The sequence below is a fragment of the Furipterus horrens genome, unplaced genomic scaffold, assembly GCF_987537825.1.
Source record: "Furipterus horrens unplaced genomic scaffold, mFurHor1.1.pri manual_scaffold_5, whole genome shotgun sequence".
Lineage (NCBI taxonomy): Eukaryota > Metazoa > Chordata > Mammalia > Chiroptera > Furipteridae > Furipterus > Furipterus horrens.
This window is the reverse complement of record NW_028327175.1, coordinates 139,289,398-139,577,755: the sequence shown is the minus strand read 5'-3', so window position 1 is coordinate 139,577,755 and position 288,358 is coordinate 139,289,398. Positions and strand designations below refer to the sequence as shown.

At 37.8% G+C, this 288,358-nt stretch overlaps 2 protein-coding genes across 6 annotated transcripts in view; one reads left to right on the top strand and one right to left on the bottom strand.

Moving 5' to 3' along the window:
- The window catches only part of BTAF1 (B-TFIID TATA-box binding protein associated factor 1), a 114,752-nt gene extending 23,129 nt beyond the window's left edge, over window positions 1–91,623 (top strand). For both annotated transcript variants that reach the window (XM_090277974.1, XM_090277976.1), the window contains 34 exons: window positions 4,143–4,306; window positions 6,986–7,122; window positions 9,351–9,480; window positions 9,740–9,808; window positions 27,205–27,294; window positions 27,951–28,046; window positions 28,145–28,321; window positions 29,016–29,156; window positions 29,938–30,062; window positions 32,447–32,567; window positions 47,339–47,443; window positions 48,586–48,735; window positions 49,042–49,184; window positions 49,635–49,809; window positions 51,286–51,489; window positions 57,388–57,814; window positions 58,907–59,097; window positions 60,787–60,940; window positions 61,349–61,458; window positions 63,051–63,252; window positions 68,412–68,560; window positions 74,878–75,030; window positions 75,191–75,312; window positions 75,402–75,569; window positions 77,654–77,731; window positions 77,868–77,997; window positions 79,693–79,834; window positions 79,924–80,054; window positions 81,675–81,800; window positions 83,097–83,249; window positions 85,319–85,530; window positions 87,424–87,583; window positions 87,949–88,119; window positions 90,068–91,623. In XM_090277974.1, coding sequence (XP_090134100.1) covers window positions 4,143–4,306; window positions 6,986–7,122; window positions 9,351–9,480; window positions 9,740–9,808; window positions 27,205–27,294; window positions 27,951–28,046; window positions 28,145–28,321; window positions 29,016–29,156; window positions 29,938–30,062; window positions 32,447–32,567; window positions 47,339–47,443; window positions 48,586–48,735; window positions 49,042–49,184; window positions 49,635–49,809; window positions 51,286–51,489; window positions 57,388–57,814; window positions 58,907–59,097; window positions 60,787–60,940; window positions 61,349–61,458; window positions 63,051–63,252; window positions 68,412–68,560; window positions 74,878–75,030; window positions 75,191–75,312; window positions 75,402–75,569; window positions 77,654–77,731; window positions 77,868–77,997; window positions 79,693–79,834; window positions 79,924–80,054; window positions 81,675–81,800; window positions 83,097–83,249; window positions 85,319–85,530; window positions 87,424–87,583; window positions 87,949–88,119; window positions 90,068–90,211 — 5,150 coding nt within the window. In that variant the 3' untranslated portion in view covers window positions 90,212–91,623. The remainder of the gene's footprint in view (window positions 1–4,142; window positions 4,307–6,985; window positions 7,123–9,350; window positions 9,481–9,739; window positions 9,809–27,204; window positions 27,295–27,950; window positions 28,047–28,144; window positions 28,322–29,015; window positions 29,157–29,937; window positions 30,063–32,446; window positions 32,568–47,338; window positions 47,444–48,585; window positions 48,736–49,041; window positions 49,185–49,634; window positions 49,810–51,285; window positions 51,490–57,387; window positions 57,815–58,906; window positions 59,098–60,786; window positions 60,941–61,348; window positions 61,459–63,050; window positions 63,253–68,411; window positions 68,561–74,877; window positions 75,031–75,190; window positions 75,313–75,401; window positions 75,570–77,653; window positions 77,732–77,867; window positions 77,998–79,692; window positions 79,835–79,923; window positions 80,055–81,674; window positions 81,801–83,096; window positions 83,250–85,318; window positions 85,531–87,423; window positions 87,584–87,948; window positions 88,120–90,067) is intronic.
- Window positions 91,624–112,236: 20,613 nt separating this feature from the next.
- On the bottom strand, window positions 112,237–268,212 carry CPEB3 (cytoplasmic polyadenylation element binding protein 3). 4 transcript variants are annotated; one of them, XM_090277972.1, is made up of 10 exons: window positions 268,091–268,212; window positions 264,210–265,213; window positions 229,795–229,954; window positions 221,961–222,017; window positions 189,084–189,251; window positions 187,081–187,170; window positions 163,144–163,262; window positions 148,708–148,822; window positions 138,664–138,845; window positions 112,237–118,023 (listed from the first exon to the last, which is right to left on the bottom strand). In XM_090277972.1, the coding sequence occupies exons 2-10, from the start codon at window positions 265,200–265,202 to the stop codon at window positions 117,796–117,798; spliced, it is 2,112 nt and encodes a 703-aa protein (XP_090134098.1). In that variant the 5' UTR covers window positions 265,203–265,213; window positions 268,091–268,212; the 3' UTR covers window positions 112,237–117,795. The 4 variants fall into 4 exon arrangements, with proteins under 4 accessions (XP_090134098.1, XP_090134096.1, XP_090134097.1 ...); XM_090277970.1 differs by lacking the exon at window positions 268,091–268,212 and having other exon boundaries at window positions 264,210–265,364; XM_090277971.1 differs by lacking the exon at window positions 268,091–268,212 and having other exon boundaries at window positions 229,864–229,954; window positions 264,210–265,364.
- Window positions 268,213–288,358: the final 20,146 nt, after the last annotated feature.

Sequence of the window (288,358 nt, the reverse complement as noted above, 5' to 3'; positions counted from 1 at the left end):
GACCTGCTGAATGAGGAGGCACAAGCCACCCTCACAGGTAGCTTGCTCAGCATCTGAGCTCCCACTTTGGGGAAGTGAAAACTTCAGGGTTATTTTAGTTGAAGGCATACTTTCAATACAGTCACACGAAGGAATTAGTCACAAAATTTCTGACTTATAGATCCTAGAAATGGCTGGTGGTGAGGGCATTGCGTGTAGGGAAAGGGCAGCCCTCTGTCCCAGGTCATGAATAAGCAGGAGATTGAGATCAGGGTAGCAGGCACCTATTGTTTGTAAGGTTGTTGGGGGGAAGGTCACTCATTTTTCCTAGACTCAACTCTAAGTGGCTTATTTATTTATTTGTTTAGGTTTTATTTATTTATTTTTAGAGGGAAGGAAAGGAAAGGAGAAAGAGAGGGAGAGAAACATTGATTGGTTACCTCTCATGCCTCCAGTCAGGGACCTGACCCATAGCCCAGGCGTGTGCCCTGACCAGGAATTGAATGAGCGACCTTTTGCTTTGAGGGACAATGCCCAGTCCACTGAGCCACACCCATCAGGGCTCTAAATTGGATCCCCAGTCCCTGGGCTGTGGACTGGTACCCATCCATGGCCTGTTAGGACCTGAGCCACGCAGCAGGTGAGTGAGCTGACCACTCACTTTACCACTTGAGCTCTGCCTCCTTGCCCCTGACCCCCCATGGAAATACTGTCTTCCACAAAACTTGTCCCTGTCGAAAAGGTTGGGGGGCCACTGCTCTAAATGGGTATTTGAAAAGATACCCTGGAAAAGCAAAGTGGTAACTTGTGGGAATCATAAGTTCAAGCCCTTATCTAAATGTCCAGACTCTGAATAAGAGGAGGGTTGTGATACTGTGAAATGCCCAGGCAGTAAATCAGAATAGCTGTTTTTTTCATTACATTTTCAACGCTTGTTATTTTGGGTTTTTTTGTTTGTTTGTTTGTTTTGATGATAGCCATTCTGAAGAATGTGAAATGGTCTTCATTTTATGGCTGAATAATATTGCATTGTATATCACATTTTATTTATCCATTCCTTGGTTGGTGACATTTGGGTGGTTTCCACCTTTGGCTATTATGCTGTAATAAACATTTGTGTACAGGTTTTGTGTGGACATATGTTTTCAAAGTAGGAGTAGAATTGCTAGGTCATAAGGTAACTATATTTTACCATCTACGGCATTACCATTCTGAGAAAATGTCAAACTGTTTTCCAAGATGGCACTACCATTTTACATTCCAGTAGCAATACATAAGAGTGCTGATTTCTCCATGTTCTTGACAACGCTTGTTATTAACACAGTTATTAACTGATTTTGACCATACTAGTAAGTGTGAAGTGCTTTCTCATAGTTTTGATTTACATTTTCCTGGTAACTAATAATATCGAACCTCTTTTCATGTGTTTTATCTATCGATCATTTGTGTATCTTCTTCGGAGAACTGTTCAGATCTTTTGCTCATTTTTAAGTGGAATATTGTTCTTTTATCACTGAGTTGTAAGATATACATTCTAGATACAAACCTTTTATTTGATCCATGATTTACAAACATATCCTTCCATTTTGTGGGTAGTATTTTCACTTTCATTAAGCTCAAAAGTTACTAATTTTGAAGAAGTCTAGTTTATCTTTTTCTTTTGTCTCTCAAGCTTTTGATGTCATGTATAAGAAACTGTTGCCAAATCTAAGGTCACTTACTCCTACATTTTCTTCTAAGAGTTTTATAGGTTTAGCTCTTAGTATCAGGTATTTGATTCATTTTGAATGAATTTTTATATGTGTTGTGGAGTTATGGGTCCAGCTTCATTCTTTTGTATATGGCTGTCCTGTTGTCTCAGTAGCATTTGTCGAAAAGAACTATTCTTTCCACACTAAATTATCAGGCACCCTTGTTGAAAACCAGCTGGCCATAGACACTGTTTTATTTCTGGATTCTCAATTCTTTTCCAGTGGTGTCTGTCCCTGTGCCAGTACTTCATTATCTTGATTACTGGTGCTTTGTGGTAAGTTTTAAAATCAAGAAGCACAGGCCTCCAACTTTGTTGTACTTTTTCAGGATTGTTTTGGATATTTGAGATTCTTTAGTTTTCAGAATATAAATTTTAAATTTTGCCTTTGATGCTATTATAAGTAGAACTGTTCTTTTAATTTCATTTTTGGGTTGTTTGCTTCTTTAGATCTTTTATCTCCCTGTTCTTTAGATTGGGTACTTTGTATTGCTCTATCTATAAGTTTACTTACTCTTTGTCTTATCTCCATTTAGCTGTTAAGCCCATTCAGTGATTTTTAAATTTCAGATATTGTATTGTTCAGTTCCAGGCCCACTTCTTTAAAAAAAAAAAAAATTATATATATATAGCTTTGTTGTTATATTTTGCACATCATACAATGCACTATTTCAAATGCATGATTCTATGTATTTGGTTCTTTTTTTATAGTTTCTGTTTCTCTATTGAGGTATCCTGTGTTTTTATTATTGTGACAGTATCTTTCTTCACATTGAGCATTGTTAAACTTACAGCTCAAACATATTGTCATCTAATTTCAACATCTGGGTCATCTCAGAGTTGGTTTCCATTAATTTTCTTTTGAGAATGGGTTACATTTTTTAAAAAATTATTTGTATGTCACTTAATTTTGGATTGTATTCCTCACCTTAGAAGTGTTATGTTGTGCTGGCTAGATTCTGATACATTCTTCCAAAGAGTGTTTTTGTTTGGCTTGGTTTTTGCTTACTTGCTTGTTTTAGCATGCTTTTAATTTGGCTAAAGTCAAATTACAGACTCCTTTGCAGTGGGAAATGGCTCAAATCTCAGATCAGTTTTTAGTTCTAGCTGCACTGTGTGGAGTCTGCCCTGTGCATGCATAGTTCAGATCTGATTCAGCCAGAGATTTGACTGAGTTTACACAGGATTTGGTCCTTCTCTCTGGCGCTCTCCTTTCTAAGTTTTCTCTTTTAGTGGCCTGATTGACCACTGAGTCTCGTCCCTCTAGTTCTTCAATCCAGAAAGATTGGGTTTTTTTTTATCCAGCTTTTAGCTGCCCCACATACCCTAAGGTTAAAAGCTGCAAAATTGGGAAACTCACCCAGTGCAATGCCCTTCTTCGAGGTATTGATGATCTCCCAAGCATATGCCTACTTTTGTACTCTTTCCAGTGCCTACAGGTAATCTCTTAAAAAATATTTTGCCTAGAATTTACCACCTATGGCGGGTTAGTCCAATAAGACTTATTAGAAGCAGATCATCATTGTTTTTAAAATGTTAAGTGTTTTTTTCCCAATTACGTAGAGCTGTCTCTTGCAACTTAGCTATTTTAAGCCCAAATTTTTATTTGATTTTATTTATTTTATCTTTATTATATTTATTGAATGGGGGCGGGGGGAGAAAGAGAGCGAGAGAGTGAAAAACATCTATGTGAGCTAGAAACATCAATTGGTTGCCTCACGTATGTGCCCCGACCAGGGATTGACCCCACAACCTAGGTATGTGCCCTGACTGGGAATCAAACCCCCAGCTTTTCGGTGTATGGGATGACACTCCAACCAACTGAGCCACAGTGGCAAGGGCCTAACTTTTTATTTTTGAAATAATATTTTTTTATCTGTTTTCCACTGAAGTATTATAGGTTGTACTTGGGACATTTAAAATCTTTCTGCTTTTATGCCTTTATCTTTGTTATTTGGACTATTAGGGCTGTGTCATCTTAGAGTACATAAAGGCCACACTTGGAATAAGCATGTATTTGTTGTGATCTTTGCTCTCAAATAAAATCTAGATTATTATTTTTTAGCCTAGTTAGTTCTTTCAGAGAATATATAAGGTGTAGCTATAAAGTGAGTTTTTTTTTTTTCCATAGGATGATTCTCATTTTATATATACTTTATAATTGACAGTAGGGCAATGGGGAAGTCCCAGCGAAATTTCCTAGAGTTTTTTGTTAGCTAGTACACGATTTCCTAATCATGTTGAGTAATAGAACTTACGACATATTCTGAGACAAGGGGTATATAGTTTGTTTGTTGTCAGGAGGGGTGTTTTAATAGTTAATTTTTTTTTGTATTTTAATTGAGTCTGATTTTCATGTTTTAGAACAACTTTTAACTGATTTGGAGGAAATGTATTTCTTTTCTGTTCAAAGGTGAAGTGGATCCTAAAGAGAGGATAGCACGCCAGCGAAAACTATTACAGAAGAAACTTGGCCTTAATATGGGAGAAGCTATTGGAATGAGTACTGAGGAACTCTTCAATGATGAAGATTTGGATTATACCCCAACTTCAGCAGCTCTTGTAAACAAACAACCTGTAGGTAAAACCTTTATTTGTTTGATTTTAAGTAATGATACAAAGGACTTGCTTTGTTTTGCAATGCAATTGCAATTAAAAAAAAAAAAATGCTGTCCTTGATTATACTCATTGCTGCTTAGTGCCACCATAATATAATTAATATCTTCATAAATTGGATTTCTGGTGACAGATTTTAAAGAGAGAGAAGTTCAGCCTTCCTTGTAGAGACTGGACTGTTAGATAGAAGCTGTTGTGGAACTTGAGGAACCTCTTAATATTAAGAGACCCTAATTGCATCAACTGTTCTTTTCTTTGTTCTTTAGCAAAGGAAAAAAAAGTGAATGTTTCTTGAAAGGCTATCATAGTCAGATGTGATACTAAAATCTTAGAGCTGTGATTCATTTTTTAATATGAAAAGTAACAAACATGATAAAAAGGATCTTTAAACAATGCAAAAGGATATACACTATGAAGTAAAAGAAATTTCTTTCCAGTAATTGATAGACATCCATGTCCCTACACTCCATAGACAACCTTTTTTTATTATTTATGTATCCTTTCTGAAATTTTCTGTGTACACAAGTATATGTGTCTTTTTAGGCCATGTTTACCTTTACCTACTTCATGTAGCTTAAATATCAGTATGTACAGATTGATCACATTCTTTTTTTGACAGCTGCAGGCTATTTTGTTGCTGACTATATCATTATAGTTTTGTTCTGTATTCCTCATTTTCTCTCTTTCAATTCACAAAGGGGAGGGAGGGAGGGAGGGAGGGAGTGTGTGTGTGTGTTGTAAGTAAGCCCCAGACTCTATAAGCTCTAGTAAAAGCTGTGGCGTTCTCCTCAGAAAAATTCACATACAACAGAAATACTACCTTTCTGGGGATCAGTACCATTTCCTCTTGCCACTGCAGTATCCTTTTAGAGTCCTTTGAGCCCTATTAGGATTTCCTGCTTTGTGGTCATGAAACCCTTACCTTCTTATTCCTTTGGCTTTTCCCTTTGCTTAAGCTGAGAATGGTCTATTTACTATCATACAAGTTATTCTCTTAACCATTAGAATTTTTAAACTACACTATTTATTTTAGGACTGGGGGTTGTGTGATGATGAATAGCTTTTTTATTTTAATTCTCATCTGAGGATATGTTTTATTGATTTTAGAGAGAGAGGAAGGGGGAGAGAAAGAGAAATATCAGTGTGAGAGAGAAACATCAATTGGTTTCCTCTCATGCATGCCCCAGCTGGGATCAAACCTGCAACCTAGGTATGTGCCCTGACCGGGAATCTACTCTACAGCCTTCTGGCGCATGGGACAATGCTCCAACCAACTGAGCCACCTGGCAAGGGCAGATTTTGAATAACTTTTGCAGACAAAAAAATATATATATCTATATCTATATATATATAGATATAGATATATATATGTGTGTGTGTGTGTGTATGTGTGTGTGCATACATATATATATATAAATTACACATACTGGAGGGAAAAAGGAGGAGAGTAGAAGGAGGCAGAAAATTTAATGACAACCAGCAAGAAAAGGAAAGAAATGGGATACAAAAGGAAGCTTAAGAAGTAAATGAAAAAGAAAAAATAGAATAAAATAAAGGTGAACAAAAGTGTAGTACTGTAATCACAGTGTGGTAATTGTGCATGGTGTAAGAAAATGAATGGGCAGGTATAATAAAGAAATGATCTATATACACAATAGTTGGACATGGGATGGATAACAGCCATTTTATGGTTCAAAACATCCAAGGAATTGCCATAGGCTCATTGCTGCTGCATTGCCTTTTATATGTACCAGTGGTCCCTGGATCAAGACTGTAGCTTGGCATCCACACCAGTGACCTTAGTTGGTTGTAGAATGGTAAATTTCATTTGAAATTTTTAAAGATTTTATTTATTTATTTTTAGAGAAAGGGGAAGGGAGGGAGAAGGAGGGAGAGAAACATTGATGTGTGAGAGAAATACCAATCAGTTGCCTCCCGCACGCTCCCAGCTGGCGATCAGACCCATGCGCGCTGACTGGAAATTGAACTGGTGATCTTTCACTTTGTGGGATGATGCCCAACCAACTGAGTGATTGTCCTGGCTCAGGGCTTCGTTTGAATCTTAATCCATTAAGGGCAGAACAGATTTTTAGACTTGGGCTCAAAGCATTCTTATTTCATAGCCTTTATAATGTCTGCCATGAAGGAGAAGAGATCAAAAACAGTAGGCAGTGAGTGCTTAAGAAGGGAGCTTATGGGATGAGTTGATTCTAGGATGCTGGACCAATCACTTCTGGCTATAATTGTTTTTATTTTTATTTTTTAGTGGGTGATCATTATCAGTTTCTTTCATTGACATTCTTTATTCTTAAAATTTTTGGTTGGTATTATGGTTATTTTGAAATTTTACCTCTTCAAAGCCCTCTCTGTGGATTAGGATCATACATTTGTGCCACATTTATGACTAAGAAAAGTTAAGAAACACATGAGCATCTGTTGGGAATTGGAAGAAAAGGAAGGAAAAAGAGAGTAAAATTACGGTTATAGCCATACAACAGAATAGCATGAAGCTGTCAAAAAAGAATATGATCAGTTTGTATATGGTGAACTTTATAGACTTACTCTCTTCTGAGACTGTGATACTATGGATATTTATTTTAACTTCTAAAGTTCAAACTCAGTATTCTTTTATTCTTTTAGACTCTCCAGGCAGCTGAATTGATTGACTCAGAATTTCGAGCAGGAATGAGCAATAGACAAAAGAACAAAGCTAAAAGAATGGCCAAGTTATTTGCAAAACAGAGATCCAGGGATGCAGTGGAAACTAATGAGAAGAGGTAGTAATCTTTTCTGTTGTTTATTTAAAGCAGTGATACTATATGGCTTAAATCTGTTTCTGCTCAATCTCTAAAAACATTTTGCTAACATTGTCTCTAGCTGTGGAGTACCGTTTGGATTGTCTTGCTTGACTGTCAGAGAGTATTTACTATTACTAGGGACTAGGACAACTTTCCAGAAAACTTTACATATACAGATACAGTATTTTTTGTTACTAATTATGAGATCTGAATGAGGGTTGAAGGTTTCCCAAGGGGAGCACATTTCAGGCAGAGGCAACAGACAGTGTAAATGCCTTAATTGTGGAATATTCAAGAAGTAGAAGGCCAGTTTGGCTGGGATGAGTGGACGGAAATGAGAGTAGTAGAGTGAAGGCCAAGAGATGATGGTCTAAGGGCCACAAGTAATAAGTACTGCATTAGTAAAGTAAGAATTATTACAGTATTACATCAGCTGTTCCCTAGGCTGGGGGCTAAACCAAATAGCAGGTAATAATCCAGGCTTCTTTATCTAATTGTGTTGTAGGAAAGAGCTCTGTGGTTAAACTCATGGTCTTCACATTCTTAGTGAGTTAATGAAAGTGATATTTGTGCATGGCTTGGAGCAGCATTTCTCAAAGGATGGTTCAAAATAACCCTCTTCAGAAGCATTTTGATGGATATGTTACAATGCAGTTTTTGTAGACCCTACTCAGCTCTATTATATCAGAATTTTTAGTGATATTCAAGAACTGTTTGAGTAAATGATGAATTAAACAGGAGAGCCTATGAAAATAAGTGTTACAGATGACATTTTGTTCTTTCTATTCATATATAGCTAAAAAGTTTTTACAATGTTTAAGAGCTAGACACAAAGGAGGATAAATAATAAACATCTATAGTACTTGGTATAAATTTTTATATGGTCTTGTTTTATTTTTAAGTACAGAATCTTTATTGCTTGTTAACTACAGGGTTTTTTGTTAGGAGCTCATTATGATCGTATAGCAACCTAGTAATTGTTTCTACTGGCTTTTATTTATATAAGTACTTTTACCCAAATATTGGAAATATTAGACCTTATTTTTCAGATTTGTGATTTTTTCATTACACAAGTATTTATTGAGTATCTTTCATGTGCCAGATATTGTACTAGGCTCTGAATATCCAGTAGTGAATAAAACAGATAAGATTTCTGTCTTTGTAGAGCTTATATTTTAGAAGGAAAGATAGATGAACAAGGTAAATAAGTAAATCACATGTTAATCATAAGGAATAAGACAAAAAGAGACAAAGCAAGTAACGAGCATGTGAAATGTTTTGTGGGTAGAGAGTTTAAAATTTAAATGGGCTGGTCAAGGAGGGGATTCACAGAGTTGACTTGTCAGTAGAAATCTGAAAGAAGTGAGGATTCTGTCTGTATTTTGAAGACATTCCATATAGAGGGAATAGTAAGAGCAAATACCTAGAAGTAGAAATGTGCCTAACAAGTTCAAGGGCAGTAAAGTGACCAATGTGACTAGATTGGAGAGCATTAGGTTAAAAACAGTAAGGAATGAGATTAGAGAGGCTCAGATTTTATTCATTATCTTTTAGAAAAAATAGTTGACCAAACAAATTACACTATTGAGATGGGGGGAATATTTATAGAAGATAATGTTGTATATAGCTTAATGGTGCTAATTTGCTCCTGTTCATTAATTCTGAATAGTTTTACTTGTCTTCTTTTTAATATTTTGCCATGAGGGTAGCCTCAATATTTTTGGTCTTTCAGTCATAAAATAACACTTCCTCAAATTTTCTGGACACATTTTTCATTGATCAGTTATCTTTATATTTTTCAAGAACTGGTAAAATTATAATGCGTTATTCAGTATGTTACTTTTCTCCTAGGTTCAAAAACCTAAAAAAGTTACACTGGGCCAGATTTAGGTTGTTAGACCAAGGAAGTTTTAAAATAAAAAGGAGAGGAGCTGGTTCTAGAGAGGTAGAAAAAAAGACTTATTAGATTTGAGATCCAATTTGAAAGCAAGAATTTATTGACTATTTTTATATTCATCAATGAGTAGTAGAGTATTTTTGCTTAAAAAAATGTAAGTGGTTAATTTTAGTTATTTGATACATGAAATTATAGGTAAACCATATAAGCAGAATATGGCAAAACATTTGTTCAAATGATGAATTCTCTTATATTCATTGTGGTTCACATTATCCTTATTCATATTTTAAATGTGACTTTTCTTTTTTAGCAATGATAGTACTGATGGAGAGCCAGAAGAAAAGAGACGAAAAATAGCAAATGTTGTTATTAATCAGTCTGCAAATGATTCCAAAGTCTTGATTGATAATATTCCAGACAGTTCTTCCTTAATTGAAGAGGTATTATGAAATGTCCTAAAGTGTCCTTTGAAATTGTGTATCATCTTTTTATACTAATATGTCAGTAAATGGTATTTAATAATCTGGTAATTGAAAGAAATATTATTAAAACTCATATCTTCATTAATAAAAATTTTAATTATTTAAAAAATGTAAAAGCTGATTATTACTAGACCTCTAAATATACTTTATTAATATTTCAAGTATTAGCATAAAAGAGACATTTTGAATTAGTAGTAATTTTGTTTTTCTTCTTTAGACAAATGAATGGCCTTTGGAAAGCTTTTGCGAAGAACTTTGCAATGACCTTTTTAATCCCTCCTGGGAGGTATGTTTTTTTTTTTTTTTTAGGAAGTTAAAATTTTTTTGGTGTTATATTTTTAATTGAAGTTGTTGGTATGACATTAGTTAATAAAATTATATAGGTTTCAGGTGTACAATTCTATATTAAGTCATCTGTATATTGTATTGTGTGTTTACCACCTTGAGTCAAGTCCCCTTCCATCACCGTTATCCCCCCTTTCCCCCCTTCTACTTATCCCCACTCAACTTTCCCTCTGGTGATCACCATACTATTGATTGTGCCTGAATTATTATTTTTGTTTGTTTTTTTTTTTGCTTAATTCCTTCAACTTCTTCACCCAGCCCGCCAACTCCCTCCACTCAGACAGTTGTCAGTCTGTTCTCTATGAATGAGTCTTTCTATTTTGTTTGTTAGTTTATTTTGTTCATTAGATTCCACACATAAGTGAAATCATACAATACTTGTCTCTCTGACGGGCTTATTTCACTTAGTATAATAGTAATACTCTCCCCATCCATCCATGCTTTCACAGAAGGTAAGATTTCCTTCTTTTTCACAGCTGAGTAATTAGTATTCCACTGTGTGAATGTACCACACAGCTTTTTTATCCACTCATCTACTGATGGGCCCTGGGCTGCTGCCAGATATTGGCTATTGTAAATAACACTGCAATGAACATAGTGGTGCATCCATTCTATTGAATTAGTGTTTTGGGTTTCTTCCAGATATATACCCAAAAGTGGAATTGCAGGGTCATAAGGCATTTCCATTTTTAATTTTTTGTTGTAACACTCCATACTGCTTTCCACAGTGGCTGTACCAGTCTGCATTCCCACCAACAGTGCAGGAGGGTTCCCTTTTCTCTACATCCTTCCCAGCACTTATTGTTTGTTGATTTATTGCTGATAGTCATTCTGACAGGTGTTATGTGATATCTCATTGTGGTTTTAATTTGCATCTCTCTGATGATTAGTGACATTGAGAGTCTTTTCATGTGTCTATAGGCCATCTGTATGTCCTCTTTGAAGAAGTGCAGGTCCTTTGCCCATTTTTTTATTGGATTGTTTGTTTTTGTGGTGTTGAGTTTTATATGTTCTTTAAAAATTTTGGATATTAACCCTTTATCAGATGTATCATTGTCGAATATGTGCTCTCATTCAGTGGGTTGTCTTTTCATTTGTTGGTTTCCTTTGCCATTCAAAACCTTTTTAGTTTGATGTAGTCTCATTTTTTTTTTTTTTAGTTTTCCTTGCCTGAGGCAATATGTTGAAAAAAATATTTCTAATAGAAATGTCTGAGATTTTACTGCCTGTGTTTTCTTCTAGCATTTTAATGGCTTTGCAATTTACATTTAAGTCTTTTATCCATTTTGAGTTTATTCTTATGCTCGGTATAAGATGGTAGTCTAGTTTCATTTGTTGTTACACATACCTGTCCAATTTTCCCAACACCATTTATTGAATAGACTGTCTTTACTTCATTGTATGTTCTTGCCTCCTTTGTCAAATATTAATTGACCATAAAAGCATGGGTTTATTTCTGGGCCCTCTATTCTATTTCATTGATCTATATGTTTGCTTTTATGCCAGTATAATGCTGTTTTAATTACGATGGCCTTGTAATATATTTTGTTATCAGGTAGCGTGATTCCTCCAACTTTGTTGTTTCTCAAGATTGTTATGGTTGTTCAAGGTCTTTATGGTTCCATGTAAATTTTTTGAATATTTGTTATAGTTCTGTGAAATACGCCATTGGCATCTTAATAGGAATTGCATTGAATCTGTGTCTTACTTTGGGTAGTATGGACATTTTAATGATGTTAATTCTTCTTTAATTGTGTGGTATAATCCAACACTTTTGTTTGCTGGGTGTTTTTTGATACAGCTTTAATTTTACTAGCTGTTATCTATTTAGAAACTCTGGTTTTTCCTGGTTCAGTTTTGGAAGATTGAATGTTTCTAGAAATTGATACATTTCTTCCAGATAGCCCAATTTGTTGGCATGTAGTTCATAATGTTTTCTTACAATCCTTGTTATTTCTGTGGAGTCAGTTGTTACTTCTCTTTCATTTCTGATTTTATTAGGGTCCTCTCTTTTTTTCTTGATGAGTCTGGTTAAAGGTTTGTCCATCTTATCTTTTCAGAAAAACCAGCTCGTGGTATTGGTCTTTTCTGTTGTTTTTTTAGACTATTTAATTTATTTGTGCTCTGATCTTTCTTCTACTCACTTTGGGCTTTGTTTATTGTTCTTTTTCTTGTTCTTTAAGTGTAAAGTTAGATTGTTTGAGATTTTTCTTGTTTCTTGAGGTACGCCTGCAGTATTACGAATTTCCCTTTTAGGACTAATTTTGCTGTGTCCCATAAATTTTGGGTTGTTGTGTTCTCATTTTCATTTGTTTCAGGATATCTTTTGGTTTCTTCTTTGATCTCACTGTTAAACCGATTCATTTATTAAGCTGTTATTTAGCCTCTGTGTCTTTGTGTGTTTTTTGTTTGTTTTCTTGTAATTGATTTCTAGTTTCATGCCCTTATAGTCAGAGAAGATTCTTGATATTATTTGTCTTTTTATTTTTGAGACTTGTTTTGTGTCCTCACGTAGTTACCCTAGAAAATGTTCCATGTGAACTTGAAAAGAATGTATATTCTGCTTTGGGGTGAAATGCTCTGAAGATATCAATTAAATTTATTTGATCTAGTGTGTCATTTAAGGCCTCTGTTTCCTTTTTGATTTTCTATCTGGAAAATCTATCCATTGGTATCAATAGCGTGTTAAAATCCCCTACTATGACTATGTTACTATCTATTTCTCCCTTTATATCCATCAAGATTTGCTTTATATATTTCGGTTTTCCTATGTTGGGCTCATAAATGTTTACATGGGTTATATCCTCTTGTTGGATTGCTCCCTTTATCATTACGTAGTGTCCTTCCTTGTCTCTTACTATATAGCCTTTGTTTTAAAGTCTGTTTTGTCATATACAAGTAATGCTACCCCAACTCTTTTTAAATTTTCATTTGCATGAAATATATTTTCTGTCCCTTTACTTTTATAATTTATTTTATTTTTTAAGTATTTTTTTATTGATTATGCTGTTACAGTTGTTCCAATTTCTTTTCCTGTTGCTCCCCTCCGCCCAGGACCCCACCTTCTCTCCAGCAGTCCCACCCCTCTTAGTTCATGTCCATGGGTCATGCATGTAAATTCTATGGCTTTACCCTATCCTGTACTATTGTTAACATCCCCGTGTCTATTCTGTAGCCACCAACTATGCTTCTTAATCTCTGCATCATTTCCCCTCCTGTCTCCCTTCCTCCTCCCAGCTGACACCCCTCCAAATGCTCCCCATCCATACCTATGATTCTGTTCTCAATCTGGTTGTCTGCTTAGTTTATTTTTGTTGTTATTTTTTTAAGTTCTGTCGTTGATAGATGTGAGTTTGTTGTCATTTTTAACGTTCATAGTTTTGATCTTTTTTTTTCTTAAATAAGTCCCTTTAACATTTCATATAATAAGGGCTTGGTGATGATGAACTCCTTTAGCTTTACCTTTTAGCTTTACCTTGTCTGGGAAGCACTTTATCTGCCTTTCCGTTCTGAATGACAGCTTTGCTAGATAGAATAATCTTGGTTTTCATCACTTTGAGTACTTCTTGTGAGTCCCTTCTTGCCTGCAAAGTTTCTTTTAAGAAATCTGCTGATAGTCTTATAGATACCCCTTTGTAGGTAACCCTTTTCTTTCTCTTGCTGCTTTTAAGAGTCTCTCTTTATCTTGAACCTTTGGCATTTTAATTATGATGTGTCTTGGTGTGGTCCTATTTGGGTCTAGCTTGTTTGGGTCTCTCTGTGCTTCCTGGACTTGTATGTCTATTTCCTTGGCCAAATCAGGGAGGTTTTCTTTCATTTTTTCAAATAAATTTTCAGTTTCTTGCTCTTCCTTTTCTCCTTCTGGCACCCCTGTGATTTGGATGTTGGCACGTTTAAGTTGTCCCAGAGTTTCCTAAGCCTTTCCTCATTTTTTTCAGTTCTTATTTTCTCCTTCTGTACTAGTTGACTATTTATTTCTTCCTTATGTTCCAGTTCATTGATTTGAACCCTGGCTTCCTTCCCTTCACCATTGGTTTCATGTGGATTTTCCTTTATTTCACTTAGCACAGCCTTCACTTCCTCCCTTCCGTGTTTATTATGCTTAATCTTGTCTGTCAAGTCTCTAAGCAACGTTATCGCCAGTGTTTTAAACTGTGCATCTGTTAGGATGGCTGTCTCCCTTTCTGTTAGGTTGGCTGTCTCCTTGTCACTCAGTTCTCCCACTGGAACCTGATCTGCCCCCACTTTGGGGCCATACTTGCCTGTCTTCTCAACTTCACAGTTTTTTGTGTTTGTCTCCGTGTCTTAGGTAGAGCTGTTGTACCTCTTAGATTGTGAGGGTTGGATTCTTTGGTATTTGTCAGTGTGGGATGACCCGTTTCACCACGTTATAGTGCTGTATGTGGGGGAAGGGTCTGTGAGGAAACAGTGCTGCAAGCCCAGCACTTACCTGTTTTCCAGGCACTTCTCCCACTTCCCATAGCTGACTCTGTTGAGACACTGGCAGTTTCTTCTTCTGCCCTAACCCCACTGGTTTTCACAGTCAGAAGCAATGTGGCTCTGTTTTCCCCAGCACCGGAACCGTGGGCTGCATGGTCTGGTCTGGGGCTGGGATCATTTCCCAGGTGTCCCTCCTGGTTTTTATAATGTGTGACTGCGCTTTTTGCCACAGCCTCAGCTCTTGCGCTGCTGCCACCACAGCATGTCCTCTTCCCAGCTCCGCCCCTCCTACCTGTCTGTCTGAATGTTTCTTCATTTCTTCATTGGTTGAACTTCCATGTAGTTTGATTTTCTGGAACTTCTGGTTGTTGTTGTTGTTGCTTTTTAGTTTGGAGATGGTTGTAAATTCCTTCTTAAGTCTTGAGGGAGATGCAGTGTGTCTGCCTATGCCTACATCTTGTCTGGAAGTCTTCTCCATCCCTTTACTTTTAGTCTGTTTGTATCTTTCATTCTGAGATGGGCCTCTTGTAGACAGCATATATATGGGCCTCGTTTTCTTATGCATTTAGCTACCCTATATCTTTTGATTGGAGCATTTAAGCCATTTATATTTTCAGTGGTCATTGATAGGTATGTATTTATTGCAATTTTATCATTTTATCTATGTTCCTCTTTTTTTCTTCTTCTTCTTAAAGAAGACCCTGTAACATTTCTTGTAGTACTGGTTTGGTGGTAACAAACTTCTTGAAGCTCTTTTTTCTTCTTCAATTTTAAATGACACCCTTGCTGGGTAAAGTAGTCTTGGTTGTAGGTCCTTGCTTCTTATCACTTTGACTATTTCATGCTAATGCCTTCTGGCCTGAAATGTCTGTTGATAAATCAGGTGACAGTCTTATGGGAGCTCCCATGTAGTTAACTGTTTTTCTCTTTCTGCTCTTAGGGTGCTTTCTTTGTCTTTAACCTTGGCCATTTTAATTATGATGTGTCCTGGTGTAGGCCACATGGGTTCATCTTTTTTGGACTCTGCACTTGTGTATCGTTTTTCTTCACCAGGTTAGGGGAGTTTTTAGTCATTATTTCTTCAAATATGATATGTTCTAATTCCTACACTCTCTCTCTTCTTCTTGTACCCCAGTGATGCAGATGTCATTATGCTTCATGTTGTCCCATTTTTAAATTTCATAATTTTTTATATTTAAATCTTTTAAATTTTATTAATTATACTATTTCAGTTGTACCAGTTTTTTCCCCCTTTGCCCCCCTCCACCCAGCACTCCCACTCCCTCAGGCAAACCCCACACTGTTGTTCATATTTATGGGTCATGTGTATATATTCTCTGGCTACTTTGTTTTCTATACTGAACCTTATATCCCCATGGCTATTCTAAACTGCCTATTTGTACTTCTTAATCTCCTCACCTCTTACCATTCTCATACATGCCCCTCTCATCTGGCAGCCATCAAACCTTCTCCATATCCATGATTCTGTCTCTGTTCTTCTTGTGTGCTTAGTTTGTTTTTTAGATTCAATTGTTGTTAGATATGTTTGTATTGCCATTTTTTGTTCATAGTTTTTATCTTATTTTTATTAAATAAGTCTCTTTAACATTTCATATAACAATGGTTGGTGATGATGAACTTTAGTTTTCTCTTGGCTGGGAAGCTGTTTATCTGCCCTTTTAATTCTAAATGATATATTTGGTGGGTAGAGTAATGTTGGCTGTAGGTCCCTGCTTTTCATGACTTTGATTATTTCATACCAGTCCCTTCTAGCCTGCAAAGTTTCTTTTGAGAAATCAGCTGACAGTCTTATGGGAACTTCCCTGTAGGTAACTAACTGCTTTTCTTATGCTATTTTTAAGATTCTGTGTTTATCTTTAACTTTGGCATTTTAATTATAATGTGTCTTGTAGTGGTCCTCTTTCTATCCATCTTGTTTGGGACTTTCTGTGCTTCCTGGACTTGCATGTTTATTTCCTTCACTAAATTAGGGAAGTCTCATTATTTTTCAAATAGATTTCCAATTTCTTACTCTTTCTCTTCTCCATCTAGCACCCCTATCATGTAAATATTAGAACTCTTGAAGTTGTCCCAGAGGCTACTTATACTATCCTCAGTATTTTTTTTGGGGGGGGGGGGCTTTTATTACCTTTGAAAGTCATTCCCAGTTCCTCAGGGCTTTTTGGTAACAACTTGAGCCCAAGTATGTCTCCTTTAGGCTTGACATTCCATGTGGCTATTCGGGCTCTTTTTTGATTCCATATAAATTTTTGAAGTATTTGTTCTAGGTCTGTGAAATATGTTGCTGGTATTTTAATAGGGATTGCATTGAATCTATAAATTGCTTTGGTAGTATAGACATTTTAATGATGTTGATTCTTCCCATCCATGAGCATGGTATATGCTTCCATTTATTTGTATCTTCTTTAATTTCTTTCTTCAGTGTTATGTAGTTTTCTGAGTACAGGTCTTTTACCTCCTTGGTTAAGTTTATTCCTAGGTATTTTATTTTTCTTGTTGCTATGGTAAATGGGATTTTTCTTTCAGTTTCAATCTCTGAGTTTTTATTGTTGGTGTATAAAAATGCCTTTGATTTCTTTTTTTTTTTTTTTTTTTTTTTTTTGAATCTTTATGGGTGCTTTATTCAGATGTCAGTGGTCTGAAAAGATGGTGGGTTAGGTACCTCAAAAACCATCTTCATATCTCATTTTAGGCTGACTTTTTTTTTTTAATGTTTTTTATTGATTATATTGTTACAACAGTTCCAATTTTCTCCCCCTTGTTCCCCTCCCCCCAGCACCCCCCTTCCCCAGCAATCCCCCCCAAGTCCATACCCCTGGTTCATAAAAATTAACTATCCCCCCCCTCTCAAATATTAGGACCCTTTGTAATCTTGTAAAGGACAATGGGCGAAGGTCTCAAGCTCCTCTAGCTGCTTCAAGCTGGACATGGTCGTCGTCCTACCTACCCTTGGGTCCAGAAAACCCTAATAAGAGTGGGGGTGTGGAGGGGAGGGTGGCCTTCCCACATGGGGAAGGATCGTGCAGACTCCAGGTCAGTTGGCTGCCTCCGGTCAACGGCGTGCTTGGTTCAACAGGCTGGTGTCCTTGTTGTGTTCTGAGGGCAACAGATTTGGTGAAAAGGGTTAAAAGACATCATTCAATCCATAACTACTAGATGACAAAAGGCAGGGATTAATTTTTCAATGTTCCATATTAGGGAAAAAAAAAAAGTTTCTTTGTAAGAAGGTGTGCTGGGCACATCTCGCCTGTCCAAAACCCTTTTGCCCATTATACTTAGTTTGGGCTGAGGTAAATAGTTTAGGTTTTTCCCCCTCTCAGACCTCTGGGCCTTTTCTGTCCAAGCCATTAGGATAGAAAAGAGAAACCCGTTTTAAAGTGAAGCCCACAGACCACCCCATTCTTCCCCAACCCAGCCATTTAGTTCAGCCAAACCGTTGAGTCTCAGGAGGCAGCGCTGCAGAGAGGATTAAGTGAGGCTTATGCGTACAGATAATCACTCAGGTAATGCGATCATAGGCTTATGTCCTTTGAAAACAAAAAACACGTGTTAATTTATGTAACATAACCCGCAAACAAGTCTCTAAATCTGGAGAAGAAACTTTTAAGACAGTTAGTTGCCCTGTTTTATACTCTACTACTGATCATTGTGATTTTCCTTGAATAATAATTTTTCTCCCTAAGGTTACCCTCCTTGTCTTTAAAGGGACTACATTAAGTCCATTTTTAATTTATCCTGTTCGTTTGCATAAACATAACAAGAGCAGCAAATGATCACTTATGATCTTTAGTTCTGCTTTGCTGGAACTTACCCAAGGAATATTTGGGGTGACCTTCAGTCTGTTCTTCAGGGCACAGAAGCTGTGCCACATATCTGGCATTCATCCTTGCCTGTACACACCTGTTTTTTCCAAGTCTTTCTGGTCTTTCCTTGTGCCTTAAGGTCCCTTCTAGCCATCTTTCAGGAAAACAACCTTCGTTCCTTCCCTGGAAAGATTGCTGTGGACCGCACAACCAACCATGGTACCAGGCCTTTTATCTCACGGGCTTTTATTACCTTTGAAAGTCATTCCCAGTTCCTCAGGGCTTTCTGGTAACAATCTGAGCCCAAGTATGTTTCCTTTAGGCTTGACATTCCAGTCAAAGACTTGGTCAAAAAAAAAAAAAAAAGAACCTCTGTTGACAACTGGTCTTATTAGTTCTATGCAAAGGAACTTATGTCATTATTTACTTGTTTAGAATGCCAAACTCTGGAGGGATCAAATAGGGAGAAAAATATACAACGTGAAGGAAAATCTTTGTCCTAATATTCACTGAACTGGCATTTCCATTCTTCATATTTTCATTTTTCCCCCACTAAAAAATTTTGGTTTGTTTTTCCATTACAGTTGTCTCACTTTTTTAGCCCTCTTGTTTCCCTGCACCCTGTCCCTCCCCTCCCCCACATTTAGTCCCCACTCAGTTGCACCTGTCTGTGGGTCATTCATATATATATATATTTTTTAACTTGACCCATCCCCTTACACCTTTCTTTTCCTCCCCCCCGCCCCCCTTGTTACTGTTAGTCTACTTCTTGTTTACATACCTCTGGTTCAATTTTGCTCATTTGTTTGTGTTGTTCATTAGTTTCCTGTAATAGGTGACAGCATAAGGTATTTTTCTTTTGTTGCCTGGCTTATTTCACTAAGCATAATTTTCTCTAGTTCCATCCATGTTGTTGCAAATGGTAGAAGTTCCTTCTTTCTTTCTGCTACATAGAATTCCATTGTGTAAATGTACCACAGTTTTTTGATCCACTCATCTACAGATGGGCACTTAGGTTGTTTCCAGCACTTGGCTATTGTAAATAGTGCTGCTATGAACATTGGAGTGCATAGGTTCTTTTGAATTGGTGTTTCGGGATTTTTTGGATATAATCCTAGCAATGGAATTGCTGGTTCAAAAGGCAGTTCCATTTTTAGTTTTTTAAGGAAATTCCAAACTGTTTTCCACAGTGGCTGCACCAATCTGCATTCCCACCAGCAATGCACCAGGGTTCCCGTTTCTCCGCATCCTCTCCAGCACAAGTTGTTTGTTGATTTGTTGATGATTACCATTTTGACTGGTGTGAGGTGGTATCTCATTGTGGTTTTAATTTGCATCTCTCTGATGGCTAGTGATGTTGAGCATACTTTCATATGTCTATGGGCCCTCTGTATGTCTTCTTTGGAGAAGTGTTTGTTCAGGTCCTTTGCCCATTTTTTAATTGGGTTGTCTGTCTTCTTGGTGTTGAGTCGTATGAGTTCTTTATATATTTTGGAGATCAATCCCTTGTCTGAGATGTCATTGGCGAATATATTTTCCCATATGGTTGGTTTCCTTTGCATCTTGCTGATGTTTTCTTTAGCTGAGCAGAAACTTTTTAGTTTGATGTAGTCCCATTTGTTTATTCTTTCATTTCCCTTGCCTTAGGAGATATATCAGTGAAAATGTTGCTACGTGGGATATCTGAAATTTTCCTGCCTATTTTTTCCTCTAGGACTTTTATGGTGTCACGGCTTACATTTAAGTCTTTGATCCATTTTGAGTTTATTCTGGTGTATGGTGTGAGCTGGTGGTTTAGTTTCATTTTTTTGCATGTCCCTGTCCAGTTCTCCCAACACCATTTGTTGAAGAGGCTCTTTTCATTCCATTTGATGTTCTTTCCCCCTTTGTCAAATATTAGTTGACCATATGAACCTGGGCTTATTTCTGGGCTCTCTATTCTGTTCCATTGATCTATATGTCTGTTTTTATGCCAGTACCAGACTGTTTTGATTACCGTGGCCTTGTAGTATAGTTTGATATCGGGTATTGTGATTCCTCCTACTGTGTTCTGCCTCAAAATTGTTGTGGCTATTCGGGCTCTTTTTTGGTTCCATATAAATTTTTGAAGTATTTGTTCTAGGTCTGTGAGATATGTTGCTGGTATTTTAATAGGGATTGCATTGAATCTATAAATTGCTTTGGGTAGTATGGACATTTTAATGATGTTGATTCTTCCCATCCATGAGCATGGTATACGCTTCCATTTATTTGTATCTTCTTTAATTTCTTTCTTCAGTGTTATGTAGTTTTCTGTGTACAGGTCTTTTACCTCTTTGGTTAAGTTTATTCCTAGGTATTTTATTTTTCTTGTTGCTATGGTAAATGGGATTTTTCTTTCAGTTTCTATCTCTGAGTTTTTATTGTTGGTGTATAAAAATGCCTTCGATTTCTTAATATTGACTTTGTATCCTGCTATTTTGCCGAATTCACTTATTAGATTGAGTAGTTTTTTTGTGGAGTCTAAAGGATTTTCTATGTACACTATCATGTCATCTGCAAATAATGACAGTTTTACTTCCTCTTTTCCAATTTGGATGCCTTTTATTTCTCTTTCTTGTCTGATTGCGGTGGCTAGAACTTCCAAGACTTTATTGAATAGGAGTGGAGAGAGCGGACATCCTTGTCTGGTTCCTGATCTCAGGGGGAATGCTCTCAGTTTTTGCCCGTTGAGTATGATGTTGGCTTCAGGTTTCTCATATATTGCCTTTATTATGTTGAGGTATGCTCCCTTTATTCCCATTTTGCTGAGAGTTTTTATTATAAATGGGTATTGTACTTTATCAAATGCTTTTTCTGCATCTATTGATATTATCATGTGGTTTTTGTCTTTTGTTTATGTGGTGTATTACATTTATTGATTTGCGAATATTAAACCATCCTTGCATCCCTGGGATGAATCCTACTCGATCGTGGTGTATGATCTTTCTAATGTGTTGCTGGATCCGGTTTGCCAATATTTTGTTGAGGATTTTAGCATCTATGTTCATCAGCGATATTGGCCTGTAGTTTTCTTTCTTTGTTGTGTCTTGACCTGGTTTTGAAATTAGGGTTATACTGGCTTCATAGAATGAGTTTGACAGTCTTCCCTCTTCTTGTATCTTTTGGAATAGTCTGAGGAGCATAGGAGTTAGTTCTTTCCTAAATGTTTTGTAGAATTCACTTGTGAAGCCATCCGGTCCAGGGCTTTTGTGTGCTGGGAGTTTTTTGATTACTGCTTCAATTTCACTAGCTGTTATTGGTCTATTCAGACTTTCTGCTTCTTCTTGATTCAGTTTAGGAAGACTATAGGTTTCCAGGAATTTGTCCATTTCCTCTAGGTTGTCAAATTTCTTGCCATACAGTTGTTCGTAATAATTTCTTATACTCCTTTGTATTTCTGTGGTATCAGTTATGATTTCTCCTCTTTCGTTTCTGATTTTATTTATTTGGGTCCTCTCTCTTTTTTTAATTGATGAGCCTGGTTAAAGGCTTGTCAATTTTGTTTATCTTTTCAAAGAACCAGCTCCTACTTTTGTTGATCTTTTGAATTGTTAGTTTAGACTCTATGTCATTTAATTCTGCCCTGATCTTGATGATTTCCTTTCTTCTACTTGATCTGGGCTTTGCTTGTTGTTCTTCCTCTAGTTCTTGTAGCTGTAGGGTTAAATTTTTTACTAGATATTCTTCTAGCTTTTTTAGGTAGGCCTGTATTGCTATGAACTTTCCTCTTAGGACTGCTTTCGCTGTATCCCATAGGTTTTGGGTTGTTGTGTGTTCATTATTATTAGTTTCCAGGAACTTTTTGATTTCTTCCTTGATGTCATTGTTAACCCATTCATTATTTAATAGCATGTTATTCATTCTCCATGAGTTTGAATGTTTTTGAGTTTTTTCCTTGAGGTTGATTTCCAATTTTAAGCCATTGTGATCTGAGAAGATGCTTGTTATAATTTCAATTTTCTTGAATTTGTTAAGGCTTGTTTTGTGTCCTACCATGTGGTCTGTCTTTGAAAGTGTTCCATGTGCACTTGAGAAGTATGTATATTTTGCTTCTTTGGGATGAAAACTTCTATATATATCGACTAAGACCATTTGATCTAGAGTGTTGTTCAGTGCCTCAATATCTTTGGTGTTCTTTGCTTCAAAGATCTGTCCATTGTTGACAATGGGGTGTTAAAGTCCCCTACTATGAGTGTGTTGCTGTCTATATCTTTCTTGGAGTCTTTCAAAATTTTCCATATATATTTGGGTGCTCCTAAGTTGGGTGCATATATATTTATAAGGGTTATATCTTCTTGATGGATTTTTCCCTTAAGTATTATGAAATGCCCTTCTTTGTCTCTTTTTATTTACTCTGCTGTGAAATCTGTTTTGTCTGATGTAAGTATTGCTACCCCGGCTTTTTTTTCATGTCCATTTGCTTGAAATACTTTTTTCCATCCCTTTACTTTCAGTCTGTGTAGATCTTTTGTTCTAAGGTGGGTCTCTTGTAGACAGCATATATGTGGGTCATTCTTTCTAATCCATTCAGCTACCCTGTGTCTTTTAATTGGAGCGTCTAATCCATTTACATTTAAGGTTATTACCGATAAGTACTTATTCATTGTCATTTTTCCCCTTTGTACTCGTGTTCTTCTCTGTCTCTCTCTGTTTCTTTATCTTCTTAGAGCAGACCCTTTAGCATCTCTTGCATTGCTGGTTTGGTGGAGATGCATTCTTTTAGCCTTCTTTTGTCTTGGAAGCTCCTTATTTCACCCTCCATTTTGAATGAGAGCTTTGCTGGGTATAGTATTCTAGGTTGTAGGCCTTTGTTTTTCATTGCTTGGAATATTTTTTGCCATTCCCTTCTGGCTTGTAGTGTTTCTGCTGAGAAATCTGATGATAGCCTTATTGGAGCTCCCTTGTATGTTATTAGTTGTTTCTCTCTTGCTGGTTTTAGGATCCTCGCTTTGTCTTTGAATGTTGCCATTTTAATTACGATGTGTCTTGAGGTGGGCCTGTTGGAGTTCATCTTCATTGGGACCCTCTGTGCTTCCTGGACTTGCGTGACTCTTTCTCTCCTCATGTGAGGGAAGTTTTCTGTCATTAGTTTTTCAAAGAGGTTTTCTATCCCTTGCTCCTCTTCTTCTCCTTCTGGAATTCCTATGATACGGATATTATTACGTTTCATGTTGTCCTGCAGCTGTCTTAGAACCTCTTCAGTCTTGTTCAGTCTTTTTTCATTTTGTTGCACTGTCTGTGAGTTTTTGTCTACATTGTCCTCCAGCTCTCTGATCCGATCTTCTGCTTCCTCTAGCCTACTTTTAATTCCTCTACTGTGTTCTTCAATTCAGAGATCGTATTCTTCATTTCCTCCTGGCTCTTATTGATAGCTTCTATGTCCTTTTTCATGCTCGTGTAATTCTCTGTGAGTTCCTTGTAGTTTTTCTGGAGTTCCTTGTAGTTTCCTTGGAGTTCTTTGTAGTTTCCTCTGAGCTCATTCAGCTTCTCCATAATCCATGTTTTGAATTCCATATCTGATAGTTCGCTCCCCTCTATTTCATTTAGCACTCTTTCTGGGGATTCTACCTTTCCTTTTGATGGGAGGTTGTTTCTCTGTCTCCCCATTTTTGTGACTCCTGTTGTTTGTTGGTGCTTCTTAGAATGATCTGCACTTCCTGGATCTGCCTCTGGTGTTGTCAGATCATGTACCAGTCTGGCCCTAGGCAGCCTGTTGGAGACTTCCCAGTATTTTTTTGTTTTTGTTTTTATTCTTTTTTGTTTGTTTTGATTGGTTGGTTTTTGCTTCCTTATTATCCAAATCATTGATTTGATTCTCAGTTTCATCCATTCTACTGTTGTTGTCCTGTAAATTATTCTTTATTTCAATTAGTGTATCTTTCATTTCTGACCGGATCTTTTTTATGCTATCGATTTCCACACTAAGTTTCTTGAGTATCCTATAACCAGTGTTTTGAACTCTGCATCTGATTGCTTATCTCTCTTTTGTTTAGTTCTTTTCCTGGAATTTTGATTTGTTCTTTCATTTGGGCCATGTTTGTTTCCTCATTTTGACAGCCTCCCTGTGTTGGTTTCTATGTGTTGGGTAGAGCTGCTATGACTTCCTGTCTTGGTATTGTGGCCTAATGTAGTAGGTGTCCTGTAGAGTCCAGTGGCACAGCCTCCCCTATCACCAAAGCTGGGTACTCAATGTGTGCCCCTTGTGTTGATCAAGTACACCCTCCTCTTGCAGTTGAGCCTTGATTGCTGTTGGCAGGTCAATGGGAGGGATTAACCCAGGCCAATCTGTTGTAAGAACTAGCTGTGACCACTGACCACCAACCTTTGCGCTCTGTGGAGGATCAGTTGTGCAGGGGCAGGGTGGTGGTGCCCCGTTGTGGTCTGTAACTGTCCACTAAGTGTACAGGCTCTGCGGTTTCCCAAGTGGTGCAGGTCACGGTCAGCCCCCACCTGTGTTTTGCCCGTGGCCACCCTTCTTGGGATAGAACTGTCTGTGATGGTTGCTATTTTTGCTAATCTTAGAGATTCCCAGATGAAGCCAAGTTGTGAATCTAGGCTGGCTGCTGCTAGTGCCATGCCTGAGCCCACTTAGCAAGAGGTATCGGGGCTGGAAGGCTTACTGTTGCTGGCTGTAGTTTGTTTGAGAGGATTTAGGAGGTTATGAAGCATGAGCCAATCCCAGTCATTCATATGGAAAAACCTTTGTTAATGGCTTGGATGGGATAGGATCTCAGGGGATTTCCAAGGTGGGCAAACAGTGTTAGCCAGGTAGATGGAGTCTCCGATATGGCATCTGTCTGCCAGCTCTGTGGCTGTTTGTGGGAAGGGTTCAGAAAAGGAACAGCGACCTCTACCTGCCTTTCTGCAAGAAAGGTGTCCCCAGCCCTCACCTTGTTGCCAGGCACTTCAGTTCCTCCCCACATGCCACTGGTGCCTTTCAAGGTGCTATTCTAGTGCTGGAGCTCAGAGGGAGTGAGTCTGAGTAGGTGAGTCTGTGTGTGGGTTCTTTAAGAGGAACTGCTTACAACTTCAGAAGTTTCTTCCACTGACTCAGTCCCCGCTGGTTTTTTGCAGCCAGAAGTTATAGGTACTTATCTTCCTGGCCCTGGAATCCTGGGCTGGGGGGCCTGGTTTGGGGCTGGGATCCCTCACTTACAAGATATTCCTCCCAAATGTCTATCTACCACCTGAGCAAGTGGGACCAGCTCATTTTGCATCTCCACCCCTCCTACCAGTGTGGATGGATAAAGTTTCTTTAGTTTTGTATTTATCAGACTTCTATTCAGCTCGATTTCTGCCAGTTCTGAGTGATGGTTGTCCTATAATTTAGTTGTAATTTTGGTGTGGTTGTGCAGGGAGGTGAGCCTTGTTTACCCATGCTGCCATTTTGACTGGAAGTCTAAATTTCCTCATTTTTAGAAATTCTTTTTACAGCTCTGATTGGGTGTTTTCTACTACTTTGTCTTCCAAATCACTGATTTGATCCTCTGCTTCATCCATCTGACTGTTTATTTTTCCCAGTGTGCTCTTCATTTCAGAATTGTATTTTTCATCTCTAACTGGTTCTGTTTGGTTTTCTATATCCTTTTTATGCTGTTGTAGTTCTCACTAAGTTCCTTGAACATTGTCATAACCATTTTTAAAAATCCCTATATATTATAAATTGCTTGCCTCCGTTTCATTTAGCTCTTTTTCTGGAGAATTCTAGTCTTCCATTTGGGACCTTTTCATTGTCTCCCCATTTTGGATGCCTCTTTGTGTTTATTTCTATGTATTGGATAGATCTGCTACGACTCCCAGTCTTGGTATGATGGCCTTATACAGTAAGTGTCCTGTGGGACTCAATGACATAGTCTCCATGATCACCTGAGCTGAGTATTCCACAAGTAACCTGAAGGGGAACCCCTGAAGCTGAACTCTCTCTTTAGAATCTCAGCCATTGCCCGTGGGAGTGTTGTCAGCCCTTTTCACATCCCTGCCCTTCGTACCAGTCTCACTGTCTATAATTTCTTCATTACTGTTTAACTCAGCTTTATTTTCTTTGCTTATGAAGGGAACCATGTCAAGCACAATCTTTTTTCATTGTTCTTATTTTTCCCTTGTGTTCCTCTCAGGACTGCTTGCTGCTCAAGGCATTTTATATTACTCACCAAGTAGAAAACTTTAGACTGATTTTCACCTTTCACATAATTTTTGTTCTATTTCTTTAGTGACTTGTTCATTTCTTTATACCATAATACAAAGACAGTAGGGATTTCCTTTGGAATTGGACAGTTTTGATTAAGAGCAGTAGTTTAACCTGAGAATTATTTTTTCAAAGATAATATTTTGTAGGTGTCGGTGTGTAAAAGAAATGAAAAGTGAGGTTCCTCTGGTTAAAGTTGAGGTTGGTGGTCTCAGACTATTCTGTTCTAATTAGTCTGGCTTCTGGGCAATTTAAAAACACCTGTTTTGAGTACCTTTTAGCAGCCTTTCTGCTCCTTGATTTAGTTCTATTTAAAACTCTTCAACTTTTAACTCAACATGGGTTCTTGAATAAGTGGGTGCAGTGTCAGTGACCTGACGCCTCTATTCCAAATGATACTTCAGAAGGCTTACAGTACTAAGGAGAAGCATTAGTCATGAGCTATTTTACTTGAATTGTCTTCCTTTGACACTTAACACTGGTAGCTTTGGAACTTACCTTTGATGCACATATTTCTAAAATATTGACATTGGGATATAAAGAACAATATATGATACTTTCTTTTTTAGTGTCGATAATTGCTGAATGCAAATAACGGTAGAAGATGGACAGCCAAGTGGATTATATATACCTCAAGAATAGCTATTCTCTTATCTTGATTTTTAAAAACATTCCATATAACCCAAATTATAAAATTTACATATGTAATTCTCCTTGGATAGTGGAAGAAAAATGCATGTTTGTGAAATGCTACTTACTTTATTCTAATTTCTTAAAAATATAATATTCCCTTTTCAAATTACAGAAAAGTTAAGCTCAGTTTCATAAGTGTTTAATCCCTGACATTTGCTTCCTGATTCTTCTTAGGTTCGACATGGTGCAGGCACTGGACTTAGGGAAATCCTTAAAGCTCATGGGAAAAGCGGTGGTAAAATGGGAGACAGCACTTTAGAAGAGGTAAGTGTAGTAAAGCAACAGTTATTATCAAGTTTCAGTAGGTGGCTTTTTCCAGTTAGGGAGGTAACAGAACATGTGCCATGAAGTGCTAATGAGAGGTAAATAATAAGAAATACTGAAAAGTGGTGAGCGAAAAAGTAGAAGGATCAGGAATATGTCTATTTATAGACAAAGGAAGGAGTTCAGGGGAAGATGTTCAGAAACATTGAGTGGATAAATATGAAGAAGCAAGAGTATTTCAGCAGAATATAATGGATTGAAAAATTAAGATGAATAAGAGGGTAGTTTAGAGGTCAGTGAGCAATATCATTAGTGTGGCATGGAGACACTGGTAATAGGATTGATAGTAGATAAATGACTGATATAATTGATATTAGAGCAACCTTCAGTAGTTTCTTAATTCCTCTTGGAGTGTTAGTAATATAATAGAAATCATTAATTTTAAAGATTTTGGTATAGTATATATGAATTTAATTAATAAAGAGGATGTGGCTAATACTAAAGATAGCAATTGGAACTCTAATATAGTTGGATTATTGTTCCTATAGCTAAACTAATCCATTTCAATATTTTAATTTTAATTTTGGACCTAATATGTTTCCTTAACCTGTAATATAAAGTGTGATCTTTGTTACTAAAAAATGATTATTTAACAGATGATTCAGCAGCATCAAGAATGGTTGGAAGACTTGGTTATTAGACTCCTTTGTGTTTTTGCATTAGACAGATTTGGAGACTTTGTTTCTGATGAAGTAAGTTATCACATAAGGGAGGCTTTGCCCCATCAAATTTCAAATTCAGAAAAATAAGCTTTTTGCAAATATGAGTTTTTTCTCTTTTTCACTTGTAGGTTGTGGCACCAGTTCGTGAAACCTGTGCTCAAACATTAGGTGTGGTGTTAAAACACATGAATGTAACAGGAGTTCATAAGACTGTGGATGTGCTGCTTAAATTACTCACACAAGAACAGTGGGAAGTTAGACACGGTGGTCTTCTAGGAATAAAATATGCTTTGGCAGTTCGTCAGGTAAACACTTAAGTTTTTGAAGCGTGTATGGGAGAGTTTTTCCCTTCTCTGTTTATTTTTATTAATTATATGACGTGGCCCTGCATTCTTAGTGATGCAGGTAAGTCAGACCTTCAAGATTTGCCCTCTTGAGGTAGTGTCATAGAGATAGGTGATGCTAATAAGAATTGAAGTACAAATCAAAACATGATGAATTAAATTTGGAAACCTGTTCCTGGTTCATAGCAAGACCTATTCTAGGTGAGGATTCCATCTTGTATGATTGCGCAGGAGTGGCCTCTGAAGGCTAGCTCTATTGGGGAACTTGAAAAGAGAGTAGATTGGAATGAAGAGGCCGGTTTTTTTTTCCCTCTTCTCATATCCTTTTGGTTATCAGTGGGGTTGAATGAGAAATAGAAGCTAAGGTTCTAGGACCCAGGGGTATGTATGTGTATATATAGTCTTACCTTGAGAACATGTTCTATTGTTTTAAATCACACTCAATAATAAAGTACTTGATACTCTTGTAGTCATTTTCAAATAGGATTATCTAGATAGACTTCTAATGGTGTTATTTTTCTTTTCTATTTATGTGATTCTTTTTTTAATAAATAAAGATTGGAATTTATGTTTTTATATGGCAAGTTTAATAAAAATGTTTAAGCACAATTTTGTACTACAGAAAGTTAATTTATTTTGATGTATTACTTTACAGGATGTAATTGATACTTTATTGCCTAAAGTTCTAAGTAAAATAATTGAAGGACTCCAGGACCTTGATGATGATGTCAGAGCTGTTGCTGCAGCATCATTAGTACCTGTGGTAGAAAGCCTTGTGTATCTTCAGACAGAAAAGGTAAATTTAATATTTTTGTATATTCTTCCTGGAGAGCTTGTTTACATTTGTGGTGTAAAGTATTAGGAAAAATATTGAGTACTCTTTTTCTCCTTTATTGTCTGTTTTTCTTATGACAACCTTCTGATGTATATATTATCAATTGTATAATAGCCTTGGGAAGAGTGAATTATGTCTATTTACCTACTTCTTATTCGTGTACACAATATGTAGGGAACTTCTTTGGTTTACTTTTGGTTTTTAGATATGAGATATTTGTTTTGATTTTGGTTTTTTGGCTTTTGGTTTTTAAATCTGGTCTCATTGCTTGAAGTGCCTCTTTCAAGGTCTGAGTTTCCTTTGTATTATCAAAACCAGGACACATATATCTGGAAGTACAGCAAACAGTATTTTACAAACAAAATTTTTCTTTAGTTCTGTTGTAAATAAAGTCACATAGAGAGTTAGAGCTTGTGTGTCTATACTGAATTCTTTTCAAAGTTTAGTTTTTTACATAAAATAAAGTATTGGCTCTCTGATTTTCTGAATTCTCCCTCCCATTGTGAATCTGGTTAGGCAGCGAAGTTTCAGAGTAGATGTGAGTGCCATTAAAAACAGGGGTAGGGAATTGTTAAAGGCAAATAATATCTCCTCCTTCACTTTGCTCAAAACTGGCACTATGCATGGTCATTGGGATGTATGTGTTGTTGAATCAGTAGTGACTACTGGGATACAACCTGGCATGGCTTGTGAATATTTTGTGTAAAATTAATAACTCTTTTCTTGATAACTGATCATATAGGTACCCTTCATTATAAACACATTATGGGATGCTCTTCTGGAACTAGATGATCTAACAGCTTCAACAAATAGTATTATGACTCTTCTTTCATCCCTGTTAACTTATCCTCAGGTCCAGCAGTGCAGGTAATTATTTAATTTAGTGGAAGAAAGTAAAAAGTATTTACATAAATTTCCAGATAATTAAAAGGAACAATAATAATACCTTTAGGAATGGTAATATAAGTTGGGGATGCCAAAGACTACTTTTTTTTTTTTTTTTTTAACTAGCTAGCCACTAGCATATTTGGGTTGGGAGCTTAAAAAGGTCATATTGTTTTACCCCTGGGTTACTTTTGATACAGAATTCATATTATTCATACTGTGATAGTTGACTTCAAGAATATAATAATTACATATTATTTTCACCTCCAGAGCCAGAATATAGAATTTCAGCTTAATTTAGTGACATAAATTTAGTTAATAGAATTATCATTAAACATCAGCATTACTTTTTCCAAACTATCTCCTCTAGGAACTTTTTCTTTGTAATGTTTATTTCAACTCTTGATTTCAAGAATTACTCATTAGGAAGAGGGTACATAATAATGTAATGTAATGTCCAAAGATAGAGATTGGATAAATCCAAAAACGTAAATCAAAAAATTTACTGTCACGTATTTTCCTATCCTGGTATTTGAAATGAAGCTCAGCTAATTAATGTATTCCCTGCCTTTTAGAAGTAAAAATTTGCATGCAACTTAAAAAGAAAAATCACAGATGAGAAAATTAACTACTGTTCTTACTAGCCTAGTGAATGTTCATATGATCATGATCTTGAATGATTCCTGGCTCTGTGAGTGAGTCTCTTTCCAATGAAAATCATATATGTATGAAAACATGTAGAGAATGTTTCAAATAATACTCAGCTACTGGTAGTACTTTAGTGATAAATTTAGGCTTGTAGGATGGCCCACAAATTGGAATAGCAAAATAAGTGCCTGTAAAAATGCAAATGAAGAGAAAAAAATGAGGTGGTAGTGCATATATGGGATTTCCTAATTTTCAGTTGCTTTCATTAGCAATGAAAGCTATAGACAATAAATGAGTTAATCTGTGTGAAAGCCCTTTTTAAGCCGCAAAATGCAAGAGTTTTTAATTACCATTAATGGTTGGCAAACTTCTTCAGCAAAGGCAGATAATATTTTTTGCTTTTGTGGGCCATGTGCTCTCTGTTAGAACTACTCAACCCTGCTGTTATAGCACAAAAGCAGCCATAGACAATACATAAAAGAATGCATGTGTCTGTTTTTCAATAAAACTTTATTTAAAAAAAACGAGTAGATTTGGATGATGGGCCTTAGTTTATTGACACATGCTTTAAATAAAGGGCTTAGGACTTAAAAAGAAATCACCAACTAGATTGTGTGAGGAAAGCTAGGTAATGTAAGAAAATGAAAGAATGTAGTAAAAATTCTGTTAATTCAGTATGAAATAGTATAGTTTTTATCTTTTCTTCAAAATGGACTTATTAGAAAATTTGCTTCATATATTGTGATATTTGGCAGTTTTCTTTCTAGCTTATGTAAGAAGAAATACAGCATGTCATTTGGAGCATGAGCAGTTACACTATTAACAAGGCCTTGTTATAATGCTTTTACATATTTTGAGTTTGTTTTATGTCTGTGTGGGTGTATACTAAATGTGTAAATTAATGTAAGAAGTCCTGTTTATACAAACCTTTAAATAATAAAGTATTAAAATATAGGCCTCCTGAGGAGAACCACTGTTACACTGAAATATATATATTTTTTCATGCCTTTTTGTATGGAGGTTATATATGTATTTCAAATGCTACTGACAAATAATTTCCTAATTCCGAGTAACTTTTAAAAATCACTCATGGGTGTGACAGGAATCCTGTGGTCCAAGTTGTTAGCCTAGATGTGGCTTTGCTTGCTTCCCCATTTAAAATCTAATCTGTAAGAAAGAAGATATTTGAGTTTTCTTAACTTAGTAGTGCTAAATAAGAATACATTTCAAAGCAATTACCATGCCACCTCAAAGCTGATGTGTGGCAGAGATGGTCCCAGAGGGGGTGTAAATTATGTGTGTGTACCTAATGGTTACCCACAGGAAAGGAGTAAGGGTTAGCAATCCGGATTTTGTGTACCTTTATTATGAGCTAAGGTATATGTTCCATTTTCCTGAGTAAGAACAAATTGAGAATTAAGAACACTTACATTGGAAACTTCCAATTTGATAAAGGTAATTTGTAACATTAGTACCATAGAAGTACCTAATGTTAATATTTCTGTTCTTCTTTTTGACTGTGTTTTGCTCTGGCTATTCTGGTACTATCATAGTTTTGAATAAGGATGTTAAATGAATGTTCATATGAAAATTATATTATATTATTAGAATTTACTCAGTAGAAAAAGATAGTAGGTCCACAAGGAAATGATGTTTAGATAATGTATCAACGGAGTTTCAACTGAGAATAATTAAATTAACTTGTGTCTTTTTATTAGTATTCAGCAGTCACTCACAGTTTTAGTTCCACGTGTCTGGCCTTTTTTGCATCACACTATATCATCAGTTCGAAGAGCAGCATTGGAAACTCTGTTTACATTATTATCAACACAGGACCAGGTAAGAAGGAATAATTATGTATAGTAATCTTGAAATTTATATAAATTAATTTTATAAACTAAATTAGACCTCCAGGTTACCCTTGCTACATATCCAAAGATCAGAAGAATACTGGGCATAGTAGAAATGGTATGGTGACCATGTAGACACATAAGGGTATAATCACCATGAGGGCAAAACTATTTTAATATTTTGCTCTAGGTTGTGATACTAGCACTTGGAATAGTGTTTAATACATAGGAGACCCTTAGTAACTATTTGTTAACTGAAAGCTTGAATAGTCCTTTCCTATCAGACTTGTTATATTTACTCTTTCTTCTGTCTGGTTGATAATTTGATTGTTGGCAGAATCCATCTCAGGTTAGAAGGTTACATTTGAAGCCCTGCAGTACTTCCAAAGACTAACAATGACTGTTAGGCACTTGCCCTCTTTTAAGGATTACTCAATCTTAAGAGCATGGTATTTCCTAGTGTATTTCAGGAGTCATATTGAAATGCCCACAGAAATCATTCAGGTAATAGCACTGTGTGAATGGAATCTGAAGTGATCTGAGGAATCCTTGTCCTGTCTATAAAAGGCTTCACATTCCTATTTTTAAAATAACCCTATAAGTCAAACAAAATACTAGAAGTTAGGGAAATAGCATAAAGAATCTGTTCTTACATCATGATGCTATTTATAGGTACTACAGTTTTGAGATAGTAATCTTTAAAAAGCAGTGGTTAAATTTTTTAGACAATAGATTATAGTATAAATAAATCTCTTTTGGTTCATTAACCATGCATTTCTTTGTGAATTAGTTTCGTGTCAGGGTGACCGTAGCCAGGGTCCCTGTCTCCATGAGCATGTATTTTCATTTTCCTAGGTCACCCTTATCTAAGAGATTTCCTTAGTGTTAAGTGTTACACAGTTCTGGTTGGCCATGTGCCACCTTTGTTAGCTTCATGTATATATATGAGCCCCTCTTGTTCAGGCAGCATGGATGCTTTGGCCCTTGTCCTCACCTGCCACCACGAGACTAGAGGGCAGATCCTGTTGTTCTGTCCTCGCCTGCTGCCATGAGACTGAAGGCGGATTTGATTCCTTATTCTCTCACTGCCGCGAGAATAAAACTTGATATAAATTCCCTTTCCAACACTCCACTGTCATTTTTGGTCTTGCCAAATCTGTAAACCTGCCTGGAGCTGAGCTCCTGTGCCATAATTGGCATCACAAACAGGATTTGCCACAGACTGAAACAATGCAGCAGGAACAGGCCACGGCCACTCAGGGTGGGCTATCATGATGGCTCGCCACAGATATGTGGTTTATAGTAGCAACCATGCAAAATTGGGAGGGTGTAGAGGAGACCTTTAAGGCAATAGAGGAGGCTCTTCTGAAGATAGGGGTCTCTCTAGAGAAGTGCCAGGGAGGGAGCAGGTGCTCTGGGGCTGGCTATTCCTTGAAGTTTTATGTAAAGCATTTAGAGACTTGCTTGCATTAAAAGCACATGTCTGAGAGTTGAAAGAGGATCTGTGCTGGGAGCATGAGATGAGAACTACCTGGGAGAAGACACGAGAGTTTTTAGAGGTGGAAGGGGCTGCCCTGAGGGCCCAGATCAGAACTGGTTCCATTAAGGGATCAGAGGTACAAGTTGGCTCCTCAGAGGATGAGGATGATAGGGAGGGCCAGACTTCACCCCTGTTTCAGGCACGACTAGTGACCCAAAAGATTAAGACTGAGTGACCCCAAATGGCCACGCGCCAAGCCCAGCCCCCTCACAAGTCACATAGTACTCCACAATACATCCGTATTCACAAGCAGAGCTGGTGGATTTGGGCAGCTGATTCTGGCAAAAGGTGCCAGAGTTCTTAGCAGCTTGGATGCTAATATTAGGGGATTTAAGGGTGATGGCATTTTGCTTTCAGGCCAGGAAATGGGTAAGCTTGCCACTGTCACCATGCACCCAGCACAGAGACAGCAGCTCCAAAATGCCATTAGATTGGATCGTGGCGGCCGCTCACATTATGTGGCCAAACCTGCGATTTGCCATCTGTGACCAATAGGTGGCAGTCGTATACTGAGCTACAGCATATGTTGTGAGAACTGGGGATGAGAAGTGCCATTTATAATTTGAATACTCATGGTGCAGACGAAGAAGTGTTCACATCAGGAATGAGGGATTTGCCACCACAGTTATTCAGACCCTTAGAAACTATTCTTGCCCCTGCTATCAATGTAGTGACCAGGACCATAGCTGACCTAGGGGAGGCAGAAGCTGTCTGTAACAGGAATGTGCACCTCGGTATGCTGGGTCTGCACAGAGGAATGCAGCAGTATTGGCACTGGCTTACTGTGGAAAGTGAAACCTGCCAGCGACTCAGCAGGGCAGTGGCTGTGCCATTAGACTGATGCTGACCCCACCACCTCATGGAATGACACATGGACTGAAGTTAAGGACTTGGTATGCAGCCAAGTGAATTACCCTAGTCCTCTGTTAGGGTACTCACTCTGGGATGGGCTAGGCTGGCTAATGGCAGTGATGGTGGAGTTAGCATACCCTGCTACCCAATGTCTAGAATGCCAAAATGGCAGCACACCCAAGATCCCTGTGGCGGTCACTTGGTTGCCCACACCCTTGTGCCACAAAACCTATGTTGCCTCCAGTGTAGATTGCTGGGGAAGACATGTACTGCCCATGTGGGCGCATTCCCAGTTCCTTGGGGGACCCTATGGATGTGCGGGACCCACAGATAGTCCTATTTGCCCTATAAACTGGACAGAATGCTGCACATGGGGGTGACCATATGTTCCAGGTCACATTTTATTTACCATGAAGCAGGTGCCTACTAACTGGGAAATGTTTAAGGCTGGTGGGCACTGGGTAAAAAGAACTGCTTCCCCACAGGGTGCAAACATAGTCACAGAGGCAGAGGTAACGGCCTAGCCAAGCATACAGCGCAGGCCTTTAATATGACTCATCGTGCCCTGTCCCTTGTCAATGAGGAGGTTGGACAGCTGTGCAACGTGGTGCTATAAAGTACAACGGCACTAGATATGCTAACTGCTATGCAGGCAGGGGTATGCGCTTTACTCCACACAGAATGCTATGTGTATATCCCTGATGCCCAACACAGTATATCCCTTGCTTCATAAAGTTACAGGATGAGACAGTGGGTATAACCAAACTCTCCCATGACCCTTGGCGGCCTGGTGGGCCTCCCTAGCCTCTGAATGGCGTACAGTCTTGATTACAGCTCTATGCATTGTAGTTGGTATTTTCTCCTTTTGCAGCTTATATTGCTGCTGTGGGATTTGGATGCGCAGTGCACCAATTGTCTCGCACAGGGCCCCATGCGTAAGAATCCTGTTGTGTAGATTGAGGCAAGGATCCTGGAGAGGTGGAGTGTCGTGTTAGGGTGACCATAGCCAGGATCCCTGCCTCCACGTGCATGTATTTGCATTTTCCTAGGTCACCCTTATCTAAGAGAATTCCTTAGTGCTAAATGTTACACAGTTCTGGTTGGCCACGTGACACCTTTGTTAACTTCATGTATGTATGAGCCCCTGTTGTTCAGGCAGCACGGGTGATCTTGGCTCCAGTGATTCCCATTTCTTACCTGTTGCTGTGAGACTGAAGGCAGACCCTGTTGTTCTCTGTTCTCGACTGCTGCCGTGAGAATCAATTGGTATGAATTCTCTCTTGAATGCTCCACTGTCATTTATTTCTGTCTCACCGAATCCAGAGTAAACCTGCCTGGAGCTGAGTTTCTGTGCTACAATTAGGAGTATTCCACACAGACTTGCTTTAATCTGCAGCATGTTATTGTGTTGCACTTCTGTGTATCAGCAGCTGCAAATTTTGTTTTGCATTATCTTTTTAGATTTTGATTAATCAGACTCTTCTGAGGAAAAATTATCAGGTCTGTTTTATAATCCTCAGTTGATCAGGCATGGGTTGGTGTGACAAAACTGGCATGGGTTCTGAATTTTTACTTCATTTTAGTTTTAGTTTTATTGTCTTTATGTAATTTATTGTTTCAGATGTTTAGGCCTTTGATCATTTTGAATTATTTTTTGTACATGGAAACAAACTAATCTAGTTTCATTCTTTTGCATGTGGCTTTCCAATTTTCCCATCACTGTTTATTGAAGAGGCTTTCTTTAGTCCATTCTGTGTTTTTGGCTCCTTTGTCAAAAACTATTTGTCCATATGCATGTGGTTTCATTTCTGGGCTCTCAGTTCTTGTTCCAGGGGTCTGTGTGTTTTTCTGGCAGTGCCATGCTGTTTTAATTATCATAGCTCTGTAGTATAATTTGAAGCCAGGTATTGTGATACCTTTAACTTTGTTCTTTTTTCTCAGGATTTCTTTGGCTATTCGGGGTCTTTTGTGGTTTCATACAAATCTGATTATTTTTGTTCTGTTTCTATAAAAAATGGCATCGGGATTTTGATGGTGATTTTGCTTTGGATAATATGGCCATTGTAACTATGTTGATTCTTCCAATCCATGAACAGGGAATATCTCTCCATTTCATTGTGTATTTTTCAATCTTTCTTAATAATGCTTTGTAGTTTTTAAATATAGTTCCTTCACATCCTTTGTTAAGTATATTCCTAGGTGTTTTATTCTTTTGGTTGCAATTGCAAAAGGAATTGTTTTATTTTATTTTTTTCATTATGTTTTCTGAAATTCCACTGTTACTTTACAGGAGAGCAGTGGATTTTTGTACATAGATTTTTGTATGCTGCAACTTTACTGTATTTATTTATTGTTTCTAATAGTTTTTTGGTGAACTCTTTAGGGTTTCCTATAAGCAGAATTATGTCATCTGCAACAATCCAAACAAATGCACAATCCAGTTAAAAAGAAAATGAGCAGAGACCTCAACAGATACTTATCCCAAGAAGACTATACAAATGGCCAACATTCCCAATTTGGATGTCTTTTATTTCTCTTTCTTATTTTATTTACTTAAAATTTTTAAATTGTATTTTTTCCAATATTTTATTTCTTTCTTTTGCTTGACTGCTCTGTCTAGGACTTCCAGAACTGTGTTGAATAAGAATGGTGAAAGTGGGCATCCTTGTCTTATTTCTTATTTTAGAAGCAAAGCTTTCAGTTTTTCATCAGTGAATATGTTAGCTGAGGGTATGACATATATGGCTTTTATTATGTTGAGGTACTTTTTTATTAAGTGTTCCAATTGTAAATGGATGTTGTATGTTATCAAATGCTTTTTCTGCATCTATTGATACTATATGATTATTATCCTTCATTTTCTTAATGTGGTATATTACATTGATCAATTTGCATATATTAAATCATCCTTTTCCCCTGGAATGAACCCCATTTGATTGTGATGTATTGTTATTTTTTTTATTGTATTATTGTATTTGACTTGCTAGTATTTTGTTTAGGATTTTTGTGTGTATATTTATCAGAGATATTGGTCTGTAGTTTTCTTTTGTTTTTTTGGTTTATCCTTGCCAGATTTTGGTATCAGGATTATGTTGGTCTCATAAAATGTGTTCCAAAGTATTTCCTCTTCGATATTTTGGAAGAGTTTAAGAAGGATAGATGTCACATCTTCTTTGAATGTTTGGTGGAATTCATTAGTGAAGCCATCTGGTCCTGGACTTTTATTTTTCGGAAGGTCTTTGATGGTTCTTTCAATTTCCTAACTGTTGACCGGTCTATTTAGATTTTCCAGTTCTCCATGATTCAATATAAGAAGGTTATATATTTCTAGAACTTACCCATTTCTTCTAGGTTATTGAATTTGGTAGCATATAGTATTTCATAACGGATTGGTCAAAAAGCCCGTTTAGTTCATGCCGTAAAATAAAAGACAAATTTTCATCTTCACCAATAGCTTTATTGATTTGGATGTTTTGAGTATGTTGGCTATCTCCCATGTGGTAAACTGTAATGTTGATTGTTCTCAATTAATGTCTCAATTTGATCACTCTCTATGGATGCTGTTTGCTTGGAGAATCATTTCCCACTCTTTCATTTTGTGACTGTCTTTGTCTTTGCATCTTAGATGTGCCTCCTGAAGGCAGCATATAGTTGGGTTTTCTTTTTTAATCCAGTCTGCTACTCTGTGCCTTTTTATTGGTGAATACGGTTCATTTACATTTAGGGTAATTATTGATGTATGAGGATCTTCTATAGCCATTTTATCTTTTATTTTCTGATAGTTCTGTACATCCATTGGTTCTTTTTATTTTAAAAGATTGTATTTATTTTTAGAGAGAGGGAAGGTGGGGGAGAAAGAGAGGGAGGGAAACATCGATGTGTGGGAGAAACACATCGATGTGTGGGAGAAACACTGTTCGCCTTTTGCATGTGCCTCAACCTGGGATGGAACCCAGAACCCAGGCATGAGCCCTGATCAGGAATCGAACGGGCAAGCTTTTGCTTTGAAGGATGACACCCAAATAATTGAGTCACACTGGTCAGGGCTCTGTTGGTTCTTGTCTGTTGTTTTTGTTTGGTGCTATTCCATACCTCATTCCTCTTGTTTCCTCTTTTTTCTTTTTAAATGTGTCTCAATTTGGGGGTTTTTTGCATGTGATTACAGTTGGATTTATAAAAAAGAAAATTTCAAATACACAGTAGTCTTTTTTTCTTTTGAATGCATCTGATCTCCACCCTCCTTTGCAAATTTAGACCTTTACTCCATCCCATATTATGTTTTTTGTTATCAACAAATTATTGCTGTTTATGCTGTAAGTTTGTTGGTGATCTTACTTGTAGTTTTGTGACCCTTTGTTCTTTGTTTCATGTAGAATAATCCCCTTGAGTATTTCCTGCAGTGGAGATCTTCTGGTGATAAATTCCCTCAGATTCTGTATGATTGGAAGTCTTTATTTTACCTTCATAGCTAAAGAATAACTTTGCTGGATATTTTAGTCTTGGCTGGTAATTTCTCTCTTTCAGTAGTTCGAGTATTTGGTTCTGCTCTCTTCTAGCTTGTAAAGTTTCTGCTGAGAAGTCTGATGATAACCTAATGGGCTTTCCTTTGTAGGTTACTTCCTTATTTTCTCTTGCTGCCCTGAGAATTATTCTTGTCTTTGTCATTAATTTTTCACAATTTTAATACCATGTACCTTGGAGAAGGCCTTTTTGGATTGAGGTAATTAAGTATCCTGTTTGCTTTTTGGGTAGAAGACATAGTTCTTTTCATAGGTTTGAGAAGTTCTCATCAACTCTTTTGTTGGAAGCGGCCCTCTGTTCCCTTCTCCCTCTCTTCTGTTATGCCTATTATTCTTATATTGCCCTTTCTGGTGGAATCACATAGTTTTTATAGAGTCCTTTCCTTTTTTTAGGCTCAGACTCTCTTTTCTTTCCTCTATGTCATTTCTAGATTTCTGTCTTCAAATTCACTCTTTCCTCCATCTGGTCTGCTCTATTTCCTATGCTTGCTAGTTCATTCTTTTATTTTTTTAAGTATATTTTATTGATTATGCTGTTACAGTTGTCCCAATTTCATTTTTGCTTTGTTTGCCCCTTCTCTCCAGCAATCCCACCCCCCTTAGTTCATGTCCATGGGTCATGCATATGAATTCTTTGGCTTCACCCTTTCCTATATTATTCTTAACTCCCCCCTATTTTGTACCTTTCAGTTATACTTCTTTTTAAAAAATATTTATTTTTATTTTTTTATTTTTTGTGAGAGGGGGAAAGGAGAAAGAGAGAAAAACATCACTGTGTGGTTGCCTCTCACTCGCGCCCCCAACTGGGGACCTGACATACAACCTAGTTATGTGCCCTGACTGGGAATCGAACCAGTGACACTTGGTTTGTAGGCTGATGCTCAATTCACTGAGCCACAGCAGCCAAGGCTCAGTTATGCCTCTTAATCCCTGCACCATTTCCCCATTTTTTTCCCCCTTCCTCCTCCCAGCTGATAACCCTCCAAATGATCCCCCTATCTATGATTCTGTTCCTGTTCTGGTTGTTTGCTTAGTTTGTTTTTGTTTTCATTTCCTTAGGTTCTGTTGTTGATAGTTGTGAGTTTGTTGTCATTTTAATGTTCATAGTTTTGATCCTCTTTTTCTTAAATAAGTCCCTTTAACATTTTAAATAATAAGGGCTTGGTGATGATGAACTCCTTTGGCTTTATCTTGTTTGGGAAGCACTTTATTTGCCCTTCCATTCTAAATGATAGCTTTTCTGGATAGAGTAATCTTGGTTGTGGGTCCTTGCTTTTCATCACTTTGAATACTTCTTACCTGCACAATTTCTTTTGAGAAATCAGCTGATAGTCTTATAGGAACCCCTTTGTGAGTAACTCTTCTTTTCTCTTGCTGCTTTTAAGATTCTCTTTTTGTCCTTAACCTTTGACATTTTAATTATGATGTGTCTCAATGTGATCCTTTTTGGGTCTAGTTTGTTTGGGACTCTCTGTACTTCCTGAACTTGTATGTCTATTTCCTTTGCCAAATTTGGGAAGTTTTCCTTCATTATTTTTTCACATAAGTTTTCAATTTCTTGCTCTTCCTCTTCTCTTTCTTGCACCCCTAAGATTCCAATGTGGGCACATTTAAAATTGTCCCAGAGATTCCTAAGTTTCTCCTCAATTTTTTCAGTTCTTGTTTCTTCATTCTGTACTGGTTGACTGTTTATTTCTTCCTTATGTTCCTAATCATTAATTTGAACCCCAGTTTCCTTCCCTTCACCATTGGTTTCATGTAGATTTTCCTTCGTTTCACTTAGCATAGCCTTCACTTCTTCCCTTCTGCATTTGCCATACTCAAGTATATATGTCAAGCCTGTGAGCATCTTTATCACCAGTGTTTTGAACTCTGCGTCTGTTAGGTTGGCTTTCTCCTTGTCACTTAGTTCTCCTTTGATCTGTTCTCTCCTGTGGGCCATATTTCTCTGTCTCCTCAACTTGACAGCCTCCTGTTTGCTTCTGTGTCTTAGGTAGAGCTGTTGCACCTGTTACGTTGTAAGAGATGGAGCCTTAGGTATTCATCAGTACAGGGCAACCCGTTTCACCACATTGTGGTGCTGTATGTGGGGGAGGGGCCTGAGAGGGAACAATGCCAGATGCTCAGCACTTAACCCTTTTCCAGGCACTTCTCCCACTTTCCGTATGGGACTGGCACCTCACTAGCTGATGCCCTGGTGTGGCCCCCAGAGTGGGTGGGTTTTCAGATATTCTAGGACCATGGGGGATCTCTAAACAGACTCTGCTGAGAGACTGGCAGTTTGTTCCTCCCCCCAGCCCCCACTGGTTTTCACACTCAGAAGCAATGAGCCTTTATTTTCCCCAGCGCTGGAACTGTGAGCTGCGCAGTTTAATCTGGTGCTGGGAGTGCTCCCTAGGCCTCCCTCTCTACTTTTTTAAATGTGTGACTGTGCTTTCCACCAGCTAGCCACACTACTGTTGCTGCCGTTGCTGCCTCCTGCACACCACGTCCTGTCCACTCCGGCTCCGCCCCTCCTACCTGTCTGGCTGAATATTTCCTCTTTATATTGTTATTTGTTAGACTTCCATGAAGCTTGATTTTCTGGAACTTCTGATTTCTCCAGTTCTGAGGTAGTTGTATTCCTTCTTAGTTTTGGAGGGAGATGCAGTGTGTCTACCTAGCCTTCATCTTGGCCAGAAGTTCCAATCAATGTGTCTGGTTTTAGTTTCTAACTTTTCAACCTGTTCCTCTCAGCAATCTCAGAATAATTTGGTGGGCTAACCCTGGCTGTAGCTCAGTGCATCAATACCTTATAAATACTGATCTGTTCCCTTGAAAGTACTTTGATTATCTTTAGTAATTTCTTGCTTTTAAACCGGAAGATATACTTAATCTTAAAATTTATTTGGTCATAGGTATATACACAAGCATGCACATCTCTCAAATCTTAAATAGGACCACAGTAGTACAGTTATTTATGAATTTTGTATCTATTGGACATATCATGGCACTTGTGAAAATAAATTGCTTAATCCCTGTGCCTTTGTGATGTTAACATGGGAAAGTATTTGCAAGTCTGGCTTCTTGGGGAGCATGAAATAACTCAAGCAAACCAAAGTAGTTTCATTTGGTAATGACTTAAAGTCAAGGTGTAACTTTTTTTGTTCAACTAGCAGCTTGACAATCAAAGTGAAGGAATTTACCACTTGTTTTTCCTTCCTGTATTCTCTTTTTAGCCTGTGACTGTGTAAGAGGGTATCTATGAATGTATATTTCCATCAGTAAACTATAATACTTTACTGGACTGTCTAGATTAACTTATATTGATAACTACTAACTGTTGTAGCCAGAACTTGACTCCACGATCTAGAAAGATAGGCTTCTGGACATGGATCTCTTGTTTAGCCATGTTCTGCTGACTGGGTCACCTTTTCCCTTCCATTTGCATCACAATCACTTTGTGAATCATGTTTGACAGGCAAGTTTTGGCGTGAAATTTATATTTAGTATGAAGATATACATGAGATTGAGTTGGAATATGAGGCATACTTAATCCAGGATGTAAAAATTTGACATACACATATGTAGAGAAGGAAAGAAAGACCAAAAGAATAGACTTGACTAAGACTTTGGCTTAGAGAACATGAGCATAATTAGGGTTGACCAGATTTTTAAAGATTTGAAAAGGGAAGACAAAGTGTAAACATTTAGCTGCTTTCAATAAGTATTGGTTGAGCATATGAATAGAATAAAGCTTTATATAAATTGTCTAAATATAGAATTAAGTTTATGGGGGGTTTTTGGCAGTGGGCCAAAACAGGATTTCATACCAAATTAGTGAAAGAATTCAGCATGATTCTTCACTTTTTTATTGCTTCTTTCCAGTTCTTCCTTGCAACCCAAATTCATTAGCTATGCAGATAAAAATGATGATTAATTTGCCTACAGGCAGGTATCAGATGTTCATGGTAATGATGATATGATTGCCACTTTTTCCACACCTTCCCATTTTGTGGGAATGCTTGTGGGAGATTAAAGATGGGACATAGCAATAGAGTACTGGCCAGAACTTACCCCACATAGGATGCCAGTTTTGCCAGTTAGGTATTTATTGCCAACTAAAATTCTGGGGAATTTTTTCATATTACCAATTACTCCCCATGACTTTGGACCATTTCCCATACAAAAGGTGGATTTATTCAACAAATATTTTAGTGCTCACTGATTACAGATTTCTAGATACTGATCAGTAAGAAACAAGGTTTCTGCCCTTCTATAGAGTTTAAAACAGGAGAGGACAGGCAACTAGACAAGCTCTAATAACATAATGAGGTAAGTATCTGGTAGGAGAAGTAGATGGTGCTGTTAGATTCTAGCTAGAGAGGTGAGTGAAGATCAAGGAAGGTATCCTGCTAAAAGTGAAGTTTAAGCTGAGACCTTAAGGATGAGTGGAATTTAACCAGGTGAAGAGCAGGGTAAGTCAGAGGAAGGTACAGTATACAAAACTCTGGAATCAGGAGAGAACATGATGGCACCAAAGAGGAGGTGAAAGGAAATTGATCAGACTGGAGGGTAGAGTGTGGGATGGTAGCACACAGGAGGGAACATCAATCTGAATAAAACAGCTGGGAAGAGACTTCCCCATATGTGTTACACTAAATAACTGGCTATCATTTCCCCTGCATAATTCCCATAAATGGGGACTACATCTAGCACTAACATAAAATGCTAATATTATATTAATTATTTAACACCAAACAAAAAAAAATCATTCAGTGATTTATTGTTGTATTTCTTTCCTATTACCATTTAGTTCTCTTATCCCTGACCCACTGCAGTCACCACACTGTTGTCCAAGTCCATGAGTCCTTTTTTCTTTTTGCTCAATCCCTCCCCCCCCTATCCTCCCCCACCCCTTAGCTGTCAGCCTGCCCTCTGTCTATGAGTTTGTCTCTCTTTTCCTTGTTAGTTCAATTCATTACATTCCATATACGAGTGAAATCATATTTTAAAATGTTTTTAACCTCTTGTAACATGAATTCATTTATAACTTGAGTTATAGTGGTCCAAATTATAGTTAACTTAAACCTGTATTAAACTTTGATAGGAATTTTTCTGTATTTTAGTTTACACTGTGCTAGACTAATAATCAATATTCATCAAAGCTTTCTCGTGGGGGTAGGGGAGAGCAGTGGGGGGAAAATGGGACAACTGTAATAGAACAACAGTTTTTTTTAAGTTAAAGAGAAAAAAGCTTTCCAGACTTTGCCTAAGATGAGTGGAGAATAGTAATGGTAGAGTCCTAGTTAGTGGCATCTAGAAGTTTATTGACTGTCTAAAAAATTTGGGGAGGAGGGGAATCCCAAGGTGGATAACCTCTCAACTACTGAAATTACTACAAAACCCACTATGCCTTCTCCCTCACTAATCCAGTTAAATAAACAAATCTATAAATACAAAACAACAGCAGTAAGTTACCTGCCTAAGTCAATGCCTACTAGAAGATAGGTGCAAAATAAATGAAAATAGGTGGGCCAACTTTCAGTTTAGTAAGATTAGTTGACCCTGGATGGGCCAAACTATATACTTGGTGATCTTGTAAGGTAGTACTAATAGTGAGCTAAAGGCATGTTACTTTTTGCAATCATATCTAAAAGGAGATACTTGTACAGTTTTTCAGGTAGGCTGAGTTTGGCCTACAGATGTTTTCCCAGCCTTATCTTGTATTTTCTACTAAGCAGACTTTATGCTGCGCTGCTGGAGAACCTGCATTTTTTTCAAATACTAATTCTTGTGATGATGATGTTCTGTATATTCTGGAGTGGGGTTTGTTTGTTTTTTAATTTGGTTGGTTTTCTTTTTGTTTTTCTTTATATATATTTTTAATTTTATTTTCCTCTTTATTTATTGAGTTTAGTTTTTAAAGCAGTTCTAGGTTCACAGCATATACCTCCTCCCCCACCCCAAACATGGCTTCTCCTACCATTAACAACCCACACCAGAGTGGTTCGTTTATTACAACCAGTGAGCCAACATTGACACATCATTATCAAAGTCCATAGTTTACATTAGATTTCACTCTTAATGTTGTACATTCATTTTATGGGTTTTGACAAATGTATAATGACATCTCTTCATTATTGTGTCTTCATTATTGTATCATACAGAATAGTTTTTCTGCTCTAAATCTTGCTCTTCCACCCCCATTCTCTACCTATTCATTCTTTCTTTCGCCTTCTTGTTTTTATAACTATAAAATAGAATTTACTATAGTAACTAAGCTTGTAGCCTGAGAATAATACTATAATTTATACCACATTTATTGTTTATAAATATAGTGGAAACACTGTTTCTCTATGATACATCTTTGGGATCTACAAGCAGCTGTTTGGATTTCCAATAATGGGGGTGGGGGGGGATGGGTTAAGAAAAGTTGATATTGCCACGTTGGGTAGCTCACTTGGTTAGGGCGTCGTCCAAATATGCCAAGGTCATGGGTTCAATATCTCATCAGGGCACATAAAAGAAGCAACCAATCAATGAATAAATAACTGGAACAGCAAATCAATCTCTCTCTCTCACATCAATTAAAAAAAAATTTAAGTTGGTAAATATGAGGGGGGAAAATCATAAGTGAGAAGAGGAATATTAAATTATTTGCTTGTTGCTATTACAGCTTTCCTAATTCTGTTACGATTATCCCTAATTCTCTGTGATGAGAAAAGAAAGAACATCTCAGCTTCCCTTTCAATGAAAAGTTAGTTAAGGCGTAGCAGTTCTGTTGTCCATTTTAAACATCTTTCAAACCATTTTGAGAACATACAATCCTGGCCCTGTCATTCATTAGCTTTCCATTGGCTAGAAAATTATAGGCAACTTTTCTAAGTTATGCATTATCCCTAGAACTTCTAGCTTTCTGGAATTCCAGTTTAAATTTTCAAATTTCTCTTCAGTCTCTTCCAGAAAATGCATCTTTTGCTTAAAAAAATATGGTGGGGTATAGTGATGGGTACTGGGATTTAGTTACTAGAATTTTTCAGTTGGTCAGTCTTACTCAGCTTGTTATTTTTTGAACAATAGACAACGTTTGAGATTCCTTTCTCAGAATTCTGGGTACACAAAAGATATTTGGTTGAGTACTATTTGACTGTTTAATTTGGGTGAGTTTTTAAATTGTTGAGAAATTCCTTAGGTTGAGGTGCTAAACCAGGCTTAAGGGAATCCCTGAACCCTCTGAAATTGGAAGCAAGTATTATGCCTAAATATGTATGCATATATAAGAGTGTTTTTCTAAGAAAAGAGTGTGCATAGTTTTCATCAGATTTTCAAAGGGTTTCTGACCGAAAATAGATTAAGAACATTTCCTTAATTTTGTACTGAACGCAAGTACAGTTTTCTAGGTTGGGTATCTCTTATAAATTCCTTACTTGGATTACTGGTAAACACAATAGAATTTAAATTCTGTTCATTCAGCACAGTGGCAGTAATATGATCATCTTTCAAATTTCTCTGACAAAGCAGTAATATATAATGTAACCAAGGGATGTTGCTAGTTAGAGCTTGCTTCCATGTGGAGGACAATTTCTACATATTTAAAGCAAAATTTAGTGTTGTTAATCTTAATCAGATTTTTTCCAATTTCCAGCAATTATATGCCATTCAGTTTCTTCATAACACTAGAATAATAAATATGGTACCTACCATTGCTCTAAAATCTTGTCAGAATTTATCACTAGTTGAACCTTTTTGATAAAGCTATATAGTCTTTCCATAGTGATACTTTGGGATTATTTGACTTACAACTCTTCAAATAAACTAATACCTGTGAATTATGTGCTGTAGCTTTGATTCTGTTTTTGTTTTCAGAACTCTTCATCTTGGCTTATACCTATTCTGCCTGATATGCTGCGACACATTTTTCAGTTTTGTGTTCTAGAAAGCAGCCAGGAGATTCTGGACCTTATTCACAAGGTACACAGTGAATATAACTGTACTACTTTTCCAGTAACTTGGTGGTTTTTAAATTTTTATAATTACTGTACTGTTGTTGGTCAATGATTTTTAAGAAATTAGGAATCATCTAAGAGATTTGAGAAATCTGGAGATCTGCAAGGTGAGACAAGGAAATAGGCTTTTTATGCAATATAATAGTTAAGTCATGATTGGCCATGCTTCTTTTTCTTATGTGACCATCTATGCAAGTGTTTTAAGTACTTTCTGATAGCCTCAATACAGAAAATAAAAAGAAAGAAAGACTGCTTTTCTCTCACTCATTTTGCTATTTATCAGAATGCTTATTGATCTGCAAAGTATCTTTTGGGATTTTATTGGTGATATATGAAGTCTGATTGTCATAGTTTAGTCTTGTACTTTCTTCCCTTACTTAGCAAAATTGGTTATATGTATTGGGATCTTTAAAGATGAACCATGTGATATATTTAATAACATTTATGGGGGGAAATACCACTGTTGTACCTTTAAAACCTGTTAAGTTAGTCTTTAATTATTGGCCTCTGAGGTGGCTTATTGTTAATAGCCTTGGATTAACAGTGATGTTATTTCTACCACTGTTGCTTTATATCGGACGTATCCCATTTAATGTTAGGCATCAAGTAAGGTACCTTATTGAGTAAAATCATGAATCAAGACTTATACTGTTCTTAATTTATACTAGGATAGTGTGACCTCTAAAGTTAACAGAGGATATTTATTAGGAGCTCTTATATCTTGAAGTGTGAGTTAAATATGGGACTGTATTAGTACTGAACTTTATGATATATGCACAGGATTTTAGTGACTTACTGAGACTTTTGACAACTCTATTATTTTTATGGGTATCTTCTATTTTAAATGGCATTCATAAAGTACTGAAGAAAATTCTTTGTATTCCTTTTCTTTTTAACTTTCTCTTTTATTACATTTTTTAGTATACAGACCTACCAAAACAAAAATAACTCAGTATTTTAAAAATAAGCCTCTATATTAACTTTTAAAATTAATCTGTATGCTATTTTTAAATTAATTTTTTCAACTCAGTAGCCGTAAAAATAAGTTAGGCTTTATTAGCCCTTACTAGAAAAATTTCACTTTCATGTTCCTCTTTCACTCTGTAGGTTTGGATGGAATTGTTGAGCAAGGCTTCAGTTCAGTATGTAGTAGCAGCTGCTTGTCCATGGATGGGTGCTTGGCTTTGCTTAATGATGCAGCCTTCACATTTACCTATTGATTTAAATATGTTGCTGGAAGTAAAAGCTAGAACCAAGGTAAGTGAAGCGGGACATACTATATTTGTATGTTCAGTTCATAATTATTAATATGGTAACTGTGTAAGAAATCTGTATTGTTTTATTATAAGTGTGATTTTATTAATTTGACTTACAGAAAAAATATTAGGATCTTGACAAAATCCATAGTAATTTTTATCTATTAAAATTTTGTGAAAAGAACTGTATTTTACTAAGATTATAACAAACAAGAATGTTTTGGGTGTTGCTATTTATTAAACTTTAATAATTAATCTTTATTGCTTTTTGGGTTTTGTTTGTTTATTTCTTTCTCATTCCCTCTAGGAGAAAACAGGTGGTAAAATACGCCAAGGCCAAAGCCAGAGTAAAGAAGTACTTCAGGAGTACATTGCAGGTGCAGACACCATCATGGAAGACCCTGCCACCAGGGATTTTGTGGTTATGCGAGCCAGAATTATGGCAGCCAAGTGAGTATACATAAATTCCAATGTCATTTAACCCAGAGAATCCTCTAATGCAGCGGTTCTCAACCTGTGGGTCATGACCCGTTTGGGGGTCGAACAACCCTTTCACAGGGTCGCCTAAGATCATCGGAAAACACATATATGATTATATTGTTTTTGTGATTAATCACTATGCTTTAGTTATGGTTGGGGGTCACCACAACATGAGAAACTGTATTAAAGGGTCGTGGCATTAGGAAGGTTGAGAACCACTGCTCTAATGTGTCTATCAATTCTTTCTCTATCACTCTTAATTACCAAGGAAGAAAAAAATTAACATGTAAGAAAATTCTTGATTTTTGGAAGTTTTAAATAGGGTTTATATATTTTTATGATGATTGGAGTTATGTTTTCTTGGGAAAAGTTATAGCTTCAATATGAGTAACTTTTACCTTCTTTCTTTCTTCATTTTAGGTTGTTAGGAGCACTTTGTTGCTGTATTTGTGATCCAAGCGTAAATGCACTAACTCAAGAAATTAAACCAGCTGAATCCCTTGGCCAGTTACTACTCTTCCATTTGAACTCCAAATCTGCCTTACAGAGAATTAGTGTTGCTTTGGTAATCTGTGAATGGGCTGCTTTACAAAAGGTAAGATTTTACCCCCAAAATAATGAAGTCACATTAAGTAAACCAATTTTCATTAGCTGTTAGGAATTATTTTCGTTATATTTTATAAACAGAAAAATGAAAATTGTCTCTCTGTAAAAATCCAACAGTTATCGAAAAGTATTCCCAAGTATATTGCAACACTGTTTCTCTCTCATTCGTTTTTAACCCTGGACTTTTTTCTTAGAACCCCCAGTTTCATAAACCTGAGACTCTTAGTTATGCCTATATTTAATATTTGCTCTTGGTCCTACAATCTGTTAAAAAATGTTCCTCCTTAAAAAAAAAGTGTATGTATGGAAGCAGTCTGGGAAATATTGGTCATTCATTCCTTTATATCTCTCTCAGATATCACTAAAAACTACAAAAGATAAGAGGCTTTGAGTACTAGAGATCCACTTATATGAGTGTTTTAGCAAGGGCAGAATTTTGGTCACAGAAAAAGTAATCTCCACATTTAAGTCAAAATCTTTGTTTCCAATAATCCATGCCCTTGCAGCCCCTTTGACTTCTAATAAGATGTATGATTTTGTGTAAGACTTGCTTCTGTAAATTAAAGAAACTTCCTGCTGGGTTTGTTTATTCCATTGGCTGGAATTCTGGAAATTTAACTGTCTGCACTTGCTGTGAGAGTTGCTTGTTACTGCCTCTTAGCAGTTTGTCAGAGCTGTGTCTAAAAGTAATTGAGCCATGCTCTATTGCAACTGAGACCCCAGCTTTGCTTCTGGAAAGAAGCAAGGCCCATCTGTTTTTAGCCAGGACTCGGTGTGCTGGAGAGGCAGTGATGCTGTGTTTTTGTGCCTCTCAGACTCAGCAGCAAGTGTTGACAGTTCGGTTTCTGGACCCTCACAGAGCTTCTCTGGACTTACTCTGTGAAGCCTAGGCTGATCACCCAGAGCCCACAGAACCCCTCATGGCTCATCACTGAGGCCATTCCCCTTCTGGTTGGGACAGGCAACAACCAGAGAAAGTGGGAAGGGTTAGTTAAATTTGGGGGCAGGTAAGTAGCTTTTAAATTATATATCCATTTCTACAGTATAGCATGTGAAACTATGGGTTCGACTTTTGAGAAATCTAATAATGAGTTTTTAAATAACATTTTTAGTGCATGCTAAGTGTTCTTATCTGACTGATTTCTTTTTAAAGTTATGTATTCTTAAATCTGTGCTATATATCTAAACTTGGAATAAATTTAGAATAAAGCAACAGTAATTAGTTGGAAAATGTAATGGAATTTTATTAGTCCCATGTGCGTGTTCTATAGTCATTCATATTAAAAATTTTAGAGTAGTTTGGGTGTGGTACCTTCTTTCTGTGCAACTAACTGTGGTGTTTTAGGAGATAACAGGAGGTTCAAAATCAGTAGGAATTTAAACTTGGTAGTTTGCAAGTAAAGATTTTTGCATCTCTAGAATTCCGTTTATTTGCTCTGAATATTTGTTGTCTGTTATATTTTAGGAGTGTAAAGCTGTTACGCTAGCTGTGCAGCCACGTTTACTTGATATCCTTTCAGAACATTTATATTATGATGAAATTGCCGTCCCGTTCACACGAATGCAGAATGAGTGTAAACAGCTTATTTCATCATTAGCTGATGCACATATTGAAGTTGGTAGTAGAGTAAACAACAATGTTTTTACAATAGATCAAGCTAATGACCTGGTGAGTAAAGACTTAACTTTCTTAATTTTAGATAGAGCACAAAATAAAGATTAGAAGCTTGTCATATCATGTTTACCACAAAACACTAATTTGTTGACTATCTGTGGTTTGATTTCCTGCCATCCCTTTAGAAGGTTATTTCATTCTACTGACTTCTCTTGAAATAAGGGGATAGGGGAGGAGTTTGTTGTTTTTTTTTAAATCTCAGATCCTGGCAAACCAATGCACCTTTATTAGAAAAGCTGTTACATTTTTTGTTATTTCTCCATCTTGCTTAAGACTGGCAGAGTATAGGAAAAAAACTGCTTTTATAAGTTCTTGAGTATTTCTCCTTCCCTGTTCCAATTTATAATGAAAAAATTCAAACATAAAATATAAGAAAATTACACAATGAACATTATATATACGTACTCACTAGATTTTACAGTTAACATTTTACTAAACTGGCTTTATCACATATATATGCAACTCACCATCCCTCTATCTAATCAGCAGTACAGCTTATTTTTTTGACGCATTTTTAAGTTGCAGATGTCAGTACACTTCAGCATGTATGTCATTAACTGAAATTCAAATCTTAAATGGACCATTTAATGAATGTCAACAGATGCATATACCTATAAAACTCAAATCCCTATCAAGATACAGACAGTACGATCACCACTTCCCAGTCAATCCCTACCTCTCCCTGCCCACAAATAACCATTGTTGTGATTTTTTTCCCACCATAGATTACTTTTGCCTGTTTTAGAATTTCATATAAATGCAATCATGTATTCTGTGCTGATTGGTGTAAGGATTTTTTCAGCATGATATTTTTAAAATTTATCTGTGTTGTAATATGTATCAGTAATTCTTTACTACCAAGTTTTATTTCATTGTATAAATATACCACAATATACCCCTCTCCTGTTGAACACTTTTCCAAGTTTTTGGCTATTATGAACAGAGCTGCTATAAACATTCTTGTACAAGTCTTTGTAGATAGTATATTTTCATATCTCTTGGGTAAATACATAGTAGAATTGCTGGGTCATATAACAAGTGCTTATATAGTTTTATAAAAAATTGCAAACCTTTTTCCAAAGTGGCTATGACATTTCTTCTAATCAAGAATATGTGAGAGTTCTTCTTGCTCCACATCATAACCATAATTTGGTGTGATCACTCCTTTTTGTTTTTGCCCTTCTGGTGGTTGTGTGATAGTATCATTTTGGTTTCAGTTTGCATTTCCTTGATGACTAATATGTTCAACACTTTTTTATGTCTTGTTGGTCATTTTTAGGTCTTCCTTTTTGAAGTGTCTGTTCACATCTTTTGTCTATTTTAAATTAGGTTGTCATTATTGTTGAGTTGTAAGAGTTTTTTTTTTTTTTTATTTTGGTTTTTCAATTACAGTTGTCCCCTTTTCCCCTAAAAGAGTTTTTATACAGTATGTTCTAGATACCAATCCTTTGTCAAAGAGATACTTTCTGAATATTTCTCCCAGTACGTAGCTTGCCTTTTCATTTTCTTAATGGTGTCTTTAGACGAGCAGATATTTTTATTTTGATGGAATCTAATTTATCAGTTGTTTTCTTTTATGGTTATTGGGTTGTGTGACCTGCTAAGGTACCTTGTCTTATCTCCAAGTGTTGAAGGTATTCATGTACATTTTCTGTTAAAGCTTTGTAGTTTTAGCTTGTATGTTTAGATTTATCATCCATATTGAATTGATGTTTATGTATAGTTTGAGGTAGAGTTTGAACTTTGTTTTTCTTAAAGATATCCAATTTTTCCAATTTTTCCAGTTTTCTTTCTCCCATTGAATTGCTTTGGCACCTTGGTCAAAAATCCATTGAAGTATACGTGTGGTTCTCTATCTGGGTTCTACTTGTTCAATCTACCTGTCTCCTTATTCTATCACCAATGTCTTGGTTACTGTAGCTTTTTATAGTTAGTAAGTCTCTGAAGTAGATTAGATAGTGTAAATGAGGGGTTGTTTGTTTGTTTGTTTGTTTTTACTTAGAGGATTAGAACCTGAGCCACTTCACTTCTGTTGGTCCCTGTGAAATTGCAGTCTTCATTTCTTATCACCTTTCTAAATGGATAATTTTTTCTGTGGTCTTTTATAAAGTTTTCTGATTGTTGTTCAGTAATTTCCCCTTTTCCCCTTTCACATCCCACTCCCCTGCCTTTTTTTTTGGGTGGGAGTGTTACCTGGAATGAAATATCAAAATTTTTTTTGTGTTCTGGGTTCCCTTTCTGCTATCTCTGGCAACTTTTCTTTTTAAAGCTTTTGTTATTCAGACCTCTTACTCACTAATGAAATTACTGTTCTTTTTCATCAATTTTATTAGTCCAGCTGCTTTGACCTAGTATAGCAGACTCTCTGGAAGCACATTGAGGGAAGGGAAATTTTATTTTATTTTGCCTTTCCCTTTTTTCTTTTTCTTTTTTTTAAACATTTGTACTGCATCAGTAGAACTTCGGTTAGTTTTATGAAATGCAATGTCTTAACTCCTCTTTTCTGGGAAAAGGAAACTGCAGTGACTTGAAGTTGAGAATGTGGATACCACCTCACTCACACACTCTCATTCTCAGACTGTAAAGAATCCCTCACCCACCTTTCAACCAGCATGGCATGTATGCAGTGCTGTGTGGCAGGTACACCAAAGGTGAGCTCAAGACCCAGGTTCCATCTTATCAGTAGCAAAAGCCAAGCTGCCTTCTACACCATAGCACCACAGCCGAACCCAGTCCCTCCTCCTCTCCCAAACTAGTCATCCCACTCGACACTGGCCAAAAGACAGAAAAGCTAGTTCTAGCCTCTCCTAGGGAGATTTACTTAGTAAATTCATCGATTTTTCCTCTCTTCTAAGATGGCCGACATTATGGTGGCGAGAGTTTTTGTTTTGTTAGTCTTTGATCTCTGACCTTCAGTTAACAGTTCATGGATCATTGATCTAGCTTCTACTAATTTCAGTACGTTGAGGGAAGGGAAATTTTAAAAGGTTGGTCTTGGCCTTGGCCCTACTCTATGTATCTTTGATTGAATTCTTTTTTTTTTTTTCTTATCTGCCAAATATAGGCATTTCTCTGTACTCTTTCTTTGTCTCTCACCATTCTCACAATTTAGTTCTTACCCATGTGCTATACTCTCTTCTCTTGATCTTTTTTATGTTTTTTATTAGGCATTGTTACTTGGATATCTCACTGTCACTTCAAATTAACACAATAAAACTGGATTTTTTTTTTTAAATAGAAAAATGCCAGTTTTATCCACACTCAGAAATTTTGTTAACATTTCCTTTCAAAAAGTCTCAGATGTTTATCCTTTCTTTGTTTCCATTGCTACAACTTAGAGGCCTTAGTACTTTATGACTAGATCCTGACTCACCTCTTAGCCTCCAGGCAGTCTCTGATTCATTTCATTCTGTATGCTGTACCAGATAGTAAAATCCTCTACTGCCACTCTGAATGCATCCCTCCTGTGCTTAAAACAGTATTTTCTTTTTTCTTGATTTTAGGGTTTTTTTCCTTCTTATTTTCAGCACCTTTAAATTTCTCATCTATTTTCTCCGTGTTATTTCTTAGACGTCTTCCACTTAAACTTAGCTAGCTTTCCTCCTGCGGAAAGATACACCACACTTACTTTTTGGGTCTTCTCATTCTCACTTCTTTGCTTAAGCTCCTAGTTCCGTTGCCAGGAATTCCTTACCTCAGCCCTCTCTGTTCATCCCAAGTTCATCTCTTGACATTCTGTCTGTGCCCTGTGCTCAGGCCATGATAAGCTGTATTCAGTTCCTTGGACAGTGTCCCGCTTTCCACTCCCTAACTCACCATTTGCCAAGATGTCCCTGCAGCTTCCCTTCTGTAAAAATCCTGCACACATATTTACCTCCTGGCAAGCCTCTACTAATCTTGTCACCTGAGAAGAGTTCTACAACTCGTGCACCCACAGCAACTTGCACTTGCCTCAGTTATATGTTATGTCTACTTATATATCTGTCTCTCATATTAGTTTATGCATTTTTTGAATGTATGAAAACATTTTTAGTATTACTCAATAAATATTTGTTGAATGAATGAATGAATGACTAAGTCAGTGAATTTGGGGTAATTGGAAAGCTTTTCCTTAGTTGCCTAGTCAGAAGCCTAATGTATTTATGACAATGTTTTCAAATGTCTAGCAGTGAAACCCTGTTTCAAATAAATTTTATGCAGAAGTCAAATAAATAAAACAGTAGTATGTGATGGTGTTCCTTTGCAGTGAGCAGATTGACAAGGTCAAGCAGATACAGCTCAATTTAACGTCTTTGATATTTTATAATGGTAAAAGACGATCTTATTTGTGTGCCTATTTTGTTTTTCGTAATAAGAGACTAGCATTATCAGTCTTGTCCATAATGGAATTAATCATTTCTAAGTCTGAAAAATTAGGTCCTCCATTAAAAAAAGTTAGGTTCTTTAGTATTAACAGGCTTTTCTGACCAATATTGATCAGACTGGATCTATTTATGGAACCTCTTTATGATTGTAGTTACCTGTCAGACAAGAAGACTATTTTTGTTATGTAAGCCATCACCCATTCTTTAGATGTTAATTAAAAAGCATACTCACACAAAAACATGTGCATAAATGTTCATAGCAATATTATTCATAATGGCTAAAAGGTGGGAACAGCTCAGATATTCATGAACTAATGGATGGATAAATACAATGTAGTATATCCATATATTGGTATATTAGTTGGCAAAAAAGGAAGTGAAGTACTCATACGTGCTACAACACTGGTGAATCATGAAGGCATTATGCTAAATAAGAGAGATCATTTACTGTAGATTACATGTTGTATTAGTCCATTTATATGAAATGTCCAGAATGGGAAAATCTATAAAGATAGAGAGTGGATAAATGGTTGCATAGGGCTGGGAGGAACTGAGGAATGATTGCTAATAGGTGTGTGTTTTATTTTGGCAATGATGAAAATGTTCTAAAATTGTGGCAACCCTGAATATAATCAAAACTATTGAACTGTATACTTTAAATGGGTGTATTCTATGTGAATTATATGTGAATAACATTGTTAAAAAGTTTTAATGGCTTATGAAGTGGTCCGATGCCACAGTCTTAGAGCTTTAGGCAGTTCTTGATAAAGAATTAATGACTATTATACCATTCTCCACACCCCCCACCATTGTTTTGGCATTTTTACCAGAAGGGAAGCCAAAGAAAGACTGAAAATAATCCAGTTAGCAACACTTAGCCAGTTAGCAACAGCTACCCTAAAAGTTTTTGAGTTAGAAGAATATTTTTTCCCTATAAGGAAGTTTGTGAGTTTTTCTATTCCTTAACAGTTAGTTTGTATTTGCTTATAGCTTTCTTATTTGACTGAAGGATGTGGATGTTGAGTGTGATTTTCTCTCAAACTTATTAGATATATTTAAGATACAATTTTTTTCTTCTCAAGAAACTGTCTTCAAGAATACAGTATTCCCTCACTTATAGTGGGTATTACATTCCAGACCCCCCGCGAAGTAGGAACCTTACATTTATTCTACACTCTTAAACCTACGTAACTTTAACAACATACGTATACAGTACCGCAAAATCCCGCGATATAGCGAAAAATCCTCGATAAATAATTATAATATTTTTAAAAATCCCGCGATACAATGAGGCTGTGATAAGTGAACCGTGATATAGCGAGGGACTACTGTATAATGTTAATTTTAAGTCAGATTAAAATAAAGTGTAGTTGGGGCTTTTAGATATTTATTTAGTTTGTAGAATACTAAAATAATACCAGATATCATGAAACTTAAAATTGAAACATAAAGCCTGCTGTCTTTTCAGGAGTTTACAAGCTGTTTTGGGGTTAATGTCATTAACGATTTTATTTTCTTTGTTTAATAGGTCACTACTGTTTTTAATGAAGTCACATCATCTTTTGAATTAAATCTTCAAGTGTCACAGCAGTTAGATAGTAAACGACAGCAGGTCCAAATGACAATTACAGAGACCAACCAGGAGTGGCAAGTGTTGCAGTTGAGAGTGCATACTTTTGCTGCATGTGCAGTTGTGAGCTTGCAACAGCTTCCAGAGAAATTAAATCCTATCATAAAACCTTTAATGGAGACAATTAAAAAGGAAGAAAATACACTAGTGCAAAACTATGCTGCTCAGTCCATAGCCAGACTGCTCCAGCAGTGCACAACGAGGACACCCTGTCCCAATTCAAAAATTGTCAAAAACCTTTGTAGCTCACTCTGTGTGGACCCCTATCTAACTCCTTGTGTCACATGTCCAGTACCAACACAAAGTGGCCAGGAAAATTCCAGAGGTATGTGTCTACACCTTCATTGGGGGTAGAGAAAGAATTAACCATTTAAATGTGTTTTCATTTATTTATAGGTATAATTTAAGCACAAATCCAATTTATGTTAGAGCTTTTTCCCACTTTGAAAGAAGTAGCACATACTGCTAATCAAATCACAACCCTCAAAACTCAAATCAGTTATTCATAAAAGGCCTGGTATCTAATATAAGATGACTGAAATATGAGACAGGTGTTAACCCTTACTTTCCCTTTTAAGATCATTATAGGGTTTACTGTGAACTGGGGTAGAAAACTTAATGGTATCAAATGTTGAATGAAAGTTCTTCCTATAAAACTCTGGTTTCTCTAATTTGGTGCATGTTTATGAAATAAGGGAACTCTATTATCTTTAGCAAATAATCTTTAGCCAGCTTTTCTGTTTTCATCTGGAGAATTTATATGGAAAACAAGAACTATTCTCCAGGCTAGTCTCAAGAACCAATGTTTCTTCATATCTCTTAGCCCTGTATGATTTATTTATTGTAATCAAAAGGTAATAGACGTACAACTTTGACACAATATAGGTCTTGAAAAATTTTGCATGAACTGGGAGAGGAACATGGTAGACATTTTGAATATCAACATTGTAAAAAGGTGATAGAGTGATTCCAGTCCCCACTCCAACCCCCAGTGTTATATGAGGCAGCAGTATTTTGCAGGGTCTGTGTTTCTGAATTCATGATAAATATGGATATTTCTTATAGAGAGAACTTGCTTGCAATGTTTTTTAATGTTTATTTTTATACCTGGAAACAGTCATTTTTAAAAATATACTTTAACTTGAAGGCACAATTATTCTTGCATATGATAATTCTTATTAACATGATCCTACAACTTTGATTATATTAAGTATGAACCCATGCAGATATTAAAACATTTAACTTAATGTTCTAAATTACTGACGATTTTATTACCATTTCATTGTCTAAAGAAAACATCCTTGGCCTATAAAAATTGAGGCTTCAAAGACATAGATTTAAAATATGTTGTTTGAGCAGGAAGCATTTGGTCACATATAATATGCTTAAAAGGTTATTTAACTTTTTTCCTTATTAGGATCCAACTCTGAAAAAGATGGAATGCACCATACTGTCACCAAACACAGAGGTATAATTACACTTTATAGGCATCAGAAAGCTGCCTTTGCTATCACAAGCAGGCGTGGTCCTACCCCCAAAGCAATGAAAGCTCAAATAGCAGATCTTCCTGCAGGAAGTAGTGGAAATATCCTTGTAGAACTTGATGAGGTAAATAGTTTTTTCTTTGAATACTCTGTTTTCTATTTTAAAGATTTTATTTATTTATTTTTAGAGAGAGGGGAAGGGAGGGAGAAAGAGAGGGAGAGAAACTTTTATGTGAGAGAGAAACATCAGTTGGTTGCCTCTCAAAGGTGCCCGACCAGGGACTGAACCTGCATCCCAGAGATGTGCCCTGACTAGGAATCAAAATGGTGACCTTTAGCCTGTGGGATGATGCCCAACCCACTGAGCCTTACCAGTCAAGGCTGAATACTCTAGTTTTGAAACAGAAATCTTTCATATTGAGAGTTAAATTGTCAATTATCATATCCATTTCCAGAATTGTATTTTTATATTTTTTAAGTGAAAGAACTGGGATTAAAACATACTCCCAACAACATGATCAGAAAAACTGAAAACTTCTTCAAATTTTTCGTGCCTCAAATTTTTACAAGTTTAACTTTGATTATCTCCCTAGACAAGAAACGCTCTTGGTACATGTCTTTCCTAAGTATAAACTAATTCACTCCTAGAGCCCTGACTGTAGAGGTGTTAAATAACAGTGAAAGCTGACTTTTCTTGGTACCATCAGTGTCAGGATTTATTCTTGATACTCAGAGGATAAGTTTTTAAGTGTCAAATAGTTGTCACCTGCCTGACTTTTAGTCAACCTGGGATTTATTAAATGTGTGATGTGAGGTAGGGATATAAATTTATTCTTCCCTGTGAATTGCCAGTTATCCCACTATTGATCCTTTCCTCACTGATCCATAATGGTACCTAAGTTACATATCATGCTTTATTATATATAATATGAAGATCTCTTTGGGCTTTCTATTCTATTTAATCATTCTACTTATTCTACAGTAATTATTCTTTAAAGATACAGGTGTTTTTTAAAAATCTTATAGTACCATTAACAGTGGAATGCTCTAGAGCTCTTTTGGTTGCATGACAGGAACTTAACTGAGTTCAGCAGTAAACTATCAATGCTAAAAGACAAGTGTTTAACACATTTCTATAAAATATAGGCCTATCTTAAGTTTTGAAAATCAAAATTTTAGCTTATTGGCTATGTTTCTTTTAAAATATTCTGTGAATGAAGGCTTTTTCACTAATTATGTTCTATAATAATTTTAGTAAAAAATTTACTGTGGTTTTTATACTTACACCTCTGGTTTGCATAGTTCTTCCACTTAAAAATAATTTGTAAACTATGTATCTTTCTGGGGAACAGTTTTTTGTATTTAATTATAGTAAACTTATTACTAGGTAAGAGATTATTCATCTTGTGGTTAAACAGTTGCTCTTATTCTGTCCCTTAAGCAAATGTTAATAAGAATAGATCATTTTATCTCATTAATTTTCTCTCAAGCAGGTAAGTTTCTTTGGGGTAGGGAGAAGAAAAATAAAACAGGTCACTTAGGATCGTCTCTAGAAACAGCATTTATCCTTCTAGTCCTTATTCCCAACCCAAAACAGTATTTTACTTTGTACGTAAAAAAAATCTAGTTTGGAGTTTATGCTGCTGTAAATTTAATCATTGAAAAATATATATAGTTGTGATAAATATATTCAATAATTGCTTAATTGGTTAACGGTAACAGTGAATTCTTAGATGGCTACTTTTATAGCCTCTTAATAGAATTTCAAATGCATTATACTTTTTTCTGAAAAATTTTCAACATTTAATTTTAGGCCCAGAAACCTTACCTGGTACAACGGAGAGGAGCTGAATTTGCCTTGACAACTATAGTAAAGCATTTTGGTGATGAAATGGCAGTGAAATTGCCACATCTCTGGGATGCTATGGTTGGTCCATTGAGGAATACAATCAACATAAATAATTTTGGTGTGTACATGTTTTTATGAGTAGGGTTTTTAACAAATGTCAGTGTATATTTATTGCATACATATTTTATGAAATAAAAATGCTTATATCTGTTTATCTCAGACTTGCTATTAAATTTTAAAATGGAAGGTTAGTAAAAGCATTTATTTTCCTTTTTTTCATTTTGTATATTTTTTGCTTGTTACATATTTAGAAAGATATTTGAAATGGATCATTATGTTAAACATTTTTAGTTGCTTTAAGTGTACCTCAGCACTTAAATTAAGGGCATAGCATTGAATTTCACACTAAAAAAGCAAAATAGACCTTCCCATGGTAGCTGGGAAGATGCTAAATTTTTTTGTGGGCTCTAGATTTTGAAAACTTATTTGCAAGGTGATACGCACTTTAATCAATCTATGTTAATAGATGGAAAGTCTCTCTTGGAAAAAGGAGATGGCCCTGCCCAAGAATTGGTGAATTCTCTGCAAGTTTTTGAAACAGCAGCAGCGTCAATGGATTCTGAGCTTCATCCCTTGGTAATTAACTAATCCAAGTGCCGTTTTTTTCCTGTTAAAACAATTGATTTTATATAAAAGTCTTAGGGCTTGAAAAAGTCAAATTTGATGACATCCCTAGTAATTGCATTTTATTTTATATGGTATATCTAGATTCCTTCCTTACTGACAGCACAACTTTTCTGGGATTTGAGGCAGAGTTGGCTGTGTAAATGACAGAAAACCCACTCTGGGACCTTTGAATATAGGACAGTAGGGACAGGTCTCTGATGACACAGAAGCCAAGTATAAACAGGAAAGAAAGCTGCAGCCTTATTCATTCATATCATCTTAATAAAATAGATTTAAGAGAGGAAGGGCACAGGTAATAAAACCTCTTCCCAAGGTATGTGTAAAGATAGAAGAAAGTTACCTGAGCAAGATGAAACTAGTCAGTGGCAAAGAGAGCACACTAATTTGTACTTTCTGATTATTAAAATATTTCTTACCAAAAAATTGGGACAGAGGGAGGAAGAATACAGAGAATTAATTATCTGGCTTCTCCATAGAAGGAGTATCATTTTTTTCCATATAGTTCAGTGGTTCTCAAGCTTCCTACTGCAGTTCCTCATGTTGTGGTGACCCCCAACCATAAAATGATTTTCATTGCTACTTCATAACTGTAATTTTGCTACTGTTACGAATCGGAATGTAAATATCGGGTATGCAGGATGTATTTTCATTGTTACAAATTGAACATAATTAAAGCATACTGATTAATCACAAAAACAATATGTAATTATATATGTGTTTTCCGATGGTCTTAGGCGACCCCTGTGAAAGGGTCGTTCGACCCCCAAAGGGGTTGCGACCCACAGGTTGAGAACCGCTAATACAGCTGCAGTAGGAAGCTCTCTGAAATTTATAGGGTTCTAACTCCGAATTCTCTATAGCTAATATAAAAGGGAGAATCTAGGAGAGAGTAGAGAAGAATGAACTTTTTCTGTTTATAGAGTAATGAAGTATGTCCTTTCCCTTGTTAAATTTTGCTGATTTAGTACGAGTATAGAAAGACAGACTCCGTCCATGAACAACATGCATTCACCTGAATTGTAAGGCTAGTCTGTTGAGCAGACACCTGGCTCTCGTTAGCATTAGTCCTGATCTTCAATACAGCATATGTTGCATATGGGATATATCATGCCATTGTGGTCATAACACTATGGTAAGCCAGAAAGTTAAAAGTGGGAAATAAATCTATCAAAGTATGATGCTCAACCCAGTGAATAAAAAGTATGTATGTAAACCTAAGCCAGTGCTACCAGATTTGGAAGGGGCTGGTGATATGTGGTGTCATTTTCCCAGCTCAATACGAGAACCTTTCAAGAACGTTTTGATGTGTTCTCTGTTAATTCTGGAAAGAATTGTGTGTTCCCTAATATCTAAGAGAGTATATTGATCAGGGAAGTTCTGCACCTTTTCTTTTGAAAAGAGTTATAATGCCTTGGGTTGGATTTAGATTAATTTTTTACTGAGGATGTTTTGACAGTAATGTTTTGAGGTCACTGGAGATATATTTTAAATAGTAGATTACCTAATGAATCTTCTGATTGTCTTAAACTTTTTGTTTTTAGTTGGTACAGCATTTGCCTCATCTTTATATGTGCCTTCAGTACCCCAGCACTGCAGTGAGACACATGGCTGCTCGTTGTGTGGGCATCATGAGCAAAATAGCAACCATGGAAACAATGAATATTTTTTTGGAGAAGGTTCTTCCATGGCTGGGAGCAATTGATGACAATATCAAGCAAGAGGGTGCAATTGAAGCACTTGCCTGTATCCTTTTTATTTTGACAAACTGTTTACAGATTACATTGATTTTACTTACGGGTGACTAAAATAAATTTGATTTACTCAAATATCCACATAAATAACCTATCTTGTTCCAAAAAGAAAACTACATTTTTACATTTTATTTTGAAGTAATTTTTTATTATATTATAAATACATAAAAATACATTTATATTTTATTATGGAAGTTTGAAGAATTGCTATTTGAGGAAGTTTTTTAATAAGCAAAAATAATTTTATCTGCTTTATGAACTATTTCTAGTAATTTATTTATATGGCTTATAATTAATCTTTTATTAATATTAATCAGATATGCCCTGGTTGGTATAGCTCAGTGGATTGAGCAACAGCCTGTAAACCAAAAGGTCACTGGTTCAGTTCTCAGTTGAAGCACATGCCTGGGTTGTGGGCCAGGTCCCCAGTTGGGGGCGTGCAAGAGGCAGCTGGTCGATGTGTCTCTTGCACAATAATGTCTCTCTCTTTCTGCCTTCCTTCCTGTCTTTTCTAATAAGTAAACAAACAAGTAGCATCTTTTTAAAAATATTAATCAGATACTATATAGTTAGTCCTTACACAAGGGGAGAACCCTCCCCCCAAAACCCCAGAATTTCTTTATAAAAAATTGTATATTTATTCTTACATATAAACTTCAGTCACCTTCAAAGTACTCTCTATTTGATGCAATACACCTATCAAGACATTTTTTCCACTGCTCAAAACAGTTTTTGAACTCATTGGTTTTTATGCCTTTTACTGCTTCTGCTGTTTTTTGTTTCACCTCTTCTACACTGACAAAATGTTTCCCTTTGAGGACTTTTTTCATCTGGGGAAACAAAAAAAGTTGCTCAGGGTGAGATTGGGTGAATAGGGAGAGTGGGGCATGGGGGCCATGCAGTTTTGGTCAAAAACTGCTGAAAACTCAGGATGGTGTGGGCAGATGTGCTCATAAATCACCCATCATGAAACGGGCAAATGCGTTGGAAGAGTCTTCAAAAGCAATTCACTGAAGTTGCAAGCAGCCTCTCACTACAACACCAGCTGGTACACTGATACAGATGGGTTCCTAGAACACTCACCTAGTGGGGGAAGCCTGTACTACAAGGAGCTCACCCTCCAGAAGATAATTCCATTTTGGGGGGGGATCGCCCCTTGTATTATAAAACATTGTTTCCAAACTCGATTCCTTACTTGGATGGAATATGACTACATGTACTAAATTACTAGAAATATACAGGCAAGCTCTTTGCTAAAAGGGTATGGCATCCACTGACATTCCTTAACTTGAAGTACCTGAAACATATATATTTTAATTACACTTATTGATTATGCTATTACAGTGTCTCATTTTTTCCCCCTTTGCTTCTCTCCACCCAGCAACCCCCAGCCACCCTTCAGGCAATCCCCACACCATAGTTCATGTCCATGGGTCATGTGTGTAAGTTGTCTACTTTCTTCTTATACTGTACTTTACATCCCCATGGCTATTCTGTACCTACCAGTTTGTACTTCCCAATCTTTCCACCCCTCCATAGACCACCTGTCTCTCTGGCAACCATCAAAACATTCTGCATATCTATGTTTCTGTTTCGCTTGCTTATTTAGTTTATATTTTAGATTGAATTGTTAACAGATACCTGCTTATTGTTATTGTATTGTTTATACGTTTGATCTTCTTTTTCTTAAATAAGTCTCTTAAACATTTCATATAACAGTGGTTCGGTGATGATGAATTCCTTTAGCTTTTTCTTGTCTGGGAAGCTTTTTATCTGCACTTCGATTCTAAATGATAGCTTTGTCGGGGTAGAGTAATCTTGATTGCAGGTCCTTCATGACTTTTAATACGTCCTGCTAATCCCTTCTAGCCTGCAAAGTTTCTTTTGAGAAATCAGCTGGAAGTCTATGGGAACTCCCTGTAGATAACTATTTTTCTCTTGCTGCTTTTAAGATTCTCTCTATCTCTAACCTTTGTCACTTTAATTATGATGTGTCTTGGAGTGGGCCCCTTTGCTTCCATCTTGTTTGGGACTCTGTGCTTCCTGGACTTGTATGTCTGTTCCCTTCACCAAATTAGGGAAGTTTTCTTTCATTATTTTTTTAAATAGGTTTCCAATATTTTTTGCTCTTTCTCTCCTCCTCCTGGCACCCCTATGATGCAAATGCTTTTATCCTTGAAGTTGTCCCAGAGGCTCCTTACACTATCTTCATTTTTTTGGATTCCTTTTTCTTCTTGTGGTTCTGATTGGTTGGTTTTTTTCTTCCTTACGTACCAGATCATTGATTCTCTGCTTCATCCACTCTACTGTTGACTCCCTGTAAATTGTTCTTTATTTCAATTAGTGTATCCTTTTCTGACTGGATCTTTTTTTATGCTTTTGATGTTCCTTGAGCATCCTTATAACCAGTGTTTTGAACTCTGTACCTGAGAGATTACTTATGTCCCTTTTGTTTAGTTCCAGTAGTACAGCCTTCCCTATCACCCAAGCTGGGTCCTCGAGGTGAGCCCTCCTCTTGTAGTAGAGCCTTGATTGCTGTCTGCAGGTCAATGGGCGGGGGTGGGGTGGGGGATTTACCTAGGCCAGTCAGCTGCAAGAATTGGCTCTGACCACTGACCACCAACCTTTGCCCTCTGTGGAGAATCAGCTATGCACAGCAGAGCAGGGCAGGACATTTTTCTGCAGGTCTTTGGTGCCCTCTAAGTCTCCCCCTTGTGGAGGTGGTTGGGTGGTGGTGCTCTGGCGTGGACTGTAGTTGTCCACTGGGTACGCAGGCTATGGGCTTTACCAAGAGGTGCAGCCAAGGTCAGCACTATCTGTGTTCTATCTAAGGCCACTTGGCATAAGCTATAAAGTGATATGCAGATGGCTGATATACTTATGCTGGGCTTTTAGATGCCGAAGTGTGGCCAGGCTGTGAACCAAGGCCAGCTGCTTCTAGAGCCAGGCCTGGAGCCACGTAGTAAGAGGTACAGGAGCTGCTGAGGCCAGCTGCTGCTTGTTTGAGAGGATATAGGAGTATATGAAGCATGAGGCAATACAAGCCATGCATATGGAAAACATACTGTTAACAGCTTTGGATGGTCTGTAAGTTGGGTGTGGTAGAGCCTCAGAAAATCTCCAGGGCAGGGCAAAACAGCGGGAGCCAGAGGTGGATTAAGGCCGGTTGAGGCCCCGGGCACAGAAGAAAATATTGAGCCCCTTAAAAAAAAGAGAGAGACAGGAGAATAAAAATACATGTTAAACATTTTTAAATAAATAAAAAATATGTACTATTAATGTTTTATTTTCAATAAAATTTGAATAAAATATATGTATAATTAATAATAGCATAATCACAAAGTGTAGAACTAAGTTGAACATATGTAAAAGTATAATTATAATTAATGATAATATACATATAATAGGAGTAACAATCAGAAATTTGAACAAAAATGTCATAGAATTTTACTTGAAATTAAAATTACAAATGTGAAAATATTTAAATAATTTTTTTTCTTGCTGATGTAACAACAGGAATTAATTTTATCTTAATATAATTTCAACAATAGTAATTCTATTTTAATATAATTTCAACTTACCTGAATATTTATTTATATGCACAGAAAACTGTTTTTAAAACCGTAAAGGAAACAAGTACATATCCGCAAACTAATTTACATCCCTGCGTATTTGCGTATATCGTTAAGTCTGCACTGCAGGAGAACCTTTGTAAGTACGAAGTAGCAAATACGATTCTATTGCTCCGATGAGCAGTAGCACAGCCACACTGGGCCTATGCAACGTAGTACGTGTATAGTATGCAGTGTAGTAATGAAATAATGAAAATAAGCAAATATAAACATACTATCAGGTTTTACTGCTGAGTGTAAACTTGTACGTAATTAAAATTGCACATATGAAACCAAACTTGGTGTCATTAGAAAAAAGTGTAAAGTTGGGGTTTTGCGGGGCCCTTCAGAAGTCAGGGCCCAGGGCACGCGCCTGGTGCGCCTGCCATTAAATTCACCTCTGGTGGGAGCCAAGTTGATGGATTCTCAGATACAGTGCCTGCTGCTCTGTGGTCTGTAAGGGAACGGCTCAGAAAGGAACAATGGCCTCTGCCAGCAGTTCTGTCTAGAAGAAAGCTGTCTCCCAGCTCTTGCCTATATGCCAGACACTTCAGTTCTTCACCTATGCTATTGATGCTTTTCAAGCTGCTGCCCCAGTGCTGGAGCTCAGAGGAAATGAGCCTGACTAAGTCTGTGTGTGGGCCATTTAAGAGGGACTGCTTGGGAATCCAGCAGTTTCTTCCACTGACTGAGTCCCCACTGGTTTTTACAGCCAAAATTTATGGGGATTTATCTTCTTGGTTCTGGAACCCTGGGCTGAGGATGCTGATGTAGGGATGGTATCCCTCACTCCCAAGATAATCCTCCCAATTTTTTTCCACCACATGTGGGTGTGGGACCAGCCCATTCCACATCTGCCCCTCCTTCCAGTTTGGATGGATGTGGTTTCTTTTTTAATACCTTAGTTGTAGGACTTCCATTCAGCCCGATTTCTGGTGGTTCTGAGTGATGATTGTTTTATAGTTGTAATTTTGATGTGGTTGTGTGAGGAGGTGAGACATGTTTACCTGGCCACCATCTTGGAGAATCTGTGTGAAAGATATTTCTAAGAGCAAGAAAGATGGATGGAAATTAGATCAGTAAAAAATCAGGTTCAGAAATGCTGAAGATTGCAGGAGAACTGAACTTACTTAGCCTGCTCTGTCCAGTTTATGGTTGTCATGATTTTGGTGGGAGCTTCGAATTAATCTTTGGGTGTTGTGCTCCCTGCTTGTAGTTTAACTGACTTTATTTTGGTATTGGTAGTCTAGCAACTTATAGGAATGGAATAAATCTTATTTAGTTAAACTTTTTCCAGCTTTCCTCGGATGAAAACATAATTTTAAATTCTTAATCATGGGAAAATTCCATGATATTTACAAAGGAGCAGCCGTGTTCAAATGCTTTTATAAGTGAATCATAGACCTTGAGGGACAGTCTAGTTCCTCAAGACACAGATGAGAAAACAAGGAACTGTTTTAGAAATTACAGTCTTAGTGTAATCAGTCTGTGAAAACATCTACCTCAGAACCACTTGGAAATTTCCTTAATAACTTACTAGGTGTAATGGAACAACTGGATGTCGGTATTGTTCCATATATTGTCCTTTTAGTTGTGCCTGTGTTGGGAAGAATGAGCGATCAGACAGACAGTGTAAGATTCATGGCTACACAGTGCTTTGCAACACTAATTAGACTCATGCCACTTGAGGTAAGTGGAAGATGCTTGGCTTATGGACTAAATATTTTTTATAACTTCATAATAATTGTAATTCTTTATAAAGAATGTCAAGTTTTTAAAAATAATGTTGAATATGTTTATGTTATAAGCATTAAGAAATTTACTCTTTAATGGGTAATTTTTTAAAAACAGAGTTTTAAGTAAACCAATAATTCATTGATACTATTCTAGAAATAGAATTGTTTCTAATTATCCCTGTAACATCCATGTAAAGATTCTATGCTGAGGTTTACATGAAAGGTAAATTTGAGAAATGGTCATTGAAAAAACATAAAGCAATTGAAGTCTCTCTGTGGGAGTATGGAGAAAGCAGACTAGAAGGACTGAAGTTGGAGAATTTTGGAGTACATTCATGGGGCAGAAATAATATATGTGGCCAATACAGGAAATAGTGGCTTAAAGCAAGGGAAGAGCCAGAACCCTGCCACCAAAGCCTCTTAAAATATTTTGGTGGGATTTTTGTAATTCAGGAATGAGGTAGATATGCAGTTCATGTTATATTGTACGAGGTCTGTCCGGAGAATGTCCAACCATTGTTAATATAACAGGAACAGTTTGCATGATGTAGATGTAACCTGGCAGCCAAGGAGAGTGAACTAGAAGGCGCATGCGTGAACAGTGACAACTTCACTGTACTAGCGAGTGGGAGCAGTAGACGCTGTTGAGTCAGGATGTGTACTATGTGGCAATAGCATTCAAAATGACTGAGCAAGTAGAGCAACAAATCTGCATCAAATTTTGCATTAAGCTTGAACATTCTTCCATGGAAACTATTCGGATGATTCAGAAAGCCATACCTATGGGTAACTGATGATTGGCAGCTTCATCATGACAATGCACCTGCTCATTCATCACGTCTCCTACGGAGTGTTTTGGAGAAACATCAAATCCCCCAGGTGACTCAGCTCCCATTCAGCCCCGATTTGGCGCCCTGTGACTTCTGGCTTTTCCCAAAATTAAAATCACCTTTGAAAGGGAAGAGATTTCAGACTGTCAATGACATTCAGGAAAATACGATGGGGAAGATGATGGCGATTGGGAGAACAGTGTGAGGTCCCAAGATGCCTACTGAAGGGGACTGAGGCATCATTGTCCTATGTACAATGTATCTTGCATCTTCTTCAATAAGTGTGTCTATTTTTCATATTCCTTGGCTGGATACTTTCTGGACAGACCTCATATATCAAAACATCTACCTCAGATCCACTTGGAATTTTTTTTTTTAATAACTTGGGTGTAATGGAACAACTGGATATCAGTGTTGTTCCATATATTGTCTGTGTACCAGTACTTCCTTTTTATGGTTGAATAGTAGTCCATTGTATGGACCTATCACCTTTTGTTTATCCATTCAGTAGTTGATAGACATTTGGATTGTTACCAGCTTTTTGCTATTACAAGTAATACTATGAACATGCACTTACTAGACTTCGTGTGGATGTATGCTTTCATTTCTTTTGAGCAGATAGATACCTAGGAATGGAATTCTGGGTCATAAGATGTTTAACTTTTTAAGAAACTGCCAAACCATTTTCCAAAATAATTGTACAATTTTACATTCCTGCCAGCAAAGTGTAAGCATAAGTTAGCCTCTATGAAAAAAAACTTTTTTGGCTATATCCGATAAAGTTGAAGATTCCCATCCCAATGACCCAGCAAATCCATCCTAATTATATATCCTAGAGAAATCTATACACATGTACCAAAGCACATCTTCAAGAATATTTATTATAGCATTATTTATAATAGTCTAAAACCACTCAAATGTTCATCATTGGTAGAGTAGATATGTTACCTGAATTACTATACTACAATAAGAATGAACAAAGTACAGACACATACAACAATATTAATGAAATCTTTTGTAGGATCCCATTTTTTATGAAGTTCAAAAATAGGCAGAAATACCTAGAATGGATACTTAGGTGATAAAGTTATAAGGAAAAGTAAGAAAGAAATTGCCATGAAAGCCAGTAAAGCAATTACCTCTTAGGTGAAGCAGAGTCAGTTATGACTGGGAAGGAACATATGGGCTCTTTCAGGATGATGGCAGATTATAAAGGTGTTTGTTTTACACTTTGTTAAACTGTATTTGTTTATATATTTCTCTACATGGATATTTTATTTCACAATAAAAATGTTAACCAGCTTGGCCAAAAATTAAAAATTAAGAAAAAAACTACTGTATCAAAGGACCCAAGTGGCATATCCAGAATTGTTTTCATCCTCTGCTTCCTGGGTCTTATTTATATCATTTGACTCTTGGGCCTTGCATCATTTTATCTGTAAACTAAATGGGTTATATTTAGTCACTTTGCCCTTTTTTAACTTTGGAATCAATGAGTGATGAGAAACCTTCATGTGTTCTTTCAGCAAAGGAAGTGATAAAAGCAATGTTTTAGGAAAATTAGTCTTAACAGCTAATGAGTCTTGGGAAAATCCGCTTAATAGCTGTTGGAATGGGGATTAGAATGGAAGTACCCTGAAGTCAGAGCCCAGATACACTATAAAGTGATAAAGGGTGTAAACTAGTTTTTTAAAAAATAGTGCTTGAGAACATTGGCAAAGAAAAGAGACTTTTAGAGATAGAGAAAAGTAGGGTACCCTTTGATGTGAAAATAATAAGAATGTGATGCATATTTTGCTTTCAGCCGTGGTAGAAAAACAGAGACTAGATTTATCCTTCTACTTGAACCAGAAAACCAGAAAAAAAATGATTGAAACAATGGTTTTCAGATGTTGAACAACAGGCAACACAAAACAGTGGTTCATGAGAGAAGGGATACAAATGAACTGCGCCTGCTTACTGCCTAGAGTGTTTCCAGGCCATCAACCAGGGACATGAAACCTGAACAGAGCATCATGGCCTTGCCAAGTTGGAGAGTCACAGTGCAGGGTGCAGGGAGGACCAGATGGTGATAATTTGCAAGGCAAATTATCCGACAGGAAGTAGCTGTAGAGAGGAAGCTCCAGAGATCCCCACAAGGGCTGAGCATTTATGTAGGCATATGTGTGAGAATATATGTTTGAGACTGGGGAAAACATAGAAAGGACTTAGTGGAACAATTTCCAGAGCTTACATGCGACCAGAATAGTTTGTGCACCCACCAAGCTGAGCCAAAAGACCTACCATATACAGCATCAAGTACAGTCCTTAGAAATATACTGCCTGAGTAGTGGGGCCAAATTAGCCCTTGATTAAGGCTGATTTGGACTCACCTTAACAAAGTAGAAAAGGAAGCCATAAAAGGATCAAGATGATTTCAAGGAACTTAACTACATTCCAGGAAAAAAAAATAATTTAAACCAAAAAAATCCAGTACCCGACAGTGTAAAACTTACGATGTTTCACATCCACAAAAATTTACTAGGTATGTAAATATTTCCAATAACCAGGAGAAAAGTCAGTCAATAGAAACAGACTCTGAAGTGGTCCATATAATAGAATTAGTAGACAAGGACATTAAAACACACTCCATATGTTCAAGAAGGCAGCATGAGTGTAATGAGCAAAATGTAAGATATGAGAACAACCTAAATTGAACTTCTTTAGATAAAAAAATATAATTACAAATACTTATGTGCCACATAACCTTTTTGTTAATGACAGACCACATATTTTATGGTAGTCTCATAAGATTATAATGGAGCCAAATTTGCAGAAAAAAATGGAAGCATGTGTGGTTCAGGAGGATTTTTTTCTCTGATGGCAGCAATATCTGTGGGGCTTGGTAATAGATTCACTCTCACTCACAGATTACATCCCAATCAGTGAGCCACTTATTTCAGCACAGAGGAGTCTGTCCCCGCACTCCCCCCCTCTCGCCCCAGCACTACATATTCATTCAGAGGGCACTTCAGCCCTCCGAGATCTGGCTTGATGGTACATTGATGTAAATTCTTGTTCTTAAGATCCTGTACAAGGACACATGTCCACAGAAGCTACCTTAACAAATATTAAGTGCCATTGCCACTGAACAATATTTGACTCTTGGGCTTAGGGTATCATTATTAGGAAAAGGGTCTTGTTATATGGTCCTACATCTGGTTGTTATTTATTAAAATTTCATGAAGATAAATGTTTGAAGATTTTACTACTTTGTAGTGTGCGGAAAGCCTTGTTTTGATTAATACCATTATGGTATTAGTTGTGCTAAAATGTTAGTTTCTATTTTACTAAATTTAATTCTGAAACCTTTTGAAAATACAACATCCAGTCATTTTTAAGACTCAGTGTGCATACCTCACTCCACTGACACTGTTTCTGGTATAAAATGGAATAATCATTTTAATTTAGTTTAATCGAAACTCTGTCGCCAGAGTTTTAAATTTCTTAATTTTAGAGACAGCATAGTGCAGTAGTTGTCAGACTTTTTGGTCTAAGGACCTCTTTACACTTTTAAAAAAATATATTTTTTAATCCTCACTTGAGGATATGTTTTTATTTTATCGATTTTAGAGAGGAAGTGGGAAAAGGAGGGACAGGGAGACGGCGGAAGAGAGAGAAATATTGATTGGTTGCCTCCTTACGTGGCCCAACCAGAGATCAAACCCACAACCTAGCTACGTATATGCCCTAACCGGGAATCAAACCCGTACCTGTTTTGGTATATGGGACAGTGTTCCAACCATGTGAGCCACCCAGCCAGGGCTATACTCTTTAAAATTGAAGACCCCAAAGAGCTTTTGTTCATTATATTTTCTGTTATAGAAATTAAAACTGATAAATGTGAAATGATTTATTAATTTATTTAAAACTAAATGCATTAGATGTTACCATATGTAACATCTTTAATGAAAAATAACTTTTCTAAAACAAAAATAAGTTAATAGAAAAATCATATTGTTTGACATTTTTGCAAATCTCTTTTATTCCAGAACTAGTGTGGGTGGCTGGATTCTTGTATTTCTTTGGGCATTCAATCTGTTGCAATATGTTCCTTGCGTTGAGGTATACAAAGATTAGCCTCATAGAGATAGGTAGTTGGAAAAGTGAGCAGTGTTTGACAGCCTTTTCAAAAAATTGTGGATATTCTTTGATAGCATACCAAAACTCAAAAAGAGAAAGCTTATTAAAATTATTTTCAGTGTAGAATATAAATACTATCAACGAATGTGTAATTTCTCTCACTTAAAAATTAACTGGTGAATCTTACACTTTTGAGTAGATTTTTTACCCATACATGTTTGTAGCATTTACCATTTGGAAAGTATTGATTCACTGTGTTTTGTAAAATTTTTAAAGGTTGATATATTTCACCATACTATAACAAAAAACCAAATTAATATCTCCAACAGAAAATTCCTTTTAAGTGTTGGGAAGCTGTCAAGTTCACAGTACTTAGTTTTTCATGAAAGCTTGAATTTTGTCATTGGCAACAAGTTATGTCAGTTGTTTTCCTTGAACTGACAGATTTCTCTGAGAAAATGGCAGCCAAATACCCAACTCAGAATAACAATAGTTTATCAGTCCAGTCAAGTAAAATGTTTTTCCATGAAAAATGGCTAGGTGAGCTCACAGTTTAAGCAAACTCACAAGTGCTTTTCCTCAACATATGAAGCAGAAGTGTTTTTATTTGTACTTCACATCTTATTGCATGAAATGTGTAAAAGGTATGCATTCAGGGTTGAGGTTTAATAAAATTATTTTTACTACTTCAAGGACATTCCTAAATGAAACCAGCTTTGTAAAAAATGCTGGTGCGTGACTGTGAGGAATACAGTGACTGGTGGTATATTTAATGCTGTTGCCTTGGTTCTTTCTGATGCTCAAGGAATTTTGCCCATTATTACTTTTGTATCATCAGTGCAAATGTCAACATAGGGAAAAAAGTAACCAGTACCTTTTATTATGAAATAGTTTTGACCTCAATCACCCTTTGAAAAGGTCTTTGGGATCCTGAGGGGTCTGCAGCCCACATTTTGAGAACCAATAGCCTGGGACATCATAACACTAAAATTAAGACACTCCAGTAACAGCATTTCAGTAAAAATAAGCAGTACAACTTTATTTGCCTGCTTATCAAGTAATGCATGGTGTGGGAGAAATTAAGTTGCAGATGTATTCTTTAAAATACCTCAAATGTGTTTGTTTAGGAGCCTCATTGTAGCATTTTGGTACCTGCCAAATTCATTAAACTCTATATTCCAATCTTTAAAATTATACTGTTTTTAAATTACTTTTTTTCTCTGCATGTGTATTTTGATAAGACTTAAAATTATTGCATACTCTTAAGGGTGAAAATTATGAATAAACAGTTTAATATACTTTAAAAAAATCATTTTAGGCAGGCATTCCAGACCCTCCAAATATGTCAGAAGAATTAATCCAATTGAAAGCTAAGGAGCGACACTTTTTGGAGCAATTGCTAGATGGGAAGAAATTAGAAAATTACAAAATTCCAGTACCAATCAATGCTGAACTCAGAAAATATCAGCAGGTAAAGTTTTATACTTATCTTGTAAATATAAATAGTGACTGTTCTTTTCAAATGTACCTTCAAGGGTGTTTACAATTCCTTTAGTAAAATCTCGTGGTATCTTATACCCATTTGTTTCTCTTATGCCTGTAAAAATAATTTTTCTCTTTCAACATTTCAGGATGGTGTGAACTGGTTAGCATTTCTTAATAAGTATAAACTTCATGGAATTCTGTGTGATGACATGGGTTTAGGAAAAACTTTACAGTCCATCTGCATTTTAGCAGGAGATCATTGTCAGAGGTAATTTTAAATACTATTTTAAGAGAAGGCTTCCAGGTGCTGAGAAATGCAAACAAGCTGGTTAATTTATTGTTTTGTTTCTTGTAAAGGGCCCAAGAATATGCAAGATCAAAACTGGCAGAATGTATGCCACTTCCTTCCTTGGTGGTTTGCCCGCCAACATTAACAGGTCACTGGGTGGATGAAGTTGGTAAATTTTGCTCCAGAGAATATCTCAATCCATTGCACTATACTGGACCTCCTACTGAAAGAATAAGGTAAAAACTATATAACAAAAAAAATCTTAAATCTTTTGATTTAAGTAGTATGGAAGAATAACATTAATTGAGGGTGAATTTAGTTAGCTTTTTTTTGTTGTCAAACATAGATACTTATTTAAGAAAAGTGAGTGTATGTACATTTTAAAGATAATCGGTCTCACTCATGAATATTTAAGGACTTTACCCAAAACAGTAATTCAGAAGAATGTATGTACCCCTGTCTTCATTATTATTTATGATAGCCAAGATATGGAAGCAACCCAAGTGCCCATCAATACAGTAGATAAAAAAGTGGAATATCAGCGATAAAAAAAAATGAAATCTTACCATTTGTGACAGCTTGGATGAACCTAAGTGGTGTTATGCTAAGTGAAATAAGTCAGAGAAAGACAAATACCATATGGTTTTACTTATACATGGGATCTAAAGAAAAAAATAAAATTGAAACAGGTTCATAGACACAGAATAGAATGGTTGCCGGAGGGGAGGGAGTTGGGGGACAAGTGAAAAGGTGAAGGGATGTCACAGGGACGTATATAGTCACAGGGATGTAAAGTACAAAATAGTGAATATAATTAATAATATTTTAATAACTGTATGGTGCCATATGGGTACTGGAAATATCGGAGGGGGGTGTTTTGTATATATTGTCTAACCACTGTGCTGTACAACTGAAACTAATAAAAAATAATATTGAATGTAAACTGTAATTGAAAAATGAAATTTAAAATTCTTTTTTAAAAAATTCAAGGACTTTAGCCATTAACAATCGGGCTTTCTAAGTACTGGAGCTAGGAAACCTTAGGAACCAAAGCCATTCTCTATGCCTTTCTTGGGAGCCTTGTGATCATAGTATCTCCTAGGTGTCATGATTACCCACTTTCCCTAAGAATTCCCTCTCCCCAAACGTGCTTTTGGTCCACTGACTGCTTTAGTTGCCCTGATGTGGTAGCAACATTAGAGTTCTGTTAGCTTTACCCTCTCTGTTTTCACTAAGTGCATCTCTTATGTTCCTAAATACAAATTTTGAAGAGGGAATCTCTTTGATTTCAGTTCATCTTTTAAAGCTTGGTTAGTCATGGCTTGATTAGTCCGTAGGTTTGCTTCCTTTCTCTATTAATAGCCGTTAACATACATTGAGCACTTACTGGCTAGGCATTGTTCTAAGAGTTGTGTATTGTCTATTCTCACAATCACCTTAATGTGGTGTGGGTAATGTTACTGTTTCTGTTTTGTAGGTGAGTAGTCCAGGACATTGGACCTAGGTCCAGGTCACTCAGCTTATTAAATGAGCAGGGTGACATTTGAACACAGGCAGCTCAGCAGCTTGCACTCTCAGAAATTTACTGTAGTGTCTGTTAGTTAGAATTTGTTTATTTCCAAGTGATAGAAACTCAGACTAGCTTAAACAAGTAGAAAATTAATTAATTTACTAACTTGAGAATTTCAGGGGTAAATTCTTATTTCAGGCACATCTAGAGTACTCTCATTTGCTCTTTCTCCTCTTACATAACTTGTATTTGGTCCTGTGCTGGACTCCAGTCTGCAGTTGGTAGATAAGATGATCATGGGCAGTCTTAGGCCTACACTCTCCTAGCTTGGAAACTACAGTAAACAGAGATCATCTCTCTCCAATCATGAATAGATTGATACTGGAGATGACTGACTGGCCTTGTTTGGGTCATGCCTGCAAGCCAGCCCTTTGTGGTCCAGGAATAAAATATTGTGAGTGGCTCAACCTGATTCAAATGCCTCATCTTTTTTGGTGAATGTGGGGACATGTGATTGATAGCTCCCCCTCAACCCCCAACACAACATGGAGTAATGAAGGAATAGAGCTGCCAAGGAAGAGGTGTTGGCAAATAAAGTTAAAATTTTCACCACATTTTGAGTCAGGTATCCATCTCTTTTCTGATCAGACTAAGATAGGGCAATAGGCCAATTTATAAAGAGAATGGCCTTCAGGTAGCAGGTTATAAATGTAAACAGAAGGGAATGTTAGTCTTAGTAGGCAGATTGAAAGCACCTTAAATATGATGGTAGCTTCCCCGTTTCCTAATCTTATTTATTTTTAAATACAGGCTGCAGCATCAAGTAAAAAGGCATAATCTGATAGTGGCTTCATATGATGTTGTGAGGAATGACATAGATTTCTTTAGGTAAGAATTTAATTTTTTAAAGAAAAACTTAGTATCAAATTTGGAGAGACTTAGTATTTTCCTGCCTCAAAGATTCTTCATATAGTTCCTGACATACAGTAAAAAATGCTAATTTTTTTGTTTTCATCTCCCTTAGAAATATTAAATTTAACTACTGTATTCTTGATGAAGGCCATGTCATCAAAAATGGAAAAACAAAATTGTCAAAAGCGGTAAAACAACTGACTGCTAATTACAGGATTATTCTTTCTGGAACACCAATACAGGTAATTATTTGCTTTTTAAAAATTATTTTAATATTTGCCACGTGGAGAGATGGCTTGGCATTGGCAGTAAATTAAATAAAAGGTTTTTCTTCGTTTAATAGGAATGATAATTTCTAGTAATTACCTTGCTTTTATAATGGTCCATTTGGTATGTAGCAATATCTGAGCATACTAGGCTTTTAAAGTCATATTTAAAATATAATTTTAGGCTATATAAATACAAGTCTTGTGTCCAAAGTCTGGGAGACATCAGTCAGACTCTGTTCCAGACTGGCCATTCCTCTCTTGTAGTACTTCACCACAATCTGATTTAACACTGAGAAGCTAGTGCTGATTCAGAAGTGAATCTTCATTTAGTAAGAAGTGGGAATACCCGAGATTAGGAAGCAGTCGAAGGGAGGAGATTGTTGACATTTATATTAGGAGGAAGATGATTGGTATGTAAACGTGTTATCTTCCAGAAGAATTGGTTGCAAATGTTCATGCCTAGCTTGGATAGACCATTCTGATGGGAAGATACCCTTCCTCACTCCCCTGTTAGCGGGAGGATAAACACCAAGTGACCTCTAAGACTCTGAAATAATTGGTAGTTTACGTATTTGTTACTTTCCTTTAAAATTATTTTTGGTGATGGACTGATTATTGTAAGTGTTGGGGCTTGTCCATTAAATGAACATTATAGATTTTAATAACCACAAAAGATCACTTAATCACAAGAATTTAATACAATTAAGAAAAGGAACCTTAAAAGGAGAAAAAGAAAGACTCTTCAGGTTTGAATTATCGAGATTTATTTTGTTTCAATTTAAAATTACGTGGAAACTTCACAGTATTTTTTAAATGTTTATTGCTTTCACAATAAAAGAGGATTTTATGTTTGTTTGTTTTTGTTTGTTTGCTTAAGGGCAGTCTTCTTTTCCCTCATACCCCCCTGAACAGTTCAGGGTCTGAAGCTGTAAGGTGGGTTTCTGAACCAAAGAGCCATGGTTCCCCAGAGTTGGGGGTGAACCTTAAGTGAGATTTGAAGGGTGTCCATCATATGGGAGGGCAGTCTAGCATGGTGAGCTAGATCCTGAGCAGGGTGAAGTGGAATGGTACCTTAGAATACACATACATTAGGAAAGCATCCAAAATGAAAACACGCTGATCTCTCTCTCTCTCCCCCTCCCTCTGTCTCTCTCATTCTCTCTCATTCTCTCCCCCCCACCCCCTCTCAGCAGGCATGCAAAGAACTTGTGCCTGTTCCTCGGATAAGCTATAAAAATTGGGAAGACTTGACATATAACCAAACTCTTTAGGTTTTTCCTTTGTTGAAGAAATGGTGATGGCCAAATTCCATAAATCTTGACATTAATTTGAGTGTCAATAGTAAAAGAATCAGAAACACATTCATTTAGCCTTCTGCTCTTTATTTACTACTTTATGCCACCAGTAGGATTTAAACACAATGGACCAAGGCTTATCTGGTGGAAGAAACTTGAAAATTTCTCCACAAATAAAATAAAGTATTTTCTCCAAGGATGCTGACCTGAATTTTACACATTAAAACATGGACTTATACCTTATACCAAAAAATGTGACACTCTCTCATCTATGTCATTATAATGGGCTTTTGTTTAAAAATGTTTCATTTTTTAAGTGTTAAGTAAATAATCCCAGTACAAAAGGTAACTCTTGTTCCTTTCTTGTATTCAGAACAATGTTTTGGAGCTGTGGTCATTATTTGATTTCCTCATGCCGGGATTTCTGGGGACTGAACGCCAGTTTGCTGCTCGATATGGTAAACCTATATTAGCAAGTAGGGATGCTCGAAGTTCCAGTCGAGAACAAGAAGCAGGTATGAAAAAGATATAATTGTTATTCTCTGTATAAGTGGTTATAATTTATTCCTAACTTTTTTTGAGCCATTTTTCTCATTATTAACAGGTGTCCTTGCAATGGATGCATTGCACCGCCAAGTGCTGCCATTTCTTTTGAGAAGAATGAAAGAAGATGTTTTGCAGGACCTTCCACCCAAAATTATTCAAGACTATTACTGTACACTTAGTCCTCTCCAGGTTAGGAATCTGGTGATATATTTATTAGTAGAATGCTTTGAATAAGCCACAGAAGTATTGAATAAAGGGGAATAGCCTTTGGCTTTATCGCTTTTAATCTAGCTTCTACTTACCTAGACTTGAAGAATATTCTGTTTCAAAGAGATGTAGATAAGACCTAAGTGAATCTGTTTTGTGTATATGGATACATTTGAATATGTGTACTTAGAATGTAGCATTAAAACACAGAATGTAGTATCATAGTTGCTTTCTTAAATGTCTAGTTAATTGAAAAAGTTGCGAGGTTAAATGGATAAAATGTTTATTAGGGCCAAAAATCTGCCTATAATGTCTTATCCTCACAACAGTATTATAAGTATCATCAGTCTCCCTTGTTAAAAATAAGGAAACTGAAGCTCAGAAAGTTAAGCAACTTGCTCAAGGTTACATAGCTAATACATATCAGAGCTGAGTTCCAAACCTTGGGGTGTGGGTACCTCATCCCTTTTAAAGTATTATTGCATTGCCAATAAATTTTCTAAATAAATTTTGGCTTCTGCACAGTTCTGATTTCATACATAGAGACCATTATCAAAGGAGTTTATTGTATGCCTTTCCTTATGTAGTATTTTTAAGGGGAAGCTGTCCCTTACATGGCCTATAATCAGAGTTTTCTGTTTGAAAATGTACTTTCTGTTCCAGATTACTATTAATCAGTCTATTTCAGTAGTATGAGTTGATCAAATAAATAAAAGATATATAGATATACCCTACAAATCTACCTTCTTTTCCTTCCAGTATATAGACAGTTAACTTGAGTTTAATGGGCAGGACACTAATCTAGATGTTAAGGATTCTGTAATCATTAATATTACCTACCTCATTTCTCTTATTTGTAAAGAAATAAGGTTAATGTTTCTTAAAAGAAATACTTTATGGGCAAGGAGATGAAGACTTTTTAAAGTACAATAAAGAAAATGTCCCATATGAAAAAAGGCTGGTAATGGTATTAAAGTAAAATATCAGCATAAAATGCACTTAGTAATATGGAGGAAGGGAACTGAGGAGGAAAGTGACATTGGCTTTCTTTAGTTTTCATAGGTTTTTATACTCTGACTTCTGTTCTTTAGCACTCTTAGACTTTCTTCCCTTTGCCTTTTTTTAGCATATACAACAGAACCCAGGCCCCAGAGTAATACTTTAAATTTGATGAGTTCCCCTTTTAGGCAGCAGTGTTCTTTTAAAAGTTGGTCTCTTGAAATGCACCTAGAGAGTCTTGATCACATAATTTCACTTAAGGGAGATTTTCTCATTTACTTGTAAGGGTTCAGGTTCTCTTTCAGTGGTATTGTATCGAGTGGTATCTTCTGAACAGAATGGAAAATTTGAACCTAGAACTATTTGACTAGTTTTTTAACATTTTAGCAGCCAAACTTAATGTGTTATACTTGTTTTCTAAATGTAATTTTAAAGGAATTTACCAAGATGCAGCATATTATCTGTAATTAGTAGTGAAGTATAAGTTTCATGATTTATTTTCTTTAATGAGGGTTGATTTAAATTATTGCTCTTATTGGCCTGTGCTAATTATTTTTTCAACAACAAAGTAAATATACTTATTTTGTGGGGGAAATTTTACAGGTTCAGCTCTATGAGGATTTTGCTAAATCTCGCGCCAAGTGTGATGTTGATGAAACAGTTTCTTCAGCTGCACTTTCTGAAGAAACTGAAAAACCAAAGCTTAAAGCTACAGGCCATGTATTCCAGGTATAGATTTCAGTCCACTTTTTAAGTATTGCTTGAGAATAGTCTTCAGTATAGCAAATTTTTCATGTAAACACTGAAATATGGGTATATTTAAATTTTTCAATATTGTGTGTACATTCTTGAAAATAGGTAAAAGTATATTTTTATATTCATAATTAGTAATTAATAATTTAATATTAAATTTTAATGTAAAAAATGCAAGATACATGTGTTTATTACATGAAAAGGGTTTTAGTAGAGAATCTTCAGCTTTCCATTAAAAAAATATTGAATACCTACCACAAAGGCAGTAATTTTTTTAAGCTCAGGGATTAATTAAAGCAGTAGCCAAAACAGATTCCCTCTCTTATAAATATGAAAAATGAGTAAATGAAATACATATTATGTAAGAGAAAAAGCAGAATTTGGGGTTATACTGTATAGAATTCAGGATAGGTTGTGATTTTTAATTGAGGGAACAGGGACAGCCTCACTGAGAAAATGATGTTTTAGCCGCGCTCTGAAGGGGAACTGAGGGGCGGCAGCCGTGGGGCGGGGGGGAGGGGGGGGGGTTCTGGACGGAGGACACAGGAAGCACAGGGCCTGGTGCCTGTCGTCTCAGGGGCACAGCACATGGAAAAGACATGGGAAGTGTCCGCTTACTTTTTTCCCCCTTTTGAAATATTCCACTATGGAAAACCTCCCAACCCCCCTGGCCACCAATAAAGTAAATACTGTAGCATTTTTAAAGATGGAAGAGGGAAAAGGTGGTTGTGAAGGCCTATATCTTGCCTGCAGTTTCTCTCATAGTGCCCAGCAGTCTCTTGAGCCTTGCCGGTGGAGCTTGCTAATACAAGTCTCTGTGCCAAGGGTGAGACACAAACCATAACCCAAGTAAAAAGTCAGAGAGAAAGGGTGTAGCTGAATCAGAGAAAAGAAAAAAGAGATCCTATAGGCTTCTGATTCTCAAACACAAATACTTGACATAACCACCTAGCTTCCCAACCCCCCGCCATAGACCTATTGAATAGAATAAGACTCTTCCTGCCATGAGAAGCTCATTGTCCAGTGGGGGATACAGACATAAACAGTACAATTTATGCAAGTTTTAAATGCTCTCAAAAATCAATACAGACTGCACAGGAATCATGGATGAAGGCATCACAGATGAGATATTTGAACTGGTTCTTGAAGAATGAGTAGGAGTGGTCAGAATAGGAAGAAAGGGATTCTGGACAGAATAGAGTAGGGAAAGATAAGATACAAACATTTGTGGCATGTGAACTGTACTTGTATACATACTTTTTCCTTTTAAAGGCATTACAGTACTTACGTAAACTGTGCAACCATCCAGCATTAGTCTTAACACCTCAACATCCAGAGTTCAAGAGTACTACTGAAAAACTGGCAGTTCAGAATTCTTCTCTGCATGATATTCAGCATGCCCCTAAACTCTCAGCTTTGAAACAAGTAAGTAGGTCTTTTAAGTGTTAGATGTATGTTAAACATTCCTAATCTAGGTAAATTTGCATCTCCAATAGATTACTGGTATATTTACCACTTTATTTTTTTATTTGGTTTGTTAAATTTTTGGTATAGCTTTTTAAAAAATTGTGGTAAAATATATATAGCATAAAATGTGCCATTTTAGCCATTTTTAAGTGTATAATTCTGTGACATTATTTATATTCACAGTGTTGTACAACTAGTACCACTATTTATTCACAAAATTTTTCTATCATCCAAACAGAAACTCTGTACCCATTGAGCAATAACTTTCCATTCTCCTTTCCCCCCAATACTGGATAACCTCTAATATACTTTCTGTCCTTATGAATTTGCATGTTCTAAATATTTCGTGTAAGAAGAATCATATTTGTTCTTTTGGACTGGCTTATTTCACTTGTTTTCAAGGTTTATTCATGTTGTAGCATATATTAGTCTTCATTTTTATGGCTGAATAATTTCCATTGCTACAACTGTCATTTATATACCACATTTTGTTTATTCAGTCATGAGTTGTTTTTACTTTTTGGCTATTGTGAATAATGCTTATAAGTATTTGTGTATCTCTTTTCAGTTCTTTTAGACATAGACCTGGGAATGGAATTGCTGGCTGGATCTTACAGCAATTCTGTTTAAATTTTTCAGGTGCTGCCAAATTATGTGTGCACCATTTACAGTCCCACCAGCAATGTGCCAGGGTTACAGTTTCTCCACATCCTCCCAATAATTATTTTCATTTTTAAAATTATAGTCATCCCAGTAGGCATTATTACGTGGCATCTCATTGTTGATTTGCTCTCCCTAATGACTAATGATGTTGAGCATCTTTTCATGTGCTTATTGGATATTTATGTATATTTGGGAAAGTGCCTGTTTAAGTCCTTTGACCATTTTTGACTTGGATTACTTGTCTTTTGGTTGAGGTTTAGGGATTCTTTTATATTGTAAGCCCTCACCAGGTATGTTTTGCAAATATTGAATACTTACTCCCGTCCTGTATTTTGTCTTTCCCTTTCTCGATAATGTCCTCCCTGGTTTCTAATGAGCAATCAGGTGTTAATCTTATTGAGGATACCTTTTACATAACAAGTCACCCTTTCTTTTTTTTCTTTTAAGATTCTTTGTCTTTCAGCAGTATGTCAGTGTGGATCTATTTTCAAATAAAAATTGAATTTCATCCACATTTTAATTATACTACAGGCTTTAAATTATTTTTAGGTATACTTTCTACACATTACTTCTTTACCTGCAGTTATTACTTAAACTGATTTCTCATTTTAGAGTGCCTCATCACCCTGAAGTAGCTAGAATTAAGAAGCTTAGGAACTCTGCAGCTTAGGTCCGGATTATTTCTGGCTGTACTCATGGAGCGCTTTTCTAGAACCTTTCTTTTCCATTTGCCTAGCTCTTGTCAGCTGTTCAGAGTAAAAGTTCTGTCTCAGGAGAGGAACAGCTTGCTTTTATTTAAAATACGTCTGTTCTCTGAAGTAGAAAAGAAATCTTACTTGCTTTAAAAAAAATCTGGCACTAGAAGTAAAGAAATATGTTTATCAGCAGGTAATAATGCCAGAAGTATCTAATATTGCCACAGCCAGAATTAAAAAATTTCTGTGGAGTGGAATGAACTGAAACTCTAGGTGACATTTAATAGTGATAAGCAGAGTCGATTTGAAAAAAAAACCACTTAGTATATATAATATATAATAGATTGTCAGATTTGGCAAACATTTTAGATAGGGTAAAGCTAAGTTTGCTTTGATGGCAAGTTCACTACACAGCTGCTGTATGAATTATTTGCCAGTAAATAAAGCTAATGTGATCTTGGTAGGATTAATGCAGTGTAATGAGGTCATCATAGTTTCACTATATTTTATATCAGTCAGACCAAATTTTGAGTATCATTTGTAGTTTAGGTACTATAAGTATGTAACTATAATAAATAATCTGGAAACCATTTTATATGAGGTATAGCTTGAAAAGCTATTGGCTGCCTACTTTTATTGAATACCTGTGTAACGATTCTTTTTTTCAAGTTGCTCTTGGACTGTGGTTTGGGAAATGGCAGCACTTCAGAGAGTGGCACAGAGTCTGTTGTGGCCCAGCACAGGATCCTGATCTTCTGTCAGCTCAAAAGCATGCTTGATATAGTAGAATATGATCTTCTCAAGCCTCACTTACCCTCTGTCACTTACTTGAGATTAGATGGAAGCATACCTCCTGGTCAGAGGCATTCCATTGTTTCACGGTAAGTGGCTTCTAAAACTTGTAAATCAAGGCAGTAGTCAGTGTATTATTACTTACACAGAAGTTTGCCTCATCAAATATTTTCTTTAAAAATATGTAAGTACAAAACAAATTGAGATAAAAAACAAAAAAAGTATAGATCTAGAGAAATATAGTTGAATTCTTTGTTTAGTTAAACAAAAAATTGTTACTATTTTAGGATAGCACTTTGAAGGCCATGAAAGAAATTTAAGGCGTCAGCAATAAATAGAGATAACTACATTTTATCTCACCTTTTTGGGAGGAGTTGGGGTGGGAGAATAAGTGGCTTAATTGAGATCTGTATCCTGATCTCTGTGTGTCTGCTCAGAACAAGTTGGGAGCTGGCCCGGCCAGAAAGCAAAATTAGTGAGTACAGTGTTTTTTAAGTGTGGCCTGGACCCTCTGCTTTAGAAATTGCAGATTTCTACGTGCAGATTCCTAGGCTCTGTCCCAGACCTGCTAACATCAGGAGTAAGCATTTTTAACAAGCATCTTCAAGAGATTTAGGCACAATACATTTGGAGATATGTGAACAGGCTTTGGGGGCAGACAGAGCTAGGTTTGACTCCTGTCTCTGCTATTTAGGCAGTGGTCTTTTGGGCCTGTTTATCGTCCACAGAGTCTGAGTCTTTCTAAAATAAGGATAATGATAATATCCTGATAGAGCTGTTTTAACAATTAAATGACATAATTCATAGAAAGTATAAAGCCCATTGCTTGTCTCATCATAGATGTAATAAATGGTAGCTTGGTATTAATATTAGTTTTTCTTTTTCCTAGAAGTTACTAATGTCCTTTGTCAATATCTTCTAACACTAGTACAGTAGCAGCAACACTCAACAACTTATCCTCTACCTCCCCAATTGATCCAGCCCTTGATCCAGCCCTGTCCCCATTGTCCTCTTCTGTCTTCATACATTAAAGGTTCATAGTTGAGTTTTGTCTTAATTATTGTTTAATTACATTTTTGTAACTTTATCTGATACTCTTTAAAATTCTGACTGGTTCCAGAATGCATTCTTTTGACTACTAAAGACGTTATGTAAAGGGTAGGGCAAAAGTAGGTTTACAATTGTTGGTATGCAGAACACAGCTTATTCTTGTATTATTTTCCATATGAACAAATGTGAATCTACTTTTGCCCCACACTACATATTGGGTTCACCAAAAAAGTCCATTTAGTTTTTTTCATAAAATAAAATACACATTTTTCATTTTCACCAATAAGTTCATTGATTTGGGTATTTTGAGTATGTCAGCGATCTCCCGCGTGGTAGGGCATTGATTATTTTCAGTTAATGTCTCTATTTGATTGCTATCAACTTCAACTGGTCTGCCTGACCATGGACCGCTGTCCAGTGAGAAATCTCCAGCAGGAAACTTCGCAAACCACTTTTGACACATTTGATCAGTCACAGCACCTTCTCCATACAATGCACAAATCTTTTTTTGTGTTTCAGTTGCATTTTTACCTTTCTTGTAATAATAAAGCATAATATGCCGAAATGTTGAGTATTATCTTCCATCTTCAATATTAAAATAGCTATACAAAAATTCACCAATTTTTGGTATTTTTTTAATGCACATTGATATGACAACTGTCACAGTACAATCTAACAGAATTGTTTTGAATTACATTAAAGACAACTAAGCACTACTAGAGCCATCTTACAGAAAAAACCAAATGAACTTTTTGGCCAACCCAATAAAAGAATATAGTTTCATCTCAGGTGGTCTCAGAAATGTCTATATAATAGATTTGTAAAGAAGTGTTCTCACTTGTGTTAATTTTTATTAAATAGTCCAGTTTCTCTAATGTAGGTACCTTAGAATGAAATGTACTAATTTCATTTTTAAATATCTATACTTTTAGGTTTAACAATGATCCATCCATAGATGTTCTCTTACTTACAACTCACGTTGGTGGCCTGGGGCTTAACTTAACAGGCGCTGACACAGTGGTATTTGTGGAGCATGACTGGAATCCCATGCGTGATCTACAAGCCATGGACCGGGCCCATCGCATTGGGCAGGTAAAAAAGTCACCTCTCACAGGTGTTAACCTGTGAGCTGGGAAAAATACTTCTCAAAAACACGAGAACCTGTTTAAGTTCCTATTCTGATGTTAACAAATGTCTGGCCTTAGGCAAGTCACTTAATTCTGTGGCACCACTTCCTCATGCATTAAATGAGGTGGCTTGGGCTAAGAGAAGTGGGACACTCTCCATTCTTAATATTCTGTGACTCCCTGCAAACATTTTAAGCTCATGGGGTCAGATAAAGAAAACCCAATCATAATTAGATGGTAGTTAAGTGTGCAGGTCTCCTCACTTGTTGAACCTCAAACCTTACCAATTAATTTGTGCTACAGTTGCTTAACTTCTTTTTCTTATTTCAGAAACGCGTGGTTAACGTGTACCGATTGATAACCAGAGGAACGTTGGAAGAGAAAATAATGGGTTTGCAAAAATTCAAGATGAACATAGCGAATACAGTTATTAGCCAAGAGAATTCTAGTTTGCAGAGTATGGGGACAGATCAACTTCTTGATCTGTTTACACTTGATAAGGTAAAGAACCTAACACAGTTTGCTCTCTCTTTATTGCATGCACAGACTTCCTGGGGCTGCTTGGTGAAAGTATTGCAGGGAGTAGCAAAAGGCATTCACTTTAGTATCAACTGACAACTTTTGGGGGGAGTTTTTGACATCTAGATAATACTCTCCAGGATTCTAGGGGATGGTTGAAGTTTTGACTTTCTGATTAATGTCTCCAGTGTCTTGCCTCAAGATTTCTTTCTTTAGTCCTTTCCTGCTAAAGGACATCTGTCACTGAAGTCAGCTAAACCTGGATTTGTTTCTTTAAGAGAAGGCAGGGCAACTTCTTTGAGCATCTATGCCCTTGGGAGAATTATTCCTGCATGGTTATGAAGTTAAAATAATATGCGTATACACTTAGAAAGTGTGTCTAGTATAGACTCTCAGTAAATAGCAGCCACTGTTGTGTAGTCCATAATCAGAGGATACACCATCTGGAAATACTGAACAGCCTAATAATGTAAAACTAATGGAGTTGAGTTTAAAGTCCTGCATGAGGTTGAGAAAATCAGCTGCACACCAGTTATAAATTATGGTGAGAACTGACCTTAGGTACTGGAATTAAACTAGCTGTAATAACAGAAATGTAATGTCAAATCTGAGAGAAAGTAGGTCCACTGTTCAGCCACTTATAGAGGATTATTCAATTCCCCGAGAGATGGCCCGAAAGGAGGTAGGTTCTTCCTTCATGTCACATAAGGTAAGGTTGAAAAAACAAGACATACACAAGTCGTCGTCGTCGGCAGCCGTCCGTCTCGAGAGACGATGGTGTAGCTTCTTAAGAGTCTATCTGCACCGCCGAGAATGGCTGTGCAGTCCGACTCGGGAGTGACACGGTATCTGTCTCCTCCCGTGTTGAATCGACATCTTGCGATGACGCTGAAGCTACAGAGCCTGGGCAGGGTGATATGGAGGGTCTGCTGTTGCCCATGCAGCAGACCCCCCCTCTCTTCGCAGCTGAAGGGTCCAAGGGAAAGACGGAGTCAATACAGCTTGGCTTCAGGTGCGCCGCAGGAGTTGCCGGTGTTGACTACAACGTCAAACCGCCTTAGGGACTCCGGCTCCGGATTTTCTGTCGGGGTTTACTCCCTTAGCCTTTCCCCTGAAGAGGTATGCCGCAAGGCAGCGGAGGTTTTTTGGAGTCAGAGTTTTCCTTCTCTGATGTGCCCTGACTGGAAGATCGAACCAGCGACACAAGTATACACAAGTATAACCTAGAAAAGAGAAGGCTCAGAGAAACATGAATTGCTGCCTTCAAATAGCTTCTATTTTGTTTGAGAGAATATTCCTATATGTTTTGTGACTTTTAGCCAGGAGAACTGGGCTTGGGGGGATGTTCCAGGGAAGCAAAAACTATTACTCTAAAGGATCCTATTGGGACAATTAGGAAAATTTGAATATGGACTACATATTAGATCATTTTTATATATCAATTTGTATTAAATTTTCTTAGTTTGATATTTATACTTTGGTTATGTAAGAGAATGTCCTTGTTCTTAGGAATACAAGCTTATTTCTATCTAGGGATAAAAGATCATAGTAACTACAACTTAACTCTTGAATAATTTGGATAAAAAGCTGCTTATTTAGCTATGTATCTAGCTCACACATATATACATAAACATACAGCAGGGAGAGAATGACAAAGCCAGTGTGACCCAATTAACAATGAGTTCTTTGTAATGTTCTTCTAATTCTGGAATCTTGAAATTCTTCCCAAATAAAAAGGTTAAAATGGTAAGTAAAATTATTAGGTCTGTGGGAAAACAGAATAAGCTTATGAGATGAACTTACCCGTCACTTGAAGTATTTGACTCTGCTGCATAGTGCAATGTTAGAAATAAGTATGGTATTTTAAAGGAAAATCTAATTTTTGAAGTTAATAACCTTTCATTTTATCTTTCTACCAACTTTTCTTAAGGATGGAAAAGCAGAAAAAACTGACACCTCTACTTCTGGAAAAGCAAGTATGAAATCAATTCTTGAAAACCTGAGTGATCTTTGGGATCAAGAGCAGTATGATTCAGAGTACAGCCTGGAAAATTTTATGCAGTCTCTCAAGTAGCTATCAAATATTGTTAATGCAATTGCTGCTAGTTCAGTTACATTTCTGCTGATATTCAGCAAATTTCAAAGTTTATGGTGAACTTTTAACTTGATGTGTAAATAGATCTGAAGAATATTCAGCATAACGCTGGTTCTTGTTTCACTGGGGGAAACAAGTTATTCTCAAATATTTGCACTGTATTAAATTTAAATGTTAATGTGAAATGGTTTAAATTTTACATGCCGAATAGCTACAGAGCAGAAGAACCAAACCGGGTTTACATGTGCTACCATGAGGTGTTCTTACTGGGAACAAGCCTCCTGTCTTTACATAGTCACTTTGTACAGGACGAATATCCATGAGGACGTTAGTGTTCATGTACATTTTTCTTTTAAATAGAACTTGTTTTTATATATGATTAAAAATAGGGCTTTTTTTGTATAAAAGCCTTAATGAGCCATAATTTTAAGAATAATGACTATGATACTGGTCATTCTTGGAACATGAAAAATCTTAGACAATGAATTGAACCATGACCTTGGTGGAAACCTTTGTATATTTAATGCAGCTGCATAGTGTTTTTCAAATCTTTAACATCATTTTGTCAACTTTTAAAATATATCAACTATTCTAAACACAGGTAATGGTCTATTTAAGGCTATCATAGTAACATCCTATTAAGAGGGTGTTTTTTTTTAATTTATGTAATGGCTAGGATATAGCCAGATTCAGAGAACATATGTACACAATAGGTTTCAATCATATATATAATATATTTTTTGTAACTATGAACATACAGTTTTCCAGAAGTAGATTTTACACTGTTTAGAATTCCAAAACCTATTGTGATAAGACTGTTTATTGAAGTAATGCATGACTGAAACATAAAAGGGAGAATAATTCCTTTATAACTACAAGCATACATAAGTATACATATCTATATGCACAGACATACACCTATCCTGCATCCAAAAAGGTGCTAGGTATTGGTACTAAAATCACGTAGTCATTATACTGACAGCAATAATAACTGGGCATGAAGCTGATTAACTAATGTTAGAAAATTGAGCTCAGTGGTGAGGGTGGGTATGTGTGTATAGGTGTGCATATATGTCTATGTATATAATTTTATAAATTTCACATAAATTAATACATGCCTGTGTGCATATATATGTATGGGATATGTGTGTATATACATGTACAGGTAATGAGTATCCCCAAGGTTTGTGGCTGGCTATACACATAGGCATTGGTTTAAAAACCATCAGACCTCAGCTGTAAAACAACACTTCTGTTTAAAATCATTAGTTACAATGTTCTGCAGCATTTAGACATGGACGTTTGTCACATTTCAGTAGCTTTGACAACCATACTGTAACATTAAACTTAGCATTCCACAGAGAATAATAAATAAGATTGACACTGTAAAATGTATGCAACTGTGTTTTATTTGTACAAAATAATTACTAGAAAAAGCAAAAGATTAAAATGATTAGGTCATATATAAAGATTCTAGAAAAGCTCAGTACCTTTTTCTTACTAATTAAATGGCTAAGTACCTCATTGTTTAAGATTTACATTCAAATTGTAAAAGACCAAAAGGAAACTCTTGACTTGATATAGCACATCCATTGTATGTAGCACAGGGTAGCTGAACCAGGATACCTGAGTTGAATATGTCACCCAAGGATATGTTTATTGATTTGAGAGAGACATTGATTGGTTGACTCCCATATGCACCGCAACCTGGGATCAAACCTGCAATTCTTTGTTGTATGGGATGATGCTCCAGCTAACTGATCCACTCAACCAGGACCTGAGTTTAATTTTTTAATTACTTATATGCTATTTCCATAAGCCAACTATTTAACACAGCTCAGAGTAATTGATATTTTCTAAGAATATGTATGAAGCAATATGTTATTAAAGAAATAGGAAGAGAATTCATAACATAAAAGTTAAAAGTTGTCTCCAAACTGAAGTGACAGGGCCAGAAGTCAGATGTTTCGGCAGTTTAAATTTTAAGAGCAGAATATTTCTAGTAGCACAGACAGGATAGAGTCATAGTAGTGCAGCCTGAGAATGATGGCTACATGGGGAGAATTGAACCGAGTAGTGAATGATATTAAAGAAATTAAGCTGTTAATTTTGTGGATGTGCTAATGATATGGTAAACTTTTTAATTGTGCATGTGGGAAACAGAACAAGCCTGAGAGAATGTTAATGTTTTAAACTGGGTTTAGGTTCATGGATATGCATTGTACTATTCTCCCCCTTTTTTATTACAGAAAATTTCAGTTAAAAATAATCATATATTTGAAGATAAGTGTTTCCTATATGAAAATCATAAGTTTTTAGGACTAAAGAAATATTAAAATTTAAGGTTCTGTGTATAATTTTGTTGTAGGAATATATCTACAAACATTTCTCAAAAAGAGATTCTAGTATTTCAAGGGTAAAAGTCTCGATGTTGGACTGATTGACCCAGTATAGTATAATCTTCTCCCTTTTTGATGGTTATATAAGCTTGTTCAAAAGTAAATACTTCAGTGAAGCTGTTTGAGAATGTGACCACTTATAGTAACCCCAATTTTGCCTCTTAGAATAGAAATTATAGAAAAGTAATAAGCGTTCCATCACACATCCATTCCAAATAATCCCAATACAATCTTCTACTCCCTAATTAAAGAAAGACCTCCTCAACTTCCCAGAATATATGCTGGCATCAGTGGGTTCTAAAGTGAAATTGATTGCAGGAAAATAGGTTATCAAGTGCCAGAGTATCCAGTGTTAAATCTGTAAATCTCTAAATCAAAAACTTGAGTTATGCCAATTAATAGAAAATGCTTACTACTCACACAAATCAGTGCCAGCCATCATCTCTTAAGTAAGGAGACAGAAATTGCCTTCTGCTTCAATAAAGGATTCCTAGTTTCTGGTAAATTCCCTCAAGCCAGTGAGTTCTGTTTAAGAATATAGGAACTGAGATCCTAGTATCTGTGTAGGGACAAAAGTCTTGGTTTTAGGCATACAGGAGAAAAGTGGACTAGCACAACTGTCCAGAAGCTCAGACACAAAGTTCTCTATGAGAAATCAGAATCCCAAACCTGCACCACAGGTTAAGTTTAAGGTCTGGGTATATGCTAAATGTATATTGTAGGAACCACAAGTCAAGAAAATAAAATCAACTCTGGAACCCTAGCAAAAGCAAATACAAAACTGTCCAATAGGACAGTTTCAGATAGGTTCTGATAGGAATCAGTAGGGGGAAAGATCTAAGATTAAATTTACATGCACACAAAGACAATCTTACACACATACAATCTACCGAGGCACGGAGCTACTTCCTGGAAGAAAAGTCAGCAGATGCAATTAGGAGAACTAGTTCTTTAAGGACTTCAAATAGAGGCTCTGGTCCCGTAGCTCAGTTGGTTAGAGTGCCACCCCAATACACCAAGGCTGCAGGTTTGAGCCCTGGTCAGGGCACATAGAAAATTCAACCAATGAAAGCATAAATAAGTGGAACAATAAATTGATGTTTCTGTCTCTTTCCACCTTCCTCCCTCTTTCTAAAATCAATCAATAAATAAAATTTTAAAGAACTGCAAATAATCCAAAAGACCATAAAATGATTAAGATAAATGTAAAAATAAGGAAAACATTTTTAAAAGGCAAATTTGGAAAATATATAAATGAAAGTTATTAGAATTGAAAACTTTATAGTTATCAATACAGATTAGACACAGCTGAAGAGAATTTGTGATTGTGGAGATTGATCTTATAGAATCAACTACAATGGGATACAGAAGTGAATTGATGGAAATAGGAAAGAATAGACAAAAATCACAGGAGATGGAATGACAGCATCTAATATATACTTAACAGGAGGTCCAGAACGGAAGGGAGATTGTGGGAGAAGAGACAAGAAGTCACCTTTGAGTTATGTGCACACCCCTGCTTATAATCCACCAGCAAGTTCTACCATCTCCAGCACCAAAATATTTTCCAAATCATTTCTTCATCTCCACTGCTATAGCTGTAGTCCCCACTACCACCTTAACTTTCCTGGACTACTATATTCTAACTGGTCTTTTGCCTGCCAACTCCTTCAGTGGCTTCCTATAACAGTCAGGCTGCCCTTGAACTCTTTACCATGGTCCACAGGTTTACCAAGTCCTGCAGGTTCTAGCACCTGCCCATTTCTGTGACTTTCTCTTGTCATATCCCACTACATTGCCCCCAGGCAAATCAGTCTGACCTCCTGCTTATACCTCAACATAAAACCAAATAATTTCCATCTTGGTTTTGGTTCTGGCATAGCTGGGTGAATGGTGTCATGGGAAGATATGGAAGACTGAAAAGAGATTTGGGAGGGGAAAAGGGAAGATGGAAAATCAAGGATTATCTTTTAAATTTGAGATTCCTGTTATATATTAAAGCAGAAACATTGCATGGACAGGAAAGGGCACAACTAGGGATATAAATTTAGAAGGTCATGTTACAAAGGTATAGGACTGAATAAGATCTCCTGGGGCGTTATTTTTATAATGAAATACTATACAGCAGTGAAAAAAATCACTGAGTAATAAAACATGGATAAATCTCAAAAACAAGGATGTGTCAAAAAAATAAAATGTATAGTTTGAGCCCATTTATAAAGACTAAAACCAGGCAAAACCAAAACATTTTTCAGGGATATACAAACAAATAAAATATATGATTATCTCACATTTGAAAAGTAGAAAAATAAATGACAGTCATATATGCAACATTTATCGATCTTTTTCTACTCTGCCAAACACAACGGGAGAAGCCAAAAACCAGGTAGGAGGACGATACTGAAGCCAATAGCAGATACAGTTACATTTAATTTCAGAAAAATCCTTCAAGGCAAAAGTATTACTTGCAATAGAGTGGTATCTCGGCCTGGCCAGTGTGGCTTGGTTGGTTGGAGCATAGTCCTGAAAACTGAAAAGTCATGGGTTCAATTCCCAGTCAGGGCCCATGCCTAGGTTGTGGGTTTGGTCCCCAGTCAGGACACATGCTAGAGGCAGCCAATCAATGATTCTCTCATATAGGTGTTCTCTCCCTCTCTCTCTAAAATCAAGAAGCATGTCCTTGGGTGAGGATTTTTTTTCTAAGAGTGATATCTCATGATAAGAAATTCAGTTAGCCAGGAAGTAAATATAGCAATTCCAAATTGATATATACCTCAAACCAAAAACGGACAAAACTACAAAAAAAGAAATGGGCAAGTCCAAAGTCAGAGTGACATTTTAACACATGTCTTTTCATTAGGACAACCAGACCAGAAAAAAAAGCAACAGGATGTAGATGATTTTAATAATACAATTAATAAGTATGACCTCATTGACATGTATATATAGATATACCCAACAGCTACAGAATACAAGTCTTTGGAAGCTTAAGTGGAACGTTAACCCAAACTGACTATTTGCTGAGCCATAATGCAAATGCTGACAAATTTCAAGAAATTAAAAATACATGTAGTGTCTTTGTTCTCCACTCCTATTCAAGATGTAGTATTGGCATTAAGACGGATTAAACATACCTGAGGTCCTTCCCAGTACAATAAAGCTGTAACAGGAAAGCATACGACTTAGAAAATATGAATTAGAACTGTTTTCTACTTACAATGCCTGTCTTTGTAGAAAATTCCAAAGAATCTACAAAAAAGCTACTAGAAGGGAATTGAGCAGTATCATAGGACACAAGGTCACTATACAGAAAAAATTGTATTTATGTGTAAGCAATAAAAAATTGGATATTTAAAGCTTTAAACACACTTTATATAACAGTAACAAAAACCATAAAATACTTAGGTACAAGTCATACAAATTATGTAAAAGATCTATGTGCGTAAACTATAACATAGCTTATGAAAGAAACCAACATGACCTTTAAAAATGAAGAGGCCCTGGTTGGTGTGGCTCAGTGGATTGAGCGCCGGCCTGCAAATCAAAGGGTCACTGGTTTGATTCCCAGTCAGTGCACACGCCCGGGCTGTGGGCCAGGTCCGCAGGTGGGTGTGTGCAGGAGGCAACCGATGGATGTTTCTCTCACACACTGATGTTTCCCTTGCTCTCTTTCTCCCTCCCTTCCCCTCTCTCTAAAAATAAATAAAATCTTTTTTTTTTTTAATGAAGAGATTCATCATGTTCATGGATTGAAAATATTGTTAAGATTTCAGTTGTCTCTAAACTGATTTGAAGACACAAAGCAATTCTAATCAAGTTCCAGGATATTTTATAGAAATCGATAAACTGATTCTAAGATTTAAGTGGGAAGGCAAAGGAACCAGAGTAATCAAAATCAACTATGAAAAGGAACACTTGGAAGACTTGCATTGCCACATTTTAAATCTCATTATAAACATATAATAATCAAGAGGGTAGTGCTGGCACAGAGATAGATCAGTGAAACAGAATCGATTGCCTACAAATACAGACACTTATATAGTCATTTGATCTTCTACAAAGGTAGTAAGTCAATTAACAGAGAAAGGATAATCTATTCAAAAAGTGGGTGTCCAGAGGCTAAAACAAAACCTCCAAAGTTACTTATACAAAATTTAATTCAAAATTCACCATGGGCATACATGATAAACCTAAATCTGTGTAACTTCTAGAAGAAAACATCAGAGAAAATTTTTTAGATGTTGGGTTGGGCAAAGATTTCTTAGACATGATACCAAAAGCATGTATGGGCCATAAAAAAATAACTTCACTATTTAAAAGATACATTAGAAAGAATGAAGAGACACAAAGTGAGAGAAAATATTTCCAGATCGCCTATCTGATAAGAGGCTTCTATCTTGAATATATAAAGAACTCCCAAAACTCATTAAGTAAATCCAATTTAAAACAAGCAAAAAATGTAAACAGATATATCACCAGAGAGAATATATTGATACAAAAGGCAAAAAAGCAAATGAAAAGCAGCTCAACATCTTTTACAGTAATTGTAAGAATAGCTCCAGATTTTACAAACCGCTGACAAAGATGCAGAGCAACCAGGACTCTCATACACTGCTGTTTGGGACGCGAAATGGTGCAGCCACTTTGGAAAGCAATTCGGCATTTTCTTACAAAGTTACACTTAACCAGATGACCCACCAGTCCCATTCCCAGGTACTAACCAAGTGTAATGGAAACATATGTCCACATAAAAAACTTGCACACAAATGTTTACAGCAGCATTATTCATAACACTCAAAGAATGCAAGCAACCCAAATGTTCATTAACTGATGAATGGATAAAGAAATCGTGATACAGGAATCCCCGTTCACCTGCAGTTTGTCACACACAGTCTGAAAATATTAAATGGAAAATTTTAGAAATGAACAATTGATGTTTTCAGTTGTATGCCATCCTGGGTAGTGTGATGAAATGTCATACCCTCTCAACTCTCTCCTGCCTGGGACATGAATCATTCCTTTGCCCATCTGTCTGTGCTGTATACACTACCCACCCGTTAGTCTCTTAATAGCCACCTCAGATACCATATCGACTGTAGGTATCATGGTGCTTCTGTTCAAATAGCCTTTATGTTACTTAACGGCCCCAAAGCCATTCACATAACTTATTATAGTATATGACTGTAATTGTCCTATTTTGTTATTGTCATTAATCTCTTACTGTGCCTAATTTGTAAGTTTAACTTGATAATAGGTATGTATGTATGTACAGGAAAAAAAAACATAGTATATATACTCATATATATAGGTTGATACTCTCCATGGTCTTAGAATATGTGTGCCCATGGATAAATGGGGACTACAGTATATTTGTACCGTGGAATATTATTTGGCCATGAAATGAATAAAGTACTGATACATGCTACAGCATGGATGAACCTTGAAAATATTATGCTAAGTGAAAGCAGTCCCAGAAGGCCACACAGTATATGAATCCATTCATATAAAACATCTGGAACAGGGAAATGTGTAGAGACCGAAAATCAGTGGGTGCTTAAGGCTGGGAGTGTGGGTGGGTTGGTGATAGGTCAAGGGTACAGATTTATTTGTGAAGTGATGAAAATGTTCTAAAATTGACTGGTGATGGTTGCATATATCTGTGAATATGTTAAAAATGAATTGTTATTGCCCTTAAAAGGGGTGAATTGTATGTTATGTGAATTACATATCAATAAATCTTTTTTTTTTAAATAAGAGTTTCTAGAGAAACCCAAAGAAAAGAGGGGAAAAAATGAGGACACTGGAGGAAATGAAGCCCCCAACACCTAACAGATACAACAAACGTTAAGCAGAGCCTAACTCATAGCAAGAGGAACAGAATCTCATATTGAAGGCCTGTTTACCACCTCAGTTACTACTTCCCAATACATCATGTCCAACTTCCAACAAAAAATTACAGAACAGCCCTGGCTGGTATAGCTAAGTGGGTTGAGCACCAGCCTGTGAACTCAAAAGGTCACCGGTTTGATTTCCAATCAGGGCACATGCCTGGGCTTTGGGCCAGGTCCCCACTTGGGGGCATGTGTTTTTCTCACACATCGATGTTTCTCTACCTCTTTTTCTCACTCCCTTCTCCTCCCTGAAAATAAATAATTTTTTTAAAATTACAAAACAAGACAAGAAAAGACAATCTGAAAAAAAGCAAGCACCACTACCAGACTTATATATGGCAAAGATTTTGTAATTACATTGAAAATTTAAAATAGCTATGATTAATGTACCGCAGGCAACAACAAAAATAAAAATTATTTCAGACTTAAAATAGTGGAATGAAATATTCAAAGTGGTGAAAGGAAAAGCCCACCAACCTACAAGTCTGTTTAAAGCAAAATTATATAATGGCAGCCATGTTATGAGGGACAGGATGGAGGAATTGAAAGTACTGTTATAAGCTATCTGTACTACCCATGATAGTGTTATTTGAAAGCGGACTTAGAAAATGACTTCCAGTCAACATAGCAAAGTAGGTACATGCTGTGCTCACTTGCTTCCACTTCCACATCAAAATTACAACCATTGCACAACCATCACTGGGAACTACCTGAACACTAGCTGAACAGAAATCAATAAGGATATAAAGAAGCAACCACATGGAGACTGGTAGGAAGGAATGAGGGGACCAGGAAGGTCTCACACACACAGCACGGCAATTAAGAAACAGGATGAATATCTCAGCAATGGACTTCCCCCCTGAGAAGCGAGGGTCACAGCCCCACACCAGGCTTCTGGGCCTGGGGTACCAGGGCCGGGGAGAGGAGTCCCTATAACATTTGACTTTGAAAAGCAATGGGGATTGTGTCTGAGAGAGCTGGAGGGCTTCTGGAGACCGTGGCACTCTGCTTGAGGGGCCTGCACACACACACACACTCGCTCTCTCACAAATGCACTTGCTCTATGCTCCAGCACCAGGGCAGCAGCTCAAAAAGTGCCAGGGACATATGGGAAGGAACTAAATTAGCTTCCAGGCAAGGGCTGGAGGGGCTGGGGGAGGAGCAACTCTCTCCAGGAACAGAAGCCTGAGCAGGTGCCATTGTTACTTTGTTGCATTCTTGTCCCACCCAGACAGCAGGTGCAGGTGGGAGCCATAAGTGTGCTCTCCATGAAGCAGGCTAACACCTTTCACCCTGCCCTGGTGAGTTCCCAAAACCCTGCCCCACCCAACTCCCACCACCCCTTCCATTGGCTGCTCAACACAAGTGGCCTTCCTCAGCCCCTGATGCAGACCTCCCTAAAATCTCTCAAAGGTCCTCAAACCAATCGAACAGCAGTGGTCTTTATGTGCCCTGCACCCTAAGCTCGGCACAAGTGGCAACCAGTCTCAACTTGGATTGTAACTCCTATCACATGGCCCCAAGCCTGACTTAAGCAGTAGCCAGTCTTGTCTCCGAATGTAGCTGTAACTAAGTGGCCACAAGCCTGGCACTTGTGGCAGCTGACCTCAGTTCATGCAGTTTACCTTTTTTGAAGCACCTCCAAGCCAAGGACAGTGACAACGAACAACAGATCACTTTGTGGCTCCTACCAGATGGCCCCAAGCCTTACACAAGCCGGAGCTGACCTTGGCCTGTACCAGGACTCCTCCCAAGAGGCCTCAGAACATACCTAGTTGCCAGATTCAGACCACACCAGAGTATCACCCAGTCAGCTCCACAAATGGCACACTGGAGAGTGGGCTTGGCTGAAATAAGAACTCCACTAAAGTGACTCCCACTCCATGACATCAGCCCCTGCACAACACTCATCTGCTGTAGTCACAGCCAGACCTCACAGCCAGTCACCCTGAGAGTTAGCCCCACCCACAGATATGCCAACAACAATCAAGGCTTAATTACAACAGAAGGGCACACAACCCACACAGGGACACCCCAGGAGCACCCAGCTCAGCTGATCATAGAGACCGCACCACTGGGTCCCACAGGCTACCTACTACATAAGGCCATTATGCCAAGACTGGGATATGTAGCAGACCTACCTAATACACAGAAACAAACATAGGGAGGCTGCCAAAATGAGAAGACAAAGAGACATGTCCCAAAACTCCAGAAAAGAACTAGACAAAATGGAGATAAGCAACATACCAAGTACAGAGTTCAAAACACTGGTTATAAAGATGCTCGATGAACTCAGGGAAACAACATATGAAATTCAGTGAGAACCTCAACAAAAAGATAAAAACCATGAAAAAGCCAGTCAGAAATGAAGAATGCAATAACTGAAATAAATGATCCATTAGAGGAAATCAAAGGCAGATTAGATGAAGCAGAGAAGTGAGTCAGCAATCTTGAAGACAGCATAGCAGAAAACATCTGAATCAAAACAGCAAAAGAAAAAGAAAAGAATTTTTAAAAATGAAGATAGTTTGAGATTGGCTTTCCTTCCAGTCAAAATGGCAGTATAAGTAAATGCAGTACTCATATCCTCCCACAACCACATCAAAATTACAAGCAAACTACAGAACAACCATCATTCAGAACCACCTGAATTCTAGCTGAATAAAAGTTCTACAACCAAGGATAGAAAAGAAGCCACATCGAGACTGCTCGGAGGGGTGGAGACACAAAACAGGCTGACCCCAAACCATGTATGATGGATAAAAATCAGAAGTGCTATCTTGGCTACGGAGGTCCACCCTGAGGAGTGAGGGGTCCCAGCTCCACACCAGGCCCCCCAGTCCAGGATTCCAGTGCCAGGAAGAGAAGTTCTAATAACTTCTTGATATAAACCAGTGGGGATTGCAGTTGGGTGAGACAGAGGGCATCTGGAGTCCCAGGCAGTTCCTCTTAAAGGGTCATACAAGGACTTACTAGACTCACTTGCTCTGAGTTCCAGCACTGGGGCAGCAGCTTGAAGGGCACAAGAGACATTTGAGGAGGAACTGAATTGTCCGGCATAAGAGCAAGAGCTGGAGGGGCAGCGTTCTCCCAGACAAAAGTGCTGGAAGAGGGCATGGTTCTTTTGCTGAGCCCTCACCTCAATGAGCCAGCAGGTGGGCCCCTTATCCTAGTCTCCATTAATCTGGCTAACACCATTAGCCCCACCCTGGTGATTCCCTGAGACCTGACCCACCCAACCTGGAGGCCAACCCAAGCTGTTTCCAGTGGCTTTTCCATATGAAAGGCCTGTCTTGGTTCATGCTGCAGACTTTCCTAAAATCTCTCAAACAAGCAGCATCAGGCCACAATGTGCCCCACACCTCTCACTAAGTGGCCCCAAGTCCAGCCCTAGCAGCAGCCAGCCTTGGCTCACAGCTTAGCCTCGCCTTAGCACCTCCAAGCCCAGCACAAGTAGCAGCCATCTGCAGATCGCTTTGTAGCTCATGCTGGGAGATCCCCTGTGAACACAGGTGGTAGCTGACCTTGGCCTGCACCTCCTGGGAGGCCCAAAAGCCAGAGCACTCAGTGGGCAGCTTCAGACCACATCAAAGCACCACCCAAATACCACCACAAGTGACAGATTCAAGGGGTGGACTCAATGGGCACCAGGACTCCACTGAAGTAAGTCCTGCTCTGTGGGGTGGGCCCTGGCACTGCTGATCCTCCAGGGTGGTCACAGCCAGTCATTATGGCCAATCAGTTTGGGATTATATCCCTCTCATTGACCTGCCAACAGCAATGAAGGCTCAACTACAAGAGGAGGGTGTACTCCGCCCACACAGAGGGTGTGCACCTGGAGTACCCAGCTTGGGTGATAGGGGAGGCGAGACCCTACAGGACACCTACTACATGAGGCCACTCTACCAAGCCCAGGAGACACAGAAGCTCTACCTAATACATAGAAACAAACGGGGAAGCTGCCAAAATGAGGAGACAAAGAAATTGAATCAATCATTAATAACTTTCCAAAACAAAAACACCAGACCCAGATGGTTTCACTAATGAATTCTACCAAACACTAAAAGAAGAAATTGATATTGTTTACAGTGTCTTTCAGAAAGCAGAGGCAGAAAGAACACAACCCTACACATTCTATGAGGACAGCATTACTCCAATACCAAACCAGAGAAAGATATTACAAGAAAGGAAACCTACAGACCAATCAATATCTCTCATGAATACAGATGCAAAAAACCTCAATAAAATATGGTTAACTTTAACAGCACACGTTTGAATTGTGCAGGTACCCATATACACAGATGTATTCAATAAATACTTGTAGCACTGTAAATGTATTTTCCTTATGATTTTCTCAACATTTTTGTTTCTCCAGCTTACTTTATTGTAAGAATATAGTATAGAATACATATACAAAATACATGCTCATCAACTGTTTGTTATTGGCAAAACTTTCAGTCAACAGTAGGCTATTAGCAGTCAAGTTTTGAGGGGCTCAAAAGTTATACACAGATTTTCAACTGCAAAGGGTCAGCATCCCTAACTGCCCTACCCCCACCCTGTGTTGTTCAAGGGTCAACATATTAGCAAATTGAATCCAACAATGTATAAACAGAATTATACACCATGACCAAGTGGAGTTTATTCAGGTATAAGAGGCTGGTTAAACACTCAAAAAAATCAATTAATATAATCCATTACATCAACAGGCTAAAGAAGAAAAATCACATGGTTTTATCAGTAGGTGCTGAAAACAGCATTTGCAAAACCCAACATCCATTCATTTTAAAAACTAGCAAACTAGGAATACAGAGGGACTTGTTTACCTCCAGCTGACATACTTAATGCTGAGAACGTAGATGCTTCTCCTCTAAGACTAGAAACAAAGCAAGGATGTCTTCTCTCACCCCTCCTATTCAGTATCATACCGAAAATTCTAGCTAATACAATGAAAAGGAAGGAAGACATTAAACTCTTCTTACAGATGACATAGGGTTACCTATGCAGCAAACCCAAAGAATCAACAAAAAATTTAAAAATTCCTAAAATGTAAACTGATTATATAGCAAGGTTGAAGATTCAAGGCTTAAAAAGGCCACTGCTTTCCTTTATACCAGCATTAGCACCCCCAAAATGAGATGCTTAGTTATAAATCTAAAAAAATAAGCCCTGACTGGTGTGGCTCTGTGGGCTGGGTGTCCTCCTGCAAACTAACAGGTCACCAGTTGATTCCCAGTCAGGGCACATGCCTGGGTTGCAGACCAGGTCCCAGACTGACGGTGTGCGAGAGGCAACCAAGCATTGTTTCCCTCCCTTTCTCCCTCCCTTCCTCTCTCTAAAAATAAACAAATAAACTCTTTAAAAATATATGTATAAGAGCTATGTGAGAAAAACTCTAAATTCTAGTAAAAGAAACCAAATAAAGAAACGGAGAACTATTTCACATTCATGGATAAAAACACTCAATATTAAGATGTCAGTTCTTCCCAACCTGATTTATAGATTCAATGCAATCTCACTCTAAATCTCAGTAAGTTATTTTGTAGATATTGACAAATTGATTCTAAAGTTTATATATAAAAATTTAAATCCTCCAATACAATAGCCAATACAACAGTGAAAAACAACAAAATCATGATTCACACCACCTGACCTCAAGCTACAGGAATCACGACGGTGTGGTACTGATGAAAGAACAGACAAATAGATCAATGGAACAAAGTACAGAGAGAGAAACAGACCCTCAGAAATACAGGGTGGGGCGAAAGTAGGCTTACAGTTTGTGAGGACACAAAACCAAGTTTATTCTTGCATTATTATTTATTAATTATTGTATTATCTTTCATACAGACAACTGTACACCCTCTTTTGCCCCACCCAGTACAGTCAACTGATCTTTGGCAAAGGAGCAACGGCAATGCAAGGGAGGAAAGAGAAAGACAGTTTTTTCAACAAATAGTGCTGGAAAACCTGGAAATCCTTATGCAAAGAAAGTGAATCTAGACACAGACCTTACCTCTTTTACCAAAATTAACTCAAAATAGGTCATAGACCTAAATGTTAAACACAAAACTATAAAACCTCTAGCAGATAACAGAAGAAAATCTAGATGACCTTGGATTTGGCAAGGAGTTTTGTTTTTTAATTGAATTTATTGGGGTGACATGTATTAATAAAATTATATAGGTTTCAGAAATACAAGGTGAGTTTTTATTTATAACATAAAAAGCATGGTCCATGACAGAAAAAAGCGATGAGACTGTTAAGAGAATGAAAAGACAAGCCAGAGAAAATATCTGCAAAACACAGAAGGACTAGTATACAAAATATACAAGGAACTCTTAAAACTCAACAGTAAGAACACAACCCAGTGTAAAAATAATGTGCAAAAGATCTGAATAGACTTCTCATCAAAGATAATAGCGATGGCAAATGAGTGTGTGAAAAGATGCTCAACATCATATATCATTAGGCAACTGCAAATTAAAACAAAGAGACATCACTACACACCTGTTAGAATGGCTAAAATCCAAACGAACACAAATTCTGACGATATAGCGAAAATGAACTCATTGAGGGTGAGAATGCAAAATGTACAGCCACTTAGCTGGATAGCTCAACTGGTTGAAGCACTGTCCTAAACCAAGGTTGTGGGTTCAATCCTTGGTCAGGGCACATACAAGAATCAACCAATGAATGCATAAATAAGTGGCAAACAAATTGATGTCTTCCTGTCTGTCTCTCTCTCTCCCTCCCGCTCTCAAAAATCAATAAACTATTTCATTGAAACCTGACAAGTACAGGCTGTGTATCTCTCTTCCTAAAAAAAAAAAAAGTTAAAAAGTTAAACTTAGTCTTATCCTATGATCCAGCAGTCATGCTCCTAGGTATTTACTCAAATGAGTTGAAAACCCATGTCCACACAAAAACCTTCCCATCTATATTTATAATTGCCAAGAACAGAAAGCAACCGAGATATCCTTCAGTAAGTGAATGGATAAATAAACCATGGTGCATCCAAACAATGGAATATTATTCAGCAGTAAAAAGCAGTAAGCTAAGAAGCCATGGAAAGACATGGAAGAAACTTAAATGCATATGCTAAGTGAAAGAAGCCAACCTAAAAAGGGTACCGATTGTATGATTACAACTATATGACATTTTGCAAAAGGGTCAGGTAGAGAGATAATAAATACATCAGTGGTTGCCATGGGGAGGGAAGGAGGAGGAATAGCTGGAGCACATGGAATTTTTAGGGCAGCAAAACTATTCTGAAAGATACTATAATGGTGGACATATGATATTCTGCATTTGTCAAAATGCACAGAAATGTACAACACAAAGAGTGAACCCTAATGTAAACTATGGACTTTAGTTAATAACAATTTATCAATATTGGTTGGTCAATAGTGGCAAATGTACCACATTAACGCAAAATGTTAACAGAGGAAACTTTGGGGGACTGGAGGGGGCCATGGGTACTATGCTAATTGATCAGTTTTCTATGAACTTAAAATTCCTCTGTAAAACAAAGTGATTTTAAAAATAGCCACATTAAAAAAAAAAAAAAAAAAAAAAAGTCCAGACTTCCAGCCAAGATGGCAGCCTAGACAGACACATGGTTACATAGTTTCTGCTTCCATTTATATACCATTCTTGAAATGAGAAAGTTAGAGAACAAGAGGACAGATCAGTCAGGCATTGCCAGGGATTAAGGCAAGTGGGTCTGGGAGGAAAGTGGGTGCAACATGAATGTTCCTTGTGGTGATGGAAGTGTCTATTTTGTCCACAGCCATGTCAAGATTCTGGTGGTGGTACTTAATATAGTTTTGCAAGATGTTAGAGGGAATCTGGGTAAAGAATACGTTGGGTCTGTCTTATTTCTTACAACAGTATCTTAAGCTATATGTATCTCAAAATAAAAATGTATTAATGTTAAAAAAAATCAGATCATAAAGTGGAAAGGGCGGCAACAGATCTTGGCTGGTGAACAGTCAGTGTATGCACTGTGAGAGTGATAGGGGAACTCGAGTTTTAAAGATTTTATCTTCAGCTGATGGGCTTAAGTGATTCCACCAGTGGAAGGCTGTCATTCCAGGAACTGGAATGCAAGACCACATGACTCCAGGAGGCAGACAAGCAATTCAACCTTTGTGCCGCAGGGGGTCTGCAAGCCATGGAGATGGTATCCGAGCCCTTGTGTTCCAGGGCGGGAATGCCTGTGACACTGATAAAGAAGTACTAGGAAAATCACTGCTGGGTGGCAGCTCTTACCCAATTCACCATGTTACCAAACCCTGACCTACCCTTTCTTCTCCTTATAAAAAGGTCTGCTCAAAGTGAGATGTTAAGACTATTTTGAGGGTACAGAACTCACCGTCTTCTCAGATTACCAACCATCCGAATAAAGCACCCATAAAGATTCAATCTTGGTCTCTACTTGTGGGCCTGGCAGTCACAGGCAACACAAATGCCAGCTTCTCTGGTTTTAAGAGTCACCAGCTTTCAATGCTTGATGCTCAGCCATCAACTTCTGAAGATTAATGGAGTTTCATTAACTTGAGGTCTCCACGCCTTACCTTTCCCTCCAAATTGACTTTAAAAATCCTTCTGGGTGTTGGTAGGCTTAAAGAAGAGCAGAAGGAGGCTGGGGATGGGTGGGGGAAGAGGGAGAGCAGGGACATTGGGGTGGGGGGATTGGGACAGGAGGCCAGTCTGCATGGGCCACCGGTAGCAATGAAATCCAGCTATTCAGGAGTACGAAAAGCAAATTATATGAAGGTTGCCTGGAAAAAAAGAATCCCCACATGGCCCAAACATCAGTTTTCACCTTTGAAAGAGCCCTTTCTTGCTCATTTTGATGTCCCACTAAAATGCAGAAAAGAGCACAGACCGCAGTGTATAAGCGCAGTGCATTTTCACTCACTGAACACAGCTGTGTATTCAACGCCCAGCTCAAGAAACTCACCCCAGAAGCCACGTTCCTACCACCTTTCAGTTACTCCTTTGCCCGTTTACAAGAGTGGAGTCATATTTTTTTTTTGCTTTTTTGAGTCTGGCTTATTTTGATCAACATTGTACAATCCTTCAGCAATGTTGCTTATACTTGGTAGATCTTCATTCCCATATTGTTCTCCACATTCCATTTGCAGATATACTGTGGATGAAATAAGGGGTTCTGTGGAAAGTAACCTCACCAGCTGATCATGAATTCCTAACCAGATAGGTCATGGTGGGTAGTCACGCCCGAGGTCTATAACTTCTTCAATGAATAGTTTTAAGCCAGCTCTGGCCATTGTTTCTGTGTATCTAGGTTAACACATCTTTGAAACAAACCTTAATTACCCTCAAGAAAGCACATAATCTTGTTCACTATCCTGTACGTAACCCAATCCCCACCTTGCTCTCTCCCACCTCCATGTAATCTTCCTTATGCTTCCTCCTTAATTTTAAATGTATAAAATAAGCTGCAAAATTGCTCTTCTCTGGAGCATTTGAGATCTTGTTACCTGGCAAGTTTAGGTCAAATGAACTCATAAAAATTATCTGCAGGTTTGGATGTTTCTTATATCGGCACTACAATTTAACCATTCTAACCTTGTAGGTCATTTTGTAACAGGAGGGCCCTCCCAGAAGTCCTCACAGCCCATGGTTTTGGGGATGGCGGAAGGAGATAGTACAGCCTTTAAGGTACTTTGCATATCTATGGCAAGTTGGTAACTAGATAATGGCTGTGCTGCAGCCCAGGGCACAGGGCAGATGATAGGCGTAAGATACTTTTCATAACAATGACGTATGGTGCTCCGGAGCAGCATTTAAAGTTAGGGAGAGACATCAGGCTAAAAGAGAAGCCCTGTGATCTGAAAAGGGTATAGATGGGAGTCGGCTAGGAGGTCTGGTGTATAAGGGGAGACAGCCATGATGTAGCAGCTAGGCAGCTTTGTAGGAGAGTGGTTCGGTCATGGGAGAGGGCCATGCGGGCAGAGTGAGTGCAGAGAAGAGGAGGAGTAGCCATGAGGAAAGAGCCGTGAGCCGGAAGGGGATTCAGCCACGCTGTCTGTAAAGAAGCAGCCATGCACTTTGTAGTCAGGATTCGGCCATGCAGCCTGGTTTAGTAAGAAAGCAGGCCTGCTGCTGCTTTTATCGTGCCCACTCCAGCTGACTCTGAAGCCACCAAGGTCTCTGCCTTGCAGATCCAGACTCTATCTGGACTGTTGCAACTCCGGACATGCGGAGAGGACACTCTCTTAGGACTTGTGCCATTCCTGGACTTCACCATGACCCAGTGTAACACAGCACATGCTTTTCTGGGCTGTTACATGGAGGCTGAAGGAGAGAGCTGACAGATAAGCAATGGGGAACTTCTGGGCTTGGTTTTGACCTCTAGACTTTTGAGGAGCAAGGGACGGACGTGCTGGGTCTCATGGGAGAACAGGGCTCTGAGCCGAAGTGCTCCCATTGCCCCCAAGGTTGGAATCTTGTAAATAAAGACCTGTTTTTCTCAACACTAATTGTTGGGTCATGCACCAAGGCACCACATGAATGAGCCCTGCTTTGCTCAGTAACGATTTGAATAATTTCCCACTTGGAAGCAGTGCTGCTATGATCATTCTCATTCACATCTTTGGGGACTGTACTATGTATTTCTGTTGCCACATACCCATGAGTGAAAAGCCTGAGTATTAGCATACACGTACATCCATTCAGCTCTCCTAAAACACTTTCTAAAAGCGTGCCACTTTACACTTCTACCAGTATTTACCTTTACCATCTCAACTCTTGGTATTTGCAGGCTTTTAAATTTTAGTCATTCTTGTGGGTATGCATTGGAATTGTGTTTTGATTTTAATGATAAGAAAACTGAGCCCAAGGGCTCAGTTTTTTGAGAGGCCAGGCACACAACATAACTCCTCAGTTTAGGGACCAAAACTTGCCCAGGGAATTTTTCTTCCATTTACAAAGAATCCCATTTGGTTTGGGCCTGCACTGAAGGTGAGAAGTTGGAATATTTCTTTTATAGTTAACAGTTCAGCTCAAATCATCTTAACCAAAGATGGGACGAGCAACCAGCAGAACATGACGTGACTAAGGCGGCTTGTGAGGGGCCAGAATGAACTGCTGAGGTGCCTTACAGCCAAGTCCTCTTTATCCAAACACACCCGATGCCCAAACTTAGCATTTCATTCCCTCCATAATACCATGTAATGGGACAGGGTAAAGATCCAGCGATAGCTAATTCCAGCCATTAATCTGTGGGAAACCTCCCGGACCCCCAGAGTTGCTATGAAGATGATTTTAAACGGAAGACATTTGAGATTCAACAGATGCAAAAAGAAGCTTTTTTAGAGCTTCCGTCCTCTGACTAAAGGCAGAAACCTCCCAGAGCCAGGCTGTATCCAAAGCCCTCTCCCGGGGAGCCTCTCTGGGCAGGAGGAAGCCCGTGAAAAAACGCTCACGCCTGCATAAACAAACATTATCACAGGTTTTCTTTCTTTTGTTATTTTTTTTAATCCTCCGTGGAGGATATGTGTATCGATTTTTAGAGAGGAAGGGGGGAGGTGATGGGGGGGGTGGGGGAGGGAAAGGCAGAATAAAAAACATCGATGTGAGAAACATCCATCAATTGCCTCCCTCCTAAGGGCGCCCTGATGGGGGATCAAACCCACAACCTTTCCCAGCACCGGGACGACTCTCCAACCCACGGAACCATCCGGCCAGGGCCATAGATGTTCCTATCTTCCATCGTTCCATAGAAGCCTTTTTCTCCCCCTCCCGTTCCCCTGTTAAATTAGGTTATAAGCCCTTATCTTTAATTATATTAAGGGGCGACTTCTTTTGTGTGTCTCATAGGCGCTTCTGTTCATCTTTTTGGCAGATAATCACCGATCCTCAGTTGGTAGAGGAAACAGTTCTTCCCGACAATCCTTTGCCTGGCAGGAGGGCCCATCCATTTGGATGCCTTTCACCCCATCACACAATCCTTAATCTATTTAGCACAGCTGCACCAAGTTAAAATATATGACGTTTAAGTCTTCCGATCTGACAGTGCCTAAGTGACCCATGACTCAAGGGTCTGGTGAAAAACCACCCAAATACAATTTTAAAGCTGAGCATTCATCCGTGTTTGCGGTAGTGAGTTCTCTGCAAAGCAGGGACCTTCGCCATCGGAAACACAGTCCTTACGGCAAGCAGAGCCTGTCCCGCTCATCTGCTTAGAAGTGGGGCGTAGTATTTAGCAAACCTCAAGCAGCGGAAACGCCAGGACTCCGGATTTTACGCCTAAAAATAACAGGCTGCTCGTCACACACAAAGGAGCCATTCATCCCCCGCACCCCCTCCACTCCAAGAGCTGGAACATCAATCAGCACCTTTTTGCCAGGGGACAAATGTGAGGCCCAAGTCAGACCAGCATTCTGAAAAGAGGATTCCATTTGTTTAGTGTCTGGTACATTTTTAGAAAATCAAACGGAAAAGGTACCTGAAATACAGTATTTCTCTCCTTTTTCTGGAGGGATACAGAGCTCCCCCACTGGTGAGTGCCGTCCCCGGCAGCCCGGGCCTTTGGCTTCAGCCCCAGGGCGCCCGGCGCGGCGCAGGAAGCCTGCGCTCGGCAGGGGCGGAGGGGGCCGGGGGCAGGCGGGCGCAGGGGGTCGGGGGCGGCGGACTGAGCCCGGGACGCCCCGAGCTGCGCCTCCGGGCCCGGGGACACGGCGCACCGGCCCCGCGGTAGCTTACCTGCAGGGCTGCAGCGAGGAGTGGATGGGTCACCACGACACGCCAGGATCACCTTGGGTGGAGGGGGCAGAAATGGGACGCGGATTTGGGTACCGGCCTCAGGAAGGGGTGCAGTGTAGTAGACTGGGGGGTGGGAGAAGCCCGTGAGGGAGGCTGTGACGAGCTGGAGCCGGAGGGGGCCCGTGCGCCCCTCCCTGTCAGGGCGAGAGCGGCGGGGGCTCAGGGCCTGGGCTCCCCTCTCGGCTGCCGCGCCGTCCGGCAGCAGGGCTCTCGAGGGGCGCGAGCGCCGCGCGGGCGCAAATCCCGTCCACCTCGGGCACCCGGGTGACCCGCAGAGGCGAGAAGGTCCCGCGCGGACCCGCGGCGCCCACGCGCGGCCCGGTGTTGGGCCGAAAGCCCCGCGACCGTACCACCACCTGCGCCGCACCCCACCCCAAACCAATGAACGCAGCCTCGGGGCCGGGCCGCCGCACCTGCCTGTTCTAGAAGCCCTCGATGGATTGATTCTCTTGTGCAGCCATTCGTGATCCATTTTCTAAAGGGATTAAAGTGAGTGCCAAGGAGAGCCTCTAGCACGTCCAAGACCGATATGGGGCTTTAAAGACACGCATTTTCGGAAATGATGAGAGACAGCCTTGTGTGAAAAATAAAATGAAAGGGGCGTACTTACGTTTTCATGCCTTTCTTAGTTTTGATTTTGAAAATTGGTTTCATGTGGCAAGCACCAGGTGTTAAAAAAACCAATTTGCACTGAACAGAGGTTCATACTGTGTCAAGCACATACCTTCGTGTTTCAAATGTACGTGTGTTGATTTTTTAAATTAGTGCTGTTTGTGACAGAGAACTGGTGAATGCTGCTGTAAAGGAATTTGTCCCGCTCCCTCCAAAAGCTAGTCAAGCCAGTTCCCACGTTCCCAGATGCAGTCCACACATGCCACACTATTCCTTAGCAAATGCAAAGGATGACAAGTGTCAGCACTTCATACAACTAGATTTAATAAGTTGTTATTACAGAAAAAAATGAAGTCCAAACTACAAAGTTAAGCAGGTGTAAGCAATAGCTGCATTGAGCTCCATGTTTAGTCACAGTACTGCAGTTCCGTACAAGCAATATTAGTCCAAGTCCCAGAGGCAGAAGCTGAGTAAGGGTTACGATAGCAAAAACAATCTGAGGACAGATAATAAAAGATACAATACATTTAAAATTAGTTGTTAGTTGAAAAACAAATACAGAGATCTTAGCTGTGAACACTCTAAAAGTTATGTCCATTATTTTGACAGCAAAAATACAAATACCTAATACTTTATACCCCAACAGAACTATATCCAGAAAAGAAAAGAGAGCAGAAGTTATCCTGTATTAGCACCCAAGTTTTCTATTTGTTGCGATTAACTTCATCGTCATACAAATTTAAACATCCCCAAATCACATATCTACTTCTTGACTCATTTTGGGGTATAATGTCAACAGCATTAATTATAAAATACTCTGTGGTAAAATGGAACACTATTGCAGCTGAGATAGAGAAGTTTGGTTATCATTAAAAAAGAAAACAGAAAATGTTAGCTGACATACCATACAAACTGGTGAAAAAGCAACAACCCATACAAATAAGCCAGATTTAACAAAAAGATACTTTTTTTTTCACTAATCTGTGACTAATCTTTCACTCAAACCTTGCAAGTAGAGATGTCACAATACTCAAATATTTAGGTAGGAGCGTTATCCAGTTAAATACCATTTTGTTGCTAATACAATAGATAAAATTAAAACTAGCAGTTATTTGCTAAATCGCATAAATGCAATACATTCTGCATTAGCCCATGCCTCGCTAACAAGCTATAAAAACACAAGATATAAGCAGAAATCTAAGCATAATCTTTATACCACTAAGCAAGAATTTTCCAATTTCGTTTCTTCTGTTCCTAATCACTTATTTGTAGTTAATGTAAAATTCCAACCAGTAATACCCAATTTGAGTTAAAATTTTACATCACGACTTGATCTAATCTATATATTATTTACAAAACTGAATATATAGAGCATACCCAAAAGCCAACTCTGGACACACGTTTCTCCAAGTTATTGATAACCTCGCCTCCGTGGCAGCGGACCTGGAAGAGGCTATCAAGGACTAGCAGAAACACACCATCTATCTAGAGCAAGTCATTGGATGTTCTGTTTACGCAACACCAGTTTTGCAGTCGTATGGTTTGTTTGTTTTCATTTTAGGTGCCATTACAATGACACGCTGCCTTAATAGCACAGCTTCCAGGTGAGGTGGGTGGGTGTTGGAGAAGAAGCAGGAGGGCAGACAGATCATGCTCAGAGTGTTGCCAGATGTGTTGCCACAATAAGGGACAATTGGGGACAAACAGGGGTCACCATAACAGGGAGCAGGTGGAAGGTGAAGGAAGACGGAGTCTGAGGCTGTCCATATACAGTGGTGACCGCTGAGAGTCCCGGGTCCACCACCCCAGCTGAATGGGGCAGCTCAGGGCAGACACCGTGACCGAAGTCTAACTACAAAGGCGGTGGTGTCCTCTCAGTGACTTCCTTTTACTGACAGACGTCACCACTGTGAATGAATGGAAAAGATGTGGCCTGGGCGAAGGGCACCGTCTCACACATGGACAGCAGTTGGTGGCAATTCACACACACGCACACACACGCACATGCACGCACACGCACACACACACACACACGACATAATGAAGAGTTAGAGGGGAAAAGCAATGAGTCATTCTGTTGACCTGGCCAGGTTCTCAACCTGGTGGTATTTCACTAGGGGTGACTTCATGATCAGAGCCACAGACTGGGCTGCACCTGGTGTTGTATAAATCCACTGTGACATCCCTAGAGAACTGTACTGTGACATCCCTAATCTCACACTAACCCACTGTAACAAAGGAAAAGGCTTGTCAAAATCTCACATGTTCTGCTCATTCTGTCATTTTATTACCCAATTATTCATTACAATTTCCAATCACTTTACATACCCAACCATTTTCATTGTTGTCACACTATTGTAAACCACATCAGCAAGTTAATACATAAAGCTTTGCATTTCAAAAAACTAGACACTTTAGTAACAATATTACAAAGGTTTTAGCTTCAAAAATAACTGAAAATGAAAAAAATAAACTTTTAAAGAATTAGCATCATAAAATTAATTTATTCCAAGTAAAAATACAAAATAATATTATGACATTGACCAGATATGAAAGTCCCTCCCAGAAACAACTCTATTAATGATTGAGAAAGCACTCCTTAAAGAAAATACGAAATAAAATGAAAAATATGTAAATATGTTTAATTTTTTTCTTAGCAAAAAATCTTTCTAAAAATAACAATGAAAATTTGTCTCAGTACAAAGGCTACATTACTATTGAAAAAATACCAGCATGAAGAAAAGGTACATATTTGACAGTAGAAAAATGATTTCAGTGAATCACAATGTCTAAAGTTTGCAATGAAAATAAATCTGCAATAAAGATTTATGCCTTTTTTCTTTTCTTTTTTTTTTTTCTATTTTTTATACAAACAGTACAAACAGTATTGCACATAACAACAAATAGTCGAGGTTAGGTTATAGCCTTCAAAAAATCGACTAGTTCAAGTGTCACATCAAGGAAAGGCCACAACAGGACCTGTGATACCCAGGGGCTTCCCAGTCAAGTTGCAGGTCAGAACACCTCTGTGTTTTAAAAAATAATTTTTTTGAAGGACCCTCTCTTTTAATATAACATTAACAACTTGGGGGCACATTTATTTACAAAACAAAAGGGAACATGTTATAATTTAATAAACTAAAAAAGTTCTCTTTAAAAAAATACAAACAGAAGAACTCTTTCACAATCCTGGTCAGTCGTGCACAATCAACGCTTAATTATAAATATACAAATTAAGGGAAAGTAGTTTCCACCATCTATTCACAACTTTCAGCACCAAATGGAGTTTATTTTTTGTAACCTATTCTTCATGACAATGTTTTTTTTTTCGCTTTCATGTTAAGCTTTATGCTGTACAATATTCCAGCTTTTTAAAAACCTCAGTGTTACTTTAGTACATGAAAGAGGGGTGCTTCTTCAAAAAGTTTTGCTTCTTTCACATAATTAGGTAGATTTCTGTAGGTTAGATATGATCTTTAATATTATAGTTATAAAGCTCTAACTTCTTCATTTTCAAAAAACACAAATAAGCATGAAAAAAATAAAGTTACCCATCTGTTAAATCATTTTTCTTGCAGAATTAAATTAATATATATTTTTCTGAATAAACTTACTTAGAAAATATCATTTTCTCTCCTATATTTCAAAATTGAGGTATTGCAAAAGATCATGTCAGTCAGAAAGCATGCCTTTTTCCTTAAAAACAAACAAACAAAAAAGTCTTCAGCCAGCTTTTGAAAACTGTCTAGAATACAAAAAGTAGTAGTGCATAACAAAATTTCTTGTACAGGTGAAAAAAACCACAAACACAGAAACAAACAAACAAACAAACAAACAGAAAACCAGAGCTGGGCTGGAAAAAAAAGCAATTGTTACCAAAAAGCCCAGAGGTAACCTCAAAAGGGGAGAATTCTAATAAGCATTTTTAATCCAGTAAAAAACTATTTTGCTTTTCCTTTTTGAAACAAACTAGAGTTTCAGAGCTGGTAATTGCAACGAAACACTGGAGAAACAAAACAGAACAGAAAACAAAAACTATTAACTTAAAGACAGCACAAGGACATCACAGCACATGAAACACAGCGATTTAAATCTGCTCTGCAGTGTCATATCCAGTCAGATTGTCCCCAGAATTCCAAAACATAGGAAGAAGATTAAAAAAAAAATTTACATAGTCTCACAATCATTGTGTGTGTTTATATATTACTATCTGCAGCCCAAGAGTGAATGCTAAAAAAATGTCCATGGTAGTATTAGCAGGTCTTAATTCTATTCAAGCTTTACAGGATAAATCCAGGGAATTAAGTAGTTAATTTCTTACGCAGACAATCAGCCCTGCCCAGGCCATCTTATGTTGTACAGACATTTCTTTAGCATCACCATCACGCAACTTTCTTAAAATGTGCCTAGTTTGTCAATCTGACAACTTATCTCTATATACTGTATATATTCCTAGTGTTTGTAAGCTAAGATGAGCTCTTTGGTTTTCTGGACAAGGTTCTGAAGCTATGTAAAATGGTGCAAGCACTAGGAGATTGTAACTAAGAGCTCATGTGTTAGTTAATAGTATACCAGTTATGAACTGTCAAGTTCATTAATGTCTGACACAGAGGCTTTAAACAGTTAAGTTTGATCACAGTTAGACATAATCACTTTACTATATAAAATAAATTGCACAATATATAACAGAGCACCGCAAAGTACTTCATCTACCATCCACAAATTTGCTTTAAGAATATCCTACACCTAGGTTTTATATTGGTTGTAATATAGGTCATTCTGTTATGGGCTCTTCCTAATTTCAGAAGCATTCCATTTATTGAGGCATGCCTTCCTCCGGTCAATTACCAATTCTTTGAATTTAAAAAAAAATCTTTAAAAAAAATCAGTATTTTATAGCTTATATAGATTCTTAATTTGTGCATTGTGGGAAGGTTTTATACTAGACATTGGATATAAAATTTATTGCATGCAGCAACCTGATTAAGTAAACATGCAATCAGAAATAGTGACCTTCCATTGAAGCTTTCTGAAGTCTATTCCGATCTCCTTTCGGCAGCTGATTCTATCCCTAAATCACAAAAGTGTGTTGTTGGGTATTTTTTTTTCATTGATACCTTAGCCTGAATAGAGTATTATGGTATTAATAATACCACTTTAATAGCAGCAAAAGCTATTGCAGCATAAATTTACATAACACTAAAAGATCTAACCAAAATCCTCAGCAAAATAAAAATCAAACATGAAGGAAAAATAAGGATTCAGCTTATGAGGTATCCTTACATGTCAAAACAGAGCGCAACTAAAGGCTTATTTTCATTAAGGGTGATCCTTACTCTAAATGACCCCAACTAACGACTGCTGAATTGTTGTGAAGTTTTTGCTACATCTGCCACCTACTCACGAGTATTACCTTTGGTAAGTCTTCTCCTAGTGGCAACTCTCTAAATTTCTGAAAATAAGTGCATGCTCCAGTTCAGAACCGATCGGAACAACAACAACACAACACCAACAAACGAAAAAAATCACAGACGTCAACCTGATGGCTGCTGATGAGCACGGCAGTCTATGCACTGTCACGGGTGACAGATCAGGTGTAAGAAATAAGGTACCAAGCAGACAAAGGTGTGAATCAAAGTGCAAATCAGTACCGTTAGACACTCTGCAATTCTGCATTATACTGGACATTGAGTTCAGTAATATGACTGTAAATAATAATAATAATAATAATAAAAAGACCCATTTCTTCTTTAAAAATCAAGAACAAATGCACAGATTTCCAGAACACTGTAAGCCCTGAGGCAGCGCCCTCTCTTTTCCCTCTTCGTTATCTACTCCAGTACTTGTGGCCGGGTCTGCCCTGGGCTCAGCTCCAGCGGAACGGGACGTGACGAGGGCGGTCGCCGCCCTCCTTCACCAGCGGTTTGTGGAACTCCCGCCCGGCGCGGGAGTGTATGCTCGCCCAGCAGTATTCGCAGTAATACTGCAGACAGGTGACGTTGGCACAGAAGAACGGGGCGAACTTCCCACCACAGCGCGTGCCCTGGCACTCGTCACACATCTGATCATCCAGCACGTATGGCTTCACTTCCACCTGGACGCAAAGAGGAAAGACAGGAAAAGGTTTAGCAAAGCTTCCTCGTATTTCTTCCTTTCCGGAGTTTACAGTACGGCTCAAGGAGATGTCTCAGTCCGAGGCCGCTAGGAATTCAGCTTGTATCAGACAGTAGCCGAGAGTGTGATTGCAGGCAGTCTTACCTCGATAGGTGCTTCTGGGGGCTCGGTCTGAGCGCCTGTGAAGTGTGCTCACACACACACACACACACACACACGCGCGCGCGTCTCTGCCTGGAAGATGGGCATACAGTGTCCGCCGCAAAGCGTGCTGGTTCGGATGAAGAGAGGGAGCACACGTGAAATCACCTGAGCGGAACCCTGAAGGCCAGGCAGCACCTGACAATGCGGGGACAAGGAAGAGCATTTCCGGGAGAGGAACCAGCTAGGACAAAGCCTGGATGCAGGCAAACGCAGGGCACACACTTGGGGAAGGGTGGGGAGGGGCCGGGGTGGGGTGGGGTGTCACACTGGGGTCAGCAGGACAGGCTGCGGAGCTATACTGCCATGGGCTCTGGGCTTCGAATTTTAACCACAAGGCTGAGAAACCAGTACTGTACCCAGTGTGCTGGAGGGAAAGAGGGAACTGGTGAGATGTTAAGAAGCTACACTGGAAAAAATAAAAATAAAAAGAAGCTACATTCATAATTGAGGCTTCAAAAAAAGTATTTTTGACTTTATTGCCTTAATCTCCCCCAAGACTGAGAACTTCAATAGAGGAGAACTTGGCATCACAGTGCTTCGGGGGGGATTCCATACTCTAAATGAAGCAAGCCCAACAAAACTTACCTTCCCCCCACGTCCCCTTCCCCTAGAACCTCAGAAAAGGAACATCATTAATGGTTTCATCTCAAATGGTAGAAATTAGCATGAAGGTGACAAATCAGGCTCCTTCTCACACCGACCTCCAGAGCCATTCTAAGAGAGAGCAACCACCGTGGTCACTGGGGCCATGGTGACAAGGAGCCACCATTGTTTGCCATGCCTCTGCATGTAGCCAGGAGGTCCCTGGCAGGCACGAGGTGAGCAGGAAAGATGGGGACGGCCTTGGATTAAACACTCTGCTTCCCTGGTTCTCCTTCCCTCCTGAGGCCCCTCTGCTGGCCTCTGCTCTGTCTCCAGCCATGGGTTCCAGTGCACAGGTCCACTGGCCAGACAGACATTCCTACTGGAAAATCCACTGAGAAGACCTGTGCCACATCCTGGTTACCCAGGGGGAAAAAATGTCTCTACTCTGGCTATAGTTCCCTTCCTCCTACTTCTTCATCCTCAACCTGAAAGGTAGTAAATGGGCTTCTTAGAGATCTCTCACATTCGCCTCTGCATGATAATTAGAAATGGAGTAGGGTTCTGGGGTCATCTGCCTGGGTTCAAATCTAGTTAGTAGCTTTGCAACCTTGGGCAAATTTCTCAGACACTCTGAGCCTCTGTTTCCTCTCCTGTACACTGGAGGAAAAGAATAGTTCTTACTTTATACGGTTCCTATGAGGATTAAATGAATTAAATCATACAATGCACACAGCAGGGCGCCTGGCACATCATAAACACCAGGCATAGTTATCATCCCTACTACTTCCTCTCTAGTCCAGGCCATTGCAGCATGCACCTGGGTGTGTTCAATTCTGATGGCTTCAGCATCGACCGCCTACCTCCAGGGCTTCCCGGGTTCAATCCTTCTATGCACATGTTGACATTTCCATAGCCTCCTCAAAAGCCAGATTCTCCACAGCCCAGCAGCCTTAGTACAACAGGTACTCCCCGTCTCCTGTGGCTCAGTTATAGGCCACAGACTTCATAATTTGTCTTGATCTCTCTCCTAACCAGTTCCCAACTCAAACTCCACCTGGTTTTTATTTTTACTTGCACTTTCTTCCTACCTTAAATGCTCTCCTTTAATGCCCAGCCCACCCGACAATTTCATGTACCAAATGAGGTCTAGTCTTTCTTATACTTTCCTCTCTTAAGATAAAAGTAACCAACTCAGTGGCATTTAATATGCTCACGGTGTTGTACAACCACCACCTCTATCTCGTTTCAAAACATTTTCATCACCCCGAAAGGAAACCCTGATACCCACTAAGCAATTTGCTCACCCGCCTCTCCCTGGAAACAACCAATCTACTTTCTGTCTCTAAAAATTTTCCTATTCTGGATATTTTCTTTTATTTTCAAACTATAAGAGAAATTTTATTTTGAAAAATCACAGAGGTGGAAGTGATCCGAAGAAATGGGCCTAGGAAACAAGTTACAGGTGCAAAAGAAGGGGCCTCTGGAACTTAGGAGAGAGGAAGGTAAAGGTAATGCACCTGGGGGTGGGGGCGAGATGGAGGATGGGAAAGGCGCAGGTGTGCTCCTGGGAGGAAGAGTGCTATTCTGGATATTTGATATAAACGGAATCACATATGTGACCTTTTGTATCTGGCTTCTTTCACTTAAATATTTTGAGTTTCATTCATGTTGTAGCATGCAACAGTATTCCATTCCTTTTTATGACTGAATAATATCCCATTACACATATATGTATATAACACATTTTGTTTATCCACTCATTCACTGATGGAATTTTGGGTTGTTTCCCCCTTTTGGCTATTGTGAATGGTGCTGCTATAAAAGTATGTGCATATTTTTGTTTGAATACCTGTTTTCAATTCTTCTGAGTATATACCTAGGAGTAGAATTGCTGGGGCAGGCAATTCTGTTGAACTTTTTGAAGAACTGCCACATTGTTTTCCACAGAGGCTGCACCATTTTATATTCCCACCAGCAATGTACCAGGGTTCAAAGTGTTCTACCTACTCACTAAGACTTGCTGTTTTCCACTTCTGTGATTACTGCCATCCTAGGAGGTATGAAGAGGTACCTCACTGTGGTTTTGATTTCCATTCCCCTACTGACTAATGACTTTGAGCATCTTTTTCATGTGCTTAGTAGCCATTTGTATATCTTCTTTGAAGAAAGGTTTATTTCAAATCCTTGGCTCATTTTCTAATTTTGTTTGTCTTTTTGTTGTTGAGCTGCAAGAATTCTTTACATATGCTAGATACTAGGCTTTTATCAACATATGATTTGGAAATATTTCCTATTTGTAGGTTATATTTCACTTTCCTGATAATGCCTTTTGATGCATAAAAGTTTTTATTTTGATGAAGTCCAATTTATCTATTGTTTTTGTTGCTTCTCTTTTTGATGTCATCTAAGAATCTACTGCCAAATCTAAGGTCATGAAGATTTACCCCTATATTTCTTCTAAGAATTTCATGGTTTTAACTCCTACATTTAGGTTGATGAATATTGAGTCAATTTTGTATATAGTGTAAGGAAGGGGTCTCTGTCAACCTTTTGCACATGGATATCCACCATTTGTTGAAGATACTATTCTTGACCCACTGAATGGTCTTAGCAATCTTGTCAAAAATCAATTTGAGGCCCAGACTTCCTTAACTATTTCAGTCCCCCAGGGATCTATTCCTTCCTCCTTTAGAGTTAATACTTCACATCGCTTCCCTGGCGTTTCCTATTTATAGTCCTGCATTGGTTAGCATCTCTCATAAGCCTCGAGCAGAGTCCTGGAGCAGGACAGGACCATGGTGGATCTGGGGAAGGATATGTCTGCAGAGATTATGGACTCCTGAGGGAAGGAAGCTACAGGGTCACCAGTGCATCTAACCTGGCCTCATCTCCCTGCATCTGAAGGCCAAGAAGGAGCCAACAAGGTAGAAGGAATCCTCTGTGCCTTGAGGCTGGAGGACTAAAGTGGAGGCATGGTGGGCAGGGAACAGGCAGCAGCCTTCTTTTCCATCTCAGGCCATGAGCTGAGGACTGCTTTGCTTCTAACACCAGGTAGACGCCAATACTCAGGGTGTCCCAGCAACCAGATCTGAGCCCCAGTAAGCCCAGAAAAGGGGACCCAGTAGTCAGAGAGAAGATTGGTCCGAACGAATAGAATTCACACTCAGCAGAAGAGGCAGCATGCTGGAGGAGAAAGACAATAGCCACATACAGCATATTCTAAAACAAACAAACCGGTTGCTTTTGCTTAGGTATAAAAACAGTATTGTGGTTATGTGGGCTTTTTTCTCTCAGGTTTTTTAAGAGCCTAAATTACTTTTTAAATAGAGGTTAAAGTCATAAAAAACTAACTATGTTAAAGTGAACAATCCAGGGGCGTTTTAATATACTCACAATGTTGTGTAACCGCCATCTCTACACAGTTTCAAGACATTTTCATCACCTCAAAGGAAACCTTGTACTCTCGGTTTTGTTTATCAAATAACTCTTTTTAAGAGACATTACTGAAGTATTTAACTGAATTATTTCAGGATAAAGTTATATGGTGTCAGGGATCTGCTTCAAATTAATCTGGGGTGAGGATCTGCTTCAAAATAATCTGGGGTGAGGATGGGTGAGTGAGTAGAGGTGTCGATGAAAGAGGTTGGTTACAAGTTGATGATTATTGAAACTGGATGATGGGGTTCGTTATATTCTCCTCTATACTTTTGAATGTATTAAAATGTTTTTATTAGTAAGAAGCTAAAATATTTAACTGTGATTTTTTGACTAAGTTATCAGATGAATTGAAGAGAGGATATCACTGCTGAGATCCAGTCTAGTGGCCTAAAAGAGCAAGTGGAAGAAATATTTCAAAGCTCTGGAAAAAAAATAATTTAGAGAGAGACTTCTGGCCAAGATGGAGGCATAGACAGACACGCAACATCCCCCTCCACAACTAAGAAGGAATACAACTACCTTAAAACTAGAGACAACCAGAAGTTCCAGAAAATCGAGCTGCATGGAAGTCCAACAAACAAAGATATAAAGAAGAAATACTCATCCAGACAGGTAGGAGGGGCGGAGCCAGGGTGGGGAGGACATGGTGTGGTGGTGGCGGTGGCAGCAGCAGCAGCAGCAGGCTGGTGGAAGGTAGTCGCACATTTTAAAAAGTTGGGAGGGACATCTGGGGAGTGCTCCCAGCACCAGACCAGACCATGCAGCTCATGGTTCCATTGCCGGCGAAAATAAAGGCTCATTGCTTCTGACTGTGCAAACCAGTGGGGGTTGGGGCAGAGGAAGAAACTGCCAGTCTCTCATCAGAGTCCACTTGTTTAAAGGGCCCCCACAGTCCTAGAACATCCACAGACCCACCCACTCTGGGAACAATGGCCAGGGCAACAGCTAGAGAGGCACCAGTCCCATATGGAAGTTGGAGAAGTGCCTGAAAAAGGGGTGAGTGCTGAGCAAGTGGCATTGTTCCCTCTCAGCCCCCCCAATACAGTGCCACAAGATGGTGAAACAGGTCGCCCGTACTGATGAATACCTAAGGCTCCGCCCCTTACAATGTAATAGGTTTGACAACTCTACCTAAGACCCAGAGGCAAACAAATGCAGGAGCCTGTCAAGATGAGGAGACAGAGAAATACGGCCCAAAAGAGGGAACGAATCAAGGTTCCAGTGGAAGAACTAAGTGACAAGGAGATAGTAAACCCAAAAGAAGAGGAGATAGCCAACCTAACAGATGCAGAGTTCAAAACACTGGTGAAAAAGATGCTCACAGGCTTGACAGATATGCTTAAGTATGGTAAACACATAAGGGAAGAAGTGAAGGCTATGCTAAATGAAATGAAGGAAAATCCACACAAAACCAATGATGAAAGGAAGGAAACTGGGGTTCAAATCAATGATTTGGAACATAAGAAAGAAAATAAAAGTCAACTAGTATAGAATGAGGACACATGAATTGAAAAAAAATGATAAGAGGATTAGGAACCTCTGGGACAACTTTAAATGTGCCAACATCCAAATCATAGGGGTACCAGAAGGAGAAGAGGGAGAGCAAGAAATAGAAAGCTTATGTGAAAAAATAATAAAGGAAAACTTCCAAAATTTGGAGAAAGAAGTAGACATACAAGTCTAAGAAGCACAGAGAGTCCCAAACAAGCAAGACCCAAAGAGGACCACACCAAGACACATCATAATTAAAATGCTAAAGGTTCAAGATAAAGAGAGAATCTTAAAAGCAGCAAGAGAAAAGCAGAGAGTTACCAACAAAGGGGTGCCTATAAGCTCTTAGCAGATCTCTCAAAAGAAACTTTGCAGGGAAGAAGAGACTGGCAAGAAGTATTTCAAGTGATGAAAAGCAAGGACCTACAACCAAGATTACTCTATCCAGCAAAGCTATCATTTGGAATGGAAGGGCAGATAAAGTGCTTCCCAGACAAGGTAAAGCTAAAGGAATTCATCATCACCAAGCCATTATTATATAAAATGTTAAAGGGACTTATTTAAGAAAAAGAAGAGCAAAACTATGAACATTAAAATGACAACAAACTCACAACTATCAACAACTGAATCTAAAAAATAAAAAAATCCAATTAAGCAAACCAGAATAGGAACAGAATCATAGGAATGGGGATCATTTGGAGGGTTATCAGCTGGGAGGGGGAAGTGGGAGAAATGGGGAAATAGTGCAGGGACTAAGAAGCATAATTGGTTGGTACAAAATAGGGGGAAGTTAAGAATAATATAGAAAAGGGTGAAGCCAAAGAACTTATATGCATGACTCATGGACATGAACTAAGTGGGGTGGGATTGCTAGAGGGACATGGGGTACTGGGAAGAGGGGAGCAAAGGGGAAAAAAATTAGGACTACTGTAACAACATAATCAATAAAATATACTTAAAAAATAATTTAGAAAAGTAAATAATGAGAGAAAAGGTAAGGAATTTTAGACTAGATCCAGGAGAACCTAATATATAAATTACAAAAGTTCTAGAAGAAAGAAAAGGAATGAGGAAAGGTGCAAGTCCAGAACTGCATATCAAAAATACCACCAGGCCCAGTCTAGACTGATGAGAAAAACAGACCACTTGGTAAAGAGAAAATGTTGCATGCTTCCAAGTGAAAAGAGCTAGTTACTATCTCCTGCAAAGGAAAGAAACAAACTGGCATCAGACTTATTACCTGCAATATTGGAAGCCAGAACACCAAGAAACATTACCTATTAGGCTGAGAGAAAAAGACATCCAAAAAGCCTGTATCTAGTCAAGATACCATTTCTCTGTCAAGACTTGTAAGAAAATTAGTAGCTTAGTAGCTTTATGATATTTTAGGAATAAAAATGAAGGAAATATTCTATTCACATTTGTAACAAAAATTATAATTTACTTAGAATGAATCAAACCATAAAGACACAGGGCCCATTGAAGAAATGTTTAAGTATTAAAAAAAAAAAAAAATCTTAAAAAAAATCCCAACTAGGTCTATATGTACAAATTAAGGGCAAGGTAGCCTTTTTAATATGGACTAAGGACCTGGCTGGGTAGGTCAGTTGGTTAGAGCATCACCCCGATACACCAAGGTAGCAAGTTCAATCCCCAGCCAGGGCATACAGAGGATTCAACCAATGAATGCATACATAAGCAGAACAACAAATCAATTTTTCTTTCATCCTTCCTCTCTCTTGCTAAAAAAGCAATAAATTAAAAAAGAAAAGGACTAGAATCCTAGAAGCTTCAGTAGAAATATATTAAACTATGTAAAAATAAAATACATTTATAAGTGTCAAAAGGTACTACAAGAAAAGTCAATAGGCAAATGATGAATTTAGAAGAAATTAGATTATTATTTATATTATACAAAGAACTCTTAAAAACTGGCCAGAAGAAAACATATAACACAGTGGAAATATGGGTAGAGAATAATTCATAAAAGATTTCAAAGGCAATCCACGTGAAAAGATTTTCGCATTGGTTAGTAGTCAGGGAAAAGAAAATTAATATCAGTTTGTTCTCATCAGACTGGCAAATATTTAAGAGGTGATAACTACTTATCACTTGCTGATAGAAATGTGACTTGCCATGACATTTTTAAAAAGCAAACAAGGAAATTATTAAAATTAAAAAAATATATCTTTGACCCAATAATCCCACTGTTGGTTGTTGCTAATGGTATAACCCCAATGCTTGGAAATACAACCACTATACATGAGTTCACATGTAAAGTATATTTACTGAAGAATTGCCAAAAACGGCAAAAAACTAGAAACAAAGTAAATGGTTGAATAAAATGTGATATACATCTACCCTCCATGGAATATCATGCAGTCATAGAGAAGACTGAATTTGTGCTCAACCTGTTGATTTAAAAGAATTTCCACAACATGGGGATGTTAAGATCAAGTGAAATGATGGATACAAACTCCTCTGGCAAACTGTAAAACACTGAACAAATATAGGGTCAAGACTTGTGCTGATATTTGAAAATGCAATCTGAATAAAACAGCACCTTTGGTCTATGCAGCTTCCAGCTGAGCTCGGCAACAATGCGCTTTCCCAGTTGAGGGGTTGGGTCAGCACAGTGCTCACTGCAGCAGATGTGCCAGGAAGCTCCACTGTGACGGCCTCCAGGCCAGAGGCACACAGGGATGCCTTATTTAACCGCCTTCCTCAGGGGCTAACAAATTCCTCATAAGCTGCTTTTCCAGAGAGGGGACATTTTTTGTTTTTGGTGCTAAAACATCTTGAATTTTGATGTTTTTTTGACAGAAATCTTCCTAAAATGTAGTATTTGTTCTGCCCCGTCTTAAGCAAGGAATATTATGAATGTTCTTTATAGTAGTGCCAGATAGCACAATGCAGTTTTCTCTTTTTTTTTTGGTCACCCCTTACAAAATCTGTCTGCTGCCACTTCTAATAATACCTTTCACTGACCCTTTACAAATTTGCAACTTCCTATCATTTTCGATTGGACTGAAAATCTAGATAATCAAGTTTGTTAAGACTTGCATATTACATGGCAGTAATCAGAGTCAATAAGACTCTGAATAAAACCAAAAAGTAAAGGGTGTGGCCTTCGGATCACTGTGGTGCTCTCAGAGGGCTGCCTTCCAGAGGCATGAGTGGCGCTGTTACTGCAAAGCTGCTTCCAGCACCTCCACGCAAGGTGTTGATCCAAAGAGTAGAGCCTTGCCCAAAAGATATGGCAGATAACACGACTAAAAATGACCCACAAACACAGATGTGCACGTTGGCTACCACAAGCTCTCCAAGAGCAAACAGGATCTTTGACAAATTAAATCAACAAACAGAAGCCAGCTGCATGAAGGACATTGTAGTCAGGCGGTTCTGTGTTAAGAACGAGTGTTTTTTGGCTCAAATGGATTCACTCATTTGACTAATATTTATGGAGTGCCTACCATATTAAAAACTGAATTACAATGGAGAATGAGACACAGTTCTTACCTAAAATAATTTATGGTCTGAGTGTTTCTTAAAGGCACTCTCAATCCATTTGCTGTTTTCGCCATATCCTAACGTCATCTGTATTATGTGACGTATTACTTGACTATCCAAATCAATTCCATTTTCTTCCATACGCAGATGTATAACTATTAAAATGAACATGTGTTTCTCTGTTAACCATCTAAAGCACCTGCAGTATCATTAAGTTATGCCACTTCAGAGACACCAACTCACTGGCATCACATTACTGATCTATACTACCACTCAAGTCCAAGTACCAGAACCCAACACAGAGCCAATCACATCACCAAACTGACCCTCTGCTTCCAAGGGATCTGCAGGCACAGAAGGATGCAGACTTCCTAGAGAGACATTTGAGTTCATACCACACCCCTAGTGGAGGTGACCACGCCCAAGGATGCTGAGGGTATGTGTAACCTATTGATAAGTTGGTAACCATTAAGGAAAAGGAGGACTGATGTGAAACCCTGGATAAGTGGCTATCAGATGACAGATCAAGGGAATAATACATTTAGAATGACACAAAGAGAAAGTCATACTTTAACACACTGATTTCAATGCTGACATTGTTTTGTCTCTAACAAGCTAGAGAAAATAGTTCTCTCTGCAGTCATCTTGATATCAGTTAGCAAAATCACCTCCCAAAGTAAATGAAGCAATGGCTAAACAGTTTTTGGTGGAACAAAGGAGGTATCTAGGGAGGCCATAAACTATTCACAGGTACAGAATTCCCTCTCCTTGGACCTGAAAGATTGGAGTGGTGGGAAGGGAGGCATTAGCCAAGGCCAGACTCAGTTACAGGTTATGTCAAGGACACCTAAAGGCTGGTCCCTGCTGCAGTCTGCCCTTCGGTGACAGGAAGAAAACAAGAACCCTGTCAGATACCTAGCCATCCCAAGTCAGGGAAGGGATGCGTAAAGGTGGCTGGAAGCTGAGCAGAAGCAGAGATTTCAGAGATGGAGAAAGAGTGGACGACCTGGAGAAAGAGGCTGAGTAAAGAGGTATAACTGAACAGGGATACATGTAAAGGCTTGCCCAGAAGTCAGGTAGGCCATTTCTTGTCATCTAGAGCAACATGCTTCCTGGAAACATACTTTTTATCTGGTGTGCTCAACGCTTTTAAATATATGTGCTTCTAATGTTCTTGGTATGTGTCACAGAGTACAACTACCCTAATGACCACAGTCACCGTGTCACCATTCCCACTAAACAAAGACCCTTTATAGTTGTTAAAGCAGACCCTGCACCAGCAGGCAATACTAAGAATGTTTAAACATACATTTTTAGTTTTTCAACTGACTATACGCTGGAATCCTGCTGTTTAGAAAGCAGATGACAGATGCCTAGGAAATGAAAGCGGCAACGCGAAAATAATTTTTCCTTAGCAACAAAGTTATCCACAACCTTCCAGATTTAGCAAGTTCAGTTATTAATTTAATTTTTTAAAGATTTTATTTATTTTTAGAGACACGGGAACGGAGGGAGAAAGAGAGGAAGAGAAACAGCAACATGAGAAAGCAACAGCAGTGTGAGAGTGAAACTTTGTTGCCTCTCACACATGCCCCAACCAGGGACCGAACCCACAACACAGGCATGTGCCCTGACCAGGGATCGAACCAGCCACCTTTTGGTTTGTGGAACGACACCCAACCAACTGAGCCGCACAAGTCAGGGCCAGTTTTTAATTTTAGAAGCAATTTGAGATAGATCAAAAAAAAAAAAAAAAAAAAAAAAACAGAGGGAAAATGGTTTGGATTTCATTTTCTTTTTTCCCTTTCAAAGGATGGGACTTACCATCTTTCACATTTTCAGGTGCTAGGGGCAGAAAGATTTAAAAATCAATCTTGTACCCTTCCCACAGTTCAGAAGTGCCATGTGTGCTAATGCTGACACTGTGGCCATATGTACATGGAGCGCGGAAGAGCTGGGAGTGCCCCGTTTGGCCTTAAGATAGCTTTTTTGTGCCAGCTGATGGTACCCTGCACAATCCATAGATTCAGTCTTAGTCTGGTTTCCTTCCAGTCACTTGGGAGTGGGGCTGGAGGTAAAGATGTAAATCAGCCCCAACCAATTTCTAATAGCAGAAGAGTGTATTGTGTGGAGAACACAGGGTAAGAAAATCATTAAAAACTGTGAAATGTACAACTGCCATGTCATCACCCCCCACCTGACTCTTTCCATTCACAGTCTTGCAGGCCTCAGTTTCCCCTACCCTATGGGAGGTTTGGACCAGCCTCTCCAAATAAGAATAAACACTCACCAAGAAATTACTAACTGACCAATAGCCTCTAACTTCTGGGGTTAAAGAATTTGAATGTCCTACTAAGATATCACCCCTAAGATATGGGATGATGGTGTTTTCCCCATTAGTAATCTCATAAATAGCCCTGATACTCAAATAAGAGCAGAAAAGAACATTTAAACACTCTAAAGAGTTTTCATATAAAATTATCACAATTCTAAGAGAGAAGACATAAAAAGAGAGAACAGTACAGGAGAGATCAGAGGTTAAGACTAGGAAGGAGAGACAGGACAAAAAGTTTCCATGCCATTTAGAGAAGAGAATCATCTTTCACACTTCCTTTAGATGACCCAAACTTCGTTTAAAAAAAAAAAAAATTCTAGTCAAAGGCTCTGAGATTCCCAGTGCTTCAAAATAAGCTCAGGTAGGATTAGTTCTAACAATACTTGAACTCACTTCTGGGTGTTGATTCTTCTCAGCCATAGCTACAGCTGAGAAGCTTTCAAGCCAGATCAAGGCAGGGGTCAATAACAGCAGCTAAATCAAGGCTGGGTTATGGGAGTCCCGGACTAAGACAAGGAGCAGACATGGTCTGGGGACAGGTCATCAGAACCCTCACTTCTTTTGCTGTTGAGTCATCCTGTGAATTCCAACTGGGGCCAGGGACTAAGTGTAGTATTATCCGTACTTCTGTCAGTATGGTTACTGGGTCATGTTAATCTTCATGCAGGCTAAAAATATAAAGCCTTTGATGGCCTTTAGCTAAAATTGAGGTCTAATGTGTTTGTAGTGAAGAGAGAAAAAAAGATTAAAGATATGAAGTACTTGAAGTGCTTGCAAAGAAAAGTGCAATAGATAACATCTCATTTAATGAAAAATGGGTTATTCTAAAGAGTATGCTCTTCAAAGCAGATATGTGCTATGGCTTAGCTGTCACAATGTATCAGAAAGCCCCAAATTAGCTAACTGAAAGTCAGTCTCTCTGGTCCTCTGCATTAAGCTAAAATAGAGGTAAGGAAACATTCTTTGTCAACAGTATATTGATTTCAAAACCATTTTTCCTCTTTATATAGAGACTGATATGTTAGAAATATACAATAGATAATCTCTAGTAATCAAAATACAAAAAACTATAAATACTACAGGGAATATCAACCACACCTTCAATGCCCACCACTACTATGAATATGCAGCTGCTGTTTCCCTGCCCCATCCCAACCTTTGTAGATAGAAAATATATGTCCAGTAATCCCAGTTCTGGGTATTTATAAAACAGAATAGAAATCAGAATCTTGAAGTGATATATACACGATAGTTCACTGCAGCATTATTGACAATAGTCAAGGTGTGGAAGCAAGCTAAATGTCCATCAACAGAAGAATGGATAAAGAAAATGTGGTATAAAGAAGGGGGGACTCAAAAGACCCTGGAATTTATTTACAAAAAATTGTATATTTATTCTTACATGTTTAAACTGCTGTCACCTTCAAAGTACAGTGATCCCTCACTTATCGCAGGTATTACATTCTAGACCCCCCCTGATAGGTGAAAAATTCGTGAAGTAGGAACCTTACATTTATTTTAGTATTTACTGTACAGTACCATAAAATCCCGTGATATAGCGAAAAATCTGTGATAAGTAATTAAATATAATATTTTTAAAAAACCTGCAATACAGTGAGGCCGCAATAAGTGAACCGCGATATAGAGAGGGACTACTGTACTCTCCACGTGATGCAATACGCCTATAAAGATATTTTTTTTCCATGGCTCAAAGTAGTTTTTTAACTTGTCAGTTTTGATGCTGTTTAGTGTTTCTGCCATTTTTTGTTTCACCTCTTCCACATCAGCAAAACGTTTCCCTTTGAGGACTTTTTTCATTTGGGGAAACAAAAAAGAGTCACTCAGGGTGAAATCGGGTGAGTAGGGAGGGTGGGGCATGGGGGTCATGCTGTTTTTGGTCAAAAACTGCTGAACACTCAGCACTGTGTGGGCAGGTGTGCTGGTAAATCACCCTGATGAAATGGGCAAATGCGTTGAAAGAATCTTCCAAAAAATTCACTAAAGCTGAATACAGCCTCTCACAACAATGCCAGCTGGTACACTGATACAGATGGGTTCCTAGAACACTCATCTAGTGGGGGAAGCCTATATTACAAGGGGCCCACCCTCCAGAAGATAATTCCATGGGCGGGGTGGGGGTCCTTCCTCATATATATGCAATGGAACATTACTCCAGATTTAAAAAAGAAGGAAATTCTGTCACATGTGACAACATGGATAACCAACTTTAAGGACATTATGCTAAGCAAAATAAGCCAATCACAGGACAATTGCATGATTCTATTTATATGAGGTATCTAAACCAGTCAAACTCACAGAAAGCAGAAAGTAGACTGGCAGTTGCCAGGGTTTGGCCAAAGGGCAGGGGGGAAGTGGGAGCTGCTGGTAAAGGTTATAAAGTTTCAGTTATGCACAAGATTGTACTTACAGTTAATAATATTATGCTGTGCACTTAAATATTTGTTAAGAGGATAGACTGGATTTTTTTTTTTTCACAATTAAAAAAAAAAAAAAAAAAAAAACTTGGTAAAAAGGGACCGAGGCAGGGGGAAAATATTAACTTCTCAATTTGAACATGAAAGAAGCTGAAAACTGAAAACACAGTATTTTCTCAACTGGGCTCCCTGGAACACTGTTCCCAAGAGATGGTGCATTTTCAAAGAGTTCATGATCAAAAGGATTTGTGAAAAATTGCAGTGTCTCCTTCTTGGATCTTCACAAGGAAGACTGGCATATAGAAGATTCTAAGAAGTCCTAGAATAAAGCAGCCTATTTAATTTTCTTCATAAAAGCATTTCCAAACTCATTTGACTCAGAAAAAGACTTTTCTTGTAAAATAGATATTAAAATCTCAAGGGACTCATGTTTTATGAAGAACAATTTAGGAAATGGTGGTTTAAGGAAACTAGTTTTAGGAATAGATCCCTGCCTACTAAAAGCTCCTCCTCCTATTTCAAAAACTCAAATAATCAATCCACTTTTCTTCTATTGTGTCTGAAATACTTGCCAATATATAATGGCACTGTTAACATATTAATTTACATGAAAACATGAATGGTTAGTATTTGCACTCTTCTGGAAGATGCTTATTAGTCTAATTGGAATTTTATATGATAAAAAGAGTTAGAGTCTTTACTGTTTTCAAAAGCATTTTCATTAACACACACATCCTTGCTTCAAGCTATATAATAAAGTGGTATAGTCAAGACTAAACCCCAGATTAGCTGATTCTAGTCTAATATCTTTCAAATAGTAAAGAGGTCTCTATGGGCTGAATTGGCAGACTGTAACCAGTATCTACAGCATGATGCATATCAAGTTACAAACATCTGACTTACATATTTCTAGGAAGCAACATGACCAAGTTGTGCTAAACAATAGTTGTGTGTGTGTGTGTGTGTGTGTGTGTGTGTGTGTGTGTGTAAGGGTAGCTGTTGGGAACCGCTGAGATTTTTATAATGAAATTGTTCACATCAGTTAAATCACATGTTTTTGTTAGACTAAGGGAGATTCAACTCATACTACCCTTACAAATTTTCTCAGAACTACAGAGCAGACAAAGGAGTAGGAAAATGGCCATGTAGAAAGATTACCCATTTTCATATGATCTCATTTTCACACTACAAAAAATCTTTCATATGTAAGTGACCTAGACTTGAGTTATAAAGAAAACTGGATTTAGCAGAGCTTTCACATCTTAGGTGTTCATTTGGCACCACTTCTAAAAATACCATTAAAACAGACAGAATGAGTACAGGTCCCCTCTTTTGCCCTTATTATACTTAACTACTTTAAACTGTTCCAGTATTTCACAGAAACACCGTTCGAAGGAATATAAGCAAAATTTAATTCTAACCTTCTACTGAATTTCAAGTTCAAAATCTTTTCATTATCAGAGAAAAGATACTGATAAAAACACTCCTTTCTAAAGAAAATAAAAATACCTTCAATTCTTTAAATGGAAAATGCATCCAGGTGTTTACACCTATAAAAGGAACTTAAGAGTCTCTACATGTATGTCTTGACTAACATCCAAGCAGCATGTTGGTAGATTGGCACCTATGTTAATTTCTTTCATTTATTGTTTTAGCGTCAGCTTCAACTATTTACCCTTATATTAGGGATTCTTAGTGGAACTGAGTAAGCACTTTCAAAAAAAAAAAGTCAATAATTAGCCTTGGTCATATGCTTGGTCATAGGGTTGGACAACAGCACAATTTAAATAGACCAGGCTCCACAATAATACAAATCAACATCTGTCCAGCCTAATAACTTTCCGAAGCACTTACTCATCTATCATTGTTTATCTGTGCAATAAACCATGACACAGTTAGGCTGGTTTCTTCCTACTATGAGACCATACAATCAAGCCCCTAGAGGTTAAGAAACTTGCTCAAGGTCACACCATGACTGGGAGAAGAGCTAGGGGGCTGGCTTAGATCTCCCAATTCCCAAGCCAGGAAACACTTTCTCACTTTAGCCATGGTTTTCCAGATGGTGAGGATAGGAGTGGATGTAGATATAACCCTCCCTAGGTACTTATGGGCATACCCCATAAGTGTTATAGGGAGCCTCTCTCATTCATGAGAGTGTATCACATGCCTCATGTATACCAAGGCAGAAGAAACGCTGAGAACCACTGTACTGGGTATTATACACTCTTGCTAGTGTCAACATGGGAACATATTACCAATTGATAGGTAACTGATGAATAATCGCCATAAGATGTGCATAATGTAAGCCTTAAAGGATTTTTTCAAGATGTTAATTTTTCCTTGGAAGTAAAAACTGAGGCATAAATTGCATTTGCATATTTGCTAATTTAGTCATCCCACCCCTTGGGTTATTTATAATAATGTTCTGTAACAAGGGTCATTATCACATAAAAATATGCTAAACATTTTCATTAATGTTATATATAGGTATATATATATATAAAAACATTATCACCAAAGGTTATATATCTATCCAGTGGAGTTGTATTGGCTCACATTGACTTGAGAAAAGGTTTTATGTGAAGACAGCACAAAAATCAAAATCAAAAAGCAAAAACAACTACAAAAAGAGCAGAAGAAAATTTCAAACTCATTTTGTTAATGTTCAAAATCACCTACAGACATACTAGAAACTCCTGATAACAAAGCCCAGATGTGCCCTGTTCTGTGCAGAATATGTTTACTTCCTAAGAAGTATGTGAAATACTGAAACATATAAAGCTCACTTAGGGCCCTGTAATCTAACTCAGGGGGTTCTTAACCCAGGTCTGTGGGAAAAAGACCTCATGGAATAAGTGGGTTTGAATAAACATTAGACCCTGAATAAACAGGAAAATTCAGGAAGGGAGTCCCAAGAGCAGAGGCTGCTCTGCCCTTAATTGACAGGTGTCTTGAGAGTCTCTAAATCTCTCCTGAATTTTTCCCTGTTGCAAAATAAAGGGAGTTGAATCAGGTCATGCCTATGGTTAAGCCTGGCTTTCATGTACAGTAAGGGTCAAAGAACATGTTCTGATATGTTAAACAGCAACACCTAAATTTCTTCATTACTCACCTGAGTGCTAACTAAGCAGGAAAGGAACGCTGTGAAAAGTGCCCTCTGGTGACTTGCCAAAGGTTGGTATAGAAGGGCCTTCCCTTTGAGCTACTTCTCAATTAGCATTCATTCAAGAACTTGTTCATTCATCCCAAAATAAATAATAATGTGTGTCCACTACATATCAGATATTAGGTATCAGTAGCTAACATGAAAGACAAAAAAGTAGATTTACAGTTGTAAGTATGTGAAACACAGAGTTTATTCATGTATTACTTATTAATTACTGTATTATTTATTTGTATTAGAACTCTAAACTACTGTTGTTCCACCCTGTATATAATGGGAGACGTCTGCAAAGTTCAAATTTAAGCTTAAGAAAGAGAAATAAAAATAATACTAGGAATGAACCTTAAAAAGCATCTAGGAAGAGTGCAGTTAGCAGATGCTTGAACTGGCAGAGACAGCAAAACAGGGAAGTGTTGGCTACGTTCAAAGCAAAAAGAAGTTAAGAAGAGGACAGAATAACCATTTGGGGGAAGGAAGCATAACATTCACAGAAGAACAGTTTTGAAAGAGGAGCCCAACTCAAGATGGAAGCAGGCTTTCATCTCTCATAACAGGACAGGCTCCACATGGGTCAGTGCAGAGACACAGCATGCAGACGAAGCGGGGGAGCCAGGGACTCCCACCCTGCACAGGTTCCCATTCTCCCACTTAGATGGCTCTCATCCCAGGGCGCTGAAGGAACGGACAAGTCCCCTTTGACTCCACGTGGATGGAGGCGGCATTCTTGTGACCACAACAACAGTTCCACTGCACATCTGTACAGTGTGTTATGTGTATATGCTGCTTTCTTGCTTACTATCTCTCCTGGGATTCTCAACAATCTTGTGAGATGCACAGGCTTTATGACTGCCCTCATCATACACGGAAGCTCAGAATTTAAGTGACCTGTCCAAAGTCACAGGGCCCCAAGGGAACAAAATCAGCTCTAGACCCAGCAATCTGACCCCGGCCCAGTGCTCTTTTCACGAACCAGTGTACCTTTTCACTATATTGCTAGCACAGCAACCAACAAAATTCAAGCTATGTAATATCAATGACATCAGTATTAAGTGCAAGATGAATACTGTTAACAGCAAGTGCTAGTTAAACATCTACCTAACTGCCATACAGCTCTGGCTGTTCCTCCCTCACATCCCATTTAACTTCAGACCATCCTCAGGAGGGAGTTCCAGATAAAGACCCAAGGCTGCTGACATTAAGTGACTTGCTTGGGGTCACCAGAGACTGGTGCAGCAGAGGTTTAAAAATATTGGGGTGTGTTCTAGCTCCAAACTCCATATGCTTTCCACTGTAACTGGTTGCCACCCTAAATGTTTCTCAAGGAAAATACGGAAGGTATGGTTAACCCAAGTGTAGGGGGTAGAAACATCAATGGCTTTCCTGAGTCCTGATAAGTTTAATGTTCCAAACACGTTTCATAGCATGGCCTATGGTCACGCTAACAGAAGCAAAGCCACTTGTCTCCTTTTTACCTTGTTTTAAGTCTTGCGGGAAGAAACACTGAGGGCCGGCACACAGCAAGGATGAGCAGAGGGGCAGGCAGCAAACAAACAGTATCTGAATTTACTGTGATTGTTAAAGAGGCTCAAAGATTACCCCAGTCCCTGGGGCAAGTGAACTTCCCTCTACTAAGGGACAAGCCAGGGGATTGTTCGGACGGGAACAAGGAGAATATAGGACCTATCTCCTGTACAGTCCCTTGCTGTGGTTTCAGAGGGGAACAGAGAAAGCTATTTTCATACAGACGAGAGCCGAGGACTCTTCAGGTTAAGTTTACCACCATAGCTGCAATAGTAGTCTAAATGTAATAGACTCTGGTGTTTCAGACTCAAAAGTGTACCAGCACAAAAGTCCACCAGCCGTGGCAGTAATAGTTAAGAGAACCCTTCAAGTGGCACCATTTGTCAATTTAACAAAAGTTTATAAAACACCTCTTTATCTATGCACTGCGAACGGACAGGGAACGGGACAGACACCACGCCTGTCCTCGTGGAGTGTGCAGTCTGTAGGAAGACTGCTGTTACAAAAGGGGCAGCTCAGGGTGCGGTGGGTGCTTGAAGACTAGGAATGGAGTCTAATCTTGACCATTAATTCAAAAAGTATTTCAAAATTCTGAAATAGAATTATTTTGTTCATCTGAAGTAAAAAAGAAACCACCAGTATTACTTTTAAGGAGCCCAGTGGTACAGCAAATAGATTTTTTTAAGCACTGGCTTTTATAATTTTTGATCAGATAGCTGTCTTGACAAAAGAATAATCTTGCTGAATATAAAAATCCATCACCAACTGAAATTTTTACCCCCTAAGAAACTTAAGTCTGCTACACAAAATTAGTCAAAATTGACTATAGAGAGTATAGCTGAAATTTCCTTAAGAAAACATATTTACTACTTTATTTACCCAGTCCAGCGTATCCCCCAAGAACATCCTTGGCTGGAAGCATTAACAGCTACTGTACAACTGCATAGTGAGGTGTTCAAGACTTGATGCTCTCTCTTCTCCTTGTTCTTTTACTCTATCAACACAGGCCCCAGATGCCTACTACCTTGCATTCCCCCAAGCTTCCAAATAGTAGCAGAGCTGAGATTTAAGGGACTTAAACCTATGCCTGTTTGCAAAACCAACTGAGCATAGCAACTCCCTACAAATCTACTTCAGGTTCCCTCTTTAGATCAGAAGTAGAAAATGTGAATGCCTCTAGTGGCCAGGCAGCTAATGTCAATGGGCAAAGAGGCAGGCATGTGTACATATATACAGTATGAGCAGTAGAACTACAGGGAACTGGAGGGAAGAATAGCTATTTGATTCCAGTGACTGCTACCGTGTGTGATCTTGCCACTTTAAAGAGAAACCAGAACTTGAACATTTTATGTATACTCTTGAACATTAACATTAAATGTTAGTCCAAGTTTGTTTTGAATTTTTTTTTTTAATTGAGTTTGAGAGAGAGAGAAAGAGAGAGAGAGCGGGAGAGACATTAATTTATCATTCTACTTATTCATGCATTCACTGGTTGATTCTTATACGTGCCCTGACAGGGGATCGAACCCATAACCCTGGCATAGTGGGATGACACTCCAACCAACTGAGCAACTGAGCCTGGGCTAAGTTTGTTTGTTTTAAGAGCACCACATGGATCAAATAGGTCACCAGCTCTCAACCTTCGTTAATGCATTGTTGGCATCATCTTTTGAACAGCACTGGTTTGCTATGCTAAATTCGGCTGGGTTATTTTCATAAGTGTAACATCACCCTAGGGATGAGTGCAGCAGAGGGTTCATTAACACCTTGAATACCAAGGGTGCTCTCTTTTTCAGGCAGCCCAGGTGGGACTTGTGGACTAATGCCATGTAAGGTAGAGCTGCTCACTTATGAGCACAAGGTGCTTTTCTTCCCAGGTGCCCAGAAAATAAACTTCATTTCTTGCCCATAGCATTTATGCCCTGAGCAATTGCTTACCCGTTTGTCAATGTCATTGTGTTGGAGCTGCACAAAGCGAGCGCTGATGGCTGCAATATAACTCTGCTGATTGGAGAACGCCACGCGGCCAGCACCTTTCGGGTACTTCAGCTCAGGGTCCGTATCAATGCCAGCATAGCAGACGCCACCATACAGACGGTCCATGATCATTGCCAGTTCAACTGCAAGAAAATAAACACAATTCTGTATAAATGTTTAGAAGGCACTTTTGACTGGGAGAAGGAAGAACTATTTAAGGATCATGCAGTGTAATTAAGAAAAGGAAAATCCATGGTAAGTATCATGAGAGTATCCACATCAGTCTTACAACTCAAGTAGGGGAGCTCCTCATAGGATATTTAAAAACAAAATAAAAAAAGTAAGAATTTACATACACACACAAACTTACATAATCAGAACTTGAGCAACAGTATAAAGAAATGATCTATCAGTAATCTTCTTGTTCTAATTTCTAACTGCTTAGTCTACTGGAGTGGGCCCTGGGCAGGCAAAGCATTTCACGTGCCGTAACAAGCTAACAAGAAACATCCCTACTTACTGACCTCTGAGACTGAAAGCAATTACTAAAGTTACACTGTTATGGGTAAGGCTAAGCTATAGAAAGAATTAACTCATCATTTTAGCTAGAAGTAATACGTTGCGGCCTTAAAGTAAATCTCTATAATTTAAAAAAAAAAAGGAACTTTAAATATATATTTCATCCCAACTGAGAGATCTCCACGCTAACCTCCCACATTAAATTCTAAGTAATACTAGTAATAACAGCAGCAATGAACTTATATTGAGCACTTACAATGTGCCAGGAGACATTAAGCTGCTATAAAGGCAGTAAAAACATACCCATCCTGCACCTACTATAAATCCAGAGGTCTGGTCTGCAGTCCTTGTCACATTTCTTCTAAATATAAATTTATATTGGTATGTTTATAAAATACTTTTTGAACAGAAAGCATTTGGAAATTGGTTCATTCTGAAGGTCTGATATTCTAAAATTATCCTCATCATAAAGGTACCATGGAGAGAAATATAGCGGTTACTTACCTGGATCCAAATTTCTTGAAGGTAATTGTTTACTTGGTACTGGATGTCACCTCCTCCAGGTAAGACCATTCCTTTCAGGCCATTCACATGGTTTAAGACCAAAAGATTTAGCCCTAACCCTGGGGAATGACCCAAGCACCTACTTCCCTCAAATGCCTACGTAAGGTATTTGGAAAGGAGAGGACAAGGAAGACAGACGCTGACCTGGGCCACAGCCAGTGGGAAAAGACCCTCATGGAGGAGAGCCCCACGGGTCTGGGGAGAAGGACAGCAGCACGGCCTGGCGGGGCAGAGGAAGGGATGTGCAGCAGATACAAAGGCTGAATAGTATAAGGACCCATCCAATTTTTACAAGCAGAAGGAAAGTCAAGTACTGTTGGGTGCCTGTAATAGGGAGCTTTGAGGCAGTAAGAAAAGCTAAGTTGCCATGACAGAAAGGCCGTCTTTTTACTTCACTGCAAAATTTCTCTCCATACCAGACTGCCTAATATTGGTGACTTATTCTAAGTGCCTATTTTTAATAGGAAGAATGACCTGAAACCAGCAGGTAATTTTCAGAAGGTGAGGAAAGAAGCTAGGAATCAGTAAGCCTAAAAATATGTGTTATTAAAGACAGAACAGGAGAAAGCCATCCCAATTACCCCATTATGATCAGAATTACTGAGTTATATCAGCCGAAGAACCACTGCTGATTGGCACTCAAACAGATCCTGAAAGCAGTCTTGGGGCAGGACCCAGGAAGCACACGCATTCAAACAATGCAGCAGTGATGGTGCACATACCCTGAATGTCCAAGTTCAGTGCATCCTTATACTTCATCCCAACAACTTCTGATGGCTTGAGGACCTCCTCACCTGGCCAATGTTATTCCAGTTACAGACACCAAGAAACTGAAGGCAGAATTAATTTACTGTAGTCGTTAGTGAATTTCTCTTACTGGTCAAATGGGCTTAGTAAAATAAGTAACCTCTGTGCCTGGAAGTTAAACATTAATTTTCCAAAGAGCTGGCTTCCTCTGGAATGGAATAAGAGAATAAACATGCCCTCAGCTTGGTGAATGGAGAAGAATGCTGGCAAGGGACTGAATGGCTCTTGCCTTCCACTCTTAGGAAGAACTCAAGAAAGTGTCTGATTTAGAAAGAAGGTCTACTGGCTGTAAGCCTGCAGCCCTAGCTGGTGAGGAGAGTTACTGTAACCACAGGTTCTTTTATAGCCTAGTGGTCGCCAAAGGAATCTTGGGTGCCCTCGGGTACCAGAGATGGAGGCTTCCATAGGCATGAACATTCATTACTTCATAAATCTAGCTGCCGGAAAATCACCTTCACATGCCAAAGATTAGGTCATGACTTACTTTGCTGGTGGTTAAGAACTTCTGATAGGAAGCAGAAACCCTCATTCACTTATGCTTTTATGAAAAATAATTATGAATAAATCATTTCCACTTATAAGCTTATTATATACAGTCATTTTCTTGTCCCCTGGCTGGTTTGGCTCAGTGGATTGAGCGTCGGCCTGCGAGCTAAGTGTCGCTGGTTCGATCTTCCAGTCAGGGCACATCAGAGAAGGAAAACTCTGACTCCAAAAAACCTCCGCTGCCTTGCGGCATACCTCTTCAGGGGAAAGGCTAAGGGAGTAAACCCCGACAGAAAATCCGGAGGCGGAGTCCCTAAGGCGGTTTGACGTTGTAGTCAACACCGGCAACTCCTGCGGCGCACCTGAAGCCAAGCTGTATTGACTCCGTCTTTCCCTTGGATCCTTCAGCTGCGAAGAGATGGGGGGTCTGCTGCATGGGCAACAGCAGACTCTCCATATCACCCTGCCCAGGCTCTGTAGCTTCAGCTCCACTGGAGAGGACACTCCAGCGTCATCGCAAGATGTCGATTCAACACGGGAGGAGACAGATACCGTGTCACTCCCGAGTCGGACTGCACAGCCATTCTCGGCGGTGCAGATAGACTCTTAAGAAGCTACACCATCGTCTCTCGAGACGGACGGCTGCCGACGACATTTTCTTGGCCACTAAAATGTCTGCAGACATTTGAGCCAATGAAATTTCACGTAAGTGAAGGGCAATTTGTTGAGAAGCTAGAAACAACCAAGGTGACTAAAGAAAGAGCTTTTGGGGTGAACAATATGAAGATTTCCCATCTCTCTACCCTAATCTCTATTTTTATTACAAAGGTCTAATATCATGATCACCCTTGAGGAAAGGTAAATGATGGTCAGAGAACTGCTGTTGGCATTTGCTCCTCAGCTCCATCAGAAAGCCTTCACTAAAAGCACACTTCCTGCAGGCTAAACTCACTCACACCAGAGGGATGACACTCAAGTTTCAAACAGCTTCTCTTTAGGACTTAAATGACATTATTGAGAAAAGTAACCACCGGGTAATTACAGCTTTAGGGGGAAAATGAATTCACTCACTAGGCAGATGTGCAACAAACACAAAGGAAGCCTTCCTCAGGTCCTATAAAATTTCAATCTGAAACAATTTTTTTAATACAGAAGAAACAAATTCACCTACATATGTCAGAATATACAACTACTTTTAGATAATAGGTTTTAAAGGTTTCTTTGTAGTGAATACCATCAGTTAATATAGGAAAGTCCCATATAGTATAAATTCCCTTACTCTGATGGGGGCAAGCTGAGCCAAGAAGCGAGCTACCATTTTGACTACTTAGGAGGAGGAGAGAAAAGTAGAAGAAAGGCAGTAAGGATGTGGCAAAAATCAGCTAAAACCTTCATGGATTTATCTATATCTTGTGATCTCAACCTGCTCATGAAATGTGAGCCCTTGACCAGAAATGTATCTTCTCTGGAAAATGTAGTCAAACCACGTACTAAGCCTGTGACAGTGAATCCTCATTCTAAACCACCCTCTGTAGAGGGCAAAGACAGTGTAGCTCCTAGAATCACATTCTTAACATTTAACCTGAGAACGATGAGTCTACTGGAGCAGGGCCTGTGGCTGAGTGCTGGAACTCAGACAAATGGAGGTGAAAGCAAGCATAGACAGAGTCCATGAAAAGTCAAGCCAGGAGGCTCCAAACCAATTTTTATTTTTTCCTTCCTATCCAGACAGTGTTCACAGGGTCTGTCTGGACACACCAGGGGTGGGAAATTATTAGGTCTGATAGCTATATCCAAGGGCATTCTGCACTTTGGATAACCTCTGTGCTCCTAACACAACTCAAGTGACGTCATAAACACCTGTTCCTCAGTAACACCAACACTACTATAAGTTTAACTCATTCCCTGGCTCTGGTGATGAGCTTCACCATGCCACACACTGAAGAGGAAAACAAGAATATTGCATTGTGGGTAGCATATAGCATCCCCATGAATTCCTCTGGGTTGTGGGGACTAGGCCTCTGAACCCCAATTATTGTTCCTTGGATTTGCTCTGGAATCTTCACAGAGATCAGAAAGGGACTTCAATTCAGCAGAGAAAATCACGATGACTCCCTCATCCTACCCAACTCCAGGGTTTTGTTCCTATCGTTTAATTAGATTTCAAAGCCAACCATAAGGTAATGTTTAAGTCTGAGATACTGTGAGAACCAAATGGAGTAGAACAGGAATGAGGATTCCCAAGGGAAATATCAACACATTCATCTCTCCAGATTCTAAACTGTGAATCTAGAAGCAACATTTCTTCTCTTTGGAAATAAAAACAAAGCAGACAGAAAAGAGGCATAAGCACCTGAGGAGGAGGAGGAAGAGGTCTGGACTTCTGAAAGAAGATTCAACTTGAAGGTGGACTTTCTAGGTTTACAGTTGCCATGTTGGTTCACAAGGGCAGCTCAGACATCTTAAATGGGGGAAATGTGCTCATAAGCCTCCACTCTGTGACAGGCATTGGGAAGTTAAGGGTATTTTCAAATAAATGGTATCAACAGCCAACTAAGGCAGAGAGATAGTGTTCAATTTGATTAAATCAAACTGGTACCCACTGTTACTACTGTTACAGAGACAACACCTCAGGTCTCAGCTTGAGAAAGAGTCCCAAACTTGATGTCTGGAGGTCTGAGTTTGAATCTTGACCTTTTCGCTTATTGTGGCGTTGGACTCTGCTTCCTCACTTCTAAAATGAATTCTACCACTTCACAGGTCTTCATGTGGGTTAAACATATAAGAGAGTCCAGAACACACTGCTCAGCATCGAATGGTGCTCAAATGTTTAGTTTTTGTCCAGGGGTTATGTTCCCTCTACTCATAAATCTTTGCCTAACATTAACTTGGCCTGGTTTCTGCTCCATAAGCACCAATTCATCCCAGTCTTACTTTGGCTTTATGCTAAAGTTACTCAACCTGCCACTGATATGGCAAAGTCTGACATCAGCTCTGGGGGAGAGAGAACACAAACACATACTAACATTAGAAAATCCTTAACCCGAAGGGCAATGCAGTTAATCAAGTCAGTATGCCAAATCCGGAGTTTATCTGGGACAGTTCGTACTGAACTTGGGACTGGGTGAAAGAAAAAGCTTCTACTACTGAGAAACTTGATATAAGATGACTTCTGCCTGCTTCAAGTTCATAGAACAACAACAATAACAAAAGAATAAAGTTACAATACTTTTATTTCCTGAGTCACAAATCAGGATGTGATTCCTAATACATGCGAACTACCAGAATGCCTGCACAGAATCTCTGAAATAAATGCTCTTAGAAAAATTCAGGATGTATGTTCTCTAGATATATGCCATATATCACTGAATATTTACTTCAAAGGTTATTATTTCCTCCACAGAAAAGCCATCCTCACAACAGTTGGAGGGAAAGAAAGGCAGAGAAGGAAATTTTAGGGTTCACCACAGGATATTAGTAGGGGAGAAAAGGACAGGAAAGAATTATCAGAGCAATAGTCAGGAGAAGAGGCCAAAAGATGACGAGCAAATGGTAGGCAGGCTCCAGGGACTCAGATGTGTAATCTCTCAAGAGGGACCTGTTCTGCAGGACCTAGACTGATAAACTGGCAAGAGGCTGTTATGAAGTGGAAGGACTGCTCACATGCCTCTAATCAGAGGACAACGGAGGGTTTTTCAAACCTGATCAAAGTTGAAAGTGGAGGGGTCCAAGGTTGACCACTGAGGCAGTACTCAAATCAGGTCCTTAAGTCAAAGGACATTCATGTTTATTAACTGGGGTAGGGTACTGGGACCAGATGCTTCATTCTCTACTTTCTTGTGATATCCTCCCTCCTAATCCCCAAGCCTGGCACTTATGTCCTCTCAGAGCAAAGAGATACATTCTAGAGAGATCCTAATGCCATAAGGATATGCAACTAGGCTATTTCTATACTGAGATCCAGGAAGACATATTGCTTACGTTACTTGAATGAAGAGTGAAACATGTTATTGTCCTTCTAGGTAGAGAACCAGATAGACCACCCCTTCCCCTGTACTGACTCTCTGAGAAATGATGTAAATTTTAGCCACACGGTGGCATGGTGAGTCTACCTACAGCTGTCCCTGGCTCAGGAGTGAGAAGAGGTGGGGAGTAGGAGAACAGGACCTGAGAAACACCAGGAGACTTCAGGCAAGCTGCCCTTGGCTTGCCACTCTCACTGATGGGAGCGATGGACAGGAGGGATAGGAGACAGTAGGAATGTGTATTATTTAACCTAGAGAAACCAACAACCAGGCAATCTAGCCTTGGGTAAACTCATCTAGACTTTTCCATTGATAGTTTCCCATTTTCAGGTTCATTCATCTAGGCCTGCGATTTTTTTTTTTCAATCTGAATTTTAATAAGGAAGCCTTGTAAAAGGACCAGAAGGAACAACCTAAACTCAGGATAATACCGCTTAAAACAGGTTGCCTTATTTCTTTAGAAGTGTTTGTATATTTCTGTTTGGTGGGGTAAGGACTATATTTATACTATTTATTAGTAATAGTAGTCATGTCTTAAAAGGGGAGATATCTAAGATAAATAGCCTCACAATATCCAAAGGAATAATTCATGAGTGATAATATTTTAGCCACTATTCCATGTTAAAAAACCATTTTTGGCCCAGGATAAGGTGAAAATCAATGTGGACTCCTAAAATTCCACCTGTTGAGAACTGCCCCCCATATCTTGTCCAGGATCACCCTGCATACAGTTCCTGAAATAGTTTTAAGACTTTTCAGAATTCCATAACCACAACACCCTCTGGAAATAATTTTTTTTAAATGCCTGGAAGTATTTAAGAACCAAATTTGAGAAACATTAAGAGTATAAATTTAGCATCCAATTAATTGAGTTAGCATTCTATTAATACATTTCTTGTTTTCTTCTGTTCTGAAATCTGTGACTTTCTACAGATGATGATCAGTTTAACATGACAGTGAGATGTTTGTTCATTTTGGCACGACATGCACTTGCTCAGTGCCAGTAATACAGTGGATGCTCAATAAATGTTATTGTTCAAATGAACTGCACTGTATTCAACTTAAGAAAAGTCTAGTGAAGTCACAATGAATTCCTTTAAAAATAGCCTTCTATTCCAAGGCACACATAAGTCCACAAAGCTCAGTGTGTTCCAAAGAACCAAATTCTATGCACATGGATAAAAGCTGCAGATGTTAACTCTTTTTGTTTAGATTACATGGCATCCAATATGGAAGTCTTGGGTAGATAGTAACATTCTAAGATGCTAATATAGATTATTTAGCCATCTAGAAGCCAGCTACAATTATGGGAGGTGGTGGCGTAAAGGAACATTTCCATCAGACAAAGTGACTGTAGGTTACTAGCCATGTAACAGCAAAAAACAAAACCTTAACATGAAAATTTTAGCTTAGGTATAAAAAAATAAGCTAGAGACTTATAAAAGGTATATCATCTAGGTAAGAAATACAAAATCCCATTTCCGATGAGAAAACTTAATATAATTCTTGCTTGATTTGCAGCATCTTGTAGACACAGACTGTTAAAGAAAGAATATAATTTAGCATCTTGGGTTTCCTGTCCTGTGATCTTAGAAAAGTATGAAAAATGGATCTTCATAGGATTTATAAAGAAAAAATAAAATAGAGGCCTTTACCTAGCCTTTCAGATCATTAAATCAGTAAAACTAAAGGGTGAATAATAAAAACGAAATTTAGTTTATAAACTACTGCGTTTGTGATTTAAAAATAGATATAAAATGCTAAAGCAAGTTCTATTAATTTTTGTAACCGTGGGACTTTTTCTTTCAGAATTTTTTTTCCAGATTCCCATCTAGGAAAAAGGAGAGGAGTTAGAATATTAAAACTAATTTGTGCTTGCAGTTGCAAAAAATAATAGCTAGAATACTAGCAATGAATGCCCATTTTTGTAGAATACATGTATTGTTAAAAGTCAGCAAAGGGGATTTTTCTCCCACTCTACTCCTAAGTATAACACCAGTTAGAAAAGTGAGGAATATTCCACAACGCCCCACCTACAGTTTTTCAAAAGCACAACCAGTTCAGAAACAAAGAGCTGCATTTACCCTCCTCTAATAATGCTATTCACGTTTGAGTCAGCTCTTCCTGGACTTTATTCTCTGACAGGAGATCATGGAAGGGCTTGTGGGGAATCTCTGCTTTGCTTTCATTCTTTTGACATAGTTTTCCATTAAAATGAGAATAAGACCCAAAGAAATCTGACCTTCTGAAATACCACAAAATTATAAACTTCACAGTAATAATTAATATGTTTTAAAATTCTTCAAAATGAAATAATGAATATATCTTTATACAGGCCTAAAGTTATCTTTTAGGAGTAGATTGAAATTGAGATTTAAATAAATATGATAAAAATGCTGAGGGATATTTAGCACTAAGAATTCATCAAAGTTATGGAGCCAAATAGCTGTAGGTAGATTTTACATTTTTAAAAGATTTTATTTATTTATTTTCAGAGACAGGGAAAGGGAGGGAGAAAGAGAGGGAGAGAAACATAGATGTGCAAGAGATACACCCCCAACTGGGGACCTGGCCAGCACCCCAGGCATGTGCCCCGCCTGGGAATCAAACCGGCCACCTTTCGGTTCACAGGCTGGCACTCAATCCACTGAGACACACCAGCCAGGGCACATCTTACATTTTAAAATTGTTTTCACAACTTGATTTTAATAATCTCTGTCTGTTCTTTTAATTTTTAGGTAGAATTAAGTCTATCTGCTTACAAATAACAGGGATAATGTTATACTTTTACAACTACAGTGGTAACAGTAACCTTACCTTTTCATCTTATTTTAAAAATATAAAAACTGTTTTAAGCACTTTAAAACCTGAGTTCCTAAAATAATTTTATTATATTCCACTGACAATAACACTGATCCACAACTGCTTAGATTTGTTTTTGGATTTAAATATTGATGCCATCAGCTCAGTGTCACTTTAAATGCTCCAGTCCTTTATGATTCTGCCCAATCCCAGAGGAAGAATTATTTCATTATTGAAAAGGAACTTAAAACAAAACAGGAAAACTTTTTCAAAAGTCATCCTAATGATGATTGCATACGTAACTCATTTTTCAAACTGCCTAAGAAAAATTAGGAGCCTGTTTCACTTGGAAAGAGTTCAGTTTGATTCCCAGTGACACACCTTCCAGCAGTGGTTTTGGCTCATCTCAGAGGGGCACACAGCTGCACTGGGCAGATTCGGAGGGGGTGACCTCTTTTTCTGTCATACATAACAATGCTAACTGGCATAAGAATGTACACTGCCAAATGTATTGTTATTATTTTTTAAAAACGTGGTTGTATAGGAAAGCACTAAATAGAACTCATTCTTTCAAAATAACATTTTAATGAAACTCACTCTTGCACCATCAGAAAAGAAAGCATTTTGGGAGAAAACATTTAATTTTGAAAGAGTCAGCTCAGTGAAACTGACATGACAGCCTTCTTTTTTTTGGAGACTGTATCATTGACCAGAAACCTAGAAAATATTAAAAACTAAATAAATGCATTGGGAGTTTTGCTATTGTTGGTTTTGTTGTTGCGGTGTTACTATTTCCACTCACCAGCTCGAAGGGGTCGTGGAACTCCCCCAACAAAGATAGTTTTTCTGGGGTCCAAAGGCTGAGAACCATCCATTACAAAGTCACTGTCACTTAGGTTCCATGGTCGAATTTGCACCTGAAAAAAAGTTGTTTACTTGGTCCTTACTTCATTTCCATCAACCCCAAATGAGAATATGGTGACTAGAGACAAACCCACTGATTTGTGCATTTTACAACATACACAACCCAAATAAAAATCCAGTTATTACTTAATGTAATCTGCATTAAGTGCCTTTCAATAGAACTCTTGGGAAATCTACTTATAGGTATTATACTCAACACCTGAGACATACACCGTGAGACCTTCAGAAACCACCTGTGGTTGAAAGAAAACAGCCTTTTAGAGACAGATTCTGGGTTTTGAATCAGACCCATTTTAGCACATGACAGACTGTTTATAACCTGTCGCGGCAGAGCATCTAACTTTTTAAGAGCTCATCTAAAGGAAAGGAACAGGAACATTCAAAATATGTTCTAAAAATTATCTCTGTTTGGCTTTTAAATTCTTATCACCCCCTAAAATTAAAGCATTCGTCTTTCAGCAATATGATTTAACATAGATTACACTCATAGAGTTAGCATGGAATTACCAGCAATATCAAAGAGTGACACACACTGAGTTATCTACTTTTGATTTACCTGATTTTTCTAAACAAGTCTGGTTAAATAAAGGCAAGCCTAGAAATTAAAGTGTATTTGTTGTATCTCAGTCAACTGGGAATCTGACTTCCTGCCCACAATTTACTGTTTTATCATACGATAAAAAATAAGGTATTTCATCAGAATCTGAACCTTAAAAGTACATTCCTTTCAATCCATCATTGAATTATCAAAGAAGAGCTTAAAACAAAACAAAACAAAACAAAACAAAACCACAAAAATACCCTCCCATACTGAAAGGCAAGTTTTAGCACCGCCTGAGAACCAATCAGCCACGTGTGTTCTAGGAAGTGGGCAGAAGCAGAGAAACTGAAACTGGTGTCTGTCCTTGAGGAACATGCCTCTCCTTTTCCCTCACAGTTTAGGATAGGAAACAAAGCAGCTGAATTTCCATTTCCTTAATATCAACAAAATTCTTCATTTCCCCTATTGCTCAACTGTCAACAGTCAATGCAAGGAAACACATGAGAAAATTTCTTATGTGGCTTGGCTTGTATCTAGGAGTACTCCCACCTGAAAGGTAGTAAATCTGCCAGTTACATGTTCAAAACACTTTGAATCAACTCTAAAACTGGCATTGCTCATAAACAGTCTACACGTTCCTTATGATTGCCACAAAATTCACCCCCACCTAACTTTTTGCCTTTTATGACACTGTTGCCTTCGCTAGCTAGCCAGGAGACATAAAAATCTCCATTTTTTTCCTAGGTCCTGAAAACTGGGACCTGTTTGCAATTCTGTAAACATTCAGGCATTGGCTCCTCCTATACCGCATAGGGGGAAAAATGATCCAGTTCTTTCCTTGTAAAATTTGGTTTGTTTGACTGAAGTATCACTCTCTTGACATTTACCACAAAGGCAGATTCACTAATACCATAAAACATCATTTTTAAATTACTTCATTCAGGGGGGATTAGTTCATAAGGTATATAAATGTCTAATCACTATGTTGTACACCTGAAATTAATATTAAATATAGTACGTCAATTGTAATTAAAAAATAAATTAAAAATAAAAACAAAGCCAAAAATGCCTTCATGAGCATCCATTATGAATTTTTAATCAAACACACAATTTCTGGCCCTGGTCAGGTAGCTCAGTTGTTTAGAGTGTTGTCCTGAGAACCCAAGGTTGCAAGTTCAATCTCTGGCTGGGGCACATACAGGAAGCAACCAGTAAGTGAATCAAGTAGAACAACAAATCAATCTCTCTCTCGCTCTTGCTCTCTCTCTAAAATAAAATAAAATAAAATAAAATAAAATAAAAACAATTTCTGGACACTGTAATAACAACAATTCTAATGTCACCAATAAAAAAAGGATGTATCTTTTTCTACACAGAGCCCTCTCTTTTTTTCAGTCTTATCCTTAATAAAATAGTTAAGGCAGCTTCAAGACCTGGTAATTCCAATCACTTTATGGTAATTGAGTTTGGTCCTGGATCACTTTGCTTCACAAATGAAAACAACTCCTGTGTAGTATCCATACTGTTCTGGTTTCATTTAATCAGAATGACAGAAAATGCAGTCTTCTATAATAGCTGTAAGTTACAGCTGTTCAAAGAACTCTGCAGATCTCAAACCTCCCTGATGAGAGCTTTCATTACTGCCCCAACCCCTCCCACACTCACTTCATTACATCACACACAAGCCATTCCATCACCCTATTCTTGGCATTACAGATTAGGGAAAAATACAGGAAGAGGCCTCAGGAGACAGTAATGATTAACCCTATTCATAAAACACACATTTCCCAGCTGCCACTAGAAAATAGCTTCCCAGAGCCTGCACCACTGCAGAATCAGAGAAATGTCCACATAGGCCAACTTCAGAATACTCTACACACTAAGCAAAAAGTAATGTAGTCCTGTCTACACTGAGACGTTCCATCCACATTTTGGCATCTCTCTGAAATATAAGCTCATTCTCACACAAGACATGTTCTCCATCTTTCCAAGGTTTATCCTCAGGGCCTGACAGGCGTGTTTTAGCTTTCTGACTTATTCTTTGAATACATTTTCTGGTCCTTTAATATATTTTCCTCACACACATATGTTTTGCTACTTTTTAAATACCATGCTTTATAAGCTGATTCAAATATTTTGCAGAAAGGGGTAGAATATAAATAAAAGAACAAATTTTTGAATATTTTTGTTTATTTAATAATTAGTTTTGAGATAGATTGAAATTAGGACTCTGTCCTAATTCAACAATAATTTTTTAATTGACTTGAATGAGAGAGAGAGAGAGAGAGGGAGGGAGGGAGATATCATTTTGTTGTTCCACTTACGCATTCATTGGTTGATTTTTTTTTTTTTTTTTTTTTGTATGTGTCCTGACTGGGGATTGAACCTGGGCGTATTGGGACAATCCTCTAACCAACTGAGCTATCCTGCTAGCGCTGTCTCAATTCAATATAAATTTATCCCGGCAGTACAGATTTTACATATACAGGGATCACTGTGTGTGTGTGTGTGTGTGTGGTGTGTGTGTGTGTGTGTGTGTGTGTGGGTGTGTGTGGTGTGTGTGTGTGTGTGTGTGTGTGTGTGTAACAACTCTTCCAGTATGTTGTCAAACAGGCTATTGTAGGCTCTATATACTCTGGGTAGGAAAAGCCTCAACATTCAGAGGACAAATACAGAGATGTCACCAGAAATGGTGAAGATTCCAAAACTAATTCTCCTTCCTGGAGAAACCTGATTACATTTGCTTATAAAGGTGACTCTAAGAAGATGCACCACCCACCTGCTCTTCAGCCATGCCCTTACAGCAGGGGTTACACAAAATCAAATGTCTGTGGGCCAGACAGGTAGCATAAATGTGCAAAGCCACCAGGACAATAGTAGGCAGGCAGTAACACACTGGATAAATCACTCCTTCTAAAGGAAGCAGACACTTTCCATCTCCACCAAGTAGTTATAATTGGCGAATGCACTGCCAGGGTTTCCCATTTTTCAGGAGTAGCTAGATTTTTAAGCAAAACTTCAAGATTGTAAAATGTTGGGAACTAATTCAAATGTTCAAGTTCCAGTACAGGCTAACCGAAACTGCCTGCATGCAGGCCACTCTACCCCATGGGCCCCCGTCTATGGTCTCTGGTTAGAAAGGTTTGGTTACTACATGGCTCCCAGTGGAACGCTGTGTTCCATAAGCACTCCTGAGAGAAAACACGAAATGGCTTTTCTTTATTTCTTTTTAAAGAATGTATTCCCACCAAAGCTCTGTTGAGGACCATGAAAACTACTTCTGGCTGAATTATTTGTCTTCTATATTCTTATCTCCCAAATTAACATCCTGCTTTATATAACTGCTTATCTCTTTCTAAAAGCAAAATCTCTTTAAGGGAAAAGTAAAAAACCAGACATAAACTTGGCTGTGTAAATTTATACCATACAGTGACTTTAACAGATTTCAATAAATCTAAAAGAATATAACATTGATAATACCAACAGTTAGTACTAAACACACTAATTTCCTTTTCAAGTTTTCTCAAAATGTATTCTGTGAAGTGCAGGTCCCTAGGGTTATTCTTTCAGACAAGCAGTGTTTAAAAAAATGTATAAACTATCTCTTCCTTTTTGGAGTTTCATAGCATCTATTGGTGCATATTAACTAAAGGCACTAAGAAGTTCTACAGGAAAGAAATCTGTTCAAATGTTTTTTAACCCACCATTTCAAAAATGGCCTCTATGGAACCTATCTTTTGCATAACACCTATTAATAACCATACTTTGAACTAACTGAACAAAATGTTGTTTAAACTTCACTCCAATCCAGGACTTTTCCTCACTTATATCCTGCTATTGCCCTGAAAGGCTTGCTTCTGTAGAAATTAACATTAAATGGTTAAGAGTATAGTAAATTTAAATACTAGATAGCGGTTCAAAGAACTGAAAAATTTCTAAGTCAATTACACAAAAGAGATGTTAATAAAACAGTTTGACTATTTTGCTATCAATAAAGGATAAAATATCTAATTATAGTTCTATATAGAAACTTAAGTTTTGTCCTAGTTAAAACCAATAGTCATTATTAATAGGGGTAAGATTAGGCCAGGTGCTAGAGAAAAAAATTAAGAAATACTATATGGGTCATTTATTTTGAAAGAAGACTGTAATATCATTTCCTAAAAAGGAAATTTCATTGAAGATTTCAAAAGTCTCTATGTTAAAACTAAATATAAAATGCATTTTATTGTATCTTAAATAACAGGATATGAAAAAACAGTTTCAGTAAAATAGTTTTTAACATAAAGCTTAAGGCTTCAAGTTTCTGAACTTCACTAAACCTCTCCAGGATTCTCACAGCTTGGACCACTATTTAGTTTTTTATTTGTTTGTTTATTTCATATATTTTTTAAAATTCTTCTTTTTATTGCTGTTCATTTACAGTTGTCTCATTTTCCCCCAGTTGCTCTCCCCTACCCTACACACGCCGCTCCACTCCCACAGTCAATCCCCACCCTGGTGTCCATGTCAATTGGTCATTTATACTAGTTCTTTGACTAGACCCTTACCATTCTACCTCCCACCCCACCCCCCGACCCCCCTGCTCTGGCCACTGTCAGTCTGTTCCTTGTTTCCACACCTCTAATTCTATTTTGCTTGTTTTGTTCATTAGGCTCCTGTATTAGGTGAGATCATATGGTATTTGTCTTTCGCTACCTGGCTTACTACACTTGGCATAATACTATCCAGTTCTATCCATGCTGTCGCAAAAGGTAGGAGTTCCTTCTTTCCATCTGCTGCGTAATATTCCATTGTGTAAATGCACCACAGTTTTTTAATCCATTCATCTACTGATGGGCACTTAGGCTGTTTCCAGCACTTGGCTATTGTAAATAGCACTGCTATGGACCACTACTTAGGGTTTAGATATTCATCTCCTATTATCTTGAGCCCATTTTGAATGTTACACCCTATAATCCATCCTTGTCTGGTCATCTCCTTAGATTACAAACATCAGCCACATTAATGCCCTACTGCATATTGCCTTCCTTTCCATCTGTTCATCTCAAAGCCGCCCCCAAAAGCAACGAAACTGTTCAGTCCACAGTGCAATATGGTGGCTGGATCAGGAAACTACGTGACAAAAAACAACCTCGCTGTCATTTTTTGTTTCCCATAAAGCACATGGCTAAGATAGCCCCCAACCCCCAATTTCCTCTTTCCAATACCCTTCAAACTCCTACTCAGGCTCTCAAGGAAAAAGTCTCCATTTTTCTTTCCCTAATCCTACAATCCTTTCAATCTACATGAATCAGAAAACAATACTGCAGAACTCTCAGGACTGCTCTCCCCAACAAGCCACAGCATCCTGGCTCTTCTGACAGCCAGGATGAGTCAGCTAAACCTAGGCTCGCTGACATGCAGCTGCAACAGCTCAGCTGTGGTGGCAATGAACTCAGACCCACTCCAGTTGTCAGCAATTCTATTTTAAGCCCCACAGACCTCACAGAATGACTGGAGTGCCCCACACTATCACAAATAAACTAGTTTGTGGTTTGTGAGGCATCTTCCTCTCTTCCATGGTATAGGGGGTTGCTTTATTATTATTAACCACTAAAACTAACAGCCACAACAGCAATAACTGTGGTTTAGACTCTTCAAAGTGCATGCATATTTGGTATTTCATTTCAACCTAATTTTTACCACATAGCTCCCTTACAAAAAGGTCAGCCAGTTTCTGGGAGTTTAGATGCTGTCTGTTATTCTCAAGTGCTGCCCTCCAATCAATGGAGAGGAGAAGGAGCTGCCTCCCCTGTGTCTTCTGGGGAACGCAGCCCGAAGAGAACCTAAGAGCTGCTCAGTCATTGGTCTTGGTAAGACTTACACACCCTAGGCAGCTCTGGGGCCTCCAGTCAGAACTCCATCAGGCCGTAAAGCAAAAAGCTGTAAGTCTCACATTGAGACTATTCCTCCCATCCCTTAGATAAAAGTACAGTCATGCATTGCTTGACAACAGGGATATGTTCTGAGAAATGTGTAGTTAGGAGATTTCGTCATTGTGTGAACACCAGAGAGTGCACTTACACAAATCTAGATGGTATAGCCTATATTGTAATTGTATGTGCTTTATTTTCATATGACTGGCAGCACAGTAGTTTGTTTACACCAGCATCCCCATAAACATGTGAGCAATACGTTGTGCTATTACGTTACAACAGCTACAACATCACTAGGTGATAAGAACGTTTAGCTCCATGATTATCTTATGGATTGCTGTTGTATATGCGGTCCATCATTGACCAAAGTGTCATTACGTCGTACATGACTATAGATCACAGGCCCCATGGAATCTCGTCAAAGCCAGGATTCTTCCTAGACATGGAGCCAAAAGTAACCCTGGGGAATTCCTTTATGCTCCCCCAGAATGCTCCAGGTCCACCACCAGGATCAGAAACAGTCCAAGAACAAAAAGAAAGCCCCCATCATCTGCACCAGGCTGCACAACCTTCCTGATGCATGGAAACCGTGGACTTACAGCCCCTTCTAGGACCTTCAGTTACTGCTGAACAATTCAAACAGCACTCCATATGCTGCTTCATAAGGGCACCCAGTACAAAAATAGAGCATGCATGAACTGTATCCCCAAAATGGCTATGCATATCTTTCCTTTATGTTTGGCTTAATAAATCCATTATTCATTAAATGCTATGATTAATAACTGTACTTATAGCTGGAAGATTCAAGGGAATCCCTTCCCTCTAAAGGCTCTCCTGACTCTTTCAGGAACATTGACTACTTTGCCTTTGAGCTCCTGCCTCTGCCTCTCCAACCCAACTACTCCCTAACATACTTCTACCATAGCACCTATGACTCCTTACTTCACTTACTATTCACCTATTTCCCTCCATTCGACTCTAGGATCCTCTAAGGTGGAGACTTTATCTCTGCATGCGTCCCAATTGCCCAGCACAATGCCCAACTCTTGGTGAGTGCTCTGTGTTCATCAGTGATCTGGTGAATTAACAAAGGTTTTCCTGAGGTGCAAACACTAGTGCTTCAAGATGTCCAGCAGCTGCCTTTCTATCTCCCAGGTCATTCCCCTCACTAAACTGAAAGCTACCTTCCAGGGACATGGAAATACAGTATATCTGGTCATCAGTGGGGCCCCAGGACTTGGACCTAATCAGTGCCAATTTCTGATGGAACCAGGTGACCCTCTCACTGATCAGAATTACCTATTGCTCATCATTACTGCTGATGTGATCACAACACGTAGAAAGTATAAGCATGGTAGATGTGTCCCTTTTGAAAGAAAGAAGGAACTGGAACTTTTGAGCACCTACACTGCACCACTGTGCTAGGCATTGTACATATACTGTTACACTTAAACTTCCTACAACAGTTATGCTGTAAAATTTATACCTACTTTAGATGTAAGGAAATTAAGGATCATAAGAGTAAAGTCAACTCAGGGCTGAAACCCTTGTTTATCTGACCCAAAGTCTATATGCTGTACACCTTTTCCCTTCCAATGATGTCACGTGCCTGCAAGGCTCCTTGTCCTCCAGGCTGCTGGCCACCAGTCACGCTTGCTGACAGTCTCCTGGGGAAGTCAAAATGCATTTGTACTTGTGTCATTAACCTCTCTCTTCTTTCCAAATTTATTCTGCCCATTTTCAATGCATTAAAGAAGTAACCAATAGTCTCTTCTTAAATCTAACAAACCTAGCAGCTAGAAAAGCTCAAGAAAATGATTTAGCACTATATCCAGCTGTTTTAATTCCCAGGTTCCCAGCCTCAGGCAATCATGCTCTGCAGCCATACAATTGTGTCCAATGTCTAAATAAATGTGTATTTTCAGCTCCGTGGTACTAGGACATGGATGTTGTTACTGGTATGCTGACCACTAAAACTCTTAAAGGAAATGTACACATATGAGTTCAAGTTATCAAAGTTTTTCCTAGTAAAAAGCCTATTCTTTGTATGAGCTTCATGGAATATTTGAAATCTTCACAAGTATAATTCCAACACAGGTACATAATATGCTATAGATTAAACAATATTACACAAGTTTATTTACTATAAGACTTGTCAGAACTATTATATATCAAAGTTTCCCAAATGTTTTTGGATATGAACCTTTAATTAAAGGAGAAACTAGATAAAAAAAAAATACACAAAGTAAGTGCTCAATAAATGACACCTGTTATTATTATGAGCAAACCTTTCTGTTGATATTCATTTCAAGGGACCAATGTATGATGGAACAAGTGTTCTTCAGAACCTTCTTTGGAAACCACTGAATATGGCCCCTCAGTGGACGGACTGGCTATTTTGTCAACTACATACCAGTTAGTACACGGGACCTGCAGCATCTTTAGACCTCCCTAGGAGCCAGACTCAAGCATGCAGAAATTCTGGACCCATTTCAAAATCAGAGATTTGAGGGGGAAAACAGGATTTATTATGAAGAGGAGCTACTTCTCTCATTTTAGAGGAGGAACACTTCTTTGGAGAAACTCCTATGATAGAAGGTGCCCAAACCACAAATTGAGGCCAAGATTCAAGGAACAAATAAATGAGGGAGATCAGAAGTGCTGAAGATTTCAAAGTATGCTATAACAAAACCAGATTTGACTGAGCCAAGATTAAATTATAGTTGTTGTCTTAGAAGGTAGTAGATGAAGAAAGGAAGAGTTTTCGTAAATATATCACAGACGTAAGGACTGAGGTCGTTAGTCAAGGTGCCCTATAACTTAGCCCCTATCTCCTTTTTCCAATTTAATTTTTCTTTACTCCCTTCCATACATTTGTGCTCCATCGAAGCAACCTAAATGTTCTCCATTCAGACCACACAATTTCTCTTTTCTGTGTTCACACTGTTGTCTTTCTTAAAAATGTCTATTTACCCAAACCTTCACCCCTCTTCTGGCCAATCTCCAAACTCTCTTTGTCTTTCAAGGAGTAGTTCAAATGACACTTCATTCAAGAAGCTTTCTCTTATTGCTCCAGGTATTTATAAACTCTCCAAGGTACTTAATTGCTCTATAGAAGTGTGTATTTAAAACTTGTTTAATCTACCCATTATACTATTAACTTTTGACTCAGGATTTTATATCTGATTCATAGTAAGTTCTGATTCATAGTAACCAGTATGAATGCCTTGCCCATAATATGCACTCAAGGGTGGTTTGAAGAAAGGAAGGCAAGCCATTTTAAACAGATGGCTGTGTGTGGGCAGAAGACAGCTATAACAGCAGGTATGATTTACTATAGACGGGGCAGTAACCATAGATGGCTTCAGGAAAGAGATGGCATTTGAGAGGGGTCTTAAAATAAGGAAAGGAATTAGGAACTAAGATGGGGACAGAAATATTTCAGTTAACGGAATACAGAGTTCAGAAAGAAAACAGGAAAAGGTAAGATTGGAAGAAATTTAAAGTCAGACGGGGAAGGTATCAAATCCCAGGCAAAAGAATCTGGACTGCTTTTGTAAGATTAAAAGTGCTAGAAATCTCATTAATACATAAATGGGGGCAAGGGAGGCCAGAATGATAAACAGATTAGACAGAATTAAGCCAGCCTCTATTTTCAGCTTCCTTGCTCCCAACATTAAAAAAAAAAAAAAGTTTTCTAGTTTTAAGTGGACAACGATGTTACCTAAGCAATACCTGAAGAACTGACTTTACATAAACACTCTTCAGGTTGGTAAGACAGTTTTTAAATACAGGGGTGGGCAAAAGTAGGTTTACAGTTGTGAGTACGAAACACAAAGTTCTTTTTTGCATTACGTATCTAATTAATGTATTATTTGTCTTCTTATATTATTATTATTTCATATTTTTACTTAAGATTTATCTTTTAGGTAATGATAACTGTTAATTTAAGCTACTTTTGTCCACCTCTGTATACAGCAAAATCAATCTGTCCTATTTTAGGATATTTATAAATTATGATTGCGCTATAAAGTAGGAGGAAGCAGGAAACTTCTCTGATATCCTGTCAAGGTGTTTATTATCCCACATCTCTGGCCAAAGTGTTCTAGAAGGTAAGAACCATAAACATCTCCTTCCTTGCCCAGACTGAGCGGCTCAGTTGGTTGGAGCATCATCGTGTATACCAAAGGGTTGTGGGTTCAATCCCTGTCAGGGCACATACCTAGGTTGTAGGTTCAATCCCCGCTCAGGGCATATACAGGAGGCAACCAATCAATGGTTCTCTCACATCGATGTTTCTCTCTCTTTCTTCTTCTCCCTTCCTCTCTATCTTTCTCTGATATCAATAAATATATCCTCTGGTGAAGTGGCTTTTTTTTTTAAATCTCCTTCTCCACCTCCTTTTCAAGGTTACTCTTTTTCAGCCCCTACCTCTGTTTGACCCTCCTAGGTTTCCTGCTCTATCAGTTTGCTGTCTTGACTTTCAGGTTCAGTCTATTTATACATCCTTAACAAGAGAGCCCCACTGTCAATGTCTGCCGGCTTCACTGGAAGCCTGGATAAGGACATAGATGTCCTCTGAGATGCCTGGGACATATGAGCTATGGAACGCCTCTTGTTGAAGGAGGAAAAATAAACCATATATCTGGAAGTTTTGTAATAGCCCCTGCTCTTGCCAATTTGTCTACCCATTCTTTGGGACTGAGGAGTCAACTAATCAGAGGCCACAAAGACAGTTTCTTTTGCCCACTTTCAGGATCAGATTTATACACTGAATAGTCTGAGTGGAGCAATTTAATTAAAGAAAGGTAATCACTGATCAAAAATATCTCTCTGATACTACCTAAAATCCACTAATTAGGGATTCGTTTAAGTTAAAAAAACAAACATGATCTTAGGAAGTTTAAATCAGTGGGAACCTTGCTAGTAGGCTCTGTAATAGGAAAATAATCCGATTAATGATTAACTTAATCCACACAAAGGGAAAAGGTTCTAGTACAGTGGGCTTCGGGGGTGGATGGTGGGTGTGGAGGGAAAGTCTAGGGGGAAGGACCAAGAACAGAAAATCCATGAGATCATTTTGGAACATGTTATATCTCTAAGGAGAAATCCAAGGAGGGCTGGAGGGAACTAAACAGCAGAATGAGGGCACTGGGATCCTGAAAGGTAGCTGAGGTAAGAAGTAGAAAACATGAGAAAGCCATAGCTCAGAGGGTTTGGTGAATGAGCTCCAAATGTTGACTTTACCTTGAGTTATTGCCAAGGTCCTCATTTACTCCCAAATGTTCAACCCAGCTCTCACTTTCTGTGGGAGCATCCAAAGTGAGGTGGAAGGTGCCTAAACCTGGCAGGGAAATGTAGCCAAGTGAGGCTGGGAGTGAGAGAGGTGGAGCTGAAGCACAGGAAGAGAAGGTTTCAAAAATGGAGCCAAAAGAGTTGCAACCCAAAATGGGATCCAGTGCATTAGAATTACAGGTGTTTGGGGACTTCTATGTTTCCCAGCCTAAATTTTTTTCAAATTGTTTATGCTGGAAATTCTGAGTATGCTTGGGTCAAAGAAATATGTGATCGGCAGCCACCATTCAGAATTCACCAAGCTCCAATAAAACTGCTTCACTTGAACTCAGAAAATGAAAACTGCAATAAGGCAGAAAACTTGTAGAAACACAAACAATGAAAGTTAGTTTCTCCATAAACATTTCCAAAACAGATTACACTAATTATTTTCAAAAGTCCTTCAAGCTAAAGGTAATATATGTGTTTGGAGTGAAAACATTCCACAGCACTGGTGGCGCCTCCATACCGCCTCCATCTGAAGCCACCACTGCTTTTTCCCCTTCCAATAGCGGTCCAGTCCAGGTGCTGGACAAGGGATAGCATCCTCCTCCCCTCCCCCCCCCGCCCCGCCCTCTCCTCCTCCCACAGAACTAGTGACATGCCTTCCGAGACCCATGTGCTCCTCTCCAGTCTCCTCCCCGCAATTCAATTGCTTCTTAATCTACTATGGGCATAACTACCTCAACATGTGCCTCTGCCCTTCTGCCTTTTTATACATGTAAATATATTTCTAATCACCCCACCCCACGAGTGTATGAACAACCCCACCTTAACCCTTCCACCTCATTCCCACTCCCCTTCTACTGACATGCCAGTGGCACGGGCTCTTTGGAGGTTGACCTTACCCCCCGACATCTGACCTTGAGAAACTGGGTTCAATCTTTCGAATCTCACACTATTCCAAAGAGATTCAGAGAAGTTATTTCAGCTTTCTTATTATTTACTCTGATGAAACCTTGCTCACTCCCATGGTAGTCAGTCCCCATGTCTCCCTTATAACACACAACCTCCCCCCATAGTTTAGATTAAGACCAAAGCTAACCAAGGGTCCCTACTCTTTTTCCCTACCTACTCTTTCCACCTGTATCCTATCCTATCCAACATTGTTGATTGTTGTTCTGAAAAATTTTTTTATGGTGTCAGAAATTACAGTGGCATTTTCACACTTGTTAACACCCTGGCTTAGTCTTCTGAACCAATTATTCTAATATGCTCAATATCCTCATTCTTTAGTACCCTCCTCTTCTGCTTTACATATTGTAGTCTCTCCCTTACAGGTGGCCAAGTCCCACTATCATTCTTTTGCAAGCACTCTAAACCCTGTCTAGTTAGATGTCATCATTTTTTCCACAGGTGTTACCATGTAGATAAACTCTCACCTTGCTCTTCTGAATCCAACAGCCCTAAGTTAGACTAATAGCACCATCCAGTTATATTTGCATAAGTACCTGACCTCACCAGATGTTTTCACATTCATTTTTCTCTTATCTGAGCCTCTTAGCATCCCAGAGAGGGACCATTATTCTTCCCATTTTAGAGTTGAAGAAGCCAAGATTCAGCAAGGATAACCAGATAACTAAAATCCTAGAGTCAAGACTCTAACTTCTGTGTCCAACCCCTATTCTTTTCCCATGCACATTTCTGAGAAAACCTCTAGCTGCCAAGCAAGCCCTGCACTTCTGGTGTAAGTCTTATAGGGGATGCTGCAGGCCCCATGCTAGGTAGATGTCTTGGACCACATCACCATTTTTCCTCTTTCCCACTCCTAGAGCCAAGTCTTGACACACAAATTCACTTCTCCCAACTTCCCACAGATCCTTACTTCTATGTTAACCAAGTTATTTTCTTCTGCTCAGAGAACATAGTCTTGCCCTTTCTCCATTGATATCCATTCTGCCAGCAGAAATAGTCTTCCTCTCTTACTCAATGACTTATACTCTTTGCTTCAGTAACCACAAACTCCTAACCACAAACTACATAAGTAAGTGTACATTTATTTACGGCTTTGGGCCTATCTTCTCTCTTTTCCCCTCTCCTGCCCTGTTTGAAGATATGGTATCTATTTTAGAGTGTGAGCTCCTGGCTCAGAAGGCTCTATTTAGCCAGCTGTGGGTACTCAGCACAATGCCTTGCATTCAAAGACACATAAACATTGACAATTATGATCTTTAAAAAAATTACTTCTGTTCTTGATCTGAAATAATAATAGAACCAGCTGCCAAAACCATTAAGAGCATTATTTACTTCAATTCAGTTTCTGAATAGGAATTAGCTTAAAAGAGCTGTAAAGTGAAAGACAAGGGCACATTTGTTTGCATGCAGTCCCAAAGGTATAAAACGAAATACTGAGTAATTTGTTATTAGCTTCCCATCAACAAGTCCAGTTCCACTGCATAGCAAGGTCATCCTGGGTAAGAGGGTCCTAGTTACCAGCATTCCCACTATAAGAAGGAGGCGATCAGCTATTCCAATTGCACATGCGCTCTAGAAAAGCAATGGCTGGCTTCGTGTTGCTTACCGGTTTGTCCTTGATGGTGGGGCTTGACACACACAGGTACAGTTTCCCATCTTCTTCTAGGCAGGCATCTATCAAAGCTTGTACTGAGCTCTCCTCCTGGAACAGCAGAAAGGCATAGCCTTGGGGAGAAAAAAACAAAATGGTGTGCAGAGGAATCAGTGAATTGAACTCAAAATATAATTAAAACTTTATCAATTATTGCTTTACTAAAATCTAAGAACGTGAACTGGGACACAGGGAAGTAATAGTTACTGAGACACTTTTGTGCCAGGCATTGTATTAGGTGCTCTATAGACACTGCTTTGCTTCAGGCCTGACACATGCAGCAGTGTGGATACACTTTGAACACATTATACTAGGTGAAACAGCCAGGCACAAAATACCACATATTGTATGATTCCATGTATATGGAATGTCCGTAATGGGAAAATCTATAGAGACAAAAAAATAGATTAGTGGTTGCCTAGGGCTGGGGGACTGGTGGGAATAGGTACAGAGTTTTCTGAGGGGATGATGAAAGTTTTCAAAAATTATAGTGGTGGTTGCATAACTCTGTGAACATAGTGAAACTCACTGAATTGTACATTTTAAATGGTTAACTATATGGTATGTGAATTATATCTCAACAAAACTTGCCCCCCCGCCCCCAAAAAGCCCAACAATAGGCTAGTGTGTTACTTCTGGTGATGATGCTCTGATTCTCCAAGGACACTTTCCTGTCTCATGACAGGGTATATGATCTATAAACACAGACACCAGCTGCAGAATTTCCATGGACACAGCCAGTTTTGTTCAGTTCAATTCAGTAAGATTTACTAATAAGCAAGTTTAAATGTAGGATGCTATCTACGGATTATGAGAAAACTAAGATGAATGAGACTAGGTTCTTGCTGTCAAGAGACTTATGTAGTAGAAAAAACAGACATTTAGACAATTAACTACAAGCTACAAGTTGAGGATGATAAGTGGAGGCAAAAGGGGCTATGGTACCCCAGAGGAGTAAGGACTCTGACCTGGGAGAATGAGCAAAGACTTCAAAGAGGACAACAGACGTTCAAAGGGCCAGCTCTGGCACTTGCTGCCAGACTGGCATTCATGAATGACAGCTGAGCAAAGACCCATCTTGAGCTAGTCTAAGCCTGAGCATTCAACTATTCAACCTCTCTACAATCCCTCTCGCTTTGCTGAGTCTCTCAGCTGTCACCTCCACTCCCAGTCCTGCTACTGATCTCAAAGGAAAGCATCATCAGTGCAGTTCTTCTCTGGGGCATGACGTGCCAGAAAGATCTAAGTAGTGGTATAAAACCCTCATATTCAAAAGATTCTCACACATCAAAGATGTTAATCAACTGGCCTAGAAGCAAAGCTCTCTGGAGTCCTGGGCAGCATGTAGTGACACTGGATAATAAATAATGAGTACTCTTTTTAAATCCTTTTTCCAAACTCCTCATCTACTATACAGAGCACCCCAGCAAACATAGCAGGAAAGGGATCAAGTACTACCCAGCTCACCAAGGGTGGTCAACTCAACAGGCAGAAGCCAACAAACAAGGAAAAGCACCAAGCCCACAGGAGTGAGTATGTAGCTGCAAGAGAGAGGCTGCCTACATGGTAAGACCCAGAGTTGTTTTCTGGGCTTTGCTCCCAGACTAGAGGGGTCAGAGGATTCAGCAAGAAAAATAAATCCTAACTGCAAAACTCTAAAAGATAATGTATAATTTCTGCATATCTTTTCTCTTCTGGAAACAGTAGCAAACTATCACCATGCCCCAGGAACTCTATTAAAAATTCAGTATTTTCATTTAATGTGAAAACATTAATTCCACTTGCCAAAGAGAATATTAGAGATGAGTGAGTTAAAAAATGCAAACTTCACAAAGAGGAGTTGTTAGCATATGCTCTCAAACCTCCTGCCTACCCCGGTCAAATACTGGTATGATCTTCCACAAAAGTCCTACGGGGCCCAGGGACATCCTGTTCTTGGAGGGCACCTTGTCTGTGTACACTATGCACAGGCACATCAAAATGGCCTGGGCACGGGGCACGCCCATGAGCTGGGGCTGTCCCCAAGCCTCGGGAAGGCCGCCAGGCTGACTGCATCTTTCCTGCACATCACTGCCCGCCCTCTACAATCTTCCACATCAAATCTCAAATCCTGCACTGGGTTCAATCTGGGCATCAGAGGAAAAGGAGGGTATCTCCCCATAGCAACGGAGTAGCTACCACAAAAACAAGCAGATTTTCACTCAGGCCTATCTCATAGTCATAAGAGTCAACATTGGCAGTGGGCAGAGTAAACTAACACCTGGGAGTTACAAGTACAAGCCTGCTGCAATGTTATTACCAAGAAAAATATCTACAAACAACTCATTTTCCTTTCCCAGGGAATGGTGCATAATATGTTACCAATTTCTTCAAGATGGCTCTTTTACAACAAATCATCTCTATGCCCTGGTCAGCAACCTGCCACTCTCAATAATGATGATATTATTTTAGCACTACAGATAACGTGTGTGACTCAGGTCCAGCAATTCCCTTCAATCTTACCTCCTACCTCAAGCCTTCCAACCAAAACAAAATGCACCAGAAACAGTATAAATCAGTCATGAAAACAGCTTTATGGTGCTTTCACCTACTAAAACACCCTTTGATAGATACCTCCAGGTCAAGCAATGCAAGATGAAAACAGAAATCAAGGGATTAAAAAAAAATCAGGGAGGAAGACTCCTTCAAATACATTTCCCTCTTGATCTTCAAAAATTTAAGGCCAAAGTAAACAAAGCAGAAAAAGATCCCTTCAAGAATACCAAGGTCAATGTGGGGTAGAAATCAAATCAATGATTTACTAAAAGGCAAATTCCACATGGTACTGTTAAAAGAGCTCTGGACTAGGAGTCAGAAGGTCTGAATTTACTAACATTTACTGTGTGTGGTAATAACAGCTAATAGCTACCATCTATTGAGCATCTGCTATGCACCAGGCACTTTTCTAAGCACCTTGTGAATATTAACTCATTCCATCTTCACACACCTGTGAGATAGCTACTATTATAAATTGTGTTTTACAGTTAGAGAAATTGCAGAGTGGCTAAGAGACTTGTTCAAAGGTACCCAGTAACTGATGAGACTAAGAACTTGAATATTAACTTAAAATTTCTAGTCTTGGCTCTTTTCTCTGTAGAATGAAACTAAGTATTTGTCCTGATTATCTTATAGAAATGTATGCTATATGTGAAGATACTTTGTAAACTCGGATATCATGGAAGTGTCAATTTTCTTTTTACTAGATTTTCGGTTATTTATGTAATATGTAAAATTGAGTTTTGCATATGTCTCATTATAAAATTAAGAGTTCAAATGAATAATATATACTTTGTATTTGCAAGCTTTTGGTGAATAAAGGTCAGTAATTTGGATACTAAACAGAAACCTTAATTGAAGATTTTTCGAATGACAGGCTGACTATTACTGTAAACAAACAAAGTGACTCAATATTTGCTTTCATATATCATTAGCCATTTCCACTAAGAAAGAGAATTATCAGATGTGGTATTCTTTGCTGATGTTAATACATTCTTTAAATAAAAGCCTGTTATACCTATAAATCAAGCTCTTCAAACTGTCACTATGATGTCAGGTTCTTCCGTAAGTTTGAAAGAGTAAAAAAAAAAAAAAAAAACTTGTTCCAAAAATCATAAACTCCCTTGCTTCTGACCCAGAGAGACATAACAGGATTATAAACTCCCTGAGTTTCAGAAATAGTGACCTGGTTTCCCAAATACCTGGGAAATATGCGGGGCTTTGGAGAAACGGTTGAGCTACAAAAGACCCTCAACTCAGGGTCGGTCTATGGGTGGAAAAGGGGCTCTGGGAGAAGCAGTAGAACTCTTGGCACTGTCGCCATCACGGCTCTGGATCACAGGCAGAGTAGATGGCTGGAAATGGCTTGCTTTCCCACTGGTGCCAAACAGATTAGGGGAGGAAGGGCAGAAGTGAGGGATTTTTGAAAAAGCCTGAACTGACAAATGCACTTCTCTGAGGTAAAGAGGAAAGGAAGGTATTGGCGAGGGTGGGGGGAGAGAGGGTATATGTGCTAAACTGGGAAAATTCCATTTTATTTGGCCATGTTTTTAAAGGGGAACTTTAATTAAAATATTTTTTTTCCTCTTAATACCTGAGAACACATTAAGTATAACAACCTTCAAAATGTTCTTGGCTACCTGTCAAAAACAAAGCTTCCAGAGTGCTTAAACACATAATTTTGCATGTTATAATTTTTTTATACAGCTCCCTAGTACAAATAACAATCACCACCAAATTCGTGACCACAAACTACAGTTACTAAGTGCTTACAATGTGCCAGGCACTTGCTAATAAGTACTTTACATCTGTGAGCTCTTCATTCTCACAGCAATTCTATGAAGTAAATACAGTTGTTATTATTACCATTTTACAGATGAGGAAACTGAAACTCCAAGAGGTTAAGGGACACATCAGATTAAAATTTAAAAATTAAATTTAGCATTAAAACCTAGGTCAGTTTCCAGAGCTCTCACTCTTCAGCCATTAGCTTATACTGTCTCACCTAAAAAATGATAAGATAAATTTTCATTATCACTAGCAAATAAGGATACGCCCATTTATTATTTATTGTCATTTTGTGATAGTGATCATTTGTTACAGAAGAGACAACAAATAATAATAAACAAAAAAAGAATTTTGGTAACAAGAAGTGGTCACCTGTGCTTCAGTCCTAGAATTTAAGGCCTATGTTGCTATATTTGCTCTAAAGCACACACATACTATATTTAGAAGAGCTGAAATGATGAATTTCAAAATAATCAGAAATTTAGACTTAGTTTTATTTAGGTTAATCAAATTTTCTTATTTAGTAGAGATGCTTCCTGGTTTTCAATGTATTTTTAAGTTGTATATTTAGAATGAAGGTTCTTGAGGGATTTAAAGAGCAGATATCACTAAACTAAACAAGATTTTAATAAAATGAATATCACCGTAACAGTAATAAGTGACTTAAGTAAGAAATGTCAGTATATCCTAAAACCACTGGGTGAATTTGGGGAGGGGATACAAGATAGTGATATGGTCTTAAAGTATAATTTCATAGATCGGTATTGCAAAGGGAGAAAAAGGTGCTTCTTCAATGGAGGAATCTGGCAGATAAAATTTTAACCAAATGATAAAACTTATTAAATAACCAACGAAGGGCAAACTGACATCACTATACTGTGTACATCCTGCACACCATCTACGTAGTCTTCCTGCTAACAGTTTCACCTGAATCTCATTATAAGGAAACAATCAGGTAATTCCAAATTAAGTGATATTCTATAAAACATCTGGCATGGACTCTTCAAATGATACAAAAGTCAAAAAGCCTAGGAAACTATCTAAAGGAGAGAAAAGAGATATGAAAACTAAAACTAAGGCTAGACTTTGACTGGTTCTTGGATTTTAAAATAAAAGCAGCTTTAAAAACATTACTGAAACAATCTGGATAGTTCTTGCTCTCAGGAGACATATGCTACAGCATTTAAGAGGGGTCTTGATGTCTACAGCTACGCTCAGATGATTCATAAAAAATATGCATGTATATATATATACACATACAGACAGAAAAAGAAAGAAATGTTGCAAAATGCTAACAGCTGGGGAATCTAGAGGAAGGCTATATAGGTGTTCACTGTACTATTCTTATAACTTTTTGTAGGTTTGAAATTTTTTAGAATAAAGATTTGTAAAAGAATTAAAAACCGCAAGGTCTTTCTGGAGAAGAGGGTAATATACTATCCCATTCTTTAAAGACGTGTGTGGTATTTTGAAAGACCCAGTAGTTCTAAAATCAACTAATGCTCTTAGTGATTTATATGTTTCCATATCAACTACAATAGGAAAACAATTTCAGCTTATAAGGTTGTGCCCTGAACTGCTGCTGCCTTAATAAAACGGTGGCTGACCAAGCAATGGCCAGTTTGTGATTAAGTGAGATCAGCTCAGAAGGAAGGATCCACGGTCTGAACAGGTAGAGAAATCTCTCTTCACACAGAATCCAGGATCCCTGATTTCCTATGACCTTCCTAGAGAGACATGAAGGGCATCTCTCCAGCCAGAGCTGCCTGAGTCCAGACTTTTTTCTTTCTTTTTTTTTTGGCACAAGAAGTTTGTTACAAACATTCTCTCTGACCTTGACTTTCAGGTCAGAGGACTTATCTGGTTCACCTCAGGAGCCTTTGTTTTTGGATTCAATTCAACAGCAGCAAAAATATTTAGGAGGTACAGGCATGATGCTAGGCACTAAAGTTACAAAGATGAAGAAGCTAAGGAAGAACCCTGCCACAGAAACAGCCTGTTAGTAAATAAATAAATTAGAAGCAGTATGAAAAGTGCTATGTTGGGGGTATGTCCTACAGAACACTGGTAAGAAACAAACGGATTAGAAGCACCCAAACATCAGGGAAAGCCATATAGCAAAGGCCATATCTGAGCTGGAGGAGAATTATTTTTTCAGGAAGTAAGGGTATTTCAAGGTCAGGAAAGAGCATAGGCCAAAGCACTGAAGGGTCAAAGGATCGTTTCATGTCAAAACAATGAGTAAAGTTCAATAGTTAGACTATAGGATTGGGTGGGGGTAGTGGGTGGGAAGAGAGAAAGCAGCTCATCAACCGTCTGCCTGCTGCCTGGAGAATACTGTAGGTCTCTGAACTGGACTTCTTATAATTTCTTTCTTGAATGAGAACATCTGATCATTAAGATTTACTGAACACTTACTTTGCATGCTAGGAACTGCAAGGGAATACTGACAGGAGTCAGTCCTTGTTCTCAAAGAATTATTAGCTACTGAAAGAAGGTAATAAAAAATAAGTACAAAAAGAACTCTAATCCAGAAACAATGCATTAAGGACCCTAAGTAGTATTTTTTAAATAATATCTGAAGAATACTTTATTTTATTTTTAGTTTATACTATCATGTTTAATGGAAGAAAAACATTTCTTTGAAGATCATTACATAGATTACGTTGAAGACTATTGATTTTTAATATCTCAATTTAAATTCAGTCAACTTAAAAAAAATTTTAGGTATATTTTATTGATTATGCTATTACAGTGGTCTCAATTTTTCCCACTTTGTCCCCCTCCACCTAGTTCTAAGTAGTATTTTTTAAAACATGTTTTTTACAGTTGAACTTCACAGAAAGAAGACAGATGGTTTTTCAGTAAAGCTATGGATAGAAAAATCACGGAAGACTTTCCACAGGTGGTGGCACAGGAGTCAGACCTTAATAGTATGACATAGGTGAAAAAATGATGAAGGAGCACTGGCTGGCATGGTTCAGTGGATTGAGCACCAGTCTGTGGACCAAAAGGCTGCCAGTTCAATTCCCAGTCAGGAGACATGCCTGGGTTACAGGCCAGGTCCCCAGTTGGGGGCGTGCGAGAGGCAGCCCATTGATTAATGTTTCTCTCTCATATCAATGTTTCTCTCCCTCTTTTTCTCCCTGCCCTCTCTCTCAAAACATCAATAAATAAATAAAAATTTTCTTAAATGCAAGGGAAGGCATTAGCCTAAGTTAAGATGTAGAGATAGTTTTGCAGGTACTGTGTAAGTCCATGGATTCGTAAACATCTCCCTTGATTCGGAACCAATCTTATTTCTTTGACTATACTTAATCAAATATTTTGAGTTCTAGCCTGTTTTGTGTTTCTTATTACACTAGTAACTACTGCTTTGTGGGCTTGTTGCTTGGAAGGTAGGACTGACCAAGAAAATAAGTCTGATGGACAGATCCACCTCACACAGAGTTGAAAATTGCAGTCTACTTCCTGTGTTCTTAGTAAAGTCTTGCAGGCCAGGGCAGTGACCTGGGGCTCTTGGGCTTACAGTCTGATCTTTTTATGTAACCACACAGTCCCTATATAAAGAGGTCCTTGTGAAATCCGTCAATCTGTCAGTCTTGGTTACATTCAGTTCTAACAAGTATCTGACCAAGAAAACTGAGACCAAACTATGGGGTGTGAGAAGGAACTGGACAAAATAGTTGGGCAGTTTTATTATCAGTGAGCATTAACATTTTCATCAGAGGGAAGGACACTAATATTATTTAGCACCCATTAAACCTAAATACTATGTTGGTGCACTGGTGCACTGTCTCGCATAATAACCCAAGTAGTATTAACCTCGGGCAGTATAAACTCAGATAAGTAGACTGAGGTTCAGAGAGTAAATCATTTGCTCAATGTCATACAGGCACTAGCTGCTGGTGCCCACATCTGAGTCCACAAAGGCCTAGCTCTTGCCCCACTGCTTGTTTTCTCCCTCATTCAGCATCAGACAACTGGCAAATTTTACATTTTAACCCAGTAGACACTTTCCTACAGATGACGTTTTAGTCTAGCCTTGTATATTGCCTGAATTTTGACAATCTAATTTCTCCTCTCCCTTGCACTTTAATACTCCTCTAATGAATTCTTAAAAAAAAAAAATCCTCACCCGAGGCTATGTTTCCCCCCACCACCAAGGATATGTTTTTTGATTTTAGAAAAAATGGAAAGGGAGGAAAGAGACAGAGAAAGAGAGAGGAACATTGATGTGAGAAACATCTATCATTTGCCTCCTGTACATGCCCTGACCAGGGATTGAACCTGCAACCTAAGTACATAACCTGACTGGGATCAAACCCACAACCTTTGGGTGTATGGGACAATGATTGAACCAACTGAGCCACCCAGCCAGGGCTCAAATATTTTTCTTAATGTTGTTAATGGGTTTTCTCTGTGCCACTATGTTCCCTTCTCAAGACTAAGACTATCCATTCTATTCTGAAAAACAACCCAAGTTTTTGTTCTTAGCTTTCAAAATTTTTCACCAGATCCTTTCAGTCAGCTTCTCATTTCAAACTCTTTCAACTGACATGTCCCCTCTTGGTCTCACTTGCTCATAGCCTTAGCCCTCATCCTGTCAGCAAGTCCTGTCCCAAGCTACACCCTCTTCTAACACATCCTCTCTGCCTCAGCCCGCCAAGTTTGCACCTTCCATTTCATTTCCTGAAATCTACTTTCCTCCAAAGAAAGTTCTCATCAGGGATGGTTTTGGCTTCTCCCCCTTTCCAGCACTTCTGCCTGGTCCTAGCACAGCAGGTACTGCTGTGACAGACTATAAGATGTCTCTGTTATTTGTATGCCAGCTCAGACTTTGTCCTGTGGCCTATACATTCCTACTGCCTACTCCTTTCTGTACAGTCCCTCAAGTTATAAATGCTTTGAAATAGTAGACTAACTCTTACCATTCAACTTCAGGTAAGTGTTTAGTAAAGCAATTTAAACTGAGGGTAGGCTAAGCTTTTAAAAGCAACAATAGGTTGCTGTCCTGTCAAAACAGAACAAAAGAAAAAGCCCACTCTTGCTGCTTTGCAGTGCAGTTTCCATGTTTTTACAAGAAAATCCTTCCTGAGAATAAAAAAGTCAATTGATTAAACATTAAAATATAGGATTCACCAAAGAGTGTGAGTACCATAAGCCAGAAACTGTGTTAAAAAAAGGGGGTAGCGGGGGAGTATTACTCAAAAGCTTAGAACCTGTAAAAGGTTAAGTACAGGCTAAAATGCCTTAATGTCTCAATTTGATCAGCTTATATAACTCAAAAGGTGGAAAAACTTTGAATCTGGGCCTAAAACAACACTGGCTTATTTCTATTCAAGTTATGCTACAAGGGAAAAAAATGTGAAGTTTGAAAACTTTCCTTTACAAAGCCAGATTTAGACAAAATGAAGGAAAAAGAAATAGATGCCGTGAATCCAGCCCACTGCAGACTCACAATGACCTATTTTTGTCCATTTAAAGTGGAATCCCTTTCCTGTTCTTCAAACAGTAACCCCTTAACTAGTTGGCTCAAAGTCAACCTGAATCCCATGTGGCCTGATTTATGCCAGGTTCACAAACCATGCTGGTATTGTATAAGCTTCCACAACTGCATGACCTTGATCACGAGGACCAGTAGTCCAGCCAGTCTGGCCAGTGCAGAGGAAATACATGACCATCAGCAGAAACAGCCCCTCAGAACTACACACGTTATTCAAGGTGGGTGGGAATCATCAGAGAGCAAGGCATGCATCACTCTGGCATAAATATGCATGCCTGTTACTGTTCCTGTTCGCCTGGACCCTGTGCCCCTGCACAGCCAGAGCTGAAGCTGGTTGCTCAAGTGAGCTGAGGATGACAGCTTCCTCCATTCCACTGCCAGCACCACTGACTTATGAACACAGTTTCAGAGCCACGTGGCCAATCTCCTCCTGTCGAACATCTGCAGCTGGCTGCTATCCTTGCCTTTGCCCCAGAGGTCTTCGCCAGCAGTGGTAGTACAGCTGTGCTTATTACCCAGAAGATGCCAGCTCCTCTCCTTGGCCCCAGCCATCACATGAGTGAAGACTAATGGCAGAACCAGGAGCAGTTGCTTAGTACAGAGTCAGGGGTAGAAGGCTCAGAGAGTAGCTCATATCCAAAGTTGCTGTCACTGGAGCTACAAAAAAAAAAAAGTCTCCCCTCTCTGAGCCTGTCATGCCCCACGTATCTTCCTAGCTGCCACACTTATAGCCCCATGCTCAAGGAAGCAGAACTAAGCTGTTTTTTGTTTTAAGTAAGTAGTCAAGAATTCTAAATGATATAGGCCACTAAATGGGGATGGCCTATGTCACAGCTAGGCATTAAAAGATGAGCTGGGCCAATCAAATTCCCTCTCTCTAGAATTCAACTAGAAATATGAAAACAATTTGCTCACAAACAGAGAGGAACACACATGCAGAGAAGAGCTGAGTCATGATAATGGTGGAACATTACAATGTAGAAGAGTTTCCACTGTTCCAATTCCTGCAGCCTGCCATCCCCAGTACAGTCTCCATGACACCTCGTTCTATCACAGCTCCTGTTTTTGGGCTTCCTTGTCACTTATAACCACATTCCCAATTTGAGGTAGCACAAGAGAACTGCTTATCTTTGCTGTCAAAAACTAAACTACAAAGCAATGTGTTCACATCCAGAAATGGTGGGACATCACCCAAGAGGCAGAATTCCAAGGTTCAGCTATAGCTAACAGGCAGCTCAGAAGAACATTCTCATCCTAAACCAGCTCTTGGGAACATCCCAACTATGTGAGTAGGAATAACAGAATAGAAGAATTTAGGAAAAAGCTAAGGATCACTTTCACTTTTAAATAGCTATGAAAGTGTCCCATGGATCATGTAGCTTAAGTTGCCAATTTTTATATAAAATACAGCCTTATAAATAATAGGACAATGTATCACATTAGATATTTAAACCTACCTTCCTTTCCCACAAATGATACACACTAGCAAAACAACTAAAAACAACTTCCTTTATAAGTCACCAGGTAAAATAGTATAAAATCTGTGTGCACTTGGGAAGGACACTTTACCTCTTTGAGTCTCAGTTTAAATTGTGTTAGAAGGAGGTGCTCTTACCAGGTCTAAAATCTGATGGAGTCTACTCTCTAAGCAAGTGATAAAACTCATTCATTTAACAAATATCTGAGGGCCAGCCACTGAGGCAGGTATGCAAAATACTGTGTATTGAGCAGGGATCAAAATATAATATTAAAAACCCTACTGTCACTGAAACTTACATTCCAATCTGGAGGATAGACAGAAAAACACACAATTTTTTAGGTCATGAAAAACACTTTGAAGAAAACTGAATGAGGGAAAGAGGCACAGAGAATGAGAGGGATGCCTATTTTATTCGATAAGGAAGTCAGGAAAGATCTCTCTGTTAAGGTGATATTTGAACAGAAGTCTAGGGGAAGAGGTGAGCAGTCCATTCAGAAATCTAGGGGAAGATGGTTTAAGACAAGGAGAAGTACTAAGACCCTGAGAAGCTTTAGTTGACTTCAAGGCAGAACAAAGTCAGTGTAGCCAGAGTGAGCAAGGGAAAGAATGATAGGAGATGTCAAAGGACACCCAAGTTTCAACAGAGACCTGAAAGGAAAAGGTTTAAATGCTTCAAATACAAGATCCATACTCATGTGTTCCTGGCTTCTGCAGGGGCCCCTTGTTTCCCAAACACACAGGCAAAAAGGTAAGTCCACAACTGCAATGTACCATTTTTCTAACTTGGAACTAAGCAAAAAATGTGCTGTAGATGTCCAAATTAGCATAAATTTCAATAAAGAAAACTGCTTTGGGAAGCCATGTGATATCAAATCTGGAGTCATTAAGATTTTCATTTCTTTTAACTTTGGTTAAGCTTTTTCAAATTTATCCTAAAGAAAGTAATATGAAAGAAAAATCATGTTATACAAAGATATATTAACAGAAGCATTTATAACAGCCTAAATGATCAACAAATAAATTATGGTGCAGAATATGTTTAAAATATGAATATTAGGTAAAAACCTGGGAGGAACTAGACTAGAAAAGTGCATATTTCCTATTGTATCCCTACAAAAGATTATATGTGTATGAATAAAGACTGGAAGGAAACAAAAATGATGATGGTTGGTTCTTTTGGGGAGGCAAGATTATTCTTATTAATGCTTACTAATGCTTGTTCAGTGCAAACCAAATTGCTTTGTTCTGGTTTTACTACTTCATTACAATATTAAGGCCTATATTTAGGACAACAGAAATTACTGTGATTACATACTTGACATATTCATCTCTACTCCATGAGGGACTTCTCGGAAACCCTGCACTGATGGTGTTGACTATTCTTTCTTGCCACTTCTTTCCTTTAGCCTCCGCAGCCACAGACCCAGTCCCAGTCCTTCACTCGACCCACATCTTCACTGCCGTGTCCTTTTCTGTTGCTTCCTAACAAAATTTACTCATTAACTGTTTTTCATTTTCTTTTCCATCCTCGCTAGAAAGATGACTCTTGAAAGATGTAACCTCCAGCCACTGTCTCTTTTCCAAAAATCCCTAACCACAAATCCAACTGCCCATTAGGAATGTCTTCTCAGATGAGAAGTGAGGACATACCAAACTCAACATGTCTTGAATGAAAATCAGCACTACACAAAAATGGTTTTTCTCTCTGTTGACTCTCCTACATTCAGCAGTGCCATGATTCTCCCATTCAGTAGAAGGACTTTTTAGTACAACCCTGCCATCAAATCTGCTACCATCATGGTGCAGTATTCCCTCACTTATCGCGGGTATTACGTTCTAGACAACCCCCACCCCCGCGATAGGTAAAAATCTGCCAAGTAGGAACCTTACATTTATTTTAGTATTTATACATATTTTAAGGCTTTATAAGCCCTTCCCACACACTTATAAACCGTTCCCAGTCCCTTATTAATCTTTCCCACTCCCTTAACCTTTTCCACTTTTATAAACACTACTTATGCTCTTAAACATATTCTACACTCTTAAACCTACGTAACTTTAACAACATATGTATACAGTACCGCAAAATCCCACGATATAGCGAAAAATCTGTGATAATTAAATATAACATTTTTAAAAATCCCGCGATACAGCGAGGCCACGATAAGTGAACTGCGATATAGAGAGGGACTACTATATTGCTAAAAACCACTGGTCCCTTTCTCCCTTGATTCTACTAATAACTCAATGCAAATATCTTATGTCTTTGTGGTCCTCATTACTTAAGAGCTTGATTACAGAAAAATCCTGAATGGTTTTATTGATCCTGACTTAAAATAATAAAATTATATAAACCATAAAAATAAATAAATAAATAAATAAAAACCTCTTGTCCCTTACTAAAAAAGAAAAAAACTAAGCCTTCAGTGATATCTGGGGACTATGAAAGTATTCCATATGTATTTTCTCATTCAATCCTCATAGCAAACTAGAAGTAAACACAATTATTTTTCCATTTTGTAGGTATTACAAAAGAGAGAGATTTAGGAAGATTAATACACCAGAGCCTGTACTCTTGATCACTATTACCAGGCCCAAGTGCTAGCTCTGGGAGAGAGACAACCACATAACCCTGCCTTATATAAACCTTGCCTTGAGGATTTCCGGCCAAGATGGAGGCATAAGTGGATACACGTCACCTCTTCATACAACCGTAAGAAGGATCGCAACAAAGCTCAAAACAAAACACAATCGGAACTGTCATAATATCAAACTGTTGTAAGTTTGGAAGTCCAACCAAGGATTTAAAGAAGATATATTCATCCAGATGGGTAGGAGGAGTGGAGACAGGGAGCTGGAGTGGAAAGGACACTGTGTGGCAGTGACGCGGTGGCGGCAGCGGCAGCCAGCAGAATGGGTGGTCCCACATTCACAAGTGGGAGAGACACCTGGGGAGTGATCCCAGTCCCAGGCCAGACCATGCAGCCCAGGGTTCCAGTGCCAGGAAAATAAAGCCACATAGCTTCTAGCTATGAAAACCAGTGGGGGATTGGGTGGTGGAAGAAACTGCCCATCTCTCAGAAGAATTTCTTCAGAAGAGCCCCATGGTCCTAGAATGCACACAAACCCACCTACTCTGGGAAACACCACCAGGACAACAGCTAGAGGGATGCCAGTTGCATACAGGAAGTGGGGGGAAGTGACTGGAAATGGAGCAAGTCCGGAGCAAGTGGCATTTTTTCCTTTCTGACCCCTCCCCAACATAGAGCACCACAAAGTGGTGAAACTGGTTGCCTCACGCTGGTGAATACCTAAGGCTCCACCCCTTACAATGTAACAGGTGTGCCAAGACAGGGAGTCTAAGCAGTTCTACCTGATATACAGAAACAAACACAGAGAGGCTGCCAAATTGAGGAGACAAAGAAATATGGCATAAATGAAAGAACAGATCAAAACTCCAGAAAAAGAACTAAGCAAAATGGAGATGGCCAACCTGTAAGATGAAGTTCAAAACACTGGCGATAAGGATGCTCAGAGAATTTATGGAGTATAGCAAATGCCATAAGGGAAGAAATGAAGACTATGTTAAGTGAAATAAAGAGAAATCTATAGTTCCCAAAATGAAGCCAGGGTTCAAATCAATGAATTGGAACATAAAGAAGAAATAGTCAATCAGTACAGAATGAAGAAACAAGAATTCAAAAAAACAAGGAGAGAAAAAGAAGACTCTGGGATATCTCCAAAAGTGCCAACATCCGAATCATAAGGATGCCAGAAAGGGAAAAGGAAGAGCAAGAAGCTGAAAACTTACTTGAAAAAATAATGAAAGAAAACTTCCATAATTTTGTGAAGGAAATAGACATACAACTCCAGAAAGCACAGAGAGTCCCAAACAAGTTGGACCCAAAGAGGACCACACCAAGACACATCATAATTAAAATGCCAAAGGTTAAAGATAAAGAGAGGATCTTAAAAGCAGCAAGAGAAAAACAGAGAGTTACCTACAAGAGTTCCCATAAGACTATGAGCTAATTTCTCAAAAGAAACTTCGCAGGCTGAAGAGACCAGCAAGAAGTAGTCAACGTGATGAAAAGCAAGGACCTACAACCAAGATCAATCTATCCAGCAAAGTTATCATTTAGAATGGAAGGGCAGATAAAGTGCTTCCCAGAGAAGGTAAAGCTAAAGGAGTTCATCATCACCAAGCCTTTATTATATGAAATGTTAATGGGACTTATATAAGAAAAACAGGATCAAAACCATGAACATTAAAATGACAATAAACTCACAACTATCAACAAAGAACCTAAAAAAGTGAAAACAAAAACAAACTAAGCAAACAACCAGAATAGGAACAGAATGATATGTACAGGGATCTTTTGGAGGGTTATCAGCTGGGAGGGGGAAGAGGGAGAAATGGGAAAATGGTGCAGGGATTAAGAAGCATAATTGGTTGGTGCAAAATAGATATGGGGATGTTAAGAATAGTAAAGGAGCCATGGCTGGTGTGGTTCAGTGGATTGAGTGCGAGCCTGTGAACCAAAGGGTCACCAGTTCAGTTCCTGGTCAGGGCACATGCCTGGGTTGCAGGCCAGATCCCCAGTTTGGGGAATGTGAGAAGCAACCAAAAATTGATGTTTCTCTCCCTCTCTTTCTCCCTCCCTTCCCCTCTCTCTAAAAGTAAATAAAGTCTTTTTTAAAAAAAGAATAGTAAAGGAAATGAAGAAGTCAAAAAACTTATATGCATGACCCATGGACATGAACTAAGAGGGAGGACTGCTGGAGTGAAAGGGGATACCGGGCACAGGGAAGCAAAGGGAAAAATTGGGACAACAATAATAGCATAATCAACAAAAAATACTTAAAAAAATAAATAAAGCCTGCCTTGAACATGCAGGGCCATTCTTATTCTCTGAGCCAATTTTTAATATTTTATTTATTTTTAGAGAGAGGGGAAGGATGGGAGAAAGAAAGGGAGAGAAACATTGATGTGTGAGAGAAACATCAATTGATTTACCTCCCACACACCATCAACCAGGGACCTGGCCTACAACCCAGGTATGTGCCCTGACCAGGAATCAGACTGGTGACCTCTTGGTTCACAGGATGACGCCCAACCCACTGAGCAACACAGTCGGGGCCTCTGGGCCATTCTTAATCTCTGGACCATTGCTTTTTTCCAATGAGAATACCTATGAAAGTTGGGTTCCGAGGTCAACTTGTTTAGGCTCAAATCCCAGTCCTATCATTTAACACATGACTGCGGACAAATAATCCTCTTCTAAACCTGTTCCTTTCTCTACAAAATGGGAATAATAAGGGTGCTTACCTTGTGGAGTTGGGAAGATTAAATGAGATTAAGCACAGGTAACAGGAACCTGTTCTCTGGATGTTAGCCATTCTAATTATCATAATTCCAGCTGCTGGCAATTCCTACTTATTCTCCCAGGCCCAACTTTCAGACCAAAGTCTTGCACAGCCCACAGTAATCTGTTCCTCCTCTGGATGCATAGGATATTTTACTCACTTTTCATTAACCACAAGTTGATCTGTATTTTAATAAAACTTTCATTTTCATTTATAATACCTACTGTATGCAAGGACTATTTAAGCACTCCACAGATTTGCTGTATTTTTTGCTCCATAAGACGCACTTTTTTTCCCCCCAAAAGTAGGGGGGGTGGGGCGTGTCTGTGAGTCTTATGGAACGAATATTGTGTCACAGACCATGATGTTTATTACCTGACCTGCAGTGGCAACAGCTGTTAGAAGAGGAAGAAGTGGGCCCATGCAAAACCCCTGGGGATGCTTAAATGTCCCACTTTACTGCTGAGTCTCAGGGTATCTGGTCAGTATGAAGATAGCGAAGAAAGTGATATCAGTGATTGTGAGCAACTGAGCTTCATAAATTCTGACACTAGTGATGATGAGTTCTTGGGGTTTCCAGAAAACTAGAAGGGTACTTGAGCCTTAGAGTCTCTCCTCATTTGTGAATGACAGTGATGATGGTTCTTAATATGACTGTTGACTGCTATTCACTTTACATGGTTGAAATATTATTCTGTTATATTTTATTAAATATTTCAGTACACCATTTGGTTCAGAATTTTATTTTTTCTTTCTTGTTTTCCTCCTCTAAACCTAGGTGCGTTTTATGGTCAGGTGCATCTTACAGTGCAAAAAATACGGTACTTATTTTAATTCTCATCACAATCTTATGAAGTAGGTACAATTATTACTATTATTATCTCTCTTTTGCAGGTGATGAAACTAAGGCACAGAAAGGCTAAAGAGCATGCCTGAAGTCATACAAATAATAAGTGGGGGAACCCAGCAAAGCTAATTCCAAAATCCATGCTCTTTACCATCACTTAACATTTCGCATCTGTGTTTTCATGTCTCTGCTGAAAAACTGCAGCCTTCTCAAAAACAAGAATGGCATCTTCTCTGCTCTCCCACAGGCCAAATATAGACGCTTCCACAGACTGTTGTGCAACAAATATTAGAGGGATTGATATTCTCAATGTTGCATGAGCATTTGCTCTAAGACCTAAACCCTCTGTTTGCATTTATTCTGTTCTCTTTACATTCATTTTCAATATCTACCTGCAAATTACATGCACCCAAGATATTATAAACATAATGATGTTGATTAGTATTCCATATGAATGTGAGATTCAGTTCATGCCCTAACATTTGGGAGAACCTCACTTTCCAGGACTCACAATTTCAACTCTACTATTCCAGAACTAAAATGCATGAGAACGCAATCTCAGGAAACTTTTCTTCAATATTTTGATTAGAGTTAGATTTCTTTTCATCATCAAGAACTAAATGCAGAAAACACAAAGCAAGACCTTGCCTCAATTTTGTCCATAGATATTTGAAAGTATTTTAAACTGATATTTCTACTTGATCCAATTCCATCCTCACTCCACCCCAAAGACAAACACCATACAAATGCTTTGCTGTCTACTCTCTGGGGGAATAGATCAATTTAGAGAAGGAAAAAAAAATCCTATTCTTCGAGGTTCTTTCTTCTGCAACATTTTCTCCTCCCTCATAACATTCCAACGACATTTCCATAATTTGTTCAAGGTACTAAAACTCTTCTCATAACTCAGTACTTCCCACATGGTACTCCTCTGTTTGGAACTTGCTTCCCTATACTTTTGGTTTAACACTTCAATTTTCAGATCTGTGTAACTACTAGTATTTTCTCAGAGACACTCTTTCCTTATCCTCATTCTAAACTCATACCCCCTTTTAAAAGTCACTGCACTCTGTTTTTCCTTTAGAGAACTACCCACTCTTTGTAATTGTTTATTTTGTGACCACCTGACTGTTTTCTTATCTTCTCCACAGGACTCTAAGTTCATGAGGTCTGAGAATAATCATAAAGACACACAATCTGACTTCCAAGCCTTCATGTGCCTCCCATGTTCTCAGTGGTGCTCTGGAAAACACCAAGTGACTACCTGCTTGTGGCCCACAGACAGTGATCCAGAAGGTCCTGCATATCCTCAAATGGTTGACCAAATGCCTCAGTGACCCTTGTGCTGGAGAGAGCCCCAGTCTCTATCACCTCCCACTCTGCTTGACCCAAGAACACTTAAGGGGAGAGCTGATGTACCGGGCTGCTGTTCTCCACGTAGATTTTAAGTCCTTTATAGAGTTCATTGAAATGGTCATGGTTTTACAAACCCTACTCCACCTCTATAAGGTAAACCTGATAGATGAATGAATGAGTCTATTTATTTTATTAGGCATACACTTTCTAAGAAAAAGCCTGAAGAAAACTATAGTGGATGGCTCATGTTTCCTCTCTACATACACATAATCCTAAAATATAGAGTCAAACAAACTCTATTTAATGGTGACCTAAAGAAAAGTATGATTGGAAAAAGGGGCATTACTGAGAAGGCACAAACCTGAATTAAAACCTAAGGAATTTAAGAAAACGTAGGAAAAAGTGCAAGGAGGCATCATTAAGAAGGCACAGAATAGTTTGGGGTGAATTACTTAGATGTCCCCAATCTTGAAGTAACCCAAAATTTCTTTAGGTCCTTCCCAGGCAGGTCAACCTTCAAACTTTAGCTAAGAGCAAAAGAGGAGCCAACAGTATAATAATTATTTCTCCTCCTTGACCCCAATCACCAGAAAGGCAGCCTGCTCTCTGAGGACACCAGGCTTGAGGACCAGAATCAGGAGATCCAGATTCTCTTCCTGGCCTCCTGGCTCTTACTCACTGGTCCATCTCCGAACTTAACCTCAGCTGTAAAATAAGGACACCGGTTCTAATGTCCAACAGTTCTATTTTATTATGCTGCTATATAAGAGTGGCACCAAAAAACATGGAGTTTATAGAGCTGCTAAATTCTGTACTTCTTAGACCAACCCAAATATTCTCTCTTCAATTTTTAGTAACAAATTTAAGTAGGATATATATATATATACATATATATATGTATATATATATATGTATATATATATTAGACAAGAAGAATGGTGGTCCAGAAACCATTAGGTATAAAGTATGACTAAGAGAAGTGAAATATTTAACTTGGAAAAGAGAAGACTTAATCTGATAGTCTTAAGTACCATGGGAATAGATGTCACAATGATGACTTATTCTCTGTTTTACTTTAAAGGACACAACCAATGGATAGATTGTAGAGAAGCATTTGACTCAACAGAAGAATAAGATTTAATAATTAGCGCTGTAAACATATAGACTTCCTCTGAAATTAACTGTCTCCTTTGTCACTGGACATCTCAGAAGCTAATTGAGTAATTCTCTGGGCTATTTCAGAGTAGGAGACAACAGATTTTCTGCAAAGGATATGAAGACCACATATAGTCTCTGTCACATATTCTTTGTGCGTGCATTTTTATAGCCCTTAAAAATATAAAAACCATCCTTAGCTTGCAGATCATTGCCAAAACAGTAGTTTGTCCTGGCTGGTGTGGCTCAGAGGATTAAGTGCCGGCCTGCGAAACGGGAGGTTGCTGATTTGATTCCCATTTAGGGCACAGGCCTGGGTTGAGGGCCAAGTCCCCAGTTCAGGGAGTGCGAGAGGCAATCAATAGATTTATCTTTTGTACATTCATGTTCTTCTCTCTCCCTTTCTCCCTCCTTTCCCCTCCCTCTAAAAGTAAATAAATAAAATAAAGACAAATAAACAAAACAGGTAGTTTGCTGATCCCTATTCTGGAGAAGTGTTGTCCAATAGAAATATTACTCACAAAGATAACTGAAAATTTTCCAATATCTACATTTTAAAAGGTAAAAAGAAACAGGTAAGGTTAACTTTAATATATTTAATTTAACCCGATATATCCAAAAATTATCATTTTAACATGTAAACAAAATTAGTAAGAGCTTTTAACATTTTTTAAAACTAAGTCTTTAAAATCAGTGTATATTTCACACTTAATAGCATATCTTGATTTAAAATAATCACATTGGAAGTACTCATTAGCTCCATGTGGCTAGTGGCTATCCTACTGGACAGAGCAGGTCCAGAGAAACCTGTACATTCTGCTGAGAAACAGAAGAAGTGACCTTCCAATCAAACTTAATTTTAATGATTCAAATCAATGAGGAAAAAAAAAGAACAGTCAATAAATAACTGTTGGGATGACTGGGATGCTAACTGGAAAAATAAAGCTGGATCTTTTCTTGGGCCTTACTCCACTATAAATTCCAGAAAGAAATGAGATGGCAATGTAAAAAGGTAAAATAAATTCAAATGGCCAATAAAAAATGCCCCAAAAGATGTTATTTTAACCACTGGATTGGCAACGATTGAAAATGCCATATTCCCAAACCCTCAATAAAACTGAGTTTTGCAAATTGGGTACTATTAGTGGGAATATAAATGTGTATGATTTTTCTTTCTTTCTTTGTGTGATATTTCTTAAGAGCAGCTTGGCAATATGTATAAACATATACTTCATTTCCAAAAATTCATCCCAAGAGGTAATTTTGGTATGAAGAGAACAAAAAGATGAACACATAATGACTATTAGCTGAAACATCATCCATGAGTGAAAACGACTGGAAGCAAATTAAATGTTCATCATCAGTAGGACTGATTAAATAAAATAAGGTCATTAACAATAATGTAAGTTTCTTATAGTAAGGTGCTGACTTTGCTAGGGGGAAATGTAGGTTATTAAATAATATACATAGTGTAATCCTATTTATAAAAATTTAAACTTTCATTTAAGTGTATATTCATAAAGAGATATAAGAAAGATACGTAATAGAATGTATACAGTAATATCTGCTCATATATATATTTATCTTCATTTTTATTTTTTATGATGATCATCTGACACCTTTGTGATGATCATCTGACACCTTTTATCCCATAATAATTTTTATACTTCAGCATAACTTTTTTTTAACTGGCACTCTTATTCATATCTTTTATACTTGCCCTTTTACAGAGTATGTTACATGAACCACATTGTGGTGAACTCTTTTCTTTCATTGACATAACACTGCCATGATTTGCATGTGCAACTAGTACTCTTAGAAATATCTTTTTAGGGTAGGTAGGACGACGACCATGTACAGCTTGAAGCAGCTAGAGGAGCACGAGACCTTGGCCCATTGTCCTTTATAAGATACAAAGGGTCTTAAGTCTGGGGGGGGGGGGGTTGTTATTTTTTATTTAAAAAAAATTAAATAATTAATTAATTTTTCTAAAAAAAGAATAATATAGGAAAGGGTGAAGCCAGAGAACTTGTATGTATGACCCATGGGCATGGACTTGTAAGGGGGGAATATCTGGGGGAGGGGTGGTGCTGGGCAGAGGGGAGCAAAGGGGAAGAAATTGGAACTATTGAAACAATATAATCAGTAAAATATACTTAAAAATATATATCTTTTTATACATGTGACCTTACAAGTGTATCATATGCAGTACAGTGTGGTGAACTCATTCATTAACTGAAACAACATTACTCTGATTCGATGAATTATTAGTACTCTTTCTTTTTCTGCACTAGTAGAAATTTATTTCAGAGACAACTTTTCCAGAATCTCTCTTCTCCAAATTGAGGCCCATTGTCAAAGCCTCAGTAAGCTGCCAGTCCCTGGGGCTGGCACGCAGCTCACTGCTTAGGCTGGAGCTGGGACTGTCATGACTGTTTTTCTTTTTTTTAATTGAATTTATTGGGGTGACATTGGTTATTAAAATTATATAGGTTTCAGGTGAGCACTCTTAAAAATATTTTTAAACTTTTCTTTTTCTAAAGATTTTATTTATTCATTTTTATAGAGAGAGGAAGGGAGGGATAAAGAGAGGAGGAGAAACATCCATTGGTTGCCTCCCATATGCCCCCAACTGGGGACCCAGCCCATAACCCAGGCATGTACCCTAAATGAAAATTGGACTGGCGACAGCTTGTTTGTGGGATGATGCCCAACCCACTGAGCGATACCAACGAGGGCTTAAAAATATTTTTAACATATGTCTTTAAATAGAGTCATATATGCACCATGAAGTAGTGAACACATTCCTTCACTGAAATAATTAGCATGATGATTTCTATCTTTTCTGATTAATATAAATCTAATTTTTTAACTTTAAAAATTCTTGGAGAGAATTAACAGAAGTGTGTAAAAGGCAAACAGACAGTCTTCTTTAGTGAATAACATTTTCATAGGCTACAAAGAGAGTGAGGAGAAGTACAGGTAACAAAGAAACCAGACATAAAAGGAAGCCACTGGCCTCTTAGGTTAAGCTATCACCTGATTCCTGTAAAAGGCACAGGAGCACAAGTATTTTAACGTCATCTTCTAGTGGTGGGTGATGTTACACAATAGCACATACCAGAAAACAATTCCTTAGAGATGAAAGGCATCCTTGAAATATATCTATAGAACATACCGTAAGAAAAAACTTCCTTTTTAACCCAAATATTCTTCTATAAATATCTAGATACATACCCAGAGTTAATATCAGCAGAAAAGATTAGTAGATTCTACAGATACGACAAACTATGAACAAACTAATATATCTTCATGATCTCATAAATAATAATAAAAAAGAAAGCCTACCAAAAAACAGGGAAGCAAGTTATGTGAAAAGTCCTTTGCTAGTTTGCTCTCCACCCATCAACAGACTAAGTTGCTTAATAGATAGACATGGATAAAGGTAATTTCATATAATGTCATTCTTCAGTCACTAGGTTTTCCAAGTTTGGGGTTTATAAGGTCTATAAAATTTGATTCTAAATAATCTTTCCCTTTACCATTACTGACATTTCTCAAAACTCTAGAATCTTTCTCTCAACTAACGAAAAGACAGCACAAGGCTCTCATTCACACTAGACCCATAGGATCTCACCGTCAATAATTAATAGATGCCGTGAAACAATCAGTGTGCTTCTGGGGAAACAGTCTTCAAGCAAAAAACAGTAAGACACAAAAAGATGACCGATGTTAAGTGTTTTCTTAACTGGGGGTTAAAAATCAGCAGCTATTTCAAGAATTAAAAGGCTGCCTTTTACTGAACTATTGAGATTGCTCTCCACCAGGTGGGCAATGGAGACATTTTAAGGGCCTTACCTTTAGGAGGAAAATAGGACTTGCTTTCAGCTTTGTGAGGCCAGTCTACAACGAGAGGTCCAAACCTGCGAAAGCTGGCAGTGATCTCATCTACAAAACAGAGAAGGAATCTTAGCAAAAGAGAAAAAAACAGTGCAAACAGGACAGTAAAAAAAAAAGCATAATTATATAAAAAATGTTTTGAGAGCAATTTTATAAAAAGCGTTTTTACAGAAGGCAAACCTACTAAGTAAAATACCAATTGTTTGAGAGAGGTACATTTGGTTATTCACTTTTACCCATGAAGAATGTATTTCTAACTATAATTCATTTCCCTCACTGCCAATACACTGAATATTAAGGATTTGGAAGAAAAAAAATCTGACGTTAGCTAACATGACCTCCCCGTCAAGTAAAAAGGAGATTCTAAAAACAGGGATGTTCTCTGTTTTTAGAAAAAAGGCAAAAGTACAAAGAATATTTACAATATGCTTTCATTTGTGTAAAATAATTTCTAAGATCTCTAAGACTACTACCTTTAGATTATTATTATTAATGTAAGAGTATTCATCTGTAAGATTATTTTAGAAATAGTTATGATTCTTTTGGTGAGGGGTAGGGTAAATAGGTAGGTAATTTTATCAGGTGATAAGAAAAAATTAAAAGTCACTGGTTTCTTTCATATATACCTACTATATATCCTATAAGGAAAATCTTTCAAAAGTTATAGCTCGATAAATTTATCTTTTCCTTCTGACTTTTGACTCAAAGCAGAAGGTTATTATAACTTAGCTACTACCCAGGTTTAAGTTGCCACTCTCTCAGCCTTGATCAAAATTTTGTCTTAAAGGAAAATCCAATCAGTAGATGAAATTAATATGGGAATAGTTTGGAGGAAAATGAGTCTGCATTTGTGTACAACTTTAAAGCAGTAAGTCTAAAATAAAACTATTTTCAGAGACTATTTTTCTCTCATCATGAAAAAAAGAGAAAATTATGATAAATTAAAGAAATGTCATAGCTAGAATAATGCTGGCAAATAGTTTTTTTAAAAAACAATATTTTATATCAGATCCAAGGCCTAGAAACAGAATTGTTTTCTCCCCTAAATTAACTTTGTCACAATTATGTTTCATTTATTCATTCAACATATATTTATTGACAAGCTTCTATATGTAACTGGCTTTAGGAATAAAAGAAAAACTAACTTTTGGATTGGTAGTATCTCAAAAATATTATTTAAAAAGTTCTAATTAGTCTTCATGCTTTTTAAAAAACTATTTATTTTTAGAGAGAAGTAAAGGGAGGGAGAAAGAGAGGGAGAGAAACATCAATCAGATCAGATCTGTTGCCTCTTGCATGCCCCCACCCTGGGACCTGGCCTGTAACCCAGGCATATACCGTGACTGGGAATTGAATTGTAGACTTTTTGGTTTGTGGGAGAACACCCACCCCACTGAGCCACACCAGTCTTCATTCTTCTAAAGACAAGAGGGGGCTCTTCATTAATAGGTATTTATATTAACATATGAGGTGGTAAAGTGTGATGGACATGAGTAAGAGTTCAGGAATCAGAATGATTTTGAGTTCTAATGGCACCATAGCTACATAACTGTAGACAAATTGTTTCTCTATAATCCTCATCTTCCTCATCTATAAAATGGAGTTGGTAGGATATGCCTTATAGGATAGCTAGCTGTGGGGATTAATGAGATACTATAATGTGAAGCACCGAGCACAATAATGAGCTTATATTATAGTGTTTCATAAAAGTCAGTTCTCATTATTATTTTTAAATTATCCCAAAATTAATAAGTAGGAAATGGAACACTGTTGGTAAATGGCTATTTATAAACATACATAAACAGCAGACCTGAAGCACATTATCTATTACTGCTCCATCTACTGAATCCCCATTCCCTAAGATATCAATGTCCTTAAGCTGCCTTGGAGAAGAGAGGTAGGGTCAGGTCACTCAAAGAACACACCTGGCCTTTATAAAGTCATTAAAGAACACACAGTACCTTCATCAATATCAGGAGGAAGACCTCCAACAAACACCTTTCTAGAGTAGCGTTCTACTCGTTCCCCATTTTGACAGCGAGTGGGAGAACTTAAGCCAGACGACAAGGACTGATCGCCATGACTGTCATCCAGGAAGGCATCTTCAAAGGGAAAAAGAGAAGACCGACCTGAAACAAATATGGGAGTTTGCACAGTTAAAATTATTTTCCTGGACAACAAATATTTTATTAGGAGACAAAGGGCAAAGTAAAGCATATGAAAAAATAAATCCTGAGCTGTGATTCTTTTCAATAGAATAACCGACAGCAGATTCCCAACCAGGTCTAAACAAGTTCACACCATCTTTTTTGTGTAAATGTATGTAAAGTACAGGCATGACTGGATTGACACTGAGGAAGATACTACAGCTGTTTTCACTGCTAAAAAATTACTACATGTCAGGCAGTCCTTATCACTACCGCTAAGAGTATTTAGCAGTTACTTATTCTTTCCCCAGGCATTTCTTAAAATAAATGAAAAAGTAATTTTTATTCACAGATTTTTATTTGCTTATGGTGACCTCAAAGGTCCAGTTCTAAAGATGGACCCTGATAAGAGGGAATATTAAACTGATGACAGAGGCTGATAACTTCTTTGAGAGCAGGAGTAAAAATGACCAAGTTTTCCTTGCCATTCCAAGCTACTCCAATTTGAAAATAAACATCTGCAATAATAAAAGGTAGGTAAGGCAAATGAAAACATTTAAGTTAAGAGGCGAGAGAACAGATGTGATGTGGTTATGACATTTTTTTACCCTACTAATGTAGGACATATTTTATATCACTCAAAAATTATTCTCACTGTTAACTCTACAGCCAAATAAAGTGTATAAAGGTAACTTATCCACTCCATGTAACTACAAGAAAGATACTAGCAGTTAAGAGTCTGTTAATAAACATAACTCAATAATGCCATCTGGCATTACAAAATAAAATCTAAGTTTAAAAACAAATATATTTCCTGTTTGAGTCAGTGAGTTCCTGGTAAAACTTTCCACTAGGCTCTACTTTAAAAACAAACTGTCTTGAGCACTCTAACTTTTGAAAAAAAAAACTCCCCTCTAAAATAAATTCATACACTCCTTTAAAAAAAAAAAAAAAGAACAGTATCTTTCCCATTTAGTCTATCCTGTCTTTATTTCCCTGAAACCTAGGTTCTTCATCACTACAGCCAATTCTCTGAAACTGAATATAAATAGCCTTAGAAAAATACTGGACATTTATTTCTTTTACAAAAAAGTTACTAATATAACTCTGTTTACTTTATGAACCCAGGTGGTATAAGAAAGGCACTGTTTTGATGTTGGGAGTTAATAAATAAAAGGACCAAAGAATTTTTGTTCAGCTATTCCCAGCTTAGCTACAAAGAAATAGAACAAAATTTGTCACCTCATGTCACTTAGGTTTTTTAGCTTGACAGGAACAAACAACAGACAGTAAATTCTGCTTGACAGGAACAAACAACAGACAGTAAATTCTTATCCCTTGATGTCTGTTCTGATTATTGAGGGAAAAATAGATCTGCAGCAACTATAGGCAAAATGCGCTTCCCGAAGATATCCAGAGATGTTCTCCCACGGCTGTTAGCTTTGCTTTTCATGTAACCCACATGCAGGGAATTACATGCCTTACTCTGTGATAAGAACATGCCCCAGTCAGCATTTCTCACAGAATGTACCTATGCCCCTCTCTTACCCTCAACACTAATAACATGAGAGGCTCAGAAAACAAAAGCTGGTGGCGGGGGGAAGAACTGAATAATACTGGAAAATATTGCACACCTTATGCCCTTCCCATAGATTAATAATCCACATTAGAATATAAAAGGCTGGAAAAAGTTCTGTGGTAAAATAAATTAATCCAGCATTACCTAGATTTAATATAAAGGAATCTTTAATGTATATAACTCAGTGGAAAACACTTGAAGAAATATTTATCCACATTTCACAAACACCAAATAGATAAGATCTTATTTGGAAGTCCCTGACAAAGAAATCAAATCTGGTAAGACAGATCAGCAAGTACACAATTATGAAATAGACAGATAAGTACTAAGGGAAGACTTTACCAAGTGATACAAAAGCACAATTTACTGCCCTACAGGAGATGGGGGCAAAAAGACCTTTAGGGTGATTTTAGAGGCAGGCAATTTTGAGCAGAATCTTGTGGAAGTAGGAGTATCTAAGGTAAAGAACAAGAATCCACAGAGAAAGGTTTGATCTTTCCCTCCAAACCTGTTCCTTGCAATAAAAATAACTATTATCCATATCCAATCCAATCCAAAAAATCTAGGAGTTATCCTTAACATCTCTATTTCTTTCATACTCCAGCTCTACTCTCTCTCTCCCTCTCATTATGTCCTACCAATTCAAGCTATAAAATTCTTCAGTCCAGTCAATTTGATCCTAACAGCCTGGTCCAGATCACGATCATCTCTCCCCTGAATTAAAGGTTTAATGAGTATACAACAGCTTATGTAATCTACTGGTTTCTATCCTCTACCCTACAATGCTTTCATCACAAACAGCCAAAGTTACCATTTTAAAATATTAATCTGAACATGTTACTATACTCTTTACTTCTACCCTTAAAACCTCTCAGTAACTTCCCATTGCTCTCCGGGAAAGGGCAAATGCATCACTATAACTGTCAAGACCTCTGCTTACCTCTCTGATATCACAGTTGCTGCCTCTCCCTCTGGTTTACTGACCTCCAATCAGACAGACAGACCTTCAAATTTCTTAACTATTTCTCTTCACCTCGGGCCCGAAGGACAAGCTGTAGCCCCTAATCATAACAAACACCCTCTTCCCAGATCCCTAATTTTCCAGTTAATTCCTAGCAATTCTTCAAGTATCAGTTGAAAAGTCATTCCTCAGATGGAACTACCCTGACCTTCTATATGAGGCTAGGTCCCCTTTTCTATCCATTCATAGCACTTTTCTTAACACTTTCCCCAATTACCATCAAATTACTACAGTATATGGGTTTTTAATTGGTATCTCATTCCCCAACCCCATTAAATTGTAAGCTCTATAAGGAAAGGGACTCATTTAATCTTGTTCATCACTGTGTCTTCATGTTCTAACAAGGGCATGGAAAAGGTACCCAACAAATGTTAAAAGTGAGGGAGCATCCAGCAAAGGAAAACAGCGTGTGCAAAGACATGGTGCTGCAAGTACATGCTGGAACACAATACATGCTGTGACAATGGCCAGAGATATGACCGTGCCCCAGAAAATTGAGACCTATTCCATTTTATTTGTTCAAGCTTAGGTTCCCTAATACAAAAGAAATAGGAAATTTCCCCATTTTCCAAATTTAATATTTCTTCCTAATACTAGCCTTCTTTTTTTGAAAACTATACTCATTCCCTGGAGATTCTGACACTCCCATCTAATCCATCTTCCATACAATGAATTCTCTAAGATGCTTGTGACCATGTTATTTCCTCTACCCTAAAACCTATAATAGCTACACTTCTAACAGCAATTTACACCCAGGGAGGTGGGGACGGGATGAGAGTCTGAAGAAATCTATGACTGTCCAGATGAGAGATGAGGAAGTCTTAAACCAGAGCAGTGAAGAAGGAGAAGTAAATGTTCAAGACAAAGAGAATGTTCTGGAACAAAGAGAACTTGCTTTTTTTTTCATGGCCAACATGACCACAGCTTCCCCAGAGTATGTTGACAAAGAAAATACAAGCAACAGTTAATTGTAAAAATTTGGACTGTTTTAAATACTGGTTATGGATACTTAAGCTTTCCAAGGTTTCAAAACCAAACCTCTTTTTTTATTATTAGTGTTTGGAGTACCACAGACTTTAGTAATGAAGTGGCCCTTGGAAATGAAAATGCTAAGAAGTCACACAACATGATGTTTCCCTAACTGTGAGTAAGAACTAAAATGTACGTCTCAGAGACCAATTCCCAGATCTATTTAATCTGAATCTGTGGAGGTCAAACTTGAAAATTTACACTTAAAACAAAATTTCCCAGTGATTCATGTGCTCAAGTTTAAGAACCACTGAAATGGAGATTGATTGTCTATAGCAGGCAGCTACTTAAAGAGATGTTGTGTGAAGTATATAGGGCCTTGGGAAACATCCAAGTTCAACCAAGTTAAAGGTAGTGCATCCTCAGGAATAAAATGTAAAATCTATAATGTAGTCAGTCTTACTGTAACATGACTGCCTGTAATGCTGATGGAACAAAAAGTTAGTCTGCAGGAGGCATTTAAAAGAAGCAAAGAGTAAGAACTTGTAGTGTTTACCCAGCACAGAACAACAGGAGATAAAAGGATTTTATCATACTGGTGGGGCTACTCCTCTGTGGGACAAACAGAATGGTTCATTTGATGTTTCCATAGCCTGAAAACCATCTGTTTTCCTATACTCTAATTATAAGCTCATAAGAGACTGTTCTTTAAATGAGTTTAGTGCCTTGCTATTATAAAGAAGTGACTCTTGAATTAGTAGACAAGTAAACAGCCATAATATCACTGATATTATGATTTGTCCAGTGGTCCCTTGCGAGCTTGGTATTGGTGCATTCATTTGGTTGGCATAAATCCATCTCCTCAAAACCAATCATCCTTGGGAAGACTGGTAAAGTTTTAGTTCCTGGACATGTGTTGCTAGAACAGAAACTTGAAGAAGCTGCACCCAAATTGTTCCCATGAGGGCCCTGCTTTACTAACTAGCATCTCTTGGATATATTTCTTTTTTTTTTAATGAAAACATTCCTCAAGACCAAAATGTTTTAAGTAAGCCATGCTACTTACCAAAAATTATATTCTTATGTATCTAGTAAATTAATCTGCTTTAAAATTTCATCATACTTCCATATAAAATATTTATATTCAGTATTTTAAAAGAAGCAAAAAAGCTTCTCAACTGCTCAATGACTTTCTTTTCTACCAAATAGTCTGGTTTTCTGATATCTAGTTTCAATTAATAACCAGAAAGTAATTTTTGGTCTAGTAACTAAAGAAACACTCTCTGAATAGAGAGATGACTTAAAGCTAAAAACTCCTTGTAAGAAAAATGCCAAATAAGAAACCTGCAAAGCACTACCTACACACAAAAGGCTTCTCCAAGATAGCTCTTCCCCAGCAGGCTTCCTTTCCTGCAGCTTCTGATGGAAAACAAAAAGCCCTGGCCACGCTGGACTTCCAAAGCCGCTCCAACCTCACCTCTGAGCTTCCATCAAAGCCTCAGCTGTTGCTCCAACAGCAGCCGGCACTTCTGGACCAGTACATCCATTCCAAGCCTGACTCTTTCATCTTAGTTTTGCAAGTAGCTCAGGAATTAGTCACTTTGGGGGTTTTAAAAAATGGATTATGAGGCATGACTCCTTTAAAAAAAATTGCCCAGAAGTCAAGAGAGTCAGGTTCCAGCCTATGCTGTCTTTAATCTGTGACACTGGCCAGGACATATCACTTACCCGATTCTCATTTACATATGGAGAGATTTGAACTAGATGAGATTTTTCAAATCTCTGGGGACAACAGAATTCCTTTTATTACACAAAAATATTACAGAAAACCCTACTTTACAAATAGATAAAAACACATCTTTCTTGGTATTCTTATGTAGGTATCTCTTAGGCATCACAAACTGTATCTGCTTATAAACGGACTCTTGACATCCACCTTAAACCTATTCTCTCCCACTCCCATTTCAATATGTAGCCTCACAATTCACACAACTGCTCAAGCTAGAACCTCAACACATTTTTGAGTCTTCCTTTGATTTACTTTCCACATTAAATTCTTCAATCTAATGCCATTAAAGAGGGTAGACTCTACCTTCCATAATCTATCTACCTTTCATAATCTATCTTCCATTTGTTCACATCTTTCCAATTCAATTGCTATTACCCTATCCTAAAACATCATCATCTCTTGCCTAAACTACTACTATCATTCTAAACTAGACAGCCCATTTCTCTCACTCCAAACAGTAGCCGGAGTGCTCTTTTAGAAACATAAATCCAGTCACTTGACCCTGCTTTAAAACATTCATAGATTTTCTCTTGTACTTGGACCAGGTTCAAAATCCTTACCAGGAGCTAAAGCCCAGCAAGATCAGATTTCCTTCCTTCCTCCAACCTCATCTTAATATACCCTCCCTCTCCCCTTCCAAGCTTAGCCATTCCTGGGCTCTATTAACTTCCTCAAACAAACAAAGCCTTTTCTTTAATTAAGCCCCACCCCCTTAAAAAAATAACAGCTTTGTTGAGATATAATTCACATATCACACAATTCATCCATTTAATCCAATAGCAGTCACTCCCATTTTCCTCAAACCCTCTCAGCCCTAGGCAACCACTAGTCTCTTTCTGTCTCAGTAGCTTGGCCTATTCTGGATGTTTTATAAAAGTGAAATCATATAATATGTGATCTTTTGTAATTGCCTTCTTTCACTTAGCATAATATTTTCAAGGTTTATCAATGTTGTAACATTTATCAGTACTACTTTGCTTCAAGCCTCTTAAAATAGCTGTCTTATAATGTCTGGAATTTTCTTTAAAATATTCTAAGGGAAAAATAAAAGAAATATTTGAAACGAGATTGGCAAAAATGTTAATAACCATTGAAGTGATGGGTATATAACTCATTAAACTATTCTATTTTTGTACATGTTTCTATACTAAAAAAATATTTAAAGATAGCTGTCTTTCCATCTTTTGAGTTTAAGTTTAAAAAGCATCTCTTCAGTGAAAACCGTCCTATATTAGAGGGATCCTCCCATTTTTTCTGCATAGTACTTATCACAACTTTTGAGTATAAAAATGTTTGTTTCATTTATTTACTGTCTCTCTCCTACGAGAGTGAATACTCAGTAAAGCCTAGTACAGCATCTGACCCAGAGTAAGCACGCAAACTCTTAGTGAATGAAATTAGGGTGAACCAACAAGAAACCCTCCATTATTTCTTTAGGCACCTCTCAGTAAAACTTCTTGCAAAGGTGAAAAACTAGTGATCATATTCCCCTTACCATCCATGTCCTGTGCTCAAATTTTCCTATTACTACAAACAATAACATTTCAGAGATTATAATCATGAGCACTCAGAAATTTCTTCGGCTGTTCATGTTTTACTCTAGGACCATCCATTCCTTTAGACAAGAAAGTTCACATAAACAGGTTTGAATTAGCAGGATGGCATGTTTGTAGCAGGGTTTTACTGATACAGCTGATCTCTCCTGCCTTGGGCAGCCTTTAGCAGAAAGACCCAACTCCAACTTGGTACACAAGATTGTTTTACTGAATTTTTAGAACCTTCATTATCAACTAAGTTATCCATTAATGTCAAAATTTTTATGGATTAAATAGACACAGTAGTACATTTCACAATAGTAATTCCAATAGTAAAGTAACTCTGGTCATTACTTGTATTTGCTCATGTATCTTTTATATTTTCCTTGCTGCTCTTTTACTAAGAAATTCTGTTATACATCAAGAGCACTGCCACACAGCCAACCTATCTACATATGGACAAGTCTCCTAGAGTTCATAAAAATTCATGCACAATGAAAAACACAACATATTTTTTAATCAGGCGTGCTGCTAAATGTGAGGGAAAAATCCTGTATGATACTATCTGTTAGACTAGTTTCTAACAGGGGGTGCAGTTGTATGGGAAAACACACATCAGAGCTTGTGAAAACCAGAATACTCCTGAAAGAAAATGCTATAATTCTTTGGTGTTATTTTGATTTCACAAAGGAAATCAACATTTGTCTACCAGAATACATTTCTACAGTAAAAATAAGTATCAAGAGAAATATACTTGGATATTTAAATACTTTACATACAATCAATATTCATTTTCAAATCCTATTCTTTCACATCTAATTCTTCTTCCCTCCTACTACTGCTTCAACTATACTACTGGAAGCACTTGGTTTGTCAAAGAGCCTACCCTCCAATTACTGGTTTCCCCATCTAAGCCTTCTACTGATGCCCAAGTTCTCTCTGGTCTTCATTATAGTATCATGAAACTCTCTTCCTAAAGCCTGACATATCTGTGTCTAGGAGTCTTACCTTCTGTTTTAAAAACCATTCATCAGGGCAGCACAGACCATCTCACTGCAAACTTCTCTCTAGCTGGTCCCACTGTATACTCGGGGATATCTTCTAAGCATCTGGTCATGCCAATCTCACTCCAGAGTGTTCTTTTAAGTTGAATCCCATATCTAGAGTGCCTTGCTTCCCCCCTCCTCTTCCATCATCCAAAGAGTTCCTGAAATTCTACCTATTCTAAGAAGCTTTTCCAGGTTTATCAGGAGAGATGAAAGATTCTACTGACCTAGTTCTTGCTGATAGATCTCAAAACTGTTACAGATAATTCCCTTTGCTTTCTATTCCTAAAATATTTACCAACATATACAGGTTGGTGAAAGTAGGTTTACAGATGTCAGTACATGAGACACAGAATTTATCCTTATATTATTATTTATTAATTACTGTATTATTTTCCATATGAACAACTGTAAACCTACTTTTGCCCCACTCTGTATATGCAATGCATAGAATATGAGTTATAGCAAATCTTAATCATAAGTACAATAAAATAATATATATCAGCAAGCTTAAATTTTGTTTGGAGGAAACAAATCAAGCATTAATATAATCCCTGGTCACACAAATAAATGAGCATGAAAAAGCTACCAGCTCATCAAATTTATACTATGCTATGTTGGCCCAGATGAGTAGTATATTTCAGAGAATGAAAGTGGATATGAGGTACACTTGCCCCATCCCACATGGCTATGTCACTGCATTTAAGGAAGATGACTTTTCTTCTTTTTCAGCTTTGGGACTAGAAGGCCAAATACAAGTATGGAATAAAAGATTTTCTGCCTGTTCTCTTCTCATTACAGTAAGTGAACATTCAGTCTTTTAGTACTCTTTCCCCCCTCATATACTCATTCATTCTCTCTCTGTGTTATTCTCTTCTTCATCTACAACTACGGAACTACAGACTTATAGGGAGCAGGGATCAAGTCATCTAGGCAGTGTTTAGCTCAGCATTTGATGCAAAGATAATAATAATGGCTTCTGAAAAAAACTAAGTCAAAACTTCCAAATAGGCAAATAGGCATGGAGAAGGTAACATGGAAATAGGAGTAATTATTTTTTCAGGAGTTTAGAAAACTACATGTGACCTTATATTCCTGTATTTAATATACTATAATTTGTAAAAATAAAATAATTTAAAAAATATAATGCCCAACTCTGGTCTGTATAGATGTGGAGTGTTACTTTAAAACAAAGCATCTGGCGAGTGCTAACAAAAATATATATAAATTATCACAGTGTGAGGCACAAGAGACAACTGTCCTCAGAGAACTTATCTCCAGCTGAAGAGTCAGGGCATACAGGCAAGACAGGAAGAGTGTAAGGCAGTGGAAGCAGAGCAAAACTGGTGAAACAGGGAGAAGCCAGATGATAGGGATCCTCAATGGAAAAGGAGGATGAAATGGACAAAGTGGTATTTCAGAAAGATGAAACAATACAATGGAAAGAAAGGGCAAAGCCGGAGAAACTAGTAGAAAAATATTAATAAGATCTGGTGACTGATCACTGTGTAAGAAGAGAAGAGGCTAGTTCCCATGTCTACACTCCATCCAGATGGTGTTTACTTCCCATGTAAAATGGTTCATTTCCTGTTCTTTCCTGAGGGTCATCGTTTTTCTAGCAAATGAAGAAAAAATATGGTACAAAATGATTTCTAGTAATATTAGTTTCTATACTTTAAATTTAAAAATAATTTAGTTTAAAAATGTTAAATGATATTTATTTCCATGGTTAAAAAAAAAAATCAACAATACAAAATGTCTTTTTTCACCATGAGGTGAAAACAATACTGACTGCATGATTCCATCATGAAAAAAAGTTTTGATGGTAACTCAAATATATATTACATTCATTTATTCAACCATATTTACTATAAAATAAATAATAAAATACTATGAATTTAATGTTATTTTCTCTTCAGGACTCAACTACAGAGTCCGAGACAGTTGGTGAATGGTAAACATCACTCAATAAACAGCCAAAAGACAAAAGTTCTAGATTTGGCTCTGACCTTAACTTAAGATCATCTCTCCCAGCTTCTACAATTGAGTAACAAAGCAACTTCTATTTATGGAATGCTTTTAGTTTATACTATTTCCTTTCCCATTTTTTATACTATAACTTTGCTAACACTCTTGAAGTTGGTCCAAACTGGTTTTATTACCTCATAATTTATAGATGAGGATACCAGATTTAAGTGATAAAGCAATTATTACAACTTACGTCTTTGACCTTAAATCTCATACTCTTTCTACTACATTAAATTTACCTACTTTTGAAAATGATTCAAACAAATTACAAGTGTAGAAATACTTCAGAAGGGTTAAAGCATTACATAAATGAAAGCAGTGTTATTTTGTTTGGGTTGTGACCAGGAGGGAATGCAAGTTGTATGGGGCCTAGCACCTACACAAATTGGGGATCCCTCTTTAACAAAAAGAACACAACAATAAAGACCCTGGAGGGAGCTCATGAAAGTGAGGTTTCCTGAAACTGAAGCTTCATTTAGCTTCAAGGTAAATCTGCTTCTGGATGTAACACACATCAAAAATCACCAGTCAACCAATCGTACTAAGATTGAGAATTGCCTTCTAAAACCTAACTTCTGCTTCTACATGGTAGGAAAATAACACAGTGCATACAGGACAAAAAAAAAAAAGAAATTGTATTCCCTTAAGATCATTCAATCTAAACTATATAACAAAAACTTCCCAGCAGAAATCATCTTTGTCATGTTTTTATTAGGATTAAAGAACAAATTACCAACTAAACACAAAAAGTATAATGAAAGTATAAGAATTATTTCACTGAAATAATTAAGCTAGGACATCATACCATACATTAACTGTTTTACACACACACAGATGTAAACACACACGCACTCATATTTACTCACAATTGGGCAAGCAAAAGATCTCATTAAAATTTTTTTTACCTCGTCTCCGCCCATAGCTCCTGGCTGCATGTAAACACAGAAGAAAACCATGGGTATTTGTATCAAAATGATGAATTTAGAAATAAAAAAAGATATTCACACAAACCTTTTCTAAGTATTCTTAGAATTAATCTGAAGAAACTTTAACTTGACTGCAAACATATTATATTTTAAAAACCTTTATGAAGCACAAATTAAATCACAGTATTAAAGAGAAATTCAACTGGATGTGGAAGCCACTTGAAAAGACATAAAAGGTGCGGAAGTTTCACACATCTTATGAAGATTTATACTGTTGCCCATTATCTATATCACATATAAAGTCCTTGCAAATTTTTTCTAATTTATAAATCTTCATTTGTACTATATATATTATTACCATTAGACATCACCTAAAAAATTCATTCTAAATAACTAAAAACTGTAGCAAGTGGTCATTCTGAATTTCTACACACACACACACACACACACACACACACACTTCATAGAGTCTCCTGAAAACTGTACAGAAATCTTACACAAAATAAATCTTGCTTTATAGAATGTTATAATAAAATTTGCAGTGAAGTTTCTCTCAGTCTCCCCATTTATTGGGTTGGCCAAAAAGTTCGTATGGTTTTTCTGTAAGATGGCTCTAGTAGTGCTTAGTTGTCTTTTACTTCATTCAAAACAATTTTGTTAGATTGTATTGTGACAGCTGTCAAATCAGCATGCATTTAAAAAAACATCTAAATTGGTGAATTTTTGTGCAGCCATATTAATATTGAATATCGAAAAAAATATGCAACATTTAGGCATATTATGATTTATTACTTCAAGAAAGATGAAAATGCAACTGAAACACAAAAAGACCTGTGCAGGGTATGGAAAAGGTGCTGTGATTGATTGAACACATCAAAAGTGGTCTGCAAAGTTTTGTGCTGGAGATTTCTCGCTGGACAACGCTCCACAGATATGTAGACCAGTTGAAGATAGCGATCAAATTGAGACATTAATTGAGAACAATCAACATTATACCATGCAGGAGATAGCCGACATACTCAAAATACCCAAATCAATAAAATTATTGGTGAAAATGAAAAATGTCTTTTATTTTACAGAAAAAAACTAAACAGAATTTTTGGTCAACCCAATACTTTCCATACAGTATCACAGATAAGGGAAAAACAATATATTGAAAGTGAACTGAAAAAGTAGAAAGGGATAAAGGTTCTGGGTATACACTGTATCCCAGGTCATGTTAAAGAATGGAGTACTTTGAAGATTATCTTCCTCTTCAAAACTCAAGGCTTACAGAATATATTGTTATAATGTTTAATAGAGCTAAACTGTGATATCATAAATTGCTAGGAGAGCCTGTCATCTAAAATAATTTTCCAAGTGGAAAGTTTCTCAAATTGGAAACCTAGGATTCTGTAAAAATAAATGAAAACTCTAATCAATTTTTTAAAGCATGAAATGTCATAATAGCTTAAAACCAAAGAACAAGGATAATTCGGGGGTTGCACTTGCAGTATAAGGTAGTATTAAAGAAACCTATTTCCTTCCTGAGAAAAGAATTCAGACTTTCAGCTAGAAAGTTGAAATACCAGTGGGCCTATCTCACCTTCTGTTAGTTTCCACTTTTCTTCAGATATCATACTCACACTTGCCTACATACCTTTGAATTCTTCACTTTCCCATTATACAAATATTAAAAAGGATTATCCAGTTCAAGCCCTACTTTCACTATAATACTCAATTAAAAAAAAAAAACTCTCCTGATTATGCATAGCAATTACTGTTTATATCACTTACAAAGGAAATGCATTCCAAAAATAATTTTTTTAAATTTTTTTTATAATTTTCATTATTTGGAAGCTGGAATGCATCTTCCCACAGGAAATAATAAATGGTAGCTAGTTTCCTAACTTGGCCTCCCCAAAAACCTACTTCGTTTTTAATAATGAGTGAATTGACAATAATAGATAACACTCAAAAAGAGATTAAATATATTTTGACATCCTACCACTTACTTGGTGTCCCTTCCCCCATCCTCAGTGATGTCATGCTGCCCAACATTCTGATTGAAAAACCTCTATTTAGAGGGAAAAAAACCCAAAATATTCTGTATTTCAAAATCACTCATTTCTCTCCCAAACAACAAATTCCCATTCTTTCATTCTATCTGATTTCTAGCCAGATACTCCATTAAAAAAAATCTGATTACAATATCAAGGTACAAATAACTCATCAGACCTTAATACCCCTGAAGGATACATGAGAATGCTGTTCACTCAAGTCTTTATCTGCTAAATATTCGGTAATAGAAAACAGAAAGTGAATAGATCCAGACAGGCTTGGGAGTGGGGAAGAGTTGGGAAAGACATACTGGGGAGTTTTAATCAAAGCTTCCTTAAATAGTTCATGATTTTTATAGATTCTTCTCTTTTTCCATTCTAATCAAGGACAGTAAATTGGTTCATATCAGCCTGGGGACTCTGATGTGACGAAGGCAAAATGGCGTATGGAATAGGCAGCCAATTTACTAATTTCAGATGCTTCAATTTGCTTTTTTCATTCATTGTGGAATTTAATTATGTGCTACCTTGGTTCTAATTTCAGTATTTCAGGTATGCTCTCTATGGTGATTACCATTATAGCAGCTAAAACTTAATGAGGTAACTTATTATGTGTCAGGAACTGTTCAAAATGCTTGACACATATTAATGTCGTGAATATACCCCACAACTTTATGATATAAGTATTCTTAGACTCTTCTCTCAAATGAGGAAAATGGAACACAGAATTAAGTATCTCGCCTAAAAATCACACAGCTAGGAGGGGTGAACTTGGAATATAAATCTAAGCAGTCTGACTCCAGATTCCACACTTTTAACCACCTCACTCTACTGTTAAATTACTAGAGAGCAAGGTCGATATCTTCTATTCCTTTTAATATCATTTAATGAACCTGGCAGCATGCTCTGTACCAAGCTGCTATTCAACAAATACGGCTTGTTAGCTGAGTATGCAATCAAGGGAGGGAGGAATATATGCCGTGATGGCCTTTAGAATGTAGGTCAGCTCTGTTGGTGATCAAAAATAAGCTCATATGAGGGCCATTTGCAAATAGACTAATTAGAGTCAAACTTCCGTAAGGGAGAGGTAACAAAAAACACCAAGGAGTGAAATTTGGGAGCACAAAGGTAGTGCCTTCCCCTGGGAACAAATATGAATTTTAAACAAGAAAGAATATTGAATACATAAACTAAATGAAACAATACAAAACAACTCCACATTGGAAAAAAAAAAGGGGGACTAATTTCACTATATATTATATTATATGCTAGTATAGACTTATATCAGATATAAGATGTTTACTTTCTCCAACACCTTTAATTCTTGATTATCAATTACCATTATCATCACAAATAAAATTATCTTACCATTTCAGATCTTTAAAGCTAAACTTAATTATTAGAAGTCAAGGTAAGTAGTTACCCTTGGACAGGGGTATTAATGGGAAGGGAGCCTAAGGGGGCGGGGTTTGGGGTTTTGGTCTTTTTTTTAAGTATATTTCATTGATTATGCTATTACAGTTTTCCCAATTTTTTTCCCTTTGCCCCACTCCACCCAGTAGTACCCTTTCCCTCCAGCAGCCCCCCCCCCCTTAGTTCATGCCCATGGGTTGCGCATACAAAGTTCTTTGGCTTCTCCATTTCCTTTACAATTCTTAGCATTGCCCTATTTTGTACCTACCAATTTTGCTTCTTAATCCTTGTACCTTTTCCCTCATTTTCTCCCTTCCCCTCCCCACTGATAACCCCCCAAATGAGCTCCATATTTATGATTCTGTTCCTGTTCTAGTTGTTTGCTTAATTTGTTTTTTAGATTCAGTTGTTGAAAATTGTGAGTTTGTCAATTTAATGTTCATAGTTTTGATCTTCTTTTTATTAAATAAGTTCTTTAACATTTCATATAATAAGGGCTTGATGATGATGAACTCCTTTAGCTTTACCTTGTCTGGGAAGCACTTTATCTGCCCTTCCATTCTAAATGATAGCTTTGCTGGATTGAGTAATCTTTGTTGTAGGCCCTTGCTTTTCATCATTTTGAATACTTCTTGCTAGTCCCTTCTTGCCTGAAAAGTTTCTTTTGAGAAATCAGCTGATAGTCTTGTGGAAACTCCTTTTCTCTTGCTTCTTTTAAGATTCTCTCTTTATCTTTAACCACTGGAATTTTAATTATGATGTGTCTTGGTGTGGTCCTCTTTGGGTCCACTGGTTTTAAAGCCAGAAGTTATGAGGCTTTATTTTCCCAGCTGGAACCCTGGGCGGTGAGGTCTGGCCTGGGGTTGGGATCACTCACTCCCAGGGTTTCTCTCCCAATTTTTATCCACCACATGCAAATGTGAGACCAACCATTCTGCCAGCTCTCACCACCACATCATGTCCTCTTCACCCCAGCCCCCAGCTATGCGTCTGGATGAATATGGCTTCTTTTGTATCCTTGGTTATCGGACTTCCATACAGTTTGATCTCCTGGCAGTTTTGTGTGTTTTTTGTTGTTGAGATTAGTTGTGATCCTTCTTACAGTTGCGCAAGGAGGTGAAGCATGTCACCTACACCTCCATCTTGACCAGAAGTCTGTTTTGGTTTTGATCTAAACACTGGTTATATGACTGTTCAATTTGTGATAATACAACAAGTTTTTATCTATGATCTGTGCATTGTTTGATATGTATATTATACTTCAATAAAAAGCAAAAGTATTACAAGTATTTTAGAATGCATCACTGGGATAAAAGGGTATAACAGTCATGTAGAAAATCCAAAATGTTGCCATTTTTGTAATCTTTGAATCATGAACTTGAATAATCCAAAACTGAAAAAAATAATTAGATATTTTCAATCCATCAAAATAAATATAAAAAATCAGATGGAAGTATCTTTGCTGGGTATCACATTGAGCTGTGAGTTTCTTCTGGAGCATCTTCAGGAGTCAGCAACATGGCAGAAGACATCAAGACCACAATCAAGAACTTCCAAACTACCCCGCTGATAGCCGCTTTCCCAACCGGAACCAGACCAGGAACTGCTGACAGAACTACTTGGACTTCTACCACTGTGGGAAGGCAATGGCCACTAAAGGGGGTGATGTCTCCATGTGCCAATGGTGGTGTTGGCCTGGGACGACCACCAAGCAGAAGGCACATTTCCTGGGAAGATCTAAACTGGCTACACCCCACCTGTCCTCTGTCCTCCGCTTTTCTCCCAGGGAGGTGAAGGGGGACCTGGGTACATCCCACCTGAATCACGGATTAACTAATAATAAATACTTGTTGGAAAAGTGTAAAAATATAATATACCGGATATATACCAAGCAGGGCAAAAGCAGGTTTACTGTTGTGAGTTGTGAAACGCAATGTATTCTATTACAGTTGTCCCAATTTTTCCCTCATTGCTTCCCTCCGCCCAGCACCCCACAGTGCCTCAGGAAATCCCCACATCTTTGTTCACGTTCAGGGGTCATGCATATAAGTTCTTTGGCTACTCTACTTCCTATACTTTACATCTCCATGGCTATTCTATAAATAGCTATTTGTACTTCTTAATCCCCTCACCTCTACACCCATTCCCCCAAACCCCCCTCCCACCTGGCAAGTATCATGGGATTCTGTCTCTGTTCTTCTTGTTCGCTTAGTTTGTTTTTTAGACTCAATTGTTGATATATATGTATTTATTGCCATTTTATTGTTCACAGTTTTGATGTTCTTTTTCTTAAATAAGTAAGTCCCTTTACATTTCATATAATAATGGTTTGGTGGTGATGAGCTCCTTTAGTTTTTCTTGTCTGGGAAGCTCTTCATCTGTCACTCAATTCTAAATGATATCTTTGCTGGGTAGAGCAGTCTTGGCTGTAGGTCCCTGCTTTTCATGACTTTGGACGTTTCTTGCCAATCCTTTCTAGTCTGCAAAGTTTCTTTTGAGAAATCAGCTGAAACTTTTATGGAAACTCCTAGGTAACTAATTGCTTTTCCCTTGCTACTTTAAGATTCTCTCTTTAACATTTGGTATTTTAATTATGATGCATCTTGGAGTGGCCTCTTTGAATCCATCTTGTTTGGAATTCTGTGCTTCCTGGACTTGCATGTATATTTCCTTCACCAAATTAGGGAATTTTCTGTTCTTAATTTTTTTCACATAGATTTCTAATTTTTTGCTCTTTCTCTTCCCCGTCGGGCACCCCTATGATGCAAGTGTTAGAATACTTGAAGTTGTCCCAGAGGCTGCTTATACTATCTTCATTTTTTTTTGGATTCTTTTTTCTTCTTCTTGTTCTGATTGGTTGTTTTTTGCTTCCTTATGTTCCAAATCATTGATTTGATTCTCAGCTTCATCCACTCTACTGCTGTTTCCTGTACATTGTCTTTATTTCAGTTAGTGTATCCTTCATTTCTAACGCAATCTTTTTTATGCTGTTGAGGTCCTCACTAAGTTCCTTGAGTATCCTTATAACCAATGTTTTGAACTCAACAATGGATAGATTGCTTATCTCCCTTTTGTTTAGTTCTTATTGTGGAGCTTTAATCTGTTATTTCATTTGGGTCATGTTTCTTTGTCTTCTCATTTTGGTAGTCTTCCTGTGTTTGCGTCTATGTATCAAGTAGAGCTGCTGTGACTCCCAGTCTTGGTAAGTGTCGCCTAATGTAGTAGGAGTCCTGCGGGGTTCAGTGGTACAACCTCCCCTATCACCCAAGCTGGGTACCTGAGGTGCATCCTCCTTGTGTGCTATGTACACCCTCCTCTTGTAGTAAAGCCTTGATTGCTGTTGACAGGTCAATGGGAGGGATTAACCCAGGCCAATTAGTTTCAAGGATTGGCTATGACCACTGACCATCAACCTCAGCCTTCCATGGAGAATCAGCTGTGCAGGGACATGGTCACAGTGCTCTGACGTGGTCTGTAGCTGTCCACTGGGTGTGCAGGTCCTGGGATTTCCTGGGTGGTGGAGGCCAAGGTCAGCTCCCACCTGCATTCTGCTGGGGGCCACCCTGCATGAGCTATAAAACAATCTTAGAATGCTGCTACTTGTGCTGGGCTTGGAGATTCCCAGGTTAAGCTAAGCTGTGAATCCCTGGAGCCACTTAGTAAGAGGTACCACGGCTGGGGACTTACTGAAGCTGTCTGTTGCTTGTTTGATAGGATTTAGGAAGTTGTGAAGCATGAGCCGACACATCCAGAAAAGTCACTGTTAACAGTTTGGATAGGCCCATAATTTGTGTGGGACTGAGTCTCAGAGAATCTCCAAGGTGGGGCAAACACTGTAAGCCAGGTTGATGGAGTCTCAGATATGGCACCAGCCTGTAGGCTCTGTGGATCTGTGGGGGAAGGGCTCAGAAAAGGGACAATGCCCTCTGCCCACCTTTCTGTCTGGGAGAAAGCTATCCCCCAGCTCTCACCTTGACACCAGACACTTCAGTTCCCCCATGTACACCACTGGTGCCTTTCAAGCTGCTACACTTGTTGCTGGAGCTCAAAGAGAGTGAATCTGAGTAAGTCTGTGTGTGGGTTCTTTAAGAGGAACTGCTTCGGACTCCAGAAGTTTCTTTCACCAACTCAATCCCCTTTGGTTTTTGCAGCCAGAAGTTATGGGAACTTATCTTCCTGGCACTGGAACCCTGGGCTGGAGGGCCTGGTGTCAGGCTGGGACTCCTCACTCCCAAGATATCCTCCCGAATTTTTATCCACCACAAGTGGGTGTGGGATCAGCCCATTTCATGTCTCCACCCATCCTGTCAATCTGGATGGAAATGGTTTCTTTAATTCCATAGTTGTCAGATATCCATCAACTTGATTTCTGATTATTCTGAGTGTTGGTTGTTCTATAGCTTAGTTGTAATTTTGTTGTGGTTGTGTTAGGAGGTGAGCCGTGTTTACCTACATCTCCACCTTGACTGGAAATTCCAGTTTATTCTTATATTATTATTTTCCATACACATAACTGTAAACCTACTTTTGCTTCACCTGTGTATATGTGCATGCATGTATGTATATGTACATATATATACACATACACACAGACACACATGTAGGTATGTAGTGGCAGTGAGATACACTAGAGTTATTCTAGAAGTGTTTACATGATCAATGGCACTCTCATGTTAATGTTGTGGTGCTTTCTTGGCCATATGAGGCAATGTTGTAAGGCATCATCTGTTATTCCTTATGACTTGGCCTACACTTGGCTTAAAATGGCTGTACTCATACATGATTCCCCAAGGGCATCTTATGATCTGATTTAAAAATCTAAAGTAATTCTTAAACTACAGGGATTCATCCAAATTTGCTGAAGTTTCTCTAAGCAATGCAACATTACATACAGGCTCCACTATAGAGGCTCAAAGACAAGTGATGGTGGGATAGATATAGATATCTCCACTCTCTTGTGGATCAGGAGAGGATGCACTATTTCTAGGAACTGAAGCAGAGTCCCTGGGATGCTGTATTGATGAAAAACAGATGAACAAGATACAAAGAACTCAGTACAACATTTTATTAACTAGCTTGGGAATATTTGTCACAACTAGTAAAAGTCAACTGTAGAAAACAACTGTTAATTTCTTTCCTTGCAATAAAATCAGTTTCTTAAAAACTCCTTGCAAACTTGTTTTTTTGGAATACCATTCCAGTATATAAAATTAAACCTTATTCAAACATCAAATGGTCCCATTTCAGCTTCCATCTAAGTATTAGTCATGCAAAAAATTCCACCAAAGATGAGTTATGATCTTGAAGTTAGTAAAAGAATGACCCCTTTCCCCTAATTTATTGTAAATTCCCAAAGAGCAGGAGTGAGGAGTTTATCTCATAAATGTCCCTCTTCTTTGTTTTTATAATGCTAGCTAACATAGTTTTAGGCCAGTGATTCTCAAATATGACAAACTATAATTTGAAAGATTAATTTCTCCATAAACAACATGAACTTAGCAGGTAAAAACGATGCTTGAAAGAATGGGATATATTTTCACTTGCTACATTCAACATAAAGTATTTGGTGTTTTAAAACCCTTCTTCCTACCCTTCTTTCCTTGACCCATACATTTTTCTCAGAAAAATCTCACCGTTCCATTTGCGAGCGTAGAAATTAACACTAATAACTGACAAGCATAAATAATACTAGTGTTACTGGACATATTTTATAAAAGAGAAGAAACACCATGAAGTAAACTATAATAACCTACTGATGATTCATCATGCTCCAGGCACTGTATGCTAAATGCTTAACATGCCTATTCTAATTTCCAAACAACTATCACAATATACATTTCCAGATGGACAAACTGAGGCCCAAAGATGATTTGCCCCAGGTTATCCAGCTACTAAACAGCAAACCTGGAACTAAATCCAGGTCCATGCTGACTCTATAGAGTTTATTCTTTTTCCCTCTAAATTGAGCTATTATTTATATTCAGTAAAATTCAAACTATATACTGTAAGTATATAGTTTGATCAATTTTGGTAGCAATACAGTCATGTAACCACTACCATTATAATCAAGATATAGACAGTTCATCTCCCCTAAAAAATTTCCTTGTGCCCTTTTGCTGTTGATACCACCCCACAACCCACAACCCCTGGTAACCATTAATTAGTTGTCTGTACTACAGTTTTTTTTGTACCCTTTCAAAAACTTCATATTAATAGAGTCAATGTGTTTGACTTCCTTTATGTAGCATAGTATTTTTGAGACTTATCCATGATATTGCCTGTGTTAATACTCATTTGTTTTTATTGCTGAGTAGTATTCCATAGTATGGAAAACCACAATTTACCCATTCACCAGTTGTTATGGACTGATATGTGTCCCTCCAAAATTCATAGACTGTAATCCTAACTCCCAATGTGACTGTTTTTGAAGATAAGGTCTTTAAAGAAGTAATTAAGGTTAACTGAGGTCATAAGGGTAGGGCCCTGATCCAATAGGATTGGTGTCCTTATAAGAAAAAGATACTAGGAGTGCCCATGCACAGAGCAAAGGCCATCTGAGGTCAAAGAAAGGTGGCTATCTGCCAGCCCAGGAGAGAGGCCTCAGGAGAAACCAGTCCTGCCGGCACTTTCTTGGACTTTCAGCCTCCAAAACTGTGAGAAAATAAATTTGTTTTGTCAGCACAATCCTAGTAAAGTGGCACACCAGTTAATAAACATTTAAAAAGTCCTTAACTCTTAAACACCACGATTGAAGAGCCAGTATTTCAAACCTAGAAGTCCTTGAACATACCCAGAAATTCCTTTAGAATTTCCACAAACTTCACCTTCTTCTAAGTGTTTGCTTTTAGTAGCATAGTCTAGAATAAAAAAAGAACTTCCCAATGAAATTTGGTTTTATTTCATTATTAGTACCATGGCACTATTGTTTTCTATTAATCGTTACACTTAAAGCTATTATTTTATGACTAAAAATCAGTACTTTAATAGGCATTTTTCTGAGTTGGTCAGAAAACCCAATTATCATTAATAATAGAAAACTGATTTCTGCATTCCAAACAAATGAACTTCTGCAATATTCCATTTCATTGCTTACTCAATCTTATAGGAAACCTGTAGGTCTTTAACCAACCTCCCAAACAAAACTGAAATTAATTCCTTAAGCAACACAAAGATGCTGTACCTGGTTCTGCTAGAATACCTTAATCAAGAGTTAAGGTACAAGATTAAGGAAGCTCACTTCAGCCTCTTCTAATCACTTTTTCAAACATTTTTTCTAAGTAGCAGGACTGTCTTTCTTCCAACTAATGAACCTCAACAAATATGAAATATTTGTTTCCTGAATAAGACTGTCAGGTCGAAGAAGCACAGGGACCCAGAGCCCCACCTGTCACATATCTTTCTTCCATAGTGGCCCTTGAAGTACCTCCCTGGATGCTGGGGCTCTACAGAACATGACTGGAAAACTAAATATCAATTCTTCATGGTAGGACCATTCTTACAGCTTAGAAAGTTCTTTCTTAACCCTTTGAGTGCCAACATTGCTGTAAGCGATGCTGAGAAATTTTTCCAAAAGTGCCAACATCGCTCCCAGCGACTCTTTTTCGATGGCTACAAATGTAAATAACAATGGAATAATTCGTATTTTATGTTTTGTACTCTTTTTTGTACCTCAGGTTATATACTGATATAATTTTTTTCTCATGTAGATCCAAATTTCAAATTGTGCATGGCACTCAAAGGGTTAAACTTGCCTCTCTATTACCCTTAACCATAAACACAGCCTAATCCTACTTTTATTTAAGGGTAATTACTCTATTTACTTTTGGTTGTCTCTTTTCTATAATGAACATATATTTAGCTATTCTTCATAAGAAATGGTTTTCATACCCCATATCATCCTGAGCATTCCTCCTTGGATAAATCTAATCTTCCTATAAGACAACAGTTGTCTGTTCAAGCTTCTCATGAGAACATCCAAGGCCCTTCACCATCTGATTCCTGACCACCTTTCAGATCCTCATTCACACCGTTCCACACATCACACCGATATTCCAGTCACACCAATTCAGCCCCCTCTTTTGATAGTATCATTATAATACATGTAAGTACCATACAGTCAGCACAAGAATCTCGATACATTCTTGTTCATTTCCATTTTCCTATCTTGTTCAAAGCAGTTCAGAGCTTTGCAATACCATCTTGCAGTGGCACACACACCTAGTATTAAGTTACTTTCTGAACTACATTTACTATATAAGCTACTAATCATAGAGCCTCCTCAATATGTGACAGGTTACCGAAGTAATAACTCTGAACTTCTAGGTGCATTTCCTAAATTTTCAATTAAAACAGGAAAAAAAAAATCATTCAAAATGTGTGTCTGACAAGATTTCCCTGAAAACAAACCCAGGTAGAGAATCTCTGCATTATGCTACTGTCACCAGTTAGAAAGAGTGGACATCCACATCCGCTCACTTCAGGTGATGTCTGTGCACCTTACCAGCTGCGTGAAGCATTCCACGGAAAATAATTAACACCCTACTACTATTTCAGTGGCATGTTGCTAAATGATAACAATAACTGCACACCCCACCCCAAAAAGCAAGAATCAAGAAAAGTCATAAGGATTCTAAACACATAACAGAGTATTTTATATTTTACACACACCAATCTACCCAAATCAGGTCTGATATTGCCCACTGCAGAGGTATGCACCCAAATATCTGCTATATGTTCTCAAAGAAACATCTTACCTGAACTACCATGCCAAAAATCTCATGAGGTCTCCTCAAACTGTATATAAATACTCAACTTCTAGCCTGTTCAGGGTGGCCAATACATGCTAATCTTACATTTCCAAATCCCCAAATGACACAGAGAATTATTCTAGAGAAAGGGGACAGTGAACAAAATGGGTGCTAGTGTGCTCAGGAGCCTGAGCAGAACCAAAGGCCTGGCCCCTAGGTCAGTGCTCCTTGTCTCTGCCCAACCAACAAGGCGCCTCTCACGTAGGGAGGAGGAGGTTCCTCCATGGAAAAAAAGCTATGGAAAGGACTTGACCTGAGAATCTGGGAAGAGCTCCAGCAACACGAGAGCTACTCATTTCCATCATCCCTTCCCTCTCAAAAACTGTTATTTCTTCTGACCTGAACTTGGAAAACCTAGGTAACAATAAAAGCAGGCCAAGTCTTAGGGGAAAACAAGAATAGGAGGATATGGATGAAACATCGCTTATACTACTTGATTCCTTCATGCTCAGATAAAGACAGACATTGGCAAGGGGCAGGGGGGTGGCACTGGATCTATGAAGAGGTAACTACTCCGAACTGTGGTCTTTTTCATCCACCCCTCACTCGCCCTCCACAACCCGATTTCATCCCAGATCAATGAAATTATAGTCTTTAGTATGGCGTCACAGGTATTTGCTATTGGGTTGGCTAAAAAGTTTGTTTGTTTGTTTCCATAAGATGGCTCTAGTAGCGCTTAGTCATCTTTAACTTCATTCGAAACAATTTTGTTAGACTGTACTGTGACAGCTGTCAGATCAGTGTGCGTTTAAAAAAAAACATCAAAACTGGTGAATTTTTGTGTAGCCATTTTAATGTTGAAAATGGAAGAAAATAGATAACATCTTGGACATATTATCCTTTATTATTTTAAGAAAAGTAAAAACGCAATTGAAACATAAAAAAAAGGATTTGTATAGTGTATGAAGAAGGTGCTGTGAGACTGATTAAATGTGTCAAAACTGGCTAGCAAATTTTCATGCTGGAGATTTCTCACAGGACAATGCTCCACAGCTGGGTAGACCAGTTGAAGTTGATAGCAATGAAATCGAGACATTGATCGAGAACAATCAACATTATACCACGCAGGAAATAGCTGGCACACTCAAAATATCCAAATCAATAAAGTTAATGGTGAAAATGAAAATTGTATCTTTTATTTTACAGGAAAAACCATATAGACTTTTTGGTCAACCCAATATGTTGGTTTCCATTATAGCTACCTCAAAAGAAAAATGGGGAGGGGGAAAAGGTAGAAGGAAGGAGCAGGCCTGTATTTATTTCTTCTTAGGTTTGGTGATAGCAGCATTGCACACTTAACCTTACCATTTGTAAAGAAGAGGTAAATATGTATATATTTTTTTAATCCTCACCCAAGGACATTTTATTATTGATTTTAGAGAGAGGAAGGGAGAAAGAGAGAAACATCAATCAGTTGCCTTTCGGATGTGCTTGACCAGCGAATGAACACACAACCTAGGTACGTGCCCTGACCGGGTACTGAGCTCACCACCTTTTGGTTATGGGACAATGTTCAACCAACTAAGCCACCTAGCCAAGAGCTTAATATGCCCATTTTAAATAAAAATCAGGTAACCTGCCCCAGTTCACACAGCAAATAAGTAGTGGATCAAGGATTTAAACCCAGATCTGTTTGCGCTCCTGCGCAAACTGCATTATTTCCACTATATTAGGCTGAAAGAAAAAAAAACAACTGTAGTCAGATAACAAAGGTATATTTGTGTGGAGAGCAACAAAAAAAAGAAGGCAAAGTTTCATCTACTTAATTTTACTTAGGGATCATCTGTATACCAAGTCTTTTGAAAGTCTCAGACTCCCAGCCTGCATCCACTAGAGGCCTCAAGGGAAGTATGGTTAAAATGCCTTCCACTAACAAGGAAGACTATGTTCTGAAAGTAAAACTGATCCGTTTGGAAGCGCACTAATTCTCCACAGTCAATAAAGTATTATTTAGCTAACCCTTATAAAGGAGCTAAATAAAACCTGAGCAATCATTTTGGGAAAACTCAAGAGTTGAAATCACACTGGATTAAGGGACTGGTTAGTAGAATAAAGTGTGTGTCAAACCACAGATGGCTATTTGATGGCTATTTGATGGCTGTATGACACCAGCAAGTTCCTTTATGTTTATTAGGAAATGAAGACACTGCTTGTTTTAAACAAAACTGCAATAAAGATGAAATGAATGACCATCATTCTCCATTTTCCTATCAAAGTGGCCCAGTGGCAAAGGAAAATGAGTCATGGAGCATTCTTAAAACCTGTTGAAATCTAGAAAATCCTTGGAAGTCTCCAGCTGTATCTTAAACACTGCATTGGAGTTTCTTATACTTTATTACATAGCCATATTTGTTTGCATATGAGAACAGTCATGAGGTGAAACTGGTGCTCAAGGGAAGTGGGTTTTGGCCATGTCATGGCAAACTATTATAAACACAGAGGTCTATGAAAGCACTTTGTGAACTGTTCATTGCTAGAGCCATACATGCTGTTACCTTTCCAAAAGGAAGCATTCAAACAAAGCTTTAGGAAGGAACTAAGGAAGACTGGCTATTCCCTGAGACTGTTACACTGTGCTTTTCAGTCTCTCTTAGAAACCTTTCCCTCCCTTCTGGTCTCCGAGATTGAGTATCTATTCAAGGGGCCAGGCATTGCACTCGAAACCAGTGAACAGCTGTGAATAAAAGCTAGTCTCTGGCCTCTTGAAGCATATATATTAAAGAGAAACACCAACATTAAATAGTTAATTACGAGTACAGTGAGTGCTATAAATGGGAAGTTCACAAGGAAAAGTAGGTAACTTTTCAGTTTCCTGCACCCAATTCCTGGAACTTGTTCACACACACAATGAACTTCCAAAACCCAATAAAGTGAGTCAAGAATATTTCAGATTTCACTTATTTACAATGTTCAATGTCAGGCCATGTAGACCAGGCTTATCATAAAGATTTATTAAGCACTCAGAGCATAAATAAGGTGACAAATAACATTAGAAAAATAATTTTTCCAAAGACAATGAATTTGTGTGTTTGTGTTAAACTAGTATAAAAAGAATACAACCACTCTTAAACAATTAAGTATTTAAAACAATGGTTATAAACCCTCAACCTGGAAGCAGAAGTTTCTGCTCCTGGCTCCTTTGTTACTTTAACCAACTCTCATAGTCTCTTGAATCTCAGCTTCCCTATTTGTAAAATAAGAAGGGCAAACAAAACAAAACGACAATGTCCTTAGGTACCCAACTACCTTCATATACAACATCTATCCAAAATAATTTGAAACGAGTACTTGAAAGTTGTAGAACATTACATATGCATCTAATCACTATTTTTCACTTTTAGTTAGCCATAACTTATAATATATTCATACCACAACTGTATTAATTTCACTTCTAAATCTGTTCAGATAGAAATAGCAGCACTAGATCTTGTCTTCTAAAAATTTAAAATACTCAAAGACAATATCTTTAATCAGAGAATCTTAAAATAATTCTTCCACTATCTTCGTACTCTGCTAAAAATTATTTATTTATATCTACTTCTGGTGAACAGAAATACAATGTATCTTCAAATTTTGGAAAATTCTATTTGGAATTCTAGCAAACCTGGCTCTATTCCTATTCTGGCCTAAAAGCATCATGTGTTCAGCTCCCTCTACCATTTCTCAGCTGAGTCTCTCCCCAGTTCACACCCAGCAGAGAATGAAAAGGAAGGGGAAGAGGAGTCTCTGCCTAACACAAAAGTTCATACCAAAACCCTTTAACATTTCTTCTTTTGATTCAACAGATGCTCTGGCAGCCTTCAGTTCAAAGAGAATTATAAGCAAAAGCTTCCAAAATATATTTAAGGCATTAATAAAAGAAGACAGTATAATCTAAAGCTCCAAGTTTCTTGATGTATCAGCTAAGTTGTTGAACAATCAATGATTTCAGTGTTTCTCAAGCAAGTGAATTTTAAGATACTAAAATTTTAAGTCTTCAGACTGTCCAGGTTTTATTCTAGGACTCTTTGATTTATCAATGTTTTAAAAACTCTGATAAGGAAGAGTGAGGACAATCATCTCTGCCTGTCAGAGAGAAAGTACCACTTCAAATTTCTTATTCACTTCTCATATCTTGGAATACACACTAGTTGCAAGCTGAAAGATAGCAGAAAATACATGGCATACACACTTCTAATTTAAATAAAATTGAACCTCTGTTATATTATAAAGCTACTGTCTAAAAAAAAAACCACTCTATGGCAAATCTCTTCTCTAAATAAGACTATGCCCCCCTACTTTTCAAATGTAGCAATAATAATACCTAGTGTGTACATGTGCCTAATTTCATCTTAATCTCACAAAGATGATGAGATAGTCAGAATGAGTATCATAACTGTCTTCTTGTAGGGTTTTGAGCTAAGGAGAGACTTAGGAGACTCAGAGACATGCTCAACTACCTGCCATCCTCATCACATGACTCTTAAGAGCTAAGGCTTTATTTTTCTCCTCTGAAAGGGGACAAAATTACTTCAAAATATTCTTGAAGCTGTTGTGTTTTATGTCACCACAGATTAAATTTACATTTTCTAGACCTTTATATTAATGGAATCATCTAGTATGTACTCTATTTTTGTTTAGCTTTTTAACTCTGCATAATTATATTGAGCCATTCATATTGTTGCATGTATCAACAGTTCACACCTTTTTATTGCCGAACATTATTCCATTCATGAATGCATCACAATTTATTTATCTATTCTCCAGTTGAGGAACATTTAGATTATTTATAATTTTGGCTATCATGAATAATGCTAATAATAAAGACACATACATGTCTGTGTGAACATATGTTTTTCATTTTTGCTCCTGGGTAGTCCTGCGAGTAGAACTGCTGCATCATATGGTGGGTATATGTTTAACTTTTAAAGAAACTGCTAAACTGTTGTCGAAAATAGCTATACCATTTTACATTCCAAACATCACTGTATAGCACCTTTAAAAGTGACAACTATCATGACAGATATAGCAACTCTAAGTCCCAAAGAAGGTACATATTCCAAAGTCAGAGGACAGAGGCAAAAAGTATTTCATGCAGAATAAATGATTCACACTAATAGAGATAGTAATGTACATCACTACAGCCACTGTAGCCCATGAGTGACTTGGAGGTGTTCTGTCTTAAATTCCATCAGGAAAACATCTCTCTAAATGTAACCAAAGTAAGAAAAGCTCATGTTTTGGAAATCTAACATACAAAGAAAAGGAAGCCTTAAAAGGCAGCAATAAAGCTGATGTATACCATTACAACAGCAGCTCACCTGAGCATTATTTATTAGTCAATCACAAGGCTGTTTTACAAGATTTATAAAGGCATTCTTGTTTTGTTGGACTTCACTTCATTCTGCTTCACAGATGTTGTTTTTCTTACAAACAGAAGCCAAGACCCTCCACCAGCAAAAAGATTATGACTCACTTTATTGCAGCATGCCTGTCTATAGCCACTTCAGTGATTATCTCCATTTTGCAGGTGAAGAAATCAGAGGCAGCAGAGTTAAAAATGTGGCCCCAAAGTCAGTTTGCAAGAGGTGGAACCAGACTTGCCTGGCCCTAGACAATGCTATTCATGGCTTTGCTAATTCATTGCTCTGGCTGAAGGTTTCACATGCCTTCCAGCCTGGTTGGAAGAAACCTCCTGGAAGCTGAATGATACTGTCCCTTAAGCCATACTGTTTCTAGTAGTGAAGTCATCAAGGAATTTTCTGATATTTAACTGTTTTCCCAAGCCCATTCTCTACTTGGAAAAAGAGGCATTGACCAGTCAAAAGGAATTAAGTAGGTACACTTGGCAGTGATTATCTCTTGGAGAGTAAGTTACAAGACCAGACATTCTGGTTTTGAACATTAATTTGACCATAAATTTGGATCACTTGACTAATCAATATCCTTTTCTGAGGAGCATCATAATAGAGGTAAAATCACCAAGTCAGGCATCAATTCTGTATAAGCCCACAACTGCTAAACTCAATTCTATACCTAGAGTGTAACCAAAAACACAGAAAATAGTTGTATTACCAGGTTAAATGGAAGGGGCATATTGCTTCAGAACTAACTTTAAGTAGGAAATACCGAACAAGTGGCAGGTCTTACTTATGGGTCAGAATTTCTTCCCCCATTTCCTGTTCTATATTCTACAATACTTGAGGACCCAACATTTTCAAGAAAAGCCAAAATTTAGATATCTTTTAGTTGCCCCCCCCCCCGAAAGATGGCCTGCTAGCCTGCTAATTCTTACTAGATTCATAACCTTAAATAGGACATATCAGTAGATTCTCTGACTCTACACAATTCTTGCCAGTCATTCCACACCCTAAATGTCTCTAGGACTACTGTTTTCTATAGTTGGTATCCTACGCTCTTCTCCCAAGCTCTATTTTCTGTCTTCTAGATGATATCAGTAGTGGTGATTCTCAGAGAAAAGTATAATGGAAAGGTATACGCTAGGAACACACACACACAAATGGGAAATTTGCCCACTCAAAGCTAGAAAGTAGTTCTGAGAAGTAAGAATGCTCACCATGCTACCTGTCTTTCCCATCAAGTCAGGAGAGATTTGGGTTTTGGCGAGATCAAGGAAGAGAGAGCTAGGAGATTTTTTTAAAACACAGGTAATGGTAGTGTTATGTACAGAGTTAGGAAACATAGGTTTTGCATAGTAAAAAAGTGTAAGAAAGAAGGAACTACAGAAAGAAAGAAAGAAAGAGAGAGAGAGAGAGAGAGAGAGAGAGAGAGAGAGAGAGAGAGAGAGAGAGAGAGAGAGAGAGAAGAGAGAGAGAGAGAGAGGAAGAAAGAAAGAAAGAAAGAAAGAAAGAAAGAAAGAAAGAAAGAAAGAAAGAAAGAAAGAAAGAAAGAAAGAAAGAAAGAAAGAAAGAGAAAGAAAGAAAGAAAGAAAGAAAGAAAGAAAGAAAGAGAAAGAAAGAAAGAAAGAGAAAGAAAGAAAGAAAGAGAGAAACTACAACTGGCATTTCCTGTTTTAAATAACCATTGACTCAATTTTCTTAGCCAGTCCCTTCCTGTCTGAAAATACAGTTCAACTTCCACCCAGTATCTTTTCATAATTATACATTCTGAATTAGTAATGTTTCACTGACTTGTGACTTCATTTCAATTATTCCTATAGGAAAGCTGATGGAAAGGAAGGACAAAGCAGTCACAGAACAGTAATTGGTGGGCTGACAAATGGTAGGCATAAGAAGGAAGACAAAAAGTACATAGGCGTGTTTGTGAATGTATTACATATATAAGTCACCAGATGGGCTGGGCCCAACTGTACAAAAGAAAAAAAAAGCTTATCACAGGAAAGGTGTCAAAGCCTGTTGGTCTCACAAATATGTATTAAGGGAGCATATTTTATTTATTCTGGTCATTTCACGTTGCAGTCAACTTTGAAAGAGAACTGATGTAAGTAATACAAAATATGACTTTTCATGGTTAACTTTGAGGAGATTACAGGACAGTACTCAGAGTCATTTGAAGATAGATACGCTCTGGTATTTACCATAAAGTTGAAAATATGCAAAACTCTTCAACATTTGATATAGATATTGGCAAAATGACCTTTCAGGTACTTTAAAATCTGTTACAGAATCACAATGTCTTCAGTCTAAAAGCAATCATTAAGATGCCCTAATCCAGTCCCCTTCTCCTATGGATGAGAAACTTTAGAAGCTAAAAGGGACATTTTAAGCAACACACACAAAGCGGAAAGAACATTAACAAAATCTCTTGTTAAAAAGCAGAGAATTAAAGAGAACCAAAACCTTTCAGAAAGAAAAATGTCTTCTAGTTTCACTTTTTTACATGGAAAATCATAAATCATATCCTTTTCCTTTCGCAAAAGATGACTCACATCATGTTAAATTAGATCTTTTCTCAAATACACACTCATTCCTTCAGGCAAACACACTATCATGCTGTTCTTTCCTGTAACCTAGCTGGTGTTTTCACAAACATTCACAAAATCGCTTAAGTTCAGCAAGTTAAGCATGCCTGTTAACCTTCACCCCAGGGTAACTATTTCATGAAAAAAAAAAAAATTGGATAGCATAATCTAAATGTAAAGTAACCTTTTTATTAGAAATTAGAAAATAGAGGCAAAAAGTCTAGAATTTTTATTGTTTCCAAGACCCTCCAAAAGAGGGGATACTAGCTACTTAGAACTAAATGTGCATGCAGTGAACTAAAGCCTGCATTTTCAAGCACTGCCAGAGTTCTCTGCAGTGCTCGCTGGAGGCACGCTAAGTGTCGGAACCAAAAGAAATACAAAATACATATTTTAGAGATAACCTAAAATCTGCCCTAAGGAACACCACTGGCATTTTAACATCCCTACTCAAGCAAGAGGGAAAGGGGTAATATCATGCACAACCCTAGATTTACCCAGTACGTCTCTCACTTGTATCAAAAGTTAGCTTGTGTGTCTGAGAGCATAAGAGTGGACAACCTAATTATCACTCGTTTGGTAGAGGAGAAAACTTAAATCTATGGCTTATATAGGTCCTTCTGACAACTGACAATTTCATCAGCAGTGGTGATTCCCAGAGGAAAGTATAATTGAAAGGTATGCACTAGGAACACCAAAGAATGGGAAATCGGCCATTCAAACTTAGGAAGTGGTTCTGAGAAGTGAGAATGCTCACCATGCTGCCTGTCTTTCCCACCAAGTCAGGAGAGCTGAGAATATGATGTCTTCTGCGAAGTATTTGGTTCATAGATACTTAGAAGGAGAATTGATGCCAGCCAGATAATTCTTCCAGTATTAATTAATACAATGACTTTCTTGTTAATAAGGTTTTAATACTCCAAAACTCAATCCAACAATTATTACTAACAAAAATATTTCTAACCTGCAAAGCTCTTGACACCTCCACTAATGAGACACCCCTGATGTAAACCCTACTCACTAACAGGAGACACCTAATGTCCAGGTTGAAGCACCTGTTGGCTGTCTACCAAAATGAGAAAATCCTGAGTTATGTATAAATAAGTTGACTTATTCATTCCCACCCCCCTCTGCCTCTTCACCTCCTCCCATTTCTTTCTCTTCTCTTTCCTTACTCTACCCCAATGATATGCAGCAGGGGTTGGAGAAGTTCTCTGTAAAGGACCACATGGTATATAGTTTAGGCTTTTTGGGCTCTGCCATTGTAACCCAAAAGTAGCCACAGATAATCCATAAATGAATGGGCATGGCTGTGTTTCAATAAAGCTCTTTACAAAAACAGGCAGTGGGGCCGATTTGGCTTACAGGGTCTGTCAGCCCCTGGGGTACAGCAGCCGTTCTCAAAGTTTAGCCTCCATCAGAACCACCTATAGGACTTGTCCCAAATGATCCTGATGCTGCTGGTCCAGGGACCACACTTGGAGAACCACTGTTATAAAATAATGGTCCACATTGCACTCACTGAAAGGTTGAAATATAATAAACAATTTATAAAGTGAAAATAACATGCTGTAAACTTGTATGCTAGTTTTATAGAATATTTCACATGAAGACTTACTGTTAAGTGCCATAATATTATCTGTTCCTGGATGGTGAAAATTTATTCCCATGCGTCCTAAAAAATAAAATAATTTCATTTAAGCACAAAGAAAATTAATGCTTAATATAATTGTTTCAAACACATTGTAAAATATGAAGATTACAAAAAGCTTAAACAAATTAATCTATAATAAACAATGCTACAAAAGCCACAGCAATTACAACAGTTTTTAAATCAAGTCATAAAATATACAAATGATAAATCTTAAAATAAAGCCAAAGTCTCAATGACAACAAATAAACAGAACAAAACAAAACAAAAAAGAAGCTTCCATTATAATTGTCCGAAATTTTAATGCATCTCCCACATTCTGATTTCAACATGCCAACTCCCTGGATTAAGCATTTTATTTAATCCACCATTTATAGTACCCTTCAAATTCAAGCAGCAAGATAATGAATTCAACAAATATATAAACTTAAAGCTTAGAGGGAATAAAAAGATAAAGGTACCAGAGTGACTCAAAAATGCAACAATTATCAGAATGGCAACTGGAAGATGATAAAATTTATATAATGGACTGGGAAACAAAGACTGGCCTAAAAATTGAGAGTTCTTATTGCTGCCCCTAACACTAACTAGTTAGTAGATGACCTTATCGTAGTGACAGGGGTTGCAAACTTCTGCCCACACTGGCTGGCTGTGTTTGTACACCTCCTCTGAGCTAAGAATTATGTTTACCTTTTTAAAGGGTTGTAAAAATAAAAAGTAAAAAACAAATACTAATGTGCAACAGACACCATGTGGCCCACAGGACTAAAATATTTATTTTCTGGCCCTTTACAAAGTTTGTCAACCTCTGGTCTATAAGATAACGAGAATAAATCAGATGTTTGAACTAATAGCCTTCAGGGTTCAAAGTAGAAGATGAAGACATTTGGTTTGCTTTTTCATTCATTATTTAGAAAAAGGAGGTGGATGTATTAATAGAAAAACAAAACAGAGAGTATATATGGGAAGAGTGTACTTCTTTCTTAAATTTCCTTTACGAACTCCTGCAACAAAATCATTATTGAAACAATGCTTTTATGTAAAGCTAGTATCTACAGACTTGGCTTTGGAAGGTTTTCATGTCCAATTATGTCAGGAGTTACCACAAAATTCTCAGAAAAATGTTAATTTTAGGTCACTGCCATTGTTTAGATAAATGTCAACAATACTGGTGGGGGAGGGGGAGGGAGAGTGATGCAGAGAAAGCTGGTGATAAGAAGTAACAAATACGGTGTTACATAGAATTGCAAAGGTCAGTCATCACTTGGTTTGCTAAAAAGCAGAAACATAATTCTGTTGGCCTCTTTTACAATAGATCTCTGGATCCATATCATCAATAAAAGATATTATAAGAAACTCTGGGTCAATGGCAGAGCCACCAGAACTAATTATTTACGTATAATCTAATTTTCCCCAACTAAATGCAAATTCTTTTTAGTAAAAGCACTTATGGCTTCTTTAAGCTACTTTCTTTACCTCTTCAAAAATTAATGTTTAGATTATAAAGTACAATACATTTTATTGGACAAAAATTAGACAACTCAGAAAAATGAAGAAAACAAGATCACCAATGAAAGCCAAGCCCTGTTAACATTTTGATTTATAATTTTCCAGTTTAGGGAGTGTACATATACAAAGGTTTCTTTTCTAAAACTGGAAGTTTTTTAATAATTTTATTTTTTATTTAATATATTGTATGCTTTAAGTCTTACAGTTATTATGAGATTTTGGAGAACAGAAAATATATATAACAGCAAAAGAAAAACTGATTCCAAATTCAGATGAGGCCATTTTTTTCCTTTCTTTTGTCCAGCAAATACTACTGTTTAATCAGCTGTGAAAATAGAATCAAGTGTGTGACATCTGGTGATTTTTGTTAATGCAGTCTGTTGCTGCCAGCATGACATTTTGTCACCTGTCCATGGTCTGCTATTTTTAAATTGTTCTTGTCAGCTAGCTATCTTTTAAGTATGGTGCAAAATATAAGGTTTCCAAAACTGGAAGGTATGCCTGGTTTTAGTGAGTTAAATGATGCTGTGGAAATCTGAGACTGTGTCCCACTTTCCCCACTGCACAGGGTCTGATAAGTGGGGGTGAGAGAGGATGGAGAGTCTGGAGAACAGGGTCCCCTATGGTTATTCAGACTGTAAAAATCACAGTCTCATAAGCTCAATTCACATTCATATTTAAGAAGCCAGTTATAAAAAAACTAACTCTACTGTTATTCAGTTTCAGAGTCCAACTAAACCCAAAGTTTTATATGTCCAAAATAAAAATTAGAATTTTTACTATTTCATACTTAATTATGAAAGTCATCTCTTCACTTCTGCAATGTTATGTAATAGGGAACAAATACTGTATCTTCCTTTAATCATCCCCATTTGCTCTAAAAAGTCAAGTCTTGCAAGAGACCTTCCCAGAATAGAATGTAAGTGCCATGTTCTAGAAAAGGCTGTAAGACAAAACAAATATTCTACTAGATTCTGTTTTACACCACTTTATAAAATTGAAGATACATTTCTTCAAAAAAAAAGTATCCACAAGATGTAATAATATGATATGTAAGAATACAATAAAATGATGTCTTAAATCCCTTTCAAGGAAAAATGATAGAAGTTTGGTAATACAATATTCTAAGTATGTTCCAAAGAACCAAGAATGAAAAGCTGTGAGCTTAGACCTGAGGTCAAATCCTAGTTTCTTTGCATACCAGTAGTGGATAATTTTTAGCATGTTATCAATTCCCTTGTGCCTATGATGTTTTCTCATTTCAGGCTATACTCTGGAACAATTAAGTCAGAATTTCTGAAGGTAGTACACATGATTAAAGTACCTATAGTCTCTTTCTTTTAAAACTCTCATGTGGGGAAAAAAATTTTAAAACCTCTCAGGTCATTACACTGCTATACTGAAAGGGTCATTGGGCAACTTAACGGGCGGTACCTATAAAAAATATTACTCATCTTCTATCTACTGCCCTCCCTCTTGTATGACAATAGAACAAGAACAGTCACTTCTAACTCAGAACATGTGCCCTAAAAGTCTATGGAATCTACTTTTATACAAGACAAACTGATGAGAGCTGAAGGAAGACAATACAAACATAGAACTGGAGTAACAATTCAGTAAGTGAAGAGGCAGTATATTTTTCTGAACAAACTAAATGTAACTAAAGTGCAGTTTTTCTAAAACAAGAGAACCCCAACATTCCACCAAAAGGGCCAATTTTGTGAAAGGCTATATACCATTAAATTTAAACTATAATGAATAAATAAAAATGCCTCTGTAATACCAAAGGAGTGGCATCTATTCCTTCCAAATTTCTGTCAATCTAAATGTTTTAAAGCACTATTATCAGAAGATAGCTATTTCCCCCAAATTTGAAAAGCAAATCCTTCAAGATCAGTTCTCAATTGACACCTGCTCTTTTCATTTTTCAAATTTCAGTTTCATGAATGATGAAAAGATGAGAAAATTCAAATATATAAAAAAAATGTTTCATCAGGCACTACCCCCAAGCGGTCAGCCAGGGCTACTCTTCTGTTGTAAAAGGGAGACTATGTGGGATAAGATAAAAGGTGACTTCCCCCACCACCACCCCCAAGATGTGTGCTCTGTTGTGTTACACCAGCCAGAGGATGAGTCCTTGCTTCTGAATGTCACCTACAGTACCCAATGCACTGTGGTTGATATTTCCCTATTCATCTCTCTCATTGCTTTAGCTTCTTTGAATATTAATCCTAAGAGAGGGTACAGCTAATCAAACCTAATGACCCTGGGTTTTCAGAGGGGTTCCCCAGTGGCTAGATGAACTCTCATTGTGCATGAGTAGCAGGTCAGCAGATGACAGACTACTGTAAGGAGGGGATAGGGATGAACATTTTCCCTATCACTTATCTCCAGTGCCAGAAATCCCCTTAGTCCTCACAATTATGATGAGAGCTTAATATCCCTTCAGTCCACTAGAAAAGAGGGCAGAGAACAATTCCTCCCACCTAGGCCTAACTCATACCTCTTACCAACCCAAGGATTTTTGTACTTAGAAAAGAAGTAAGGAACAGTTTTCATTAGTTCATCACCCATCTCAAAACTCTCCTCTTTTCTTAGAGGCATTATCTCAAATGAATAGGGAAATCCATACATAAGATTTTGTAAAAGACAAGAGGTAATTATCAAAATGTTATTCTGTTAAAACCAAGAACTATAATTTGAGAACTTTAAGAAGTCAAAAATTAGTCTAATTTTTATTTAAATAAGGGTTCTGTGATCTGATCAACACTGCAGAAGACATTCCTCAGCGTGCTATGAAGAAAGCCCAATTAGACTGTTTTCTATGTTACTTTACATTTTTATCACGGGGGAGGAGGTAGAGGGCCTATTAAAATTTTTCTACAAACATCTTCAATGTTGACTTAGTATTACAAATATGTAATTGGAAAACTGTTGAAACTCTATACTAAAACAGAAATCTTACTACTTCCTCAACTTCCTATTCTGTCATTTCTCCCACTAAACCTTTCTTCCCTCTGAATCAAGAAACGGCTTAACAAAGGGATTTCTTATTGAAGGCATTTCTAAGACAAAATATTACTTTGAACATATTTTCACAATGTTCACTTTAAGTACATCATTAGGGGTACTTTATTTTTCATGAATGTAACACCCTTTTTATTATACCTTCTTTACATCATTCAGATATGCAATTTTGGAAAGCCAACATAGCTTAGAAAGACTATTTTCCTTTCTCCTTTAGGTGGTTTTTGATAAAGATAATCACTACTTATCTATGGCGAATACAAAATTTTGACAACTTGCATTTGAAAGCTTTTAACATTTAGCTGCAGTCCAGCCAGAAGAAAATGTTGTAGGGATATTAAGATTTAATTTATTACCCAGGGCAGGCAGTAGGCATACCACTGCCACAGCTAGCAAAACAAGTGCAGATAACATTTGAACAGTGCCTTGTGTCAGGAACTTTTATCTGACTCTATGGAGTAGGTGCTTTATTTTGATGATGAGGACACTAGACATTAAAAAGGCTAATTTATTTAGATCGATAGCTAACTAACTAGAGGCAGAGCCAAAATCCAAACACAGGTTTGAGTGACTGCAAAGTCAGAATGGCTGAGTTGAAAATTTCATCTCCTCCACAGAGAATATAAAGGGTCTGGAAGAATGTTAATAAAAATAAAAATATTCGTTATCTCTACGTAGTAAGTCTCAGGTGATTTTTTTTTCACTTTCCTTTTTGTCTTTTTATGTACTACTTGAATTGCTTACAATGAGAAAGAATGTATTGTTTTCTAAGTCAAATTGAACTCCCAAAGAAAGCTCCAGAACAAACAAGCATATAAAAAACCAATGACTCTATAACTTGAGTTTTGAGACCCTCAAAATAGTGTTCCCATGTTCAAGTGGGAGAAAAGGACCCTAAGATAGGAGGACAAACAGAATGGAGTAGAGGAAGTGTTTCTAGACAGACTCACACAGAAACCACACGGTAGGTCTTCTGCCTATCAAGTTTCTCTTAAGGCTCAATTCACCTAGATGTTAACATCTTTTTATTTTTAATCAACTAGATGTTTATATCTTTTGACCCAGAAACCCTCTCTATGAATTTTCCTTAAGAAAAAGCTATGTGCAAGAACTTGTCCATGGCAGTATTACCTACAATGGAGAAAAAAGCTAGAAACAACCTAAGAGTCCAAAGTTAAGGCCTATCAATAAATTATAAAGACCAGATAAAAACATGGGTAATGTTTATTATGTGGGAAATAGAAAAATAAAGAATACACCATCACAATGTTTCTTTTATTTTAATTACCTTTTTGTTATTATAATTTACTCCTTTCCTAAAGTTAAAAGTTACTTAAAATCTTCCCTCTAAAACACTAGCATCATAATTATGTTATTAGTAGTAATAAGGATCAAACACATGATGCCATAAATCAGATCTAAAAGTCTCCTAGATGGAAACAGGAAGCAGGAAGCCCAAATACTCTAACCAGCGGACAATTACATGATGATGTAATTGAACACGGGAAGTGGTCCTTTCATAGGAAATCAATGTGGGTGGTATGATGAACTGAGAAGTTACAACTATACTGAGGATGTAGAAAAGTACATATTAAATGCCTTCCAATTTATTAGGACATATATCTATAAGTACAGTGCAGAAAGCTTTTATAAATGAAATCTCACACTTGCAAGTATAGTGAAGGAATTTATGCAGAGGTAGTTAAGACATGCAATTTTTAAAAAAGCACAATTGGCATAAGGTGTTTACATTCCCCATAGTGAGGCACCCTCCTTACACTTTGCCAGCGCTACCTCTCAAAAGGCAGGGCACAACAGAGCCTGCTGAACCAATATCCACAAAATTGTAGAAAATTATTTTACAGACGACAATCTAAGATCCTTTTATAATCTTTTATTGCAAGAAAAAAAGAATACAGACTAAGACAAGACAGGTATGCATAAAGAACAAGGGCTAAATATTTTAGATTAAATGAGGCTTACAGCTGTTTGAGGTAGGAAAGAAAGACAAATGCAGCCTTAGAAGATATTAAAAACACAAAACAATCTGTGAATATCATTGGCTTCTTTTTTAACATCATTCTCACTTCTAAGTGAAATATGCTTTAAATTACCATGTACCTAATCTTTCAACTGAAGACAGGCATGGTAACAGTGACGAAGCACAACAATGAATAAATGAGAGATTTTTTTTTCTATTTCTGAAGGCTTTAAAAAATAGCTAGAATTTCTCAAAATCCTTTATTTTCTTTATAGTATGTTAACTGCTTTCTTTTCACTGGAAATTGAAGACTGCGGCAGAAAATTATGAGTGTGACAAGAAAAGGATGAAACGAACTTCTGGTGTGGCTTGAGGAAAGGACTCTCAGGAGTTCAGTCAGTCACGCCCTAAAAGAGCCTGGGAAGAACCTGAGGAGATGGAATTCCTCACAGCTCCGGACAGAGGACAGAAGGGTTCATACAAGATGGACATCCCTTTGGTTAACTCTGCAGTTTTCACATAGTTAGGTTCTAAACCCAAGCAGTGCATATTTCAACAGAAAATTTCCATTACAGTATTTAAAAATACCATTAGGGCCCCTAAAACATCCTATAACTCATTAAAAAAAAAAAAATCTGTAATTACGAGCATAACATCAGCTTCTATCCTGAATTTACATGGGCTATAAAAATAGGAGTTCTAATATTGCTGACGTTGGGCCTTTCTGACTTAGGTTTAACCGAAAACATTTATACACTTTAAGACATTTTCCTTGTGTTTTAATCTTAGGAGAATACAAAAATGTTGCTGGCTGCTCTTAAGTTTGTGTGGTGTTACTTCCTATATTAGGAAATTGACTATATTTTAATAAAATGAAACCCTTTTCTATGAAGTTTTCTGAACTAGTCTTTGGAGACTGGTTTACTAAATCTCATATTTCCTTGCAGTATACTTGGACTTAAATGAATTATCCAGCTTCAGCTATGGATTCCAAATGCACAAAGCCCAGAAAATTTGGCTTCTGGTGTCATGCTCGAACTGCGACCTCAGCTGCCCAACACATGCTTCTGCCAGACGTTATGAGTAAAGCAATCAACCTTGAAAATCATAGGTAGCTGAACCCAGGTTTTAAAAAAATCAACTTTAAATACATTCCACAATGCTTTACAGAAGCAAACAAAAACAAACAAAAAACAACAAAACAAAAAAAAAAATCACAATTATTAAAAAGCTGATTTTTGTTTAAAACACCAAGCAAGGAATGGACACATGAATATTCCTAACCTGCAAAATGATTCCTCCACATTATATCAGCGAAACTCATTGGTGGGCCACTGGGAGGGTAGTGTTTACCTTTCAGAGGCTCATGATCAGTCCTTATCATATCCATTAAGGAGTTCTCCAACGAGTGCAAGTTAAAAGTGTCATAGGGCCTACTCCGGTCCTGAAAATAAAAACACAGAACAAGATAATACATAAAATTACTTCATAAAATCAATACCATATCATTTGCTTCTTGCCATGTATCCATAACATGAATCAAAGTTCCAAATAATTCTAATAACACACAGGCATCCTTTTCATTAAGAGTAATGAGTTATTTCAGAATGAAACTGCACTTACATGAATGCTGAAATTTAAAAAAAAAAAAAAAAAAGACTTGGCAACATTAAGTTTAATACAAGTTTCCATTATTCATTAAATTGCATCCTTTCATGTATATGTCCCACTACTTCAGACTGACTTTCTCTGAAGTGAACTAAAAAAGAAAATTTAAAAGTTAAGAGTCAAGTGAATTGGCTTTGTCCTCCAGCCGTCATCCACTGCCTCCATTGTCAAATGAAGATTTTATTCAAATGAATAAATTTCTTTTTTTTTCTGGAGGGAGAATATGTTTAAAAACTATTAGTCTACAAACAGAATTACTTTCCTAAAAAACCAAAAGGTGCCTGCAGTTTCAATGTAATTCAACCGGATACTTAACATTTATTACTGATAAGGTCCATATATTAGGTATACATTTTAAAAATTACAGTATCTTCAAATACTAAAATTACCTTTTGAAAAGCATTCACATGAAAAAACTTTAACCCAATGTAGTTTTCATGAGGTTAGAGTAAAAAAGATTTTGCAAATAAAAAGCTAATGCAAACTAAGAAAAAAAAAATTGTTCTGCCACATTTCACTCAAGCACATGGGAGACCATCACTTAAAACATTATTTTTATTAGTCTGAGCCTAAAAGGAAGTGCAGCTCATGGCCTAACTTATTACTATAGTATAGATTTAGTTTGTTTTTGTTTAAGAATAACAAAACATACACCTGAACAATGACTCAAATCAAACTCCAGCAATGAGAAATTGTTTTTAGGATCTTGAACAGTTTATCCAGCCTTACAAAAATGATCACTTATCCTCTCCTATGAACAATGGGATAACAAAATGACTCAATAATCCAATAGGTAAAAACCTCAGCTACAATGCCCATTTTATTGGTTAAGTCTTAAACTCTTGGAAAGCTGTTTTCTTCTGGTTTCAGGAAAGCATAGCTGTATACCTTCCAGGAAAACTGAAAGGCAGGCAACATTTCCTCAGCAATGAGCATTCAAAACAAACAAACAAACAAACAAACAACAACAAAAAAACCCACACAATTTAGAGGATTATTGAATGAATGAACGCAGTACATATGCATGCAAGTCCAAGAAGAGCCCTGAACTAAGAACCAGGAGGTAAGAGAGCCAGAACAACTATAATCAATTGGGGGCTTTGGGTACATCACGGTACACTCCTCCAGTCTGCGCCTGAAATTCCTCCTTTTATACAAACGGGAGGATTGAGCTAGATAATGTCTAATATCCCTGATAACCCTATATATTTTTTTTTTAACTTATAGATGAGGAGTAGGTATGGAGAGCACAGATTTTATAAACTTTAATGCACAAGTCGAGGCCCACTTCCCTACTAGGTCCTGGTAGTTCAGAAATAATGCTGTAGCCTAATCCCTGTTTGCAGGTAACCAGGCGAGAGAGAGACATAATTAATTAAAATAAGAGTATGACCGGTGTTTTGACAGAGGAACGTACGCAGTCCAGTGGAAACTAAATCACATCTATTTGTTTAAGAACATGTATTTGGCCCTGGCTGGTGTGGCTCAGTGGACTGGGTGCTGGCCTGCAAACCAAAGGGTCGCCAGTTTGATTCCCAGTCAGGGCACATGCCTGGGTTGTGGGCAGGTCCCCAGTTGGGGGCACATGAGAGGCAACCACACAATGGTGTTTCTCTCCCTTTCTTTCTCCCTCCCTTTGCCTCTCTCTCAAAATAAATAAAATCTTAAAAAAGAAAAAGAAAAAAAGAACATATGTTTGGGTATGTGTGTATTATAATTTTTTTTTTAACTCACAATATAAAGTCCTAGGTGTCTTCATATGGATGTGCCATGTGATCAGGTATAAGGCTTGTCTTAAATTCTCAATGGCCTTAGTATTCTCATTAGTAAAAATGGGATCTTACACCTGTGAGAATTAGGTTGAAATTACTTAAGTATTGGTTTTACTCACAATTTGTTGGCAAAAGAGCAAATATTCAACATTTCTTAGGTTACTGAAGCACCCACACCCCATTTTATTTTTCTTTTTAACATTCATCAGTTGTCTGTCTCTACTGTTGGATAAGAAAGAGACATAGAATATTTTCTTTGGTTTTCCATTTTGCACTGTATATAATTTAAGAAAGTCCTTTCCTTTACCTTTAAGGTCTTCCTGGAGATTATTTGTTTTGCTTTGGGTTCAAGTTATCAGTGGAACTCTAATTACTTAAAGAGTAAAGCTGAATTTCCATAAACACAGGCTTATCTTTCTCTAGAAGAGGTATCATATTGTTTGCCCAAAGAAAAAGCCAGAGGTAAAAAAGTATGCTGATGAAGAGGCAAAATGACAACCTATTTATGACACTGACAATTCTACATTTTGTTATTCCATTGTTCAATCCTTCTATCATACATAGGCACGCTTCTAACACAGCAGATGTGGAAATGTTTAAAGAGAGCTGGCAGACAAAGTGAAGGGACTATAAGAAATGGCTGTCTGAAAGCAAATGAGAATCTTTCCAGTCAAGACAGTTTCTTTTTTTCATTTAATTCTTCATATAAACTTCAAGGTAGATAACAACATACTCATTTTATACATGAGGGAGATATGGTTCAGAGACGATTCAAGCCTAGATCTGACCTCAAAACTAATACCTAAGGAGTATAAAAATCTGTCCAAAGAAGTTAATCCAATCTCTATGGCATAGCAAATGAAGGCTCTACAGGAGCACTACATTGCATTTAATCACCGTTGAAAGGATCTTCCTGGTAAGGTGGTAGTGAGTTCCTGTCAGATGATAATATCAGATATTAGATGATTACCTGTCAGGAAAATTAGAGGGGATGTCTGGAGGGGGTTCATGTATCTGAAGTGGTTCTCAAACCTGTCAAAGACTGTCAAAATCACATGTAAAACAGTCTAAATGTAGGTTCCTAGTCTCCAGCTAAAACCCACTTAATCATAATTTTAAAACAAATAAATAAATGTCCCAGGTGACTGGCTAGATTTGAGAGCCACTAGACTGGATGATTCTTCAAGTTAAGCCTTTGAACTCATGAATCTGATCTGTAAAATGGGGCAGTAAAATAAGGGAATGGTCTAAGACAGCACCAGGAAACAAACAAGCCCAGCCACTTGGCCAAAAGCAGCGTTATAGTCTTCCAAATCGATTGTGGATTAGAGAAACAATTGGTGGTCTGGTTTTTAAAAGCACAAGCTCTGAAATCAGACATTTGATTTTCACATTTTGTCTCTGCCACATGCTGGTATGTCACTCTGAACAAATTTTTATGCCTTGATTATCTTCATCTACAAAATGGGGATGATAATAATTCTCTCTTTATGGTTGTTTTCAGTACTAAATGAAAGAATGTACAACATAGCATTTGTATGGTGCTGGTGACTGAAACATTAGGGATAATACAAAGTGATTTCTGTGAAGCCACGTTAGAGTACTGGGACACAGATTAAAAACCTAGAGGTTCACGGATGCTAACCTGACAAGGTTCACTAGTGCTCCACAGATGAAAACATGACATGTGAAATGCATGACAGAATTTGCAGAGGCTTCCTAATTGTACAAACTTCAGTGCTGAGAGACTTATTTTCTCACTAAAATTAATTCTATCTATGCCTCATCAGTTTATATCTGCTGCATCCTTTTTGTTTTACAAGCAGTAAACATTGCTGAAATAACTGATTAACCAGGAAGCCTGTAAGAAACAGAAAAAGGATAGAAAAACTAAAAAATTTGCAGTGAAATTCCACGTAAATTATGCATAGAACAAACTAACCACAACTTACCATTCAACAACAAACGTCACAAGTGACAACTAAACCTTTTAGTCCTTTTTCATAAATTTTGTTTCTGATATAGGGAAAATAAGGAAAACATATCTTTCATTTGTTTTTAACAAGCAAACACATCAGGAAGTATTAGAACATTTATAAATAATGCATCCCATTATTGACTCTTTTTTCTCTGAATATAACCAATGACAGATGTTACTAGTTACTTGTACACAGAGGCAATCCACCCCCACTGTACAGCTCATTAGCTCTGCTTTCTTTCTTTCCCCAGCTTGACTTAATATATTAATAAATTATTCAAGTACTTAATATGTGCCTGGCACTGTTCTAAGTATGCTAAATGCATTCATTCCCTCACAACTCTATGAGGTAGGTAACTTTTATCCCCATTTTATAAATCACACTATTAAATCTCGAAGAGATTAAGAAGACTGTCCCAAGGTTACAGAGTAGTAAGCAGCTGAGCCAGGGCTCAAACCCAGTCAAATCCAGACTGTGCTCTAAAAGGCATTCATTGTACTGCCTCCCTCACTTCCTCTTACTCTGCCCTAACACCATTCATAAACATCCCCTTCAACCTAATACTGACACAATCAGAGAGCCCTCTTTGACCCCACCCTGCCACCCTTAGTTTCCCTTGGTCAATAACCCTTGTTGAACTGACAACTAATTAAACTCTAGCAGTAGCTTAATTTTTCCTCCAGCACAGGCCTAGGACTGCCTCTCCTATCAGCCTTATCCCATGCACCTGCCTTTTCCGGGGGAGAGAATTCCAGGACCCTTTCTACCCTTTCTGGCTTACCACCAGAAATTTCCTCTCCTATAGATACAAGAGGCCAAGGACATAAAAGCAGCTCTGGAACCAAGATAAAATTAATCATGGTGCCTACTGTGTGCCAAGCACTGGGTTAAACATTTTATAGACATAATCTCAATCCTTATCACAACCCTGTAGGGTAGGCATTATCTCCAATTCACAGAGGAGAAAGCTAAGGTTCACAGAGGTTATGTAACTGCGCAGACTTTAACTGTCTGTAAAGTCAGAAAGCTGGTCAGAAACCAGGATGTGAACCCAGGTCTGTCCAGTCCACTCCAGTAATGTTCCAATGCTTCTGCACTGATCAGTTGCCATGTGTGCAGAGAGCAATGGGAGTTTGGCTAGGCAGAAAGGGGCACAGACAGGATAAAAAATCAAAACGTGAATAGATGTTTGAAAGGGCTAGGAAAGGATCAGTGGGGTCGTGAAATAATATAACAAAAAACAAAAGAAGGAATTCTTGAAAGAAGGTTTTTCTGTTTATCGGATAGCTTCAACATATGTATGGATAAAACATTTCAAAGTTAAATGCATTCAACACACAAAAAAGTTTTAACCCACAAAATTAGACATTCTAAATTTCCACACTGCTGCTCTTACTTTCCTTACTAGATTACATCATTTGAGGTTATCTCTATTCCCTGTCTACATTACGAACACTAATTAAGGATAATGAATATGCTTTATCTATTTTTATATAAATATTCAATCACACCATTAATATATGAACCTATTCTTCTCCAACACACAAAGACTATTCCATGAAAAGTAAACGTCACCAGTCCTGCCACCTTGTACTCTCCTGAGACTACTATATACATCTGGCATGTATCTTTCAGATGTTTAACATATATTTCAATATATGTACCCACAGAAAATATACACTGTTCTATGCTACTATTCCATAAACATAAAAGTATACATCCTGTTCTGAAATTTGCTTTGACCAATACTGTGCTACTGAGATCAGTCTCTTTTAATATCAATATTCTTGCCTGTTCACCACCCAACCATATACACATCCCTCCTACAAGTAAATTCATGCTATGTTAAGAGAATCAAGTAATCATCCCAGTAGTGTATATTCTATAAAAATTTTTTCTGATTTTGAGATTTCTTTCCCAACCCCCAATTCTCTCAAAAGTTTCATCTAGCCCTTTAAATGCATCTCTTCTATGCTTGATCTAGGTTGGCACAATGGTTTCCTGAGCCCTTGTTTCTGTGAAGGACACCACTAACAATGAAACATAAGAACATATGAAACTTGCCAGTCTGAGTAAAAGAGGAAATACACACCCAAAAGCTCAATGTGTGATTTCAAGCACAGAATCTGCTTAAAACTATGAAGGCGCTGACCAGTGTGACTCAGTTGGTTGGGTGTCGTCCCACAAAGGGAAAGGTCACCAGTTCAATTCCTCATCAGGGCACATTGCTGGGTTGTGGGTTTGGTCCCTAGCTGGGGCAGGTATGGGAGGCAACCAATCAATGTGTCTCACTTACATTGATGTTTCTCTCCCTCTCCCTCCGTCCCCTTCTCTCTAAAAATAAATAAATAAAATCTTTTTTTTTTTAAGTACCATGAAGAACAGATAGGACATTTAATAATGTTTCTAAACCAATGAGTGCTGTTATTTGTCAGCACTCATCAAAAGCATGAGGTTCTTATATCAAACTGAACTTTCCTATAGTACTGAACAGGTTGACATACATTTGCCCTACGATTAAAACCTTTCCCAAATAAAGGAAAACCTATGTCACTAACCTGAGGGGAAGGAGAAAAAATAACTTTCAAGTGCAGATTTTCATGCCATCTTCAGTAAGTATCAAGTTCTTCAGTCAATGGTAAATTTTAACCATTCCAAATAAGACTACTATTATATGTGTAACCCTTTGGAAAACATGATTGTAGACTCCCCTTCAATGACTCAATAGCAAGCAAATGCTTCTTATATCTAACTTATGGTTGTTAGGAAGTTGAAACCTTTCTCCCTTTTCGTCCAAGGAAAAGATAATTGATAAGCACCAGCTGTGAATTTTAATTTTTTTTTTTTTTGAGAGAGAGAGAGAAATATTGATGTGAGAGAGAAACACTGGTTGCTTGCCTCCCATATATGCAATGGAGGGTTGAACCTGCAACCTAGGTATGTACCCTGACTGGGAATCAAACCCTCAACCTTTTGGTGCACAGGGCAATGCTTCAACCAACTGAGCCACTTGGCCAGGACTGAATTTTAATATTCTTTAAACTTATTGTTAAACCAAGTCTTCCATACAAGAAGTTCTCAAGAACTCTCAATATAGCCTGGAATAAGATACACAAAGAAACTACAAAATCCTCATCTTTTTCTTCTCGAAGGACAATGAATTCCAATTACTTTAATCTTTTTATCAAATTGCATTTTTTCTTGCTGTCTAAAAGCAAACTAACCTAAGATTCTTGAGAAGTTAAAAAAAAGCAAGAGGATAGTTTCACCTGCTCTGAGAGAAACTCAAAAATTAGATGAGCATGACAGTTTGAAGTACAGCCCAGCAAATTTCACCTCATCTCTTCTTGTGTTCCCTACCATCCCCAGTCTTCCTTCACAGCTCTTCTCATTGGTTTGCCATGCAGGTCAGATAAGAGGCCCAGTTCCTCAGACACAGGGAAAGACGGCTCTTGGAATCACTTTACTCACCTGAAATGACCTACATACTAAGGCCAGATCTAGCTGGGTGAATGCTGAAGGGGTCAACTGGGCAAAAAGTACAAACGCCTATTGCTACCACTTCTGACTGTGGTAAACAATTCAGAATTTAAAAGGAGGAGAGATTATACAATTTAACAGTGTGCTACGTAAAAGGCAGAAAGTGAGACCTAGGTCTGAGCCAGACAGACGTAGAAAGGATCCACAAAGGAAAAAGAGTAACTATAATGGTCAAAAGAGCAGCCTTCAAGAAACTACAAAAATTAAAGTTGCTCCTTTCCCTGGTTATTATGCATGAGACTAGCTGGCGTTACTCCAAATCACAAGGTTGTTAGCCAGCATATTATCCCCAGTAGCTTATTAGGCATTGATTTATTAGGAATGATAATGTAGGGGAAGCTTGACCCTTGCAACCAAAACCTATCTTAGAATATTATGCACAGGGACACGTTATCTCCTCATACTGTTTTCCTTTTACCTGATCGTAAATGTCAAAATCCTTCCACAACACTGACCATTTCTAGGTATAGTTGGACTCTCCTTCCCTACCCCAATAATTTAGCTCTAGTTATAACAATGACTCAATCTATTATAATTACTTCTTTACACCTCTGTCATCCTCTGTTCTATGAGAGCAGAGATGTATCTTATTTATATATATGCTCATCATCTAGCAGAAGGCCTGATACATAATAGGCAATCAGTAAATGCCTGCTTTACATATAAATGTTCCTCATGATGGTTTCATATTGCAAGATCTTCATTTGAAACAAAGAGCTGCACACCTATTAGAATGGCTAAAAAAAAATTGAAGAAGAAAGGAGGAGAAGGAGAAGGAAGAGGAGAAAGAGGAGAAGGAGAAGAAGAAAGAAAGGAAGGAAGAAAGGAAGGAAGGAAGGAAGGAAGGAAGGAAGGAAGGAAGGAAGGAAGGAAGGAAAGATAAAAGAAAGAAAGAAAGAAAGAAAAAAAGAAAGAAAGAAAGAAAGAAAGAATGAATGAAAGAAAGAAAGAAAAAGAATGAAAGAAAGAAAGAAAGAGAAAACCTCTGATATTCCAAATGCTGACTAGGACACAGAACAACCAGAAATCTCATTAACAGCTAGTGGAAATGCAAAATGATATAGCCACTTTGAAAAAACAATTTGGTAATTACTTATAAAATTAAAGATACACTGTTACAAACTAGCAATCCCACTCCTAAGTATTTATCCAAGATAAATAAAAACACATGTCCATACAAAAACCCGTACACAAATGCTTATAACACCTTTATAAAAAAAACTATTCATAATTTCCCAAACCTGAATAACACCCAAATGCCTGTAAACTGGTGAATGAATAAACAAATTGTGGTACCCCCATACAACAGATTATTCAGCAATAAAAAGAAATGAAGTACTAATATGTGCAATAACATGAATGGACATTGAAAACACTACAGACGAAAGAAGCTAGTCACAAGGAACCACATATATAATTCCAACTATATGAAATGTCCAGAATAGGCAAATTATCCAGAAAGAAAGATTAGTCATTGCCAAAAGCTAGAGGACCCAGGATAAAACTGGAGATTGACTGCTAATAGGTATGGAATTCCTTTTGGGGCAATGAAAATGTTCTAGAATTAGATAATGCTGATTGACACATAATTCTGTAAATATACTAAAAACTAGTGCATTGTATACTTTAAAAGGGTGAAAAAACTTCATGGCATGTGAATTATATCTCAATAAAGCTATTATTTTTTTAAAGATTTTATTTATTTATTTATTAGAGAGGGGGAAGAGAGGGAGAAAGAAAGGGAGAAAAGTATCGATGTGAAAGAGAAATGTCTATTGGTTGCCTTGCTTATGTGCTCCAATCAGGATCAAACACACAACCCAGGCATGTGCCCTGACCAGGAATCGAACCTGCAACCTTGTGCTTTTTGGGATGACTCCCATCTGAGCCATACCTGTCAGGGCAAAGCTTTTTTTTTTTTTTAAGCGCTTTTCTAATGTTTTAACAAGACCTATGACATTACCTGCAAATTGTCTACTTTAGTTATAGGACATAACACCTAATAACTTTCTTGAACTATGACTGAAGGAAGGCAAAGTCTTGACTCAGCCATTTCATTCAGGAGCTACAGAAGGACCCATGTAATTAAACCTAAACCAGAGAATAGGGAAGCTCAAAAGAGCTTTGCCAGTCAAATGACCAATGTCACCCATCAACACAATGTGTCTTTAATGCTCCTCTGACAGTTACAAGCAGTTATTGGCCATATTACAGTACCCACAAAAAGCATCTTATCATGTCTCCCATTGTTTCTTATGAGTTTTTAATCCCAGAGATTCCTGTTTTATAGTGATATACTGTGTTCTTGAGAGGCCAAGCTCATCCTATTTATAACCATGGCACATTTTAAGAATGATGTGCTCCAGCATCTACCTAGAAGCACTACTAGACCATAACAGATACCTATATGCATAAACACCAAAGTCTGCCCTGCCCCTGTTCATTTCAATTGTTGTTTAACTTGAATGGTTAGGTGAGGAGATACACAGCAGAACTGGCAGATTCACCAGAATCTGAGAGTGGCTGCTACGTGAAAGTTTCTGCTGTGGCCCATTATTATCCTTTATGATTCTTGTATCTAAAAATTTAGCAGCAAAACACAGCTGCTTTTATGCAAGTAGTCCTCTGGCAATGAAAGCAATAAAGCAACACTGCCAATTTGGACTAGCAGCTGCCTAGGGCTCTTTTCCCTTTCAGAAACCAACAGATAATGCCATGCCCAGTATATACACAGATTAACAGCTATGGACTATAGTCCTTCACAGTCACTCCCTGGCCATCACTGAGGAGGTCACAAATGTGCATGTGTTTACTTTTGTTTTTGGTGAGTACCAAAAACAAAATTCACTCCAAACTGATGGACTGGGACCAGAGGAAGAAGAGCACATTATTTTTTTCTGTTCCTGAACCTTTCTCTCCTAACAGAAGGAGAAGGGAAAATAAACAAATGAAAACAAACACAAAATCCCAGCATCTCAAGTTCATTATGCAATTCTGATTCCAGATGAAACCAATAATAAAAATAAATTAAGTAGCCAAACAAATATAATAGGATTGTATGGTCAAAACCCCAAGCTCTCTTAACCATTTTTAAAGCTTTATTATTTTTAAATTTGAACAGGCTTACTCCCTAACCCCCTTTGCCCAACCCATCTCTGACATAAGATAAGGCTGGTTTATAAAAACAGCTACCAATTTGCCTCTGGGGAAAGAAAAATGGATGTGTATATTGCTTTTCACAGCAAGCTTTGTAGTCATATAACCATTCGTAGCTACTAGATGGTGGATGATTAATATGTGGCAGACCTTGTGCTGAGTACTTTACTTGGATATTTTATTTAATCTTTACAACTCTCCTATGAGGTAAGTATTACCATCTCTATTTTACAGATGAGGAAACATTTTAAATTCAGTTTTTAATACAAATCAGGTGTCCTTGAAGAAGACTAACCATACACAAATTACTTATAAATCCTTAACCTTACCTTCCATTTAAATGTTACTACATTTAAAACAAACATGTTAAAGCATCTAAAATGCAAATCATCTGCATTAAAATATTTGGTATTTGAGAGGTTTAAAATTTTTACTTCAAAAGGAAGCCTGTATCATTCCAGTAATGCTACATTAAGGTACTGCACAGGTCATAAGATAAAATATAATAATTTAGACTAAGGGAAATTCAGTCTGAATCTCCAAAATGTCTGTATCACAGAGTATTTTTTAGAAAAACATCTTTCTTTATTACTTTCAAATGTTGACACTAAAAAAATTCTGCCAAGTGTGCCAAAGGCTGTTTTACTCTTTCTTCATTTATTCCACATATATTTTAGGGGAACTTTAATATGCCAGACCATTAAAGATTAAAAAGTTCCACGAGTCTCTGTCCACAAGAAGCCAGCTGTCTAGTTTATAGATAATTACTGCATAATGAGGTAAATGCAATAACAGAGCTATGTGCTTGGCATTATGGGAGCACAAATAATGGAGAAATCAAAAGGCTTCCAGAAAAGGAAGGCCAGAGGCACAGAAACTTGCATAGATGACAGGCCCAACTTTCTCAAGAAATTTGTGAGGACCCAATAAGGAATGATATTCTATCATCAACAAGTCCAACTTTATCCTAAAGACATTTATTTATTTATTTATTTATTTTATTTTATTTTATTTTTTGCAGCCTTAAGTCTTCTCTCTGGTATTCAGTTTTGAGGATCTGGAGAGAAATATTACCATTATCTGTTGAGCTAGATCTGTAAATATTCATTTTCCAGCATACTAAGGCTACAAACAATCTACTTTCCTCATATTACCTTTTATAAAGAGTACTTCACACCTCACAAAGCAGTTCTGCACACATCCCTGCTCATCTGAACCTCATTAAGGTGTTCTTTTGAGCCTTCCTTAGCAAGCCCTATCCACTTCAACATATCCTAGAACCTTTCTCCTCTTATTAAATCAACAGCAAGGCTATCAAAAACTCTTGGAATTAAATAATAGTAGAATTGATCAATATTGGCTGTGTGCCTCATCCTTTTTTAAGCACTTTACATGCTTTATCTCATTTCCTCCTCACAAAAGCCTATGGAAGAAAATACTATTATCTTACAAATGAGAAAACCGAGGCTCAAAGATACCACACAAAAAGTATCTGAGACAGGAGTCAAACCCAGGCAATTCAGAGCCTTACAACCATTGTACTCTTCTGTCTCTAGGATGGGAATCATTCCTAGTTAATAATTTTCACTTCTGTTACTATCTAACCATTATTTTTCTACTCATCCTGGTGTAGGGGTTGTGTGTGAAAGAGAGGTGTACCTTTTTATATTATTGTTTCTTATTCACTAAGCTGAATTCCCAGGAACAAGGGAAAGCAAAAACGTGAATAATTTTAAAGTGTTTTTTTTCTTAGTCTATAATAAAAAAAGATTGACAAAAAAAAAAAAACAGCTTTGTTTTTTTTTTTAATTTCAATTTGTGTTTCCCCCTATTTGGGGGAAACAGTTTACTGAAGACTTGAAGTAATAATTTGCTTATGAAAAGTAATTAAAGTAGAACCTCCTTTGAAGGTATAGCAATCTTAATGTTCTTCAACTGATTCAACTGACAAAAATTAATTTTATTTCCAAAATCTTGTGGAAACATTTACTGCCTAAAGAGTAAGGGGCCAATGAAAGAAATGTATATATATGAACATAAGAAAAGTCATCCCTCTTATCCATGGTTTTACCTTCTGCAGTTTATTATCCACAGTCAACCACAACCGAAAATTATTAAATGGAAAATTCCAGACATAAACAATTTATAAGTTTTAAATTGCCTACTGTTCTGACTAGCATGATTAAACCTCATGCTGCCCCACTCCATCCCACCCAGGGCGTGAATTATCCCTTTGTCCAGTGTCACCCACGCAGTACGAGGTCTGTCCAGGAAGTGTCCAGCCATCTAATATGAAAAACAGAAGAAATTACTGAAGAACATACAAGAAATATTGTACCTAGGACAATGACACCTCAGTCCCCTTCAGAGAAGGCACCTTGGTACCTCACACAGTTCTCCCAGCATCTCTTCCAATGTTCAAAACACTCTGCAAAATCATTTGTTGGAATCACCATCAGCTAGCTAGCTGTCCCATCCTATTTTCCTGATTCTCATCGACGGTCTGAAATCTCTTCCCTTTCAAAGGTGATTTTAATTTGGGGAAAAGCCACAAGTCACAGGGCACCAAATCTGGGCTGTGGGGGAGCTGAGTCACCTGGGTGACTTGCTGTTTTGCCAAAAAAACTCTGCATAAGATGTGATGCATGAGCGGGCATGTGGTCATGATGAAGCCACCAATCACCACTTGCCCATAGCTGCGGCCTTCTGAATCATCCAAATAGTTTCCATAGAGGAATGTTGAAGCTTAATGGAAAATTTGATTCAGATTTATTGCTCTACTCGCTCAGTTATTTTTAATGCAATGGTCACACAGTACACATGCTTACTCAATTGTGTCTACTGCCCCCACTGACTAGTACAGTGAAGTTGTCATTGTTCATGCATGTGCATTCCAGTCCACTCTCCTTGGCTGCAAGGTTACATCAATGTCACACAAACTGTTCTTGATACATATAGTAACAATGGCTGGACTTTTTCTGGACAGACCTTCATAAATGCTACCAGGTCCTTAGTCACTAAGCAGCCGTTTTGGTTATCAGATTGACTATCTTGGTATCACAGTGTTGTGTTCAAGTAATCCTTATTTTACTTATAATGGTTCCAAAGCAGAAGAACAATGATGCTGGCAATCAGACATACCAAAGAGAAGCTGTAAAGTGTTTCCTTTAAGTGAAAAAGTGAGTACAGTACAATAAGATCTTTTGAGAAAGACTGCATTCATATAACCTTTATTACAGCATATTGTTATAACTGTCCTATTTTATTATTATTATTGCTAATCTCTTACTGTGCCTAATTTATAAATTAAACTTCATCATAAGTATATATGCATAGGAAAAAAACATAGTATATATAAAGTTTGATACTATCCACAGTTTCAGTCTACTGCAGGCCTTGAAACATATACCGTGCGTATAAGACAGGATTACTTAAAATATATAAACATAAATACATGCTCATATATAAATTCATAGTATTCCTCTTTCCATGGACTCTACTATCACTGGAACATAAATGTCTTCTGGATGCAGAGCTAAAAACAAGCAGAGTGGCAGTGTTAGGATTATTCTATTTAATGACACTATAGGGAATACATAATATTCTAAAAGCAAAGACTCAAGAAAGAAATTTTAATAAAGAATTTGAGTAAGGAAAGTGAGAGAAAAGCCAAGAAGATATGAAAAGAAACAAGCAGACAGAAATAGCTATTTGTACACCTGCATGCACAAGATAATGAGTCTTTTCACTGGAATAATGAGTGGTAGCCAGAATTTTAATATGCTGCTGCTCTGTATTAGGTAAAAGTAAAATTTCATAAATCACAAGCACTAAAACTTCAACAGAATTGGAGAAGTCAGTTAACCTCCCTGTGGATCAGTTTTCTTATATGAGAGATATGGATAATGATACCCTCCTTAAATGGATGTTATGAACGTATTTGTAAAGCACTTAGTACACTATATAGTATAAAGTAAGCACCAAATAAACATTAAGAAAATAAACAAATGAATACTATCCTTCCCTGTCATCATGCAGGAAGGTGAGGTGGTCATATACCATGGTATAGAAGTTCACAATGAACATCAATTCATGATGTACTAATGAACCAAGGTAAAGTCAGGCATAATTTACAGGGTGCAAACTATGGAACTGTAAAAAAAACAAGTAGCAAATAAACTGCATTCAACTAAATGTCACTGAATATATATAAGGCATATGAAAAATCTACAGCAATTATTTTGAAATAATGGAAAGTAGGAAAGTTGTTGGAAGCCAAAAAGAAAAGGGAAAATATTACACAGACACATACATTTACACTATAAGGAGTAATACCTAAACTTCTGAACACTCTAGTCACTTGGAAAAACTAGGTATGTAGGTATGAACAAAACTTCAATGGATATAGTGTGCTTTTAAAAGTATTTTTCATTCAAATAATTTTTATGATTTTGTTGACAACTCATTTTTTCGTATATAAGAGCAATTTTACTTAAAATGTGAACATAGCCCTGGCTGGTGTGTTCAGTTGGCTGGGTCTCATCCTGCAAAGCGAAAGGTCACCAGGTTGATTCCCAGGCAGGGCACATGCCTGAGTTGTGGGTTTAGCTCAGACAGGGTGTGTAAGAGAGGCAACTGATAGATATTTCTCTTCCTTCTCTTTCTCTCTTCCTTCCCTTCTCTCTAAAAATAAATAAAATCTTAAAAAGAATAAAGATAAAATGTGAATATGAAAGTTCAAAGGGAATGCCTAGGAATATCTTTAAGGAATAACAAATGAGAATATATGTAAAATGCTTTGGACAACTAAAGAAAGCGCCACATAAAATTAATAGAAACACTGGCAGTGCAATATATTGAGCTGGCCAAAAAGTTCATTTAGTTTTTTCCATACTATGGCTCTAGTAGTGCTTAGTTGTCTTGAACGTCATTCAAAACAATTTCGTTAGATTGTATTGTGATGGCTGTCATATCAGCATGCATTTAAAAAAAACATATCAAAATTGGTAAATTTTTGTGCAGCCATTTAAATATTGAAGATAGAAGAAGATAGGCAACATTTTCAGCATATTATGCTTTATTATTTTAAGAAAGGTAAACATACAACTGAAACACAAAAAAAAGATTTGTGCGTTAAATGGAGAAAGTGCTGTGACTGATCAAACGTGTCAAAAGTGGTTTGTGAAGTTTCTTGGTACTATTGACATTTTGGCCAAATAACCCTTTGCTGTGGGGCTCCTATGCATTGGAAGATGTTTAGCAGCACCCCTCATCTCTACCCACTAGAAGTCAACAGCAGGAGAGAGCCAACATACTCAAAATATCCAAATCAATAAAGTTACTGGTAAAAATGAAAAAAACATAACAGACTTTTTGGCCAACCCAATGTATGTTTAGCCTTTTCTGGGCAATATTCATTGTTCAGAATACTTGACAGCTTTAAAAAAAGTGATGAAATGTTATATCTATTGGAAACAAAGGCTAACCCTCGTAGATCGTCTATTAAGCATATAAGAAAACACACTCCCCTTGAAATTATATATTGTATCTCTCTATATGTTTTATTAATAACTGACATGCTAATGAAGACTACAAACTTATATTTTAAAGTGGGAAATGAAACAGAAACCACAGGTTATAAAACTATACTTTGAGTTGAAGTACAGATTAACTGTGCCAAATCATAATATAAAACACTAAGATCAAAATTTATTAAACACCAGCTCATTCAGACCCATTTAGCCTAAGATAAGCGTAAGTACGTATACTATGTACATTTTTATATATATAAAGAGAGAGCAATTAAAATATTGCTAGAATGAATTGAGATGTGTTGGAGGTGTAAAATACACTGAATTTTTAATATAGTATAATGAAAATGTAAAATATCTCAATAATTTTTATAATGATCACATGTTGAAATGATATTTTACATATAGCAGGTTAAATACATTATCAAAATTTATTTCACTTATTTATTTATTTATCTTTTTAACGTGCCACTAGAACATTTTAAATTATCCTGTGTGTCTTGCAGACCATTTCTATTGGGCAGTGCTGCTACAGACAAATTTAACAGTAACTCAGCTTGAATTCTTGTGTTCCAAAATTAAGACCACTAACTATTCCAGCAATGAAACCAGCTTACAAATTTAACCAATCCTTGCTAAACTTTGCTTACTAATTTCTACCCTAAAACCATCCTGTGACTAAGCTCAGCCTCCAGCACTGTAAGTACTCTAACGTCCCCTCTTCTAAGACCTTTCTGAAATTCTGTCAAGATAGGGCTCACTCAGCAAGTTTAGGAAACCCAGCTTTGTATAATCAACAGATTCCTCTGGTGGTCTTTGTATAGCACTCTGATAAAGTCAATAAATAAAAAGTTGTAAAAATGCAGTTAGTTGTGTTGAAGATACATAACAAGAAGGAATGGTTAGAAAAAAATTATATATAAATTGTTGTGTCTAGTGATTTAAATTACCTACATTAAAATCCACACTTGTAGCAATCTATCTTATTTTGGAAGAGTGAAAGGGCAAATCATGTGGGAACTAGGTTCCTGCTGACAGAGTAGAAGATAACACTAAGTTAGAAACAACACGAATAATATGTCAGTTTCATTAAGGTTTCTGAGCCTTATAAACAGACTAAAAACATCTAAACTTTCAGACTTCATGGAACCCTTATTAATTTTATGATTTGGTACCCAACTCCTGACTGGGTCTTTAAAGCAGAATTGGGTGGGGTTCTAGAGGAGACACAAAATAAACATGCCATCTCTACTACTTTCCTTTCAGTCTCAGGACACCAGGGAACACCATTTTAAAGCCCAGGAGCCAGGGTAAACTCCCTAGTCTAAAGCTGATTATAATGTGACACATTAGCTGAAGTCCACCAAGTCTCCCTAGTATAGACTAAATTACAACCTGCCATTTTAATTTAAATCAATGGCCCCATTTGAACTCCAGAATTATAGCTACTTAAATAAGCCATATTTATGAAATCTAAATTTATCCCCAAATCACTGAACAGAAAACCATGACTCAATTTTCAATGTTTCACCATTGCACACATATTAATCTCAGGCAACACAAAACCATTTTCGCTTACCCCAAAACAGTTATCCAACCTACTCAAATGTATTTTTTTTTTGTAGTGTTTTTATTCCCAAAGATTTTATTTATTTATTTATTTTTAGAGGGGAAGAGAAAGGGAGAGAGATAGAAACACCATTGTGTGGTTGCCTCTCACGTACCCCCAACTGGGGACCTAGCCTCAACCCAGGCATGTGCCCTGACTGGGAATCGAACCGGCCACCCTTTGGTTCACAAGCCAGAGCTCAATCCACTGAGCCACACCAGCCAGGGCTCAAATGTATTTTAACCATTACCCTTCAACTACCCAGTGTTATCCACAACAATAAGAGATGTTTTTTCATAAGGAAAGACTTCACCTACCCTCCAAATCCTATGGCAATCTTTCCCCGCTTGGGAACCATACACTGATGACAAAAACCAGTGTGGCAGCATCTAAATATTAACACACTTACTTGATTTATCAGTATGATGATCCACAGTCAATTTTGCAATTTTGGCAGTTTTACTTTGATTTTTGGCATGCTTATTAAGTCTTTCTCCACTATCAACAAATGCTCAAATTAAATTAAATTAGTATTAACAACCCTGGCTGGGTTGCTCAGTTGTTTGGAGTGTCATCCCAGACACCAAAAGGTTTAGGGTTCAATTCCCGGTCAGGCACAGAGGCAGCCAACCAATATTTCTCTCTCACATCAATGTTTCTCTCTCTCTCCCCAATCAATAAATTAAATTAAATTAAATTAAACCTCCCATTAAAAAACAATTCTGCCTTTTAGATCAATACTACTACTTCACAGTTACCTGGTGTGCACATGGTCTACTCAAGATGCCTCACACTCTGCTCTAGAGGATAAATGTATATGTGTGTACATAAAAGAAATGTGGGTATGTGTTTCACTGCAAAAATTACAAGCACACAGCCTGTTCTCCAGCCTATCTACAAGTGTAGTATCTATCCATAGTGAGCCAACATAAGTTACTGAACAGAGAAGATGGCCCTTTTGTGAATTCTATGGAAGGAGAGCAATAGGGGTTGTTAAGAGGACACTACAGCATAAAGAAATGTTCTTATTCACTCACAGGGCCTGACCTTACATCAGTTCTTTCCCACTTTTAATTGCATGCCTACTGCTCATTTTCACTTGAATAGCCTCTCAGCTATTATGGGGACAGGGATTTAAGAGTAGAAATATACTTATCAGTTAAAAATGAGAATAGGCAACAGCAATTTTGACTTCGTGAGCTCCAAACGCAAAAGTCAGCGTGAAGGCAGCAATTTGATAACACTGGATGTGTCAAAAATGGAAAGGGGAAAGACCACCCTTGCCCTAGACGGGTAGCTCAATGGGTTAGAGCATGGTCCCAATAAACCCAGGTTGTGGGGTGGATCTCTGCTCCGGGCACATACAAGAAGCAACCAATGAATGCATAAGTAAGTAGAACAGCAAATCAATGTTTCTCCTTCTCCCTCTCCCTCTCTCTTCCCTCTTCCTCTCTCTAAAATAAAAATAAAAATCTTTTTTAAAGAGGAAGATCATCCTCTTCTCTTCTCCCTCGATCTTTTTAATGGATAAAAAAACCTCCATTGGGAATGGTGTGGGAAACACAGTACCACCAAGTGTGAGCTAGGGTAAAACCATGTAGAAAAAGAGAAAAAAATAATTTAAATAGCCAAAAGTAGATACTGTTTTAACTATAACAGTTCAGAACAATCTTGCACTCCTTATATCTTCTATTCTATCAGTCAGTACTCCTGACATTTTTTATTCTGAAAGGTTTCTCAGTTGTACGTTCCTAGATTTACGCTAAACTCATGATAAGTATCATGCCTCTCACCAGCCTCCCAGTCACCAGGCTGCACTGTGGAAGGTACACACACATTTCTCCAACCCACCTGTCTGGTCTTTCTAAACATATATTTCTGTTGTGCCACTGCTCCGGTCTTAGTCCGTCAGGGTTCCCACTGTCTGCAGAAGAATCCACATTCCTAAGCCAGATATTCAAAATCACCACTCTCATGATGAGCTCATCAGTATCAGTCTAATTCTGGACTCCATTTCGCATCTCCTTATTTTACCTTTATCTAATTTTTCTCACCTACTTCTAATCTACGTTCTCTTGCAGTATAGTATATACAAAGACATGTTAAATGCTTTTAAAACCAAGTGGAGTCTAGTAAGTAAACATTTATTATTATTATTTTTTAATCATAGGAAACAACCAATGCATACTTATCTCCCAGTTAGACCTAAAAGTTCCTTGCTCTAGTCAGGAAGGTCTGATCATAACCCCATTTTTTCTTTCCTTATTTTGGATTCCCATTCTACTTAGCCAAATCCTATTTCTCCTTCAAAATGGAGCTATAGGGACCTTCTCTATCACCTTCTTTTTTCCCCTAGGTCAAATTATTCTTGCCCCTCCTTGACCATTCAGGGCAACTAACGCACCACAAAATCTGGCACTTGCTTTCATATAATGCTCTAATACATGTTATTTTTAGTCCCAAAGGGCAGGATTTGGATAATTTGTGTCATCCACAACACCTAACACCAGTCCAAGAACACAGTATACACCCTAGAAATACTTACTGAAATCAAACTTACTACCTATAGCACATGTGAAATTTTACAGATTTATAATATAATAAAGAAAAAATACAGAAAAAGTATGTAAGAATTTTACACAGCATGGATAGTTTCTACAGCTGTCTCTATAAAACACAGATTTACAGAACATACCTTTTCTACAAAGGTTGTCTTTTTACAATACTGACCACTGTGAGAAGTCATCAGACTAGATTATTAATAATATACATAATGCATATTATGCTGAACACACAGTATATCTTTTTTTGATGATTTAGAACAAACATGAAGTGTCTTAGAGGCATCATGAATATTATAATTGCACTACAAGTGATTAAGATTGGTTTTTGAACTTGCTTATGACAGTCTCTAGAAGAAACTCCTTAATATAAATCCCTGATGTCAGCTTACATGCCTCTGGCTTGCTTGCATAAACTGGAATATAAAATGGGCAATTGTTTACCATCCTGAACAGGACAAAATGGCTGCCTTTTTGAATATTTAATTATTGTAACAAAAGCTGAAGCATCCTTTTACCTTGCTTTGTCCTCTTCATTGAAATCTTCTTCACTGTCTTTCAATGTCCTTTGATGTCTCAGTATTCAATACATTCTCTATTATTTATGTCCCTCTAACAGAATGTGTCAGTCCAACTCCCCTGTCGGCTTCAGCCCTCCATTTTATCTCTCAGTGTGAAGGAATATATTCACTGTCAAGAGATTTTTTTTTCTTCCTCTCCTCCTCACTCCAAGCCTTGCACTTTTGGCATTAAACTATAAATATCCTTTCAGTCTCTATTTTTCACATTTAACAGACTATAGGCCTAAATTAGAATATCAAATGTCCCATGGTATTTTAAAATGAAAATCTTGTGTTATACCTGCACAACTCACCAACTTTAAAATAGCTACTCTGGAATAACATTTCATATGTTAGATCACACCAAAGTCGATAGGTCAAATAGACTCATCTACATTAGCAAATAAGTAGGACATAGGCAGTAAGCTCTAAAATGTTAACTAAGTAATTTTGCTGCCTTCAGTGAGCTCATGTCTTTGGAATGTTGAGGAATTCAAGGTCAAAATATGATAAAAATCATTCTCCCCACCCAGTCCCGCATCTTCTAAAATGCTAAATTCATAATACCTTTGAAAGTAGAGTTTAAATTTTTCCATTCACCAAAGTTTTATTTTGCAACAGCCTGAAGCATTGGCACAATTAGTCCATCTTTATTCTGCTTAAAATAAGCACAAAGTTTACTTTGATAAACATTGCAAAACAGCGTTTGATCAGCATTGTAAAATAGTTCAAAGTATTTAGATTGTTTTTGCAGCCTAAATGCCAGCTATTTTTTAACCAGATTCAACCATTTTGATACTGTCATTACATTGATTTAATAAAGCCTTTTTTTTTTTTTTTTTACTTCAGATCATTTTTGCCCTTTGAATGAACACGATGGCAGTGAGGTGCCCGGTAAAGCTTCAACTTAAACTGTCATAGTAAAACAGCAACAACAACCCCCTCCCCAAAGAAACAAACAAAACAGAGTCTTTCTGTTTTGATTTAGATATATGGAGAACATAATGCTGAAAAAAAGAGTTCAGAACTAGCATTGATGTAATACATCCTAAACAAATTGCGTGTCAAAATGTTACTGTTAAAATGGCTCTTTACCAAAGAAAACTAAGCAAGAAATGATGGTTAGGTTTGCACACTAGCCCATCAGTAGCTAATTGGTTACAAACCTAAACAAAGGACCTACCTCCTGTTGCCAATACTGTTTTTATGTAAAAAATCTCAAGGTCTGGTACGCTTCCCGTGGTGAGTTGCAGGTCTATCATTGTGATCTAGGATAACTGCCCTCTAACTCAAAACCCTCCAACTTCTCCGCTCTCCCCTCTTCGTTAGGTTACAATAGTAGAAATGGGCTTTCTAAAGCTATAGCAACAAAGAAGTGTATGGGAGAGTGGAAATGTCCCTCTGAGGAGAGAAGGTCATATGAGTATTAGTAATTTCTGAAAATCAGTATTTCTAAGTTGTACCTCTTATACCAGAAATGAAACAACATCCCTCTCTTGAATCAAAAGTTTCTAGTCCATATATTTATTCAAATATATAACTGACTTTCCAGATTAACCCATGAGTTCCATTTTCCCTATTTAAAAAAAAAAAGCCCATAATACACTCAATGCTTGTGAGCAATAAGCCCATGAACTTCTGCCCTTTCAAATGAGCTGCAAACTTACCTAGAGACGGTGGGTTTATCCCCATACCATTTTAATGTTAGTATTATTATAATTATGTAACTTAATATAAAATATGTAAACCAATGAAATGAATGTCAAAAAATGTTTATGTGATGAAAAGTAATATGAATGCTTTAGAAAAAGCTAGATAAAAGAGGATTTGGGTCCCTTTTACTTAGAAAGTTCTCTAAAGTTAGGCAGAATTTCTCTCAGCCACGAAGAGGAAGAAAGAAAAATTTTGAGACGCTTAAGTTTTTAAAATCTTTCAAAGGTCTATTGGGTGCCGCGTAGCAGTGCTTTTACTCTGTTATCTGTGATTCTTAAACATTTTTGAGTTACAGACTCCTTTTGAAATTTAATGATGTTATAGCCCACCTCTCTCCCTAGAAATACAAATGAATAAACAACATAGAATTCTGGTGGTTCTTATACCCTGTCCCTATCTCCTCTCCACTCTATGTTCCCACAAAGCTCATCTCCCTGTGGCCCTATAGATCCTAAGCTTCAAAACATTTCATTATGTTTACACTCATTAAAAAACTAAGCATTGTATTAGTCGAGCAGAACTAATTCCATAAAACTGGCTAATAACATCCACCAAATCCTCAACTGAGTTTATTCAACTAAAATAATAAAGGATGCCAGGTTTCATTTCTCTTATTGCCTATGATCCTCCCACATGACTGATTGGTTAGCAATTCCTTATAGTTCTTTGCTACGCCATGCTGTAACCCATAAACAAGATGACTAATCATCTAACATATACTCTAATTCTCAGGGTACAAGGGAAAAAAAATCAGGCTAGAATCAGAAAAAGCTCTTGACTTAAAATGGTAGTTATTTCCTCTCTCAGATTTAGTGTTCTAATAAGTAGTCCACAAAGTAATCTATCTTAATAAGGTTTTCCTTCCCACGCATTAAGAGTCACACAAAAGCATGGGTGGATAAGAGATGTCAAATCACTTGCTCAAATATTCCCAACACATAGCTTTCCCTTGTGAAGTTCCTAAATCCACCTGGCTTATGAGTCATGAAAATTCTAATTTGCCACTATTAAGCATTTACCCCTCTAGCTCATTATCCCCAGCTGCCTAAACCAAAACCTAGGAGTTATTCTAAACTCTTCCTCATCCTTTATTCCCTGAACACAAGCAATCACCAAGACTTCCAGTTGGCCTCCTAATTTATTTCTCAATTCTGTCCCTTCCTTCCAATCATTTTAGGTCTCTACATGTTAACTGGTCTCCTTGCCTGTGTTTGGCTCCTAACCATCTATATTCAAGAATAATCTTTCTGAAACAAAGATATGATCGCTTCATTCACCAACTTAAAAACCTTCTAATGACTACCTTTCTCAGCTGAAAAATCTTTCAACGTTCCTATTGAACAAAGTTGAAGACAGAATGCTGGAATGTCCTTTGTGATCTGTTCCCTACCTACTTCTCCAGCCATACTTATCACTTGGCTTACCTCTGCCCTCAAACTTCTGCTCTCAGCACACAATGTTGTTTCTTACCTGGGTACCTGCCGTGCCCTCTGCTTAAAATGAATCTTTGCTGTAACCCCTACCCTCAATGCCTGGTCTTCTTAGTCGGCTCTAAAAATAAAGCTTTAAAAAGACCAAAGATGTTTACTAAACATCTTTGTGCTTAATAGTTAAAAAATGAAAACAATCCAAAGCCTCCAAATACAGAAATAATTTGTTAAATGTATTCCTGTGATGGAAATATTGTGCAATAAAATGTTTATAAATTTAATAATATGAAAAGCTAAAATATATGGCTATAAAATTGTTACACAGTCATCTTGACCATATTAAAAAAAAAAAAAAACTTTATACATACACATACAAAGAGAAAACTGGCAGAAAATACACCAAAACACTAAGAATACTTATCTCTGGATAATAGAACTATGGGAAAAAATTTTCTCCTCAGCTTTTAGTGAACATGTATTACTTTCAAAATCAGAAAAACTTTGAAGACTTTCCTGGAACTTTTCCAACCATACACACACACAACACACACACACATTCCTGTTTACACTCTCTTTGTTGTGCATGTCAGAGACTGCTATAATCCTCATCATCCTATATTTTAATTCATGTTTGTCAGGGAGCTGTTTGTGGACAGGATAGAGTTCAGCTTTAATCTTTAGTGCCTGACTTCTGGTAGAGGCCAGTTAAATGTTTATAAAAGAAATTATTCTTACATTGCTAGCTACATGCAAATACCCAGTAAATGCCTAATCAATCATCTGTAAATGTAAATCATTAACATACTCAACAAATATTTATCATGTGCCTAAAATATCCCAGGTACTGTCACAACCCCTGGGAACAGTGCAGTGAAAAGATCCTTACCTTTGTGGGGCCTACATTCTGGCGGAGAAACAAAACATAATAAACCAGCTCATATCAGAGAGCAATAAGTACTATAAAGAAAATGTGCTGCCCTGGCTAGTGTGGTTCAGTGGATTGAGCACCGGCCTGCGAACCGAAGTGTCGTGGGTTTGATTCCCAGTCAGGGCACATGCCCGGGTTGCGGGCCAGGTCCCCAGTTGGGGACGTGCCAGAGGCAACCACACATTGATGTATCTCTCCCTCTCTCTAAAAATAAATTAGTAAAATCTTTGGAAAACAAAATTACATACTTAAAAAAAAAACAACAACTAAATAAATCCTAATCTAAAAACAAAAAAAGAAAGAAAGAAAATGTGGAGCCTTGATCAGCGTGGCTCAGTTGGTTGAGCGGCATCCCACAAAGCAAAAGGTCACCATTTGGATTCCGGGTCAGGGCATGTGTCTGGGTTGCAGGCCTAGTCCCTAGTTGGGGCGTGTGCGAGAGGCAACTGATCAATGTTTCTTACTTATTCTTTCTTCCTCCCTTCCCCTCTCTCTAAAAATAAAATAAATAAAATCGTTTTTTAAAAAAAAGAAAATGTGGAATGAGAGGAATCAGGGAAGATCTGGGGAAAGAGTAAAACATCAAAGGCAAATTGAAAGAGGGTGAGTAACAAGATAAGATGCAAGGAGATGTAGAAGAATAAAAGGACTGGACATGGAGTCAAACAACCTGTTTCCATTTCTACTCTGTCACCCCATTAGCCAGGTAATATTTTCTGAGTCTGAATCTAGGATGATAATCCCTAATTCACAAAAACATGTAAGAGTTAAATAAAATAATTGCCCTGACCGGGTGACTCAATTGGTTGGAGCATCATTCCATGCACCACCAAAAGGCTGCAGGTTCTCTTCCCGGTCAGGGCACATACCTAGATTGCTGGTTTGATCTCTGGTCAGGGTGAGTATGAGAGGCAACCGATAGATGTTTCTCTCTCACGTCAATGTCTCTCTCTCTCTCTCTCTCTCTGTCTCCTTCTTCACCCATTCTTCACTTTCTAAAATCAATTTCAAAATCAATTTTAAAAATAAAATAATTTATATGGCCCTGGCCAGGTAGCTCAGTTGGTTAGAGCACTGACCCCGTATGTCAAGGTTGTAGGTTTGACCCCCCAGTTATGGCACATACAAGAATCAACCAATGAAGGCATAAATAAGTCGAACAACAAATCAATGTTTCTTTCTTTATCTTTCTTCCTCTCTCTCTCTTTCTCTCTCTCTCTCCCTCTGCCATCCCCATCCTCTCCATAACCCCCTGCTAAAATCAATATTTAAAAAATTATGTGACTTTCGTGCAAAGGGTGAGGCTAAGTGCTTGGCATTCAGAGTCTGTTGTATTTTTTAACTGTATCTATTAGGAGAAAGACATCAAAAATAATATAGTAACACCAAAAGCTGAACTACATGGATTATGACTGTAAGTGAAGATGCCAAAAGAAACATAACAATGTAAATCCCATCCCTTTGATCAGGAAATTCTGTAATAGGTATGTGGTTAACAAAAAGACCGCATATGCTATCCTTCACTGTTTATCTGAATTTGGGATTCTACTACTGATTACAACTGCTTTAAACAACAATGTGGAAAAGAAATGAATAGTCAACCCATAATATTAGTGCAAGCACATGAAAAACACAGATTTATGATCCAAAAACTGTCTCTCTGCCTTTCCTCAGTATCTCATAAACTTTATTGGTCTTCACTATTTTTAATCCCTTGCATATGTAGGTTATATTTCTCTAGTCCAAAAGAGGAAAGGAAATTTTCCACAGCAGACTGCACAAGAGAGGTGCTTCTGGGTACATTTACTTCTTGTCCTTTTTACTTGCTGCTTATCTGAAACCTAAGAACTAGGTCTCCTCAACTCTGAGTAGGGGGTTAGATTGTCATATCACCAAAATGTTTCCTCTAAAGTACTTTGATCCCTAATCAGATCCCAAAGTGTACCATATATTTAAGATAGAGTCTTTTGCCCTTTACATCTCTGCTTTGCAATCTCACATTCCTCAAATGAATGACTGGCTGAGTAAACCTACTATATCATCTACCCTCTGTCAACCTCTAGACCAAAGAATTCTCTCCTTAATAATTCTAGGTGCTATTGTCAGAATTATTCCGACTCTCATTCTGATTGGTTCTAATGTTAATACCTTGATTTGCGAAGTCAGGAACAAAACAGATCATCATCATAGAGTAAATTAACTCCACAAAAATGAGATGAGTAACAGTGAAGAGGTAAAGAAAAATGTAACTCATAGCACATAAGCTAGTGTTCCCATGTATTGGCTGCCAATACCTTTTATGTCAAAGCAAGAACCCTGCTTACCTCTAGGTATACCAAACCTACAAATGCAGAGTCATAGCCCAGAAACTATGGGACGTCCATAAAGTCTGGAAACAGATAATATTTCCTATTTTTACAAATTGAAGATATTCTCTATGACATTATGTACATTCACTTGTTTCCAAACTGTGTACATCTTGTAGAGAAATACTATAATGAAGACTCTGTCTCAAAAAGGTTAAATATAGTGTACTGCAGAAAAGACAAAGCTATAGCAACTTGTGTTTAAATGTTTATTCATGCATTTAGTGAGCACCTACTAAGTGTCAGGTGCTCATGAACTTCTAGATACTGGTTCATTTGGTAGCACTGACCACTTAATTTAGTTGCAATCTGTTACTAAAGATAGGCAGTTACTTTTTTTCTCTTGTACTTAAGGATCTTGACTTTGAAATAAGTTTTCATGCTTGAGGAATGAAGACATTTGGCTGTACAACAGTCTTATGCATACAAAATCAGTACATGGTGTTTCCTTCTCTTCATGTACATTAATTCTATGGCCATTTCAAATAATATAAAGGCTATTCAGTGCCCATTTCTATTTCTCGCCTCTAAAGTCTGCCAACAAGAATTCATATCATATATTTATTATTTCTGAGAATCATATAATAGTGCTTCTGGAGAAAGTAGGCTTGATTCCAAGATGCTAATTTATTGTATTGTTTTAATTCAATAGTATTTTTCTATTTCAAGTTAAGTCAAAATACAAATACTAAAATAATTTCACATTAAGAAGTTTACATGCTCAGCACCTGTGAAGAATACTAAAGGACATGAAAACTAAATGTAAGAGCACTGAAGCAGAACCCACAGACCAAGCCATCTACAAGCTATAAGGACCAGCTGTGGAAAACTCCTTGTGAGGCTGGCTACTGCAAGCACAAAAATCTCCCGAGGAAAGCCCCTTTGAAGCAGTAGACACATTCCCCAGCTCTCAAGATCCTAACTTGGGGCTCTATACTGAATTCTGCTCTGGCAACCATACTGGCCCCTACAGAGAGCAAGGCATGGTCCTCAGGGAAGTGATAATAAGAAGCTTCAAATTACAGACATTGTAGATTCACAACTACTAAAATCAACACTTGTAGCATTCAGGAAATTAAGTTGAAGCATTTCTCCCATCACTAATTAAAATATTCACAGTGCAAGGAAAATTCTTATACTTGCATTGGTGAGTCAGCCATAAACAGAAGCAGGTAGTTACATATGTACGCCATCCTTATGACATAAACATATACTCCTGGGTAACCCTCAGAGTGTCACAACGGCTTTCTAGAACAGACAATCACCATAACACACAAAGAGCCTTTTACTGCTCTTCCATCCCTGCTGGACACATCCTTCTAGCACCTCTCCACTTCCAGATCCCATTTATTATCAACAATATTTCCTCCTTTAAACTCTAACTGACTATACAGTTGGTCCCCTGTATCCATGGGTTTTGCATCTGCAGATTCAACCGAGAATTGAATATGGTATTTTCTACCTGTGTTGTGGAATCAGTGGATGTGGAGGTGCCAACTGTATGCTTTGTTCTACGCCATTTTATATCAGGGACGTAAGCATCTGCAGAGTTTGGAATCCACAGGGGGTCCTGAAACCAGTCCCCCATGGATACTGAGGGACAACTGTAATTAGCAATAGTTAAGCCGGCATCTAAGAGCCGTAACAGTACACTTTGCACACATTCTCTCACAAAGCGCACCCAGAAGATAAGGTCTCTCTCTCTATTTTTACAGACTGGGAAAAGGGATCATTGGGTAAATGACCTGACCTCAGTCACCAGTGACAGAGCTGAAGGTTCGACTAGTGTCTTTCTCACTCCAAGCTTCATGAGCTGTCCACTACTCTATGTTTACTCCATCTCTTTCCTCTGTAAAATCCATACAGCTTAATCAAACTTACCATATTATAGTAAACAAAACAATGGCTATACTCATCTTTTTGACACTAGCAGATCAAAACACTACAATAGAATATAGATAATGTGGCTTTGCTGGCATTCATATTAAACATGCCTATGTTGTAGGGTTGGGTGGACTTTAGTGGCTTTGCATTAGAGCAGTATTTAAGAAACCAACCTGAAAAGATATTTTTAAAAAGGCAACATGGACAAGTTGAAAAATATTAATGTTTCCACAAAATTAATTATAAAGAGGCATGTTTATTTTAAAATAATTTAAAATCCCATGAATTCATCAAGTAAGGAATTTCTTCCTCTGTTATGGATAATCCCAACAAAATTAACACTAAATTACATTTAACTAGACTTATGCCAGAAAATATAAAATCTATAAAGTCACACCCTGGCTGGTGTGGCTCAGTGGATTGAGCGCAGGCCTGAGAACCAAAGGGTAGCCATTTGATTCCCAGTGAGGGCACATGCCTGGGTTGCGGGCCAGGTCCCCAGTTGGGGGCGCACAAGAGGCAATCACACATTGATGTTTCTCTCCTTCTGTCCTTCCCTTCCCATCGCTCTAAAAATAAATAAATAAAACCTTTTAAAAAAATAATAAAATCTATATAGTTGCTTTCTATTTGGGGTGGGGTAAGGAAGAGGGGAGAGATAAAGGCAGAGATGCAAACAGATAGCAGAACATAATTCGAAATTTTTTTCCAAAAATACAGTATTTAAAAATATATAAATTAACTAAATAAATAGTAGAAAATATTGGCTACTGTTGAATCCAAGTAGTGTTATATGTACGGGCACTATTTTTTCTTCCTCATTTCTATAAACACAAAAAAATTTTAAGACACAACTGCCAGGGTATATCATAAGGTCAAGTACAGATTCAGCTGAGTATCCTGCTTCTACACTGCATTGTTAACTGAAGTCCAAGAGGTATCATAGCCAATGTATTATATGCCTCCCCTAGCTCTGGAGGCAGATTGCCTAGGTTCAAATCCCAACTCTGCCAGTTATTAGCTGTGAGCTTGAGCAAATAATATAAATGCACTAACCCTCAATTTGCCAGTATAATGAGAATAATTGTCCTCTAAGTCAAAGGAGTTCCAATGAAAAACTACATGTAAGGTGCTTAGCACAGGGCCTGGCCTATACGTAAATGGTGGCTTACCAGATTGTTATAGTAACCAGAGGGTACCTATAGACAGAAAAATAAAAGACTAAATGACATTCGGGGTTATTCAGATTGCACTGTAGGGAAAAATTGGTAATCCACACTATGATAAGATCATGCAGAGCCTCGCGTCACCACTACAATAACAATAATTATAACCCAACATTTATATGGTGCTTTATTACGAGCCAAGCACTCTGCTAAGCCCTTTATCTGCAGTTTCTCATTTGAATGCATATGAAGCAAGGAAGTATTTCCATTTCACAGATGATGAAATTGAGGGTCAACAATTATACATAATTTGCTCAAGATTACGAAGCCAGTAACTGGCAGAGTTGAGATTTGAACTTAGGCAATCTGCCTTCTGATGTCTGCTTCTGACAGCAACTATACACTGAACCTGGGCAAGTCATTTCCCTTACTGGGACTTTGATTTTCTCTTCTGGAAAATGAGCAGACTGGTGGAATAGGTGCTCTTAAAAATCCCCTTTAAACTTCTCTGGATAACAATGCTACTTAACCCAATTTATTACATGCAGAAAGCGTCTGTGCTCTAGTCTTTTTACATGCCTAGGTTTCTCTGTCTTATATAAATATGGAATGACGTACTGTATAATTCCCTCGGTGGAGTGCCTCAGTGTTCTTGAGCTCTATTGGTGGGTGGTACATCATCACTAAGTCTCTTTAAATGGAATCCAAAAAGAATCTGACCTAGAATGAATTCTACCTGACAGCACTATTGCCACAGGGAAGTTAAGATACATCAACAAAATTAGCCAAAGCTCTAAGACCTGAGTTATGTCATTCTACCTCTCAGGATCTCAGTTTCCTTATTTATAGAAATGAAGGGGCTTGACTTGAGATGGTGAACAGACAATACAATATATAGATGATGTATTATAGAACTATACACCTGAAACCTATATAATTTTATTAACTGTCACCCCAATCAATTCAATAAAAAAGTTAAATACCTACCTACCTACCTACATACATAATGAAGGGGCTTTTAGATACAAGTGATCCCTAAGGAAACAGCCCTGCAACCCAGGGAAAGATAAATTTTGTTACTTTGTTAGAATTAAGAGAAGGGGGTAAGGAAGCATGTGTAGTTTGAAAACCTACATTTGACTACAGTGACTGTTGTTACAATATAAACCACAGAAATAAAGCCCCCAAAAACAATCTATTGTGTTTGGCAAAAGGAAATGAAGTAGCATTGGGGAATGGGGGGTGGGGCAGGCATGGATTTTTTGTTAAATATTAAGATACATTAGAGTAGCTCACTGTTGGACGCCCCTTTTAGCTCAACGGGTCTGTGAAATAAAAAATTAAAACTGGTATTCTATTAAATAAACTCTTCAATTTAAAGAAAAATCTTATTTGTCAAAATAAAGAAAAAATTTTAAAAGTCATTAGGACTACTTAAGATATTTTCTCCCTTTTGGAGAAAAATGATTTAAACAAATGTACAAATGTGTAAAATTCTCTACACAAGACTCAAGGTGGTCTGTTTTTCAAATATACTTGATATATTCATTAACACAAATCAAGTCTCATAATATTCCAAGCCAAAATACATCCTAGTTACTCCTACTCTGGTTCTAATATTGGTTTAAAACCCAGCAGCTACATTTAAAAAAAGAACAAAGTCAGACATAAAGTCCAGGTAATTCTCTCTATGGTGAAATATATAAAGTTCAATTTTAAGTCAAATCTCTTCTACAAATCTTTTGGCCATCTTTGCCTATTACATGGCACCATTAGGAATGAAAAGACAAGAGACCAAACTCAATCCAGTCAGTCTGGCTATCATTAGCATTGTCAGTAAGCGGTCTGCTGAGAAACAACATACTACTTGTCAATATCTGTTTGGGGGAAACTTAATGGATTTAATCTCTCCTCAGACTCCATTTCTGGAGTTTATTAATCAAAAGCTATTTGTATTCAAATTCAACCCCTATAAAAAGATAACTGATGTCTACATCATCAGCTCTCAACTCCTAAATCTCCCTATGAGATTCGAGGTTATCCTCTAAGACTGGACTTGGGTTGGGAGCATGAAAATAAAAAGGGGGCCTTTTAGAAAAAGAATACTATGGAAAAGTGGACGGCTTTTAGAAAAAGTGGAGCTCTCCTACCAAATGCAGCCTCCCTGTCCTACCTCCCTCTCCCCAAAAATAAGTACATAGAGAAATTCCAGAAAGTGTATTCTTCCTTTATCTACCAAACTGATCTCACCGTTCAGTGTCTTCATTTTTTAAAAAATAAACAAACTTCAGAATGGCAAAAAATAAACCTTACTATTAAAATCTTCCATTCCTGGAGGAGCCTGTGTAAACTTAAAATCCTCTCGTTAAAAACTCTCGTACACACAATTTATGGGTTTCATGGACCCCCTTGAACTGTCAAGGTTAAAATCCTTGCTCTAGCCTAGAGAATCACATGCTTCTCAATAACCCTATCTTTTCGTTTGGGAATGGGAGCCACCCAAACATCACACCTGACATGTAAAGAGCAATAAAATGAAGGCTGCAAATGCACCTGATGTTTTAAACTACCTCTGTCAAATGATGGTCCTGCCATTTTTAAGCAATGCTCAAAGGATTTGTTTCATTTCTTTGACCAACCAAATTGGGTCTCATCCAAAGCCTTCCTCTCTCTTTCCTTTCTTCTTTTCTTAACTGAGCCTAGAAGCTTATGGCCAAATCAGTTTATAAGTGAAGGATAAATGTTTGCCTGAGAACAAAAGCCCCAGTGAACACTCACCCTCACCACCCCTTTCCAACTCAAGATGTTCAGGACACTGCCAACCGATGTGGCCCGATCAGAAAGCAAGAACAGAATAAGGACACTCCATTCAACCTTTTTGTCTGGGGCACTTCCTCGGTTTTTCATTGGTATTTAACACCAAGACACAAAGCTCATTTTTCATTAAAGTTGCAAGACTTTCACTTTGCCCAGTTTCAAATGGTGTAATTGATCTGCATTGTCTTCTTAAATAACCCAACTGAAGGACACTGCAGCTTTAAATATTTCAGTGCTAGCTAGCAAATAGACTCCATTGCAATATGGCTCTGAAGGTCGTGTCCTATTGTCTCTTTCTTCTGGAAAAAAAAATTTCTAAGTCTTTCTTCTAGGTAACATAGGAAGGGTTACCCCTAAAATTTCCACTCTCCCATCTTGGTCCCGGATAGAGTTCCAGTGGTTATAGGAATCTCACTCATAATTTTCCCGGCACGGGCAATATGCTGATTGCTATTAATGATGCCAGCACCTCAGCAAGACATAAACACATGTGTTCACATTAGCTTAATTGAGCGTATGCAACTGTCTGAAATAGCACCACTCAGGGGCTGTTAACCTCTTCAAGAGTAGGGCCAGGGTGGTTTAGGAGTGGACGGCTTTCTGCTGGCACCCTGAGCCCAGAATTGCATAACCTGAAATGTGTAACTACTTAAAATGACAGGAATGTCATCCTACTCATCCTGGGACGATGCAGGCACCTTGACACACCTTGCAGCTTTCCTTGTCAAAGACGGTAAAAAGAAACACGAGCAGGTGAAGGAAAAAGCAAAAGAAAAAGGCCCTTTTCTATCCTGTCAGGGTACATAAACACGCATCTTTGAGCAGTCATGACGGTCCCCTACCCCGGTGCACAAGAGCGGATGGCCCCAGTGAACTGGAGGCTCTGGAAGAGGGCAGGGGTACTGAACACTGTCCTTTTTTAAAGAACAAAATAATCAGTAGACGATTACAAGGCCGGGAAGAAGGGGCAAAGGAAGCGGGATAGGAGGAAGACGTGTGCAGGTGCTTTAGAGCCTTACCTGAAATGGCAACAGATTGTTACCATTATCGGTCCGGAAAACGTTATCCTCCATCCAGGACTTGGAGGTGAGCGGGGCTGCGCGGGGGAACTTGGGCGGCGCGATCACATTGCTGGAGAAGGGCTTTTTGAGTGGCGAAATAGGGTTGAGTGGCGAAGGCACCCCGACGCCCACGCCTACGCCCACGCCGACTGCCCGGCGAGGGTCCCGGCCGGCCTGCAGGCCGCCCCAGGGGTTGGAAGGCGCACTCCAGGCGGCGTTCACACTCTGGTGCGTGTTCCAGCTGGACGAAGCGGACGAGGCAGCGGCGGCGGCCGCGGCAGCCGCTGCGGCCGAGGACGAGGACGGCTTGCTGGTCATGATGGGCTGGTGGCCGTAAGCCGCGGGGGCGCTCCTCTGCGCGTAGGGCGCCTGGCTGGGGCTGGCTGGCGAGCGACGCTGCTGCGGCGGCTGCGCCTGCGGGGGCTGCGCGGGCTGCACGGGCTGCGGCGCAGGCGGAGGCGGCTGCTGGTGGTGCTGGGTCTGCGCCAGGCCAATCTGCGGGGAGAAGGTGCCTCCGAAGACTGGGTTCACGTGGTGCGGGAAGTTCTGGAAGAGCATGGTCCCATTGACTGGGGTGATCCCCTGGAAGAAGCTGTCCTCCACAGCGTTCGTGGTGCCCGTGGACCAGGTGCTGCCGAAGGACGGCGACAGCGACGCGCCCGGCGCCCCGGGGTCCTGCGGCGGCGGCTGCTGCTGAGGGGGCTGGTGGAAACTCAAGCCCGGCAGAAGCGGCGATTCCATCTGCATCTTGTCGGGGCCGTTGGGGGCCGCCGGGGCTGCGGCAGGGCTAAGGGCCGGCACGGCGCTGCTGTCCTCCGGTTTGGGGGTCTCTGAGGAGAGGGGCGTGGACGGGGTTTCGGCTGCGCTGGGCTCGGACTGGGGCTGCTGCCGCTGCTGCTGCTGGGGCTGGGGCTGGGTTTTGCTTTTGTCCATCAGTAAATCATCCTGCATGGTTTGCGCAGCTGAAACGGGAAAAAAGAGAGACGCGTTATTGCCAATGTGATCGTTAATGCCCCTCGCTGAAGCGGGTGGGTGTTTTACTTGCGAAAATCCAGTGCCTCTGCTACTAGCCAATTGCAATGCAAATCCATAATCTCCCATTTAGAAGAACAGGTCGGGTTGGGGTGGGAGGGCTCGCGCAAGGTCTCTAAAAATACTGTGAGAGCGTCTTCACCCTTTCTGATGTCTTGGTTCTTTTCCTGTATTAGTGAGAGATGTGCTTATAAGACAGAAAGACAGCAATTTCGCCACGTCTCTTTTCCCTTCACCGGAACTAAGAGCATTCACCCTGCAATGAGAAACTGATTCTGGTTCCTGTTTTTTCCCAAGCACCACCCTCCCCTCGTTATTTGCATACGTCAATAAATACTGCTGCGTCCTTCAGCAAGGTTAAAAAGACACCGCACACGACCCTTTCTTCCCCCTTCTCAGTTCTGGCCACTTTAAAGAAACAGCAGTCTTAACCCTCTTGATTAGCAAACTACCTTCTAGCGTTGATAATTGTTTCATTTAGCAGCCGCGATCCACGAGGGAGGAAATCCTTGGCATTTGTTAGGAGGAGGACTCAGCTGCACATTCTCTCGCCTCCCAGTAGCTGCAGCTACTCCATTTTGTTAGGAGACAGAAAAAAGCCCCACCGTTTTTAAAGAGGTAAAAATCTACTGAAACATTTGGACGTGCTTGCTGCCTGTTACTCTCTCAGGACTGAGGTTTTTCTGTCTCCAATTCTGCCGCACAAGAGATTTTTGGCATCTCAGTGGTTCAGGTCTCAACGGGAGCCTGAGAATTCTCTGCAGGCTAGAGAAAGGTTCTGGTTGGATTTGAGGTCAGAGAGAGAGAGGAAGAAAGAGGAAGAAAGAGAAAGGGAGAGAGACTGACAGACGCTAAGTGTGAGATGGGGCGGGGCTATTAAAAAACCTTAAAAAAATAGGAAAAAAAGTTAAAATCTTTCTGAGATTTAAGTAGAAAGTCAAGATAATTCTGGAGTTGCCAGATTTTCATTTTTAAATCCTCCTGCTGCTGCCTTGGTCACAAGACTTCAGCAAATTTAGAATACTCTCTTATCACTAGTATTAGCAGTGAAAGATGATGGTTTGAAGACCATGAATTACCATATGCTAGCAAAAGTGTTAAAAATAGCAGAGTACAAAGTCCCAAATTCTCATACATTGTAATTATAGTACATTGCCATCACTGCTTCATTTAGCCATATAAGGAGTGTATGGTATTTTCCATTTCGCACAGAAGGACTATATTCACCTCTGCCTACTGCCTGTTTTCTCATTCAGGGATGAAAATAGCAATCACTCCATACCAGCTTTCCATACGCATAGTTACCACTGACTTATCTTGCCCCTTAGAACATGTTAATTGTATTAAACATATTAATATTACAGTGCTGAGACCGCCTGAAAACAAATATTTTGAAATGTTAAAGAAGCATATGACCAAACATATAATTATTTTTAGATGATGATTCAGTATAATTGCAATAAACTTATTCATATATTTAATGCAGTTAATTAACTCATACAGAGAAGCATCTTTCTCAGGACACCTGTGAAAGGGTATTCAAATACACACAGAAGCTCTGTTTTTGGACATCCTCATAATAACTGTTGTAAAATAAATATATTGATAAATAGTGGCGCTAGCGCTCTTAACTATTAAGCAAAATTATGTCAGAGAAATAGGATTAAAAGTAGTTCTATTTTATTAAAGACTATCTTTTAAATGGTTATATCTAATCATGGGGTTGTACAGTTGAAACTAATATTGTACATCAACTGTAATTTAAAAATAAAAAATAAAAAATGGTTTATCTTTCATTTTAAAGTTTCATACACGGACAAAGTTGGCTCAAGGAAATGCTTCACAGTTACCTTACTCTTCTCTACTCCTTTCTTCCCTATCTCCCCCACACAAAAAAATACAACCCCCCCCCCAAAAAATACAACCCAATATGACAAACATCATAAATTGCCAGCTACTACCAATAAAATCTGCTTAAGATTGATTTTATGTTCCTCAGTTCCCTTGGTCTAAAACAATGCTTTGATCAGTATTGAAAAATACGACACAAAGAGGCAAGTGAAGCTGGGATTCACAACGAAAAGTTCTAATGCTGCCAAAGGAAATGGTGATACAAAGACATTTTCATTCTTGATTTAAGCAGTGCTGCAGTAAACCATTATAATCTGAGATTTCAGACACTTCCAGGGGGCTAGAATTATCTTTACAACAGCCGTATCATCATGGCTGAAATATGCATTTGATTCTAATTTCAGTATCATTCAGCTCTTCCCGATGCTTGTATAAATGCTTTTTGTTAATGCCTTCAGTGTAAACTACATGCTCTTGGTGAAAAAAATAATGCTGTACTATCGCAAAAAAAGCCAAAAAGTAAGCTGGACTCAGAATATTTTATAAAGGCTGTAATTAATATGAATATATTTATTGAATTTAAATTTTTTTATCACACCATGAATATCCATTTCTCTTCTCAACACTCCTTAAAGATATAAATTTCACTTTCTGCATAAATTCACTCTGTCAAGGTCAAGACCCATCTTTAATAAATAAGACCCTTTAAACAAAAGGTAAGCAATAGATTAAGATAACATTTATAAAGTTAATACGCACTGTCTCTCAGTGACTGTATGATTTGTTTGTTTGGGTTGGGGTTTTTGTTGCTTGTTTTATTTTTTCTTCTTTTTTCTTATTTACAGCAAAGTCAGAGAAATAGATATCTCCTTCCCCTCCCCCCACCACATACACAATAGATCTTGCTTTACATGCAATCACCCAATCTCAAGTAACGAATTCTTAGTAGCAGTTACCTTTGAGTGTCCAGTTTTTAAGGATCGATAAAATTTAAAAGTGTACAGTATTTATTTTCTTCTTTCAGGTTGATTATGTGACCGCTCTGGCAAAAGCACTTTTGACAACTGTAAGATGAGAGGGCATGCGCAAACAGGGAACTGTGGGGGCTGAAGTCCTTCACAAGGTACTCTGCCTGACTTAAGCAAGTTCAGCCAGGAAAGGAGGAAACCTCGTAAATGGGGATTCCAAGGGGAAGAGGTTGTACCCAGTTTACATTATATCGTTGTAAGGAATCTAAATCATGAGTCGTTGAAATGAAAAAGAGGAAAAATAAAATGGTTTATCAAGTTGATTTAAAAAGCCAGGTTAAAAGAGAAACTGCATTGTAGAACTCAAAATATAAACCCAGCAGAGCTACCTTAAATGGTATCAGAATGGTAATGACTGGATAGCCAGCAATAAGAACCAGACCAGGCAAAAGAGATTGGGGTGAGGAGGAATAAGAAAAGGAGGGGGACTAATCGGGAAAGATAAATACTTAAAATCTGACCATATGTAAGAGAAACATTTTTAATATTATGAAAATACCTTCATATTAAATGTGATAACTAACCTTGGAGGTCAGGAATAAGTTTCAATCACAAACTATTCTACTTGGCCATTTATTAATCCATTTGACGCTAAGTGCAGGTCTACTAATATTTTGTATGAAGGAAAAAAAAAAACTTTGGCTTCTAATCCTTGATAAATGAATGAAAAAATTAGCACTGCCCATACTTACTATAATTTTATTGTATTTGAAAATAAACTAATTTCTCTTCCTTCCCTAAAATGAGCACTCAAATCTAAAACAAAAATGACTCAAACATAAATACCAAGTATAAATAAAGACCAAGCAAACAATAAATTATAGGAGCTCCCCGCACACACACACAAAAGGACAAAGAACTTCTCTACTAAAATTCTGTTTTTTATTTAATCAGAAAGGAAGCACTTTCTGAAATCTTGTCTTCAGGCCACAGAACTTAACCATATACCCCCCTCCTTTTGAATAGCTATGGAAAAATATAAAAACAGAGATTGGAGAGTTAGCTCACTGAAATATACATGGGTCAAATACATGTTTCTAGGCTTCCTTCCTTCCTTCCCTTTTCTCCTTACATCTCTAGCACAATACTTATAAGTCCTATGTAGTTAGAGGTTGCTGCATATATGCTTACTTAACGACAAAGTGAATGACTGGACGAAATATAGTTTGTAACCCCTGGCTGGTGTGGCTTGTTTGGTTGGAGTATTGTGCCATGCACCGAAAGGTTGCAGGTTTGATTCCTGGTCAGAGCACATACCTAGGTTATGGGTTTGATCCCTGGTTGGGGAACATAAGAGAGGCAACAGATTAATGTTTCTCTTTCACACTGATGTCTCTCTCTCTGTCTCAATCTCTCTCTCTCAAAATCAATAAAGTTTTTCTTTTCTTTTCTTTTCTTTTCTTTTTTTTTTTAGAAATATAAGCCCTGATGAGTGTGGCTCAGTAAGTTGGGTGTTGTCCCGCAAATCAAAAGGTTGCTGGTTCAATTCCAGGACAGGGCACATGCCTGGGTTACAGCCAGGTCCCTAGTTGGTGGTCTGTGAAAGGCAACCAACTGATGCACATTGATGTTTCTCTCCCTTTCTTCCTCCCTTCCCCTCTCCCTAAAATAAGTAAATAAATACATAAATCTTTTAAAAATAAAGAAAATAAAAAAGAAATATAGTTTTTGATGATCTAAAACAGCCAAGGTTTGAGTAGGTATTAAATTATTCTCCATTTAGAGGAGCAATTACTCTTACATCAGCAGCAAGAATAAATATGAAGGGGGGTGGTGTAAAGTAGAAAATCACCTTGGCCCTTATGATGTTCAGCAGTGTGAAGATCATTTGATTATTATCATGAAATAACATTCACTAGACACTAATTAAACAGAGAACTTTGTTCCCATGCAAGAATTTACAATCTTACAAAGATACACACCCCACCCCTCCATAACAACTGCATCATTAAGTTCACAGTAGCCACTAAGAGCTAAGTCCAATAGATGTTTTAGTCAGGCTTTATCTTGCTTGACTTTGTAGCAACACTAACATAACTGACCACACTTTTGTGTACACCTTCTTCTTCCCTTGACTTCCTTCTTCACGTTGTCCTTTCTTGATTTTCTTATATTTGGGCATTCCCTCTCTCTCTCTCTCTCTCTCTCTCTCTCTCTCTCAGTCTTCTTTGCTAACTGACTTTACGTAGTGAGTTCTTTAGGACTCTACCTTGGACCCTCTTCTCATCTCACTCTATGTGAATGACTTTCCCAACTTAAGGAAAAATACAGGCTATCCTGTTGACAGCTATATTCCCAACATCTATCACTGTGCCTAGCACATAATAAATAGGTATTCAATAAACATTTGTTGAATTAAAATTACATTTATATGCAGAGGGCCAAGAATGCCAAAACAATCTAAGTGGCAAAAAATAAATAAATCTATAAGACTTACACTACCAAATATCAAGACCTATTATAAAGCTACATTAATTAGACTATGTAGCCATTGGCACAAGGATAAGAAAATAGACTAATGGAACAAAATAAAAAGTCCAGGAACATCCATATATATGTGCTCACCAGGTATATGAAAACAGTAGCACTGCAGTAGTGGAAGGATAGTCTTTTCAATAAAGGATATTGCAGTCAACTTAATATCCATACGGCAAAAGAGACCTTCACCCTTGCTACATCATACACAGAAATCAATTCAATGCATTGTAGGTATAAATGTAAAACGTTAACAATAAAGCCTTTAAAATGGCTCTGCTCAGGTATCTCAGCTGGTTAGTGTTGTCCCAGTATGCCAAGGTTGTGGGTTCAAATCCCTGGCCAGGGCACATACAAGAATAAATCAATGAATGCATAAATAAGTGGAACAATGAATATTTCTCTCTTTCCTTCTCTCCCCTCCTCCTTTTCTCTGTCTAAAACTCAGTTTTAAAAATTGAGAATAGGAGAATACTTTTATGACATTAGAGTAGGCAACAATTTCTTGAACAAGTCACAAAAGCAATAACCGTAAAGGAAAAAATTAATAAACTAAATTAAAAACAATTGTTCACCAAAAGCCATAATTAGAATGAAAAGTTACAGAATGGGAGCAATATATGCTATATACATATATATTTTCAACAAAAGACTTGTAATCAGAATATACAAAGGACCCTTGCAAGTAACAGTAGACATCCTTTTAAAAGTGGGCAAGAGACTTCAACAGAAGATATTCAAAGATCCAAAAAAGCATATAAAAAGGTACTTTACCTAACTAATCATCAAAGAAATACAAAACAACAGCAACAACAACAACAAAAAAAACCAGAATGGCTAAAATTGTAAAAGGCAGACAATACCACACATTAGCAAGGGTGTGGGAGCAACTCATTCTCAAACTCTGCTAGTGGAAGGATAATTTAGTATAACTATACAAAACTATATTGCAGGGTCTTCTAAAGCAAATATTCACATACCTCATGACCAATTAATTCCACATCTAGACCTATACCCAATAGAAATGCAAGCACGTTCACCAAAAGACATGTTCAAAGCTCATTATTCATAACAGCTCAAACCAGAAAACAACACAAATACCATCGACAATAGCATGCATAAGTAAATTCATGATATTTATATAATGGAATATCATAAGGCAAAGATAATAGACTCGAACGCTATAGAACATAGATGAATTCCATGAATACGAAGCAGAGTGAAAGAAGCCAAACACAGAATACAAACTGTATGATTCAATTTACATAAAGTTCTAATAAAACTAATTTACCAGATTTAGAAATCAGCATAGTAGTTACCTTTGCAGAAAAATCATGATCATAAGGGACATAAAAAGGGATTGCAATGATGCTGGTGATATAGTGATACACTCTGTTTCTTGAACTGGATGCTGTTACACAGGTGTGTTTACTTTTAAAATTTAGAAAACTTAACACAATGTACTTTTCTGCATTTTTGTTATACTCCCATTAAATGTATAAAACATATATATGTATTTGTAAAGGTTAACTTTCTTCTGTAAGGTAAAGAGAAAAAAAATAGTACCATCTGGCCAAATAAGAATAGGAGCCTTAAGTCTGGGTCACCTAAACTAGAGAAATAAACTGAGGGCTCCCTATGTGCCAGACCTGTTCTAGAAGCACTAAATGCAAAGATGAAGTAAGTCCCTTGACTTCAAAGCCTTCGAAGACTGAGGGAGGGAAATAATTTTAGTCAGCTATAGTAAATTAGATATCCCCTAAGCCACCTAGAAAGTTTTTTTTATTATTAAAGTCTTCAGTAATTTACAAGCAGAAAATCTAACCCTCTGAGCGAGGACTTTTTAAGCATTTCTAAATTAGACTAAGTCTGAGAACAGAACAAGAGAAAGGGAGGAGAAAGGGAGCAAAACAGGAGCCAGGTGACCCAGGTGTGGTTTGGTGGGCAATCTGTAGAGTGTCTAGGGCAGTGGTTCTCAACCTGTGGGTCACGACCCCTTTAGGGGTCGAACGACCCTTTCACAAGGGGTCGCCTAAGACCATCGGAAAACACATATATAATTACATATTGTTTTGGGGATTAATCACTATGCTTTAATTATGTTCAATTTGTAACAATGAAAATACATCCTGCATATCAGATATTTACATCACGATTCATAACAGTAGCAAAATTACAGTTATGAAGTAGCAATGAAAGTAATTTTATGGTTGGGGGTCACCACAACATGAGGAACTGTATTAAAGGGTTGTGGCATTAGGAAGGTTGAGAACCACTGGTCTAGGGCTTTTTGTTTCTTGCTTCTCTGTACATTATTTTGAGTTCATTCATTCAACAGTTGTATGAAAGTCCTCTTAGCCACAAAGTAGCGACTTCAAAACCTCAGCTACTTTTTCATTGACCTTGTCTCTAACTTCTAAGAGGACACTGAGGCTATTTGGTAACAATGTCCTCAATTTCTCAGCTGCTTACCACCAAGTTCGCCCTTACAAACTTCTCTGTACCCCCTTCTATATTTCCTTTCTTCCTATCTCAGGGGAAGCTGAGTTTCCATACAGGTTCACAATTAATCCCTCCATCTGTAGTCTAAAGCGCAAAACTCATTCCTTCTAGTTTCCTTGAGACCTAGAATTCATTAATTATTCCCAACTTTCTCCCTTCCATTCCAGACAGGCTGTTTGAAAGACACCTCTAAATCCTAATTCTACATTCTCACTTCCAGTTAACTATCAAAACTTACTGCATCTGGTTTCTGCCTCTACCATCCTGCTAAAATTCCTCTTGCTACTGATCTTACTCAAGTTACCAATGACCAAGTAACACTTTTCAGTTCTTAATTTTGCCATTCATCTTTCATAAAACACTTGTAGCAAGCAGATATCTAAGATGGTCCTCCAAGATTCCAGGCTAGAAGGAGAACAGTAACCTTAGTCCTATAATTGCAATTCTGTCAATAGGAATGAGCTTGAAGGTGGATTTGATACACTGAACAGAGAACCCGCTTATACTGTACCAGACTTCTTACCTACAGAACTGTAATTTAATAAATGAGTGGTTTCAAGCCATCAAGCTTGTGATAATTTGTTACAAAGCAGTAGAAAATATAACAGGATTCAATTTTCTCTGAAGACACTGCTTTCCTGATTCTTCACTTCTAAAGTTTCCTCTGTCTCCTGGCCACTAAATACAGCTTCTTCCAGGGTTCTCCTAATTCTACACTCTCCCTGGGCAATGTTATGTTCGTGAACCAGGAAATTAAGTTCATCACTATCTAGGTTACCAAATGAAATCTTTTTGCTAAGCTCCAAACCACTATAGAACTAATAATTTCTCTATCTGAGGGTCCTATAGCCCTGCTTCTCCCACAAATGTGCTTCTGCCTTTATTCCTTGTTTACTTATCTTTATTCTATTTACTAACAGCACCACCCATCTAGTCAACATGATTTTGTCCCTTCCCTTCTCCCTCACGGAGGGGACAAGTCCAACTGGTCACTAAAACCTACTAATTCTGCCTCCTAAATTTCTGCTTGACATTGCGCTCCTCTGCATTCACAGCAAGTATAATATATCACCTGAATTATGGCAGTAATATCCTAATATTTCCCAACTAGTACCCTTCTAACGAGCCCTGGCTGGTTTGGCTCAGTGGATTGAGCGTCGGCCTGCGAGCTAAGTGTCGCTGGTTCGATCTTCCAGTCAGGGCACATCAGAGAAGGAAAACTCTGACTCCAAAAAACCTCCGCTGCCTTGCGGCATACCTCTTCAGGGGAAAGGCTAAGGGAGTAAACCCCGACAGAAAATCCGGAGCCAGAGTCCCTAAGGCGGTTCGACGTTGTAGTCAACACCGGCAACTCCTGCGGCGCACCTGAAGCCAAGCTGTATTGACTCCGTCTTTCCCTTGGACCCTTCAGCTGCGAAGAGAGGGGGGGTCTGCTGCATGGGCAACAGCAGACCCTCCATATCACCCTGCCCAGGCTCTGTAGCTTCAGCTTCGCTGGAGAGGACACTCCAGCGTCATCGCAAGATGTCGATTCAACACGGGAGGAGACAGATACCGTGTCACTCCCAAGTCGGACTGCACAGCCATTCTCGGCGGTGCAGATAGACTCTTAAGAAGCTACACCATCGTCTCTCGAGACGGACGGCTGCCAACGACAACGACCCTTCTAAATGTGGCCTCCATACTGAAGCCTGAGTAACCATTCAAACACAATTTTACAATGTTATGCCCCTTCCTAAAACTCTTGTTTTTAATTTATTAATTTATTGATTTTAGAGAGAGAAGAAAAGAGGGAGGGGGGAAGAGAGAGAGAGAGAGAGAGAGAGAGAGATCGAGTTGTTGTTTTACTTATTTATGCATTCACTGGCTGCTTCTTGTATGTGCCCTGACCAGAGACGGAACCTGCAACCTTGGCGTTATCAAGGCAATGCTCTAACCAGCCAGGGTTTCCTAAAACTTTTTAAATTACCTATCCCTTGCCAAGAGGATAAAATACAAACTTAATTTCCTACTCTTCTTCCCAACTATACCAAACTACGACAGGTCCTTGAATGGACCATACTCTTCTACTTTAATGCCTCTGCACATATTCCTTCTTCCTGAAATAACCTTTCTACTCTTGAGAACCTATTCTACCCACCCATCAGAACCCACTCCGAACGTCACCTCTTTGAAGCTTTCCCTGACCATGTGAGCAGAATTGCTCATTCCCTCCTTCATATATCTCTGTAACACACACATGCCTCTATTGCAATATTCTTCATACTTTAGTGTGATTATCTGTTTATGTATCTTTCCTAGAATAGCTTCAGGATTATGACTATTCATTTTTGTAATCCAGGCACTGGGCCTGAAACGTCGTGATAAAAGTTTGTTGACCAAATCAAAGAATAAAGTATCTTTTACCTCAATTTATAGAGGCTGAGAGCACTCCTTTAACATTAGGTAAAGAGACATGCTCTTGCCATTAAAGGTTTTTCAAAATACCTATGCTTAATGACACTATATTTGATGTTTAATGAAGATATTCCATACAGAGTTTTGGTACAATTAATTTACCCTTTCTCGTGTTGCAGGACATTTGTTTCCAAGTTTCCACTATTTTCCAAACTCAGTGCTTCCTTAAGTAATATTTCTAAAGAAAAAAATTACTTGGTTGAAAGGTATAACAATAAGGTTCTAGATACATATTAACACATTATTTAAGAAAGATGGCAGCACTATAATCTTCCTTGAGAAATGAGCTCCTAACATGAAAACAATGTATGAATAGTGTATATAATAAAGAATAACATATTGCTATTTTAATAGTAACATAATGCAGAAAAACATCTCTCTTCTCTTACCATGCCAAATAAGGTTAAGTCCCTTTTGGCATCCTAATATGTTTAATACTTTGTCATAATGTTACTATGAGGGTAGATTTTAAAAGTTCTCATCACAAGAAAAAAAATTATAACTGTGGTGATTGATGTTACCTCGATTATTGTGGTGATCATTTTGCAATATAGTGTTTATATCAACTATATTTCAGTTTTTTAAATATTCATATATATTTCCTATATCTGTGTTCATTTTGGGTCTGAATAATGCTCAGATCATATATTTTTACATTAAAAAGTTCTATGCATCAAAAATTTGTGTACTTATAGAGAAACTAAAGTTATACTCTTTTAAAAAAGCACCCTACACTATTTTTAATTTTTACCCAATGGTAAAATGAGTCCCTTACCAGAGTATTGCCTCCCTTACAAACTGTTTTTGATATAACATACCTTCCTTTTGTCAATGATAGATTATTCATTCTCCTAGTGTCATTATAACTCAGTAACAAGAACCCTCTGGAGACATCAAAGATTACAGAATGATCTCAGAAAATATAATTAAGTGCTATATGGGTCATTTCTTCTCCTCCTGTAATAACTGCCATTTGTGTTTTAAATCCATTTAAAAATTATTCTGGAAGACCAGGTGTTCTTTCAGAAGACTTCAGATAAGCACATACTACCTAGTTAATGCTTTAAGTTGTTCTTCATATCTCCCAACAGTTTCATCATTTCACTTTAAGATTTTATTTATTTTTAGAGAGGGGGGGAGAGAAACACCAATGTGTCATTGCCTCTCGTGCACCCCCAACTGGGAGGGGACTTGGCCTGCAACCCAGGCATGTGCCCTGACTGGTCATCAAACCAGCGACCCTTTGATTCACAAGCCAGTGCTCAATCCCCTGAGCCACACAAGCCAGGGCACACCATTTCACTTTAAATATTGTTTTAAAATTGCCCTCATTAAATTGGAATCAATGAGCATCTCTCTTAGAGATATCACCAGCTTTCACACTTTCCACTTCCATCCCCAAAGTTTTAGCTATAATTTTAAGCATCTTCCCAACAGCTTTCCAATGATTTACTGGACATTTCCATGTGCAGGTTTCATCATGTCCCTCATCATTTTCTTTGGGGCAAAAGTCAAATACTTACCCTAGTATTTTAATTAGGGCTCTCCCCTTTAATCCCAACCTATGTTCACAGGCAGCATTATCACCACCACTCCAGGCACGCTGGACTCCTAATGGTCATGAATCTTGCTAATGTTACAGATCCCAAGTGGAATGCCCTTCTCAACAACTCTGTTAACCTAACCTCACCTTTCTTTAGATCATAGTTCAAACACCAGTTCCTAACAACAGCATCTATCTGTACCACACATTTATTGCTTTGCATTTCTCTTTACCTTTTCTGGTATAATTATGTTAATTCACCAGCTACAACTCTAAGCTTCTTGGGAGAAGGCATTACAATTTATGCTTTTGTTCTTCCTCAAAGTCTGGTAGAATACCTTGCAGGGAGCTTAGTAATAAGAATATTTGTGGAGCATATACTGTGTGCTAGATACAATGTTAAGTGGAGTGTATACTGTGTGCTAGAGACAATGCTAAGTGATTTCCAAATATTCTTTTAATCCACGTAATAAACTTATGAGGTAAATACTGTTATTGTCCCTAAGTCCAAATGACAAAATGAAAATTTAAAAAGATGATTTACCTACAAAAGGTAGTGTCAGAACTAGGACCTAATTTCAGGTTTGTCTGACACTAAAGCTGTCTTTTGGTGAGTGACTCATAAAAGGAAGTCCTCCTGTCCTATTTGATCGATACAACCCAGGAGATAGCTTGGACTTCAAAGGTGTGAAAAGAAGGCAAACTGTGGTTCGACAACTTTTCTTTCTACCATTGACACAAAACTTTTATATAATCACACTTGCCTGAAAACCAGGAATAAACTCTAACCAAAGGGTTCCGAATTCCACTAATGGGCAAGATCCATCCCACTCCAGAACATTCCAAAAAAGGCATGATTATCTTGAAAATGATGAATCGTCAAAAGAAATCCTTTTAATCTTCAGGATTCTAGAAAGTAAGCTGGTCCAAGCCTGAAAGTGGTGGAAAAAAAACTTTTTTTTTTTTTGGCATAATCTCTGTTTTAACAGCCAGTAATGAACAGGTGCTGTATACGTTGAGTCACAGGGATCGCCAGAACAAACGAAATGGCAATCAATGGTCAGTGTGTCTACTTAGGAAGCCCTTGGATCCCACTATTTGAAACCAAGTAGCATTTGTGTAATATCAGTGCCTTACATTCCCAGAGAGGATAATACGTTACTAAACTCCCTCGCCTTTATTATCTCACTTGATGTTAATAGTACTGTGCAGTGTATAGACAACATACAGGGCCCTTCATGTACCAAAAGGCTGGCCAAGGAGTCTAGTGGAGACTGAAATCTAGTACATGCTCTGCTCACCCAGCTTATGAACCTTAGAGCTGCACCTGCCTGGAAAAAGAGGCACCTTTTCTTAACTTACACAAAAGGGTGGTATAAACAGGTGACAGCACTGAGGAAGACTGTTGGGATCCTTACTTTAAAGATTTGGATGTCAATTATACCTCAATAAAACTGAAAAAGATAAAGAAAAAAAGATGTGAAAACTCAGGCTCAGAGATGTTGCAAGATACAGTTAATAAGTGGTGGATCCAAGATTAGAATTCAAGTCTTTCAACTCATTTGTTAGCACACTTTTTCAACTACACTACAAGACTTGCATTGATTCAGTTTAATGTAGGCTATATCACGTGGCAGACTGGTATCCTTAGCACTTGCTCCAACCAGCTGAACCAAAATCCGGAGTTCATAGCTGTTCTCTTACTGAGGAAGCTGAGAAAGTTATATATGCTAACTGTACCAGGAGGTATACTTTAAAGATTTTATTTACTTATTTTTAGAGAGAGGGAAAAGGAGGAAGAAAGAGGAGAGAAACATCAACTGGTTGCCTCCTGCATGTCCCCAACTGGGGACCTGGCCTGCAACCCAGACATGTGCCCTTGCTGGGAATCAAACCATCAACCTTTTGGTTTGCAGGACCATTGTTCAATCCACAGAGCCACACCGGCCAGGGTGCAAGAGGGATACTTTAGATACATCTACCATTTTTGGAAAATCAAATGAGACCACCCACCTTAATATTAATGGTTCATAACCACCACAGTGGGAAGAAATCAACATTATTTATATTATGGGGGTGGTATGTGGAAAGAACATAGGATATGAAATCCAATTACCTAAATTTAATACAATTTATTAGCTGGCTGGCCCTGAGAGATAACAATAACATATTTACTGAGCACATCTTATTTGACATACCATGTACTTTGTTTATGTGATAAATAATTTCATACAACCCCATGACGTATGCACCTTCATTACCCCCATTTCACTGATGAAGATATTAAGAGTCTGGGAAGTTCAAGTAACTTACCCTAGGTTACACTGTTGGGAAGTGGAGGAGCTAGAATTCAAATCATGGCAATACAGTATGACTCTAAAACCCATATTCTCAATTTTTCAGTCTTTGTTTCCTCTAGAATAAAATAAGAGATAATAACAGCCATCCTACCTATATAATCAGTTTCAGTGTGTATGAGAGCATTTTAAATAGATTGCAAAACATTAAAGGTCAGTGTATGAAATCCAAGGCTAATACTGACATGCAAATGATTTTATCTGAAAGGTCCACACTCAAGTACCAATTTCCTTGCCTCCTTTCCACTTAATATTGGGAGTCAAAGAATTGTGTTAAGTCCATACTTCTTCTAGCAACAGTAATCTTGCTATCCAGACATTTCTTATCCCACCTCTTTCTATATCCTACGTTCCTGTGCAGAATACAGTGTGACATATCTTTAAACTGCCACAAATACAGATTTTATTATTAGTTTCAAAATCTGTGGATTGAGAAAATTTCTTCATCATTTGGTGGTGTGATGACTATGATGTTTACACAAAGATTAGTTAGTCCATGTAGGCACCTAGTAAGCAGTTTATGTGTCTTATCAGTTAATCCTCATAATAACCTTAAAAGATGGAAACTATCATTCTTCTCATTTTTCAGATAAGGAAACCTGGGCTTGGAAATGCTAAACAATTTGCCCAAGGTGACATAACTAGTAGGTGAATAAGCTCAGGTCTATTGTTACTCAAAAACTCACCCTCACCTCATGCCACACCCAGGCACAACCCAGAAAACTAACATCAATGCCCACATTTTCTTTACAATCAAGCTTCTGCTTTTTGGGTTTTTTTAAGTTTCTGCTTCTTGTTGCTTCTTCCTTTAGTGCCCGTACTTTTTTCTAAACCAAAAGTGAAAATGTGTGGTCTAACAATCTAAAATAATGAAACTTCAGAAAAATCCAGGACCTGTGGTTGTCCAGCCTTTATCTTTCTCCCCCATAATTTATCACCTAGAACAAGCCCTATTCAGATTGTTCTCAGCTTCTCTTTTGAGCCCAGGCCTGGCTCCTCTTAGTGTTAAATGCATCTCCCAAGGAGAGGCCTCTCTATTTAAACTTTTTGTTTGTTTGTTTGTTTGTCTGTTTGTTTTCAAAAACCAGCAAAAGTTTATTTAGAAAGTCACAGAGGTAGAAGAAGTGAATCGTGGAAGAAGTGAGCCAGCTCAGCTGCGTGGGCTCAGGAAACAAGTTACAGAGGCAAAAGAAGGGCCTTTGGAACTTAGGAGAAAGGAAATACAGGCTTGGGGGAAGGAATGGGGAAAGGCTCAGGGGTGCTCCCGGGAGAGCCACCTCTACATAAACTCTTCACCCAAAAGCTTCAGAGGCTCTTAGAGAATGAGACCTCAATTATCATTCTGAAAAATTCCTCTTTCGAAAAAAAAAAAAAGGGGGAAGAAAGGTTTTCTTTCCTTTTTTTTTTTTTTCTTTTTAAAATAAGAAGTCCTTAAGACATCCCTTTGAAACATCCCTCTCTTCTAGTACTAGCCTCTCCCAGGGAAAGGAAGGGGGAGGAAAATTTCTCTCTTCTCTCAAGAAAGAGGCACTGTTTTGCCTCTCCTTTCTAAAGTGGCTCTTCATTACAGTTTGTAGTGTAGGTCCTCCCAGAGAGAATAAAAAAATGAAAGCACAGCCCAAAACTTCATATGCAGAAATAATGTGCAAAATTCACTCATTTGACATATTTACTGAGCACCTACTATGCAGTAGGCTCATAACATTCACTATTCCTTCCTTCCATCTAAATGATCAAGAATACTCAAAAGGAATAAGTAAGAAAAGATCTTCCTACATGTAGGTAAGGGAGAATGGTTGTTGAAAAAATAAAAATAAGAAAAGATCAGGTAAGTATAAGTGCTATAATGGACAAAAGAGTGATGTGATTGAGAGAATCTGGTAAGGTATTTAGATTAGATGGTTATTAAAGACCTCAATGATGAGGTGACCCCTAAATTAAGCTCATACCTGAATTAAAATAACCCATTCCTGTGAAGCCTGGTGCTGGAAAATGTGAGGGAAACAGCTAATGTGAAGATCCTAATACAGAAATAAGCCTTTAGATCAAAGGCTGGCAAACTTTTCCTGTAAAAGGGCCACATAGTAAATATTTTAGTCTTTGCTAGTCATATAAGGTCTCTTGTGTGTTCTCCTTTGTTTTTGTTCTTGTTGCAGTTGTTTTAAAATCCTTTAAAAATGTAAAAACCATTCTCAGTTCCCTGGCAGGATAAAAGTAGGCATCTGGCAAAATTTGGCCCCTACCTTAGTTTTCTGATCTCAGCTTTGGAAGAACATCTAATCAACAGCAGCTAGAGAGCAAGTAAACAGGGAGGAAAGTGGTCCAAGATGGGGTCTGAAAGATAGGCAGGAGCCATATCATGTGGAGCCTTTCAAAAAACTAAAACTTTGGGTTTTGTTCCATGGGAATCCCCTAGAGAGTTTTAAGCAGAGCAGTGACATGATCTGATTCATGCCTTAAAAAGACCACCAGGGTTCTGTGTGAAGAACAGACCATGGTGGGTGCAAGAGTGGAAACAGAGAGACAGCTGATGACGAGGTCAGCTATTGTATCATCCGAGCAGGTCTGGAGGAGGGTGCTGGTGGTAGACACCTAAAGAATTAAACAGAAAATAAAATAAACACCCTCAGTGAAAGCTGTGTTTATCATGGGAACACAAAATCAGGGAAGGATTCTTGAGATTTTACTTTAAAATCAAAAGAGTAGTATAATATTAAGTTTAATTCACAGGAAAATCTTGGTACTCACCATTTTAGCAATATTTTGACATATTTGATCTATTGATTTTCTTGACTTTCCAAACGATTATCTTTTCCTCTCTCTTCATAGTGAAATGATTCAATTTTTCCTCTGGTTCTTGATACTCATTATGTCCCCCCTTTCGCTTAAATGTATTATAAAGTATAGTTAAAGCGTTCCTCTCATTTCAGCGTGTACTGCAGTCCACCAAAATATGACAAACTTCCAACTTTCCTTGGCAACACCCCCCTCTCAAAGCTTTTCCCATGAGGAATTTATAAATGTAGGTGGTTCACCACTATCCAAATTCATTTTTCTTTCTCTATAAAAATATTGCTGAGAGTTTCTGAGAATTCATCAGGCTGTACATTTAATTTGGGCACATTTTTGTATACTTGTTAAGGTCTTTTTTAATTTTTTGGGGGGAGGGGGGACAAAAACAAACAAGCAAACAAGATACACACATATACAGAGGTTCCATGATGGCAACCTTTAGAGAGTGGGCAGATTAGCTAGCATCAAAAGTTGACTTTCTTAGACAAATTCTGAGACCAAGTTTTGCAAGCAAATGATTTATTGGGGTAGGACAAAACTGGCAAGTACACCTGCAACGAAATGAGAAAGGCAGAAAGAGTCAGAGGGAGACACTGATCCCCAAAGTAGTTGCAATTGAATACTCAGCCGATCCTGTGATGAGCTCTGGAGGAGGGGTGGTCCCCCAGACTTGTCCTCAAATGAAGCAAACAACCTAGGTCCCCTTTTTGTCCACCCTAGCGCACTGGTGTTGGGAATGCAGACTGGTACAACCACTGTAGAAAAGAGTATAGGATTTCCTCAAAAAATTAAAAATGGAACTACTTTTTGACCCAGTGCGCCCACTGCTGGGAATACACCAATTCAAAAGAACCTATGCACCCCTATGTTAACAGCAGTGCTATTTACAATAGCCAAGTGCTGGAAACAGCCTAAGTGCCCATCAGTAGATGAGTGGATTAAAAAACTGGGGTACATTTACACAATGGAATTCCTACCTTTCGCGACAGCATGGATAGAACTGGAAACTATTATGCTAATTGAAATAAGCCAGTTGGCGAAAGACAAATACCATATGATCTCACTTCCAAGAGGAATCTAATGAACAAAATAAACTAATGAGCAAAAGAGAACCAGAGGCATAGAATCATAGAGCTGACTGAGCAGTAATAGGGGAGGAAGGAGGAGGGGACTGTGTGAAAAGAGGGTGAAGGGATTAGTCAAAGAACATATATGAAGGACCCATGGACATGGACAACAGTGGGGACTGACTATGGAAGTGGGGAGTAGGCTGGGCGGGGGCGGGGGAGCAAAGGGGGAAAATTGGGACAACTCTAACAGCATAAATAATAAAAAATAAAAAAATAACTTAAATATCTTAAATCTACTGCCTGTGGACTCTTGGGAGCAAAACCTTAGGTTGCAGAACTCTGCATCCTAAGGCAATGCCCAGCAAAAAACCAACAAAGTTTTCTACCATCAGTAACTAAAATTCCCAGCAGTTAAGCTAAGGGCTGAGCACATTAGTAATGAAGAGAAGATCTGGGTTGAAGCACCACAGTGTCCACTGTAGAAAGATACTCTGATAGTCTCATACGGTCATTTTTTATTGTTTAATGTTTGTCATGACACATAGTATTTTAACATGGGTATACAATATTTTTATTAAAATTCTCTAGTTTTTTTTAGTATGCCAAATATACTAATTATCATGCCAAATAGTATTTTCATTAAATACTAGTTTTTACCATGTAATATATAGTATTTTATATTCTCCTCATATTAACATCTTAGATGAACATAGTATAATTATCAAAATGGACAAATAACATTTTTATTAAAAATAAAGACTTCGTACATGTTCAAATTTTTTAGAAACATACTTTTAAAAATACTGCTAGAAAAGTGACTGAAGTGCCTTTTCAACTGTGTGCCTTTATGCAGCTGACAATTAAACCTGAGTCATTTTTGACTCTTCCTTTTCCCTTATCAAGTCCTATGGCTCCTCCTGTGATAAGAGTCCTCCATCTATCCTTTTCTGTCACTGCCACAAATGCTGGTCCCCATCTCCTCCAACTTAAAATGTTTCCTGTATCCAGTTTCATCCAAGTTGTTGGGGGTGGGGGTGGAGGTGGGGGGTGGGCAGGGAATGCTTCATTGCATGACTTGCACTAATTCTTCAAATCGTCATTGAGAGTCTGTGCAAGGCACTTAGGAAAATAACATTAAACAAGAAGACAGAATCCCTCCATCTCTTACAAATATTAATTTCTAGTGAGAGAGGCTTTAAACAGCCAATTCCACGATAAATAATTTCATGACAGTTGTGATAAAAATGCTATGAAAAAGTATCAGATGTTATGAAACTATGATGTGGGGACCCGGAGTAGGGAGTCATGGCAGGGTTTTCTAAAATCAGTAATCTGAGCCTTAAAGAGCAAAAAAATAAAATTCAAAGAAAATATGTTCCACGCAAAGAGAATACCATACTTCTTCCTACTTTCCATCTCTGAAGAGGAGAAGCATGGTGTATTCAAGGAACTAAAGAAAAAGGCCAGTAGCTGGCATGCTAGAACTCAGGATGTAGCTGGGAAACCAAAGGGAGGGAGGCAGCTGGGAAACAAAGCAAGGGGGATACAAAGCCATCTGAAGTGGGGTTTATTTTACCTTTTTAAAACTTTTCATTTTGAGATTACTTCAGAATTACAAAAATGTTACAAAAAAGAATTTCCCTACACTTTCACCCACATTCTCCCCATATTAACATCCTGGATCGGTGGTTCTCAACCTGTGGGTCACAACCCCTTTGGGGGTCAAACGACCCTTTCACAGGGATTGCCTAAGACCATCAGAAAACACGTATATAATTACATATTGTTTTTGTGATTAATCACTATGCTTTAATTAGTTCAATTTGTAATAATGAAAATACATCCTGCATAACAGATATTTACATTCCAATTCATAACAGTAGCAAAATTACAGTTATGAAGTAGCAACGAAAATAATTTTATGGTTGGGGGTCACCACAACATGAAGGGTCGTGGCATTAGGAAGGTTGAGAACCACTGTCTTAGATGACCATAGTATAATTATCAAAATCAAAAACATTAACAATGATTTAATATTATTATGTAATTTACAGACCTTATTTTGCCAATTGACCCTCCAATATTCCTTCTAAGAATCCAATCCAGGATCACATGTTGCACTTAGTTGTCATGTGTCCTTAGTCCCCTTTAATATGGAACTTGACACTTTTGAAGAGCATGGTCAGTTATTTGGCAGAAAGTCCCTCAATTTTGGTGTATCTGACATTTTCCTCATGCAAAAATTCAGGTCATATGTACTCGGCAGTCATAGCACAGAAGTGATGTTGTGTTCTTTTTAGTGCATCATTTTAGAAGAAATATGATGTGGATTTGTCCTGTTGTGGTGATGTTAACGTTAACTTTGATCACTTGGTTAAAGTAGTGTCTGCCAGATTACTCTACTGTAAAGCTACTAGTTTTCCCTTTTAACTTAAATATCTTTGGGAAGATACTTTCTATGTGAATATCCCATTTCTCAACATACTTTCACCCACTAACTTAATGATCCTTGCCTGCATCAATTATTCCTGTGGTGTTTGCAAGTGATTTCCTGTTATCACCAACCCTTTTACATTAATTGGAATGTTACCATAAGGAAGGGTTTTCCCTTCTCCCCAATTTATGTTTTTATTTGTCTTATTATAGACTCATAAATTCATATTCCATTCTATGGGTTATGATTCACTACTATTATTATTTACGTTACTTCCTAATTTGGTATGTTTATTGGTTTTGGTATTTTGCAACAATTCTAACTTCTATAAGTTATTCCTTAAAGATTTGCCCTGATTTAGCATCATATGAATGTAAGTTCCATGAGGGGATTTTTGTCTCTTTTGCCCTACTCTATCCCAAGCATCTGAAATGTTCCTGGAACAGCCCTGGCCTGATTTAAGTATCATCCCAACACACCAAGGCTATGGGTTCAATTCCCAAGTCAGCGCACATACATGAATCAACCAATGAATGCATATTAAGTTAAACAACAAATCAATGTTTCTCCCTCTGTCGTTCTTTCTCTCTGAGATCAATAAATTCAAAAATTTTCAAAAAGAATCAACCAATGAACGCATAAATAAGTAGAACAACAAATCACTGTTTCTTTCTCTCTCTAAAAAAAAAAAAAAAAAAAATCAGTAATGAAAATTTAAAAGTACCTGGAACATAAGTATATCGTCAATAGGTGGTCACTAATGAATGTTCTTCCTTTTGAGCAATTGCCTTTATTCAAGGTACACTGCCCTCCATTGGAGTTTATTTATTCCAGTGCTGAACCCATATGAGAGCATGGAATGTTCCTGCTACCAAGATTCTCTAGGGTGGTTGGCACTTAACTGTTTCCAGCCTAGTTCTCCTGCCTTATTTTCAAAACTGTGAGGGCACCCATATCCTTCCAATGAATTTCCTTTTGCCTCCGTTAGCTCAGGGTTTCTCAGCCTCAGCTCAATGGACATTTGGGCTACATAATTCTTTGTTGTGAAGGGCTGCTCTGTGCATTATAGTGTATTTAGCAGCATCCCTGGTCTCTACACCAGATGCTTGCAGCATCCCCTAGTGTAACAATCAAAAACACCTCCAGACAATACAAATGGCCCCTAGATGGGGCTGAATTAGCTCGAGTTGATATCTGGAGGAGGAGGAGGGAATCCTAACTGATGGCTCAGCTATATAATACTATGTTACATAGATAACATATTGAGTCAGTCTACTAATAATGGATTTTAAGGTTTTATCTGGTATTATTTTGAATAGCTTTATGGAACAACTGTAACAGAAAACAATTAATAAATTTAAAAAATTTAAATAGCTTTATGGCGATATATTTCAAATACCATAAAATTCACCCATTTAAAGGGTGAAATTCAGTGGCTTTTAGTATATTCACAGAGCTGTGCAAACATCACTAAATCAATTTTTGAATACTTTCATTCTCAGTTCATGGGTATTTCGGTTGTTTCCACTTTTTGGCTATTGAAAATAATGCTGCTATGAATATTTGCATACAAGTCTTTGTGTAGACATATGTTTTTTATTTTTCATGGGTAGGTACCAAGGAATGAAATTAGTAGGTCAGGGGCTAATCACTTCTAAGATGAAAAACAACATTTATTTTTTCTATTTCAGAGGATTTGTAACACAACCAGGAAGCAGAATTTTCGTGCAAATGCTAATATCAAATCCTTTTAAAAGAAAAAGAAAAGGTTAATCTGCACACAGCTTTGCTATCAAAAGAACTATGTCATATTACTTTCCAATTTGGGATTCATATAGAAATTCTAAGATGAGGTGAGAATTCCTTTACATTTAGTGTAAATCACAAAACTGAGTTTCCGCTGGCCTATTTAATCAACATGCTAGGATCAAACTCTATTTTTTGAGAGGAATGCATATATCCATCTCCTGTGGCTGACAACTGCTTATGAAATATACAGCAAGGGAAGGCTTACACAGTAGGAGGAGCAATAAAAAAAATTTAAAATACCAAACACCTTGATTAAATTAAACACTTATTCCCTCTCCTAGTGGGGGCCTGTTTCTCATTCCATAGGATAAAGGGGCATTAATTATAATTCATCATGTAATTCCCAAAGCCTTTCCATAAAAGCATCTTTCAGAAACTGGAAGCCAAATAAACTTCTGGTCACAAGTTACTCCACTCCCCCCCCCCTTCCCCGGCAATGTACACTCTAGTTCAAATATATTCAGGAAGCAAACTTTAAACAGAGAATTAAGAGCTGACTGTAAAATTCTACATAAAAGGGGGCTTAAAATGTGTTTTAATTTAAAGAAAAATCAAATACCTTCCAGCAGAAATTAGGCATAATCAAGGAACAACTACCAGACGTCCTACTAATCACAACACTAAAGAACTCCACAGGTTGCCCAAAAGACGTATTCGTTTTAGCCAATAGCTCTTTCGCTAAAACTGTCCCCAGAAAGTCAGATAATAACCCAACCAGTGATTTATGATTTTCCCCTTTTGATCACCCCCATTCCG

What these genes read in the sequence shown, in the direction of transcription:
- CPEB3 (XM_090277970.1), bottom strand. Translation starts at nt 265,352, where the DNA reads ATGGGAGATTATGGATTTGCATTGCAATTGGCTAGTAGCAGAGGCACT. An exon ending in GTCCTATTTTCCTCCTAAAG is followed by an intron (nt 163,263 to 187,080) that starts GTAAGGCCCTTA and finishes TTTCTCCCCAAG; the next exon opens with GCTATGCCTTTCTGCTGTTC. An exon ending in CCACCATCAAGGACAAACCG is followed by an intron (nt 148,823 to 163,143) that starts GTAAGCAACACG and finishes ACTTTTTTTCAG; the next exon opens with GTGCAAATTCGACCATGGAA.